General features: G+C 45.5%; 4 protein-coding genes and 3 long non-coding RNA genes across 66 annotated transcripts; 3 read left to right on the top strand and 4 right to left on the bottom strand.

The window, feature by feature from the left end:
- Nucleotides 1–74,292: 74,292 nt before the first annotated feature.
- On the top strand, nucleotides 74,293–111,432 carry HABP2 (hyaluronan binding protein 2). Its single transcript, XM_059054846.2, has 13 exons — nucleotides 74,293–74,435; nucleotides 87,878–87,914; nucleotides 98,062–98,172; nucleotides 99,626–99,733; nucleotides 100,967–101,083; nucleotides 101,838–101,957; nucleotides 102,454–102,625; nucleotides 103,816–103,913; nucleotides 105,326–105,581; nucleotides 105,988–106,130; nucleotides 106,847–106,981; nucleotides 108,354–108,499; nucleotides 110,729–111,432. Exons 1-13 carry the CDS (start codon nucleotides 74,367–74,369, stop codon nucleotides 110,891–110,893), a joined length of 1,677 nt encoding a protein of 558 aa, XP_058910829.1. The 5' UTR covers nucleotides 74,293–74,366; the 3' UTR covers nucleotides 110,894–111,432.
- Nucleotides 105,122–110,793, bottom strand: LOC136793503 (uncharacterized). Its single transcript, XR_010838826.1, has 2 exons — nucleotides 109,520–110,793; nucleotides 105,122–106,248 (listed from the first exon to the last, which is right to left on the bottom strand). It is a non-coding gene; the product is annotated as an uncharacterized lncRNA (long non-coding RNA).
- Nucleotides 111,330–182,129, bottom strand: NRAP (nebulin related anchoring protein). Of its 50 annotated transcripts, none has more exons than XM_067024599.1 (41): nucleotides 181,767–182,080; nucleotides 181,353–181,447; nucleotides 180,691–180,778; nucleotides 175,983–176,087; nucleotides 173,442–173,546; nucleotides 171,798–171,905; nucleotides 170,756–170,860; nucleotides 169,872–169,979; nucleotides 169,477–169,581; nucleotides 166,077–166,181; nucleotides 164,988–165,104; nucleotides 162,430–162,534; nucleotides 160,865–160,972; nucleotides 159,711–159,815; nucleotides 155,055–155,153; nucleotides 153,695–153,799; nucleotides 152,636–152,743; nucleotides 152,293–152,394; nucleotides 150,468–150,665; nucleotides 149,760–149,864; nucleotides 146,799–146,897; nucleotides 145,602–145,706; nucleotides 144,390–144,497; nucleotides 142,515–142,826; nucleotides 141,255–141,359; nucleotides 139,067–139,165; nucleotides 137,310–137,414; nucleotides 136,258–136,365; nucleotides 135,625–135,738; nucleotides 133,710–133,907; nucleotides 131,669–131,773; nucleotides 130,305–130,403; nucleotides 128,308–128,412; nucleotides 127,851–127,958; nucleotides 126,675–126,986; nucleotides 120,408–120,512; nucleotides 119,487–119,585; nucleotides 118,097–118,201; nucleotides 114,644–114,751; nucleotides 112,130–112,261; nucleotides 111,330–111,583 (listed from the first exon to the last, which is right to left on the bottom strand). In XM_067024599.1, exons 1-41 carry the CDS (start codon nucleotides 181,836–181,838, stop codon nucleotides 111,479–111,481), a joined length of 4,884 nt encoding a protein of 1,627 aa, XP_066880700.1. In that variant the 5' UTR covers nucleotides 181,839–182,080; the 3' UTR covers nucleotides 111,330–111,478. The 50 variants fall into 50 exon arrangements, with proteins under 50 accessions (XP_066880700.1, XP_058910798.1, XP_058910800.1 ...); XM_059054815.1 differs by having other exon boundaries at nucleotides 171,798–171,902; nucleotides 181,767–182,041; XM_059054817.2 differs by lacking the exon at nucleotides 175,983–176,087 and having other exon boundaries at nucleotides 171,798–171,902; nucleotides 181,767–182,127.
- A 5,211-nt stretch (nucleotides 182,130–187,340) lies between these two features.
- Nucleotides 187,341–191,297, bottom strand: LOC136793504 (uncharacterized). The gene is made up of 3 exons (XR_010838827.1): nucleotides 190,059–191,297; nucleotides 188,751–188,836; nucleotides 187,341–187,483 (listed from the first exon to the last, which is right to left on the bottom strand). It is a non-coding gene; the product is annotated as an uncharacterized lncRNA (long non-coding RNA).
- CASP7 (caspase 7) lies at nucleotides 190,468–222,750 on the top strand. Of its 3 annotated transcripts, none has more exons than XM_067024648.1 (7): nucleotides 190,468–190,562; nucleotides 197,590–197,699; nucleotides 214,672–214,808; nucleotides 215,271–215,399; nucleotides 218,365–218,540; nucleotides 218,901–219,030; nucleotides 221,131–222,749. In XM_067024648.1, exons 2-7 carry the CDS (start codon nucleotides 197,590–197,592, stop codon nucleotides 221,352–221,354), a joined length of 906 nt encoding a protein of 301 aa, XP_066880749.1. In that variant the 5' UTR covers nucleotides 190,468–190,562; the 3' UTR covers nucleotides 221,355–222,749. The 3 variants fall into 3 exon arrangements, with proteins under 3 accessions (XP_066880749.1, XP_066880747.1, XP_066880748.1); XM_067024646.1 differs by lacking the exon at nucleotides 190,468–190,562 and adding an exon at nucleotides 191,025–191,549; XM_067024647.1 differs by lacking the exon at nucleotides 190,468–190,562 and adding an exon at nucleotides 191,028–191,303 and having other exon boundaries at nucleotides 221,131–222,750.
- A 1,227-nt stretch (nucleotides 222,751–223,977) lies between these two features.
- PLEKHS1 (pleckstrin homology domain containing S1) lies at nucleotides 223,978–265,647 on the top strand. 7 transcript variants are annotated; one of them, XM_067024650.1, is made up of 15 exons: nucleotides 224,084–224,098; nucleotides 237,472–237,513; nucleotides 238,930–239,192; nucleotides 242,873–242,919; nucleotides 248,836–248,924; nucleotides 249,036–249,142; nucleotides 249,696–249,827; nucleotides 251,210–251,285; nucleotides 252,173–252,289; nucleotides 254,077–254,202; nucleotides 256,791–256,906; nucleotides 257,645–257,851; nucleotides 258,526–258,627; nucleotides 259,910–260,045; nucleotides 262,582–265,647. In XM_067024650.1, the coding sequence occupies exons 4-15, from the start codon at nucleotides 242,892–242,894 to the stop codon at nucleotides 262,759–262,761; spliced, it is 1,416 nt and encodes a 471-aa protein (XP_066880751.1). In that variant the 5' UTR covers nucleotides 224,084–224,098; nucleotides 237,472–237,513; nucleotides 238,930–239,192; nucleotides 242,873–242,891; the 3' UTR covers nucleotides 262,762–265,647. The 7 variants fall into 7 exon arrangements, with proteins under 7 accessions (XP_066880752.1, XP_066880750.1, XP_066880753.1 ...); XM_067024651.1 differs by lacking the exon at nucleotides 237,472–237,513 and having other exon boundaries at nucleotides 223,978–224,098; nucleotides 257,645–257,809; XM_067024649.1 differs by lacking the exon at nucleotides 237,472–237,513 and having other exon boundaries at nucleotides 223,978–224,098.
- On the bottom strand, nucleotides 248,813–284,255 carry LOC136793505 (uncharacterized). 3 transcript variants are annotated; one of them, XR_010838829.1, is made up of 5 exons: nucleotides 284,067–284,255; nucleotides 264,466–264,692; nucleotides 253,255–253,345; nucleotides 251,105–251,251; nucleotides 248,813–249,062 (listed from the first exon to the last, which is right to left on the bottom strand). It is a non-coding gene; the product is annotated as an uncharacterized lncRNA (long non-coding RNA). The 3 variants fall into 3 exon arrangements; XR_010838828.1 differs by lacking the exon at nucleotides 264,466–264,692 and adding an exon at nucleotides 254,737–254,805; XR_010838830.1 differs by lacking the exon at nucleotides 264,466–264,692 and adding an exon at nucleotides 254,737–254,805 and having other exon boundaries at nucleotides 251,105–251,248.
- Between the last annotated feature and the right edge of the window lie 3,004 nt (nucleotides 284,256–287,259).

The raw sequence follows: 287,259 nt of genomic DNA, 5'->3' as shown, positions 1-287,259 counted from the left end.
CATGCAATATGACTCATAATCTTGTTAACTTTATTTGTAAGTGTTTTGTTTCTAACTTTCTATGTTCTTCTTTTATTATCAGCCATGTCACAGAGGTTGGTCCACTTTAAGTTATGTATAATACAATGGGTGGGGAGTCTTAGCTGTAGTCTGAACTGCTTTCCCCCAAGGATGCAGGCACGTGGGGACCAGCCCCAGGGATGTGGAGTCCCCCTAGCAGGGCTCTACCTACCTGAGAGATGGGGGAGCCTCCTGAGAAAGGACTCATCCTAGAGGAAGGGACAATGGACAGTGTTGGAGAAGATGGGGGTTGGTACTCCAAGTGCAGGCTGTCACTCAGGTTAATCTCCATTTCACCCATCAAAACTGGACCTCGAGTGCTCAGAAGGGGCCTGTGACAGAAGGAAGTGAATGGAAGCTGAAAGGGCAGGACATGTGGGTAAACTGACAGAGGCTGCTGCTTGCTTCCCTGACCCCAGCCCTGCAGATGCCATGGAAGCCAGAGGAAGGTGGATGGAACTACAAAAGGAGAGTGAGGGTGTGTGGAACCAACCCCTAAGAAGAAAGAAGATGATGGGTCTCCAGGTTGAAGAGTGGGAACCCCCAGAGTAAGAGAGGGTCAGTTCCAAGGGTGTGGGAGAGCTTTGAAGGTTTGTTCTTTTCTCTTTCTCACATTGTCCCAGGCAGACCACTGATCTTTATCTCCTCTGCAAGGCACAGCAGTGCCCATCCAGCAGCCCTTGGAGGATGGAGGTCAGCAGCAAGTGGAGCTCCAGCCTAGCCAGGGTGGTGAGCCACCCTCCCCGGGGGAAGCTCAGCTCCAGCTGAAAATGCAATCTTACTCTACTTTCCCTCTGCCCTGTTCCGTGTCCCTCATTCTCCTCCTGAGAGCTCTCCACTAAGACATCACTTGAACAAAAGTTGCTGCTTCAGGGTCTGCTTCTAGGAACTTGACTTAAGACAGTAGAGTAAATGGAAATGGCTAAAGTGGCAGAAATTAGTCCTATCATAATAGTAATTGTAAATAGGTTAAATTCATTGATTTAAAAAATAGAGATTCCTGACTGGATCAAAAGTAAAAACGAAAAAAATGAATAAGAGCCAAAGTCCAGAAATACACACAATTAGTAAACTCACATTAATAGGTGTTTATAGAACAACATATCTAACACAGAATATACATCATTTTTTGAGTGCACATAGAACATACACAAAAACTTACCCATAAACATAGGCATAAAAGAAACCTCAATAAATTCTAGAGAGTTAATATCAGACAATGTTTTCAGATCATGTTGGGAAAAGAAGAAACCAATATTAGCTTAAACCAACTATTAGCTTAAAAAGTTACATCCATTAGGTAACTAAAAATTGTGCTATTTAATTATTCTTGGGTTGAAGAGAAAATCATAAGGGAAGTTCTAAAATACTTAAAGCTAAATGCAAATGAAAACACTGTATACCATAATCTGTGCACCACATGAAAGAAGGAACATATGGCTTTAAATACATTTGTCCAGGAAAAAAAAAAAAACCGAAACAAATCATCTAGGCTTTGAGATCTAAACTTTCACATTTTTTCAGCAGCAAAAAGAAATCTCAAAAATTCATGATGGAAAGAAATAATAAAAATAGGATAAATAGTAAGAAATAATGGAACTGAGAAAAGAAAAAAATTAACAAGGCTAACAAGATCAAAAGCTAGCATTCTGAAAAGATTAATAAAAAGAGACAAATGGCTGGTAAAGTTCATTTTTTAACTGAAATTTTGGTTGAGAGAATTGTAGATTTACATGCAATCATAATAAATAGTATATAGAGATTTTATGTACTCTTTTCCCCAAAGGTAACATTTTGCAAAACCATAGTACAAAGCACAACCAGGATATTGACAATATTATAATACACTGATTTTATTTAGAATTTTCCAGTTTTACTTGTACATATTTGTGTGTGTGCATGTGTTTGCACTTAGTTCTATGAAATTTTTTCAACTTATTGCACCCAATTTATTTGGTTATTTTATTGATGTACAGTTGATTTACAATGTTTCAAGTATACAGCAAAGTGATTCAGTTATACATACATATATAGTTCTATGCAATTTTGTCACATGTTTAGATACGTGTATCTGCCATCCCAGCCAAGATACTGAATAGTTCCTTTATCATAAGGATTGCTCATGAAAAATTGATTTTGGAAGAAAGGGAGAGAAGATACAAATAAATAGATATATCATTAAAGCAGATAAATACCTATAGATGCAGTAAAAATTTAGAGAATAATAATAGAATATTATGAACAGCTGTATAGCAAAAGATTGGAAAACAGGAAAAATGGATAAGTCAGAAAAAAAACAAAAAACCAAAACTGGGATAAGACAAACAGAAATGTTGAATAGAAATAGCTAATAGAGGGCTTCCCTGGTGGCGCAGTGGTTGAGAGTCTGCCTGCCGATGCAGGGGACACAGGCTCGTGCCCCAGTCCGGGAAGATCCCACATGCCGCAGAGCAGCTAAGCACGTGAGCCATGGCTGCTGAGCCTGCACATCCGGAACCTGTGCTCTGCAACGGGAGAGGCCACAACAGTGAGAGGCCCACGTACCGCAAAAAAACAAAACAAAACAAAAAACCAAAAGAAATAGCTAATAGAGTAATACAGTTGATTCTTGAACAACATGGGTTCAAACTGCATGAGTCCCCTAACTGGTGGATTTTTTCACTAAATGTGTACTACAGTACTGCACAATCAGTCTGCAGTTATATGCATGGATGGAACCACAAATATGGAGGGCCAACTGTAAAGTTATTTGTAGATTTTTGACTCCACGGAGGCTCGGCGCCCCTAAACATCATGTTGCTCAAATATCAGCTGTAGATATGGTGATCAAATAGGTTTCCACTCTAAACTCCAGTATCAGTTTTAGAAGTAAGTTCTATTAAATTGTCAAATTAATGGTAATCCCTACCTTACACAAGTTGTTTCAGAAATCAGAAGGAGGGAAAGCTACCTAACATATTTTATGAGAGGAATATGCTAGAAAGATATTAGCCAATCAAATTCAATAATATAGCTAAACTAAATAATGTCAAAGTATAGCTTAACCTCAGAAAATCTAATGAAATTCTCTATATTATGTACTTAAGAAGAAAAATTACATGGTTATCTCAATATATCCAGAATATGATTTTCATAAAGTTCAACATCTAATTATGATTTTTTAACTCAGAGAAAAGGTACTTTGAAAAAGCTTTCCTTAAATTGTTAAATGCCCAATACATATACATGAGCAAAAGCTAAACTTAATGAAAAAAATTCAGATATATTTCATTAAGATTGCTAATGAGACAAATATACACTTTATCCTTTTAAACAACATAGTATAGGATATTCCGTCGAATACTACAATAAGAAAATGAGAAAAAATATGGAAAATTGAAAGAATTTTTTTTAATTGTACTTATTTGTAGATGATAATGATCATTCCCACAGTGAATCCAACAGAATCAATAGAAAAAACTCTTAAGACTCATAAATATCTGGCAAGATTGCTAGATGCAAGAGTAATTTATATACCTCAATAAAAAAGAGTTATCTCTGACTTCTACTTATGGGCATGTTGAAGTCCTGGGACAGGACTTACCATCCTACCATAAACAACTAGAAAACAGGATAAAATATATGAAACAGCTGTTTTCAGGTATTGAACAGCAGGTAGCACAGGACTATGATCTTTCAAATAAGGCAAAAAAATGAGGCAAACCCTACAATCCCTGACCTGCCTGGAAGAATATTCTGGAATACAGTAGGAAGAGGGGGCTTCTCAAGCAGTTCATGGCTGCCTCACTGAGCTGGGAAGAAAGAGATCAGAGTTTGATGAGGCTGAGGAGACTGGAACTTGTGGGTAGAGAACCAGAGAGGAAAGAGGTTAGATAGAGGAAGAACTCCATGCCATATAAAGGAACAAAATAATGCCATTTGCAGTGACATGGATGGACCTAGAGACTGTCATACAGAGTGAAGTAAGTCAGAAAGAGAAAGACAAATATCATATAATATCGCTTATATGTGGAATCTAGAAACACGGTACAGATGAACTTATTTGCAAAGCAGAAATAGAGTCACAGATGTAGAAAACAAACTTATGGTCACCAAGGAGGGAAGGGGGGAGGTGGGATGAATTGGGAGATTAGGATTGACATGTATACCCTACTATATATAAAATAGATAACTAATGAGAACCTACTGTTTAGCACAGGGAACTCACTCAATGCTCTGTGGTGACCTAAATGGGAAGGAAATCTAAAAAAGAGTGGATATATGTATATGTATAAATGATTCACTTTGCTGTACAGCAGAAACTAACACAACATTGTAAAGCAACTATATATACTCTAATAAAAATTAATAATAAAAAAAGAACTCCATGAGTTTCTGCTGACTACTAAAATGTTTCCATGTAGAACAAAACTCTGTGCAACCAGGAAAAGAAGGTTGGGGAACTGTAAAGTAAATAATTTCAAGAGTTTACACAGGGCAAGGAGACACTTGAGTTCTGACCAACTGAAGGAGAGAGTTCTTCTTGAACATCTGAAATTTTCAGTAGAGTCACTAGAAAAGTCATACCTCAGTAATAGGTTAAAATAGCCCAGAGTAAAGTTTACTTTAAATCTACCCTTAAAATTGGTTAAAAACAAGCCTCAAAGGACAAGCTGATCTGCACATTACTAAACTGCCTGCCAGACAAACCCAACACTCCAGAAAAACAACAAGAAAATCTAGCACTACACAACATAAAATTCACAATGTCTAACACCCAAAAGATATTACTCAAAATGGCAAGAAATAGGAAAATATGACCCAGAGCCAAGAAAAAAAATAATCAAAAGAAACATGAAAATGACAAATGATGGAATTTGCAAACAACGTTCTTATATGTGAACTAGTATATTATTGCTAGAAAGACAAACTGTAGGAAGTTACATGTATATATGGTAAGCTCTAGAGCAACCAAAAAAGAATCAAAGAGGTACAGTTAATAAGCTTTAAATGGAGAATTAATTTAATGTGAAATAATACCCAATTGATCCACAACAACATGGGATATGAGAGAAAAATAAATAACAGATGGGAGAAAAAGAAAGGAAATAACAAAGCAGTATATTTAAATCCAACCATATTGTTAATTACATTAAATGTAAGTGATCTAAACACTCCAACTAAAAGACAAGTTTGTCAGACTGGACCCAATTATATGCTATTTCAAGGGAAATGAGAAAATATTTTAACTTCATGAAAATGAAGACCAAAAAAATGTGAGACGCAGCTAATGCAGGATTTAGAGATACATTTATAGCCTTAAATGACCATATTAGGAAAGAATAAAGGTTAAAAATCAGTAATCTTACCCTCCACTATAGTGATCTTACCTTTTGTTACAAGAAATTAGAAAAATAAGAACAAAATAAACTTAAAGTTAGTAGAAGGAAGAATATAATAAATATAAGAATAGAAATCCAAGAAACAGAAAACAGACAAAAAAAGGGGGGGAAAGAATCAATGAAACAGAAAGCTGGTTTCTTAAAAATGTCAATAAACGATAAATTTCTAGTTACAGTCATGAAGAGAAAAAAGAGAAGACAGAAATTACTAATATCAGCTATAAATGAGGAGACATCATTATGAATCCTACAGACAGTAAAATAATAATGGAATAATAAGGGAATAGTTTGAGCAATGTTATCAAATAAATTTAACAACTTATCTGAAATGGAAAAATCACCTAAAAGACCCAAATTTTCAACAACAACAACAACAAACTCAAGAAAAAAATCCCTCAAATATCTTAAATCAGTTTAAAAAATAAATTAGTAATTTAAAACTTTCCCACAAGAAAAATTCTGCCCCCAATATCTTTACTGGTAAAGTCTACCAAACAGTTAAGGAAGAAGCAATATCAATCTTAAGTTTTTTCAGAAAATAGAGTAAGAGGGAACACTTCCTAACTCATGTTATGAAGCTGGTATTACCTGAATATGAAAACAAGGCAAAAGAACCCCAGAAATTCTAAGAAAAGAAAATTATAGACCAATACTTTCCATAAAATACCTGCCAAAAACTTTAACAGGATTTAGTAAATCTAAACCAATAATGTATACAATGGATAATACATTGTGTCCAAGTGGGGTTTATCCCAGGGATGCAAAAACAATTTAAAAAATCAATAAACACAATTCACCTTATTAATAGAATAGAGGAGAAATCTTACATGATCATCTCAGTCGATATAGAAAAGACATTTGATAAAATTCAATACCATTCATGATAATAACACTCAGTAAATTAGGAATAAGAAAGAACTTCCTCAGACAGATACAGGTTATCTATAAGAAATACCTACAGGGCTTCCCTGGTGGCGCAGTGGTTGAGAATCCGCCTGCCGATGCAGGGGACGTGGGTTCGTGCCCTGGTCTGGGAAGATCCCACATGCCGCGGAGCTGCTGGGCCCGTGAGCCATGGCTGCTGAGCCTGTGCGTCCGGAGCCTGTGCTCCGCAACGGGAGAGGCCACAACAGTGAGAGGCCCGCATACCGCAAAAAAAAAAAAAAGAAATACCTACAGCTAACATCATACTTTAGAGTGAAAAATGAAAATTTCTTCCTTAAGGTTGGAAACAAGCAGAGATGTCTGCTCTCACCATGCCTGTTCAGTATTGTTCTAGAGGTCCTAGACAGTGCAATAATATAGCAAAGAAATTTTTTAAATTGAAGGCATACAGATTGGAAAAGAAATGACATTCTCTTTATTTGGAGAATTTATTTGATTGTCTATGTAGAAATTCCCAAGAGTCTATAAACATGAAACTGAAACTAATATACTAATTTCACAGTATTTCATGATATGAGGTCAATATACAAAAATTAATTTATTTCCAGATACTATCAAACAAAAATTAGAAAATAAAATTCTTAAAAAGGCAATTCTAATTTATTGTGATGGAAAGTGAATCAGTGGTTGCCTTGGGTGAACGGATGTTGTAAGGATTGATTACAAAGCGGCAAGAAGGGACTTTTGCAGGTGATGTAAATGTTCTATATTTTGATTGTGGTGGTGATTACATAGGTGTACACACTTGTGAAAACTCATTAAATCCTATAATCAAATTGGGTGCATCTTACTGTCTATAAATTTTTGTGTCAATAAAGTTGAGGTTTAAAAGAGTTAAAAAAAATTATTGTGGTTCCACTACACCAATGATAACCTACTAGAAAAATATAATAGAGATCATGTCACAATTCATAATGGTCTACCATCACCCTCCATTACCAAGAGTATCTAGAGCTCAACCTAAAAATACACAAGATCTTTACAGAGAAAACAATTTAAGTAAAATAAACCTAAATAAATAGAGACATAAAACATATTTATAAATAGAGCAACTTAAACGTCAATTCTCCCCACATCAGTTCTTAAAATTCTATTCAATTCCAATAAAATTTTACCTTTTTTGGGCCTTTATAAATCTTCTGAAATTAAGAAAAATAAAGCTGCACAAATAGTGAAGATAATTTTGAAAAATAAAAAGGAGCAAAGAAAGAAAACTTTGCCCTTTTAAATATCAAGATATTCTACAAAGACATGGTAATATAGATAATGGGGTATTAGTGCAAGAACAGACAAATAGACAAATGGAATAAAAAAGAAAACTCAGAAAGAGGTCAATAATGTATGACAAAGAGGCACAAGGATTCAGTGGAGAAAAGAAAGTGAATTATTTAATAGATTCCGTTAGGGTAACTGGCTCAGTGGATGAACATAAATAAAGTTTGACTCTAATTCAAAACACATTCAAAAATAAACTCAAAAAAGGCCTAAATGTGAAAGAAAAATGCTGTGTATTCAATAGAAGAATATGTAAAAGAATATCTTTTTGACCTAAGGCTGGTAAAGCTTTCTTCAATAAGACACCAAAAGCATAAACCACATGGCAAAAATTGGTGAACTTGACTACATCAAAATTTAAAATATCTGCTCAAACATGGCCTCTAAAGCCATAATTAACTGATGGGTGGCATATTGGGAGGAGATAATAAACACTGTCGAAAACTAACAAAGAAGTAGCCTCTAGAATATAAGATACCGCAAACTAAGAAGAGAAAGACAGAAAATCTAATGGGGAGATGTGGGCAGCTCCTAGAAAGGGAAACTAAATGGCCAATAAGTTAATGGAGAACTGTTCAACCTCATCAGTAATTAGAAAGATGCAAATTAAAATAGCAATGAGATGCCGATTGGCAACAATTAGAAAAGTCAGAAGAGAAGACAAAATGTTAGTGAGGGTATGGGGAAACAGGAAATTTCCAGTCTCTCAATTCTCCAGAAATAGAAGGCCCCCAATGTCCCCAGTGAGCTCTGGGTTGCTAGCTGGGTGCTTGGGCAGGAATGGCATGGAGCCACTTCAAGTGATGCAAGGTGAGCTGTCAATGAGCTACCAGGTAACCGCCAAGGGCGGCCCGGATGCACGCCAACAGGAGAGACCAGGGTGGCATTCAGGTCCTGGCACTTGTCCAGATCGGATGGGAAAATTCAGGAGAGGGTTAAAGAATACGGTATCTTTCTACTCGGAAATGTACAAGGGAGTGTGGGAGAAATAGAAGCCAGTTATGGGGTGCTGGAACATTAATACCTGCCCCCTGCCTCTCATTCTTCCAAGGAGGAAAGGAAGATAGCAGATATGAGTGAGGTCCTTGGGTCTGGCTCCTCTGGTGCTTTGAACATTCTCTGGGACCCTGTGTGGGGACTCTCCCTGCCTCAGAATCCTTATCCACACTGTGGGAGGGCTCCCTGCCCCTGCCTACCTCACAGGCCAGGTTACATAAATGCGAAGGCCTGCAATTTCAAAATGCAAGTGGTGGGCTGAACCACTAGGAAGAGCTTGCTGGACTGCTTTGAGGTTTGACCTATTTCTTTTTTACCAGGAGCTTTTTTGGAAACTCTCTTTGTTAAGGCTTTTCCTTCCTTCTTCCTTTCTTCCCTCTGATTTTGACATCAGCACAAAAGCCAGCGTGGGCAGAATTTGGGCGTTTAAGGACACTGCAGAGCAAGGAGTCCATTCCCGACCCCTCCTCCCTCCCAGGCCCTGGTCTCTGCAAGAGTCCCTCTGAAGTCCCAAAATGAAGGACAAGGTTCTTCATCCTCTGTTCCCTGGAGGTCCCACTTTCTGGTCTCTCTATTCAGCAGCCCAGGACTGGGGTCCCAAGCAGAAGCCTCAGGACCCGAGGTTTGTCCGAGGCCATCTAAGCCCAAGGCTTATCATACTTCCCCAATCCATCGCTCCAAAAAAACAAGCAAAAAAAAAAAAAAAAAAAAAAGAACTTTGGGTCTACAAAGTGCGCCCCCAACAGAACATTCAGGAGGCAGGATAGACTTGTCTATGGGATGAGACTCTAGCCACTAGCTTCACATCCCCTAAAATTTTCCCTACCTGGCTGACTGTGCTCTAAGAATTTGCCATTTGCACTAAAATCAAATAAGGAAAACTTGAACCCAGCCAGGAGAATCCCATTAAGCTTTATCAGTCATTTATGCCTCAGTGTAAATGAGATACTCAGAGCTTGAGGTAGAGTGTGAGAAGATTCCAGAAGTCTGCCATGTAAGATGGAGACTTTTAAGGGGGAAGAGGGCACAGGTAGGACAGGTGAGGGTGCCAGAGAAAAACTGATGCCCTCCCACTGGCTCTGGTTGGGACTGGCTTGCCCAAAGGCTACCCAACTCCCTCCCACCCTGCCCCGAGGATGGTTCCCTCTCTTCCCAGGCTGGTACCAGCTGTCAGACCCACTAGCATCTCCTGACCCTCCCTCTCCACTCACTCCTCTTTCACCTTCTCTCTCTACAGATCTCTCCATCCCTTTTTGCATTTCCTCTTTTCATTTTTTCATTCTCTCATTTTTCTTTCTCTTTCACATTTGTCTTTCACGTTCACATTTTATCTTACTCATTTCCCTTTTGACTTCTCTTCCACATCTCTCTTTTACTTTCATCCTCTTCTATTTCACTTTCACTTTCTCTAACTCCCTTTTCGCTGTAGTACTCAGCCTGGCATGGTGTGTCCTTCCTATGCCCTAAGTCTGTTTTGATAACCTTCACTAGAGAAGAGGTTTTTGTTCATGTACACGCCATACGTCTGCTGAGCATCCACACTCCCTTTTTTGTTTTTTTCTTTCCTTTCTTTTTCCCTTTCCCCGTTTTTGCTATTTTCCCCTCTCTTGTCTGTGTCTACCTCCCCCCCTCTCTCCTTCTCTCTCCTCCCTCTCTATCCTTCTCTTCCCGCATCCTCTTCCTTTCAACTGCATGAACATCTCAATTGCACCATGTCGGCAGATCCTTGCCGGTCTGATATTTTATACTAGGTGCGTCTGCTTTAACTATTCTACTTAAAAATTAAACCCATCTGCCCCAAACTGAAAACAGCCTCTCCCTCACCAGGGACAATAAATATTGATGACTTGAGGCATGATTGGCTTTATGATGTTTGATGACAACTGATATCAGTTACAGAACTTACATCATTTAATAAAAAAATGAAAAGCCCTAGCAGGGATGTTGCATGTCAACAGACATTATTAAATGTCAAAAGAAATACATTTTCTTCAAGAGCCTGAAATCTAAACAATGTGAGGGTGCTGGGGGAGGGGGGCTGGGCTGGGGATGTTTGGACAGCTTTTATGTGCAGTTAGGAATATTGTTTCTTTTTGTGTCCGCCCTAATTTGTGCCAGTTGATTTTTTTTCTAGATCACTACTACAGCCACCAGTACAAAACCTTTCTCAAGAAATCCTCCTCCTGTTCATTATTTGAAAAGCTGAGTCCATTTGAAGACTCTCTCCTTCCCCCCAGGGGAGACCTCTGAGACGCTCCAGAGAAAACTGGATATACTGAAGAACACCAGAGCTGGAGGCCAGGGAGGAGGTGAGAACACTTGTGACTCTCTTTATTTTTATTGTCAGTACAAAATCAGGACTGTCTGGCTCTGAAGTTGAAAGCACATAAACCGAAGTCTGGTATGTATGCCTACTGTGCTTCTATTTATACGCTGATAAGTTAAATATAAATAGTGTTATTAAAGGGGTGACTGCCAACATTTCTATTTGGGGTACATTCAGTCATAAAAAAAAAAAAATAGAAGGGTGGAAACATTTACTGCTGTTTTAAATGTATTTATATGCTTTATGGAGCTGGATTCTGGCTACCTAAGATACTTCCCGAGACTCATTTGGGTATGTTTAGAAGGATCATAAATTCTTGTGGTCTTGAGGGTGGTTCGGTGAATTAAGTCCCTAAAGGCTTTTGTAATTGAAAAGGTTAACATGGCGCCTTCAAATTCCTAACTGACCTCCCTCCCACTCCCAGGAGCTTATGGCCATGGGAGAATCAGACACCTTTTTAATCACTGCAGTTGTCACGGTCTTCCAAAGAAGGTTCTGGAAGAAGAGAACAGAAGTGCAATGGGAATGCAGGGGTTTATGCTACTCGCTCCTGCATCTGTAAAACAGGGGTTATTATTCATACCCATCTGACAGTCATTGTGGAAGTCCCAGAAATATTGTTTGTGGCAGTGATTTGAAAATGGGGAAGGGCTGAGTGCTATCTCTTGTGGAGAAGCAGCACCTAGCTGGGAGATCACTGGACTTTGGATACCTAACAGTTGGGGAAGTCACATGCCCTCTCAGAGCCTCGATTTTATCACCTGTGAAATGGAGATGCTAATACCTACCTCTTAGGCCTTTAGTGGATATTAGACACAATGTGTGTTTAATTAGACACAATGGAAATTAGACACAAGGTGTGTGAAGCTGTTGAGTAAACAATGAAGTGCTGCATTCTTTCATTCATAAATACTTCACAACACCGACTGTTCCGAAGATGGGTTGCTGGGAACTGAGGATGGAGACAGAAGTTGTCTGAGGGGCAGTTTTGACCTTGGGGTTAAGGGTCAGACCTGCTGACCTTTGACCTCAGCAGCCCTGGCCCCGGAACCTAGAGGCCCCCTGCCAAGGCTGTGGGGGGGATTTCATGGCTATGGGAGGAAGTGCCAAGGAAGGATGGGAAAGAATAACTGGGTCTAAATTGTCCGAGCTATGGAGGGTGGGGTGTGGGCACACGGGTGCGTGGGGAGGTTGACCTTTACTGGTTGACTGGTTGTCCAAGGCCAGCGGATGCACAGGAATGGCGCCGAAGGGAAAGAATGATGCTGAGTTTGGATAAAGGAGGCTGGAAGGATGAGTTTCAAGACCTCAGATGAGGAGAAGGGCGAGCAAAACACAAGGTGTGTTAGGATTTCTATAGACATCACGGTGGTGCTCACATTTACAAGATTTGCTCTGTTTTCTCTTGGTGCGGTTAAGGGTGGAAGGAAACTGGAGTGCTTCGAAGGCCCCATGTCCAGGTTCAGACAGGCCTTCTGCCATCCTGCCTGTCATCTGCATGATCTTAGTCCCCAGAGCTGGGACGTGGGAGAGGACATGGACAGGATTCTCTCAGAAGTGACTTTCTTGATTTGTTCAGCAATTCCTTCCCTCAGCCAATCCAGAAAAACCGCTGAGCCTGAGGTATCTGGCATGGGCTATGGTGTTCTGGATCCTTTAAGGGCAAATAACTATAAAATGAAAATGGTTCCCTTAAAAGTTCACTTAGTCCTTGGAGTGAGTGTGTGTGTGTGTGTGTGTGTGTGTGTGTGTGTGTAGGGAAGGGGGTCTCACTTTTTCCAAATGAACTTCCCCCTAATTAAGAGCAAGTGCAAACAGATGCGGAGGGTGTATTTCATAATAGAAACGGGCTCTTCATGACTGACTACCAGCATATTAAAAAAAAAAAATCCCTCTCTCCCTGCTTTACTCCTTTTGGACATCTACTCCTTTTGGAAGTTGTCCCTTTAAATGAGGTAGACAAGCTGGAGTTGTTTTCCTCCAAGGAATTTAAGAGAATCAACATGTTTCCTTTCCTAGTTGCATCTGTGGTTCAGTTGCTTAAAATATTTCACTTCTTAAAGTAACCTCGGATTTTTACCGTGGTGGATTTGTTTTTGGCGACGTCCCCCCCCACCCCCCCTTGTTTTGGTTTTGGATTTTTTTGTTTTGTTTTAAGGTAGAGAAGACCAGCTCCAGGAAAAGAAAACAATAACAAAAAAAGACAACTTCTAGTTGTCAGAATCGGAATGCATATCAGTTATGCTGGGAGACAATGAAAACATCAAAAAGCACATGCAAGCCATAAAAAATTCAGGTCCTCTGAAGCAATGTGGGACACGCTTGGTTGTGCTCCTCATTTGCATGTCAGTACCCACAATGCTCTGCAAGCTCCCAGATCTTTCTGAGCAAGCCCCGTGTCTGAGCTCTAGGGAACGAAGTGAAAGTTTCGCATGTGCTGGTGCGCGAGGGAGGTACTTTGGTATCTGCGGGGCGGAGGGTGGGGGGGCGGAAACGCAAGGCGGTTGCGGGGCTGTGGTGATTAGCAGCCAGCCCTTTGGGGCTTAATCACAGGCTGGGGAGCCGTACCTTGCCTTTTGTGGTTTTTTTTTTTTTGGGGGGGGGGTTGTTTTTTGCTTTTTGCCTTCTCCTTCTTCTTCCCTTTGCCCAGACACGCTGCGGTGGTGAAGTCACGCTGTGCAGGAAGAGGAGGACGTCAAACTTTAGAAGTCCTGGCTGGCTGGGTTGCTACAGCACTTGCCTGGAACTGGAGATTTTTGTGCAATGTGTTTTCTGACTCGAATCCTCGCCCCAAGATGCACTGGCCTTTTTGGCATTTGGGCTCCTGTGGACTGTCCTTGCTTGGTTGATGCAAAAGACAGGGGTGCCACCATGACCCACTGGGGTCAGGGGTATCCTCTCAGCCCTGCCAACAGGGCACCTCATTCTTCCCAGCCAGACATGATGCCTTTCCCTCCAAACCCTGCTCCGAAAGCCATCTACCAGAGCCATTATCTGGATATTCCAAATTCCAGGGGTGGCTTGGGAATATAGGCCTCAAACTAAGAGTTGGAGAAGGAGGAAATAAATTTGGCCCCTAACTAGCCCCTGCCCTCAGCCTCCTAGGTGGTCTTGGGCATGTCACTTAGCACCCTCCATTTCTCCCTTCCTTCCCCAGACTGTCCCAGGAGCCACAGAGGATCATGACTCTTATTCCACTTGTGATTTTAAAATGGCCAAGCATTCCGGGACATGACAAAATACATAAAAAAAAGAAAAGTAAAGCTCAATCTTTGAGGCTTCTACCTGGAAGGTTTTTGTCTGGGTTTGTACTTTGATTTTGGAGCTTTGCTTTTCTCAGTGCTGCCGAGGAGTTCTTAGGCTAGATTAATTTAGCAGTAGGATGATCTGGGCAGAAGAGTGAACGCAGATACATGAGGGCTCTCAACCCAGCTCCTGAAACCCCAAGCTTCAGAGGTAGGATAAAAGTCAGCCCCCAACCAGAATTCAGAAGCAGGCTCCCCTGCAAGCCAGATCCTGCCGACAGATTTGTTTTCTTCAGTCTGTACACAGTGTTGTAAAATGTGTTGAATCAGTTGCCAACACTTGAAAATCAGGAGCTTTTATAGCATCTCTTAAAACATCTGACGATCTGGTTGCTCTCGGCCTACATTTCTTCATAGTAACGGCCAGGCAGGGTTGCATAGACAGCGCCCCCTGGGGGAGGCTCTCTTCTCCTGCAGGGCCTGCTGTCTCTGGTCCACCACAGGCCCTCAAGCCACCCACTCCGCTTACCTATGTTCCTGTCTGGATTTGCAGGCTTTTGCATGCTGCCTCAGCCAGAATCCCTGAGTTTTTCTGCTTTGTTGCCAATAACATTGGCATAGGGACGACCCAGCCCTCAGCTCGGACAGCTTTTCACGGTGGGAGTAAAGGGGAGGCAGGACCAAGGGCCTTGTCTCGCAAGCACTCCCAGCTTTTCTGTCCCAGTCCCCCAAATGTGCTCTGCTTTAGCAAATGTGTTTTTCACCTGCTGCAGCCTGAGGAATCCGCTCTGGGCTCCCGCCTCCCCTTGGCATGCCTATTTCCCTTCGCTTCTGTTGCCCAGAGCAGTCTGGGGTGAGGGGAGGGTTGCAAGGTTTGGATTTTTAAAAATCCCTTCCCAGATTTGTTGTGTCTCATTTGGGCTGCAAATGGGTTTTGGTGTCAACGACTGACCACTGTTTGGTCTGCACAGTCATCTCTGTTGAACTTGGATGACAGCGAAAGCCCAGTTTCCCCAAATAAAGTCTAAATACATTTACACATTTATTCCCACGTGCATCTTTATGTTTCTGCCTGCTCACACACCCCAGACACATCCATGGATGGGAGCATCCCGGGAAGAAAACGAGCAGGTAATTTGACCCTTTATTGTAAACTTCATAAAAGAAAAAAAACAGCAAGTTGACCCAACGGATAGTGAGTAAGAAAGATGCTTCAGAGCAAGGATGTTAGAATGAGAACTTAGAATGCAGTTTGGTTGTTTCCTTATGACCTAAAGGACAAATGATATCACTAGAGTGAAGAATGGGAAATAAAGTAGAGAGTAGAGAAAAATAAGTGAAAAGGTCACTTCAAAAATTACCCCCCCCCCACAAAACAATCGCATTAGGATTCTTTACCAATATCAGAACCTTAAATATGTTTAATGTTCACCAAGTTATGAGACAGTTCTAACAACAGGTGATGCCAGGTTTTACTAATACTGATGATGACAGATGATGACAGTTACCGTTGACTGAAAGCTCGCTTGTGTCCTAGGCACAGGGCTAAGGGCTACCGCACTTTGACTCCTCTAATCTTTAGAACAACTCTGTGAGGTCGATGTGTTGTCCCCATTCGACAGGCGAGGAAACTGACAGCGTTGTTAAGTAACATGTCCACAGTCCCAGAGGTGGAAAGGGATGGAGCTGGTATGCAGACCACACCACCCTGCAGCATAATCTGGACCTGGACCCCAGGACTGATGCCCAGCCCCCTCACCAGCTGGCCAGAGTCAGGATCTGGCAGACAGCCTGCCTCGGTCATCAGGGCCCTGGGAACTGGCACACTGGAGAGTCTGGGAAGGCTAGAGGGAAACAAATGGTGTATTTGACCCACAATTCCATTGCTAAAAATGACCCCCAGGGATGTACCATGGGAAGCCCGTTGGCTCCCCTTCTATGAAACCCTTGATCTTCAGAGATTATCCCACTCTAGACCAATGGATAGAATAAGGCACTGCCTGGCAGATTTGATGGCCTCTTCACCCCGAATATACGTGGCTGGGCGGCGGGACGCAAAGGGTTCTCATTACCTGGCTGAGGTGACAAGGCCATACCAGAAGCAAGGCCAGGATTGAGAGGCAGAGTCAGAATTGAGAGGAAGCCCCATCTTCTACTGCCTCACATGTGAGGAGAATGGTGAGGATGAAATGGGGCTTTGAACTCCAGGGCACATGGCTGGAGAGAGACGAGCATCATCAATGAACCCTGAGTCAGAACAGGGCAACCTTTCATATGGTGACTGTCAAATGTGGGCAGTTGCTGAAGCAAGCCGGGAAAGACGGAAGGCTCGACTTTTATATACCCCTGCCATGGACACTGAACACCTAAGGAGAGGCATTGGGCCAGGGACTGTGGGAGGGAGATACCGAAATGAACAAGGCAGGTTCTCTGCCTTCCAGCAGCCTACGCAATTCCTCTGTGGCAAGGCAAACTCTAACAGAGACGCAAAGTTAAGTGGGAGAAAACAGATCATTCTAATGGTAGAGTGGGGAGCTGTGCTCCCAGGGTCAGGGACCATGCATACGCGCCTTTCCATCGCCCCATGTGGACCACAGGGTTGGGCCTTCATGGGCATTAAGTAAACGTCTGTTGATGAATGACTGCCTCAGTCAATGATTGAATTTTTCTAAGGGATCTTAGAAAAACCTGGGGTGAGAGGTAGAAATCGAATGTATGTGTTAAAATTAGACTTGCTGCCAGAAACAGATAACTGAATTAATAGTTGTAATAAATAAAGATTTCTTTTTCTGTCATGTAACATGAAGTCTAGAGGCTGAGAATCCCATGGCAGCATGGCAGCTTCATGATCATCAGGGAGCCAGCCTCCTTCAATCTTTCTGCTCTTCCGTCTTAAGCTCATGAATTCCACTCCCAAGATTGCCTCGTGATAACAAGATGGCTGCTGGAACTCCATTTATCACATCCATATTCCAGGTAGAAGGAGAAGAGAGAAGGACAGCTTTCCCAGAAGACTCAGTTGACTTCCACTAATATTTCATTGACTATTTGTAATTGCCAAGGAGACTAGGAATTTTTTTTTTTTTAAATCTGGGCACATTGTCAATCTGGGTGAAGTCTTGTTTCTGATAGTAAGGAAGAAGGGAAGAACGGATAGTGGGTACACAAGAGCAGACTCTGTCTCACAAGATGCAGCCTTCTTTACTGAGAAGGAGAAGGAAAGGAATTCACCAAGGTAACTCCTGTCTCACTCCTGTCCTGTGAGACACATAGCTGTGAGACATACAGCTGTGAGACATTCTTTACTGTGGCCTGATGATGTGGCAAATACAATGCATGGGTGCCTGGGACACATAATTAGTTCCTTAGCTATTTAAATCCTACTGCCAAGGGCTTGGCTAATTGCTTTGACTTCTCCTTCATCATTTGCAGCTGTTGAAAGTGCCTTTAAGAAGGCTCAGCCTCTATTTCCTAATGAAGCTTCTGGTGAATGGAATCTGACAGGTATGTGGACAGAAATGCCCTGCAGTGGCTGGCAGAGCTGGACGTGTTCACCAGGCAGATAGGTGGACAGATAGGCAGATAATCTTCAGTAAACACCGAGTTTTACCCAACAGCAAACTGATCTCCTCTCAGGGACTCAAACAGCCTCTTACAGCATATTTGCCGACTTCTGCTGAACGGAATACTAGACTTTCTCACTTTTGTTAAGGCAACAAAAATTATAGCTACTGTATAAGACAAGTGCCAAATTTCCACTCATGTGTTTGTTCAGCTTTCTTGGCTTTTTCCCAAACCCAAACCAAAGAGATGTTCTTGGTTTTCCCTAGATGGCAACCCAACAGCCAGCCCTGTGTTCTTAGATAAGGAGGGGTCCCTTGACACAGAGAGTATAATGAGGCTGGGATACTTTCCAGTTTTCTTTAGCCCAGGGCTGGGGAAACTGGTTGGAGATTTCTCAAGAGGAGCAACAGGAATGTGAATGGAAACCCTTGGAGTTCTCCTGCAGGGCGTTAGCCTCGAAGGACTGCTGAAGGGGCGGACTACCTCCTGGTGAAAGCTCAGCTTCTACTAGGCATTAGGAAATGACCAGTCCTTGAAGGAGGCTGAGATGATCCAAAACCCCACATCTCACCAATATTCCCATTGCCATGGAGGAAGACTCATAGAAAGGAGAGAATAAATTCTTCATATCATTCATGCTGGTAATTATGTACAGACATCTTCCTTTCTAGTTTCACTGTAAACTTTATACAAACAGAGAATATGTCTTTCTTGTTCTCTGTTCTAGCTCCCTGCTCAGAGCATAAGTAATGCTCAATAAATATTAGTTTAAAGACCGTAGAGGGCTTCCCTGGTGGCGCAGTGGTTGAGAATCCGCCTGCCGATGCAGGAGACACGGGTTCGTGCCCTGGTCCGGGAAGATCCCACATGCTGCGGAGCAACTAAGCCCGTGAGCCATGGCCGCTAGGCCTGCGCGTCCGGAGCCTGTGCTCCGCAACGGGAGAGGCCACAACAGTGAGAGGCCCGCATACCGCAAAAAAAAAAAAAAAAGACTGTAGAGATAACGCTACCTAATTCTTTCTGGAACAATGTCTGATTTGGCTTCTTTCATCTCCTTTTTTTTGCCAGGCTTTTGACATATTTTCTTTGTGTATTTTTTTAGTGATTGAGGTTATTTTGTATATACAGTCAGCCCTCTATATCTGTAGGTTCTGCATCTATGGAATCAACCAACTGCAGGTCTAAATATTTTTTTTAAAAATCCAGAAAGTTCCAAAAAGCAAAACTTGAATTTGCTGCATGCTGGCAACAATTTACATAGCATTTACATTGTTGTTCACAACTATTTGCATGGTATTTACATTGTATTAGATGTTGTAAGTAATCTAGAGATGATTTAAAGTATACAGGAGGTTGTGGGTAGGTTATATACAAATACTGGGCCATTTTATACAAGGAACTTGAGTATCTGCAGATTTTTGTATCCATGGGGCATCCTGGAACTGTATACACAATTGTGTGTAATATAATACACAGAATAGTGAAATATAATGTGATATGCAATTATGTGTGATGCTTTGTCAAGTAGCATTATAGTAAAAGCATGTTCCTGTGTGTGTTTATATAAGCTAAACTGCTATAATAAAGAGACTCAAAGATGCAGAGGCTTATCTTCGGATTTGTTTATTCATAGGACTCATAAATCACAAGACTTATTCATCTCGTATTTTATAGTCTAAAGATAGGCTGGGGCAGCTAGACAGTTCTGTTCCACAAGGTCATACAGGGAACAAACTGGACGAGCAACTCTCTCTTCCTTAACACATGGTCTCCATATCTTGGCCCCAGGTGGCTCCTGCAGTTTTCATCATTTCCAGGCCAGGGAGAAGGGGGAAAGAGAGCATGGAGGTTAAGCAGCTTCTTCATTAAACATGATTCAGTAGGTGTACCCTTCACTTGGGCTTACATCTCATCGGCCAAAACTTAGAACATAACTATAACTAGCTACAAGGGAGGCTGCAAATTGTAGTCTCTAGTTGAACAATTATATGCAGAATCAGTGTTTCCAAATACCCAATGGATATGAATCTTCAGGGTTTACAAATGAGAAGTTGGAAGTCCTGGGAGTTCTTAGAAATTCCTGAAATCGTGTTATTCTTAAAGGACTTCCAGCATTCTTCACAGTCTTTACTCATTACTATGGACATCTAACAATAATAGCATAATAAATAAGAAATATTAAGTTTAGTGAATTTACAAACAACTATAGCCTGTAGTAAATAATCAAACATTGGTAACTACCAGTGAACATTATTGGGTAATAGTTAAATAATTTAACATTCAAATCGCAAGCAGGTAAAGCACTATATAGAATCACATGGCAAAATTGCCCGTTTAAGGGCTTATTTTGCTCCCCAAACTTGTTATTTCTGAGAACATAATTAACAAGATACATATACATATATAAAGTATACGTGTACATAAACAATAATATTTTATTTGTAAGAATGACTTGCTCTTAGCAGCAGTCACAGCCACAAACACACACTTATAGCAGGACAAGAGCTACAGGTATGACTGATTAGATCATGACCAGCCCTCTCCTATGTGTTCCTGTTCTGGTTCCCAGAAATGCCAACATTAACCTATTTGTGATTCTGCTCTAGCTTTTGACTTGACATTGGTGGATTAAAACCAATAATGTCTCTATGTTGATTGTTAAGCTTCAATTCTTGCAGGAGGATTATTATATTATATTCCTATTACTCCAATTTCTTTACTGATTTTTTTTTTTTTCAGAATTTGGAAAAACATAACAATTTCCCAAGAAATACTGAAAAGGAATTCTCACGTGGAGAGTTTAGTCAGGATGAATGTGTATGTGTGTTGGGTTGGGGAAGTCCTACTACTAGAAGTCAGGAGAGGATGAATTTGGGGAGATATATCTGCTTAGGATCAGCTTCATAATTTCTGGGCTCAGTGCAAAATGAAAATATGGGCCCCCTTGTTCAAAACTTATTAAGAACTCCAAGATGGTGGCCATGGAGAATTAGGCCAAGTGTGGAACCCTTCCACACACAGGCCCTGTTTCACTGCATAGGTCCCACACCCGTGAAAGTGGCTCTGTCTCTGCTGTATCACGTTATTTTAAAATCTTTTAAAATATCATTTTAAATGGTTGCATAGTATTCCATTGTATGGATTTATCATAACGGATACAACGATTTCTATACGTTTGGAAATTTTGGTGGCTTTTGACTCCAGTCTTTTCCACCGGTTTCACTTTTCATTCTATTCTTGGAATTGGTTTGGTCTCAGAATATGTATGGACATTTGGGGCATTCTCCCCAAGATATAGAGCCTTGGCTTTGACATCCATTTGGAACTGCGGACCACTGCTGAGGCATGGCCTCTTACCCACAGGGCTCAAGTGTGAGCCAAGGTCAGACAGGCAGAAACCAAGACCAGATGGCAACTCTGGACAGGAGGGCAGCATACGACTATGAGTAATACCAACAAGCAAACCAAGCCGAGGCTGGGTGAAAAGACGTCGGCAAGGGCAGAATGGCAGACAGGACCAATGTGGGCCCGGCCCCAGGGCTAGGACTAGGGATAGGCTCCCCTGGGGTGTCGCTCAAGCAAGGGCAGCTGTTGTCCTTGTCTTGGGGCTACGTGGTTCTTCTCAAGTTCTTCAGTCAGCAAATCCCTGACCTGATCTCTTGGACTTTAAAGAGCGATCTCTGTCCGTTTTGGATGACGGTGTCTCTTATAAACCCTGGGCAGGCTGGGATCCCTGATGTTAGGGGCTGGGAGAGGAGGGGGTGGGCTGGATGACCTCCTCTCTGGGACTCCAGCATCTCCTGCAGGCCTCTCTGTGTGACGGTCAGCCTGCGACATTTTGTTCAGAGCAAATAAGCGTGTCTTTCTTGGCTGACGCAGTTAGCAGGAAGAGACCAGCATGATAGAGTAAGAGGTTCTACAGTGTAGGGTGGGGAGAAGTACAGGAAGAGTTTCTCTGGGGCCGGAGACATCTCTGACACTCGTTTATAACCTAAATGATTTCAGGCGACACAGCCTTTCTGTGCTTCTGCTTCCCCAGCTGTAAAGTGGTACCAATGACCCATTTCAGGGCTCGACACACTTTTTCTGTAGAGGGCCACATAGCAAATATTTTGGACTTTGCAGGGCGTAGGGTTTTTGTCACAACTCCTCTCTCTGTCCTTGTAGAGCAAAAGCAGCCACAGATGCAAATGAATGGCACTGGCTATAGTCCAATACATTTGATTTACAAAAATAGGTGGCTGACCATTGCTTGCCCACCCCTGACCTCATTCATAAGATTGTCAGGAGAAGTAAACGAGACAAATGCGTGTAAAACACTTACTACAGGCCTCCGCATCATGGGGTTTACTCTCACACAGAGTGGGGACAGCCAGGGAGGAGCGGGCTGGAGGGCTGTGAACAGCTCCTTGAGCTACGAGGACTGTCCCTCATTTGTTAACAAGACACCCAAAGGGTCCACTTTTTCTTCGTAGGAGCCGAAGTGCTGAAAGGAGGAATCTTGACATGCTTCTAAACAGACAGAAGGGCACACTTCTCTACACTCTTTGTAATGATTTTTGAAGATGAACGCTTTCCAAGATGTACTGACAGACATGTGGCTGCAACTATGAGAAGAGTCTTTGAGAATTCTCCAGCTCTTCTTTTCCACACTCTATGTTCTGAAAAGAACGTCTCCTCCCCAGTGTGTCAACTTGCTCCTCCAAGAAGAGCGCTTGGGGAGAATTCCCTCGAGCCCGGGACCCCTGGCTGCGCTGAAAAGCTTGCAGGTAGCTTAGAACTATGGGGACTCCAGGCCTGAGACAGAAATGGACTCCTGCAAGCGTTTTCATCATGCAATCTCCAAAAGAGGATGTCAAGATGGAGACCGTGCATCTACTCCAGGGTAAGACCTAGGAATCGGTCATTAAATAATAATGTAAATACTACTAATAATTTAAATGAAAGGTCCCCAGGTGATGCTGCTGCTTGGTCAAGCATCTGCTTAGCTTTGGGCCAGCCTCCCGGCTGCACTTAACTCCCCTGCGATATTCTGAAACCCGCTCTCCCACAGCGGGAGACAGCCCCAAGCCCCACAGCTGGCCCGATGTGCCTTCTTTTTCCCTCGACCACTCGCTACATTAGCCAGGAGGCAGAGGGCTTGGAAGGCACACTAAAACCTTGCCCCGCGTTCCAAGAAGGAAACGATTTCACACTGGCTCGGCCGCTGGTGGTGCTGGAGCCTGAGTGCTCAGCCTCTGGACTCAGGAGAGCCTCCGGCCAGGAGGATTGCAGGGTTTCCGAGTCAATGCCGAAGGCTCAGACGCTGGGAAAGGTATTGATTTTTCTTGTGATAAGAACTCAAGTGTATCCGTTCAGTGTCTTTCAGAACCCAAGCCTTGCCTGATTTTATTTTCGTTTCGTTTTGTTTTGGGTTCGTTTGTTCTGAGAAGAAAAAGCTGCACCGACTAAAGCCAAGTCGTGGTGTTTTATTGTTTGGTGGCTCCTGGGGTCAAGTTGGTCACAATCCTCTATCAAATACATTGATTCTTCAACAGGTATAAATGAGCACCTACTGTGTGGCAGGGTGGGCACTGGAGGGCTTTGAGAGAAGCATGAGACCTGGTAGCTCCTGAGATGTCTTGCTCCTGGAGTCCACAGTCCTCTGGTCCAATGAGGGGCCTATCAGTCCTAATCCCACTTCTACACTGAGAAACCAATCACCGACAAAAGTATTTTAAGGGAACTTGGGCTAAGTGCTCAATAAAGCAAGTTTGTTGACTGGCCTTGATACTTTATTTTATTTATTTTTTTTGGTATGCGGGCCTCACTGTTGTGGCCTCTCCCGTTGCGGAGCACAGGCTCCGGACACGCAAGCTCAGAGGTCATGGCTCACGGGCCCAGCCGCTCGGCGGCACGTGGGATCCTCCCAGACCGGGGCACGAACCCGTGTCCCCTGCATCGGCAGGCGGATTCTCAACCATTGCGCCACCAGGGAAGCCCTGGCCTTGATACTTTACTTCCTGCACCCAATTCGTGCCTCATTCCCAGGGAGCAAGTCTTTCACCCTCTCATTTATTGAGTGCCTGCCCTGTTACATGGTGCTAAGTGCTTTACACCTGTTATCTGATTTGCTCTTCCCACAACCACAGCAGGTAAGAAGACCCATGACGCTCATATAATGGATGAGGAAACTGAGGCTCAAGAGAAATGTGTTGCCTGGTGGGGGCGGGGGGGGGCTTGTTGTTGTTTTAAAATTTATTTATTTTTTTTATCTTTGGCTGCGTTGGGTCTTTGTTGCCGCGCATGGGCTTTTCTCTGGTTGCGGTGAGCAGGGGCTACTCTTCGTTGCCGTGCACGGGCTTCTCATTGCGGTGGCTTCTCTTGTTGCAGAGCATGGGCTCTAGGAGTGTGAGCTTCAGTAGTTGCAGCACGTGGGCTCAGGAGTTGTGGCTCGCGGGCTCTAGAGCTCAGGCTCAGTAATTGTGGCGCACGGGCTTAGTTGCTCCGCGGCATGTGGGATCTTCCCGGACCAGGGCCCGAACCCGTGTCCCCTGCATTGGCAGGTGGATTCCTAACCACTGCGCCACCAGGGAAGCCCTGTTGTCTGGGTTTTGAAGCCAGGTTGTCTGACATGGAAGCTAGTGCTCCTTACCCTTGTCCTAAATGAACTCCTACCTTGTACTGTAGTTTCAGCGACTACATCTAATTGTGCTCCCAGAGCAAGATCTCATCTGCTCCTTTAGGGCCTCAACCCCAGTCTTTAAAAATCAAGCATCCTTCCACCATCATGCCTTTTATGGGGAAATGGGACACTCATATCCAAAAGCACCAGCTGTGTGACTAGAAAACCACTTTTTTCCTTCCCGGTCAACCTGTCTTTCTGGGGAAGCACAAAGTCACTCTAAACCAGCAGCTCCCAAAATACGGCCCCTGCACCAGCAGCACCAGCAGCCCTTAGGAACTCAGAAATGCAGATTCCGGGGCCCCACCTTGTCCTACTGAATCAGAATCTCAGGAATTGCATTTTAACAAGTTCTCCAGGTAACTCTGATTCACACCGAAGTTTGAGAACCACTGGCCCGGACTTGACGCTCAGACATGCTTCAATACTAACAATGTACACTTTTCACAGACTGTAGCTCTATGAGGTGTCTTAACAAAAAACCCAAAAAGGGTAGGGGGCGGGGGCACTTCTGTGTTCAAAATTTGGAAACGTTGTATATTCTCTTCTCCTCTTGGAAATTCATGAAGATACAAACTGCCAGCCTATTCAAGACCCGGAAGAGTCCTGGACTCAAAAGCCCTGTTGCACATAACGGAGCTGGCCTTTCCTAAACTTACTTTACATTTTATTTTATTGATTTATTTTTAAAAGAAATACCTTTTTATTTGAGTAAACAAAGCCCCAAGGGACAGCCCTGTGGGAATGGAGCCCCCTGGAGCAGTGCATCAGTGCAGCCTGGACTTAGAGCCAAATCTGGAATTAATGAGGGGCTTAAGAACGGAACTATTTCCATTGTCCAGCAATAACTTAGAATTAAGGGGTTTGGGGGAGTCGAGAGAGAGAGATTTAACTCTTTTAAACTGCATGGAAAATATTTCAGGATGAACTTTGCCAATTGTAACTATTCCAACACATGAAATTTCATTGAATAGAGTCATACTTTTGCTCCTTTAAACCTAGCTCATTGTGCATTTTCAAAGCGTTTGATGAGAACACTTTGTATTTAGGTCACATCTTTCAGCCTCAAGTCTCAAGAATCTACTAGAGCGATGATTGGCAAGAAATTCACCAACATGGCGGTTACCTCCCTATAGTGGGATCGTGAGTTTCTACCAGTAGCAGGAAATTTGGTGACTCTGAAGTTACGGGCAAACTGTTGAAGATGGCATCAGAGCTAATCAGTGCACAGAGGAACCGGCCTGGACAACATAACGGAAGGCTTCATAGTCCCATGAGTTAATTTAAGAAAAATAAAAGGAATAGATATCCCTTGTTCTCTTTGCAGTGGCCTAGAACTTCACATGTCATCCGGGGATGCTTGATGCTACCTTCAGGCCCCAGTCATGCCCGAGAAGTGCCCCAAATTACATTGCATTAGATGCTGGTTCCAGATTCAGCAGGGAACCAGAAATGTTAGACACATATAAAAGTTGGGCATAGGGAGAAGGTGAGAAGGGCCAGCTTTGAGTTCCCTTCTGCTTGGCAGGTGACTTCTTTTTCTCTTATTTTCAGATAAAGTTTATTATTTTCTCCCTTATGAGAAGAATACATTCTTATTATAGAAAATTTGGTGAAAAGAGAAATGCAAGAAGTAAAGACACCCTCATCACCCAAAGAAAATCACTATTAGCAATTTGGTATACTTCCCTCCAGTCTTTTTTCTATGCATTTTAGAAAATGGAATTAAGGTCAAGGTGTATGCACAATCCTGACTCCAGTACAACCCAGGCATGGCCTCATGTTTTTTTCAAATCCTGCTTAAACAAATGAGACCATACACTCCTGGAGGGTAAGAACTGGGTCTGTCTTTGTCATCATAGTGACCTGGTAGACAGTAATATTACTGAACAAAATAACAGCGGGGAGTATTTCATAGAGTGGGAATACCAGAACTTCTTTAACCCTCCCTCTGATGTAGACGTTAAAGTTACCTCTATTTTTTCACTGTTATAGGTCATGATGCAATTCTGATGTGCTAATTTGCTTTTCTATATTAGGATTATTATCTATAACAGATATTGTCAGCATCCCATCCCTAGGTCTTTCCCAGGGGTACCTGAAGACTCTCCCTGGACTGTCCGCTGGATTCCTACGTCACCTGCCTGAACTTATTCTCTGGCCATGGGGGCGTGCTTGTCCTACATGCAGGTAGAATAGCCTGGATGTGTCAGCCCTGATGTCCCTAAGCAACCCTCAACAAATGGGGATGGGAATTTCAGCTTCCTTGCTCCTCAGGGTGGCCAATGAGAGGTGTGTTCTGCACAGTGCGTTCTGCACTGTCCCACAGATAGTCCCCACAGGGTTGAGCTCTAGCTGCCCACAGTGGCTAGCTTATTAGCATATCCATCACATTGGCTTTCCTCTTGTGAAAATGGAGTCAGGAAGCCAGAAGGGGAAGTACTCATGTGGTACCACTCAATGTCAATTACAAGAAGAATTGTCAATTACAGACCCCAACAGGAAAAGATGTACATTGCACCTCCTACAAGACATCACTACCTCAGCAACTCAGCCAATGAGAAACCATCCTCAACCCTAAACTGTCACTTTTCTCCAACAGACTTTTTTTTTTAAAACAACCCCTCCCAACTTCCTCCTTTTTCTCTATAAAAAAGCATTCTTCTCCTTTGTTTGTTGGACTTGTCTATGGCTTTTGCGGTAGCTTGCTTGTCCCAGATTGCAATTCCTCGGCTATTCCTGAATAAACCCGTTTTTACTGTTAAAAAAATAACTTTTATTTTTAAGGTCAACATTCTCATCCCTGTTTTCCACAATCCCCACTCCTTCACCATGCTTCCTGGGATAACGTCCCAGGAAACCACCCACTTGCACCAAATCCTTATCTCAGGCTCTGCTTCTGGGAGACTCCAAGCTAAGTCATTAACTTTGGATAGAATCTCAGCAGCAGAATTACTGAGTCAAACCAGATGGCTTCTTTAAAGATCCAGGATACATATTGATGGGCAAGTCATTTCCATGTAGGGGTTTTCAGAGCTTTGTACCAATCCTCAATTTTATTCTAAGACTTTTGACCACAAACTGGACATTAAGGAAAAAGAGGAAAAGAAGTCAAAACGTCCCCCTGCCAGGCTGGCGCTGTACAGTTGTCAAGCAGCTTCACTTGAGTTTGTTCTTCTGCTGCCCACTTTTCTCTGTTGTTTTTGCCTTGCTTCATTTTCTTCTGTATTCCTGGACAGAGGCCAGTGGTTACAGAGTTTTGTCTTTTGTCTCTACAAAGGGAGGGGGAATTGAAGGCAGCAGAGAAAAGAACCTGGGAGAAAGGATGAGTGATACCTTCCTTTGGAATATTTTAGCCTTGGTTCTCTGAAACAACCAGAGTTTGGTATTTTCAGGGGAAATGAATAGAAACAGACTGTGCTTTAAGACGTTTTTGCCATTATGAAACCCCTGCAATGTATGAGAAGTATGCACAGTTGTGTTCCAAAATAAAACTGCATGTTTGGGGATTGTCATAGTGACCCAGAAAGCACAGCTTCTCCAGGGAAACAGAGGAATGAAGTTTCCTACCAGCTTTACTGCCGAGGCCATGACTGCACATGCAAAGAGAGTGGAGGCTGTTCTCTGAAAATGAAGGGCAAATCACTCTCTTTTTCCCAAGACTGACTGGATAGTCCAAGAAAGCATGGTCAACCTTCGCTGGATGGACACTGGAGATAGAAATTTGAGGAGTGTTGGACTCACCGTTGGTGTCCAGGTGAGGAGCCCCTTTCTGCCCAGTTTTCAGTGGAGTTTTTGTTGCTCTTTTTGTTTTTTACAGAATAAAGGGAAGGATGCCTTGGTCAATGTCAGTTTAAAGGCATTTATTAAATTGAATATGTCCTCCCTCCAACCAGAAAATGTCCTCCCTCCAACCAGAAAATGTCAGATGCTTCCCAATTGTCCTAGGTCCATACAGCCTTTTGCAAAACTCCTCAAACAATTCTCCCCTCTGGAGACCTCTAGCTTACTCATAAATCCATGTGGGGGGAAAGAGAATCACACAGTACCCACAAACTTGATGCCCAGCTGCCTGCAGAAACAACTTTAACAAAGTTCCAAGTTTGGCTGATGAGGGAATACCTGGTGTGGAGGGGGAGGACCCCAGGGAGCTGAGACTCTCCTACGCTTATTAAAACAGATTTCCTTTTCCTTCTGGACACACAGCTAAACAACACATCTTGGCCTCCCTGGCAGTTAGGTGGGACCCTGTGTATGGCAAAGCGACATATACCACACTTCCAGGCCTGGATCCTGGCTCTTGGGCCATTCTCCACACTCCGTCTTTCTGCTATTCTTACAACTGGATGTGCAGGGCTCCAAGGCTCCAGAGGTTGGGGGGAATAACAAGACTGTAGAAGCCCAGCCCTTGAGTCATGGCTAGGGGGTGACCTGCCCCAGAGAACTGCTGATCAGGGACAACAACAGGGGACATCACACAAGTGGGAAATCATCTTCCATTATATCAACCCAATGGAGCTGTTTGTTACGGCAGTTAATCTACCCTGACTAATACATCCTGCAAATGTTGGGTTGCCTCCTGGCTTGTGTTGTTTCACCGGGATGGCAGAGATAGTTATGCCGCCTGTCCTGCCGAGTCTCACCCGGGCTACTCACAGGAAGCAGCATTTATCACAAAACAGTTATAAGAGGAGGGGAATAGCATGTGATCAACACCCGTACTATATACCATGAGAGCAGAAAAGCTCAGCCAAGGTGGGAGGGATGCCAGGCAATGAGGCATGAAAAGAGCAGAGATGTGCAGCTGACAGATGTGTAACTCACAGAACCAAATGAAGTATCAGCCGGCTTCTGCCTAGCATTGCACTTAGGAAGCATCAGTCTGGCACCCAAAAGCAGCTCAGTAGCAGTTCAAATCCACATTGCAGTCCCTTAAGAAACCACATCACAACACAAAACAAAACTTCTTAAAATTCTTTTCTCCCCCATCTCTCTGTGATATGGTTCACACATGCATGGCAGCTGCTTCCCAAGCCTCTGTCCTCCTCTGTGCCAAACTCATCCCCCTAAAACCTCTCCCTAGACCCATCCCACGTGTGGTCCCTCTCACCTTCCCTATCTCCCCCTTCCTTTTTAGAGCTACTCTTTTGTCTCCCCGCTCTCTAGCTCTCTAAACTGCCATTCCTGGCCTGAACATTTCCTGTTACAGTTCATAGGCTCAATGGATTAGTTGATCATAGACCCCAAAAGACTCATAAACAAAAACAGAATTCTTAGAGGTAGCCTAGGGAAAGGGACTGTGAATACAATAATAATAATATTATAATTACTATTATTATTCTTACTACTACAAACAGATTGTCAACTCCACTACTTATGAGTTAGATGACCCTAGGTAAATTCTTTACATCTCTCAGCCTCAATTTTCTCACCTGTAAAATGGGGTTTGTAGACCTTCACAGGATTCTCGTGGGGAGTGAATGAGATGTAGCATGTGAAAGCAGCTAACACACAGCCGGCAGTAAGCAATGCGGTTTATCCTGTCCTCCCTGAACCTGCAGCTCCTTTGCTCTCTGTGAGGAGAATCAGAGGTGTGGGTCCAGCCCAAAGGCACACAGGGTGGTAAACTGAGGCCCCAGCAATCAGCAACCCTGTGCGTTGATGCCAGCCGCTCTGGATCTCACTCCAGAGTTTCCTGGTCAACTTTCAAGTGACCTTGAAGGAAAAACTGCTTTTCCCCATGCCTCCAACTGAGCATTTCCACCACAGGGGAAACATGCCCACACTTTGTCCCCCAGGGCCTGGTAGCGAAGGTTAATGAGTTGGTCTTTGTGAAGTGCTTTGAGATCCGTGTCTGAAAGGCCCTGTGAAGTCAAAAGCGTTCGGATGATTATGAAATTGCCTTGCCTGAGGTCAGACAGCCCAGGACTAGGGGACCCAGAAAGGGGAGTCTGTTCCCTTTCTTCCAGTCCCCTGCTAGAACAAACAAGACCACAACCCGTTCTTGTTAAGATAGGCCTGTCCCTCTGTGGGTGGATGTCTTCAGGCCTTCACATCCTGTCTCCTTTATCCCCGGCACCCTGGTTAGGACCAGACTTGGGCTGCTCACCAGCCCCGCTCATCAGAATGCCAAACAGCTCCCCTGCCCACGGGGAGAGCTCTGGGTTGCAGTGTTTTTAAAAGGGAAGCTGTTGTGTGAAGGAACAAGAGTCACACTTGACCCTGAGGGTCTTCTTGAGAAAGAAGGGACAGTCTTTCCTGTGCCAGCTGGGTATCCAAACTCGGGAGGATCTCTGCCCTGGCTGCACTGGGGGCCTGTATTCCACACCACCAGCACTTTGCTATGCCCCATTTTCTTTTCTCTCTTTTTTTTTTTTTTTTTCCTTTTCCATCCAATCAGCCTAGAAGTCGCAATATTTGTTTTACAAACACCTCCTCCATACCTTTGTCTTTTCATTCCCCATGTTGGCAGTTGTATAGACACCTCATTACAGTTCAGACACCTGTCACTTTTGGATGTCATTGTAGCTGTTAGCACACTGATTAGTTAAGATGAAGAAAAAAACTACAGTGTCATATAAATAAAAAATTAGAGACTGTCACGTCGTGTAAAAAGGGCCCACCTTCCAACACCAGATCCCGGCAAACGCTCATTCCTTTTTTCCTGGGTATCCCAGCTAAAGGGAATGCTTATCATGTCTCGTTTTAGTGATCAAGTGGTTAATGATTTAATGAACTAGGAAAAAAAAAAATCTCATTTGTTGCTTCCCTTGGACTTGGAAAAAATTTCAAAGAGCTGACTTTCTGTGTACCTCAGTCCAATATTGCTACCTGCTGGGATACGAACACAGCCTCTAAATAAATTGCTAGTGGCCTTAGGCGGGTGGAAGAGTCTCTCTTTGATCCTGCTCGAGCGGATGAAGTCAAATGTTCAATCAATCAATCACATTCATAACTTGCAGCTACAATCGGGCTGACAACAGCCTATTATTTATTTTTAAAATCGTATATTTCATTATTGCAAAACACACAGGCTCTCACGAGGGGGAAGAGACTAAATTATTGATAGGCCGTACAGATGACGGAGTTTGTTGCTTCTGACATGCTTGTCACTAACTATTGTCAGGAAGAATTTACTAAGATGTAGAGTCAGGAAAGTTAGTCAGGTATGTATGTCGTGCCAAAGCAGCGATGGCGAGAGGAAACTCTAATGGCTTCTCTCTCTCTTATTGAGTTCTTGCCGGTAAAAGGCAGCTGAAGGCAGAATCTATTGGAAAGCAAGACTGGAAAAGCCCCCAGTTTGATTGCTACAGAGCAGGAGATTTGATTCTCAAAATAGCCACGCGTCTGGGAAATGAATTTTTGCTGGTGTCTGTGCATTCCTGGAAATAACAGTCGTAACTCTCCAGAATTTCCACATGGACCGGAGCCAGGCATATTTATTCAGTATCGTGTGTCAGGGGCCGGGGGTGGAGGTGACGTGCAGATGCAGACTGAAGAAGGCATGAGGGAGGCTGGCTTCGGGCTCCGATGGCGGGAGAAAAGGGGGCGCCCTCCTCACTCCCTCTCTGTCCTGCTCCCCGAGTGGCAGGGAATTAGCAATGGAGGCGCCCTCCCTATGGACCCGCGATTGAACTTCTCTAATGGGCTTGGAGAAGGAAGAGCACTCCTTTCTGTGCGCGTCATTCTTTTCTGTTGTCACTGGCCCGGGAGGCCGTGGTGAGCTGTGAGCCTCGATGGCGCTTCAAGTTGCCACCAACCCCCTCCTCTGAACAGTGAAGGGTTGGACTGGAAGGTCTCCCAGCGTTGTCACCTGGCTGTCACCTCCACAATGAGAAGAAAGTTGCTCCTGGATTTGCTGGAAGAAAGAGCCCCTGGACTGTAGGAATGGAAGATGTTTTATTAAGGGAACTTAAATGTTCACTCATATAGATCAAATCCTATTAGAACAAATACCATTATACTTGAACAAAAACAGCTGTGGAACTGAAGACTTCTCATGCCCACCCACCCCCACTTTATACCCCCTGGAACACAAGTACAGTGTAAATAAAATGCAAGCTTCCGTGGAGGTCCAGTTGAGATTGGACATATACTCCTAATTTTTTCGCTAATTCCAAGATGTTCTCCCAGTGGCAGGATGGAGAGAGACAGTGCTACGTATGTGCCCTAGAACCAAAGTTTTCTCAAGGCAGAATGGCCCTTCTGGATCAACTCATACAACCTCTCCCTTCCCTATTTCACAGATGAATTAACAGAGGCAGAGAAATTGGAATCAGACAGCCAGTTTGTGTCAGATGGGGGACCAGACCCCAGGCCTCCAACCCCTTGCCTAAGTGAGCTATTAACAGAACTTAAGTCAGAAAAGAGGTGTCGGGGAAGGGGAAGCTGGGACGAAGTGAGAGAGTGGCAGGGACATAAATACACTGCCAAATGTAAAATAGAGAGCTAGTGGGAAGCAGTCGCATAGCACAGGGAGATCAGCTCGGTGCTCTGTGACCACCTAGAGGGGTGGGATAGGGAGGGTGGGAGGGAGACGCAAGAGGGAGGAGATACAGGGATATATGTATATGTCTAGCTGATTCACTTTGTTATAAAGCGAAACTAACACACCATTGTAAAGCAATTATACTCCAATAAAGATGTTAAAAAAAAAACACAAAACAGTAAGAAAAAAAAAAAAAGAAAAGAGATGTCTCTCCCCAGCCAAGTGCTTGATCCACTACATTATACTGCCTTCTGGTGTAACATTCCAACCCTTGTTCATTTAGTTTTAAGACAGTAAACTCCATTTAGAAGCCAAACAACTAAAAAGCTCACTTAATCACATGTGTTTTCACAATGCTAACCCCTGACAATGAGTAGAAATGTCATACAGGAGAAGGATCTGGAAGGAAATTCTGAAGCCATCAGAAGATGCTGGATCAATGTTCCAGGAGTTGGGAGTCCTCTCTTCCAGATCGGGGCTGCTGCTTCCTTTGTGTGTCACTCCTGGTTGACACGGCCCCCTCTGGGGCACAGATTTCTGTCCGTGATGTGAGAAGTGGTCTACAAGTGCTTCAAGACAACGTCTAGCTCCAAACTTCTACGTAAAATTCTGTGTAAAATCCTCTTCAGTAGCAGTTTCCTTTCATTCTTTGAACATTTTGCAGCGTAATTCAGCACATGTGGAGACTGAATGGACCAAAGCAATCAATGCACCAGAATAAACCATTCCTTAACATCTTCATGATTCAGTAGAAATAACTCTTCACTTGGAACAAGGAAACCTGACTTTGCTGAACTTGGATGAGTCATGAAATCCCTCCGCATTTCAGTCTTCCTATCTGTAAAAGGGGGATATTTACTCCCGCTGTACCCACCCAGCTGGGGCAGATTGCACTGAGGATCTAAATCGACTACCTCAGTGAGAGGATGGAAAAAAAGAAGCTTAAAGTGCGCCCCAGATGTTGAGCAGCGAGCACTGTGATTTGGTGGGGGGCATTTACTAGAGACGAGAGAGCTTGCTGCAAGTATAAGATTACATTTTTAATTACCTTCAGATGCTGACCTATGTAAATAAGCCCGCTTTGCTTCTTCGGGAGGGGGTAGAAGAAAGGGATGGGGTGGGACTTCCTGGCAGTGCTCTTCTTGCCATAGTTTCAAGGAAAATCTTTAGGAGGGGGACAAACCAGCTGCTTTCTGCAAAGCTGGTGTGGGAGAGAGATGCGGAAGAGCCTGCCTCTTCTTCTCTTTTTTCATCCTGTTCTGTTTTCCGGGTTGCAAGGTGCATTTGTCCACTAACAGCACCCTGGCAGCTGCCCTTTGACAAAGTCCATAAGCAATCGGGTCACTTCCTGTGTGTGGCTCTTCCCTTTTGAAGCCTGTTTTCTGCACACTTTGGTGAGATTTGTCACTGCAGGGGTACCTGCGTGGCTTTGGGCTGTGGGATGCCAGACAGATAGCTTTTTTCCCTGGCAAGATAAGACTATATTAAGTAGGATTTTATGAATAGTCTCTTTCCCAGCCTTGGCCCCCTTGGGGGCTCCCATGATTGGTCAGTTGTATGATTACAATGGGCACTAATATACCGGAAACTAAGGAAGAGCAGGTGTAACTTACAAAGCCCCTGGTGATAAAAGTTAGGGGTAAACACACAATGAGATAAAAACACTTTATCATTCCAAAAGGACAAAGGAATGACTTCTTGAAAAATGAGGGGCTTAGGAAAACAGTTAAACGGGGGAACAGAAATAAAACAGAAATGCTTCCAGCTTTTTACCAGTTAGGGGAGCACAGGCAAATTTGAATTAACCCTGTGTGGACCACGGTGTAGTCAGTAGAGGGCAGTCACTAACTCATCCTGCATAGACGCTAGAAACACTAGGATTTCAGTGATTGATTCGCAATGAAGGAAATTTGCAAGTGTGGAAGTCAACCGAGGTCCTCTTTTTAGACCCCAAATATCTTCTAGACCTCAAGAAACAGCCCCAACCTACACCCTGATACAAAGGTTCATTAAAAGGCTCTTTTTTTCCCCCAAATGACTCAGCGGCTGTGCCCCAAGACTGGAACTCACCTTCAGCCTGCGGCTCTTCTCTCTAGGACTAGTCAGCCAGGAATGTTCAACAAAGTCAGGACGGCTGTATAATAATGTGAGTGAGATACAGCTTGGGCACACAGAGGCAACACAAGCCCCAGAAGGAAGTTCCTGGAAGGAGGGTGATGGGAGCTGAACGAAGACACCCGGTTGAGGGAGAATTGCTTGTCTCCAGAGGACACCTTGCTCTGGTGTCAGGCACGGAGAGCTGGGCTTTTCATTGGTTTGCTTTCTAAAGACTGGCTTGCTTCCCAATGATTTTGGAGTGACTGGGGAACCAGGTGGGTCTGGGGTAGGCCAGCTGCTGCCCTGCTCTTTCCCGCTGGAGCATCTGGCCACGTGGACCAGGACATGCCCAGCCTTAGTCTAGGATAGACCCGCCACACACCCAAGGCATTTCATGTCCAGGAGGCAAATGGTTTTGTGGCAGGTAAGTTCATTTAGTTTGATCCCTGAGCCATTGAGTCCTGAGCCCAAGTTCAATGATCTTAGACTTGTCCACAAGACTCTGTGTGGTCTGGCCCTTATTGGTTTCATGTCCTACCATCCTACTATTTGTTCACTTTCATCCAGATACACGGCCACCATGCCATTCCTCAGACAGGTCTAGCTCTTGCCCCAAGACCTGCCCATTCCCTTATGCCTCTGCCTAGACCACTCTCCCCCCAGATATCTCCATGGCTCCCACTCACTTGGGTCAGGTCTCTGCTCAAAGATACCTTCTTGGTCAAGCTGTCCCTGAATACCCTGTATAAAGTAGCAACAAGCTCCCCTCCCCTAGCCTCCCTCCCTCCCCTTGAGAGATTTGTCCACAAAGCATTTACTGCCAGGTGACTCTATTCACTTGTTTCCTTGTTTATTGTCTGTCTGCCTGCCCTCCCGCCCCACCACCACCGCCACCAATGAAGAAGATCCACGAGGAGACAGGGGACTTGGCTTCATTCACACTGCAGCCTCAGAACTTAGCATAATGCTTGCTGCTAAAAAAAAAAAAAAATGTTGAACTGAATTTGAATTCAAACCCACATAGACAAGTTGGTCCAGATCTCCTCTCAAGCCACATTGTAAGGCAGCCCTTGAAGGCAGGTAGACAGGTGCCCTTGGGGGATGTATAAGAGTACCAGCCCCTTCTCTGCTACTAAGAAAACCACATACATGGCCCATGGATGGTACTGAAGGACATGATTACATATTAAAAGTAGAAGATGCAGGGCTTCCCTGATGGCGCAGTGGTTGAGAGTCCGCCTGCCGATGCAGCGGACACGGGTTCGTGTCCCGGTCCGGGAAGATCCCACGTGCCGCGGAGCGGCTGGGCCCGTGAGCCATGGCCGCTGAGCCTGCGCATCCGGAGCCTGTGCTCCGCAGCGGGAGAGGCCACAACAGTGAGAGGCCCGCGTACCGCAAAAAAAAAAAAAAAAAAAAAAAAAAGTAGAAGATGCAGATGACACAGTCATTGCCCACTATCAGCTGGCTGAGAATAACCTTCAAAGTTTCCATATATGTGTAATTTTCACTTTTGATCTAGCCTAGCAGAAAGTGGTTTCCAGATTTTGGGCAGAATATCAATAATTTCCCTGGATTCCACTTACCCAAGTTGTCAGAGAAGAAAGGATGTTGTTTGACAGAAATAGACTAGAATAGGTGCCTCAGTCCCTGTCTTTCCCTTGAAATGTGAATCATAGTGGCACACAAAGTGAGTCTCTTGTAGACGGTATATTGTTGGATCATGTTCTTTTTAATCCATTCTGCCTATTCCTGCCATTTGATTAGAGAGTTTAATTCATTTTCTTTTATTGTAGTTACTGATAAGGAAGGGCTTACTCTTTTTCATTTTGTTGTTTCCTCTATATGTCATACCTTTTTTTTTTTTTGTCTTCAGTTTCACCATTACTACCTTCTTTTGTGTTAAATAGATATTTTATATGATACTGTTTTAATTTCCTTGTTTCTTTTGCCATATATTTATATATTCTTAGTGGTTGCCCTGGATATTACAATTAATGCCTTAATTTATAACTATCTAGTTCAGATCAACACCAGCTGAGTTTCAGTGGTGTTCAAACACTGCTCCTGTTAACACTGCTGGCTCTTCATGTGGTTATTGTCACAAATTAAGTACATCTTTATGCTTTGTATGCCCATCAACATCGATTTATAATTATTGGTTTAGGAAGCTGTCTTTTAAATCATATAGGAAGGGCTTCCCTGGTGGCGCAGTGGTTGAGAGTCCGCCTGCCGATGCAGGAGACGCGGGTTCGTGCCCCGGTCCGGGAGGATCCCACATGCCGCGGAGCAACTAAGTCCGTGAGCCATGGCCGCTAGGCCTGCGCGTCCGGAGCCTGTGCTCCGCAAAGGGAGAGGCCACAACAGTGAGAGGCCCACATACCGAAAAAAAAAAAAAAAAAAAAATCATATAGGAAAAAAGAGACTAATACTGTGTTTTATATTTATCTATGTAGTTACCTTTAACAACGTTCTTTATTTCTTTGGGTGAATTTGAATTATTTCTAAAAGACGTTTCAGCCTGAAAGACTCCCTTTAGCATTTCTTGTAAGGAAGATCTACTAGCTACTAATTCTCTCCATTGTTGTTCATCTGGGAATGTCTTAATTTCTCCTTTATATTTGAAGAATAATTTTGAAAGATATGGAATTCTTGGTTGGTGGTTTTTTTCCTTTCAGCATTTTGAATATGTCATCCCACTGCTTTCTGGCCTCCATGGTTTCGAAGAGAAAGTAGCTATTAATCTTATTGAGGATCACTTGAACATGACAAGTCACATCTCTCTTGCTATTTTCAAGATACCCTCTTTGCCTTAGATTATACACACAGTTTGATTATACTTTTTCTCTGTGTGAATCTTTTTGAATTTATCCTTCTTGGAGTTTGTTAAGCTTCTTGGGTGTATAGATCCCTGTTTTCATCAAAACTGAGAAAATGTGAGCCATTAGTTCTTCAAACATTCCTTCTACTTCCCTTTCTCTCTCTTCATTCCTGGAACTCCCATTATTCATATGTTGGTATTCTTGATGGTATCCTACAGGTCACTTAGGCTGTGAATTCTTCTTCCTTCTTTTTTTCTTTCTGCACCTCAGACTGGATAATCTCAATTAATACATTTTCACATTTGCTGATTCTTTCTTCTGTCTGCTTTAATGTGCTATTGAGCCTACCTAGTGAAATTTTAATTTCTGTTATTGTAATTTTCAACTCCAGAATTTCCATTTGATTCCTTATTATAATTTATATCTCTTAATCGATATTCTCTATTCGGTGCTACATCATTCTCATGATTTTCTTTAGATTTTGGAACATATTTAAAACATTTGATATGTAATCTTGGTCTAGTAAGTCCAACATCTAGGTTTTCTCAGGAATAGTTTCTATTGATTACTTTTCTTTCTGTGCCTGGGCCATACATTTTGTTTCTCATAATTTTTTGTTGTTGTTGAAAACTGGACATTTTGAACATTATAATGTGGCAATTCTAGAAATTAGATTCTCTTCCTTCCCACGGTTTGTTGTTTTTTTGTAATTGTTTGTTTAATGACTTTTCTGGACTAATTTTGTTAAAGCCTGTATTCTTTGTCATTTGTGATCACTGAAGTCTCTGTTCCATTGGCCTAGTAATCAGCCAGAGTGTAGAAAGGGATTTCTTTAAATGTCTAGAACAACAACAAAAACTCTCAGTCTTTGTAGATGAGCCCTGGTACCTTTTGGGGCATGCCTTCAACACTCAGGCAAGCAGCTGACAACTCTGGCTTAGCTTTTTCTTCTTGTTTGTGCAACACCTGAAGGTCAGTCAGCGATAAGACCCTAGAGACTTCTCAGTTCTTTCCTTAGCATGGATCCACTTGGCATGCATGTGTCCTTCAAGACTCTCAAGAAAATGCCAGAGCTTTTCAAAACCCTTATTTCCCAAAGTATCTTATCCCCCAGCTTTTCCTCTCCAATTTTTTGGTTAGTTTATTGTTTGCCCCAACTGTTATACATTGTCCAGTTAGCAGAAACTAGTGCATTTCCTTAAATGTCTTTGACAAATGCCCCTTGGATAACCATCTCAGCACTGGGAGGGTTCTGAGTTAGGCAAGATAATGGCAAGCCCTTTGAACTACTCCTCCAGGCAGCCACCAGACAGATCAAAACAACCACCCACAATTCTCTTTGTTACTGTATGCTTCTGATTAGTTTCCAGAATTCCAAAAAAGTTATTCTGAGGAAGTTTTTGCCAGTTTATTCATCATTCTGTGGAGGAATGAACTACTGGAGTTCTACTCTGCCATTTTCACTTATGTCAGTCTGGCAATTATTTTTTAAGTACCAGCCATGTGCTCCACATTGGGCTAGATACCGGGGAGGCAGAGATGCTTAATATCAGGGGTTATGAAGTGCATTCCGAAGGAAAAGACATTTAATGTGGGATGAGGTGGGGAAAATAGAGTGATCCAGGAAAAGAAGTAAGGGAGGTATTCAGGAAGAAGGACCAGGAGGTGTGCAAAGGCCCTGAGGCAGGAGGAATCTAACAGTGGGGAATGGGAAGCAGGCCAGTGTGCTGAGCATGCAGAGGGAGGACAGGCAATGGTACCAGATGTGACTGGAAAAGAGGCAAGGCAGGGGCCATGTCATCCAGCATCTTGTGGTAGAGATTTGGACCTTATCCTAAAAGTAATGGAAGTTGTCATAACTATAAAGCCAGTGGGGGAGGGGGTGTCCACACTTATTCTCTAGGACTCAAGAATGTACTGTCTTCCCTCTAAGTAATGTCAGTCTCATCTGGCACAGAGATCTTCCTCACCGCAGAGGAATAAAAACCTCATATTTGACATTCTTAATATCTCCAACTTAAAACAATCTGAGGTGAACTCTTTGGGATGAATTTTGGTCCTTTCAGAATGTGATCTCAGTTTGTTCTGGACTTTTCTTACCCCCTTCCTCAGCCCTCCTCCGTAGGCAGCCTCACCGTTCCTTGTTGTTGTTTGTTATTTTGTTAGTGGTGGGGCAGCTTCTGTTCCATGCTGGCATTGTAGGAGATGTGTGTCCCATGGGCTTCTCCTCCTTGTGCCACCCCTGGATCTTCACCAAGCGCTCCAGAGATGCGTCCCATCCCAAGGTCCCTGGTGGCTGGTACCTGCTGGGGTGAGACTGTGCCCCCTGGCTCCTGCATGACCCACAGCAGCTTCCTGCCAAGGTCCTCACCCTCAGAAGCTTCCATCCTCTCCCATTCTCCTCTTGTGTGACCATGTGTTCCACGCTCCTCTTTAGAATTAAAGATGGCACATATATTCTAATGCAGTAGATGGGAGAGCTTACTTTGAGGCACCCTTTCTCCTGCCCATGCCGAGGGAACCACTTGTTCCCTGTTTGCCCAGAACTTTTTCAGTTTTACAACTGAAAGTTCCACGCCTGGGAAACCTTTCAGTCTCAGACAAGCAGAGTCAATTCGTCACCCTACATCCATTCCCCTTTGTGGCCAGAAGTCAGGGGACCAAGGTTACAGGGACAGAAAAGAACCTACATGGATCCAGATAAGGAAGCAAAGTGGCCCAACCCCTAGACAGCCACAGAGCTCCAGTGTTCATTCCACCTTGGTGAGAATACAGAACAACCTCCTTGCTTGTATATTTGCCAAGGGATAGGTTATTCGCCGCATACATGGATTTGATAAAATAAATAAATAAGTAGGACACGTGCTTTAAAGTGTAGGGATTAAGTAGCTAAGCCTTACGCTGAAGTCAGAAGAGAAACAAGAATCTTAGGTCATGTATTGGAGTTTACGCAAACATCATCTAATTCTTATTTATTTGGTTAACACTTTGTGGCAGGAGAAAGAAGTCAAATGTTATAGTTTCAGCATCAAAAACATATGTAAAGCAGCTCTTACTCGCCTGCACAGTTGATGGAAACTGCCCCTTAGGAAGGAGTGCGGAAGAATGTCTTTGTGTTTTCTGAGTTTTTACGTTCTTGACTTATCAGATCAAGGACAGATGTGAATGTATTTTTCAACTTCATAACCAACAGGGAGTATTGCAACTTAAAGCAGCTGCGGGAAGAAAACCGCATATCATAAAATGTTCTTTCTGGAAACTGTGGGCGAAATGGGAGGCAGTGGCATGGATACCTTGATTCACTGGGAGAAATACGATTTGGGGGAGCAAGGAGGGATCCTGGTGTTTCTTCTGGGGTTCAGGGAAGTCCCTATTGCTCCCTTAGGGAAAGGATCCCTTTTCAAAAGAATGTCTAGCTGTCTTTTCTATCCGAGGCCCAAACCTGCTAGGGATGCCACCTGGGGGCAGGGGCCAGGTAGAGAATTTCTTACTAGGTGCAAAACCCTGTGCTAAGTGTGTTACCTCTGTTATCTCATTTGACTTCTAGAATAATCTTTTGAGGAAGGTAGTACAAGTCCTCAGGCCCTTATCCAAAAATATTTGGGTCTGATATGTTTCAAAATTAAGCCTTTTCCCCCCCAGATTTTAGTAAACGAATAATATGGACATACAGTACCTGATTCCCGGCCCCCCATCAGATCAGCAGTTAGAGGGCTTTGATCAAATACATGAGTACTTTCACGTTTGGTGGGACAAAGTAAAGTTATACATTACTTCATATTAATGCAGGTCAGACTTCACCACTAATGAATTTTTTGTGCCAAAAATTTAGGGAAAAAGATGAGGCTTTCTGTTTTCAGAGCTTCGGGGATTTCAGAATGACAAGAAGGCCATTTAGACCTGTACTGTAAGGCCCACGTGACAGGTAAGGAAACGTGTTCATTCTCTGTATCTCAGTCTCTTCTAATTTTAAACTATCGTTTCTCCATTGACTCCTTCTCAGTCTTCAGAAGTTGAGGGTCGGCCAGTTCTGGCCTTCCTAGGCCCTGAGGCCGGGCCTCATTCCAGGGCCGCAGGCTGGCTGCTCTGGCTGTCTTGAGCGCTCCCCTGTGTTCCCCGGCTGCTTGGGGACTCGGCACTGCCCTCTCTTTATGTAAACCTGCTTTCTCCTCCTTGTCTCATGAAGAAGGAAGATCAGTGCGCACACAAAAAGCAAAAATATGGCTCGTTTTTTTAAAAAATGAGATACCTACGACTCCCCTGCCTGGGACCCCCATGGTTTGGGAGCTGTTATTTGTGGCTCTAGAACGTTCCATGTCTCTTGAACAGTGTTTCCAAGGCAGCAGGGAAGGATCTCTGTCCATCCACACACAGGGACTATATAGCTCAACGTGTAATAACCCCTGGCCCACAGTGATCTGGGGAGAAAGAAATCAAAGGCGCTAGGAGAAGTGGGCGGGCACCTCCCCGACTCTGAGGTACGCGTGGTACCCACAGGAGAGATGCCTTTGCCGGCGAGGCCCAGGTGAAGGCTACTGGCAAAGCTTAGGCGACGAGACTGAGCTGAGTCTACCCGTCTGTGTGAGGGAGAGTGGGTATCGCTCTGAGCAGGGGTCCAAGTCAATTTCTTTGCAAAAACAGGAGCATCCTTGCTGGTCTCTGCCTGCTCCCACCTGCCTAATTTCTGGCCAAGGGGAAGCAAGGGGTCCAGTGCCGACAGACCAAAGCTATGAGGCGTTAGGTGTGTGATGGGCAGGGGCCTCCCTGTCCCTGTCCTGCCAGCTGATGGAGGGACCAACGGCTCCTGTGTAAATCCCAGGGACACAGGACAGGATTGGTGGGTCCTTGATTACTGCTTAGCGGGCTACAGGGAGTTGGAGAACCACCAAATTTGACTTCCATCCCTTCAGGCAGATTGTGAATATCTTTCAAGACAGTGAGAAAGCCCCACTATGCAGAGAGCCAGAGGAGGAGAGCTGGGAATGGAATAGAGGACTCAGTCTCACCGCAGCAGGAGGAAAAGCTTTGCCCAAGCACGGAAGCTCTGCAGTGTACTTGGCACCCCTGCTGACCCAGCTAATGTTCTAACTTTCAAAGAACAGTTAGGAGTCTGACAGGCTCACCGAAAATAGAGAGAGAAAAATAAATCTTCCCCGAGAACTTTTAAAATCATCTTTTTTTCCTCTCCATTTCTGTAGGGACTTGGGCCCACGTTCTTGCCTGGGGAGAAACTGCTCCTGCGAGGGAGGGAGAAGGAGGGGGGGGTGGGGAGGAGCCCCGGGTACTCACTGCGGGGGAGGGGCAGCACTGGGAAGATGTCCCCGAGGGTGGAGGGCGTTCTGGTGGGAACGTTATAAACAAGAGATAATGCAGAAAATGCAGCTCCATCTGGCTCCCATTCACTGGGTGATGGCTTCACGCCAGGCGCTGTGCTGAAGGCTGTACGCGGGGACCATCGGCCTCTGTCATCAATTTGAAAACAAACATCCATTGCATATTTTAGTATCACCAAAATTTGGATGTATCTGAGTATTCATGGCATCTCAGCAGTGAGTCAGAGTTTAATTGGCAGCATTTTTAGAAACCGTTTTGCAGTAGTACATAATATAATGCTGCATCTTATAACTGAGGGCACCTTAGATGTGCACAAGTCAGGTATTAGCCCATCTCGCGGATGAGAAAACTGAGGCTCAGAGAGGTTAGGAGACCTGCCTGAGGCCACACAGCCACTCTTTGGACTTGATACAAGGTCCGTCTGACTCTCAGTCGCTAGCTTCCATTGGGGCAGGAGCTGGAAGCGCCATCCCTGCAGGGAGTGGGATGGTCTCAGTCCATTGTGAGGACGAAGAGGGGCCGTTGCAAAATCTGGCCCAGTCTGCCGGGCTCTAGGATGGGATTGGGTGGGAGAACAGGAGGCCACAGTGATGGCTGGCCTCCAGGTCTGTGGGGTACCTCCCCACAGGCCTTTTTTTTTGTCTTACGCGGGCCTCTCACTGTCGTGGCCTCTCCCGTTGTGGAGCACAGGCTCCGGACGCGCAGGCTCAGCGGCCATGGCTTACGGGCCCAGCCGCTCCGCGGCATGTGGGATCTTCCCGGACCGGGGCTCGAACCCATGACCCCTGCATCGGCAGGCGGACTCTCAACCACTGCGCCACCAGGGAAGCCCCCACAGGCCATTTTTTGCACCCAGCGTTCTGTTTTTGTCACTGCTCATCCCTTAAACATCAGCCGATTTTCCCAATCTGCCTCTGAATTTGATGCATTTTAACTCAGAGTAACCAAACTGTTGAAGAACATTTTCATGGGGTCTTTGTCCTTTGGATCAAGAGTGACTCGTTCTTTCAGAGAGGCAGTGGGGAAGTGGAGAGAGGCCAAACTTTGAAGTCAGGTGCATCAGGATTTGAATCCTGGCTTTTGCTGCTTTTTAGCAAGCTGGTAAGTTCCTTAGACTCTCTGAGCCTCAGAGTCTTCACCTGTAAATTCGAGTAATAACGACAAATACCTGGAAATACTGCTGTGAGGATTTCGCGTATGGAAAATGCCTGAAGTGTGGTCAGAGCTCAGGAAACTGAAGTTACTCTTAGTAGTAGTAGTAGTAATATCGTTATGGTGATGACGGTGATGCTGGTGACGAAGATGTTGCTGCTGAGTGGCACACAGGACCTTTCTCTCCAGTGCCTCGCATCCTCTACATTCTCCCCAGGCCCTGCCACCCTGCCCTCTTGGCTCCCTAGTTGCAGGGTTGAGGTCCCCCTTTCTGGCCACGGGTGCAGCTCTGACACTGTGACTGACATGATCCCTGCTCCCACCCAGCCCTGCCCTCTCTTGGGCTCCCCCGAGAAGGAGCAGCTGTGGGATGAGGGGGCCACGACTCTCCCCCCGGCACCCCCGGGGTCAGCTCCTCCATTGCACTCCCTCCTGCATCCATTTCAGCCCCTTTCAGCTCCCAGCTTCCTCGGGCTAAGGGTCAGCACTGGGGGAGACAAGAGTAACGGCCTCTCTCAACAGTTTCTGGGTGTCGTTTCCTCGCTGGGGTTCCCTCTGCTGGGGGAGGGAGGGCATCCAACTTGCCCTCGGGGGCTCCCTGGGCAGATTAAGCTGTGGCGCTTGCTCAGGTACTCCTGACACCCTGACATGCCCAGTCACTGCTCCCCAAATGCTCAGGCGTCTCGGGGTCCACAGCCCAGGCTCTTATTTGGGACCCCAGTTCACATTTACCTCTGCAACTGCTTACCACAAGTGAGGAAAGGACTGTGGGAGGAAAGGACTATGATGCCCATTTCCCAGATGAAGAAATGGAGGCCCAGAGAGGCAAAGTGTCAAGTCCGAGCTCACACAGCCAAGGTGGGGACATGACCTAGATTTGAGCTCAGGGCTGACCTCAGAGACGTCATGACCTCCTACCCCACCTTATACCCAGAGGCTCAGATCAGCTGCCAGGGCAGCTGTTGTTTGCTACAGAATCTGGCCTAAAGCAGGAGAAAAGGTGGGGAGGACCATTTTGGAAAAAGAGCTCAGGGAGAAAGAGCAGGGCTGGAAATCCAGCTGCTTGGGGACTGGGATCGCGGCCTATTTTCCAGAGTTGAGAACTAGGCCCTCAGCTGTCTCTAGCCAGGTGCAGGAGTGCAGGTGGCAGTGCCCCAAGGGGTTCCCACCTTGTCCCTTTGGGCTTGTTCCCGAGGAAGATCGTGATGCCTTTGCTGGGAACTCCCACAAATCTGCTCAGGAGGAATATAACCATAGGAACTTTCTAGAAAAGATAGCTCCCACTGGTACCCTTTAGGCAGCGCTTATAGCTCTGCTCCTGTGGGTGTTTACAAACCCGACCAAAAATGACAGGAGAATTTCAAGAATCTGAAAAATAGCCATCAAATTCCAGCCCCTGGCAAGCAGCAAAAAAATCCACTTCCACGTCAGTGACTTGTGCAGCTCCCATTCTCCTGTTCCCTTTGCCTGAGATACCCTCTCCCCAGCCTTCTCTATCTGGGGAATTCCTAGACCTCCTCCAAGACCCCACTTAAGTGTCACCTCCTCTGAGATGCCATACCAGACCTTCCCAGGAACATGGTGAGTGCCTCCTCCGAGGGTGCAGATGCCTTTTAGAAACCTGTAGGAGAGCCGTCAGTTTACTCCTCTGTCATCCTCAATAGCGGCACAGTAGGTGCTCAATAAATGCAAGTGGAACAAATACATTCATGGATACAAGCCCATTTAGCTTAGTTTATGATGGAAATTGTGGGGAAGCCATAAGTTAGATCTTCACATCAGCCTGTTGTGGTACATTTCATCTGAAGATTTATGACAGTGGCCATAATGAAAGAAACAGTGATTGCCCCCGAGGTCTCCACTTGCTTCTGAGGCGTGGAGGGAGTCTGGTGTAATTCGGTCCTGGTAGCCTTGTCTTTACTGCCCTCTTGTGGCCAAAAATGTTGCTGTCACGTGAAAAAGCAGATTTCATTGTGGCCAGAGAGGGAGATATTTCCGTTTCATGGAACACAGTGCTTTTCAGATCCCTGAGTCATTTTGATCCAGTCCCACATACCCTGCATGTATCTGTGATCCTCCAGTGCCTTGAAAATACGTTAAAATGATGCTAGATAGATAACTAATGAGCCTTAAAATGAGCATCAGAGACTCCAAGTGTCCATCAGCTCTGGCCTAGCACTGTGTTGGGTACTTGGCTGTGAAGGGAAGGAAATGACAAAGTGTGTGGCAGATTTCTGCCCTCAAAGACCTGGCAGTCTATTTGTAACACATTCACCAAAAGTAAGTAGTTCAGGGTGACACTATAGGACAGTGTACACTAAAAAAGAATCGTAAAAATACCTGTCAACCTGACAGCCAAGTTTTGGAATCAGATAGCCCTGGGTGTATATCCTGGTCCCAGCACTTACTGCCTAGGTGACCTTGAACAAGTTGCTTCACCACTTTGGAAGTTTCTTCATCTGCAAAATGAGCCTAGTAAGAGTTCCTCCTTCACAGGGTCATGATGATTAAATGAGATGATGTATGTCAAGACCTCAGCATGGTTCTCAGCACAGAGCAATTCCCATAAGTGTTAGCCATTATGGTTATAAGTAAGATTTTTAATTGTCAAGTACAGATAGAGAACAGGGTGGGATGTAATGAAGAGTGGGATAAATATACTCCTAATCATGGCCTTCTCAAAGGCATATCTCCTTAGTTTTTTAAATTCTCAGAGCCCATTGTAATAAGGTGTTTATTAATATGATAGTGCATCAATGGCAACATGACCCATAGGGCTGCCTTGTCTCAAGGCTGCATGGAAGAGTCAGGCTATCAGTTGACTCTAGCCAGAGTCAAGTGGTTTCAATTTCTCCCTCCTTTCCCATGGCAGACATCACTAATCAATCATTTCTCCTTCCACACCCACAGCAGACTTCACTAATCAATCATAGCTCTTTCTCTCTCTCTCTCTCTCTCTCTCTCTCTCTCTCTCTCTCTCTCTCTCTCTCTCTCTCTCTCTCTCTCTCTCTCTCTCTCTCTCTCTCTCTCTCTCTCTCTCTCTCTCTCTCTCTCTCTCTCTCTCTCTCTCTCTCTCTCTCTCTCTCTCTCTCTCTCTCTCTCTCTCTCTCTCTCTCTCTCTCATAGACCAAGTATATGATTACAGAGCTCCAGGCAGTTACAACAATTAAGCAGAGTGAGAAAATGGTGAACAGTCTAGTTTACCTTTCCAGGTCTTGACATATGGGTAGTTAAAGATGTATAGGGGGAGGGGGAGGGCATCTTAGCCAGAGGGAGTAAAGTAAGCTAAATTATGAGTGAGAAGACAGAACTGATAGGAAAAGGAAGTAGAGAGAGGCTGCATTCTGGAGCCCTGGGATTCTGGGCTGATTGCAGCTGCTGGCAAAGAGAATCTCTGAAGGTTGTTGGGCAGGGGTATGTGATCATGGTCCTTTGGAGGCAAGACCCCTCTGGCAGCTTGTGCCAGGCAGATTGTAAAACGGCCTGAGTCCCGAGGAGAGGTGAGGAGGGTTGGAACTCAGGACAAGGTGCTGATGGAGACAAATGCCTGGGATGCTGGGAAGGCGGCTTTTGTGGGCTTGGTGACTCCTGGCACATCAGAAATGAAGGAGAGAGTGCCATCAAAGCTGCTTCTCTGACCTTGAACTCTGCAGGCTGGGAGAACAATGGCACCTCCAACAAGAAGAAGGGGTGGGCGCAGAGGAGAGGATGTGCTTTGTCTGGGGGGAGTGGAGTTGGAGGTGCCTTCGGAACCACCAGTGGCAATTTCCTGTGGGCAGCTGGAAATGGGAGATGGGAACCAGAGCTGGAGAGGCAGATGTTAGAAAGGAAGAGAGAAAAAGGTTAATGCTTTATAGGTCCAGCCTCGTTTTTACTCAAAGCAGTTTGGGTAGAAAAAGAGAACATGCATTCAGGAAAAAGATAAACTGGGTGAAGGTCACAGCCTAATTAAGAGGCTTTTGCGGCAATCCGGTTATTCCAAAAGATTCCGCGTATCTGGGTCAAGTGTCCTTTTCACAATATCACCTAAAATGAGTAGGAAAAAAGTGTTCTTTGGTAATAGGGAACAGTAGGTCTCATGCACAGGACCCCAAATGTCCCCGTTGCTAAGAAAGAAAGTGTATATTTAACTGAAATACCCCAGCAATCAGAAGAGAGGTCAGAGGAACGATTTCTTTATTAGGAGACTCCATTTCCTAATGCGAAATAAAGTCACTTGGGCTCAAAGGTCAGACAGACCTGGATTTGAACCTCAGCTCCACCACTTCCTAGCTGTGTGACCTTGGACAAGATACTTAACCTCACTGAACCTTGGTTCCCTCTTTCATAAAATGGAGATAATAGAGGACCTAGTCCACAGGGCTGTTGTGGTAATCAAATGAAATAATGTATAGAAAGTTCTGGTCCAATACTTGACATGTAATAAGCATTGAATGCACAAGAGAGTTATCTTTTTATCCTATCACCTTTTTTAGGAACGGAGTTTAAACAAGCGGCAGCGATTCTTTTCATGGCTGATGTGATTCCCGGGAAGTCCCCTGAGGGAGACAGAGACACCACTGATTGGAACCGGGAGGGTACATTTCTTCATCCATTGCAACGTCCACTAAGTGACCCAGTGGGAGGGGCTTCAGGAATTCTGTAGGAGCTTTAACACCTCACTGGCCACATCCCGTGGGCTTGTGCCCCAGCAAGGGTCTGGGGGGCTCTGCTCTCTGCTCCCCAGCACCCTCTCTCATTTCCACCACTGTCTACAGGACACAGGAGTTCCTGAGGGGTCACGTGGACTTGTGTCGTAGCTCCCTTGACTCGTGGGTGGGAATGCCCTACCAACCCAAAGGCATGTCCTTGAACTTAGGCCAGTGAGCAAAGACAGGGTCCTTACTTAGCTCCAGGTCTGTCCTTGTGGAGACCTTGGAGAATTCCTACCACTGATGGCCAGTGGCAGACTAAAAACCTGCCAGGTTCTGGAAGGTTCCAGTTCATAGGTTAGAGTTTAAGGTAGAAAGGCAATTTGTTGTAGGAGGGTTAAACTTGCAGTATAATAACAATACCTAACATTTACTGAGCAATTGTTATGTGCCAGGAACTGTTTGAACTACATACTAACTCGCTCCATCCTCACCATGACCTAAGAGGGAATTATCATCCCCATTTTACAGATGGATCACTGAGGCCCAGAGACATGAACAAAATTCTCTGAGGTCTCGCAGTTACTAAGTGGCAGAAGAATGATTTGAACCCAGGAAGTCTGACTTCAGAGCCTGTACTCTTAACCACTGTGCTGTAGCTGTGTCCCGGGCCGGGCTCCACACTTGAGGGAGGGGAAGGCCCGCAGTCAAGGCCCGGCCTCCTGAGGAAAGGCTCCGCTGGGAAAGAAATCGCCTGTAAGTGCAGTTTGCCCAGGTCTAAGCCCACCTCGGTGGAATGTTCTGCCCGGTGCCAGGCAGCCGGATAAAGAGCCTTTCAATGTCAGATGTTCCCGATGGTGAGTCACCCGCAGGAAGCTGCTGGACTCTTCTCAGGCCCCTGTTCTTTCTTTTCTTTGTTCCTTTCCTGGGGATAAATAGGACACAGAGAATTTCTCCAATTCCTATATTTACTCATATGATCTTCTTGCCCCCCAACAATTTTTAACAGGAAAAGTTAGAAGTCCCCTGTGACACCACCCTCCTCCCAACTCATGGGGACGTGGTGGGACGGCTCAGGGGGCATGGCTAAATGACTCCTTGTTGAAAGTGTAACCCAAGGGCTTGACCTCTGTTCCCACCTTTGCATCTGCTTTCAGGAAGCCACTGAGGAGGGGAGGCAGGGTTGGAGTGGTAGCAAAGGAATGATACACTCGGGCTCCCAGCTCCAGAAGTAGGAGTCAAAGGGTCCCTTCCTGGCTACGGGACACCCAAAGAATGGCATCTGTAACAGTATTCTCTTGCAGTCACTGGTGTAAAGGTACGATGGTGACTCTCTTAGAGTCTTAGGACAAAGCGCAGGTAGAAATGGCAGAGACAGAAATATGGAAAGGTATCTCGGGTCACATTGGCTTTTGGAGACTAAATCCACAGAGACCTCCTCGGGCTGTCCTATCCCTGGGTCCACACTGAGCCCATCAGACCAGGAATGAAATACTGAGTCCAGTCATTCATGGTTCACTCATTCATTCCCCACATGGGCTTCCTGCCACGAGCGCCGCACACAAAGCCCAGATGGACACAGACCCCAGGGAGCCTGCAGTCTGGAAGAGAGCAGACCTCGGGTCCCCAGAAGGAGGCCCACACAGCTCCAGGCTGCTGTCTGGAAGCTCAGAAATCCACGGGGCTCCTCCCTGCTGACCCCACCGGGGTGACATGGGCCAGGTGACTCCACGGAGGGCTTGAGAGGAGGGAGGTGACAGAGGTACCACTTGGAGTCCCCCTGAGTGAGCTGCCTCATGACCCTGGGCCCCGAGCTCAGCCAGCCCCCCTTCTCCGCTCATCCTCAGGAAGCTTCGGGCAGACGTGCTGGGTGGGACTTGCCCAGGTTGAAGGTGTAGAGCCGTTCCTTCGTCTCTCCCCCGTTCCCACCATGACCCAACCTATACAAGCCACACTGGGTCAAGGGAACAAGAGGACACGGGGAAGTGCCGTGCTGCTGCTTTGAGGGGCAGGCAGAGTCTCACAGAGGTTTAATGGCCGGATCGGGAGCCAGATCTACCTCGATAGCGCGGGCCGGTCATTTGTCAGCATCAGCTCTTGTTCTCCTCCCAACAACCGGGCCAGGAGGGGACGCTCTTATCCCCACTGTCTACGCGAGCAAACCGATGCCTGGAGAAGTGAAGAGTTGCCAAAGGTCCAACAGCCTGTGTGGGACTTTTTCACCAGGACGCATAGCAGAGATGTGAACACAGGTCAGGCAGAGCTCAAGCTGAGCTCTTAGCCCCATATGCATTTTGCTTGGTTATTTCCGCTTCCCACTTTCTCCCCACCTCACCCCCATAAGAGAGGACATCATACAAGAATTCATTAACCATAACTCAACAACCCTCTTTAACATGTCGTGGGCACTGAGTTCACGCCGGTGATTAATACAGGCCCTAATTCAGTCAACAGGTTTCTGAGCACCTGTGGTGGCCAGGCCCTGTTGGAGGTTCTGGGACTGTAGCAACTGACCTAGCGGACAGGGTCCTGTCCTCAAGGGTCATGAGTTTGGGTGGGGGAGATGGGCAGCCGATACGGAATGGCTGGAGAAAATGGAGCTATGGGGAGGGGAAGTCAGAAGAAGGAATAAGGGCTTACAGAGCGACAGGAGTGGAAGGATCTTCAAGGTGAAGAGTCAAGGGGAAGATGTCTCAAAGTAAGTGACATTTGAGCAGATACCCGAATGAGTGAGGAAATGAGCTAGGTAGGTACTGGGGAGGGGGGAGGTGCGGAGGTCATTCCAGGCAGAAGGAAAGGCAAACACACAATCCCTAACAAGGGAACGGCTGGGGGCACACGAGGAACAGCAAGTGTGGGGTGAGCGGGGGAAGAAATGTCAGGTGAGGCCGGATCGGCGGATGAGGAAGGAGCCTGGGGCCCCCGGTGGGCTTTGAGTGAGACCGGAAGCCACTGGAGGTTCTGGTGCAAAAAAAAAAAAAAAAAAAAACCACAATCACTCTGTCTCTCCTAGTATAGACCAGTGGTCCTCAACTGGGGGGCGATCTGCCCCGCCCTGGGGACATTTTGTCCAGAGACATTTTTGGTGTCGCGCTCCTGGCATCTAGTGGGCAGGCGCCAGGAAGAACGCGAAACATCCTAAGATGTGCGGAGCATCCCCCTCCGCCACCAGCGAAGAACGATCTGACCTGGGAAGTCAACGGTTGGTGCCGAGGCGGAGAAAGCCGGGTGTAGGCCCAGGAATGGGCAATATTCTCTTAGGAAGATGGCAGGGAGCCACAAAGGCAGCATCCGTGTCCCTCGGGCCCCGAGTCCTCCCCCCCACCCCCACCCGCCCGCAACACACGCCTAGTAACTGTCGTTGCTGTTGGTATTTCCTTCTCCGCTCCGAGAACCACTTCAGGGGGACACAGTCCAGGCCACTTCCTGCTGCTTGGCGCCTGCTGTGTGTCTACCCTGAAGATGATGAATTTTCTGTGCCCGGGCTATCCGTGTGTGCGCGCAGCCCTGACATTTTGTGCGCATCCTGCATTCTGAAGTGTAATTTATTAGACCTAATCCCCGTCGAGTAACGATAAGTCTTCCCCGTAGAAATGCTGGAGAGGAGGATGTGCCCCATTATTATTTCATTAGGACACCACTGGGTCTTCTAGGAGTCCCTGAGTAGATATCATATGCTCCTCGGGTGATTTAGACAAGACAGCCGGGGGCCTCCAGAACTCAGGACAAATACCCACAGATTTCCATACATGCATCTCATCTCTTCTTACGACTAAATTCCTTCTTTTCACCTCTTGCCAATTTTGTCCTTCTGCAGCTGGAGGATAGACTAAGATTTTAAAGGAAGCATCAAACATTTACTGCTTTCTCAACAATGGGAATAGAAGATTCAAAAGCTAGTGTCAGCAGCAAAGGTTTCTACCTCAAAACTGGTGCTTGCAGTTTGCCTCTGAAATCAGCATTGATGGAGCTGCTTAGGCAAGTAGCATTTCAGACATTCTCTTTGCTTGTCAGCTCAGCCGGCCTACACAAGCAGAGTGAGGGGAAAGGCACGGAATTATCAAGAGACTTCGAGCCTCTGCCCCTCTGAGAAACAAGCAGCACTCTCTCAGTCACCTGACTGTGCCCTTAATTCTCTGCACCCCCTTCCCATGTGCGGGGTCAGCTCTAACATGCTCTAGGTGGTAGGATTTTTTTTTTTAATTTATTTATTTTCGGCTGTGTTGGGTCTTTGTTGCTGCGTGCGGACTTTAGTTGCGGCGAGCGGGGGCTACTCTTCGTTGCGGCGCGCGGGCTTCTCATTGCGGTGGCTTCTCTTGTTGCGGAGCACGGGCTCTAGCTGTGTGGGCTTCAGTAGTTGTGGCACTTGGGCTCAGTAGTTGTGGCTCACCGGCTCTGGAGCCTAGGCTCAGTAGTTGCGGCGCACAGGCTTAGTTGCTCGGCGTCACATGGGAATCTTCCTGGACCACGGCTCAAACCCTTGTCCCCTGCATTGGCAGATGGATTCTTAACTACTGCGCCACCAGGGAAGCCCCTAGGTGGTAGGTTTTAAGGTCACTGGATTCTAATTCCTCAACTCGTGAAGATAAGTTGCTCGTCGTGTGTTCATTTCAGCGCAGAGATACCTCCTTCTGGGTCCTTTCTTTCCCATCCTGTTGGAGGATGGAGCCTCCAATTGATTTGAGTTGGGAATGATCCATGGACCTTTCTTTTTCTAATATCCTCAGGGGCTCACACCTTGCCCAAGTTACCGATCGTCAGCCAGTTTGCAGCTTCGCCCATCACTATGGGAAACAGCTGGACCAGGAAAGGGCAGCAGGAGGGCTGCAGAGTCAGAATCTTGGGCGGGTTTGAACCTAACGTTACACCTTAGTAACTGAGATGCTTTGGGCAAGTCATTTCCCTTCTCCAAGCCTCAGTCTTCTCATCTGGCAAATGGGAATCATTGTACTTATGTCTTTGCACTGTGGTGAGAGGCAAATAAAACGATGCATGTGAAAGCAGTTTTCACACTGCAAGGGGCAACTTGGATGTTAGGGTTCTACTCTGATATGTCACATTCTGCTGGGAACTGATGAAACAGGAGGCAGTAGGATGATGTGAAGGGAGACAGCTCCTCCTCCACGGGGCTTGGTCTGTGACAGGGTGAGGCCACCACACCGACTGTCCCCATCTCATCAGCCGAGCGGGTGAAGGGAGAAGGGAGGGGGCCCCTCTTCATCGCCGCCTCCACGGCAGGTTCAAGCATCCATATTTGGACATCCTGACATTCAGCCTTTCCCCAGGAGGAAAATATCCGACAACACACAAGACAACAGGATGGCCCTCTCCTTCCCCTTTTGCTCCACGTCCGGCCATGCAGTCACGAAGGAAAGTTCACACACTAAGGTTTGAAGTCATTTCTGTTTAGCTCATCAATAGTTGCCTCCTAAGAATGATTCCAGGCCTGAGAAGCATTTTAAGCCTTTTTAAGCTCCAAAGATTAGGGTGAAACAGGGAGGGCGGTGGGAGGAGGACAGATAAACAACAGCGTGGAGAGCGTTCTCCAGGCAGAGAAGGAGATTCTGTGCTTCGGTGAGATTAATCCCCAAATTGAAACTGGCCCTGCACACCGTTCTGAGAAAGGAGAGCCGAGATAAGAGAAAGGCGCCCGACAAAGCCCCAGCATCGAGCTGTTTGTGGAAACGCAGACTGCGTCCTTCCCCTGCAGCCAGAGGACAGAAAGACAAGGCCGTGGAGGACGAATAGAGGATGGGCGCCTCCTGAGGACAGTCGGGGGTTAGCGCGGGCGGGAAGAGGAGAAGGAGTAGTGGCCACGCTCATGATGCTCGAAGGTTCTGTCGAACCACCAGGGTGTCTTTCCTTCTCAACCTGGGGGCCACCGACCTGCCTGTTCACACACCGTGCAAAGCACAAGCACTGGGTTTTTGCCAAGACCGAGGGGAAGGGTGGGCTAGCTTTGCGGAAGGGCACCCACAGAGGACCTTAGCATGGCATGAGGAAGCTACCCACTTCTGGCAATGTGCCTGGTTTCTGACCCCAAGACCCTGGCCTTTTCCAGGGAGGCAGCTTTCAGCTGCAAGGAGATCCAAGTCCTGCTAGAAGGCTGAAGATTGCCATCAGCGAGGCTAACAGAGTGAAGGATCTGAAGGTGAGGCCCAGCAGGACTGACGCCCCGGGACTTCCAAGAGCATAGCGCTCATTTGGAGGCATTGCTGACTTAAAATAGCAGTCACACAAGTTCACAGTCACACCTGTGAGGACTGAACTGCCACGTCTGCAGGTAGGAGCCTGCCAGCCCCAGCTGTCAGGAGCAGCAACAGGACAGGACCCATTGCACAGGAAGGGCCCTGCAGAGCGGGGCTGGCGGGGAAAGGGGCTCCGAAGGCGGCGCAAGTGACCAGACCCAAAACCGAGAAAGAAGAGGAGGGGAGTAATGGTCAGAGGGGAGGGAGAGGGCTCTTGGCTACGAGAAGAACTGTCTCCCTTCCCCTTCTGTCTGAGGCTTGGAGGAATGCCAGGTGGCATTCAGACCCGTCCAGGAGTCCCTCATGCACCCTGGGAGATGGGAGCGTGGTCTGCAGGTCTGGGCAGGGCTGTAGGAAGGAGAGAACCCGGAGTGTCACCTCAAGGGCCAGGCGGGGAAGGTGACCGGAGATGCTCCCCCGTCCTCGCTCCTCCAGGCTCTGGGAGCGCAAAGAAAGATGCCCACTGATGGGGGTTTGGGAATCTCAGGGCAGGTGCATTCTGACCCAGCTCATGGTCCCGGGCTTCTCTGTAATTAATTTTCCCCACCCGTGGCCGTGTGGTGAGGAAGGGCTTGCACCCCTGCCCCTGATCTGAGGTATCCCCGGGAGCACGAGGTGAGGGCGGGATGGGGTGGGGGGGTTGCAGAACATGCCAGAAAAGGCAACGGTCTGTGCAGCTAGCCTGGAACCTGGGGAGAAGTATGCTGATGGAGAGTTACGCAGGCTTAACTGGGTTTCCAGCACATTCCTTGTAACCTAGTCCCCTTTCCCCCCTGCAATTTTACCTGTCTTTATCTTTTGAAAAAAAATACATGAATATTCTAGAAAATATAAAATATTTTTTAATGTTTATCAAAACCACTGAAACGCACACTGAAAATGTTTTTTTTTTTTTATTTTAAATTTGTTGCAGAGTGACGTGTATGCAGTTAAAAAAAATAGGTATGCGGGCCTCTCACTGCTGTGGCCTCTCCCATTGCGGAGCACAGGCTCCGGACGCGCAGGCTCAGCAGCCATGGCTCACGGGCCCAGCCGCTCCACGGCATGTGGGATCCTCCCGGACCGGGGCACGAACCCGCGTCCCCTGCATCGGCAGGCAGACTCTCAACCACTGCGCCACCAGGGAAGCCCGCAACTTCTTTTTAATCTTTAAAATTGCTTCTGAAAAAAAAAAATTGTTTCTATTTTTAGTTCTTCTGATGATCTTCTCCAAATACTCTGCTTCCATCACCACTTCTTGTTTTATGGATTATGCACTTTATCTGTTGAGCTTCTACTTCGATAGATGACGGTTGGGTTCACTGAGGACACTCACCCATCTCTCCCCCTTCCTTCTCTCCAGGAGGACTAAATCACAGTTCTCGGTTGCTCTATTGGTCACCTTTGTCTAAATAATAAATTGGTCTAAAACGTCTAAATATGTATCATCTAAAAATAGGTACTATTTACACACACGTATATGTCCGTATCTGTGGCAGTGTCTTTCTTTCCTCTGTTTTGTCAGTTCTTTTACCATGTCTTCAACTACATGATCTCAAAATAGTTAAAAGAATTTGGTTGGCTGGGTGGAATTACCACTCACACTTTTTTTTGGGGGGGGGAGTACGCGGGCCTCTCACTGTTGTGGCCTCTCACGTTGTGGAGCACAGGCTCCGGACGCGCAGGCTCAGCGGCCATGGTTCACGGGCCCAGCCGCTCCGCGGCACATGGGATCTCCCCGGACCGGGGCACGAACCCGGGTCCCCTGCATCGGCAGGCGGACTCTCAACCACTGTGCCACCAGGGAAGCCCCACTCACACTTTTGTTACTGTCGCACAGGGAGGCCAAAAGGAGAAAGTGACGTGCTTGAGGAGCTGGCATCCCCAGCTCTGGAAACTGGCTCAGATAAAATGAAAGGATCAAGGTCCACCCCGCTTTTGTCTACACACACACCTGCCAAGCCCAGGAGGGACGTCAGCACAGGCTCCCTCCTGCCTGCATGGACCCGCTTTTGGAATCTTCCCAGTGTGTCAGCCAGCTCCTAATTGTTGGCTCTGCGTCGCATCCCCTCCAGAAACAGTCACCCACAGACGAGTCGGGAAGCCCTGCTCTCCTTCAGCAGTTCCCACCTCGGCTTCTCTGCTTCCTGCCCTCCTCAGACGGTCATGGATTCAACAAACATTCACTGAGCAGCCGCCTGTGCTTGGACCCTGAGAACACACGTGTGTACAAGACAGACAAGGCCCCTGAACCTTGGGAGGGGGGCTTAAGAGGCCAGTGAAAGGGACAGCCAGTAAATAAACGAACTGCATGTTATGAAAATACCATAAAGGATGTCGAGATCGAAAATGATAGACCTTCTCTTCTCTGAAGAGAAAGGCCACCAGGCATGTAAGCTGAGACCAAAGCGCACAGGGGAGGCAGGTTTGTAAAGAGCAGCCTGAAGGGGGGCCCAAGAAGAGGAAAGTAAATGTGCAAAGGCCCTGTGGCAGTGATGAGGAGTATAGGACGGAGAATGGTCCGAGGTGAGGTTGCCCGCAGGCGAGGGCAGACCACGGAGGACCTGGTTAAAGTAAGGAGTCTGGATTGTATCCTAAGCACGTGAGGAAGGCCCTGAAGGAGTTCAGCAGGGAAGCAACGTGAGCCCGATTTTGTGCCATACGATGTCCTTTCTGGAGAATGGACTGGAGGCATCGATGGGGTTCTTCTTTACCAACCAGAGGCGTGGACACTCCATCTTTCTTGAGGCAGGGGGTCCATCTCCCCTCCAGATGTTTTCACCTGTGGCCAGCAAGTGGTTCAGGCATCTGGGAGAAAGGAAGGTGCTTTAACAGAAGAGCCGTTCAAACCAAGGTGCCTGCTTGGGTACACTTAATATGGCGACTCTCACATCATGAACCAAGAAGAGGCGTGCCAGCTCTGAGTGCCATGATCCCAGGGTAAGTGGAGTCTGCTGGGCAGGAGAGGCAGCAGCCTGCCAGCCTTCTTTCCCCAGGATTTCCGACTGGGAATCAGAAGGCTGGAATTACAGCCACATGCATTTCAGTCCTCTATTAACATTTTTTTTTTTTTTTTTATCACCTGAACTCTTTCCCGGTCTCCCTGGCTCCACAGCAGGGGTCCCCATGTGATTTCTGCCAGGATCCACCCCCACTTTCAGGGAACGGGGTTTGAGGCACTGCCCCTCCACTTTTCAAAGCCTTTCCCCTGGTCATCAGAGAGTGCCTGGTCAGGGTTGGGCTCTGTGAAATCGGGGACTTTCTCCCCCTCCCCCTCTCCTTCCTCTCCCTCCCTCCACCCCTCCACTTTTCCCTCTCTTTATATTGAGTTATCTGTTCAGAGCAAAGCCATCTCCGGGAGCTGCCTGGATGGGATCTTGTCGCCCATCAAAGCTGTAGAACCTTTCTCAGGCCCAGCTAGTGCAGTCTGTCAAAACTTCAACTACTGCAGCCTTTGGAGGCAGCGCTCCCCTTCTTGGAGCTGTAGTGCAGCAGGTGTCACTTGGAAAGGCCCGGCATGGGCTGGTGTCAGCCTGTGGGCCTGGTGGTCAGGGTCATGGCTGGCTAATGAAAGTGAGGCTTGAGCCAGCCCTCAGTTGTATAAGGCTCATTCCTTGGTGAGCAGAGATTCTAGAGTCAGACTCTGTTGGTTCACATCCTGGCGACACCAGTGACTAATGGTGAGACGGACGACAGGCAGTTTAACTGCTCTGAGTCTCAGTGTTCTTATCTGTAAAATGGGGCTAATGCCGGTAGCACCCTCTTCACAGGGGCACAGAGAGGATGAAATAAGATCAAACTACATGTAAAGCACTTAGCACATGGAAGTATTCAAGGAGGTTCCCTGTCATTGTAATCAGTGAAATTCCACCAGATTCTGTGGGTGCTGGGATCATAGAGATCATAGAGATCATAGAGATCATCATAGAGAAAACACAGACGTTTCCAGATTTGCCACAGGAAACAAAGGGAAGGGGAGGCCTTCCCTAGATTCTCTCCTCCTTCAGCCCTCCAATCTTTCTCTAGTGGCCCTGGTGGCCAAACCTGCCCAGAAGCCAGAGGGCAAGACAGCTGATCAATAATTCCCTCCTAAAGCAGGGAGAGGACAGGAAACGGTCCTGAGAACAAGCAGACATCCGCATGCAGTGCACACACATGTGCATGTCTCCACACTTGGGGTATGTGCAGTCTGGGTTGCAAACTCATAATAAACATAACACATCAAGGAATCATAACAAAGCCCTTGGCGAAACCTACCCTAGTTAATCTTCCCAAAACCCTGTAAGATAAGGAAACTGAGGCTCTGAGGGCTTGATTTACTTACCCAAGATCACACAAGTTGTAAGCAGTGAACCCAGAATGGTAGCCCAGTCGGTCTTACCCAGAGCTGGAGCTCCCAGGCACCACACTACACCCAGCCTCCCAAGTTAGCTTGGGCTCCCCCTTCTGTCAAGACCGGGGTCCCGTTGCACTGAGAGGTGGCTGAAAGGGCCCACATCAGGAACAGGGGTCTGCTCCTTCAGGAAATGCTCCAGGGCAGCCTCCCTCCTGCTTTCATTTTTTCATCCTCTATGTGCTTTACCACTTAAAACTGCTTCCTCAGCAACACTCCATCTGGTAGCACAGGAAAAGTAAGAAGGATCAATTACACCCCCCCCCCCAAATAAATAAATAAATGGTTGCTCTAGGGAAGAAAAAATATTGAAATCTGTTCAGATAAATGCAGTGTAAATTGGTTCCTGACAAGAAATCCAAATAATTGCCCTCCCTTTCCCCCTCCCCTCCCCAAGGCTCCAGATGAGTCAGGGCAGGTCCTGGGCGAAATGGTGTGGAGAGGAGGGAGGACAGCAGCCCTCCCATCATCCCAAAGAGCAAGACTCCCAGCTGGGCCTGTTCTTCCTCAGCATCAAAGATGGGTCTGAGATGGAGTCAGCAGGTCTTTAGTAAGTCGGCCAGCAAGCCAGCAAAATTTGTTCATTTTCGTTTTCCTTTTCGGGGGGAGAAAGGGGATGGGGAGAGGAAGGGAGGATCTCATGTCATTTTTATAATGAATCAGTTGGGCCCGTACTAACAGGAAGACCAGAGTCTGGCCCCCCTTGAGCCCTCCCACTACTGAATTGTGTAATCATCCAGGAAGCTTACTCAATCCATAGGGGCGATCAGCACCGAATCCAAAAACCAGGAGGAGAAAAAAGCTGGGAGTAGGAGACAAAGGTCAAAAGCTGGTCTGTGGGTGTGCTTCAATGGGCCACAGACAGCAGTGACCAGCACAGGTGAAAAAAAAAAAATCAATGAAGGGCTTCCCTGGTGGCGCAGTGGTTGAGAGTCCGCCTGCCGATGCAGGAGACACGGGTTCGTGCCCTGGTCCGGGAAGATCCCACATGCCGCGGAGCAGCTAAGCCCGTGAGCCGTGGCCGCTGAGCCTGTGCGTCCGGAGCCTGTGCTCCGCAGCGGGAGAGGCCACAACAGTGAGAGGCCCGCATACCGCAAAAAAAAAAAAAAAAAAAAAAAAAAAAAAAATCAATGAAATCGTTTTCAACGTTTAGAAATCAGAGCTCAGGATTTCTGTCTTCTCTTGAAAAAGCTAACTCTCTGGCCACCCTAAGCCCACCTTCCTGCCGAGCTAGGATGCTGACACTGGGTGGGGCTGTCCCCAGCTCACCCAGTCTCCACCACCCCCATTGTTCACCACCCTGAAGCTGAGTGTTAATTACCATCCACCGCCATCCTCTGGCTGTTTTCCTTACGTGTCACCCATTCTACTCATTTCAAATTACCTGCCTGGCCCTTGCAGGCATCTCGACATTAGTAGCCCCCGCCTCATTAGCCTGTTGCTGCCAGTGCTTCTGTCTTTGCCACTTGTCAGTAGTTCCCATGGGGCCACAAAGAGCCCCTGACCTGCCCTCCCAAAGTTACTTCCCACTCTGATTCCACTGGAAGCCTCCACGCAGACAAGTAGTTTACTCTCGGTTCCTTGAAATGCTTTGCCCCTCCTGCCTCCTAGCCTTTGCTTAGTCATTTCCACTGCATCCATGCGTTCCCTATTTTTCCTTTAGCAACTAAATGTTAGCCTCACTATTCGTTTTCTATTGCTGCCGTAACAATTTACCATACTGAGTGGTTTAAACAACACAAATTTATTCCTTTGTAGTTCTGTAGGTCAGATACCCGACGTGGGTCTCAGAGGGTCTCAAGGTGTCAGCTGGGCTACCTTCCTTGCTGACCCCCATTCGTTTGCTGGCTATCAGCTGAGGACCATTTCTCAGCTTTTAGAGGCCACCCTTATCTCCATCTTAAACATCTGGCCTCTCTCACACTCCGGGGATTTTTTTTTTTTTTTCTTTTGGCCACTCCCTGCAGCTTTCGGGATCTTAGTTCCCCCACCAAGGATTGAACCTGGCCCGTGGCAGTGAAGACCAGAGTCCTAACCACTAGCCAGCAGGAAGCTCCCTTCGCACTTTGAATCTCTCCTTTTTCTTCTATCTCATTCCTCTGACCCAGCCGGGAAAAGTTCTCTTCTTTTAAGTACTCATGTCTTCAAGAAATTGGGCAAACCCAAATAATCCAAAATAATCTTAGCATCTCAAGGAACAAAACTTTAAACACATCTGCAAAAAGTCCCTTTTGCCATATAAGGGAATGTATTCACAAGTTCTCAGGGATTAGGGCCTGGGCGTCTTTGGGAGCCATTATTTTGTCTTTCTGTTCTACCCTATCCTGTCCTATACTGTCCTATCCTATCCATCTATCTTAGAAGCCTAATTTAAGTCTTATGTGTTCTATAAAGTCCTTCTCAACAATTTCTCTTCTAAACTACTGTGCTGTGTGACTTTGAGAGTCACTTGATCTCTCTGTTTCACATTTCCATTGGATGCATGGTGTGCTGGTAAATGTTTAGTAGCTGGCTCTCGAGGGTGAGGGAGAAGCCCTGATCTATAGCATTTGCCAACTTCTTTTCTTGTTATTTTTTAAAATTTAAAAATTGTTTGGGCTGCACCACGCGGCTTGTGGGATCTTAGTTCCCTGACCGGGGATTGAACCTGTGCCCTCCGTAATGAAAGTGAGAGTCCTAACCACTGGACCGCCGGGGAATTCCCTGCATTTGCCAACTTCTGTGGTCTATTCCCACGTGGTGGATTTTAAGCTCCCAATGTGCTGTCATTGAACGCAGAGCTGGGAAGAGATGTGGTCAGCTCTTGTGAGCCAGTGTGAGTCAGCTCCAGCATGCCACTGCTCGTGTGTAAAATGAAGTATTCACTAATTGATCCAAATATCATGGAGGAATCACTGATTTCTCAAAATCCAGGAAAATTTGATAGCTCTCTGTGTAAGTGTGTCCCTTTCTGGGATTGGTGCCACCTCCAGTGTAAATGTTTCAAAGATAGAAGAACATATCAGAGAACTCGTTTAGTGAGAAAGGGCTGGAAAAAACTACCCGGAAAGAGACCCAGAGACCCAGAGACTGCTGTGGTCTGTTGGCCTCAATGTGATCACCAAGTCCCAAATCCAACCACAAAATGAGTTTGTTTTTAGAAAATGTATGATTTTTTTTCTAGAAACTAATTCAGATGTATAATGATTGTTACTGTGATTTCCTTGGGTTACACATTATCAAGCAGAGGAATCAAGTGAAGAATGCCAGCGTCAGAAAAGAACCACTAGGATGTTATACAAAGTACATTAATAATTTTCTCTTGTCATATGTGCATTCATTTGTGGTTGCTGAATTTCTTGCTCTAAGGCAGCCCAAGAAAATAATAGCTGCATTTATTGAATGCTTACTACGTGCAAGGAACTGTGCAGAGACCTTCACATGTATTACCTAATTCCATTGGCCTCATTGGTCCCATCTGGCCAGTATCAGATCATTGGGCCAGAAAATGAGCGGACTGGGATCTAAACCCTGAACTCGAGCTCCACTGTTCCCGCAAGTGAACGCCCTCGAGATGGGCTTGTAGCAGACATCTGTATAAGAGCCAGTGGGAGGGGTCGGGCTGAAGCCGGAACTCGCAGGAGGATGAGTACTGACAGGCAAGAGCAGCCTGTTTCTGAAAGAACCGGTTCCCAGGGGCCCATTGACAAATGCTCCCTTATTTATTTATTTGCTGTTGCGGCTGCTTCCATTTACTCAACTCCAGAGACGGGAGTCGAGAATAACATATGAACAGACTCAGACTAGCTTTGGGGGCCTAGCATCTCCAGAGGGTGCCACTGCTTTTTTCTAAGCCTTCCCTCGTCTCCCTTTTGCCTTCCTTTTCCCTCTTCCAAGATCCCTGTTAGCTCACAGGCCCCTAAGGTGACGTATACACATTCACTTCATTCAGAAAACAATTATTGAGCACCTACTGTGTCCCACATGCTGGAAATCCAAAAATGAGAGAATCGTAGGCTCAGCCCCAAAGTGTTCCCAAGAGTAACACACCAGGGTCTTAAGGTCATAAACTTCAAAATGCCACAGGAGTCTTCAGGGTAGAAAGCGGACTCCAACTTCTAGGGGAAGAAAGCTTCTCCCAGGAGGACTGTTGAGCCTTTTAAAAGAGAAAAGGGTGGAATTCTCCAGACACCAGAGGTGGGAAAAGACTCTTCTGGCAGGGGAACCAGAACTGTAAATAAATGAAGGCATCGGGCAGGCCTGTGGCTGGAGCTTAAAGTGGGTGTTTAGGATGGACGTCAGGGGAGAGGAATGATAGTTGGGGACAGAGCTGGTGGGGAGAGGAGAAAGCAAGTCACCAGAAGCCAGCTTAGGAGGGCCTCCAGTGTCACGCTAATTGGTCAGGACTTTGTCCGGTAGCCAGTGAGGCACTGCTGATGAGTTCCAAGTGGGTGAGTGACACAACCAGATGGGCATTTTATAAGATGGCTCTGGCACGGTGAAAGGTGGGCGGGGCTGAGAAACCACGTGCTACTGCAAAGGTGCGGGCAGCGACGTTGAGGGCGTGAGCGCAAGTGTGGAGGGGAGGGCGGAGCCGAGAGAACGGATGTGAAGGATGTTCTGTGGAGCGCACACTCAGACCGACAAACTCACGTGAATCCTTTGTAGCGACCCTGCCTGGGGGATGAGCTAAGCTTGTGAGCTGAAAGAAGCACACTGCACAGGCCCTGGCCGGTCAGAGGAGAAAATAAACTCCGGAGAAAGGGGGCTGCTCAAGACCCCCTGATAAGCACTGACGGCTGCAGAAATGGCTGCGGGGTGCAAGGCATGGCGACAGCACAAAAATAATTTAATTAACAGTTTAATTAGCATTTAACAGTTCGGGGAAGAGGAATATCAGCCAGGGCAAGAAAAGAATCAAGCCTTGCCTTGGGGAGGTGATCGGGCTTGTGGAACATTCCAGTCCTTCATCGCCCCTTGGCAAAATTGGAAGCATGAAGGACATTTTTGCAGTTGAGAAAACTGAGGCTCAGAGAAGTTGCTGATTTGTCCCGGGCTGCCACGCTGGTATGAGAAGCCCCTAGAACTCAACCCTGGTCTCTGGAGACCAAGTTTAGCTTCTGGCCACACCGTCCTGATTTCCTTTTGTCAAATTCTGGGACTCAAGTCATCTGTTCCACGTGGTCTAACGCTTGACCAGTCTTTAGTTATGTCATAAGGTAGTAATGGCTTAACATTTGAGGTCTGGGCTACGTGGCAGAAGATGCTCTAAACATTCTAGATGCTGTTTGACCTAAAGCCGTGTGCCCATTCAACAGCTGCCAGGCTCTTTGGGAAATAGCAGGGTCTCTGCTAATTAGAGGAGGGGGAGCTCCATGGCTTCCCCTCTCAACCTTCTACCTGGCAGTGTTACAGTAGTGGTTCTGCCACAAGTACCAAGAGGCTTAAAGTCACCCACGTGTGGGTAGGTCCCCACTCTCTGCCTTTTCAGGCACCCTGACACCAATTTGCAGAAAAGGGTCACTTTTTTGCCATCATAGCTGGATGGCAGGGTGTGCTTGTCTTCTGGTTGGACCAGGAGTCGAAGACAAGACTGAAAGGAGGTCTGGACCTGGAATTCTTCTCTGAAGGTGTTGGGCGGCCAGCTTCACCAGATTCTTTTCTTTTGTTTACACCAGGGCTGCGGTGCCCACTTCATCATTTCAGTCAACCATCTATCGTGAATATCGCTCATTGTATCCATAAAACTTTAATATTTAACATCCTTTATGCTAATGAACTGAGCCTCTGGTGCGGCTTTACATAGTAATATGTGAAGCCCCACCAAAGACACTCTGGAGGGTGGGTCATTTAATGAATGGCCTTAGAGCACTCACTATGTTCTGGCATGATTCCAAGCACTTTGAACTTGACACGTCTTAACAAATTGAATTATCTTAAGAACCCCATGAGGTACATATTAACATTGTCCTCATGTCCCAGATGAGGAAACTGAGTCACAGAGAAAAGTTAAGGAATGTTTCCCCAGAGGGGGTGTGAGGACCTTGAAAGTGAGCTTATGGGGGTCTGTCCTCCAACCTCCATCCACAGAGCTAAGCCCAGTGCTGGACACACAAGACATATGTGTTGGTGATAGATAGGATTCACCCATAGGGCAACTGGCTTTACTGAGCTGCCTGAGGTTGGAGTGGGTGATTAAGTATGTGTTAGCTGAGAGCTATCCTGTAATGACTAATGGAACCCATTTTGCACCTATCATTCTCTAGTATGCTTTCCTCCAATCTCCACGGCTCAGAATTGGCCTCCACAAGGACCTGTTTCCCTAGATGTCTGCAGATTGGCCTACTTGGCCTTTTCTCAACAAAGACAGAAGTCTCTTAGGCATCTTAGGCTGCCATAGCACCCAGTACTCAATGGAGTCTCCTAAAATGAATGAAAGAATGCATGATTCAGGAAGACAAGTCACACAGGTGTGTGTGTGTGTGTGTGTGTGTTGTTGTTTCCAATTCTGTCTAACTCTTTTTATAAAAACTTGCTTCATTGACTATCATGCCAACTTGGAGAAAGATGTACAGTTTCCATAATAAATTACAAATAAACCAAGAAATGGAACGGAAAAGGTAGAAAGATAAATGAACACAAATCCAGTGCATGCTGTGTGCTAAGCACTTTCACATATATATTCTCATTTCACACAAAAAACATATTTAAGACTGGCTCAGAGAGGTTAAGCAACTTGCCCAAGCTCACACAGCAAGTAAACAGCTTTGCCACTAGCTCTTTCTGATTCCAACCCAGGCTCTTGCCACTGCACCACAGAGGCAGCAAGAAAATGTGCTTAGGAAAGATGTCAATGTCAGGCAGTGTCTAGAAAATGTACATTTTAAAGAAATGCTCAGGGCTTCCCTGGTGGCGCAGTGGTTGAGAGTCCGCCTGCCGATGCAGGGGACACGGGTTCGTGCCCCGGTCCGGGAAGATCCCACATGTTGCGGAGCGGCTGGGCCCGTGAGCCATGGCCGTTGAGCCTGCGCGTCCGGAGTCTGTGCTCCGCGATGGGAGAGGCCACAACAGTGAGAGGCCCGCGTACCGCAAAAAAAAAAAAAAAAAAAAAAAAAAAAAAAGAAATGCTCAGAGGTCTGCCTTCCCCCAAAGAGAAAAGGCTTTTGAAAATTTCACTGCACCCTCTATTCAGAATACCCACAAGTCTAGACAGAAAGGGACACCTAAATCTCAAGATCCCTCCTCTCTTTCAGGTTTTCTTTAATATCGAAGGGAGGGGAAACTTTCCAACATGTAAAACGTATGTAGAATTTTATTCAAAAATGTTTACTAAATCAAAGACACACTTAGAACAAGAAGCATCACACAACCCAGGTGATAGCTCTCTGTGAGGCCGGAGATCCAAGGGGGATCTTGTGTTTCTGTAGGACTGATGGGATGGGAGAGATTGGGGGTGGGGGGAAATACACTCTCTGCCATAGACAACCGCTGAACAGAGGAAATTCAAAATGAAAGAGGGAAGATTGAAGCTGCACTGAAGGACCAAAGAAAGGAAAGGAGCACAAATTGTCACATCAATTATTGTGTGAAGATCCTGAGGTGTTTAATTCATATTGGGCTGCGTTGTGTTTGGAGGTTACACAGTTGCTTTGCATCAGTGGTTCTTATATTTTTCCAAACTTCATAGATCACAGCAGCCAGAACTACCAATGACCGAAGACCAGGGATCACTTTGGCAAGAGGGAGACAGCTCTGAATTTGGAGTCCATGGTGAGCCCTTGCCGAAAGAGAGGCTTCTGACACCTGATCAGACATGGCTGCCCACTGTCCCTTCATCCATCCATTTATCCAACCAACCAAACATCCGTTTATCCATTCAGCCAACAAATAAATACTGACACTCCATGCCAGGCCCTGGGCTAAGGGATAAGTTAGGCCAGTAAACACGACAGACGAGGTCTCTGGTCTTACAGAGAATACTGCATATCTGAGAAGAACCCACAATGAGACCAGATCAAACGGGATCGCAATAAGAATTTGGGATTTCATTCTAAGTGCAAAAGGAAGCTATCAGAGAGTTTTAGGCTGGGGCATGACACAATCTGATGAGGCTTTTCCACAATAATGCTATCATACAGTGGAGAATGGATTTAAGAGCAGGCAGGAGGGGCTTCCCTGGTGGAGCAGTGGTTGGGAGTCCGCCTGCCGATGCAGGAGACACGGGTTCGTGCCCTGGTCCGGGAGGATCCCACGTGCCGCGGAGCGGCTGGGCCCGTGAGCCATGGCCGCTGAGCCTGCGCGTCCGGAGCCTGTGCTCCGCAACGGGAGAGGCCACGACAGTGAGAGGCCCGCGTAAGACAAAAAAAAAAAAAAAAAAAAAAAAGAGCAGGCAGGAGTGAAAACAGGCAGAGCAGTGAAGGAGTTATTGCAAGAGATTAGGCAGGATATCATGTGGGCCTGGACAAGGGTGGAAGGTGCTAGAAGGATTTGAGATGCATTCTGGAAGTGGAAGCATGCTGATAATTTGGGTTTGGGGAAGGACAGGAAGAGTCAAATGCTGATTTCCAGGTTTCCAACTTGAAAAGCCATGTGTATACTGGTGCCATTTTGTAAGATGGAGAGGATTGGAAGAGGCTGTTGATTCTTCCCATCCTCCAAAAGGCATTGCTTGAGCATCTACTATGTGCTAGAGACTCAACACCTGCTTCTGAGAAAAAGAAGCAAATCTATTGTCATAGGTTCATCCAGACTCCTGGCTCAGCCTGAGAGACAGAGACCCTTCACGGGTGACGCTGAGGTACCAGGTGGAATTCGGGATCACCAGTGTGTTTGCGAGGTTCCCCATCCTGTTTGCTCAACTCCAACTTGTGCTCATCAGATCATAAGGTGTTTAAAAAATGAAAATTGACCTGGAATTGGTCATTGGAAAAAAATCTTTATTTTTCTTATAAAATTGACTTAAGTATAATGAAAATCATGCCAAACGATCAGAGTTTTCAATTTCCTCTGGCCAGCAGGGAGCTTAGCTATAAATTTGTAGCTTGGCTTGCTTAATAATTATGTAGAGTTTATGATTCCCATAATAGCATTCTGGTTTTCTCCTTGATATTGATTACCTCAACTAAACATCTGTCACTGTCTGCGCCACGGACCTGGAGCAGTCTGGCCATGTCTGTGGCTCCAGCCATTTCTGATAAGAACAAGTATTGACTAGGGATGTTCATTCAAACTTGGCTAAGCCATTCAGGTTTCCTGAATTGGATATTTGAACTAAGGGATGTGGGGTAAATTTCCAGTTAATAGTTGGAGTGGGTGTTCTGGAGCGTGCCACCAGATCCCCTCTTCACAAATGAAGCCCTCTTTGCCTCAGCGGCCAGGTGTTGGCTGCTAGGGGCTCTCAGCTGCGTTCCCCTCTGAACGTTCCTTTAACCAGGGTTGCCTTGCCCAAACTCACACCTCTTTCACAGGCAGAGTCCCTAACCAGTGACAAGATGGTCCCAGTACAAATTCCCATCCCCCCTTGGCTCATGGCAGGACAACACTGAAGGCCATCCCAGTTCCAGAACATTCCGTGAAATGGGCGTCTATTGTGACTGCCTTCCTTCCCTCCCTCCCTGATGGGTGTTGGTCCTGAGAGTACTACCCAACAAACTTCCCACCTACAAATCTCAGCATCTCTGTTTCCCAGGAAACCCAGCCTAAAACAAGTGGCTGCTGTTGCTGGAGGACGTGATTTCTGTCAACACTGGGCACATTGCCACCCCTAAGAATAAGTGATATTAAGGAAGACGAGAACATGGAAATTGGTCAGGCAATGGGCAATCTTTGCTTTTAGACAAGTTGTTTCCTTCAATAAGTTCTTAGGTGGCTTGGGGTAAAGAGTAGGAAGAAGAAGAAAAAAAAAAAAAAAAAAAAAGAGTAGGAAGAGCTTCAAACCTGGTTCTGTCTCACGCTCTGTGACCTTGGGCAATTTACTTAACCTCTCTGAGTCTCTGAGTTTCTTTATCTGTTAAATGAGCCAAATCACCTTTCAGGGTAGTTACAAAGACTGTATGAGCTCAGAATTGTAAAAGCACCTGAAACACAGAAGCCGCTCCATAAATGCTGGTTTCTTTTCACAAACATGGGGTGAGGGCACCCTAGTATCTTCCAGGTCAGGGAATGGGGCGTGTGGTACAATGGATCTGGGCATACTGAACCGTGCTGGGTTGGTGGGAGGGGCGGGTGAGGTAGACTGGGGAAAGGTTACTGCCCCACGCCAAGTTGACAAGCCATCTCCCCTTCTCCCCAAAAGAGGGTGCCCCTGGAAGTGAATGGATCAGGCAGAGGTCTCTGGGAACAACGGGAAGGAGCAGTGACATGTCCCTACACGATGTCATCTCTGATTAGGGATGGCTTGAACAATTTAGCCAAAGACCAGCCACTTGTCTCTGAGTGAGGATCATCATGGGAAGGTAACTCCATGAGGCTGGCACCTAGTCTGTCGTCTGTATTCCCAACAGCACCGTCTGGCACATAGTAGGTACTCAATAAATCCTTGTAGAAAGAATGACGAATGATCTTTAGTCCCCGCACCCCACCACACAAAGAAGTTCTGATAATTCTGGGGTTTGGAGGGCATAGTTTCTGGGTAAACACTCTGAGGGCAGCAACATCATCAGCCCAGGGCCTCCTCCCGGGTTCCCCAATGTGTCTGCATTGTTTTCCACGGCCCCTCAAGTTGCGTGAGGCTCTGGCTACATCTGCAGCTCTCTCTCCTTGAGTAGTGATCCACAAACTATGGCCCTCTTTCTGCAAATACGGTTTTATTGGAACATAGCCATGGCCATTGGCATAAGTACTGTCATCCCTCGGTGTTTGGGGAGTATTGGTTCTAGGACCCTCCACAGATACCACAATCCATGTATGCTCAAGTATCTTGTATAAAATGGTGTAGTATTAGCATAAAACCTATACCACATCCTCCTGTATACTCTAAATCATCTCTAGATTACTTATAATATCTAATACAAAGTAAATGCTATATAAATAGTTGTAAATACAATGTAAATGCTATGTAAATAGTTGCCAGCATGCAGCAAATTCAAGTTTTGCTTTTTGGAACTCTCTAGAACTTTTTAAAAAATATTTTTGATCCGTGGTTGGTTGAATCTGCGGATGCAGAACCGTGGATATGGAGCGCCCAATGTATTAGCTGTGGCTGCTTTTGTGTTAAAATGGCAGGATTGAGGACTTACAACATACACTGGAGGGCCAGAAAAAAACTCAAATTTTTATTACCTGGCACTTTCAGAAGTTTGTTGACCCCTGTTCTAGAGAGAACAAGTGAGACAAGGGTCCCCCCAAGAAGGCAGTCATTCCTGTTCCTGGATTGGAGATTAGACTCACTGAACACAGGTCCTTTCATCTGTGAGGGTCTGGGGGCTCAGGAAATACCATCCCTGATACCAAAGCCTGTGTGTTTTGCAAAGTCTGCTCCACACCAGCTGCTGTACTTAGCCCCTTACCTTTATGCTCTCACATACACCTCGAGGTAACGCCGTGAAGTGGGAACCGTAGCATCCCTATTTTGCAGACGAGGAAACCAAGACTCAGAGAGAGTAAATGATTGGCCAGCTATCCACAGTGGGGATGTGGTGGAGCCGGGGCTCACCCCAGGTCAGTTTTGAGTCTGGGCTGCTGTTCCTAGGCCCTCCCCTCTGCTCCCTTCCCGTACTGAAGGCCTAGCAGGAAGAGTTGGCCAAAAAGTTGGGTTGGCCAAAAAGTTCATTCGAGTTTTTCTGTAACATGTTATAAACAATAAACATGAAGCAGGTTGGTCCAGGCCCAACAGATGTCATGTAACCCAGTACATCAAAGGCTGGGTCTCCAGCAAGGACATTGTGAGAGAGTCTTCCCTTAGGGTGGAAGAATCAGCCTGCTGGAGAACCAGAGTGCCAAGGCCTCCTGAGGCAGGACAGAGTCTCTCTCCTGCAGCATGTAACCCTACACATGAGAAAAGTTCCCCCAGAGCTCAAGAGAATAGATTGACTTGATCACATCTGAAACCCCCGCTGGGGTGAGAGCTGAAGTCTCTGTGTTTGGATTTAAAAAACAGAGATCCCAGGTAGGTTTGTTCCAACTCCCCAGATAAAACCATATCACATGATAAACTAGTCTTTTGTCCTTCCAAATTAAAAGGATTAAGCATCTTTTAGAGAATTCTCTCTTTTCTCTACGTGCAGAGGTTTATTCAATTGCACATTGTCATGATAATAAAACTTTAGGGACATAAGACAATATGTGAGAGGCCTGTGGCTACTGCACAAAGAGCACGATTGTTCACTTTTTGCTAGAGATAAAGGGAAGATTACATGTCAGGGAAATGAATCCGGATTCTAAAGGAGAACAACAAACTCACAGGGTCACTTCCTGTTCACACAGGAAGAAGAGCTTCTGGTTTGTTTTCTGGGAATCTCTCCACAAAGTTAGACAGTCACTCGTTCACACAAGGCTGTGGAAGCTAAAAGAGATGCTTAAGTCACATGGGTGATTCAGTGATTTGACTTGCCTGGAATTTCCCTTTCCACTTTTTACAGCCTGAGCCGATGCTATGAGGGCTCCAGCTTTGAACCTGGAAAATAGCAACCTCTTGGCGCACACTGCCTCTTTGACCCTTGCTCTATGACCAGATAACCAGCAATGGTGTCAACGCCCCACCAAGGACCCACTTAGCCACTCTCCCCACCTTCGCCACCTCCCAGTCTACGGAAGCCTCCCACTTACAAGGGTTTCTGTTCCATCACCTTGCTTCATTCTTTTTCAGACTTATCACTCACTAAAATTAACTTCTTTACTCTTTCATGGTCCGCCTAACTCCCCCTCGACCAGAATGCATGTTCCTTAAGAGCCAAGTTCACGTCCACCTCCTCTATCCTGGGGTTGCCAATGCCAGGCTCGCAGCAGATCATCAGTGGATAATCAGTCAATATTCATGCAGTGTTCATGAACACATCGAAGGGAGATTACAAGTGCACAAATACTTTAGCTTTCCATACCCAGTTTTCCTTTTCACACTGAGTTGGCCATGCTATCTAAGGTGCCCAGGTTACAAAGTATCCAACTATCACTGTAAGAGTGGGTATTCCTTTGCTCATTCATTGATGATGTATTTATTGAACACCTATCATGAGCCAGGCATGTGCCAGGCATCCCTGCCAGGAATTCAACGGTGAGCAAAACAGAGTGCCGACCTCATGAGCTTTCGGTCCATTGGGGGCAGTGGGGAAACAAATATTAATGGAAGAGCTATACAGGTATGTAATTATGACCCTGATAAGTGCCATGAAGGAAAAACTCACGCAGGGCTTCTGAGGAAGTAATGTTTGGGTTGAAATCCGAAAGATGGATTAAGTAGGTGGCTATCTAAATGAACTTGCTAAAGAGTGATCAGGGTTAGAGTTAGGAACAGAGTTAGGGGTGGAATAAGGATAAGGGGAAGAATAGAGGAAGGTTAGAGAAGATCTCTTCCGGAAAAGTGTGCATGTATTATAGGGATCAGATGGATTTTGACCAGGAGTGAGTTGATGGCTGCCTAAATGAGGGTGGAGACAAAAAAAAAAAAAAAAAAAAAGGAGAACAAAGGGCAAAATTGGGGGTAATTTAGGAGGTAAAGGGGCAGGACTTGGTTTGTCCTTCAAGAGTTGTCTCTCTGGTGGCTGGGGCACTGACTTTGGCCTTCTCCCGGGCTGGTACCTTTGGGGCCCTCCATGACCAGCAACCTGGCCTCCGAAGGTAGAAGCAGCCACTGAGGAGTCCAAGTACACGTGCCAAGTAGGGATGGCAAATGGGTGGACAGGAGGCCCAGGTGGACACCCACCTCAGTCGGCAGCAGGGTTTCAGAACTCAGGATTTAGGACTCAGGTGAGAGGATTCCTGGAGCCCTTGCATAGATTATTGTGGGCAGTGAGGTGTTTACAGGAGCTCACGGTGATGCCTATTAAAGAGACCAGCTGTATCCACGAACACCCACGCTTCGTGGGTAACTGTTGCTCTACATAGTGCTACCTGTAACCAGTGCAGCTATAAAAGGAACGTAGGAAACAACTGGCCCCAAATAGGAGCACCGTGAGTTTTTTCCCCTCTTGATCAAAGAAAGACTCCAATGAAAGGAAAAAACAACAACAACTAATTAAAAAGTTAAAACCTTATGTAATGAAATTTAAAAGAAAACTTTTGAAGCCAGAAGCAACCATGGGCAATGCTTCAAAGGGCCCAGAATCAATGTTTGTCAATAGCAGTTTTGCATCCTTTAATTTATTTTTCATGAATATAAAGCGTGATGTTATTAGGAGCCCATCCATGCCTTAATTCTGTGTGAGATTCGGTGAATCCGAACTCTATTAACATTCTGTTCAAATCAGCAATGTCAGAGGCCTGTGGCAGGAGTTTCACCCTATTAGGGCTCTCACCCTATGGCTGGGATGCTCGTGCACCATCGGGCCTTCTGTGCTGAACACTCAGCAGCTACCCCCTCACCCCCAACCCCAGGAGCCAGGGCCACTTTGCTGCTTTCTCTCCAGAAAAGAAACCTCCCCCATGACTCAGCCCAGCCCCAAAGTTACCATTTGTTTAATCAAGATAGTTGGTTTGCAAAACATTAAACATTAAACAGTATTTGATGCCTAGTTAATAATTTGCATCCTCTTCATTTGTTCCTGAATCCTTGGAGACTGACACTTTCCCCCCCAAAGGAATAGACAACAAAAGAAATTGTTTTTAGAGCAAAACAAGAGTTCTTAAACTACAAAGATGTTTGCCAGAATGTCTGATCTCCATGTTCTGCTGTTAATGTTTCTGGCGGGAAAGACAGCCTTCGGGGTAAGTGTTCTTTTCAAATATCTGTAGTTGAGAGACTGCGGTTATTAGGAGGACCAAACCAGCTGGGCCAGGAGTGATGAGAAACTTCAGTTGTGAAAGGCTGGTGTTGCCAGGTCGAATATGTCCTGATTTCAAGCGCTAATGCAGGCCTGTCATGCTGGTTGCTGTTAAGGGGCCAGTTCCAGGAAGCCATGCAATTGACTTGAGCCCTCTTGGAGCAGAGTCTCCATGAACACCTTCCAACTAAGGAGATCAGAGCAAGAAAATCTGCTAAGGCAGTGTGTTGTGATCTGGCATGGGTCTCAGAGATCCCTCTGGGAAGCTGCTGAAAGCTACAAAGTCTCTCTCCGTACACGCCAACACACATACCATGTTCTCCAGCTATTTCAGGTGACGCTAGGGTAAGAAGCCCTGTGCTTTGGCTCTAGAGGAGAATCCTGCTGGCAACAGGTTTACTTAGATGGATTGGATTTGGAGAGAAGCTTTGTGGGCAGCACTTTTTCTCCCATCACCCTGTAACCATGGCTGTGGTGAACGGGGCAGAGAGGAGCAGGGGCCCCAGGGAGGTCATGGTGAGAATGGAAGGAAATGGACACCAGGGGTTCTCACACGGGGGACTCAAGATATTTGGGAGCAGGTGAGCTGCGGAGGTGTCGGCTCCTGCTGTGTGCCGTTGTGGTCCAGGAGTGTCAGCTGGGTCTCTGTGGACATGTGAGAGAGGGCCTTCACCAGACACCGCACCTCTTGGATGGGTTGGAGGCACGAGTGTGGTCTTGAGAGCCAGGGTTTGAACCTCAGCTTTGCCGCCTTCTAGCTGCAGGACAAGGAACAAGGAACATCATCTCTGTGAGCCTCGGCTTCCTCGACTGCAAACCTAGCGATAATCTCCCCCAGATTTGGGGAGGGTCGAGACCGATTAAATGGGGCAATGTAAGTGGCTTTCAGTAAATGTTAGCTCTTTTCCCTTGAGATTTCCAAAGGGAATACGAGTTCTCTATAAAAATCAGAGACTGCGCCCCTTTGTTGGAGTGGAGGGGGTTTGAATAGAGAGCAAGAAAGGGGTGAGAACTGAAATAACAGTCATAACCTATTTATCTCATTAAATACCTTTGCATCTTATTTCCCATTTCACTCCATAGAGATTTTCCTGCAGGCAGCAGATTCAATTCCAGGTTTTCCGATTAGCACGCTTTAAAAACAACAGCTTCTCCTCCCCTTTTGGTAAACTGTACTCAGACATCTACCTTAGTTCAATATTAAGCTGCCAACGACTCACCTCTGGAAGAGTTTTCTTTTCCAGTGATGGGGTGTGTGTGTGTGTGTGTGTGTGTGTGTGTGTGTGTGTGTGTGTGTGGCTACAATGACCGGTTATCAAACCCCCTACATCACTGATGGTTGTTGGATGTCTGGGGCCAAGATCCTGCAGAAATACCGCAAGTCTAGAGAAAAGTGATGGAAACTATCAGGTGTTCACAAGGGGCCCCGGAGAAAGTACCGGTCAGAAAGAATTAGATCCTAAAGTTTGCAGGCGAGGAAGAGAATGGATGCAGTCTGTTTGAAATTCACCAAAAGATAATGCTCCCCCCAAATCCCTTTTTTGCAAGCCCCAGTGAATTTTTAGGGTTAGCGATGAAAATATAAGTCAATAATGGATAAAAGAGAAAATACGAGAGATAGCCTTTAGGCAATGAGATTAGTCAATTCCAAAGAGGGGATTCAGGGCTTTGGAATGTTTTCTTACTCCAGATATGTGCCTGACAGGTGGTCGGGAGGGCAGCTTGTGTCCCATAGGCCAGTGAGTGGCCAACTCACTCAGATGTCTAGAGAGTCTGAGGCGTCACCAGGAAGGAAGGAGCCACATAGCCCGATGGACAGGGTGGCCTCTCCTGCCCCATGTAGCTAAATATAATAACCAACTGCTACCATTTAATGAAGAATCCTGTGTGCCAGGCTCTGCGCTTTTGATGCATTGGTCTTTGGGTCCTCCAGAAGGACCCTAAGAAATAGGTACTGCTGGGCTTCCCTGGTGGCGCAGTGGTTGAGAATCCGCCTGCTGATGCAGGGGACACGGGTTCGTGCCCCGGTCAGGGAAGATCCCACGTGCCGCGGACCGGCTGGGCCCGTGAGCCATGGCCGCTGAACCTGCGCGTCCGGAGCCTGTGATCCGCAACGGGAGAGGCCACAGCAGTGAGAGGCCCGCGTACCACAAAAAAAAAAAAAAGAAATAGGTACTGCTATTGATCTCAGTTCACAGATCAGGAGCCGGGTAACGTGTCCTCAAGTCACAAAGCTGGGAGGTGGCAGAGTTGAGTCCTAGACTATGGCTGGTGTCCAGCTGTCTGGATAAGGTCTTTTGCCTGGGGCCCTGGCTGAGGATGAGATTTCTTTGGTCCATATAGCTTCAGGGCATGGTCCTTGCTGTAGGGATGGGAGGCTCTTAGACCAGGGACCTCTTTGCTGGGTGGAGCGTAACAGACTCCATGTGCCTCTGAAACTTTCAAGCAAAGGGTCTCTGATTTCTGCCCATTGGGAAGATGCCCGGAGACCCTCCCACGAGTTCAGATCATGCAACAAAAATTATGAAGACTTCTCTGTAGGCTCATCTTTAACTTAGGTTTTTATTCAGATATCCATGATCCAAGAAAGGTGCAGAGTCAAGGATAGTTGCCATGGATTCCAGGGAATCCTTAGTGCCTTCCTGGTCTGGTCTGGAATTGTTTTTCCTTACCTGTCAGTTTTGAACACCTGTCCCCAGCACAGTCTTGTACTGTTATTCCCATTTTTTGAAGGAGAAACAAACCCAAAGATGTTGAACTAACTTCCCAGCCAGGACAGAGACCCAGCTCTGTCCAATTCCTCTCCCATCACAGGACGCCCGCTCAACTGTATGTGCCCCGTCCCCAGGACTTAGACATCTCTTCTTGCTGTGGTTCTTAGGGTGATTTGCGGTGCCACTGGCCTCAGCCATGATGTAATTTGACCTCTTCTAGGGTCATAAGCCAGAGGACAAGCTTGTCGGGCCTGCCCTGCTTATCTCAGCCCATCCGCAACAGCAGGCCTTACAATTAAAATGCATGTTTGGGCTTCCCTGGTGGCGCAGTGGTTGGGAGTCCGCCTGCCGATGCAGGGGACACGGGTTCGTGCCCCGGTCCGGGAGGATCCCACATGCCGCGGAGCGACTAAGCCCGTGAGCCATGGCCGCTGAGCCTGCGCGTCCGGAGCCTGTGCTCCACAATGGGAGAGGCCACAACAGTGAGAGGCCCGCATATCACAAAAAAAAAAAAAAAAAAAAAAAAAAAAATGCATGTTTATTCCCATTTCTAAGCTTTTTAAACCCTAGAGTTTAGAGATGAGAGTCCAGGAACTCTAGAACTCCAGAATCCTCCCAGATAGAGAGTCACAGAAATGTCTGCACAGACCAGAGGCTTGGCAGCTTGGGGTACATCCTGCTCACAGCCCAAGTTTTATTTGGTGGGTAGAAGTTCAGCCTGAAGAGTATTTTCATATCCTTTCAATTGCTTGGTGACATCTGAGAATCAGAACATTTCACATAACAATACAGATCCCCAGCTTTTCTTGAAAATCAGGCATTCTAGTAACACAGGCTCCAATCCTTGCACGGCACCAAGGGGAGAAGGAAGTCCTGCTTCTGATATTAGAAGCTGAAGCCTCCCAGATCCCACAGGCCCCAGCACTCTCTCTTTTTGACACCCTCTCCACTTGATCGGTGTACATTATCTACCTCATTCTACCTTGGAAAGAGAGAGGCAAAAGGAGAAAGAAATGGAGAGAGAGCCTGCTTGTCTGGTTATTGTTTAGAAACACTGTGGATGCTGAGGTATTAGAGCCAATGTTGGATGGTCAGGTAACAGGGCTCAGTGTCTGATTAATTCAAGCATCCAAATCTACCCGGCCCCCAGGACCCAACAAGGCCTTGGATGGGATAACACGAACCACCTTTTTCAAAGCGTCAATGGTCCGGAATGTCAGAGTCTCAGGCCTAGGAGACATCACTTCCTCTTGCTGTAACCCATTCAGAGTCTTACGGAAAAGAGAGGGACTGAGTTGCACTGCATGTTCTTAGAGATTTTTTTTAAATATTTATTTATTTATTTATTTATTTTTGCTGCGTTGGGTCTTCGTTTCTGTGTGAGGGCTTTCTCTAGTTGCGGCGAGTGGGGGCCACTCTTCATCGCGGTGCGTGGGCCTCTCACTGTCGCGGCCTCTCTTGTTGCGGAGCACAGGCTCCAGACGCACAGGCTCAGTAGTTGTGGCACACGGGCCCAGCCGCTCCGCAGCATGTGGGATCTTCCCGGACCAGGGCTCGAACCCGCGTCCCCTGCATTGGCAGGCGGATTCTTAACCACTGCACCACCAGGGAAGCCCCTTATAGATTTTTTTTAAAAACCTGATCCTAAGCACAAGTCCATCTCATTAGCTTTGGCAGTGTACACTGGTATTTAGGGAAATCAGGTCGCAGGAAATCGCGTGTGTATGTAGGCCCAGATATATTTATATTTTCAATTCATTAGAGTTTCCTAAATGCAAAAGCAATTCTGCTGTCACAGAGAAACAGCATGGCAGAATATTCGGCAGCCGGGATTTTAAATAAAACATGCTTTTTCTTCATAATTAATATAACAAGTTTTCCTGGCTTAGGACTTGGCAAAGATCCCAGGAAAAATGAGGGGAGGGGGTTGGTGTGACGTGCTTGTGACCTGATGAACAAATTCGAGGAAGAGTTGGTGCTGAGTGAGCTCCCCTCAATCACTTAATAATTTGAAAAAAAAAAAATTCAAACTCATTGACCACAGTGGCTAATTATCATAATCATAATCATAGCAGCAAGTATTTATTAAGTTTATCAAGTCTTTACCATATGTCAGGTATTGTGTGTTTTATGTTTATTATCTCATGTAAAGCTTCCCAGCAGCCCTATGAGTTAAGGACCACTGTTATCCTCATTTTACAGATAAGAAACTAAGCTTTACAGAAATTAAGTGATCTGTGCAAATGGCCCCCGCTGCGAGGTTACAGAGCTGGGATTCAAACCCAGGTCTGCCTGATGCCAGTTCTGTGCTCATAACCACTGTGTAAGAGGTTGCCATGCCAGGCGCTACCCCAAAACGACTGGGACTTTCAATGTGGAATGGAAGGTGTCCAGAGGGACAGTGACCTCAGACTCCAGTTTCAGGCAGGAGGAAAAGCCACTCCCATCTGGAGGCTCCTTCAACAATCCCTGAAGCTTTTCTTTCCAACACCAGAAGGATCAAGTTCTTGCTCGATGGCTAACTCATTAGCTCAGTGCTTTCAAAACTTTAGTCATGAATGAATCCATCTTCAGAAATTCTGCCAAAGCCCAGACTAGTTTCTTAATAATACTTTTGTTGAACAGACTCACTTTCTGTCTACCTAGACAGATACATTTTTAAAGGAAACCATCACTACTATAAATGGGAAAATCAAAGAAAATGAAATAATGCCCCTGAATTCTAACTGGCTGCAGCTGTCACGCTAAAACGCAGAGCTGACGCCTGCTTTCTCCTTGTTAGGAGGGAACGCTAGCAAGAGGCAGAGGGGAGGGACTTACCAGTGCCACCCCAGTCTGTCTTTGTGATGCGATTGGAAGAGATGACAGTAAAACCGAGAAGGGAATGACTCTCTCACGCTGTGTTTTGATGTGATGTCTCTCCCTGGCCAGGCACCACCCAAATCAGCTTGGGTACCAGCAGCAGTTCATGTCCCACAACAGAGAAAGCACAGAAGTAAAGACAGCTTCAGGGGTGGAGTTGGTTCCCATCAATGGGAAGTGACTTTCCTGAGAACCCCCGGGCTTTTCCTGAGAACCGACTGGCCAAGGAGGTGAATATGGGGCTTGTGCCCATGTGGTGGGCCTCAGACTCCACCCCCACCGGCTCTTCTGTGTTTTTTTTTTTTTTTTTTGTACACCTCCCTTTTCAAAGGGTTCCAAAGTGCATGATCACATCCAGAAATGAGCGTTTTTTTTTTTTTTTTTAACATCTTTATTGGAGTATAACTGTTTTACAATAGTGTGTTAGTTTCTCCTTTACAACAAAGTGAATCAGTTATACATATACATATGTTCCCATATCTCTTCCCTCTTGCGTCACCCTCCCTCCCACCCTCCCTATCCCACCCCTCTAGGTGGTCACAAAGCACAGAGGTGATCTCCCTGTGAGCGTTTGTTTTTATCCAGTCTCCTTATCCTGGATGGTCTCACCACCAATCCTTCAGCTCCCTCCCCACAAGTCCTGGGATGAGCCGTTCGTACATTTCTCACTAAGTGCTTATCTGAAGAGTAACTCACTGCAAATGCTGTGCTCTCCCCGAGCAGACAAATCCCCCTGAATCAAACATCGGGTTGGGTGAGGGAATTCTTTCCTTTATCACTGGGGAAACGAGGCACAAAGAGATTCAACAATTTGCACGGGAGCAAAGGTAGACTCACCTCTCTCCTTGGCCAGGAGCCTCAGGCCTGAGAGAGGTAAAATCGAAGTGGCCGACAGAGTGAGCTGGGGGCTGATTGAAAATGCTTGTTCTGGGCCCACTCCAGGCCCACGGAAGCGCAACCCTGCAAGTGGGGCCCAGGGATCTGAATTCTTATCAAAAGCTCCCCAGATAAAAATGGAAATCCCTAGGGTCTACAGAGGGGACTGTCCTCTTTGCCCTGCCCCAGCCCTGCTCGCCGCACGAAGCTGCAGTCCAGCCTCCAGTTCACTGTGCAGAGGTCTGTACAGGTGGCTCTGAGGCAGGAGCAGGTGATCAGCCTCACAGTGAGGCGACCCGGCCTTGAACTCCTCCCTGGCCCAATCCACTGACGTCCTTACGGGAGCCGCGTCACCCTGTTGGGCCTGAGCTTCCGCCTTTGCATATAAAGGGTCTCGGCCAGCTCCTCTTCACGGTGCCTGCTGGCTCATCGCTGTGGCCCCGTGCACGGCTTCATCCAGGCCCTCAGGACGGACACCACCCACGGGGACCACTGGCTGGTGCCTCTTCTCCTTTGGCCTCGGAATTTCCCTATTAGAGCCATCTCTCCTCACCCTGGACTTCAGATAAAAGCAAAGCCACGGTGAAGCTGCCGATCCTGGGCCAGCGGGGCCCAGCTTGTGTGCTAAAGCAAGGATGAGATTTCTTGTAACTACAAAGCACTGAGTGGCCCCACTTCATACCTGTTAGGATGCCTAGAACCTTTTTTTTTTTTTTTTTTTTGTGGTACGCGGGCCTCTCTCACTCGTGGCCTCTCCCGTTGCGGAGCACAGGCTCGGGACGGGCAGGCTCAGCGGCCATGGCTCACGGGCCCAGCCGCTCCGCGGCACGTGGGATCTTCCCAGACCGGGGCACGAACCCGCGTCCCCTGCATCGGCAGGCAGACTCTCAACCACTGCGCCACCAGGGAAGCCCCTAGAACCTTTTAAAAATGGAAAATAACAAGCATTGGTGAGGATGTGGAAAAGATCAGAGCCCTCATTTGTTGCTGGTGGGAATGTAAAATGGTGTAGCCACTGTGGAAAACAGTATGGTGGTTTCTTACAAAGTTAAACACAGTATTACCATATGACCCAGCAATTCTACTTCTGGTACTGGCCCCAAAGAATGGAAACCAGGGAATCTGGTTGTACAGATATCTGTACATCAATGTTCATAGCAGTCTGATTCATATAGCCCAAAGATAGAAACAACCCAAGTATCCACCAACAGATGAATGGATAAACAGATTGTGATATATAATGGAATACTATTTAGCCATCAAAAGGAACACATTTTTTTTTTTTTTTTTTTTTTTGCGGTATGCGGGCCTCTCACTGTTGTGGCCTCTCCCGTTGCGGAGCACAGGCTCCGGACGCGCAGGCCTAGCGGCCATGGCTCACGGGCTTAGTTGCTCCGCGGCACGTGGGATCTTCCCGGACCGGGGCACGAACCCGTGTCTCCTGCATCGGCAGGCGGATTCTCAACCACTGCGCCACCAGGGAAGCCCGGGAACACATTTTTGAGATATGCTACAAGATGGACAAACCTTGAAAACATTATTCATAGTGAAATAAAGCCAGTCACAGAAGGACACATAATGTATGACTCCACTTATATTAGGTACCTGGAAGAGGCAAATTCACAGAGACCAAGTGGAATAGAGCTCACTGTGGGCTTGGAAGAAGAAGGAAGAGAGTCATTGTTTAATAGGTACAGAGTTTCCCTTGGGGATGATGAAAAATTTTGGCTATAGACAGTGGTCATGGTTACATAACATTGTGAATGTAATTAACGCCACTGAATGGTATACTTAAAAATGGTTAAAATGAAAAATATCATGTAGTATATATTTTACTATTAAAAAAAAAAATGACTGAGGCTTTGCACAGTTGTTCGTCTCATGACGTAGCTTTTTGCAGGAGGGGCCAGAGTGGGAGGACGTTGTGAGGCAGCAGTTAGGATGGTGCCTGGGATACTGGCAATCCCTGTCCTCTGTCCCCTCCGCCTCTCACCCTAACCTTGAGCTCTGTGTCCAGCAGTGGGGACTGGCCCTGCTGAGCTGTGCACTCCTGTCCCTGGCTTGCCTTCCAGCCCAGCAGCCTCACCCTCACCTGGCCACAGTGCAGAGTTCTCTCCTCCCCAGCTACCTTTAGGAGCAATGCAAATCTTTTCCTGGTGTGCATGACATCTGGTTTACCACCCGGTCATGGTAGAATAACTGCAGAGAAAGAGATGGCTGGAATTTGAGTCCCAATCTCTTACTTACCAGGTGAAAGATTTTTCTGCTATTGGTTCATTCGAAGTCAAACTTCTAGCCCCACTTCTCCCATCTATGCTTCCCAGTCCTCTGAGAATATTTCCTATCAGTTAAGTCCTAGAACCCATCAAGGCAGACTTTTAGCCTCTGCCTTTTTGTTTTGTTTTCAAGAAGGTCTAGAATTGTGAAAGGTAGAGGAAGAAGCTGAGTTGAAATAATTACTAGATTAAAGATAGGACAGAAGAGATTAGACCTCAACTCCCTCCACCCTCAAGGAGATTACACTGTAAATCAGTAAGACTCCGAAGCAGGATCCTTCTCTCTGCCCCTCCCTGCCTTCCCCACCAACCACCTTGAGCCTAGAAGACACCAGATCATGAGACATGCTCCCTGGTGACTGGGCTGGGGGGGTGGGATATTAACATTGCTGATAATTTGCTTCTAACTGGGGAAGGCCAAAGTCCTGAGCCGCGGGTCCATTGTGAAAGCCCAATTGTAGATGCACCAGCACCTGGATCTAGAGAGGTCTCTCTGAATCTACTGCAAAGCAGCCACCTTTCCATGTGCAGGAAGCAGCTATTCCCAGCCCTCTAAGAGGAGCTGAGGCAGTTGTGACCACTCATCCCTGGTGAGACTGGGAATAAATGTGGTGGAAGAAGCAGGCAGTGGCTTGTGTGCCTTTTGATCTGGGTGAAGATGTTTGCTGAGATGTGTTTGTCACAGTGGACTGGCTGAGGCTGCAGATGACTTTTGTCCCTTCCCCAGATGTCCATGGGACCTAGTGGCCCTCTCTGTGTCTGCCAGGCCCGGGCAACTCTGGACAAGATCTTCCCAAAGGTTTCCAAGCATAAGGACCCAAACCCTTCACCGGGCTCAATGCCCTGCTTCTCTTAGGGTTAAGTAGCTCTGCCACTTCCTTCTCCATCTTTTCAACGCCATGTTTGCAGGCTGTGGGTCCCTCATCCCTCACAGCAATGGCTCTGGTGTTAGACTGGCTCTTTTCTGGCCTGGCTCTATCATTTACTAGCTGAGTTATTCTGGGCAACTTAATCTCTGCAAACATGTTTTCTCACCTCTAAAATGGACATAATTATAGTACTTCCATTATCAAGGATTCTGTGCAATAAAAGAGACAAAATGCACATAAATCATTTAGCACAGTCCTTGGCAACTGTCAGGTCTTAATAAATGTGAGCTGAGATCATAGCTGTCCCCTCCTGCTCCTCTTCCTGCTTTTTTTGCATCGATGACCTTCCTCTTTAGATTTGCAAATCCCAGGCATAGGAGTTCTTATTTCCCTGTCTCTTTTGAAAAAATGGAATTGGAATAATGGGATGAAAGGAGGCGAATATAGTGTTTATCTATTCCCCTCAGCACCCCGCCATCATCCAGGTTAGTTTCAGGATCCAGGTAATACGGCATAAATCACTGGCTATTGTCCTAGCCTTTCCGGTTTTGTCCCCCAATATCCAGCCTGGTGTTTGGGCTGCCGGGGTCCACATTTCACCACAGCCTCTTTCTGAGGGTGGATCCAGTGATCCACAAAATGAGTGGGTCTGCTTCGGACCCCTGGGACACCCTGACATGCAGCCCAGGCTGCACAGCTGGGCGGCAGCTGCCTCAGACCCCCTGAGAGCCCTTGGGATCTGAAGGTGCCCCCAGGCCAGGAAGGTCCTGCTTTCTTTTTGTTTGCTTTCCGTCTGAGCCCCAGCTCCAGCTCCAACTCCTGGGAAGGGCACGTCTGCCACCTGCTGGCTGTGGGCAGCGCAGCACCTGACTCTCCCTCAAGCTCCAGTTTCCAGCTCAGATTTGGGGCTCTCGCCCCGGCTCAGGTCCTGAAGGGCTGGATGAAGACAGGTAGAGAGAGACGGGCCCTGACCTCCACACAAGCTTTATGGAGGGAGGATGAGGCAGGCAAAGGACCGGGACCAAGGCTGCGCTGACTGGCTGTGACGAGGGTGAGACTGAAGGAGGGGTAACATTTGTCCTCAGGGTCCCTTCATGCCTCTTCTCTGTCACCTGCCTGCCACTCATGCCCAGAGATGGCAATGTCAGCTGCTCCCTGTTCAAGCACCCGAGGCCCAGAAACACCCTGAGACCTGAACCTGACCTTCTTCTGCCAACCCCGCCCGCCACTACCAACCCCCCACCAAACAAAATCCCCACCCCTTGTCTGTTTCCTGCAGAAACAGGGCAGGGCAATAGTGATGCATTTAAATAGGCACCGTCCGGACAACAAATGGCTTCTCTCCCTTTCTTTGCACGACCTTCTCCCCCACAACTTTTTATTTTGTAATTTGCACCCAGATAGATGCAACACAGAACCTTTGCTGTAGTTGCTTTCTGCCACGATCTCTTATGCATTGGGGAAAAACCCAAACGAACTTTTTGGCCAACCCGATATATACATTTGTTTTGTTTGTTTGGTTGGTTGGTTGGTTGGTTTGCTGAATCATGTGCACCTAAATTGCAGACATCTTCCTCCCTATTTCAGCATCTTCTAAGAATAAGGACATTTTCCTACAAAACCACACTACCATGATCACTCTCAAGAAATTCAACACTGGGCTCCCCTGGTGGCGCAGTGGTTGAGAGTCCGCCTGCCGATGCAGGGGACATGGGTTCGTGCCCCGGTCTGGGAAGATCCCACATGTGGCGGAGCGACTAGGCCCGTGAGCTATGGCCGCTGGGACTGTGCATCCGGAGCCTGTGCTCCGCAACGGGAGAGGCCACAATAGTGAGAGGCCCGCGTACCGCAAAAAAAAAAAAAAAAAAAAAAAAAAAAAAAAAAAAAAAAATTCAATACTAACATAAGTCTATATTCAGGTTTCCTAATTGTCCCAATAATATCCTTCGGGGCTTTTTTTTTTTTTTTTTTTTAAATCTAGGATCCAATCAAGGACCCACACTGCATTTAGTTGTCAGGTCTCTCTAGCCTCATTTAATAAAGAACAGTCTTCCCATCTTTTTTGCCTTTTATGACACTGACAATCTTGCAGAGTCGAGGCTAGTTATTTTGTCGAAAGCCCACAGTTTGGGCCTGTCATGTTCCTCATGAGTAGATTTAGGCTAAGCATGACTCGTCCAGAATGCTACAAGTTGATGTTGTGCCCTATTGTGCCATACATCACATCGGGGTGCATTCTTTCTTTTTACCATTTTACCCAAAAATGACTGAGGAGGCTACCGTAAAACAGAAAATTAAAACTTCTGCTGAGGGTAGAGGAAGCAATTATACCAAACTGCCTAGACTGGGTACAAGGAAGATGCATCACACTGACTTCCCTGTCAGGAGATAGAACTTTTGTTTTCCAAGTCAGAGGTCAGCAAACTTGGTCTGTAAAGTACCCGATAGGAGATATTTGGGACTACACTCTCTGTGTCAGCAAACGCCCTGCAGTTGCAGCACAAGGGCAGACACAGGCAATGTGTAAGCAGGTGGGCGTGGCCATGTTCCAATCAAACTTTATTGGCAAAAACACAACTGCTGGGTTCGGCTCAAGGACCTTTGTTTGCTGACCTCTGATGTAAGTGAAAGAAAATATTCCAGCTATTAAATAAGTAAAATTTTCTTTTTCTGGTAAGTACTGCATTGTAAAAAAAACAACAACAAAAAACACTACCATCACCACCAAAAAACACTATTCCTATCATTATTTATTTTTTCAGCAAAACTTTTTGAGGCATGCCATGTGCCAAGCACTATGCTCAATATTGGGTAAACACATCAGTGATGAAACAGACAAGAGCCTCGACTTTCTTGTGAGGGCAGAGTTAGATGTGAGAGACAGATAACATGACAATAAACATACAAAACTACAAGCTGTAATGGGGACCATGGAGGAAATGAATGGGTGCAGAGACAAAACAATGGGGGCGTGTCCTACTGATAGGGGAGTCGGGGAAGATGACATTTAAGCTGAGACCCAGTGACGGTCATTGGAGGGGTGGGGTGGAGAGCTTTCTAGGCTGAGGGAACTGCGATTGCAAACGCCCTGAGGTGGAAAGAGCTTGGTTAGTGCCCTTTTGAACCTAGGTGTGGCTGGAGATTAGTAAAGAACAGCAGGAGAGAGGGGTGTGGGAGGAGGTTTACAGGTCCTAGTTGGTGTTTGCATTTTACTCCAAGAACAATGGGAAGTCATTGGAGAGTTTAAGCATCTGTCCATCTCCAACCTTAAGGAACTGTCACCTGAGACGATCACTAGACTTGGGCATGAACCCGAATCCTATCACAGCTGCGTGACCTCTGAGCCTCAATTTTCTCATCTGTAAACCGGCTAATAGAGCCTCTTCATAGGGTTGTTAGAAGAGTTAAATGCAGCAATGTGTAGTCGGGTAGACGAGGTGCACAATACATGCTGATCACTGTAACTGACAAGACGGTCGGTCCCTGGGCGGCCAGGTTCCAGCACGGGAACACGCAAGTGCAAGGACTACACCTGCACACTGGGGAGAAAGAGTGATGTTTTGGATGCTCAGCCAGCACCGGAAGAGTGCGGAGCATCGTCAAATAGGCCCCGCCCCCTCTCTCTCCAATCCACGACACCACCCCTCCAGCCATCAGAAAGTACCCCGTGCTCCTGTGCCCTAGCTCTGACCCCGAGAAGGCTCCTTTCAGCTCGCAGGAGCTCAGGAAAGCACCCAGCCTGCTCAGAGGACTCAACCTGGCTCTGCTCTGTGTCATTTTGTTTTTCAGTTCTCCCTCCTGTCTTTACTCACCGACCTGGACCCAGGTGAGTGTGTGGACCCCCCTGGGGCTGCCAGCCCCACAGGCTGGTTCTGGGATGGAGAAAAGGGGGCCTGTACATGCGAGCGTGGATGTGACCTCAGGGTTCCAGTGGTTCAGAAGTGGCGTGGACCGCTTTCAGGATCTTCCCAGAGAAATACATTCCTGGGTATTTGTGTGTCCACACACACACACACACACACACACACACACGTCCACACATGCACATCACACAGCCCATTAGTGTCTGAAATGAGACCAAAAGGCCAAGGCAAAGTGAGAGTGTCTTGAACAATGGCTCCAGGAAGGCTAGCCCTGTGCTACCCCACTCTCTCCACCCCCTTCGGTGGGGAGCCAGCCCCTCTGTGCTGAGAGGGTGGTGCCGTGCAGGCAGCCCCCAGCTGGCCCACCGCTGCTGATGGCCTCTCATCAGCACCCCCCACCGGGTTGCTCCTCCACCCAGTGTGTCTCCTCAATGTTCTTTCACACAGGCTCTTCTCTCACAGACACACCTGCCACCTCTCACCTGCTCCCTGTCCCGTTTCCTCCGCCTGGTGCCCTCAGCCGGGCCTGGGCTGAGCAGAGCTGCTCCTTCCTGCCACATCGTCCATCTCTCGGTCTCCGTCTCTGGGTCTGAGTCTCCCTTTGCTGCTTTGAGGCCCAAGGGAGAAAACTCCGCTGATTATTTCACTGGGGCAGAGGACACATCCCCCAACGGTAGCGACCTGTGTTGGTCACCCACAGAAGACAAGAGCCAGGCACATGGAGATCACAGTCACGTCTAAACGTTGGATCAAGGGTCTTTTTGGAGCAAAGAAGGTGATAACTGGGTCAAATTCAGCTTGACAGTCAATATTCTCTGGCAGCGAAGCCCTGGGTGGGCAGACAGATTCGTGCCTGCTCAAGGCAAGCGATGCTTGGAACTTGTCCTGCCCTGCATGCTCAGGGAATGTTTGTGGAATTGGATAGAAATGTTCATGAGCGCGGTGTGGGGATTGGGAAAGGATGTGTGTCTTTCCCCAAAGCAAAGGAGAGTGTTGAATTCAACAACATATAATTCAATTGCTTGGAAGAATCATATTTCAGGGAGCTCTCCCAGCTGGCCAGACCAGCAGCCGTACATGGAATCCAAGGAGGGTCCAAGGCCAAGAGATGGGAAGAGCTGGCCCCTCCCCAGCCTTCGGCGCGAACTTCTCAGGCACCACTGAGGGGGCTGCTTTGGTCTGGGTGCCCACTAGACAGAGCTTCGGAACTGTGGGCTTGCACAGAGGCAGAAACAGGACATCTAACACTCAAGGGACCTCACCCTCTTCAAGTGTTTGAAAAGCAGCACCCCTCCCCCACTAGTCCACGAGGTGGGCTTCATGGGAGTTAACAGGAGTATTTACCTCAAGAAACTTTACTGCCACCTGCCAGAAAGTTGCAAAAGACATCGACAATGACTATGAGTTTATGACACCCTGGATTGTGCACTGAACAACACGAAAAAATGTATGCAGTGGCCCTGCTGAACAGACATCACAGAAAAGGGAGTGGATACATTCTTTGTGTCCGTAAGGCCTTCAGCTTTAATCAAATAGATTGGAAACTATAGGGTCAGATTTGATCTGCAAACAGGAAGAACTTCCTCACCTTCATAGTTGTCAAAAAATCTGAATGGGCTTTTGGGCTCTCGGGTGGTAGTGAGTTCTCCATCACGGGTGGTATTCAAGCACAGGCTGAAAAGCAACTTAGTAAGGAGTGGAAAGTGTGGGATTTAACATACTGAGATTCTGGGCTTTCTAAGAACTCTGCCAAGGGCTTCTGATAGTTTGGTTAAGTAGATGAAGGGACCTTGGAACAGGCCACCTGCATGCTCCTGAGTCTATCTCGAGGTGTTCTGTCAGCCTCTGGCTGTGGAACAGGGTGAGATGTAGTGGCTGGGTCTTTCTGCAAAGAGCAGGTTGGGTTCTAAAACCACCCCTCTTCGTGTCTGATTTAATTTCACCTGAGGGTTGTACTTTGATGGAATTTGTCAGATTCCCCACCGGCTTTGACGACAGTATGGCCAGGGAAACGCTGTGCTCACGTCCACGGGCAAGCTGCTATTGTAGTTGGTCTTGCTGGAGACAGTACATGGTGAAGGCCTGGCTGGAGCAGATGGGGCTGGGCCACAGTGCCCAACGGGTGGCAGAGGAGGTGACCATCAAACAACACAGGCTCTGCCCGTCTCCCCAAAGCAGGTGACATGACAGCCCACAGGCCTGCAGAAATGCCTCTTCAAAGCCAGCTAGATTCTTCCCAGCAACACAGGCTGAGCCCATCCATCAGCTGTCCTGACGCCTGCCAGCAAGGGTCTCTGCTGGGCTTGCCCTGTCAGCCAGAATGGAAGCATCAAATGCAGGCTGACAGGGTTGGGGTTTGGGGGAGGCCCTCGGAGGAACCGTCTGTGCCACAGTGATGGATGGTGCCAACAGGGACGGCATTCCAGGGATTTTTATTCTGTTCCACACATCTGGCAAGCTCTTTAACCCAAGCAGCTGCAAAACCCCATCCCCGGAACTCTTGAGTTTTTCCGAGAGACCCCATGTATGGACCACGATAATTCTGGTTGAGGGACCTGGAGGATGTGACAAAAGAGATTTCCCAATGGTGTTACTTCCTGGAAGCCAAAACCCATGGAGTTTCCAGAAACACAAACCCACAAGAGGCTCCAGGGCTCATAAAATAGCAAACCAGGGCTTCCCTGGTGGCGCAGCGGTTTGAGAATCTGCCTGCCGATGCAGGGGATACGGGTTCGTGCCCCGGTCCGGGAGGATCCCACATGCCGCGGAGCGGCTGGGCCCGTGGGCCATGGCCGCTGAGCCTGCGCGTCCGGGGTCTGTGCTCCACAACAGTGAGAGGCCCGCGTACCACGAAAAAAAAAAAAAAAAAAACCAGACTCGGACTTAGGTAGACCTGGGTTCTGATACCATCTCTTTTCTGTCTTGGTTTTTCCTTTTCTGTAAAATGGGAATAATAATACCTATGCTATAGAGGTTTTTTTAAAGTTAAATAAGGTTGTGTGAAACCACGTTTATTTTGTATAGTCACCAGTACATAGAAAATACTCAGTACATAATAACCTATTATTTGGAATATTTGAGTTAACTCAGGATACTCTTTACCATTCTTCCTGATAAATTCTAAAAACAGACTCTTATAATTAGACAAATCCACAAGGGTTTCTTTTTATACCTGATATGAAATGCTTCTGACAGCTTCCCCGTTCTTCCCGCAAATCTTTCTCCTTCTCTATAGCCTAGAGAAAACCTCAAATAATCTGTATTGGAACCTGGAAAGCTTTTTTAAAAATCTACCAATGGACCCAAACTTCATGTCAGGCTGCCTGCAGTCCCTGTCTCCCCAGGAAAGCCCTTGGACAAATTTCTATACTCCTATTGAGCTCATCAGGCATTTTCTTCACCAAATATCTATGACCCAAATCTCAAATAGTTTTTTTCCTGAATTCCCTGTTTACTCTGCACCAGGCAGATACCATCTTCACTGGCAGAGCTATGTGCCCACTGTGTGCCAGCCAGTCAGAAGGAAGGGAGGCTTGGCCATAGAGGGAAAGCTTGAGCTATATTAACAGCATATAGGGCTCTGTGCTGGGCACTGTGGGGTAGAAAGAGGAATGGACATGGCCCTTTCTCTTAAGAAACCAACTGTCTGGTTGAAGGAAAGAAATCAGATAGACCAAGTTAAATACAAAACTCAAGAGACGTGCCCTCTGAGATCCAGCCGTGAAACCTAAAATTCTGAAACCACCTGGGCCACTGAGGAATTCTATTATCTAAAATTCGTATCCCAGCAGCACTGAATATTAAGCCAAGTGTGTTCATTTGTTATTACTACATGATATGGTTGACTCTTGAACAATTCAAGGGTTGGTGGTCCTGACCTCCTCATGTAGTCAAAAATCCATTTTGACTCCCCCCAAGCTTAACTACTAAGAGTCTACTCTTGGCTGGAAGCCTTGCTGTAACATAAACAGTCGATTAACACAATTTTGTATGTTATATGCATTATATACTGTATTCTTACAAGTAAGCCAGAGAAAAGAAAATGTTAGTAAGAAAACCATAAGGAAGAGAAAATACATTTACAGTGCATGTACGTATGTATCTACTGAAAAAAAAATCCACATATAAGTGGACCCATGTGTACAGTTCAAACTGTGTTGGTTGGCAGGATCAGCTGATCTTGACTGGGCTTCCTCATGTATCTGTAGTCAGCTGGGAGGTTAGCTGGGCTTTCTTACATGTTTGAGACCTTGGCTGGGGCCTAGGGCTGCCTCACGTGTTCCATTATCCTACTTAGAAGAGCCTAAACTCGTTCACACGGCAGTCACAGGGGTCCATGAGAGAGAGGAAGAGAAGCTTGAAGCTGGCACACAATGCTTCCACTAGAAGCTATTGGCAAAGCAAGTCCCAAGGCCAGCCCAGACCCAAGGGATGGAGAAACTGACTCCATCTTTGTCTTTCTTTGAATTCTATTTTATTTATTTTTTTATACAGCAGGTTCTTATTAGTTATCTATTTTATACACATCAGTGTATACATGTCAATCCCAATCTCCCAATATATCCCACCACCACCCCCCGCCACCGCCACTTTCCCCCTTGGTGGCCATATGTTTGTTTTCTACAACTGTGTCTCTATTTCTGCCCTGCAAACCGGTTCATCTGTACCATTTTTCTACGTTCCATATAAACGCGTTAATATACGATATTTGTTTTTCTCTTTCTGACTCACTTCACTCTGTATGACAGTCTCTAGATCCATCCACATCTCTACAAATGACCCAATTTCGTTCCTTTTTATGGCCGAGTAATATTCGATTGTATATATGTACCACCTGTTCTTTATCCATTCGTCTGATGATGGGCATTTATGTTGCTTCCATGACCTGGCTATTGTAAATAGTGCTGCAGTGAACACTGGGGTGCATGTGTCTTTCTGAATTATGGTTTTCTCTGGGTATATTATATGCCCAGTAGTGGGATTGATGGATCATATGGTAATTCTATTTTTAGTTTTTTAAGGAACCTCCACACTGTTCTCCATAGTGGCTGTATCAATTTACATTCCCACCAACAGTGCAAGAGGGTTCCCTTTTCTCCACACCCTCTCCAGCATTTACTGTTTGTAGATTTTTTGATGATGGCCATTCTGACTGGTGTGAGGTGATACCTCATTGTAGTTTTGATTTGCATTTCTCTAATGATTAGTGCTGTTGAGCATTCTTTCATGTGTTTGTTGGCAATCTGTATATCTTCTTTGGAGAAATGTCTATTTAGGTCTTCTGCCCATTTTTGGATTGGGTTGTTTGTTTTTATAATATTGAGCTGCATGAGCTATTTATATATTTTGGAGATTAAGCCTTTGTCTGTTGATTCTTTTACAAATATTTTCTCCCATTCTGAGGGTTGTCTTTTCATCTTGTCTGTAGTTTCCTTTGCTTTGCAAAAGCTTTTACGTTTCATTAGGTCCTATTTGTTTATTTTTGGTTTTATTTCCATGACTCTAGGAGGTGGATCAAAAAAATTCTTGCTGTGATTTATGTCAAAGAGTGTTCTTCCTATGTTTTCCTGTAAAAGTTTTATAGTGTCTGGTCTTACATTTAGGTCTTGAATCCATTTTGAGTTTATTTTTGTACATGGTGTTAGGGAGTGTTCTAATTTCATTCTTTTACAAGTAGCTGTCCAGTTTTCCCAGCACCACTTATTGAAGAGACTGTCTTTTCTCCATTGTATATCCTTGCCTCCTTTGTCATAGATTAGTTGACCATAGGTGTGTGGGTTTATCTCTGGGCTTTCTATCCTGTTCAGTTGATCCATATTTCTGTTTTTGTGCCAGTACCATATTGTCTTGATTATTGTAGCTTAGTAGTATAGTCTGAAGTCAGGAAGTCTGACTCCTCCAGCTCCATGTTTTTCCCTCAAGATTGCTTTGGCTATTTGGGGTCTTTTGTGTCTCCATACAAATTTTAAGATTTTTTTGTTCTAGTTCTGTGAAAAATGCAATTGATAGTTTGATAGGGATTGCATTGAATCTGTAGATTGCTTTGGGTAGTATAGTCATTTTCACAATATTGATTCTTCCAATCCAAGAACATGGTATATCTCTCCATCTGTTGGTATCATCTTTAATTTCTTTCATCAGTGTCTTATAGTTTTCTGCATACAGGTCTTTTGCCTCCCTAGGTAGGTTTATTCCTAGGTATTTTATTCTTTTTGTTGCAATGGTAAATGGGAGTGTTTCCTTAATTTCTCTTTCAGATTTTTCATCATTAGTGTATCGGAATGCAAGAGATTTCTGTGCATTAATTTTGTATCCTGCAGCTTTACCAAATTCATTGATTAGCTCTAGTAGTTTTCCAGTAGCATCTTTAGGATTCTCTATGTATAGTATCATGTCATCTGCAAACAGTGACAGTTTTACTTCTTCTTTTCCAATTTGTATTCCTTTTATTTCTTTTTCTTCTCTGACTGCCGTGGCTAGAACTTCCAAAACTATGTTGAATAATAGTGGTGAGAGTGGACATCCTTGTCTTGTTCCTGATCTTAGAGGAAATGCTTTCAGTTTTTCCCCATTGAGAATAATGTTGGCTGTGGGTTTGTCATATATGGGCTTTATTATGTTGATGTAGGTTCCCTCTATGCCCATTTTCTGGAGAGTTTTTATCATAAATGGGTGTTGAATTTTGTCAAAAGTTTTTCCTGGATCTATTGAGATGATCATATGGTTTTTATTCTTCAGTTTGTTAATATGGTGTATCACATTGATTGATTTGCATATATTGAAGAATCCTTGCATCCCTGGGATAAATCCCACTTGATCATGGTGTATGATCCTTTTAATGTGTTGTTGGATTCTGTTTGCTAGTATTTTGTTGAGGATTTTTGCATCTATATTCATCAGTGATATTGGTCTGTAACTTTCTTTTTTTGTAATATCTTTGTCTGGTTTTGGTATCAGGCTGATGGTGACCTCATAGAATGAATTTGGGAGTGTTCCTTCCTCTGCAATTTTTGGGAAAAGTTTGAGAAGGACGGGTGTTAGCTCTTCTCTAAATGTTTGGTAGAATTCGCCTGTGAAGCCATCTGGACCTGGGCTTTTGTTTGTTGGAAGATTTTAAATCACAGTTTCAATTCCATTACTTGCAATTGGTTGGGCTATTTGTATTTTCTATTTCTTCCTGGCTCAGTCTTGGAAGGGTATATACTTTTCTAAGAATTTGTCCATTTCTCCCAGGTTGTCCATTTTATTGGCATAGAGCTGCTTGTAGTAGTCTCTTAGGATGCTTTGTATTTCTGCTGTGTCTGCTGTAACTTCTCCTTTTTCATTTCTAATTTTATTGATTTGTGACTCCATCTTTTGGTGAGAGAAGGTGCAAAGGCACATTGCAATAAGCATGGCCACGGGGAGAGGTGAAGAATCAGGTCCCTTTTATTTCATCAGATTGGCTCATACCACACCAGAGTGCCAATGTGGAACTTGAGGCTATCAGCTAGACTTGGCCACATCCAGCTCCCCTGCCTCTTCACTACCCTTTCATCTCCTTCCTTGGCTGGCTTTCTTCCCCCATCCACCAGGGATTCGAGGCTCCTTTGACTGGAGGCCGCATCCCACTCTTTTTTGTATAATTCTCCATTGTTTCCAAAGCCTTCCTGAACCTGGCATAATACTTGTCCCACTGTAGGTGCACAATACATGTTTCTTACCTAGGCAATGGGATGAAGTACCAATAGAATAGAAAAGACAAAATAAGCTTTAAGCTTGGAGGAAGAGAAACCCTCCCAGGTGACTTCTAAAAAGCATTTTCAAAACATGTTGCAACCCACCCCAAATGTCAAGGATCTTGGTGCCTTCCCTTTGCACAGTCTTCCAACTGGATGGCTTCTGGCAATCTGGGGCCACTGAGCCTCTGCTGCTTCTATCCTACCTCATCCAAGGGCCCTGGACCCTGGAGAATAGCAGGGACTTAATGCCTCACTTAGCAGGAATGTAACTCAAAGTCTATGTGTTTTATTTCCTCCTTAGCTTCACTGAGAGGTGAACAGACCTTGTAAATAGGGCTGGATTCAAATCAAAACCCTCCAACAGACATTTCATCCATCCTCTGTCACCTGGAAAAATCATACCATTCCATCTTTATGAAAAACCTTCCCTCATTTCCAAATATCTGCAAAAGAAAAGATTCTTAATGGTCTCACCAAGCTTATCCAGTCTGACCCTCGACTTGTGGGAGTGATGGGAGAAATTACAGGAGCAATTCGAAGGCGCTTATCTATAAAAACCTGTTGGAAAAACAAAAAAACAATTCTCCAAAGAAAAGAGAAAGAAAGAAATGGGGCAATCATCTCATTACCAAACTCATTGTCTCTTCCAAATGTCAGTTTGAAATCTTTCATATCAAACTCAGAAAAACATTTTTTTCCCCCTTACTTTCTCACCCTTTCTCTGCTTTATCATGCTAGAGGGAAAGAAACCTTATTTGCTCCAGGAGGACAATGGCCTTATCTTCAACCTAGATCCTCATGCCTGGAAAGGTGGCCTCCTCTGAGAGCATTTTCATAGTGGGGAAAAGCAGCTCGGGAGAAATAATGAGGAAGCAAAGGGAGTCTTGACTTGACACTGTGATAAATGAGGTGAAACTTTGGCAAGGAACCAGAGTTGGCGTATTCAAAAAGGAAATAAAAAGATAGTTCCATTTTAATGGGAAATATAAAACAGCCATTGTGCAAAAGGCGATTTTTCAAAAGCCAAAGAGATAAAGACTCTAAGGGAATAACTGAGAGACGAATAAGATAATGTGGTTGATAATCGTGCTTAGGTAAAGTGCTGTCCTCCGGGCCATCGCTGGCTCCGTGGGAGTGCCTTTTCAAGTCGGCCATCTGCATTTGCTCCCGCCTCATTATCATATGCATCTCTGGACAGTTTCCTTACAGCTTCGACTTGCTGACTTGCCATACTCCTGCCAGCTGGAGAGAGCAAAGTCAACCCAACTTTCTTCAAATCCCAAACTCCTCTCCATCAGCCACAGAGCTATCAGCATCTTCCAAGGCCCCGGACAACAAAGAACTTGAGCCCAGGCTTACACACACCTGCTCTTCCTAATGGACTGGTCTAGTGTAAGGTTTACGGCCCTGGGCAATGCCATATACTGCCTTTTCTTTCAGTAGGCAAGATCCGTGAAACTTCTCAAGGCTGTCCTTGGACAATTCCTAAATAGCAGGCTGGATGTGCAATGGGAATGATAGGACCCCTTTCCCAAGGGTAACTGTGAACTATCTGAGGCAGTATGAGAGGCCTGCTGAAGCAGTTGAGAGAGTGCCATTTAAGGGAGATATGGAGATAAACTGCCTTAGTTCATAGGCTGTCATTCATTAGCTATGTGACCTTGGACAAGTTACTTAACCTCTTTTAGCCTCAGGTTTCTAAGCTTAAAGTAGAGATAATAATACATCTAGATTTTTATGAGAATGGAATGGGGTGGTTCATGTAAAATGCTTAGTCCAGAGCCTGGTACATAGTAAAGACTCAGTAAATATTAACAGTTACGATGATTCTATATAAATAATTCGGGAGTAGTTTGATGCTGAAGCTGAAAGAAAAGTGACAAGTTTCTTGGACTTTATTCAGCCAAGGTGACTGATAAAGTCCCACTGAGAAATTTCATTCACAGAACCACCCAACAGGGCACTCAAGTGCCACTGGATCTGACCCTGGGCAGATCTCATACAGGACCTTGGAGACTTCCTGCGCCCCAGTCATCTTCCTGCTATTTACAGGTGAGAAAACTGAGGCATGGAGAATACAACTGGCTTGTCCAAGGTCACGGTTAGTGAAAAGCCAGAACTTGTTGTCTTCTCCCCATTTCCAGTCACGCGCTCTTGACCTTGCCAAATGCCAGTGCTGGCTCACTGGGTCATAACAGCCCCCTCAAATGGAAACTCACGGTGCCTGACCCCTTCTATCTGCCCCGTCAGTGTCAGGAGCTGGAAAGACACGTGAACCCTCCTTCAGGACCTAGAAATCTTTGGGAAAGGGGGTTTTCAGTGAAATAAAATGGTGACTTCTTTAGGTCTGATGATTAGGGTTTCTTCTGTCCTGTTCCCACATCTGTAGATTGGACTCTCGACCACTATGAGTACAGCCAAGAGTCTTATGACCAGGAGGAGAACGCCAGCAGTGCTCTCGTCCATCCCGAGAACCCTGACTGGTACTATGCAGAGGACGGTAGGTACCAAAGCTGTTTGGGGGGCCCTCCTGGGAGGAGAGCAGCACACCTGGAGGGGAGTTTATGTGTGACCCCATGCAAGGGCTCTCTCTTCTCTTCCTTTCTGACCAGCATCATATAATAGGTATTAAAATATTATTTAGACTGGCTTTTTTTCAGTTAGAATTACATACTATGAATACTGGGGAGGTTCTTAGAGACCATCTCTCCCACTTTCAAATGACAGGTGAAGCAAGTGAGGCCAAGAGAGGAGCTGACTTAGCCAAGGTCACGCAGCAAGTTAGGGCATCACCATCCAGCTCTCCCGACACTGTGGGTTAGAGTCATGTTCAAAATCATCCCCAGAGCTTTCATGCAGGGTAGTCCTAATTATGCAGAAGAGTCTGTCTTGGCATTAGACATCAAACTGTAGCATTCACAAATTTGGCATTGTGCTGTGCTGTGCTGTGTTTTTATTTTTATTTTTTTCTCTTTTCACTCTTCGGAAGATTTGCACACTTGCTGTGTGTGTGTGTGTGTGTGTGTGTGCACGTGAGCTCACACGTGTGCTTTGGCCACTTTTGGTTTTGTTTTTGTGGCTTCTTGAGACAGAAAAGAAAATGAGAAGCTGGGCCTAAGCAAAGCCATGTGACTAAATCAGTAGAAGTAATGGCAAGCACTTAACAGCTGGAATAAAAGCTGTGTAACTGCGAAGTGGCCTGGAAGGCAGGGCCAAGATACGGGGCATCAGGGGAACATCAGAAGGGACCATCAAAACAAGAGCCAGAGGCCCAGGGATCCTAGTTCCTGAACCAAAGAACAATGTGTGTGAACAGAAGGATAAAGAATTCCCCAAGGGAAGATCCATTCAGACAACCATGAAAAGCCAAAGGCACAGATGAAATATGACAAAATCTAACTGAACAAGTAGTTGAAGAAAGATGAAGGCCACTGGGTCATTTCCTCCTTGCCGTCAATTCTTCTGTCCCCCTCTTGCCTTTGGTCTTCTTTCCTGATGTTCAGAAAGCTTGTGTTTCATTAGGGGTGGGATTTCGTTCCCCACTCCTGACCTCCACCCCTGGGCACTGGAAGTAGGGGAGGTCTTCAGGCTTGTGAAATGCCTTCGGCATCAGAGACAGACCCCGTGGCACTCCCAGCGAGACTGGGAGGAGAGAGATACTGATGACGGAAAAGAGGAGTTACTCAGCGAGAAAGGCCCCATCCAAAGCCAGGCTGAGGGAGACAGTCACGATTCCTTCTTGCCTCTCCTCTTACTAACCTGAATCCCTCCCTCTGGTCTTGTGATGGCAGTGTTCCTGGCTCTTGAAGGTCAATGCATGTTTCCCCCTTTCCCCACTCACTGGCTAGGAAGTTCCTCTCTCACTTGGGGCAGGAGATGGAAATTCAAGGAGCAGACAGGGGGCTTCCTGCCTGCTGTTCATTGCAACCTTGACTTCCGCCCGTGTGTTTTAGATCCATGTCTGTCCAACCCCTGTGCGCATGGTGGGGACTGCCTCATCAGCGGGGCCACATTCACCTGCAGCTGTCCAGCCCCTTTCTCTGGAAACAGGTGTCAGAATGGTGAGTGGACCTTCACCGGATCTGATCTTACCTCCATGTTGAACAAGAGGCAGTTTCTCCTCCAATTCTAGGGGGTAAAGAAGGGCTCAGTAATCCCGTGAAAAGGCTGACCACCGCACATATTACATTGCGCATAATAGATTCCTCTGCATGGTCACAGGTAGCATCTCACTGAGTCCTCACCCTTACATGTTAGATAGGACTAGTATGTCCATTCCACAGATGAGAACATTGAGGGTAAGAGGAGATCATAGCTGGGTTCTGACCAAGATGTGTTCTAAGCTCAGGACTTGTTGTTGTTGTTGTTTAGAATGTTTAGACCAACTTCCACAGAGAAATGTGGTTCTCATATACAAGAGCAGGAAGGCTCTCAGGGCACATAAGGCTCAACCCTGTTAGAGAAAGGGAGCCCAGAGTGTACAGGGGACTTGCTCGTGGTCACACAGCTAATTAAGAGGAGAGCAAAAATTAGAGACCTGGTGCCTGACTCCCAGCCCCATGCTCTCTCTTCCTGCCACCCTCACTGGTAGACACTCTGATAAAAGGTGTGTCCACTTTTAGTGACCTCTTGTGGGCATAACATGAGGCTATGTGATAAGGTATCGGGAACAGAATTCTTACGGGCTAATTGCACCCCTAGAGAGAACCTGGATCCTGTCGCATCTGGCAACCATCTAAGTGGGGTGGGGGAGGAAGTGAAGGTTTTATGGTTGACTTGTTTTCGCTGTGCCCTCTTCAGTTATTCCTACCATTTTCAATCCTACAAAGTCTTTCAAAAAATTTTTCAGGATGGCTTGGGATATCAGGCACAAACATAGTTACTGGGTTTATCCCTCAACTTCTTGGAAGAATGACAAAATTGTAAATGGAATATAAAATCAGCTATACAATGGAGAAACTCAAATTGCAGCTCTACTTTTTTGAAGGTGTAAAAATTATCAAGGTGTTTATAAAAATAGCATAATAAAGACTATGAGCCCTAGAAACTCATAAGGAACTGGGAAGCAATCATCCATGACCCAAGGATAAGAGAGAAACCTTGTCTAGGAGGGGAGCATGATGTTTCAGAACCATGGACAGGGGGCACGCGCTCTATCAGTCACCAACACCACCTCTCCCCACGCCCCCGCACTCCCCTCCCAAACACTGTACTGTACAGGTACCTCTCAAAGTAAAACGTGCCCCAAATAATGTCCTGTACTTTGTCCCTACTTCTCTATTGATCTCCTACAGTGCAAAACAAATGCAAGAACAAGCCATGTGGCCGAGGAGACTGTCTCATTACTCAGAGATCTCCTTACTACCGCTGTGCCTGTAAGCACCCTTACAGGGGTGCAGACTGCTCCAGAGGTAAGTGCTGGAGGCCTCTTCCATGCTAAGCTCTCTCTACCGTGGCTTGTGCCTGGGATGTCAACATCCTCCTGTGTGGAAGTCCAGATACATCCAATGTTTTGGTGGCATCCAAGATGACCCTTTTAACTAGGACTTTTTAAGATTCATTATCCCTGGAAAGTCCAGTGAGAACTGACTTGTCTGTGTCTCTTCCCAACAACAAAAAAATCGTCTTGAAACTCATTTCATCTAGGAAGTAAGCCCCGGTCTTTTCCTAGAATGGGCCATGTATATTTATTCACTGCTATGAGTCAGGCATTGTCCCGGGAGATTTACCTTCTGTCTCACATTGTCCCCAAAACACTACAAGAAACAGTTTTACAGATGAAGAAATTGAAGTTCAGAGAGGTTAGCTAACTTGCTTATGGTCACACAGCTGTCAAGAGGCAGAGCTAAGTTTCGACCTAGCTCAGACTGGCCCCCAAATTCCTGCTTAGTCTATGCATCTTGTTTTTCCTTACTGAGCGACCCATCTACTTAAATAATCTTTTTTGCTGGCCTCCATCATATTGCTTCACCCATGTTCGCTTATGTTCTTAAGGTTTGTGTGTATGTTTTCTTGCATGTCAGTGGGTCTCTCTTTCCCCTTTGGTGACCCATTTTTGTGAAAGGATGGACACCAGAAAAGTGCCACCAATATCTCCTCATCAGCTCAGATGTAGCTGCAACTCCTTCTAAAGAGCCTTCCTGGACCCACTTCCTGTGTTCACAGTGGTTCCTGCATGCAGGCCAAATCCCTGCCAAAATGGCGGCACCTGCTCCCGGCATAGGCGGAGATCCAAGTTCACCTGTACCTGTCCTGACCAGTTCAAGGGGAAACTCTGTGAAATAGGTATGGGTCTATACCACCACTTCATCAGAAACTCAGGGACACGTGTGAGGCCTCTGGAATCCTTTATCTGTTTGCATTTTGTTGCCAGAACAGGGTTCAAGTCAATTCCCAAGCTCTGCTATTGCCTCAGCCTTCCAACCTAAGGGTGTAGGGTATGTCTGGCTCCATGTAGAGGAAGTAATAAACTGGGATATAGTGCAGGCAAGTCAAACACTCCTGGGTATCCTTGGGCCTCAACCTACCTACCACTGGTTCTTGTTTGAGCCAAAATTAAAGAACTCAGCTCTCACCCCCACCCCCATGACATTCCATGTTTTTAAGCTGGGTTGAATGTGGAGCATTCAAGCCACCTTATTTCTGGGAACTCGTAGTGAAACCTCAGGGTGATCAATATTCAGGCCCAATCCTCTCACCACCTGATAAACCTGCCGAGTCCTTTCCAGGCATGGCACACCAGTTGGTCTCAGTTCTCACTTTCCCAACTGCTCTCTCCAAGGTTCTGATGACTGCTATGTTGGTGATGGCTACTCTTACCGAGGGAAAGTGAGTAAGACAGTCAACCAGCACTCATGCCTTTACTGGAACTCCCACCTCCTCTTGAAGGAGAATTACAACATGTTTATGGAGGATGCTGAGGACCATGGGATTGGAGAGCACAACTTCTGCAGGTGAAGCTTACCACCCTCCCTATGCTCCATCTTGGCCACTTGTCAACGTGAGGATGTGTTTGTCCCTTCCCCCTGCTCCTAGTTTTCCTGGGCCAGCTTCGAAATTTTGGAACGGCACACTGAAACTCATCAGCTTTCTTTCTAGGAAGATTTTCCAACTCAGGATAGGTTAGGTTATGCTGCTGTAATGAACAACCCCCAAATCCCAGTGGCTTGAATACATCAATGTCTATTTCTCATTAATGCTACATGCGTCATGTAGGTTGGGTGTGGAGGGAGGGGGTATTCTTAGCTTCACTGAGCTACTCAAATACACAGGAAGGGCAAGGAGAGACTGGAACACACAGCATGAGATTTTTACTACCTCAGCCGAGAAGTGACACATCACCTTAGCACACATATTTCATTGGCCAGAAATAGTCCTATAGTCCCACATAACTTCAAGGGATAAATGGAACTTCAAAGGAGAAAATGGAGTGTCTGGTTAGCATTATGGGCTCTGACACAAGGATGTGCAGGTTTTCCCAAATAAGAATAACGCCATTTCTATCCCTGGTGATGACTAGTTACCTTCTTGCCTGTCTTCCAGACCATTCTGTTGGCTTCCTCCCACAGCTCATTGTCTAACCAAGGCCAAGGACGTGCATGGTCTGCATATAGAAACAGAGATTTTTTTGTATGGCTTTAAACTGGTTCCATTAAGCCAGAGGATTTCCCTAGCACAAGACACAAGTTTCCTTCTACTTTCACTTACCTTGAGCTGTTCCCTCCATGGGACTGTCTTCAGGGTGACCCCCAGCAGCCTCTTTCAGAGAATTCCCATGCACAGAATTTGAAGGTTTGGGCAGATGAGCCCTACTCTCACCATGTTTCTGTAGTTATTTCACTTTCCTGACAAAGAAGGATCTCATTTATTTTCCTACAAACAATGTAATATGTCCCGTGGATCTGGCAAAAAGCTCGTGAACTACTTCCTGGTTATTGAGATTCTCCTCTGGAAGTTAAGATTTGGCCCCAAAACTATAACCACCCTTATATGTCAAGGTCTGCTAACCTGTTGGAGGAATGGAATGGAATGTGGTCCCAGGGGGATGCAAGAGCTCGGTGCTCTCTTACTCAGAGGACTTTTCATGAGGTCCAGCGGGTTTACCAAGCCTTGACTCCGGCTTAGTTTGTCTTTTTTCTGTTAGGAACCCAGATGGAGACAAAAAGCCCTGGTGTTTCTTTAAAGTAAACAAGGCAAAGGTGAAATGGGAGTACTGTGATGTCCCCGCCTGCTCAGCCCTAGGTAAGTCTGTGTCCGTCTGGAGGCCCGGGTAGTGGGGAGGTTGCAGAGCCATAGACAGATGTTCCTGGAACTCCCTCTCTGTCCTACCCCTGTCCTCGCACAACACCTGCTTTACCATTTGCCATCCCAGTGGCAACCCAACTGCCCAGTCCTCTGCTCCCCTCTCGGGAGGTCGAGCGGACCTGGATACCTTTGCAAACTCAGGCTTCCTGACTCCCAGTCAGTGCACTCAGCCAATATTGATCGATTGCTTGCTGGATGCCAGGCGCTATGCCAGGCCTTCAGTGCACTGTGGTGATCAAACAGTGGCTGGGTCTCCACAGCCTCTCAGGATACAGCATGGACTGAATTCCAGCCTCACAGTCTTCCTGCCACGCTGCCTCAGCCCACCTCTCTACCCACGTCTGAAGCAATGCACCCTCCCTCTGCTCAATGGAATTACTTCCCTGGACAGTTTCATTTCTGTGCCTTTGCTCTTATGGTCACCTCTGTCTGTAATACGCTGTCCCATACCCGCTCTTGTTCATATCCAACCATTCTTTGAGAGTCAACCCAAGTGACCACTCCTCCAGGAAGTCCTCCAAGATTTACCAAGTGAAATATTATCTCTCCCTTCTTACGAACCGCATGGAATAGACTGGGCACCATCCATGCAACACTTGTTGCTCTCTCCTTTGCATGACAGTTACGTGTGCAAATGTCTTCTCTCCCCCTCTTTACTTCATCTGAATATCTTCCCCTAGGCACCAAAAAAGCCTCCAAAATATATGTGTGCATTAACAAAGAGTTAAATACATACCCAGAGATGGAATTTTATATTTATACACACACTTTTTTTGAAGTATATTTGCTGTAGGATATTATGTAAGTTATAGGTGTACACTACAGTGATTCACAATTTTTAAAGGTTGTACTACATTTATAGCTATAAAATATTGGCTATATTCCCCCATTGTACAATATATCCTTGTAGCTTATTTTATACCCAATAGTTCATACCTCTTAATCCCTACCCATCTTGCCCCTCCCTCCTTCTGTCTCCCCACTGCTAACCACTAATTTGTCCTCTATATCTGTGAGTCTGCTTCTTTTTTTTTGTCATATTCACTAATTTGTTGTATTTTTTAGATTCCTCGTATAAGTGATAAAAATTGTTTATGTGTCTGTATACATGTCAAAATAAGAAGGAAAAAGCGACATCGTCATCATTAATTCTATAGACTCGCTTTGTATTAATCAATGTATTCAACAAATGCTCACTGCACACGTGCTTATCCTATATGCACCAGTATAGTCTCTTAGCTCTGGACAGTAGTTAAGCTTCTGGATGCAGAGCCATGCCTCTGACCAGGTCCTTCTGAGGATCTGGAGGGAGGGTGAGAAGCGTGATTTATTTTTCTTGTGTTTCACAGATGTTGCCAACCAAGAGGGAAGCCTCACAGAGCCCCCAGCCAAACTTCCCGAGTTTGACTCATGCGGGAGGACTGAGATAGCAGAGAGGAAGGTCAAGAGGATCTACGGTGGCTTTAAGAGCACAGCTGGCAAGCACCCATGGCAGGCGTCGCTGCAGACCTCGTTGCGACTGACCGTCTCCATGCCCCAGGGCCATTTCTGTGGGGGGGCACTGATCCACCCCTGCTGGGTGCTGACTGCCGCCCACTGCACCGAGTAGGTGCCTGCTGGGAGCAGAGGTTAGGGTGGCCGCAATCTCCAGGGGTGTTCTTCTCTTCCCATCTGAGCAGCATCTCGGCAACTCTGGCAGGACCTGGGGGTCGGATCTTGCTCCAAGGGCAAAAGGATGTTTCCTTACAACCAGATAGAAGAGAGCGCCCGTGTGTAGAACGCTCACGCTGAGCATTACGTGTGTTATGACATGCAAGCCTCCGAACTAGCTACTTAAAGACAAGCAGGAGAGTTCTTTAGCAAGACCATGATTACAGATGAGGATGCTGAGGCCCGAGAAGGTCAGGTCATCTGTCAGAGGTCACACAGCTCACCAGGAGCAGAGCCAGGGTGTGGCTCCAGTCTCTCAAATCCCAGGGCTAGTTCCTGATCATCTTACTTTCCCTTGTAGCTTAAAAGCCAAATATCTAACAGTGGTGCTAGGGGACCAGGACCTGAAGAAGACAGAATTCCACGAGCAGAACTTTGGGGTGGAGAAGATATTCAAGTACAGCCACTATGAAGAAAGAGACGACATTCCCTACAACGACATTGGCAAGTCTCTTCTATCGTGGCTCTCCCGTGGGTCTTGTCCTGGGTGGATTTCTCTACTGATGGAAAAGTGAGGTTTGGTTCTAGAAGGTGCTCTTGTCTTCTTGGTCCCTCATAGACCCTGTAAGGTAGAGCATTTATTCCAGAGGTTTTTAGTTCTTAAAGGTCTGTGTTAGTGCTGCAGATAAATGTGCACAAGTTCTTAAACGGAGGGGAAGAGATGCTAGGAACATTGCGTTGTGGAGAGAGCTCAGCCTTGAATTAACAGCTGGCTCACCTCTCTAAGCTTCAATTCCCTCTTCTGTAAAACGGAGACACTGATGTACAAGTCTCCACTTCCTATGTGCTAAGTGACGTGATATTCATGTATCCCCATGCACATCTGGCACCTGGCAGGCAATGATGTACTTAATCTGCCTGCTTTTTAGTTCTGTCCCCCATTTCTCCATTCACAGACCTCTCACTCTTTCTGCTTCCTCAATATCTCTTTTTCCCCCCTTAAAGCCTGTTTTTTAAAAAAAGGATTAGAAGTAATTTAAAACTCAGCCTGAAGTGTTGTTACTCATCCGAATTGAAAGTTAAAAGAATGAAATGACCAAGGGAGAGTTCTTTTAGGTATTGGGATGGGGGCTTTGCTAGGTCCACCTTCCATTCAAGTTGAAGCTGATGTGTCTTTGACAGAGAGGATATCACTGCCCATTTCCCCTTTCTCTACCTAGCTTTGCTCAAGCTAAAGCCAGTGGATGGCCACTGTGCCCTGGAATCCAAGTATGTGAAAACTGTATGTTTGCCTCACGGTTCCTTTCCCTCTGGGACTGAGTGTCACATCTCCGGCTGGGGTGTTACAGAAACAGGTGAGTCTGGCCATGCATTCTCCTGAGGCCCAGGTGAGTTACGTCCACCAGGCAACGAAGGGTTACACTCAGCTGCCATCCTGAACTAGATATCAGTGTTATATTCAAAACGTAAAAACAAAAGAAAGAGATTGCCCCATCTCTCAAGCTCTAGTTAAATCTCATCACCTTCAAGGAGTCTTCTCTGATCTCCATATCTGTCCTTGGCCCCAACGCTTAGATCTTTGACTTTCCCCAAGAATTGCTCCTGTATCCATAGAGAACTTTTTCCTTTCCTAGGTACATTGGAAAGAGGATAAATTAGAAAGAAGATGGATTTTGGAGTCAGACAGACTCGTATTAGGGTCTTGGCTTTGTCACTTGGACAGCTGAGTTTCAGTTTCCAATAACATCCTAGGTTTGGAATCATGATAACAGGAGATGATAGAATTCTCCAGAGATATTCATTAAGTCAGCCCCTGGAAGGCAGGGGTCAGGTTTCATTCACTTTTGACTCTACTACAGTGCTTTGGTCAAGGCTGTCTACATAGTTGCATTCTATACATTTTTGTTAAATCAAGCTATTGATTTATCTCTAGCATTTAGTCTGATCTTAAAAAGTAACCAAAGGACTACTTTCCTTGCAGTACTGACAAGATTACATCCTCTCATATAGGAGATGCAGAAGTGTATATCAAGTCTCTCTCAAATACTCAAAATAGATTCCTCTTCCCCCCAAATCTTGTTCTTAATAATGGAAAGCAAGAATCACTTTAAATAGGCCCATATTCATGAAGAAAGTGAAATGTAATATACAAATTTGTCAGAGGCTTCTGGGAAAGAAGATTTCTGATAGCTACTTAGATTTAGGATTAACCAGGAAACCTTTTTGTAGCTATAACTTCATTGGAGTCCATCCAACCCTTTCAGCATCGTTGTGCTGACGAGGGCAGACTGGGCGGAACAGAGGTTCTTTAGGCAAAGGAAACGTCTGCTCTGGGAAGCGGGTACTCTAGGCGATCAACCAGGGCACTTCACGCGTCACGAAGGCTCTACCACATGCAGCCCTCTGCTAGGCAGGGGAAATCAAAAACAGGTTTAAGACACCATCTCCGCTTGCCCAACCTCACCGTCTAGCTGGGGAGACAGAGGAGGGCATATATGATTCTGCTCCATGCAATGAGCACAGCATTGAAGGTCTGTAGAACCATCGCGAAGGCTGAAAGCAAAGAGCCCCCGGCCCTGAAAGATGAGGCTACTGTGCCCCATCTCCTGGAAAAACCCTTCCTGCCGAGCTCAGGTCTGGTGGCCCTCTTCTGCTGGCTGCTGGCTTCTGGTGGGGCAGGTTCCAGCCTGGTCTCTACAGCGGCAACCTCTTTTCTCTGGCCCTTAGGAGAAGGGTCCCACCAGCTCCTGGATGCCAAAGTCAAGCTGATCAGCAACACTGTGTGCAACTCCCGCCAACTGTATGACCACATGATCGATGAAAGTATGATTTGTGCAGGAAACCTCCAGAAGCCTGGGCAAGACTCCTGCCAGGTCAGAGACTCCAAATGGTACTTGAAGAAGGAGGGGCTGACAGGACCTTACAGCGAGCACAGAGGGCCCTTAGAACCCTGGGCTGGGAGGTGGGTTCAGAGACCCACCTGCCATTAAGCTAAGGGGGGACATGTCTGTCCTCTGGCAAATCCGAATCCACATCAAACCAGGATGACTCAGCATAATAGCCATAGCAGTCACTTTGCCCACATTGTCCAACTTAATTCTCACAACCATCTGGTGAAGGGGATGTCATTATCACCGTTGTACAGATGCTTAGAGAAATCATCTTGGCCTATAGCACCTGGGTGGCAAGTGGCAGAGCAGGAATTTGCTTCACTGTGTTTCAGTGGCCTCAGCACTGGGCCGCTTGTCTGCAAATCCCAATAAGCAGGGAACAGTCCCAAAGACCAGTGGTTGGAAGGAGAAAGATGAGACACCAGAGAATTCACAATAATATTGACTAACCGTTAGGATTTAAATGTGTGTGTGTGTGTGTGTGTGTGTGTGTGTGTGTGTGTGAAGGGGGAGGGCGATTTAACCCTAATAAACGAATTGGCTGAGTGGCTTCTCTGTGGCCAGAGCCAATTTAGAACCTGCCTGACACCTGCCCCCATATAGGACTTTGGGGGACCAGCATAGGCACATTCAAATCTGAGCTCCTCCCTACAAAGCGACCCAACAGTGATCTCCCAGCCTTGAGCTCCTTTTGGGATGGAAAAATCACGGTCACTCTCCCCAGGGTCTGTGGCTCTACTGTGACCCTCTGCCCCTTCCCAAGGAGCCACAGATATCCACCTACTCAAAGGGGGTGTGTGGGCAGATGGGACTGATTTTCCCTAAGTCCCTAGAAGACGAATAAGAAAACAGATTGTTCAATTCCCTAGATATTTCAAGGGCTTCCCTTGTAGGCTTTAAAAGCAGATGGTCATGGGTTTGAAACCTGCTTCTATCGTTTACTTTGTGACCTTTAACAATCACTGAATGGCTTAGTCAGCCCGGGCCTCTATAACAAATTACCTTAGACTTGGTGTCTGGCTTAAACAACAGACATTTATTTCTCACAGTCCTGGAGGCTGGAAGTCTGAAATCAGGTGCCGGCATGGGCGGGTTCTGGTGAGGACCCTCTTCCAGGTTGCAGACTGCCGACTTCTCACTGCGTCCTCACATGGTGGAGAGAGAAAGCTAGTTCTCCAGGGTCTCCTCTATAAGGGCACCGATACCATTCATAAAGCCTCCACCCTCATGACCTAATCACTTCCCCAAAGCCTCACCTCCTAATAACATCCCAGTGAGGATTAGGCTTCAGCATATGAATTTGGGGGCAGGGAGGGGGACATAAACATTCAACCCACTGCACCGAAATAATTCTCCAACCTCAGGTGTCTAATCTATAAAACGGAAATAGTGTATCCATAAAATCAGCAGATTGTGGCTAAGATTGAAAGAGACAATTCATTAAAAATCCTACCAGTCGTGGTGTGTAAGCAGCAGTGTGTGTGTGTGTGTGTGTGTGTGTGTGTGTGTGTGAGAGAGAGAGAGAGAGAGAGAGAGAGAGAGAGAGAGAGAGGATCCCCTCCACCTTAACTGGGGGTTTAATATGAACCAGGCACTGTTCTATGTGCTTTACAAACATTAGTCCTCACAAGACCCTCAGGGTGGGCCAGGGGTTCTGTTGCTATCCACGGTTTACAGCGTGAGAAACCGAGGCCCCGTTGGCCAGCAGGCGGTAAGCCTGGTTTGGAGCCCAGCAGATCTAACTCCATGGACCCTGTTAAACATCAAGGCCATGCTGCCTCTAAGCCCCATCCTCCTTGCCACGTGTGTGCCCTTGTGGGCCCCGGAAGGGCTCTATCCAAACAGGGCACCTCCCAGCCTCCGCCAGATCCCTGCCGGAACGAGAAGTTGAGGGTCCCTTGTAATACCCGTATCACTAAGAGTCGTGGCGGGTCAGGAAGTAGGGCTGGGCCCGGCACTGGGCTCCGGCCCCGTGGCTTCTCTGACTCAGGAAGCCCTCACTGACTCAAGACGTAGGTTGGTATTTGTTTCTCTCCCTTCAGAGCACTGCGTCACATGAGGTATTGGAGGAGCCCTGTTGCTACTTTCCCCAGGGCCGGCCAGCAGTTTCACCCCCACCCTACCCCCGGCATCCCCTCACGGAGGGTGGGGCTGTCTCTGAATGTATTCCTATTCACAAGGCTGACCCCTGCGTCTTCCTCCCGTACGTAGGGTGACTCTGGAGGCCCTCTGACCTGTGAGAAGGACGGTACCTACTACGTCTATGGGATCGTGAGCTGGGGCCTGGAGTGTGGGAAGAAGCCAGGAGTCTACACCCAAGTGACCAAATTCCTGACTTGGATCAAAGCCACCATGGAAAGGGAGGATAGCTTTTGAGGTGTCTTTCAAAGCTCACAGCCCATCCTCCTTAACACCCAGCCATGGCGAGGCCTCACGGGCAGCCGTGGACAGCCCCTGAAGCCTCCGAGCGTCCAGGCTCTAAAGCAGAGACCACTGCTGCCCAGCCTGGGGTGCCCTGGACCAGCATGGCCGCCACTTCCTCAGGCTCCCTCCTGGGAACCCCAGAAATGAGAGAATCACCCTGAAGTATATGATGTTTGCTTCCCTTCCAACAATTGTAGTTTCTAGAAAATCAGTGTTCATCGACTGCCTTCACCTCGGACGTTTGCCAATGTGAGATTTCAGACGGCTTAGCGTCAGTGGGGGTCACCTTCACATCTTTATTCCTCATCCCAGACACTCAAGGCACGCCACAGGGCCACCCACTTCTAGGTATCCGCCGGAGGACCCAAATACAACATTCTCCACCCACTTTCAGAGAGTTGTTGTTTTAATAAAGGAGGATCGGAGCATGGGCTGGGGTGCTGTTTTCCACAGCTGGCCCCAACTGAAGCCATGTCTCTGGCGTGCAAATTTCCTGTCCAGCGTCTCTCCCAAGCATCCCAGGTGGACGCCACCCACTCACAACGGCAGGGCCTTCCTCCTTTTGACGTGAAGAATCTCGGTGGCATCTGGGTTCACGTCCCCCCTCTGATCATCTCCGGTCTCTACAGCCTCCTGCCCCCCCTGCAGAAATCAAACACACCTCCCTGAGTTAAGAGGAACCTCCTGCCCTGCTCCCATGGGACAAGCTGTCTAAAATGCTCGCCTTCCCCTTCCTTTTCCTCTCCTCCATCCTCCCCAGGAAGAAGGATCCTCAAGGCAAGAAAGAGGAAGAAGTAAAGGCAATCTCTCATTTAGACGTGGCATCTTCCTTCCGGACAAAGTAGGGTTCAAAACCCAGACTGTTATAGCCAGCAAGTCCCTGACCCCTTCCACGAATGTAACGAGCAAGCTGTCAGCACAGCCTGGGCTGCTGCGGCTGCGACTGATGTAGCCCCGGCATGTTCGTCTCCAAAGAACTAATGGCTGTGACTTCAGAGAAAACCGTGCAGGAAGTTTAACCCAGGTGTCATCCTCCTGGTCACCTCAGACCCACGAAATTAGGCACCTTGCGTGAGCTGCATTTCACGTGTCTTTAGAGCCAGCTGACCTTTGGCCAAAAATAATGTTTGAAAAGAAACAATGAGTTTGCCTCTCCCCTGTGGCCTTGCCAGCCAGCCCGCTACTCACGTAAGCTCCCCGGAGACCCAGGCCCCTGGCGCTGGCCAGCTCTGCAGCCCGCCGAGCCATTTCCACTTTGTAGGAGCCAGGAGGTGTCCAGCCGATACCTCTGGTCTGGTTCAAGTCTGATTTGTACTTAACCTTGGGGGGAAGGAGGGAGGCAAGAGGAATAGGTCAGCAGGGTTTGGGGGGAGACTTAAAAAGCCCGCCCTGGAGAATATGCTATCAGTGAAGCCAGGTCAAGGGAGCCAATTCAGCTTAAGCAGGAGCTCCCTGGCATTGAGGACCCTATGTGCTGGGAGCCGGGCCAGCATAATGCTGTCCTCTGCATCTTTCCATTCAAGCGATGGGGCTGTAATGGGGGTGGAGCGTCAGAGACCTGGTTCAAGGCCAAGCTCCCACCTTGACTTGCTCTGCGGCCTTACGGAAGTCATGTCCCTTTTTGGGGGCTTCAGTTGCCTCCCAGAGAAAGGTCACGGTCCAGGCGACTACTAAGGTCCCTTGGAAAGAGTATGACACAGCAATCAAGAGCTTGTGCTCTCACATCAAACCAAATGGGGCTCAGATCCCAGGCCTGCCACTTATTTGCCATGTGATCTTGGGTTTGTTACTTCACCTCTCTAAGCGTCAGGTTCCCCACCTGTAAACTGGGGCAGTGATGGGCTTGTTGTGAGATCTAAGTGGCACGGCGCTCAGGAAGCATTCGGCACAGAGCCTGGCCCACAGAAAGGACTCAGTACATTGCAATTCTTGTCATTTCTCCTGGCACTATTGGGTTAGGTCTCCTGGGTTCTATCTCAGCCCAGGTCCTCCCTGAAGGTGACATGGGACGTGGGATTCTGGCCATCTCTTATGAAGAGGCCCCAGAGGCCGGGCCTCGGCCAGGGAGCGAGGGCAGCCCACATCGCTCTGCAGCTGGTGGGCCTTCTGGGCATGCTTCAGGCCCAGCTGCTCCGGGTCGCAGGTGGGCTAGGGCAGGGGCTGCCTGTAGCACACACTGCTGGCCAGCTGCTGGCTCCTCTTGGCTTGGAGGAAGCCAGGCTGGTCTGAGCGGCTGTGGACCTGGGACCGACTCTTAGCAAAGCCCTTTCTGTACTCATTGTCACTCTGGAGTTTGCTGACACTGAGGAAATGCTTCATCCTCGGGTCGTCGTGGATGCTGCAGTACCCAGTCTGCAGGAAGGCCTCTCTGTACCAGAACTGCAAGTCAGAGAGGCAGAGGGGGGTCATGGGCGCCCACCTCCCTTCTAGGACCAGTCCTCAGGATCTCAGCAGGAAGTTCAACAGTGGGTTAAGGGCACAGCTTTGGATTCAAGTAGACCTGGGATCTGGATCTCCCTCTGTTGCCTACTAGCTGTGTGGCCTTGGCTTACTCAGTTACTGAGTCTCTCTGGTCTCTTGGTTTCCCCACCTGATAAGATGGGAGAATGAACCTCCACCCCATGGGACATTGAGAGGATTCAGTAGGGGCTGAGCTTCATGTCTGCCACAGGCTCATGCCCAACGAGTGTTGGCTGCTGGCATTACTGCTGCTGTAATAGTTAATAATCCAACAGCAAGAAAAATGTGTCCATTCTCTCAGTAGCCACTCATCCTTTGATTCTTTCCAGCTTTCCAGTCCAGTGCTCCTCAAACCATCTACAGTGAAGGACAGGATTCATTTTGTTCTGCTTTTGAAAATTTCCAATCTGTCAAAGTCCAATATGTGGTCCTCCTGCCTGTGATTAGTATGTAGTGGTAGCAGGTACATTTGATAACACATAAAAACTGGCCTCTACTCTGCTCAGCCAGAGGAGTCCACCAGTCACAGGCTTGGAGGTCATAATGTCTAATTGCTAAGAATGTTTCTGAATGCTTGCTCTTGATTTCTGTACTTATCTCACTTTGGACCACTGACAAGCCACTCGTGAATGATGACGTATCTAGCTAATGATATCTTCCTATTCAGTAACAGAAGCTGCCGTGTTTTGTCATGTTCTGTGCACGACACTATGAACCATTTTGGTTTCATCTCTACATCGATCCTAGGAGACCAGTATTAGATGTCTATTTCATAGATGGAGATATTTGAGTTCAGAGAATTTAAGCAACTTGCCCAAGACCACAGAGCCAATTCCTAAGTGACTGAGCCAGGATTTGAACTCAAGTCAATCTAGCGGGGAAACCCAATCCCTTTCTATCCCGTCACAGTGCACTTCAGCTAAAAGAAAAAAAAATAGTCCCTCAAGTGAAGGTCAACAAATCAATCATATGTTAATTGACTTCTAGGTACTGTCCACATGCGTCAACTTTTAAGAGGACCCCTAATACAACGCTCCCCAATTCCAAATTTCTGGCTCAGATGCTAAAAAATAAGGCCAACTTTTTTCTTTCATTTGAAATATTTGTTCAGTTTTGGTTCCCGGTGGTTTGCCTTTCAACAGATCTGGGAAAACCAGAGCAAAACCTATCAGTGAGAGAGAGAGAGAGAGAGAGAGAGAGAGAGAGAGAGAGAGAGAGGAGAAAGAGAACGTGAGGTCTTACGTCACTGGCGATCTCCCTGGATGCCCGAGCGGTCTGGAACGGGATGGCGTCCAGCCTGAAGTCATAGCCAGCATCCCGGGTCTGTTCCCAAGAGTTTCTGTAGACTTTCTAGTTGGGGAAACAGAAATGAGTGAGCGGGGAGTGAGTAGCTCCATGTCTGGAATGTTGCTGGGTCTCAGTGGAAGTGGTTCCTAAACATGTACCTTCTGTCTTGCTGGTGCCCAGAATGGCAGAGCCTGTGGTCCCACATCGATCCTGAGGGCCTCCCCAGCTCTGGCCACAAAGGGCTTCGGCTCTCAGCCCCCAGCCTGAGCACCAGGCCCTGCTCTTGTGGGTCTTGGGGTCTGTGGGTCTGGCTCATTTGCTACATCCCACTGGTACCAGATGCCCCTGACCCCCGTCTTTCTGGTCTTTGCTTTTACTTTCAGCGTTTCAGGTTTGCAGCTTCTAGATGCCAGAACTCAAAGTTCAAGAACCCTGTTTCTTCCCACATGCCGAAGGTTCTCTTCCTTGGGTCCTGGCACCCACATGTTCGCTGGCTCCGCCGACTTCCTGGGGGGCCCTGGGCTCCCTCTGATGTCATGTCACAGCATCGCTATGAAGCATGCTGCATCCCACATGCACCCCTGGTGCCTGCACTGAGGGGAGAGCCTTCCCCTGAATTAAATTGATTGTCAGGAACCTGCCCGAGTTCCTGACCCCCGTATTTCACATCTTCCTCTTTCATTTTTTTCCCTTTTCAAGTTGTTCTCACACACCCTCAGGGAGTCTGTAATCACATCCTCTCAGTCCTCAGGTAGACCCACATCACCGATGGAGGCATCAAAATCTCCCGTGCCTTCATGTAGCTAATATTTTTTTTTTTTTCAAGATAAGGGAATGGCTCCATGAAAGGAGTCATCTGGAGATCCCAGCGGAAGGCTGTTCTTTATTCCGCCACAGAGAAGGGAGACAGCGGGCGAGGCACATCACCAACAGATGACAAAGTGACAGCCCCAGACCGTGTCGGTCTCTCACTCATTCCCAGAGCCACGGCAGGCGAGGGGGCCCTTAAGAACCTTACTTTTGTCACTTGGAAATAGAGGTCAAGGCTGAGGCTCTGCTCTACAGGGGATTCGGGGGGATTAAGCACAGGAAAAGTGGCAGAAGAAAGCAAAGTGCCCTCACGCCACCCCACAACAGGGCCTGGAACTAGAGGGGCCACGGAAAGCTTGAGCCAAGCGCGGTGGAGCGCGTCGTTCTTCGGTCCTGCTGTACCTCGTCACCCCTTCCCCTTCATCGCCGCCTCCAGCTCCAGCGTCACAAACCAGGAGCCAGACGCCTGTTCTGTTCAAGCAGCTACGAGTACAGAACCAATCATCGCTGGGGTAATCACCTTACTGACAGATCCCAATCAGGGCCCAAAGGATTCGATGTCCTGGGTCGCCACTGAGTTTAGCGGGCAGGACCGAGGGGTATGAGGAAGGGGAGGGGCATTCAGACCATGACAGACCAACCAGCCCCTCCAGCGTTACGCTTCCTGTTCTGAGGGTCCCGCCAATATGAGACTAGCAGATAGAGTCAAAAGTCCTATCGTTCCCCGGAGAGGGGTCTGTTGCGGTGCCTTCCCAATCAGAGCCTCCATACCAGATCTGGGCTAGGAAATGACACCGATCTCTCCACAGCATCAAACTCCGAGGTCACCCCACTCTGGTGTTCAATGCATCCCAGGCTCTGTAACTGAGGGTCACCTCCAGGGCACGGCCCAAATTGGGGTTCTCCCCGAGGTGCTGGATCCCCGTCTCCTGGCCACTTCTCCCTGTATATGCTATTTGGTTGTGATCACTTCCTCCCCGAGTTTTTTTTCTTCTGTTGAGGTTCTCGCCTTGCCACTGGGAGCCTTTAGATTTCGCAGCCTCTTTGATTTGGAACCCCGGGTGCTCTTCTTCTTTATCACAGTGGGCACAGCTTTGCCCTCATCCTCACACATTAGAGTCATTTGATTCTTTAGTTATTTCGGCTGCCTTACACATCTCAATGGCTTTCTTTGCCCAGGAAGGTCACCTTCCCTCCACATCATCCTCACAGAGCACTTGATCCAATTGTGCGTATCCTACACGCCCCCGAAGAAGTGCTCTTTCAAAAGAGGTCCACGAGTTCTCCATACCTGCGTGCCCTGGCGGCTAATTTCAGCTCCGGAACTCTGCACACTGGTATCCCTCGTGGGAGGAAAGATGCTTCTGCCACCAGCCTGGGGTGGCTGTCCTCCTTAAGCTGGGCCCCAAATGGACTGGCGGTTTTATCCCAGTTTCCAGGGCAATGGGCCTCCGATAGTTCCTCTAATGGAGGCCTTGCCTTCCCACATCCTTGCAGCATTAATGAGATGGATGTTTTGTCCAAGCTCCGCTGAGGGGGAGGTCCCCCTTCTCCAGATGGAGGTCAGCCCACCAGAGCTGCTGTTCTAAAATTATCCCTCGCACAGCCCTCAAAAGCATCAAATGGTCATAATAACTCATATTTACAAAGCACCATCACATTCACTGTGTGGGATCCCACAGGGCTTTACAAACGCAACAAACTAATACACACGCTAACTAGAAGGCGCCTCTCGCCAACCCCTGCGAGGCAGCCATCTCTAGGGTGAACCGCAGCAGCTGTTGATCTTCACGGAGCCCCAGGACACAATGGCCGGGCCAGGGCGGGAAGAATGGCCAGACTCTGGGAGGCCCCGCGCTGCCCCAGGCCGACACACTCAGCCTGTGTTATTCTGATCTGACAGCATCTTTTGATTCTGCCGCCTCGATACCTGTTATCCCAGGATCACAGCTTTGCTGGAAGAGCGGCCGCCTATTCTATTACAACCAGGGGCCTCCAACCCCTGCCAACAAGCCTGGGTTTAGGAAACAGCATCTTGGCGATGCATGCAAAGGGCACACATCCAAGGGAAACAGACGGGTTGGGGTCTGCAGCCTCACACACAAAGGAGCGGATTGTGTTTGGACCAGATGGACTACAATTGCAGCATCTTTCTAAACTGCAGAAAGCACAGAAAGCGTCACTTTGTCTCCAAACTTAACACTGCTCTGAATGGCTAAGGAGAGGTGTCCAGAGAACAAACAGAGCAGGTGTCTACACCCGCGGGGCCAGGGCACCACTCCTCTGGCCGTAACCCAGCACCTGACCGAGGTCTTTGGAGCCATGCCCAGCATTAGGATTTGAGAGCTAGAAGGACCACAGGCATTGGCGAGCGCGGCTCCAGCCCCATTTTACAGCTGGGAAACTGAGGCCCAGCGAGGAAAGTGGCTCAAAGTCACAAATGTCGTTTGTCCCACTCTCAATCCACGGTTCTTTCCACTCCCAGGCCCCCTTCCTAGGACCTCCTTTTTTTTTTTTTTTAAACAAATAAAATCCCGTTTGGGCACAGATCATTTTACAGAAACAGGCACACACCACACGAACCGCTGGTTCACTTACATCGCTCAGATGCAGCGCGTTGAGGCGGGCTCTGGTGAAATCGGGGTGGTCGGGGACCAGGGTGTATCTGTGCCGGGATTCGGCATCCCCTGACCTGTACAGGCGCTGCGGGGACGAAGGCTCACAGTCAATGGGAAACCGCACTTGCTGCAGCCAAGGTGAAGAAGGGGTCGATTCCCGTTCCTGCCCCTCCCACTCGAGTGACCCCATACCCTCACCCCAGGACACAGAAGCCCGTGGAGAGCATCCCTCCAGAAGCCACCCAGGAAGGGAGGGGCCCATGTGGCCAGGGTCAGGCAGTGGCGGGGTTGGTTTTAACTCAACCCTGCTTAAAATATTCATCAAGATTTGCTCCAAAAGGGTCACAAATCATCACCCTGGCTGGCTGTGCCCGTGTGTTTCACAAACAGTAAAAGTGGGTGGATATTTCAGAGAATCTTTGCAACTGGGCATTGCTCAAGCTTTTTACTAGTGACAAGATGCCTCCATACCTTTGCTACTTAACACTAATAGTAATAATAAAAAGACACAACAGCTAAAAAGTCTTAAGTGCCTTAATATCTGTTCAGAAAGGTGAAGTTTTCACAGTCCACCCTGTGCCCCAAGAAGACACAATTTTAAAACTCAAGCTTTATTTTCGTTGCTATTTTTAGGGCAGCAATCTAAGAATTGCAAACAATTTTAGGAAGTGGTTGAGTCTCATCCACTTTTAGAGAGGAAATATAATATTTAACATTCCAACCCTTTCCCAAATTCAATTTGGGTTTTGCAAATGTGAACTGGGCAGTAGGACATTTGGACTCTGTGAGCACGGGGCCGCTTTGTCAGTGTGCAAAATCCAATCCCTGGACAATTTCAGAGAAAAAAATACATATGTAACTTCCTATTCTTCGAAATTAATACAGTAGAGAGGAAATGGGGCTAAATCGTATAGAGAGTAAAAGCAGAAAGAAGCTTTTGATATAGCCATTTGTTTCATTTTTTCTAATTGGCTTATGTTAAGCTTTTAATTCCATTATCATTTATCAACAATTAAGATGTATCTGACCTAGTGTTTGGTAAGGGATCATTAATAACACTTAGTATTATTATTGTTATGATTATGAGTCAAACCAGGGACATTTATTGAGGACTTACTAAGTTCTGATACCTGCTAAAAGCTTCACGTACTTTTATTTATTTAATCCTCATTTAATTCACTCAATCTTATGAAATGCTTGCTATCATTACCCTCCTTTCAAATAAGGGAACTGGAGTTAGAAGACATTAGAAAACTGACCGAAGATCACCCAGGGAAGGGACAAAAGGTTTGCCCTCACATCTTAAGCACTGACCACTGCACAGCACTACCCACTCCTGGGCCTGGGATGAGTGAAGAGAAAACACCCACCTCATTGCAATGCATGTAGCTGTTCTTGGCGTGAACTAGGTCTGGAGAGTCAACCACCGTGGTGAACTTGATAGTGTCTGGTTTTTTACGGTATTTGGTCTATAAGAGAAGGACCAAGATTCTCATGAAACAATCAAACACCATGCACTTTACTGAGTGCAGCTTCACCCCATCTACTCAGTACCAAATGTGCCAGTGACATGATTGGAAAACAAGTCTCTCTTCTTCTTGGTGGGCACCTCACCAGCATATGGAAGAGACCCAAGCTGCCTCTGTGATAAGGAACATATTCCAGGTATTTACATTCTTGAAAAGAGAGGCTGCAAAACGCCATAGCTCATCACAATAAAGGAATTCAGTAGAGGGAAGGCTCCAGCAACAAGGTGGCCCTGCTCAGACCCTATAAAAGTAGCTTCTGTTATTAAGGAACTGAAGAAAGCAGTGGCACCCTCAACAAGCTCCCAGGGCAAGAATCTCTAGGTCATCAATATGGTGGGGAGTTCAGTGAATGTAACCATCTCTGTGCAACTTTTAACAGCCTCTGAAGTCAGACAACCCCCAGACACTGGACTCTGTGAGTAAACTCAGGCGATGGGTGGCAAACCCTCTCCCTGCCTCCCCCCAAAAATAATGGGCCAGCTTAGACCACAACTGTACATTAACGCCTCTCTTGAGAATCTTCTAATGCATCACTGCTCTTTTACTGCCCGACTGGAACATGCCTTTAACTCCCCAGCAAGTGAATTCACTGGGAGGGAAATCTTGTTCTGTCTTGGGATTTGGTTGCAAATGGCCCCAGAGAAACATCAGGAGTCCAGCGGCCACGGGGCCCTCTTGGGACCTCCAGTCCATCTGCAGTTTCCCTCATCGGGAGGAAATAAACGCCAGGTTGCGTCTGTGGTAGAGTCAGATTAATGGTACCTCGCTGATGAGCTCTCCGGCTTTCTTTGCACTCTCTATCTGTGGGGAACTCAGCGCCAGCCATCCTGTCCCCTTCATGCCCATCAGGTCTGATCTGTAGTGCAACTGCAGGAAGAAAATCAGTGGCTTTTATCAGGAGAGGGTCGAAGACTGTGGGGCATTTGTAAAAATGCTTCATCGCAACATTTCAACATCTTCATTCAGGTGCGTCCTGCATGTCATCGAGTCAAACTGTTTGAGTTTGTGCACTCTGTCCAGAATCAAATAGCGGGTCCAGTGTACGGTACAGGAAGGTCCCACCCGTAAACTGGCTGGATTTGAAGCAGAAGGTACTGACCTGCGGGAATGATCCCTAAGAACGACCTGAGATATACACCCCAGCCCACACGTCAGCCCCCATCATTTTGTTTCATTCTGGCAGCGAGGCGGCGATTGACCGCCTGCCTAAACAGAAACGTTTTTATACACTTTCAGTTGATCAAAGGGCTTTGAGCTCTGGATCAAACCTGCTGTGACTCGGAGCAAATGACTGTACCAAAATGTGACTCAGTTTCTCTCTGTGATACCTGAAGGTCATGACAACGCCTCTGTTCTCATGAAAACACCTGAGAGTCCTGAGGGGTAAAAGCCACTCTACGCGTTAGATTTGTTTTTTTTTCTTGCGGTGGTGGGGGGAGGGGAAGACGATTATAGCAGGACTCTCAAAACTGCAACAAACCTCGCTACACCTGGCGAATGGCGTGCAAGCCATTTTAATCTTTCTGTGCCTCGGTTTACCCTCCTCCTACTTCTACTCATGATTTGCTTATAGTGCACAAATGGGCTTAAGCTTTATCCACCTTCTTCCTTGTAAGGACTCAGAAGATCAGGAGTACAGCATCAATTCCGGGGAGAAAATAGTAAGTGCTGTTTTAAGACAATGGGTCCGTAGTAGGTACTGAACATGTAACTTGCAGCCTTTAACACCTGTTTATATGAAAGGGAAAGCTAAGGCATCAGATAAACTCAGTTTTGACATTTTCAAAACAAAACAAAACAAAAGACAGTGGGTCTGATTAGGAGTCTCCTGAAATATTAAATCTAATTACCACTCTTTGACCTGCCCACCATTACCTACGATGAGACAGTTGCTTTTCTTCCTCTCCGTATGGAAATTAGGCATTTTTAAAGGTGGAACAAGACTCTTTAAGGAAATCTGAAATTTTGGATCTCAACGAAGTTGCTAGCCTTTCTCTAATTTAGATATAAGCTCTGCTGTCACGCAAAATACCCACTCCTGAAATCAGCCTTTTCGGCCTTTTTAGTTTTCTTTCATTTCAGGAATCACAGTGCTCCTCGCAGCTGGCCTCAAAGAGGGTCCGTGTCTGATCTACTGTCTGCTGGTTAAGGCCCCTGTGCAAATTCCACTCTGCTTTCCAACTGGTGCAGGGAGACATCACTCAGGTCCCAGAGCACGTTTCAAAACCCCATGTCAGTGAGATTGCTTTTTATACCGCGATCTTTCAGTCTACACCGGCAAAGCTTTTGCCTTCCACTCTGATAAAGAACAGAGAAAATTGGATAAATTTCTAAGTTAGAGAGAATCATCCTACAGGGCCTCTTCACAGCCAGGCCTTGCTCCTTTCATAAGTGAGATGAAGCAGGGGAGCACGCTTTCAACTTGCCTTTTGTGGAGCTGAACAGTGCGAGCGCAGGTGAGTCAGAAGGCAAGATGCAGGTTCCCCAAAGATCTGACTGAGCCTTAGACTCTCTCATAAATGAATTGTCTATTGATATTTCTGCTCCCAGCCCAGCTTTGACGATTCACGCAGACCCTAAAAACAACACGCCTGCCCCAGACTTCACGATACAACAGGGAGAGAGAGGAGGGGAGTCGAGGGGAATCGGCCCAAAGACGGTTGCAAAGAAGGATTCTAAGACAATAAGAGACCTTCTGAAATTCAGCCCAGCTGAATTTGGCTTCCCCACATGGCAGCCTCGCTATTTGCCCTTGTATATATGAAGGCCTAGAAGCCCCCTTCAGAGTCACGCGTGGGGTTTCCTGGCACCCCTCTCCTGGAGCACAGTGTGGCAGACGCACGAGCTGCAGCCTTCAGCCCGAGTTCTAACAGGAATGACATAAGCAGATGCACCCAGGAGGTGGCCAGGGGAAGCGGCACGTACGTCATATTAATAAGAATCACCGTAACCACTGCCTTGCTACCTTGCACAGGGTGTGGTTTGCTTTAGACTCATTATCTCATTCAGCCCTCGTGCCATTCTCAGAGGACGAGCTCTTATTCCCATCTACAGAACAATATCGGGGTTCAAATGTTTGTTCGGATTCTCAGAAGAGTTACCAGCTGCTGTCCTGTGGGGATGCTGCGTGGGTGGTCCTTAAGAGAACACTTCAGGGGCTTCCCTGGTGGCGCAGTGGTTGAGAGTCCGCCTGCCGATGCAGGGGTCATGGGTTCGTGCCCCGGTCCGGGAAGATCCCACATGCTGCGGAGCGGCTGGGCCCGTGAGCCGTGGCCGCTGAGCCTGCGCGTTCGGAGCCTGTGCTCTGCAGCGGGAGAGGCCACAACGGTGAGAGGCCCGCGTACCAGGAAAAAAAAAAAAAAAGAACACTCAGGAGCCAGGGCACCGGGGTTCCTAATCGAGCCACCAGGGGGAGCCAGAGAGCACTGAACCCAGAGCCGGGAGCCCAGAGCCCCACTTTGCCTCTTCCTAGCCGTATGGTCTTGAGTAAGTCAATTCCCTGCCAGCTTATGACCCTAAGCAAGTTACTGAAGATTCCAGGTGCCTTAGTTACTGCAACTGTAAAACTGGGAGTAATGCCAGTACTTACCTAGGTACTACACGACATGGTTCGCGCAAGATATTTAAACAAATGCCTGACTCAGGATAAGCATTCCATACTTTTTAGGTATTGTTATTGTTGTTGTTATTTGTGATGGTGGGGGAAACTGAAGCTAGGAGAGCTTAAGGAGTCTCCTGAGGCCGGGTAGCCAAAAAGGGCGGAGCCAGGACTGTCCTCTTGACTGTCCTTGCTTGTGCTTTGCACGATGCCCTGCAGCCCCCCCGTGAGATCATGGAGGGGAGTGTGGACTGGCAGACTGGAAAAGACCAAGAGGTGACTGAACCGGCACCGATTCGTGGTGGAGCGTGGCCTGGGCGGAGCACACGTCTCAGATACGTCCCTGAGGTTAGCATGTCTTGAGCAATCACGGCCTTGAGGTCCTTCTCCCCAGGGGTGAGCACCTAGTCCCACAGCATTCTTTCTGGCCCGGGTGGAAGAGGACAGGAGAAATGGCTGAAGGCTACTGAGGGCTACTGTTCCTACCCTAGATTCTGCTGAACTGAGGGAGCTCATATTGAGCCTTTGTCTCCTTTTCGCTATAACATAACCACGTGGAATTGGATTTTCAGTGATGACTCTGAGAAGACTTAAGCCTCAGAACCATCTCTGGACACTGCGCGGGTCTACTGTTCACGGCCTCTTAGAGTCCAAGACCCCCCAGTTTAACAAACCTGAAGTTTCAAAACAATGCATGAAGCACAACAAAGTCATTTTTCAAGTAGGCAATAATTTCTCAGCACACAACATTCTAATACATATCCCGTTTGGTAAAAATGTCAGTCTAAGATTGCCAACTAGCGTTTCTTGGGAAGGACCCTCTGTCTTACTGTCTTAGTTTGTTCTTCCTCTTCGGCTTTTTTTTTTTTTTTTTTTTTTTTTTTTTTTGCGGTATGCGGGCCTCTCACTGTTGTGGCCTCTCCCGTTGCGGAGCACAGGCTCCGGACACGCAGGCCTAGCGGCCATGGCTCACGGGCTGAGTTGCTCCGCGGCATGTGGGATCTTCCCGGACCAGGGCATGAACCCGTGTCTCCTGCATCGGCAGGCGGATTCTCAACCACTGCGCCACCAGGGAAGCCCCCCCCCCTTTTTTTTTTTAAGTGTTAAAATATTCCTTCTTTTCAGAAGTAACAGTGATATAAATGGTAGTCGGAGGTAGGATTTGGTTATTGGTATTGTTCCTTACTTAGTTAAACAGTCTGACATTATGTTGATGCCAGCATTTTAAAAAACATTAATCTATGAATCCTGAAATCGGGGATCACCAATTAAATCAAACCTCTTTGCTTTTTCCCTGTGGAGACACAGAGGCCTAGAAAGCCAAGTGGCCGCGGAAAGACTGCCAGTGAGTGACGAAGCTGGGCTTTCCAGCTTGGCCCCCGACCTCTCCCCGGTGGCCTCTCTAACTTCCTCAGGACCTGTCCTGTCCCAGGAGGTTTCTCTTCTCCCCAGGACTAGGCCACCGACAAGAGGGTCCCGGGCTGGGCACCAAGTCATGCTATGAATTCTTCTTGGACCTCGGTGGCCTTCTAGCAAGAGGAAGGTTTTCCAAGTGGGTCCTGGGCTGTGCTTCAGTGACCACGTGCCCTGAGTGGGGACCGATAAGCTCACCCTGCTCTACACTCTGCTGGTTGGTGACCCACACGATGCTGCAGTTCCAGCAAATCTCGATGCATAATTAGATGATCCTCACCTTCGTTAAATCACATCATCGTTGTCACAATTAATCACCCATTAGGTGTTTGCAACACTCTGCCTGTGCAATATAACTAAAGTAGAAGCAGCCACTTCTCTGGAGGCCACCAGGATCGGAAGGCTTGGTGGAGAACATAGTCCGAAATGCTCACACCCACTGGCCTGTTCCTACAAGGTACCATGCTCAGTGCATCACATAGACCAGCCCTCAACTGAGAACTGGGTTCTCGGTCGGGCGCAGATTTGTCCCCCGGTGCATTTGGCACTATTTGGAGACATTTTTGATTGTCACGCTAAGGGGGTGCTGCGGGATGTAGAGGGTAGAGGCCAGGAACACTGCAGTGCACAGGACAGGCCCCCACGACAAAGCATCCAAAATGTCAAAAGCGCCTGAGCTGGGGAACCCTGATATGGATGATAAGGACGGATGTGACCACAGTCCCGTGAGTTCTGCCCTAACATGAGAACGCCGTCCTCCCAGGGAAGCCGCGGGGCTGGGGAGACGATGCACGGACGCCCACGTGGTGCAGAGCCTGCCACGCGCATGCGCCCTGTAAGCGCTGACCGTGGCCACGTTTTCATCGCGGCCCCGGCCCGGCTGAGGGAGCCGAGGCTTGGAGGGGCCTGGGACTGACTCCAGAGCCTTCCACGACGGGGGCAGTGGCTGGCGCTGCCCACTTACAGGCTTGATGACCTTGCGTGGGCCGGGACCTCCTCTCGCTGGGCCTGAGCGTCCACACCTGCATCGTAGGAAGCGTGACTCCCCTGCCCCGGACAGCGGGAGGTTGGGAGTGCGGGCTCTGGAGCCAGTCCTGCCTCGGCCCCTCCCACGTGACCTCGTCTGTGAAACAGAAGCAGCAACAGCCCCCACCCCAAAGTGCGGTAGCGAGGGTGCCGGTACTGGCAAAGCAGGCAGCGAGTGTCAGCTCTGGGGGCATTTCTTCTCCGTGCCTCACCACCACGCCCACCGCACACAGCCCAGCCCCGAGCCTCTGTCTCGGACCCCATCCCCACCCCTTGCGACATCCTCTTCCCCCACCCACACACTTGCTTCACTCCAGCCGCAAATATGCTGAGGCTGCTGCCACTCAGGGGCTTTGTTCAAATGTCACTTTTGCAGTGAGAACCCCCCTGACCCCCATTTTAAGTTGCCCGCATGCACTCACACCACCACCACCCCCCCACCCGACCTTCCTGCTCTGCTTGTCTCCACCTGGCGTACTACACATCTCACTTATACTTTATCTCCCTCCCACAGAACGGAAGCTCCATGACCCCGGGAGGTTTTAGACTCTTTTGTTGACGGCCGTACCCCCAGGGCCTTGAGGGATGCCTGCTACATAGTAGGCGCTCAACAAATATTTGTTGATTGATTTTTTTTTTTTTTTTTTTTTTTGCGGTACGCGGGCCTCTCACTGCTGTGGCCCCTCCCGTTGCGGAGCACAGGCTCCGGACGCGCAGGCTCAGCGGCCACGGCTCACGGGCCCAGCCGCTCCGCGACACGTGGGATCTTCCCGGACCGGGGCACGAACCCGTGTCCCCTGCATCGGCAGGCGGACTCTCAACCACTGCGCCACCGGGGAAGCCCTGTTGATTGATTGAATCATTCCAACCTAGATGGCACAGACCAAGCAAATCGTCTGAGGGATCTGAAAGGCTAAGGAAGAAGCAGAGATTTACAGGCAGGCCTGGTGGGAGGAGGAAGGTCGGGGACTGATGTGTGATCCACCCCCTACCTCACTCTGCAGGGCGTGAGCCTTCTTGGCCCAGGCCATCTTCAGGTCCTCGGGCAGCGCCGTGAATTCGTGGCGCCGTGTCCTGTAGTCGCGGTCGCTGGCCAGGGCCTGGGCCTTCCTGGCGTGGACCAGGGGCACCGTGTCCGTGGGCAGGTGGCACTGGGCTCTGTTGCCCGCCGCCTCCCTCCTGTACCGAAGCTCACTCTGCAGCCGGCCCATCCTCTGGCAGTGCTGGAGCCGGGGGTCGTCTCTCACACTCTGGGCCCCGATCAGCCTCCCCCGCCCCTTCACAAAGTCGTGCCTGTAGAGAAACTGGAAGCGGGGGGGTGGGGGGGGGAACCAGGAGGCCAGGGGCTGGCACTTGGGACGCTTACATTCCATCTATGCGTTTTCCTTGCAGACTCTAAGAAAATCACCTGTTCTTACACTAGGAGGAGATGATTATAAGAAAAACCACAGTGAGGCTGGCCTGAGAGCATGCTTCCTCCCTGGGGGAGGAACAGTGGAAACACTGCTCCCTTCCTCCCATATCTACTTAAAACCAGATGCTTAGAACCAAAGTGAGGGGCCCACTCCCCTTACTTGTCCTGTGCCCAAAAGGAATGTATCCAGAAGGGTAAAAGAGAAACTTATGCTTTATCCCCTTGCACTTGGCAAAAACATCAAACCCGAAAGACAGGATCCATTTATTTGAGGTCTACATTTTCTGCGATTTGTTTGTGGGAAACAGAAAGTCACCTTCATGTCCCAAAGCTATGGATGCTATCAACAGAGTAGCTGAAACACAGCTGAAAATCTTATACCGCCAACGCGGGAAACTACAGAGAGCCGAACCACGATTTCTACTGCGAGCTTTCTTTCCAATTCCAGGTGGAGTTAGAAAACACGACAGTTCACACATCACGGGGAGATAGCTGCCTAGACACCGCAATTAGAAATAAAGCGTAATCTTCTTCCTGCTAGAGACTTTTGCCTGCATTTAGCTTCTGATTAACAGGGCCTTTCTTTCCCTCTCTCTGTCAAAGAATCTCATTCATAACTAATATATTCTGCAGGTGACATCCTGTCTCACATGGTGATAGATTTGCTTTAATTCAGGAAAATCAGCCGTAGACATTGTTTTACATGAAGTGAACAGAAATTAGGCCGGATGGAAGGTCATATTATTCAACTCACATCACTGGCTATATCTCCAGAGACCCGAGCCGCCTGGAAGGGGAGGGCGTCTATTGTCAGCTTGTAGCCTTGAACACGGAGATTCCGCCAAGACTCCTTGTATTTTGCCTACGGTAGGAACACATGTAGATCTTCTTTAAAAAAAAAAAAAAAAATTACGTGACGCAAAGAACAAATGCCACCCCCTTTTATTTGTAGTGTGGTGTTCCAGAATCCATTCCTGACAAGCAAAAGCTTTCGATTTTGCAAAGAAAATCTCATTAGCACCCTCTCGGAAGTGGGCTCTGACGCGTAGGTATCAACACGTCTGTGTAAGGTATATTTAACGTGAGTGTCTACAAGATACATTGTTTAAGGTTTCTGTGAAAGTCACCAGGGTCACTGTTAGGTCCCATCACAGACACAGACATACGTGGCCTTGGAGCACATCTCAACCTCAGCAACGGGAAAGGCTTACATCACTCAGGTTGGCTGCGTTTGTTTTCGCTCGGAGAAACTCAGGCAGGCCCAGGGTCATTGTGTACTGGTGTCTCGCGGCCTCGCCTGCTGCTTTATAGAGGCGCTGGGCAGGAAAAACAAACAAACAAAAAAGGCAAGAAGGTAAGTGTTGTGCATTTCTGCAGGGTTGGAGTTCCCTCCTTTGCAATTGGGAAATACGTTTGTAAAAGGCCATTCGCTGTGTCATGGGTACACCTTCAGCCTGGAGAAGATGTTCTTTTTTCAACAGAGATAGTCCTTCATGAGTCAAATTGAGTGCTGTGAAAGGAATGTGGAAGAAACTGCAAGTTGCTTGTGATGGGGTTCAGGACATGTTACCCCCCAATATGGTACCTTGGCATAGTGCATATTTTAAGCGGAAGGAATCTGGAAGCAGCAGGAGATGGAAGACCTCTCTCTGACCTTCTCCCCTCCTGTGGGAGCTGCCCTCCCTCTGACACAGTGAAGGATCAAGCTCATCTCTGACCTGGGAAGGACCCAGAGGCATTTGAACAAACAGACCTCGCTAAGTGTCCCCCAGTTTCCTGCCCTTAGCTCACCCCCTTTTGTCCTACACATTTTCCCATGACTGTCCACTCTTCATCAAACCTAGAATAAAAACGCTCAGGTTTAACCGTCCCTCCCTCCTGGTCTCCATTTTCTTATGAAGACTCCTGCACCACCTAAAGCTTATATTACACAAATGTGTATGCTTTCCTCGTTAATCTTTTGTTACAGAGCCCCAGCCGAGAACCTAAGATGGGTAAAAGAAAAGATATTTTTTTCCCTTCCCTATACTTTGCTCAATAATAGGCCGAGGGAAGAAAAACACCTTTAAGAATACTATCGTGGTTCTTCCCATTGTCGACTTTTTTTGGCTGAGGACACAGTGTGAAGATCTGGGAAATTTAGGAGAAGCTCTGCTGGTTGGAAGGGAGGTTCCCAAACCCCAGTCTGCATCCTTTACTAAAACCTCGGGATCCTCCCACGCGCAGACTCACACCAGTGCTGCGCTGCATGGCCTCAGCCGTTGTGAAAACATCTGCTCTCGTGATTCGAACTGGGTCTGTGGTTGCTGAGTTCTCCAGGGCCAGAGGCCACTGCAGGAGGCACTGTTACCCCTCAGCACCCCGATCGCAAAGCAGGCAAGAGAGGTTCAGTGGGAGTTTTAACTTGATCATGTCACGCTACACCGCCCTTTGGATTTTCTTATCCCAAGCTTGGAACTAATCTATAAATACCCAAATCTCAACTGACTTTGAAAAGTTAGAGTCAGAAGGAGAATTTTAAAAACGAAATTTCATTCTCTGCCAATATCTCTCACTCGATATTTCAAACTTGTCAGAGGGCCACTAAGAAGAAGTAGAGCTGCAATGATGATTTTATGGAGTGAGAGTCTTTCCCCTGGGACCCCTCTGCTAGAATATTAAAGTGGTAATTGGGTAAGTGGTGAGTCAGAAGATGAGGAGGCAGAGAACCAAGAAGCTTGGCAAACATCACACTGTATCACTGTCCCCGGACAACCACAAATCGTTCCTATCATCATCACCAGAATGACAGTGGAGAAATGATTAGCCAGTATCTGCCCAGCTAGAACAGACGAATGACAGACCAGCACGTCTCCAACTTTAACGTGCGAAGGAAACCCGTGAGGATCTTGTTAAATGACCATGTGGATTCGGTGGGTCTGGGGTGGGGCCTGAGGTTCGGTATTTTTCTAACAAGCTCCCAGGGGATGCTGAGGCTGTCGGTCTGTGACCACATTTGGGGGGCGAGACGACAGACTAAACCAAATTTCTTCCTGGGCCTTTTTTCCTTCTGGAAACTGTTGAGGCTCTGTCTAATGACATTCTTTTCTTGCCACGCAAACACCCGTCCTTCCCCCGACCCCCGCCAATCCCACAAATATTCACACATATTTTTTAACGATCTAGCAGTTTTTAAAAAGCCCATCCCAAAGCCATCCGAAGATTTTACCTCGTTTGTAATCTGGTTGCTGAGTTTTGCCTGAGTGAGGCTAGGAGTGTCTGTCACGGCCGTGTACTTGAACGACTGGGGACGCTGGCGATATTTACTCTGAGCTCACACACAAGAGGCAATGAGAAGACAAGGTAAGATGCAAAAGCAGCAGAAGAACGAGCTCATTAAGCACGAGCTGTAAAACCTCGTTTTGCAAAGGCTGCTAGTCTGTGGCCCCAAATCCAGGCCGTCCCCTGCTCTCGTGGCCTCAGCACCCAGTGCGACGAAGAGGCAGAGAGGAGGAGAGGACGGATGGAATCAGATACTTATCAATGGGAAAGGGAGATTAGTCCTTTGCTATGGATGTGAACACGACTATAGAAATGCACGTTTTGCTCCCAAATTTCCTTTGCTCGCTGGAAACCCTGGGCTCCTCAGCTTTGGGGGTGTACCAGAAACAACCGTGCAGCTTAAAAATAATCCACATGCCTGCACGCCACCCCAGGGGATGGGATGCAGTCAATCGTCAGTGGGCTGACGATGTACATTTTTTAAGTTCCAAAGGGGATTCTGATGCACCATGAGGTTTAGAAACCACTCGCTTTAGAGATTTCACTGGAAAAGCAACGCACAAAATTAAATCTCAGCTCCCACAGTGAGGCCAATTCCGCTTGCTCAGAGCTTCTAATCAATGCGTAAGCCACTCTGAGGCACCCAGGCTGGATGCTGACCGCCTTTTGCTTGCAGTGCCTTCCACTATGCCTATCTACCGTGAATGGAAATCCCAGAGCCCTCCCAGGGGTGGGCAAGATTCCTCAGGAGTTCAAAGAGCTTAGAATTCCAGACTTCTGTAATTTACCAAGAAGTTATCACCAAGCTTATAGCAACCATTTCACATACAGCCCCCAGAGAAGCACAGTGCTTAGATTAATGCTGATCCTCACAAAAACGAAATGAGAGAGGTCTGAGTATTCCCATCTGACTGATTAAGAGGTTGAGGCTCAGAGAGGGCAGGTGACTGGCTTGAGGTCACACAGCACATGAGTACTGGCCTGGAATTTCAGTCACTACATGTGTCTCCAAAGCCTGCCCTCTTTTCATTGTACCACCAGCCACTCTTCAAAGGGACCCTAGGAAAGTACATGTTAGGATCCAGCAAATAATTCTTATATGTTAATATAGGAACTGGCTTGAGATCTGCAAAGCTGTCTTAAACAGCATCCAGTCTGAATGGAGAAGGGAGTAAGGAGAGAGGCTGGGTGAGTTGCCACTGCTAACAGTGTAGCATCTAACTGGCTTTAGGAAGAAACAAACAGATTGTTGTGCAACCTCTACTGGGGAATATACTTGACACCCCCAACCCGTCCTGGGTCTCTGGTTACCTCGCTGATGAGTTCAGATGCTCTCTTTCTCCCTTCAATGTCTAACGTGCCTGGAATGACACAGGCAACGCCTCGCATGAAGTTCAGGTCCGACCGGTACAAATTCTACAAGGAACAACACGAGGAATCAGAAAAGCCAGGCTCACAGAATGAGGAAGGACCCGCGACAGACAGCATCATAATTAGAACTCAAGGCCAAGGCAGTCTCTCCAGATACATCACACTCAGCAAACACACACACACGCTTCTTACTTAAATGCTCATTAGGGAAACAAAAATGTAGGTCAGAAGAAAATAATTCTGCTGTCACTTGTCTCCGTAGCTGTTAGAGGGATGCCTGGCGGATTTTTATTTTAATGTGGGCTATCAAAAAATAAATGCTGGAGCGGATTGTGGTTAGAAAGTCAGCTGTCTTGGGGCAAATGTGGAAATGGTTTAATGGGTCTTCAAAACAAAACCCAGCAGCAGAAGGTGGCATTAATTAATCATGGGTTAAGAAAGAACTAATAAATGAATCCAGAATAACCTGGCAAAGGCCCGAGTCTGTGTGGGAGGAGGCGGTGTGTGTACCTGAGGGGTCTGGGCTGACAGTTTAAAGGGGGCCCCAAGTTCACTCCCCTTCGGCCACCGAGGCGCCCCCGTGCGTGCCGCCTTCCGATTGCTATGGCAACGAGAGGCAGGGGAAGCCAGGGCTCTGCTCAAGTGACAAACGGGCCCCTGAGCTGAGCGTGGCTGCTCCCTCGTTCCTCCACCTGCTGTCGGGTTCCTGACAGTTTATGTCACTTAGTAAACGCTGTACACAGGCGGAAAATTCCAGTGGACAACAGCAACCCGGTCTGAGCACCGCTCAGCTCTCAGGCCCTGCCAAACCAGGAAGCGGGTTTTGGGGGGGTTGTTTTATTTTCCAGCAGAGGCCCGTTACTTGCAAATCTCCCGGCACTGAAACGCGGCAAGCTGGGAGATGAGGTGAGTACCCCAAAGGATGCTGCTGCCTGTTGGGAAGACACATTCGGTATCTCCTTGGGAGTGAGGAAATCCTCCAACGCTTCCCAACGCTCCCGGGCCCGCCTGCTTCAGAAAACAGGTGGCATGAGCTAGAAATGCCCTCACTGGGGCGGGGGTGGGGGCGGGGGGGCGTGAAGGCCTCCTAGACTCCTTGGGCGGACTCAGGAAGGGTCTCTGGGGCCCTTATTTCCCGACCCTCTGCCCAGCACTCTCCTCTGCCTGAAGTGGGTCAGTTCCAAAGGGGCTCTGAGCAACTCTCCCAGCAGATCTCAGGCCTCTTCCCAAGTTGGGTGGCCCGGGAACATATGATGCACCAAGAAGAACCCCCAGCTCGAGCTGGGGCCAGAGGCAACACCGTTGGCAAGTCTTGAACGTGCAAAACCATGAGCCTTGAAAGCATCTTCCTTGGACACCATCCAAGTCCCAGCACCCACTTTCTCATTTATAGTTTTATGATCTTGCACGAGCTATTTAACTTCTTTGAGACTCACTATAGTTTCTCTGTAAAATGGGGATAAAGACTATCGCTATAGGGGTATTTGGAGGATTAAATGAGATAATGCCTGAAAACACAATGCTTGGAATTCAGCAGAAGTACTCAGTAAACTGCTGTCATTGTTGTTAATAGATCTGTGCAATTGTGCTTATGAAGAGCAAGGCAGGAACGACCAGGGCAGTACTTTTTTTTTTTTTTTTTTTGCGGTACGCGGGCCTCTCACTGTCGTGGCCTCTCCCGTTGCGGAGCACAGGCTCCGGACGCGCAGGCTCAGCGGCCATGGCTCACGGGCCCAGCCGCTCCGCGGCATGTGAGGTCTTCCCGGACCGGGGCACGAACCCACGTCCCCTGCATCGGCAGGCGGACTCTCAACCACTGCGCCACCAGGGAAGCCCCGGGGCAGTGCTTTAAAAGAAAACCCAGGTACGGGATTCCTCCTCTCTGCAAGCCCCGCTGAGCCACCAGCAAGTCTGTGGGACACTGCCTCACGGTCAAATTTAAGAGGAAAAGAGCCTGGAGAGAGAGGCCAGGTCCCCTTACCTCACTCTGCAACTTGTGAGCTTTCTTGGCACAGCTGAGCCTCAGGTCCTCGGCCAAGGAAGTATACCGGGGGAGTGGGTGTCTGTAGTCCTGGTCGCTGGCCAGGGTCTGAGCCTTCTTGGCATGCACCAGTGTTACCATGTCCAATGGCAGATGGAACTGTGCCTTTGAGTGTTCAAAGTCTTTCCTGTAATTCACCTAGATGGGCAGACAGATCAATAGCAGCTATTTCAAAGCCGCCGTTTGCATCAGGACCATGAGGGAGAGAGCAATGCGACGTGATTGTCCCAGGTGAGCCCAGGAGGCTTTCCTGGCAGGGCCAGTGCTCCTTTCTTGCAGAGACTGGCTTAACAAGCAGGACTCGTCTCCAGGTCCTGCCACTCACCACCTCCAGCTCTTGGATGATCAAGGCCCATGGTTCCCCTACTTGGGGAAAATACAGAAGTTCAAGGGACAGATATAATGTCAGTGGTTCCCTCGCTCAACTCTTTAGATCTTCCCATTTTCCAGAGGCAAGAAGACACATGGCTAAGCCGCCGCCTCCTCCTCCCCACACAGTTTCTTCCCATCACCCTCTCAAGTTCAGACTGAGACACCAGGGGTTCTCCTCTCGTGCTAGGTAACGGAGAGCTTCTGCAAACATCAGATGACATCCTAGTAAATCTGGGAGCCAGGAGCAGTGGGCAGATGCTTGAAAAGCCAGTTCTGAGGGATGGGTATTCCCAAGAGCCCAACATGCATCCTGAGGGAGGAAGGGAGAGGCCCATCTCCACATCTCCAGACCTCAAGCTCTGCCCCAGTGCTCGGAGGAGCTGTTTGAAGGTCCACAAAGCTCACTCTGGGCTTTCTGGGGAGTCAGATGCATAATCACCGCCTCTTCCTCCACCCTCCCCATTGCCCTCCAAGCTCCAGCCCCTCCTCCCTAACCTCCCCTCCCCACCTCTGCGCACCCTCCCCACCCCTAGCATACAGCCAAGGACAATTCATGTCCAATCCCACCCCGGTACCAAAAGCGGAGAGAAGTGTTAGAAATAGGGAAACTGAGGCAGAACAAAAGAGACGAGAACGTGTGAAACTGTGGAAAGAGCACGTGATGGCGAGCTAGCTGCACGTTCTAGTCTGCTCCTTGCAAGCTGACCTTGGGCAAGGGATTGAGACACTCAGAGGCTAGGTTTCCTTATCAGTAACCAGGACGAACAAGTGATGCTCCTAGAAATAAGCTGATGATTAAATGAGACACTGCATGTAAAACGTTTAGTCCTCTGCTACATGTTGGACACATATTCGATTTCATCACAGCCAGTAGCCAACTCACATATGGACAAGGAGATACTGTATACTGTATACACACGTATACACGTGCCAGCATCCAGGAGATCAAATCAAGGGGTACAAACTCAGATGCCACCAGAAGCCAGACAGGTAGCATAAATGAGTGAAGGAGGAAGCGGGGGAGGAGGGGTTGGCTGCGTGACTAGGAGAGTACAGATCCCTTCTAAATGGGGCTCTCAGTAACCAACTTCAACAGTAGCCTTGAGGAATCCAGGTCTGCCTTCTGCACAGAAGTCTAAAACTTTTACGTAAAGTTTTCCGTTTTGCAAGGTTTGCAATTAACTCGCTCTGCAGACCCGACAGAACACCTCTGCAGCCCAAATCCAGCCCACGGGCCTCCATGTGTGGCCACTGGTCAAAATCCTAGAATGTCCAGCCTGGAAGGGAGCTGAGGGGTCAAGTAGTCCTATCTCTCACTTGACTGAGGAAGAACCTGAAGCCCAGGGGGGCCAAGGGACCTGACCTCGCCACCTAGCTAGCTAGGACAGAGCCAATACCCTCAACGGGAAGGACACAGGACATCTGTCGGCTGCGCGTCATTAGGTGGCGGGCCCCCAGCTCCACTGCGTTCTCTCCCACTTACTTGGCTCTGCAGAGAGCTTGCGTACACTGAACGGGCAAGGCTGATATCATCTTCCAAGCTCCGGGAGCCGAGCATCTGCCCTTTCATTTTCTCAAATGCCTCTTTGTATTTGTACTAAAGGGAAAGAGAGCAGGAGAGAGTAACAGCTCGGGGACAAGGGACACGGAATGGAAGAGGTGGGTATTGGGTGAAAATGTTTTGTTCTTTTGACAGTAACCGGGCGAGTTAAAAGAAAAGGCGCGGGAGTCGTCAAAAGGCCTATTCTTTCATATGCAAGCCTCCCAATGACTAAAGGGCTGGGATATGAAATGGCAGGACGTGAGAGCGCTTGGGCCGCCCACACTGGAGGAAGGTGGGTACATTGTTAACAGTCTCTTCACGTGGACTTGCTTTAGGAAAGCGCTTGGTGGAGGGTGCATTTCATCTGCCGGGGGTCTATATTTACAGTCCAGCATCAGCTTTGTACCCTGGCTGCGGGATTTTTGCTGTTGTTGTAAGGCATGTCCTTTCTCACAGTCAGCTGGGAGAGCAGAGGATGTTATCCACAGGCAAAAGAAGGCAGGGGTTAGGGACAAAGGGAATAAAAATGGGTGAGTATTAAACATGGTCCTAGGACTGGAGATGGAGGCTTACATCACTTATGATTTCACCAGAAGCCTTTGCTGCCTGGAACGGAATGGCATCCAATCTCAGCTTATAGCCACCGTCTCGAAGTTTGCTCCAGGATTCCTTGTAACGTGTCTGTCGAGAAGATGGGCACCACTAAAGACCCTCCTGTGACCTGGGGGTTTCCTGAACTCCTATCATCGGAACGAGAATCTGGTTTCTTGTGGAGTTTTTTCCCCCCAGTGAGAGATCACTGTGGCTTAGCAAAAACCAACAAAGAGTTGGATCCTGCCTTATGTCCAGCCCTGGGTGGGGGGGAGAGCCATGGGGGTGGGTTTAAAAAGCAAGAGCTCTGGGGCTTCCCTGGTGGCGCAGTGGTTGAGAATCCGCCTGCCGATGCAGGGGATACGGGTTCGTGCCCCGGTCCGGGAAGATCCCACATGCCGCGGAGCGGCTGGGCCCGTGAGCCATGGCCGCTGAGCCTGCGCGTCCGGAGCCTGTGCTCCGCAATGGGAGAGGCCACGGCGGTGAGAGGCCCGCGTACCGCAAAAAAAAAAAAAAAAAAAAAAGCAAGAGCTCTGGAGTCAGAACCAGATCGCTCTGAGCAGCAGCTGATGGAAAGGAGGAAGCACGAGGCTGCGCGTACACAGCTCCTGATGGAGAATAAAGAGGAGCGACTGTCTCTCCTGAAGAAGAGGAGAGCGGGGGCTGATAGGCATGATACAAGGGAAGAGTTAAGTCTCCCACGTCTCTCTTTGGCTGGATGTCTTCACCTACATTCTGATGCGCCCATATTCCAGCCCCTCAGTACAAATGTCCTTTGCACTAAGTAAGTTTTCCTAGTCTCATCCTTATAGCCTGACTCCTCTGCAGGACCAGCTGCATAATTTGCAGGGCCCAATGCAAAGGAAAACATAGGGCCCCTTGTTCCTAAATCTTAACAAATTTCAACATGGTGACAGCAGAGCATTCAACCAAGTGTGGAAGAACAGGACGCTTCTGAGCTTGGGATGCAGTACAACTGTGCAGGTCCCTGGACCTCCAGGAATTAAAACCAACCCCCATTCCATCAGCCTCACCTCACTGATATTCATGGCATTCAGCTTGGCCAGCAGGACTTCAGGGAGATCTGCGGTCTGTGTGTAACGATGCTTTATGTTTTCTCCTTGTTCCCTGTATAACCTCTGTGGATGGAGAGAGGTTTTGCATGAAACCCAGAAACCTCCCCCACGCAGCCAAGTTACAAGCCATCAGCCAAGTTACACTCCAGGAGACGAGGGCACTGCAGCTGCCACCTCCGCATAGAGACAAGATCTTGGGCGCCCTGCCTCTCCCTGGCTCGTACGGCTAAGCGCAGTGACATGTACTTCATTCCCTCCGGAGTTCTAGTTCCCAGCCCAGAACATGACAGGCTGAAACTTTCCTCTCAGTTAATACTCCACTTGTGGCATACTGCTGAGATGGGTGTCAAATGAGAAAATGATGGCTGGTTAACATCTAGTAATTCTGTTGTTAACTATAAGCTAGGAGAGGATATCAAAATTCAGCAGGCACAAGAGAAAATGGCTCTTCCACAGGCGAGATTTTCTCTGGACCTTACCCTCCTCCCCTCCCGCCATCTCAAGGAATCTTGTGCTAATAAACGTTTCCTGGGTGGGTCTGGGGTGCTATTCATCTAGAACTCTTATCTGGGCTTATGATAATTCTAGTAGTTAGCAATGACACAGGGAGTTGGCATCTGCCACCAGAGAAAGTTTCTAAACCAGGCTTTTCCATCCCAAATCTCATTAGATGTGTCCAAGTTTCTACGTATCACAGCAGTGCCCCCTAGAGTTGGTTAGGATAAGGAAAAAAGCAGCTTTTTTTTTTTTTTTTTTTTCCATACAAAAGTTCTTGTTTGACCATCTATGTTTCTCGGAATTAGATTTGCTTCTGAAGGGGTGATTGTCAAGAAATTATACATTTCTAAACCCATAAGTTTGTAAATCATCCCATAACGTACTCTGACAGGCACTCAAGCCATCTCAGAATGCCTGTCGAATAAGGCACAACAGGAATAATTTGTTCAATTGGGAAGCAAGGGAGACATTTTGAAACACCTCCCCACCAGGTTTTGTCAGTTTCCCTCATGGCGAGTTAAATGGTCTGAAGATATTTAAAAGGCGTGTCCGCCCTGTGTGATGACCTGGGGGCCCCTCTCAGTAGAATCAGCCGACCAGGGCTAATCCATGTCTTAACACCAATTTTTAGAGGACCTCATCATTCCGTCTAGTTTACAAGGAACCCTGCGCTGAGAGGGCAAAAGGCCAGATCTTGGCTTCACTTTATAAAGGGAATATGGGAAATGGCTTGAAAGTTAGTCTAATGTACATAAATCAGAAGACCCAAATCCTTTTCAAAGTCTTTGGGAGAATTCGGAAAGCAAGAATTCCTGCCGTGTGTCCCAAGAAGCCCTAAGCATTCTAATCCCTAGGTGTTACAATTACCGAGAATTTCGCCCAAAAGTCCCATTTCTGAAAACAATGCTTCAAAACAAAAGGAGAGGGGAAAAGACCTCGACCACAGACAAATCCTGGAGACGTGCAAATGGGAAGCAGTGAAAGCATGGGGCAGTGGGGGTGGTGGAGCCCTCCTTGGCATCCTAAGAGCAGCGGTGACACCCCATCTACATCCTGATGAGGAAGCACCGCCACTAAGGTGGGCCTCAGCAAAGGATAAGAAGCTCCTTCATCCTTAGAACAACGGAAGGAGCAAGGCAAGAACCCCTCGGCTTCAATCGCAGGGTTGAAAGAAGAGCCCACTCTTAGAGTCATAATGTATATACATTATCGCTTACATCCACTGCTTGGGTGTAACTAATTCTGGCCTGGACCATCTCCGGAGTGTCTTTAATACTGGTAAACTTCAAAGCATCTGGATGCTGACGGTACTTCTTCTGTTGAGCAGAAAAAGATCAAAGCTGTGAATTTTGTGCTGTTCTTTCATGCCATTTGAAAGAGAAAATCATAGGTTGCTTGAGATTAGAGTGAATTTGTGAACATAATTATTATTCGGCTTCCTCCATCTTTATATCCTAGGTGCCTTCAGGTTAATATTTGTTTCAATTTAAGAATATCCTCATGTCAATTAACATTAAAGTATTTCTACCTGGTGCAAAGAAAACATCTCAAAATTAGGTTATACCAGTAAAATACTAGAGGATACACACTTAGTAAAGGATTTTTTATACAGCCTTCTAATACTGTCTTGCAGTTGTTTACGTATTTTAGTTCTCCCAAGCAAGAAAGAACACTCACAGTTACATTTATCAGTTGAAGCTTTCTATTTTCCTTCCACAAAAGAATTGGGCAGAGATTACCAGAGTCAAAACCCTTGCATTTAAGTCAGTGACTCTCCATTATCTAATCACTTTAGAAACCGGTTCAGTTAACATGCACAATAATTCTATAAATGTTATAAGAAAAAGGGCGCTATTATTGAAAGGAGTCATCATACAGTTTGAAAGAGACTGAGAGAGACCAAAAAAAATTACAAGAAATTCAAATGCTAACAAAGTCCTAGATACCCAATTTTGAAGTATTCTGAAAAGTATGCTTCAATTCATTCCTTTATTTTTAAAATTAAAGTTCCAGTAGACTGAAAACAGTGGCTATCTTAATGGAATTATGAAGTATATCTTTTCTCCAATCAAACAATTATTTTAGAAACACTTCCTTATTTATTGGGTTGCATATTTGTATACTGGGTTGTCTTAAGAAGACGGTTCAATATCCAGCTGAATTTGACCCATCAATTGTTTTTGTAAATAAAGATTTATTAGAATACAGTCGTGCTCGTTCATTTACGTATTGTCTCTGGCTGCATCATGCTACAATGGTAGAGGTGAGCAGTTACAACAGAAGAAGTGTGGCCCACAAAACGAAAAATATTTACCATCAGGTCCTTTACAAAAAAAGGTTTGCTAACTTCTACTTTAAATGACAGGTGTGTGTGTGCATTTGTGGCTCTTTCACGGTGCCTGGCATTCTGTCTGAAAATTTAGAGGCCAATCCAATTTGACGCTAACCTGGAAATGTGCCAACCTGGAATGAGATGGTTGGGAAAAGTTGCTGAAAGATGTCTTGCCTTCCTGAAGTTTGAGGACTAGTACAAAGCACGGAAGATAAGCAAATCTGCTGAATAAGTTTGCAAAATGTGGTAGAAGATTAAGACCACCGTGGGAAAAATGGTTCCAAAAAGATCCCTTGGATGCCAGACTTCAATGCATGAAGGAATCATCTCGAAGTCTAAGTGATGTGTATAATGGGAAACGGTACCATTAGCATCTAGTGCATAGAGGCCAGGGATGCCACCAAACATCCTACAAGGCCCAGGACAGCCCCAGAGCACAGAATTATCAAAACGTCCACAGGGACAAGGTTGAGAAACCCTGATCTAATCTTTAAAAGATCTGCTCAAGCATGCTGCCCTAAAATGCAAGGAAAGGGCTCCTTTCATAAGCCTTCGGGTCCAGCGAGGGTGGCTGCAGGTAGACAGGAGTGAGATTCAAATAGAAATGAGACCCTCCAACAAAAAAGAACCAGAACCGTGTCACATGTTCGACACCACAGGAATATTCAAAAACTGTTTACACTGCCTGCTGCGGAAAGAAAGAGGGAGAAAATGTGCGTTAAGTCACAAAAGGGCTTTCTAGGTGCAATAAATGTACCTTTTTATCATCTGTTCCGTGTTGCTTCATTAAAAAGGTAAGTTGGTGGGTAGCAATTGAGCTCTGTTTGATTGTCATTATTATTCATAATATCATTTGTCACCCACTTTGTTTTGGCCAGGGCTCTCTGGGCCCCTACTGGGGTGTGTTTGGTATGTAGTTTCCCTCTAATTACCAGCCTTAGTCTGGGTTTTGAGGCCTTTCATGTAGCTTTGCCTTTTTCTTTGCCTTTTGAGTGGAAATTATTTTAATTTTATACAGAAATGCCGCACGCCTAATGCAGCCAGGCCTGCTGCCCGCTGCCAGGGAATCTCACCTCGCTAATGAGTTCTCCTGCCTCCTTCGCCTGCTCCACATTTAATGACCCGGTGGCGACCCAGCCCGTGCCTTTCATCCACTTCACATCTGCCCTGTATTGGTTCTGACAAAGGAGAAAGGAAAGAAAAAAAAAAGGCAGGCCATTGTTGGTGTGCGGACATTTAAAGGGCTGTCAACGGCTCCTCGATGTCGCCGTGGTGCCAGCTGAGTCAAATTAGATGCCACTTTTGTCTTATCTATTTCTGCACAGTCACAGGTAGGGCTCCAAAATGCAAATTAATTTCCCGTTTAATTGGAGCCGCCCGGAGGCCGGCGCATTTGGCCCCGCCCGACACTATTGGGGGTGGGGCCGCCGGAGCCAAATGAGCCGCATCCCTCATTACAGGCCGCGCAGACCTCCGGAAGAAGCCCGTCCTCTCGTTGTCTGCCTTCCCTGGTTTCTTGTTTAAAGTGACATGCAGGGGAGAAGAAAATGAGAATTCACAACAGAACCCAGGTGGGGAGCTATTTGAGGGTATATCACAAGACATTCGAGGCTTCCCACGGTGCCAATTCCTTCTTAGGAAGCTCGGTGCGGGGCGGGGGGGGGGGGTATTTCTCATTTTTTTCCCTTGTCATTGAAGGAGTACTTTTAATGGAAAACCACTTAAATGGACACGTCTCTAAAACTAGCATATCGCCTCTCGATCCGGAAAGAGCTCTACCTGGAAGGGTGTGTCTGCGCTGCCTCCACCCCACGCCCACGTGTGACAGTCTGGTTGCAACTGACCTGCCTGTTCGGTTCACCCACTTTCTCTTGCAAGAGTCAACCGAAGATGAAAGAATATGACGAGAAAGGGGAGAGGGTTGTTGACGATTAGTAAGGGGCCCTTTCTAAAAATGGGGGACTACCGATGTTAGAATTAGTACCAGGGATGCTCTCCCAGAGCTGGCCACAGTTAAGAAGGTCACAAATACATGCCTCCCACCCCACCGTCACCACCGCCCTGCAAGAAAAAGAAATACAGAAAACATATGTAGATCAGAATTCCAAGAAGAAAGGAGTAGCTGTATGATTTTTTTTTTTTTTTTTTGGTAGTATAGAATCCAAAATGGGCATAGTTTGAGTAAAAGTTAAAGCACTAGGAAGCTAAAAAGTTTCCACTTAGGGATCCAGAAACAGGTATCTCAGAGAATAGACGATGTCCTGAAGGGTTTGGGAGAACCCTGCCACCAACACCAGCACAGACACACACATAAACGCACACACAGAGCTTACGTCACTCTGTAAACCGTAAGCCTTCTTGGCCCATTCCACCTTCATGTCTGTGGGCAAAGCTGTAAAGTGGTGGGATGCCGTCTTGTAGCCTATGTCTGTGGCTAAGTGCTGAGCCTTGCGGGCATGCACGAGGTGGATCATGTCCAGGGGGACGTGGCACTGGGATTTGGTGCCCTCGAATCCCTTCTTGTACTCCAGTTCACTCTGCAGCTTGGACACTTGCAGTGAGTGGCTCATTTGCAAATCCCCCTGGGCACCCTTAGCCCCAATGAGTTTCCCTCTGGACTTTTCATAGTTCTCCTTGTACTTCACCTAAATGAGAGGAAGAGAGCAGGGGTGCATTAGCATCTCCTAAAGGAATTAAGTATCAAGCCATGCAAGAAAGTGAAAACGAAGCCATACAACAGAATCCTATCAGAATTAGTGTCATAAAAAGCTTCCCTCCTTAGAACAACTGATGTATTTCCTTTGATCAAACAGTGGAAAAAAAAAATATCACTACTCATTATTTCCTTTTACACCTGGACTGCCAGAAAGCTCAGAGCTAAACTGAAAATTCAGCTATAGAACAGTCTTCTCAATTTCCTCGTGAAATTCTATCTTGTCTCTATATTATTTGAGATTACTCTTTCTGGGTTTATTTTTAAGTGGCCTGTTGCTTTCATGAAAGCCACTTTATAATCTTTTTTGGTAACAGTGAGAATATTATAAAGAGAAAGTTATCACAAAATGAAAAAGACATGGAATATCTAAAATACAACTGCTGTTTCAGAAAGAAGCTCAAATTAAAGACAACTGAGGTACATAGAAATATTTAGGAGTTATGGGGAGCAAAAGGGAGCACAGTGGCCTGAAAAAGCACTAGGCCAAAAGTAATGAAACTGTAACAGAATACTGGTGTGTGGCATCATTTCAACATCATCATTACCGTGGCCATCAGGAGACTTGGGCTCTACTCTCAAATCTGCCAGCAAGAACAACGGTATCAATATCTGCCACAATTTATTGAACACTTAAAATGAGCCAGGCATGGTATAAATCTGTGTCACTCAAAGTACATCTGAAGACAAGTGCTGGTTTGTAAAATGTTACCAGTTGATAAGATGAGGGGCTTGTGTCATAACGGAAATCAACCACATTGCCAAGCCACTGTCCACTGTTTAGTTCAGCTGATATCTATACACATTTACGGATATATTTTCTGTATATATATACACACAGTAGATACAGAATATATATACATGTATATATATTGGGGGTTTTTTTGGAAGCAAGACTTTCTTGATGAAGGAAGCAGAGTTTGACTCACATTCTGTCCTAGGCTCCTTATCTCACATCAGACTCATAACAGACAGCACTGGACTACAGAACACTTAACATACATACATCAATTCATTTCATTTCCTCATAACCATTTTGCAATTACCAATTTACCCATGAGTTAACTGAGATTTTGAAAGGTTAAACAACCTGCCCCAAATCACAAACTAGTAGGTGATGGAGTTGGGATTTTATCCCAAGTCTATCCGACACCAGAGCCTGTACTCTTAGCCATCAGCAGGCCTCTACAACCTTAGAAAGTCATGCAACGTCTCTGGGATCAGTTTATCTGTAAAATGAGTGACTTGGATTACCACTCACACGACTACGGGCTCATAATAACAGTTACAACTTAACCAAAAACCAGTGTGCAGAAGGCAGTGTGCTAGACACTTACATGATTGTCTCACTGCAAGGTGGTCACATTTATCTCCATTTTACACATTAGAACCCTGAGGCTCAGAGAGACTAAAAACCTGCCAGGACACTTTCAGACTCTCCCAGATGTAAATGTCGGGATTCGTGGTGTCGAGTACAAGTTGGGGACTGGCTTACCTCACTGGCCAGGTCCCTCTTGGCTTTGGCTGCCAGGAAGGCCAAGGAGTCAAGACGCAGCTCAAACCCTTTCACCTTCTGCACTTCCCAGCTGCTCTTATACAGTTTCTAAGGGGATTTAGGAGAAAAGAGATCATCATCCTCATGTGAGAGTCTCTTAGACTCTTTAGTGACCTCTCCAAGAGGGAAACACCTAGTACATCCTTCCATAGAAACCCTGAGAGCCAGAGAAACCTGTAACCTGAATACAACCAGGCCTTCTTGTTCCTGCCTTAAGGCCTCGTGCCACATAGGGCTTCGGCCAAAAGAGGCAGAAACTGAACTCCGGAAGACTTGGAAAATACTAGGTGTCTTCACGGAAGCCTCAATGACTTGTCATGGGTGAAATAACATTGCACAACACACAGCAGCATTTCTGAAAATTCTGTTCTCCATCTCTGTCCACACACCCCACCAGCCCAGCAGCTGCTCCAGTGCACCCCGTTTTCTTTCCGAGCCCAGCCTCTAGTCCATGTGGGTGTTTTCTTTGTTCCTCCCATTTTCTGTCCTGCCCTCCACCTCCAGATTTCAAGTTCTTTCTTCTGGAAGGCTCCCTCCATTTCTGTGTGTGAATCAGTTTAGCTTCTGTTGCTCCTTCTAATTCTCCCCTCTACCCATTCCTCGGATCAGGGCCCTAAAGACCTGGGAGCCAAGCAGAAGAGCCAAGGAAGGCCCCTCCTTAGAAGACAGAGAAGGAAAGTTGGAACTGTGCAAGCTTTCGTGTCTAAGGAATAACTGCCCTGTGAACACTCCTCTGAGTGTTTTCCATATATCAGCTCGCAACTAACGTGGAGGGGACAACCAACAGCAAAGAAATTGGTTCAGGCTACACACCTAGTACGTGTTAGAGACAAGGATCAAACCCAGGCAGTTTGAAGCTAATGTCTGAGCTCTTATTTACTCCCCTCGTACGCTGTTTTAACTCCAGTCCCGGAATAACCACTTCCTCCTACCCCATCATATAGTCAGGGGTTCAAATCTCCCACCAGCTCATTCCTACCAAAGGCTGGCCTTCCCTCCCCCTAAAATACTGGTCACGAGCTGTTTACAGTGACCAGATGTATGCAGCCTCAGCTGACACAGACACACCAAAACGGCCGGTGGGTTTTTGTGGACCAGGCGCCTACACGCCGGGACGCGGAGCCCCGGGTGGCTCGCTCCCTCTGGCTGTACCTCACTGAGATTGGCAGCGTTGGCTTGGGCCTGTAGGAAGAAAGGCTCGTCTTTGCTGATGCTGTACTGATGGACAGACTGCTCGTGCCCTGCCTTGTAGGCCACCTGTTGGGAGAGAGCACTGGGTCAGGAGCAGGAGGCAAGGGAAGAGGTGGCTGGCCGCTCAGCTCTCCGTGTCTTACCTGGAAAGTCCATTACCAGACCAACCAGACCAGATGCTGCTGGCAGCGTGCAGGAAACGAGGCTTAAAGCAGAAGAGGTGATGCAGGAAGCAGCAGCAGCAGCGAGGAGCTGGGAGGAGAATGTAGCCAGGGGGCCAACCTGAGAACCCCTCTAATGTTTTCGTTTTCACACCTTTCCCTTGAGGAGGCGTCGACTTCCCCAAGCTGTTCCCATACACAGTGTCCATGGCCACAGAAAATAACCCACCTGAGGGCTCAGACGAGCACAGACTCCCCAGGTGGGAAAAATAAGAAGCAGCCCCTGTCACCTGCACCCCGTAATCAGACCTAATGTTCCCACAGGTAGTGACACCTGGAAAGTGAACAGTAACTAAAAAGGCAACATGAGTGAACATCTTCTCTATGGAAACCACATCACTCCCGCTCTTCCTCTCTTCCGCCCTCTCCCACTCCCCAGCTTGAGTTTCCAAGCAGTGGCTTTCTGCTGACTCTGCATTATGTTGATTGCATGCTTTCTGGCAGGTGTACCTGGATCTTTAGGAAGGAAAGGTAGGAATGTCCTGGCCAGATGGTAGCAGCTACACCTGTTCAGCTGTTGACCACTAACATATAAACAACACATGTGGTGTTTCGTTGCCCCACCCTTCCACGTTTGAGCTCGAGTGGGCATGAAATGCACACATCCCACAAGCAAATGTTATCCTTCTCTCTCCTGGCTCCAGAATTATAGCGTCTTTGATAAGAGAGAAAAGAAGGAGAAAGAAAGGAGGAACCAGGAAAGACTGAAAGCTGAAAAGGAATAATGTCAGTTGACACCTGTCCTTGACAACCAGAGGAGACGTTTAGTGGGTGAGGCGGGGAGGCCTGGAAGCCCATAGAAAGCTGGGTCCAGCCTATTTAAAGGAAAGGCTCTTCGGTCCCTGGATCGTGCATGGGCGGCAGCTGCTGTTGTCCCCAGAGGTTCCCAGGCCCATGACACAGCAGCCCGGTGGAGAAGGGGCAGCCTGGGACTCACCCCGCTCTGCAGCTCCTGGCTCTTCCTGGCGTGCTCCATCTGGGAACTGTCGGCCACACTGGTAAACTTCAGCTCGTCCACCCTCTGCCTGTAGTTTTTCTGTTTCCAAAGAAAAGGCACCCCGTAGCGTTAGGATCGGGCTGTCCCCACCATCACACACATGCATACACACGCGTAACTTCTGGGACCCAAGCATTTCCCCAGGGGGAGATGCTCCAGCTGGTCCTATAGCTTAAAGAGGACCATGCAGACCTGAGACTTCCAGCCCTGGTGAGCTTGTTTTAGTTGCTACTACTGAATGGGGACTCGAATATTCCCTTCAGTGAACCCTGTATGTTACCATGAGCCCTGGGATGGATCCATTTTATAAACCTAGATCTGACGTAGGAGAGCCAGGCGGAGGGAACTTGGACTTTACAACCATGAGTCCCAAGGTCCAAGTCCCCCCTCTACCTATTTTCGGCTTCACGGCCTTGGGCACATCACTGGATCAGCCGAGCCACTCGGGCTTGGACTGGACAATGTGGAAAACAATAGAAGCGGCTTCCCTGAGGGTGGTGGGGAGGCTTCAGGGCCACACTTCCCACGAGTGGAGTCCTTGGGCCCAGTAAGTGTCCACCATGCTCGCCATCACTGTTATTCACGGTGCCATCAGGGGGATCCAGGAAGTATCGGCTCTCACGAAGGGCAACGCCAAGAGTCACATTCAGCGGGTGGGTGGCAAGGTGGGATTTGCCCTCCCAGCTCTCCGTGTCCAGATCACTGGGCTTGTCTTCATCATGTTGCCATCTCACGGCCACAATGCAACTGGCAAAATTCGAAGGTGCTAAGTCTGTCCCCCCACGGGGACTCCTTGTGCTTCCCGGAGGTTGGTTCCTCTGGCTTTCCCATTGGAGTTGCCAGATTCGTTGGGAGAGGAAGCTGCTGAGAGTGGCTTATGGAAGCCAAAGCTTCACGTGGTGGGGAGCTCAGAGATGAGCAGAGCCCCCAGTGCTGTCAGCAAGAGCGCTGTCGATACCAGTCGAACCCAAAATAGGGATTGGAATATGGAAAACTCTAAAATTTCCTCCCTCCGGGAAAAAAAAAAAAATCTAGAAAAAATATTCCAAAGAGACTTGTACTTTTTCTTTCTCATTCCAGTGTGTTGAATGGGAAAACTCCTTCACTACATAATTGAAGGAAGTCACAGGGCCCCTCCCATGGCTGGAAATTCCTGGGCACCCCAGCCTCTGCATTGGTCAACTCATAAGTGTGTAGGAAGGAGCCAAGAACCCACCCTGCCCAGGGCAGAGCAGGGATATGAAAAAGGCAAAGGAGGGCTTCTCTGGTGGCGCAGTGGTTGAGAGTCCGCGTGTCGATGCAAGGGACACGGGTTCGTGCCCCGGTCCGGGAAGATCCCATGTGCCGCGGAGCAGCTGGGCCCGTGAGCCATGGCCGCTGAGCCTGTGCTCCGCAACGGGAGAGGCCACAGCGGTGAGAGGCCCGCCTACCGAAAAAAAAAAAAAAAAAAAAAAAAAGCAAAGGAAAGGATACCTTCCTGCCCCTTGAGGAGCTTGAAAATTAGTCAGTACAGGAAGTGAGACAGGAACGGGCATTCCTAAGGCAGAAGGTCCCCTTACTGCACCCCATCCGAGTCAAATGGGGTTTGGCTTGCTCCACCTGGATTTCAGTTGGTCTTGAAATTAAGTAACGAGAACCCCCCTTATTTATGCACTCTAACTTTCAGTGTGTCTGTGTCTGAGAGAAGGATGGGTACACTTGAAAATGAGAATAAATTACAGAACGTGCTTTGGGGATTCAATTTTGTTTAATAGTCCAGAGCTGGGGCATTGGACCAAAATACTGGGTACGGATCCCGTCTGCCACTCACTGAAATGTGATTTTGTCTCTCACCTTTCGCAAATGTCAAATGGGGATATTAATAGAATATACTAGTGCATACGCACATAGCAATAAGAAATGTGCGCAATAAATGAACAATAGGTGTGTAATACACTCAAAGTCATCAATGAATGATAGCAGTGGTTACATAGTTATTATCAGTCCATAAATGGCAGCTGTTATCCTCACTATTCTTACCATATGCAAGAGGAATGCCAACTCAGCCTTCCTGGCACCGAAATAAGAAACCCCTCTGAAGATCCCAAACGGATCTCCTGAAATAGCCCCATTTCCAAATGAAATGTCCTTCAAAAGTCCTCCTCTGCCTGCTGCCAACGCCAGCTCTACACGGTATAAAGAGAAGCAGAGGCTTGGAGCCACAGGGGCTTTGTAGAGTATCCTTGCCAACTTTCTCGTTTTTATAAGAGAGAAAGAGGATCGGATATATTCTTTTTTTTTTTTTTTTTTTTTTTGCGGTACGCGGGCCTCTCACTGTTGTGGCCTCTCCCGTCCCGGAGCACAGGCTCCGGACATGCAGGCTCAGCGGCCATGGCTCACGGGCCCAGCCGCTCCGCGGCACGTGGGATCCTCCCGGACCGGGGCACGAACCCGTGTCTCCTGCATCGGCAGGCGGATTCTCAACCGCTGCGCCACCAGGGAAGGCCGAGAAAGAGGATCGGAAGTGTTGAGTGACTTGCCCGAAGTCTGCAGTGAGTTTAAGGCACACGCACAATGAGAATGCTGACCTCCAAACACCAGATTCTCTGATTCAGAAGGAACTACACACTTCTTACAGAACAAACATGTTTCCTACGTGACTAATTGTATATCACAACCGTTCTGAATGAGGCTCTGGATCCAACAACTACTTTTAGTTGGCTTCTTACAAATACCTCCCTGGGAAGCTTAAGGGTATGAAAGTTAGTTCAGGGTGTGCTATGCGTGCAAAATGAAGAAGTACTCTTCTGAGTCTCACTCAAAATAAGGCTGGGGATGGGGGAGGAATCAGAGGGAAAGGTGGCTCTCGGTGGTGACTTGGGCTGAGAAGGACCGGAAGCTGGGGGCCTGGGCTCAGGTTACCTCGCTGACCAGCTGTCCAGCCTGCTTGGCCTGCTCCAGATTGAGACTGCCTTCGGTCAGCCACCCGACTCCTTTCATCCACGAGAGGTCGGCCTTGTACTGCAGCTGCAAGAGAAAAACCAAGCTCTCATCAGACACATGGATGCGGATGGGGCAAAGTTAACGGGCGAGTTAGGAAAGCCCTCGATCCTGTATTTGTCTCTGTGGAAGAGCTGCTCTCCACTCTGTTACAGTCGGGCAGAACTCTGCTTGGGGCTGAAGCCACTGGCTCACCTTGTAATCAGAAGATGCTGTTCTACCTTAACTCTGAAACACCGCTGCCTGACCCAAAAGAGGGCTTTTCAGACTTTTTGCCTAAGGGTCTTATCTGCCAACCTGCTACACTTCCCAGATTTACTTTTTAACATTTACCAGATTTACCATGTTCAACACTTGCTTCCTCTTTGCTCATCCCATTACCAGCACATCTTGACTTTTGCAATAGCTTTGAGTCCCAATCCTCCACCCTCTAGGCTCCACTGTCTCGACTCATTCTCTATCTCTACTTCTCCATCCATCCTCCCTGGGCCTGGCACAGCTCCAGAAATTCTTCTTAGTCCTCTGAGTCACTTAACAGACTCATGCACAGGTTCTAAATCACTCTGAAATTGTCACTGTATCCAGCTGCAAGAGATGCGTGGGGAGAACTGGCAAAGAGCCAGGGCTCACCTCACTCTGGAGCCCATAGGCTTTCTTGGCCCAGCAAGTCTTCATATCTTCAGGCAGCACGGTGTATTCATGCAGTTTTTTCCTGTAGTCCCGGTCACTGGCCAGAGCTTGGGCCTTCTTAGCATGCCTGATGCTGACCATGTCCATGGGCAGGTGAAGGTGGGTCTTACTCTTTTCGAAGCCTTTCTTGTATTCAACCTTGAATGCACCAAAACACGCTGTATTACTTGAAGCCTGCCTTGGCAGGAGTGATGTGAAAACACAGGAAAGAAGGCCAGGTTTCCATGAGGAATTGGCCCTCTGGACAATGGCACCTGTCTGTCCAAAGGATGTGACCCAAGTCTTGGCTCTGTAAGGTGGTGGCACCTGGAAACTGAGGTTTCACACTACTTTGTCTCTGGGAGGAATGCCTCCTAACTCTTTTTTTCCCAAGTTGCTCCAGGAAGAGAACACTCTACCCATGGTTTCTGTAGAAACTTTAAGAGGCAAAATAACAAAGCTTGGGCTCCAGGGCCAGCCAAGCTTGAGTTCAAATCTGATCAGCCCTTTGTCAGCTAGATGACCTCTGGAAAGTCACATTACCTCTCTAATGGCTCATGTTCCTTGGAGGGCTATTGTGATAAGTAAACAAAATAGTAGCTCAAACCCACTTAGCGCAGGGATGGCATATAGCTAACACTTGATAAATGTTAGCAATGAGAATGGATGGTGTGATGGTGGTGGTGATGGTGTTTCTGGTGATGATGGTGATAATGATGGTGGTTTGGTGATGGTGTGACAGTGAGGAAAGGTGGTACAGTAGAAGCAGCATGGTGCCAGTAAGTAAGAGTTCTAGGGTCTAATTCTCCACTCCTCCACCACCACCACTGACTGCTATATGACTTTGGACAAGTCCATCTTTTTTGGCCCCATTTGCTCCAACTGCAAATAGGAAATACCAATTTGTTGTCTGTCTAAACTGAAGCCAAATGCTTCATGACTATGCACATCATAGGGCTTGTTCTGTAGGCACAACCAAAACGGTGACCCAGATGCCAACACTCTTATTCTGTTTCAAGCCCTGGGTCATTAAGGACTCATTAGATAATGATATCTGACTGCATCATCAAAGCGGCATACGCTGACCTCGCAGCTTAGAGCAGGCCACAGTAAAGCAGAAACCCAATGCCCGTGCTTCCTTTTTGCCTGTTCGGCATTGACAACGAAGTCTTAATTAGAAACCAAGTCTGACCTCCTGGCAGAACTTTCCTTCCCCAGAGGCTTCTGGTAAGTGACATTTACCAAGGTTAACCTCCAGCCATTACAGTTGTTTACAAGCAGTGTCATTTTGAGTGGCTGGAGCCTGGATGCCCCAGTTGGTGGCTAAACTTTTTGAATATCCCCTGTGTTCGGACGAGAGGATCCATCCAGGACATCACCTCAATAAACAGGATGCTTCCTGTCTAACTCTCCCAGTAGAATTAAGCTCCATTAGGGAGGAACCGGTTATGTGTTGTTTGTTCTCAGGGCCCCAGTGTCTCACACAGTATCTCACTCCGAGTAGCTGTTTAGTAAACGTCCGCAGAGTGAATAGATGTGGCCGATCATCTTGAACCATGAACGGTAGATGCCAGTCACCCTTAGGGACCACATGCTTCTCATCTACTTTAAAAGAACAGTATCTTTTGCCAAAATAAAGAAAGAGAAGACACTTCTCATGTAAGCCAGGAAAGAAATTATCAGTGGAAGTGGAAAAAAATAACAGTCTCCGGTGAAGCAGGCCGGGGAAAAACTTTCAGAGCAGCACCGCTCTAAGTGAAGGTTTGGGGAGTAGAAAAGCATTTACCTCACTGCTCATCTTGGCAACCTGCAGGGAGTGCAGAAGCCTCGTGTCTGTAGTTCCCAGGACTTTGCCTTTTGCTTTTTCATAATCTTCTTTGTATTTAATCTTGAGAGAACGAGGAAAGTCGACTGTGAGAGAGAAACTTTGCCATCTAAGGGGCTGTGGTTTAACAAGTGCAAGGGGAACAAGTCTCATAAAACACCTCCCAGTCTTTCTCGAACCCAGTGGAAGATTAAAGTATAGCGACGTTTACAATGTTAACAGTCATTATTTTTTTCTGCAGGACCGCTGACGTTTCACTGGAACAATTTCTTACGCATGTCTGAGTTAATGAGAGAAAACCTACGTTGCTAGCAAGCTCTCCGGAGGCTTTGGCGGCCAGCAGAGACATGGCATCCAGCTTCATCTCAAATCCCTTCCCCTTTGTCTTCTCCCAGCCTTCTTTGTACTTAACCTGACAAACAAGAACACAGGTGAATGGGAGTAAGCTCTCCAGAGTCCTGCCAAAAGTTGAACAGAATTTTGTTTTTTCAATAACAAAGTCTTCTTCTGTTTACAGACCAGAATTCTGGCTGTTATCAAAGTGATAACGTCATTTATGAACACAGTTGATTCCCTCACTGTCGGGTCATGCGGGGCAGTGCTAATGGGAGGGGGCAAAGAGAAGACCCATGGGTTTATCCTAGCACTGTTTTTTCCTGATCATGTGACCTTGGACAAATCACTTTACCTCTTTGGGCCTCAGTTTACCATTTGAAAAAATAATATTATATTATCTGTCTCAGGGTGGCTGTGAGAATGAATCGTATACGCGAAAACAGATAACCTAAGCATGTAAGGTGCAACACGGATGTAAGTTTTTATTATTGTCACGGTAGTAACACCTGACTCTCTCTGTCTATCTGACACCAAAGCCCGTGCCACCAACTGTGTCTCTGTAGTAAATGCCTCCAAGGGGTTATAGCAACTGAATAATTCCATATGTAAAGTGCCTATTCGGTGGCCAGCACAGAATAAGCATACGGAAAAGGTTATTCCTTCTTATTTATTTGTTTTATTGAAGTATAGTTAATTTATGATGTTGTGCCAGTTTCAAGTGTACAGAAAAGTGATTTAGATGGATATATATATGTGTGTGTGTGTGTGTGTGTGTGTGTGTGTCCCAGCACACATCATACATGTGCATATACAGTGAGAATTCAATTGCTATGATCAATTTAGCCCCGTCAACTACCACATGCCATGAGACGGCAAAATTCAAAATTATAACCTGATGGGTGCCTCTGATGAACCTCTCCGTGGACAGAATGGCCCCTGGTCCCTGTTTTGCTGGACCATCCTTGCATCTTCATCTTCACGTCTGTGCATAACCCTCACCAGGCTCTCACCCATGCTGCTTGCTTACCTCACTAAACAATTCGGCATTGGTTCTGGCCTTCACCAGCTGAGGTACGTCCCGTGGCAATGTGTAATTCAACTTATTTTTCTCATAGTCAGCACGGTAATTCACCTGTTGGATTTAAAATAAACCTGCAGGGTAAGTGCATGGTTTTTCCATGGGCAGAAGGAGAACTTTGGAGAGAACACTCTCTTCACTTTCTTTTTGTAGGCCTGTAGCCGAGAAGGAGTTTCCGGAAGAGGCCTTTTACAAGGAAGCCTGTAATTTTAGGAGTGTTTTAAATTAACAGATTGAAGACCAAATGAAAAGTCAGACAACTCAAAGGCATGCTCAAAGTTACGAGTTTGCAAAAGATTTCCCTGTGGCTACCTCACCCACTGTCCTCTGAAGCACTTGAGGGTAGGAAACTTGTTTTTTTTAACTTGCTGCAGTTCTGAACCTCTTGCTGTGTGCAGGGTAGATACTCAAAGAGTAATTATCAAATGCCTGCCCCCGTTGGACAAAAGCCGTCTTAAATCGCACACAGAAACAGCCAACCAGACATTATATGATTCTCAGTGGAAGAACACAGCAATCATCTGAGAAGCAGTCTTGCCCCCAAATTAAACCTGAACCTGATCAAACCTACAGATCCAACTACTATGTTACAGGCATTTGGAGGCCAGAGGAATACATGAAGTCCACAATGGGATGCAGTCAGCAAAGCTCAGATGTGGGAAACGTTGTAGGACAAACAGTTCATCAACAAACAACTTGCAAGAAAAGAAAAGTGATAAAGAGGAAAACTTCAAGATGAAAAGAGTCGTGAAGACATATCAACCAGTCACAAAGTGTGGACCTTATTTGGAGCTTGATTCAGACAAACTGTAGAAAAAAAAATTATAACCTTATGAGACAGCTGGAATGCTGAATGCCACCTGGACGTTGGTGATGTTAAGAATTGCTGTTAGCTTTTTGGTGTGATATATTAAAATTGTATAAATACAGTTTAAATTATTTTTATCTTTTAGAGATTCATACTAAAAAAATTTATAGATTAAATTATACAATACTTAGGATTTTCTTCAAAAATAATATGGAGGGGGGAAGTGGATGGGCATATAGAAGCAAGACTGGCCATGAGTTAAGAGTAGTTGAGCTGAGTGATGGGTACCTGGTGATTCATTATGATATTCTTTCTACTTTTGAATGTATTTGAAATTTTGTATAATAAAACATTTAAAACAAAGAGTCATCTCATGGTTGTAACAGGACACATGTCACCATCGGTGAAAGTCAAATCTTTGGGGAACCAGATGTCCAGACCCTGCAATTACAAGCAATTACAAGTCCCCCATATCCAGCTGGGCAGGGGCAGGTCACTTACGCGACTCAGTTGCTGGGCATTGATTTTGGCTTGAACAATCTGAGGGGTGTTGGTCACAGAGCTGTACTTCAGCTGGTCAATGCTTTGCCTGTAGTTGACCTGGGTGCAAAGAGGCAAAGAGACACAAGAAGATGTCATTTGTACTTTTCTCTAAGATGTACTCAGCTCCCTCCCGCTCAGCCCTACAGAGCCGTGATTCTCAAATCAGCAGAGAAAGAATTAGATTCCCATTGGAGACCAAAAGACACTCCGAGCCAACAGATGGAAAAACAGTCCACTGAAGACTGAGGGACTTGAACAGGCAGCTCATAAAAGAGGTCAACTAAATGGCTGGTGACCGGAGGAAAATGTGTTCATTCACATCGTTAAGTCAGAGTAAAGGTGTCTTAAAACCTGCAGGCTCCCGGCGAGGCCCTTCAGTCAACTAGGCTTTGGCTCTGTTTGCAGTAGTCAGATCACCATCAAACACCCCACGCACGGTCTTCATGTCTCTGTTTAATTGTCCAAAGCCCAGGGCCTCTCCCAGTATCCCACACAGTGTGGCAGCTTCTTTAGGCCTGGCTTCTGCCTAAGACCTCCACACCCCTTCCCTGCATCCGCGCTAGCTATCGCCAACTCTGTCCAGACCTCCACCTACTGCCTCTGGCCGTTCTCCTCTGGCAGCTGGCCTTGCCCTCACAGGGGTAGCACTGCAGCCAGCACTGTACTTTCCTACCATTTTCTGTCTGTCTAAACTAGACTCTGAGGTCTTTGCCATTCGATCTGGCTGCTGTCACCTCCCTGGGTGACAGCCCACCTCAGTGAGTCACAGACCACTAGCTGGATGGCACTAGGCTGGCACTAGTCAGTGTTTGGCCTCATTGTTGGGGAAGTCGTAAGGAGTGGTGGGGACTGGGGCGAAAGGCAGCAGCTACCACTCAGCTCTAGGAGATGGTAATCCTGCATCAAAGTGGGGTTCAGAGTAGACAGTCCAATCACTCCAAAGAAACCAGAAATCTATATTATTATATAAACTCTTACACTGTTTAAATGCTGGAAAATAGTTCAATATTTTAAAACCCAGTGACCCAAGTGAAACAGACCCAAGGACCAGTTGACACTGCATCTCTCCCTTGTATTCACTCCATTCTTGCCTGTCCCAACATCAGCTAATAATAATTATGGCTAGGCTTCCCTGGTGGCGCAATGGTTGAGAGTCCGCCTGCCGGTGTAGGGGATATGAGTTCGAGCCCTGGTCCGGGAAGATCCCACATGCCGTGGAGCGGCTGGGCCCGTGAGCCATGGCCGCGGAGCCTGCGCGTCCGGCGCCTGTGCTCCGCAGCGGGAGAGGCCACAGCAGTGAGAGGCCCGCGTACCACAAAATTAAAAAAAAAAAAAAATTATGGCTAAAAAATGGCACTTACTATGTGCATGGCGCTATTTCAAGTGCTTTCCACATATTGATGCATCTAATCTTCCTGATCACTCTGTGGGCAGGCACTGTTATTATCCCTACCTCACAACATGAAAACTGAGGCACAGAGACCTGAAGTGACTTGCTCCAGGTCGCCCAGCTAGTGTCAGAGTTAGGTTTTAAATCCCAGCAGTTGGCCTCCCAAAGTGGCTCCCAGCCTACACACTATAAATGTGGTTTGCCAAAGCTGGTGTGCTTGGAACTGTTACTTGGTACCTTACAGATGGACCAGGTGTTCCCTAAAGCCAGAGCTAACTTTGTTTAGAGAGGGAAATGTATTCTGACTGACAAATTAGAAAAAAAAAAAAAAAAAGACTTACAGATTAGCTTCTAGAACAAGATCTAGGAAAAGCAGAGTGTTCCAGATCCTGGGCCACAGACTCTTTTGTTGGATATGGAGAAAAAGGACAGCATTGCTTCAAGCTTTTTAGTTAATGATTCAAGGAGAAAAGTTTTTGCATATTCTGAGTTTTGGACATGGGGTATTTAAGAAAACTAGGAAATATGAAGTCATTTCAATGTTAATCATTAACGAGATTGCACTACAGTAGCTTCCTAATGCATTAAGTCAGAGGGAAAACTATCAGCTCATAATAGGGTCTATTAGAATTCAGAATTATGCAGGATAAAATGTCACAAAACTGTATTTTTTAAATGGCACATTCCTTCCTCATAATGTTACATTAAGTATGTTGCAGAGTACAATCACTTTCCTCTGCAGGACATAATTAACACTCTGCATGATTAATTATATCTTTGCAGCATCACGGATGCTTGGTCATTGCTTCAGTCTACTTTCTGAAAGGTCCCTTTGCTGAGGGTAGAATCTCATTTTTAATGCTATTAGTGTTTCTAAAATCCATCTGAAGGGAATGCTCTCTAATTAAGGACCTGTGCTTGTTTATTTAATTTCATAGCTACTTAACCACCTTTAAGACAACCAGACAGAAATAGAGACCACAAATCTTCTTGTAAATGGATTCCCCAAACTTTCTGAACGCTGAAGTCCCTTCATGAAGGGTGGTAAATTCGAATTCACACAGGAGCCAGGAAAATAAAGGAGATGAAGGTGATAAAAGCAGCTGCCACTCAGTCCCAGGCAATTGCTGCCATGCAGGAACTAGGACCACAGTTCCTATGTGAACCCTCACAATTTCTACATATTGGTTCAAAAACAATTTTTTTTTTTTTTAACACTGTGTTGCCGAACAGAATACCTCTGCAGCCTGGATCTGGCTCATGGGTTGCCAGTGTGGAACCTACCTCTGGTTCCAATTAATATTTCTAATCCAGTCTAGTTTAATTCACCTGTCTGACTTCCCCAGGAGAGCTGACTATATTTCAGCTGCCTGGTTTGATCCACTGTCTTATACAGACAAATGTAACAGCAAGTCATGTTATAGTGGGAATACAAAATTGTAGAGTGCTCTGTTTTGTGTGTGCTAGGAAGCATTTTTTCTAGAATTCTACTGTGAAAACTGGCATTCAAATTCTACAAGGTGCTCTTTATCTCTCAAGTTTCCCAGGTAATGTGTGCAGCCAAAAAAGAAACTTGGCTTTGGTAGCCAAGTGTAACCTTGAATTTCATTAAGATGAAATGAGTAAGTCAACTCGAGCAAACTTGCTGGGAAAAGGAAAAGCAAAATGTAGGCCCTTTATATGCTTCTACTTCCCATCCCCTGCTTTATCACACGTTTGATAAGCCCCTTTCCTCCATCAAACTATCATTTGCCAATGATTGGCCTTCTTTGTCCTGTAAACTGTTGGACACTGGAGATGCCCAGCTGAACCTGACACTGCTCCTACTCTGAGCAAAAGGGAAAGATGCAAAGACCGATCTACCAACAGCAAAGCCCAGGTCAACTGCTGAAGCTGTGCTGATCCCAAAGGAACGTGAAGGAAAGTAGCCCTGAGCATTCAATTAACATGTCGAATGATACATTAAATTATTGATTGATTGGAGATAACTTTCACTGACAACCATAATACCAACTCAGTTGTAAACCACCTTAGGTACTATTTTTTTTTTTTTTTTTGTGGTACGCGGGCCTCTCACTGCTGTGACCTCTCCCGTTGCGGAGCACAGGCTCCGGACGCGCAGGCTCAGCGGCCACGGCTCACGGGCCCAGCCGCTCCGCAGCACGTGGGATCTTCCCAGACCAGGGCACGAACTCGTATCCCCTGCATCGGCAGGCGGACTCTCAACCACTGTGCCAGCTGGGAAGCCCAGGTACTCTTTAAAATCGTAGATAACTTTTACCTTTTTCTTTGTACATTTCTGTGTGATCTAAATTTTCTGTAATAAACATGTAGTAAAATTCTTATAATTAGAAAACAACAAATGTAATTAATTATACATATTTCATTGGAGACAAGCCAAACTATAAATAAATAAAATCACTGCTGTAATAAATTAGTGATACATATTATTCCACACATATTTCCCGAGCGCTCTTGGGGAAAAAATTTAAGTCAATGTTACCATTTCCTCTCAACTTATAGCTATTTCAGTTTACTCCCTTTGGTCCTTAAACATACCATACTCCACAACTTTTTTAAAAAAAGATCATCATTTTTAGGGAATAAATACTTTAATGTGCCCAGCAGCAGACACAGTTCCCAAACTCTAAGAGGTGAAATGGAACCTTAGGATATTTTCAAGATGAAACCAGAGTTGTCCCCACCTTATGTTGGAAATCTAAGAGTTGCGAAATGTGTAGATATGGACTTCCTATCAGAAAAGAGTTCCCCTTTCTCAGTCCCTTCCACCTCCTATGAACTGTTGTATCTTGTTTCTTTCCATCTTGCTGCCTGAGAATCACGCCACTGGGACTTCCCTAGTGGCTCGGTGGTTAGGAATCTGCCTGCCAATGAAGGGGACACAGATTCGATCCCTGGTCCTGGAAGATCCCACATGCCGCAGAGCAACTAAGCCTGTGTGCGCCACAACTACTGAGCCTGCGCGTCTGGAGCCCGCGAGCCACAACTACTGAAGCCCGAATGCGTAGAGCCCGTGCTCCGCAACAAGAGAAGCCACCGCAATGAGAGGCCAGCTCACCACAACGAAGAGTAGACCCCGCTCACCGCGACTACAGAAAGCCCGTGCTCAGCAACGAAGACCCACAGCAGCCAAAAAAAAGAATCACTCCACTGGAGGGAAGTGACAGGAGTAAAGCAGAAAGGACTATTGGAAAAGGACATACATCTTTCAAGGGAAGCAGTTTCATTGTTGTCTGATAGGCAGGAGTGAGGGTGGCTGGGTAGTTGTAGTCGACAGCATTATGTTTGTAATTGGCCTTGTAGGCAATCTGAAACACAAAGAAAAAAACAAGAAAAGAGAAATTAGTCCCCTCTCTCTTTTGACCTTGTTTGAATGTCATAAAAGCATCTTTTAAAAATAACCAGAAACAAAATTAATTCAGTTTCATCACCTCCAAGGAAAATAAAATTATGTTCACACTTCTGTTTTTAATTAATTTGAATTCTTCTTCTTAATTAATCTAAAATTAGTTAACGTCATCTGTAGCACATTTATTTTATCTTTCTTATTAATCATGGAACCCCTTGTAGTTTTTTGTTAAAAAGAAGCATTTGCAGACAAGTATATAACAAAAGAGCTTCTTGGCTAACCCCCAGAAAATAAATGAAAAGTCAAGAGTCTTCAGAGCATTTAAAAAAATTTTTGAAGGTCAAATTTGACATTCTCAAGTAGAGGAAATTTGACGTTTGTATGTTTTAATAATGAAATCAGTTCCTTCTCAGTGTCTTTTACCTCCAAGATTTACAATTTGGCATTTACAAACCTGTAAACTGAATTGACAAAGCCAAAGAGAGATTAATAGATCACATGCTACTGGGAAAAGAGGGTCCTGATCTATATCGTTATGCCAGTATCTTGAGCAGTGCCTGGATACAGGAAGTTTTCTATGAACACTAAGATTGAATGAATGAATGAACCAATCAGCCAACCAAGCAACCAATTCTAAATAAATCGCAATGCTTTGGAAATTTGAAGCATTTCAAATGAGAATTGTGCTCATCCATTTCTCTTTATCTCTCAGAAACTGAAAGTTTTTCTCATAGTGGATCAGTTACAATAGATCTAAGTACTCTTCAAAGCAGAGAAAGTTGAGTTTAATAAATTGAAGCTTTTAAAATTTTTCAAAGATTTTTTTACCTAGCCTTGGTTGCACTGATTAACATTTACAAACTCTTCTGGGTCAATCTTTACACAACAAAACACTGATTTTTTAAAAAAGGGGAGGTTGAAAAAGAATTGGTTGAATTCCTTGTGCCCCACCACTCTCCACGCCAACAGACCCCCCAGGACCTGCAGGCCCTTCACAACAGGACTCACGTTGCTTGCCAGGCTTCCAACTTTCAGAGCATGGAGCATCCGTCTGTCCATCCCAACTCCTTCGTAGTGGCCTCTCATGTGGTTCTGGTAGTTTTCTTTATATTTATTCTACACGGGAACACAAAACCTTCAACAAAAGCATTCTCTCCCCAACTCGTTGAAGATAAACTACTCATCTTAATGCACTAATCCAAAACATAAATGATTAAATAGAACCTATTTAAGTATTCAGTGTGTCTCTCAATTAAAAATAAGACAAACTTAAAAAAAATAACTTAAAATTCAAGAAGTTGAGGTGAGACAAGCACACAAGCAAACATAAGATCTGATGCACCCAGACGGCACAAAACGGACCTGATTTTTTTTTTTTTTTTTAACACTTTCAGTTGTAAATATACCAGATTTTTCCAATGTGAAAACCCATCACACAGGTGTGGAGCTTTCCAAGGACAAGCACTGATCATACAGGGGCTGCATGCAAGCCCCATGCTGGGGGCTAGTACACAACACTGCATGCTATTACCTCCAGTTCTAAATATATGAGGAATAAAACCTCAACTTTGCCAAAATCTGTGACTTATACATGACACATTGGTCACTACCGCAACCATGTGAAATAACGATGTTATGTCCCAAATGCAGCTTACCAAACAGAGAATAAAACAAGATGACAAGAAGTCATAAATAAGAAAAGGTGGGTAGCTTCTAATGAAGCTACATTAAAATCACCTACCCTGGGAGGCCATGGAGTTTCCAGGCACTGAGAGTATTCCAACAGAATACTGTTACTCTGCATCAGACACAGTTCTACTTACCTATGTTAATCTCCACAAGCACTCTATGAGGAGGAAGGAATTATTACCATCCCCATTTTACAGAGGGAAAAATGGCTCCAAGGACTTAACGTGACCGAAGTCGGCCACTTGGCTAATTGTGGAACCAGGTCCGTCAGCTCCAAAGCTGGTGCTCTTAACCATGACACTTATGTAGAAGACATTCCCTACTGAGCCTCACGAAGTCCCAAGTGATTTTAAATTCTACTATTATACGCAGCTAAGCAGAAGTAGAATCATAAAAACTAGTCCTTGATGTTCTCAAGGATACATCCCCAGACTTCGAGAATTTCCAAATCTGCAAAGGCCATTCCAGCATATATCTGCTCACCTGTAAGATGGGGAAATAACACCTGGCTCCCCCAGGTGACTGTGCAGGTTAACTGAGATCTTGTACTAATTTAAGAAGCACAAAGTCAAGTTGAGAGGGGACGTTGCACGCTCAGCCAAGCTCCCTCGCCAGCATTCACCAGTAGGAGCCAGATACTGCTATACACGAAGGATGCAAGTGCATCCTGGGGACTCAAGGTCAAGTGCATGCCAGGGGATTTAACACTCCATGGACCAGCCCCAGCAGGCAATCTCTATCAAAACTCATAGTATTTGTGCCTAAGAGGTCATGCTTCTCCAAGACACCCAGATACATTCACATAGACTGTCGCTTAGGAGACCTAGAAATTAAGGTTGTTAAAAAAAAAAGGCCAAACAGACATGTAGGCATTAAAAACTCACATCACTGGTGAATTTTGAGATCTTGCTCACATTCCTGAATTGAGGTGTTTCACAGTAGTTGATACTATGACCTTTACTACTTTCCAGATCCTTCTTATACTCCACCTTGGAAACCAAAACACCAGATGTACAAGAGAACCAAACCTGAAGTCACTCTTGAAAATGTCACCAGGACTCGACTTCGGATATTTTTAGAAAACTTTCAACCCAAGATTTTAAAATACCAGGCATAGCATACTGTAGGTTAACAATATGTGTTTTCCTTTCAAATAGTGATAAGTAAATAATCAGTTTGGTTCTGAATATTAAAAATATATAGCCCCTTTCAAGAGTAAATACTTTAAGATTTCATATAGCTCAAAAAAATAGCAAAATCGTTTTAGAAATCCAGACAGTCGATACTCTTGGGGACAGGTGTCTGGACTTCTGGTCATGTCCTGTTTATTGATCTGGGTGCTAATTACACAGACATATCCACTTGTGGAAATTCTTCCTGTTGTACACTTATGACATACGCACTTCTCTGTATGTATACTTAAGTAGAATTTAACCAAAAAAAGTTACTTTACAAAAGAGTGTAATAAATGAGACCACTCATAGATGTAAAGTGTCTTCTAATTTTAAATGGCTAGTTGAGCTCCCCTGGGTAGCTAGATATAAGATGTGAGTCCATAGTTACTAAATAGACTCCAAGTCGTCCCAGGTAATTGGAGAAGGCAGCTGAAGGGTGGTTACCATTAATAGAGGCCTGGCTGGTTTGTCTTACTAGGTAAACATAAGAGCAAAAAGAAATGGAAGGTTCCCTTGTGACCGCTTACCAAAGGAAATACAACTTATCATATCTTATAAAACATTTGGTGGGAATATGATTTTTAAAGTATGCAAGATGCATTGTAATGCTTACAATATGGTATAAAATTTTAAAAGTACACAAAACTGTATATACGTTGAATTCTAATTCTACAAATGTATGTTTTTATATTCATATATTAGTTTATGATATATTCACACAGAAAGAGGTCAAAATGGTAACAATGTTATTCCTGAGTAGAACCACATTATCAGCTGTCTGGTTCTAGTTCTGTCCCTAAAAGTCTATCTGAACCAGAACAAGACACTTTACTTTTCCAGGCCTATGACAAAGAGACGGCCTAAAGACTGCAAAGATCCCATCTAGATCTAATGTTCTCCGAGTCAAAAGCAAGGTTCAGCAAACTTTTTCTGTAAATGACCAGATAGTAAATATTTGCCCCTTTGCGGGACATCCCATCTTTATATCAACTCTTGTAGATCAAAAGCAGCCATAGACAATAAAATTACCCTGCAGTTGTGTCATAAAAATATTACTTCTAGATGAACCGGTTTGCAAGGCAGAAACAGAGACACAGATGTAGAGAACAAACATATGGACACCAGGGCAGAAAGTTGGGGTGGTGGTGGTGGTGGTGGGATGAACTGGGAGATTGGGATTGACACGTATACACTAATATGTATAAAATGGATAACTAATAAGAACCTGCTGTATAAATAAATAAATAATTTTTTTAAAAAAAGCAGCCATAGATAATATAATGTGTTTCAATAAAACTTTATTTATAAAAACAGGCTGTGGGCTGGATTTGGCACTCAGGCCATAGTTTGCTGACCTCTGGCCTAGAGCATCAGAATCATGTGGAATATTTGTTTAGAATGCAGGTTCCCAGTGCTCGGCACCCTTCTACTACTTCAAAGTATCTGAGGTTGCTGATGAGGCCCAGGAAATGTCACCCTTGTGATTCTGAGCAATTAGAGCACCACAGGCTAAGGAACACTTTGGGGTAAAAGACTGACTCTTAGGGGTTAGAGAAGAAAAATGTTTTAGGAAATTTGCATATCCTTTTTTGAGTTTCAGATAACTTGCTAGGTGAGTCCTATGAATAGCCTGCCAAGAGGCTGACAACTCAAATGCCTTCAGGGTCCCGATAGGCAATGCAAACAGAGAAGCTACTATGAAGAAACTCCAGGACTTAAAAAGGATATGGGGAGCTAGAGGGGAGATTTCCCTGCCAAATAGTCCTAGCAATTATAAAAATCCTAACCACTGCGTAGGCCAAACAAAACAGTCTCTGGCAGCCAGGTCAGCCTCTAAGGCGAGGGGAATTCACACGGTACACACAGCTTCTCAGAAACCTGACCACAATAACAAGAGAATGAGGGAGTTTCCACATTCAAAACACTCCCATCTTCGATTTCCACTCTATAAGAATGACATATTGTTATAAAGCTTATCGGCTCCAGTATTCTGGCAACTAGAAGTCTGTTGTTGGGAACTTTGGAATATCTATAGCCCTGTGAGAATTCTGGGAAGAAACTTTTGAACCATCAGAAAAAGATTTAATGAGTTTGATTGTAGGCTGTCTTGTGAATTGCTTTTTACTGACTATTCGTTCTTTGGGAACGGGTAACTCGTGTAGTTTATGTGGTGTTACATGGAACTTTTCCTTCTGGGGTCACCCCTCCGCTGTCTGTCGGAGATAAAGGAGGTGACAGCACACAGGTGAAACTGTGCCCATACGTACCTCACTCACAAGCTTGTTCACGCTCTGAGCCCGCTTGAGAACCAAGTTGTCTTGGGCTGGGAGGGAATGATAATGTGCAGCGCCCTTCATCTTATTGAAGTCCTGCCTGTATTTTATCTGAAAGAAGCACAAGAAGAGCGTCTGGAGTTGCTGTTTTCATGCTCCATGAGAGAAGTTACTCCACACTTACTTCGCATTTAATGTCAACATTTATTTAATAGAATTTTCTGGAGGAAAAAATAATCGCATGGGTTTTTCCTCCACTAAAGTCCGTAAACCACTTAGTCCCTTTTATATGAAAATTTTACTGCCCCCTTTCCCATTTTTTACACTGTACATTCTAATTCTGCATGAAGAAAGGTCTCAAAATGATCATACCTAAAGGTATAATCCAAAACCCATTCTGCCCTCGGTTTTAACAATCATTTCTCATCCAGCCTCCAGTGATGAATGTGTCTTTTACTTCCCCTCTCAGGGAAAAGTGCACTCTTCTAAGGAAATGGGTAATAACTGAATAGTAACAAAGTAAAGGAGAAGGGCAAAGGGGGTGTGAAGGGAATGCTGGGCTTCTGATCATAGATCAAGTTCAAGTTGGTGTGAGATCTGCAGTGTGCTTTGTCACTTTACCAAGTTTAATTATAGCTTATCTTTCAAGGACTGCCAACTGGCTAACATTCTGCAAATAAAAATCATTTTATCAACCGGGTTACACCGAGTTTGATAATCATACGATTTATTTTAATCAGCTATTCCTCTGAAGTGCTCAATTTCTAAGATGGGTTATTTTGCAAAGACTCTCCTAACCCCAGCTTATCTAGCTGGACCGGTATGTGCACTTGCTTCAGCTGACTTCAAGTAAGTTGTGTGGCTTGTCCACGTCAATCTCCTTTGAGGCAGATAAATGTGACCTAACAGCATGAGCTAAAAATGCAGATGTCAGAAATTTGGCTAGGAATTGAGGGCTAACATTCTGCTTTGACTCAGCTCTGAAAAATTTAACTGTATATAGGTTTCAGTAAGCACAGCCTTCAAAGTCTCATTTCTCCTCTGCTTCTGTGACTCTGTGGGTCGTCCCAATGTGGTACTTACATCACTAGCGAGTTCGTTGGCCTTCTTGGCATTCTGATAAGCCGGGGTCATCATGGCCGGGAAGCTGCCTTTTCCTCTGCGCTCGCCATACTCTTCTGAGTAACCCTGCCGGGTCAAGCAAAAAGTTTAATCAGTAATGCTCCACTCCTGGAATGGGTGGGGGACTAGCAATGATCTCTCTTAGAGCCTGTTCCCGTGGAGGCCCGCCCACCTTGGAAACTCCTGTGACCACCCGTAAGAGCAGTAGCACGTGGTCGTTAAGGTGGTAGATGCTAGAGGTAGACCCAGCACGCAGTCAGCACTGAATACATGGTAACTATTATCATTACATCATCACCTCCATCAGATAAATCAAGGTACTCTATGAGTCTCCTAGGCTCAGTATTTTGGAGTATTCATTTCTTCCTTTTTTTTTTTTTTTTTTGCGGTACACGGGCCTCTCACTGTCGTGGCCTCTCCTGTTGTGGAGCACAGGCTCCAGACACACAGGCTCAGAGGCCATGGCTCACGGGCCCAGCCGCTCCGCGGCACGTGGGATCTTCCCGGACCGGGGCACGAACCCATATCCCCTGCATCGGCAGGCGGACTCTCAGCCACTGCGCCACCAGGGAAGACCAGAGTATTCATTTCTTAAATGACACCTGGAAAGTACTTTTGTCTTCCAGTAGTCTCGAATGCCACCGTTCTCAGGCCCCTTAGCAGATCTATGGAAAGACACATTGATATTCCACATACTGTCTCCCCCAGTGATGGATTCATTTCATTTACCAAGAAAGAGATATTATGTAACTATTTGAGTTTTTGTAATTTGGCCGAAAAGACTTCACATTGCAATAAGATGATCTCAGCTGGGACCAAATGTATATTTCAGACTAAGTATTACAACCCGAGTCTTAATTTCTTCCATCCTCCTCCCCACATCACCCTGGCTCTCCCACAAAGAAGAACCTTCTCTCTCACGGAACTGTCATCACGTTACTAGTGTAAAACTTCGCCAGCAACCGGAGGTACTTCAAGACCCCGTCAGATGCTACCTTCTCTCCAGGGAACTCCTCCCTCACTCCCAGCCCCACCCCAGGCAGAATCAGCTGCTTCCTCATCTGTGTTCCCACAAATCTGGAACAGCCCTTAGTGTGCCCCTTTGGGCTCATGACTCCATCTCTCTCTGGCCTCCTCCAAAGCAGGGGCCTGCCCTGCTCCAGCATCACGGTTCAGAGTCTAGCACACATACTCTCTTAAATGAAATAGTGGGGTCAAATTAGAATGTCCAGGCTTCCTTTTTATCCGATAATGACAACTCTTTGGCCTGAGTGCTCCTTTATGCTTGGCTGCCAGAATGTTCTGGGCCAAATGTAGTAAGTGAAAAAAATAATAACAACAAAGACTCTCAAATTCTTTGGTAACCTTCTTTTGCCCATTCTGCTTTACGGTTTGGAGTTGGCTTGTAGCTTCATTTTAACGTCTGTGCTTATGTGAATATATATTGTGTATGTAAATCTTTTTGAGACCCTTAATCCTATTGGGGAGTTGACAGGTTACAAATTATAGATTACATGGTATAGTCCATTAACGTAAAAAACTACTCATTAAAAAGAAGAATGGGGGCTTCCCTGGTGGCACAGTGGTTAAGAATCCGCCTGCCAATGCAGGGGACATGGGTTCGAGCCCTGGACCGGGAGGATTCCACATGTCACGGAGCAACTAAGCCCATGTGCCACAACTACTGAGCCTGCACTCTAGAGCCCGTGTGCCACAACTACTGAAGCCCATGCCTAGAGCCCGTGCTCTGAACCAAGAGAAGCCACCGCAACGAGAAGCCCGCACACCACAATGAAGAGTAGCCCCCGCTCGGCGCAACTAGAGAAAGCCCAAAAATAAATAAATAAAATAAATTTATTTAAAAAAAAAGAATGAATTGTTTGGTCTTTTAGGCACTACAGATATTTATAGTGTATCTGACTGTCTGCCTGCTTCTCTATCACTCCCTCCTACTCTCGCCCTGGTGAGTCACAGTAAATCACAGCAAAATGCCACAGGATATGGAGTCCTCTTGACTGACAGCTGCTGGCAGTGCTATCGAACGACACCCACTTTGATTCTTGTATTTGTTATTATCATGATTGGAAACTTCAATCAAAATGTCCTAATAATCAAGGTTCTACTATGATACTATGAAGTTACATTTCATCACTGTGTATAGACAGGTCTAGATACACACATGAAATTATATGCGTGTGTTACAACTAGTGGCAGATAGGATAGCCCAAATTTAGAACAAAATACTTTTTGCTAAATATGGAAGCCAAATATTTTTTAAACTGACTTTTAAAAGTCTTCCTGAGCATTCTAAACAACCTATTTACAACATGAAACCAATAAAAACGTATTTTCATTGAGTTTTAAGCACTGAGAGACCATTTAACTGACTTATCATGAAATTTAATAAAATGCCCTTTTAAATTCAAAACCAAACATTTTTGCTCAGATAGACATTTGCAAAAGGGTCATAACCTGTCTTCACGTGCATTTTAAGTTCCACATGAATATATCCCCAATATAAGCAACTTGGTTTTCTGAAGAAGAGAAATAAGTTATCTGTTTCCTTTTATAAATGATGTATACTGAATGTCACATAGGTTGTAAAGTGTACCCAGTGCCAAAAAATTTAAACAACTGTCAAATTAAGAAAGAAACATCACCCAAGCCCACTGAACGTACCCTTCCGGACACATGCTTGGTCTTCCAACATTCTTTACTTACAACCATGAAAAAATAATGTTCCCTTTGTCCCTTACAGCACCTGTCTAGTACCAGAAAATCAGAGGGATGTGCAAATAAAATTAGCTGCAATTGTCACTCAACCTTTTTACATCCTGCCAAGATGTGGTTCATTTCAGAAGTGAAATTGAGAAAAAGGCTTACTTTCTCTGGCATATCGCTTTATCTAGCAACCTAGATAAGAAATTCGTTTTCTAAGAAAATGAGTCCTGCAGTGGCAGAGAAGTGCTCAATATTTTTCAAGAAATTCATTTTGATCCCTTTGTGCCTATGCAGTGACAGGCTAAACACAGCCAGTCCTTAGTCCTTGGGACTTTTCTTCAATGAATAGATGAGGATGCTTTATTCCTGGCAAACCCACCATTTTGATATAGGTCCTTTATTTTTAAAAAAGGAAAGAAAAAGTGCTTAGAATCTGTTTTCCTAAGTGAGGCAAGTTGAGCCCTGTGTAATTGTTTGCTACTTTCCGGCTTGGAAATTCCACCTTTCATAAATAGGGCAAAGAAAAATCACAGCCCAACCCCCGATTAAACGGTCATAGGTTGTGTCACAGGCTAGAGGGCTGCCAAACTGAGAAATGACCATCAAAAAGGGTCTCGCAGGACGTCATTTTATCACATACCTGGCCATACTGGTCCATATATTCCTTTGTCAATGTGCCCTCAGCTCCAGCAGCTGGACCAGCCGTTCCCTTCGTTTCTCTTTGATATTGTTGATGGTACCTCACCTATTTGAAGAGGAGGGATAAATTTAGCCTCTTATGCACAGGGGCCAGCACAGTAAAAACGAATGTCTTGTGGAATATTCTTTTTCTGCTTGGGTCTAGGGAATGTGTCTTAGACATAAAAGTACCTGATCATTGTCCTGGTAAAACTGATTGAAAACTATGTAGGAAAGCTACTTCCTGTATCCACGGTGCAAAAAAACGGAGACAAGGAGACAGGAAGTTGGACTCGCCAGGCCCAGGTAAACTCCTGCTGCCTTCTCTCCCATGGAAACATTGCCCTGGACACTTACGTCACTTGCCAGCTCGTTGGCTCTTTTGGCTATCTGATAAGCAGGTGTGGTCATAGCAGGAAAACTGCCTTTCCCTCTCTGTTGTTCATAGTCCTCTGTGTATCTCACCTGGAAAATGAAAACAAATTTTGAATCACATGCCACAATCCCACCATCTCCCAGGCAATCTGACTGAGAAGCCCTGCTCAGGGCTCCCACAGCACCCTGCACATCTCCCGTCACAGCTCTTATGCAATGTAGTTGGCTTAGAGCTTGATGGACCCTGTGTATCTTATTTACCATTTTATTCCCAGGACCCAGCTCACCGCCTGAGACGTGGAGATGCTCAATGTAGAACTCGACACATACCTGTGAGCGCCAGCTGTATACCAGGGGGTGAGGCCAGGCAGAGAAGCAAGGCTTCTGCCCTCAAGGAGCCGCCAGGCAAGTCTGGGAGATGAAAGAGGCTTCTCAATCCAAGCCAAGCGGAAGCCACTTGTTAAGCTGAACCTGGACTCATGCTTAGACTTCCCACTCACAGCAATACTAGTTCCCAGTCTCAGTATGCCATGGAGCAACTGGGCTATGAAAAGGCAAATGGCAGAAATTCTTCGGAAGTTATCTTCCACCGTTTGCAGTGACAAGGAGAGACTTCTTTAAGATTAATCAGATATACCTGGTTTGTTACTAACACCGTGTAAACTTTTCTCTCTAAGGAAAAGTTTTTGCAAGGTCTCTGCTAGCTGTCAAATCTGATCTAACCATCCTCGACCTTAGAAAGTTCTTCCTGGCCCCCGCACAGGATTGAGATGCCGCCTGCATTCTCCCTGCCTCCTCCTCCACGTCAGGAAAGAACGGGGAACCTTAAATGAGAATCACTGCATCTGGCCTCCATCGTTTCTTACATCACTTTGAAGCTGTCCCGCCGCCTTGGCCCGGAGAAGCTCAGGGGTATCCGCCACTGTGCTGAACCTGGAGATGTGTTCGTCGTGCCCTCTCTTGTACTCCACCTGGTGAGGGGACAGCACAGGGTCAAGGTCACAGCCAACAGGCTTTGTAGGACCTCTCCTTGTGGCTGTCCTGAAGCTACACCATCGGGCAACACTCAACGCAAACATATGGCAAGTCTTTCTGGTTTGTTCTACGGGGTCCTCTCCAAAAAGCATCAATGCTCATGTGTTAAGTCCAAGAGAGTGCCAGGAACTTCTAAACAGTAACAAAATATTCATTCATCTCCATAACAATCCCAAATAAGGCAAGGCTATGATTTTTCCCCATTTTACAAAAGAGCAGCTGAGGAACAGAAAGGTCAAGTAACTTGCTCATGGTCCCACAGGTACTACGTGAGAAAGCCAGGATTCAAATCCCAACAGTCCAGCTCTAAAATCTGAGCTCTTAACCAACAAGTTGTGCTACTCTTCAGGAGGTTCTACCATCCACTTAATAAAAATCAGTGTCCTGGGCTTCCCTGGTGGCTCAGTGGTTGAGAGTCCGCCTGCCGATGCAGGGGACGCGGGTTCGTGCCCCGGTCCGGGAAGATCCCACATGCCGCGGAGCGGCTGGGCCCGTGAGCCGTGGCCGCTGCGCCTGCGCGTCCGGAGCCTGCGCTCCGCAACGGCAGAGGCCACAGCAGCGAGACGCCCGCGTACCGCAAAAAAAAAAAAAAAAAAAATCAGTGTCCTTAATGCTAACGTCACCACAAGAAATTATTTGGTCCAGTCTTGTGGTGAGCTACATGGTCTTCTCTCCATGTGATAGATGCGGCCCAAACAAGGCACAGAGAGTGAATGACAGGGGAAAGATAAGAACATAGTTTTCTCCATAATATCACACTAAGGGTACCTACTGCCCCGAAGCACCCTCCTTTTGGATTTTATCTGAATCCCAGGGGTTCACGAATGACAAACATTAGCGTAATCAGTGGTGAATAAGCGCGAGGACACGCACTTGGCTGGCCAGCTGGTTGGCTATCTTGGCCCTTTGATAAGCAGGTGTGATCGTGGCTGGAAAGCTGCCCTTGCCCCGCTGTTGCTGACGGTCTTCTGTGTACTCCTGCTGGTCAGACCAATGTCAGCATGAGAACCGATATGAAATACAATGAGAACGAATAAAACTGCAGCAGCAAGCACATCAGAACCGATGCAATTGGATGTAGAAGATACTCGGAAAATACTTCAGCCACCTGGAATAAATCTGAAAATGTTATTCACTTGGTGATTTAAATAACACCTTCAAGGGGCTTCCCTGGTGGCGCGGTGGTTGAGAGTCCGCCTGCCGATGCAGGGGACGCGGGTTCGTGCGCCGGTCCGGGAGGATCCCACGTGCTGCGGAGCGGCTGGGCCCGTGAGCCATGGCCGCTGGGCCTGCGCGTCCGGAGCCTGTGCTCCGCAACGGGAGAGGCCACAGCAGTGAGAGGCCCGCGTACCGCAAAAAAAAAAAAAAAAAAATAACACCTTCAAGGCTGAAGAAAGCATATTTCCCAGGTCAAAGGGTTTCTCCTTCGGTGTTTATATTAAACTGTGTGGAACCTGGCACCACCCAAGGGATGCCCTTTAACTCAAAGGCCTGTAGGATAATATGCAGCAATTATTATGCAGAAGACTTTCTGGTACTAGAGACAGTTCTGCTGCACTGGGAGTGAAATGTCTGCTCTTTTCTGCTCCTTACTTTTGAGTATCTCTGATGGTCTGTTTTCCACCTTAGCAATTGTGTTTCTGTTGTCTTCCTTTCGTTTGCTAAAGAAAAGTTACTAAAGACTAGCAATATTTTCCAGAGTGGTTTCTTCAAGGGGCAGGTGCCCTGGGTGTATGGAGAGGACTCGAGGGTGCTTTGTGCAGATCACTAAGGATTTCCATAATCTGGGCTAAAATTGCCTTTTCTACGATGAAAACCTACTAAGATCTCTCTTATGGTGCTACAGGTCAGAAATCTAAAATAGGGCATCAGGGCTGATTCCTTTTGGAGGCTCTGGTGGAGAATCCATTTCTTTGCCTTTTCCAGCTTCTGGAGGCTGCCCGCGTTCCTTGGCTTATGGCCCCAAACAGTTTTGACCTCTGTTTCTGTTGTCACTTCATCTTCTCTCTGACTCTGACCCTGCTGCCTCCCTCCTTGTAAGGACTCTTATTACATTTGGTCCACCCTAATAATCCAGGATAATCTTCCTATCCTTACCTTAATTAGGAGTTTGGGTTTAGCAGATACAAACTACTATATATAAAATAGATAAACAACAAGGTCCTACTGTATAGCACAGGGAACTATATTCAATGTCTTCTAATAAATTATAATGAAAAGAATCTAAAAAAGAATAGACATATACATATAAATGTATGTATATGTATAACTGAATCACTTTGCTGTACATCAGAAACTAACACAACATTGTAAATCAACTGTACTTCAATAAAAAAGAAAAATCCTTACCGTAATCATATCTGTAACATCCCTTTGGCCAGGCAAAGTAGCATACACACAGGTTCCAGGGATTAGGACGTGGGAATCTTTTGGGGAGGGCCAGTATTCTGTCTACCACAATCTTAAAATAAAGGGATATTCAAACTAATTGCTAAAGTAACTTTCCAGGGCCCTTACCTCACCCAGTGACTTTTGAGCCTTAGCCATCCTTACGACTTCAACGTCTGGCAGAGCTCCTGGGCGCCAAACATTCCCTTCCCCATATCCAGTCCAATAGGCTCTCTATAGAGGAAAAACACAAACGTATACAAACACAGACCCCACACATTTGCCTGGTAAGGTCCCCCTACCTACACCACCCTCCCGGCAACACTCACATACATTGTCAATATAAGATAGAAAAAATAGACATTTTCTAAAAACTATAAACTCTTCTTGCTTTATGGTAGGTCTCACCTAACCAGAATGTTCATTTTTTTTCAAACTAGAAAATAACCTAATATCCTAAATAACCAAACTTTCTGAGATTCACTTATATCATAGAAGAGTTCCAAGTGTAACTTAACATTTCTTGGCTCATTATTGCACCAAGAAGGGCAGCGGGGAGTTGCTGTGGACAGGCCATCTGAGATTAATCAGCACTAGTCAGCCAAGCTTCAAAAACCTGCTACCTGTTGTGTGCCAAGCATTAGATTAAGCAGTTAACACAAGGAAAAGAAAATCAAAAAAGAAGAAAAAAATCCAAGTTTCTCTTTTAAGATACTTGTGACCTATCTATGGAGATAAAACTAACATATGAAACAATGAGCTATTAGAGAGCATTTGTGTGTTTAAATGTACTGGATTGAAGATAAAACACAGTGAGAGTTCTGAAAAAGCAATCTGTATATGATGGCCCCTGGTTTGGACAGGAATTTGAGCTGGTCCTCCAGGGCTAAGGTCAGTTGACAGATGATGCAAAGGGAAAAAGAAAAACATCTACTCTAGGAGGTCAGTTCCATGAAGGCAGGGATTTTTATCTGTTTTGTGCCCTGATGTATTCCAGTAGCCTGGAACTATGCCTGGCGTATAATACTCAATAAATACATGTTGAATAAATTCTCAGAGTGGGGGCTGCCATGAATAAAAGCATGAAGGCAGTGATAGGCTTCATGTGAAAGACCATGAGGAGGTGGGCTTGATGGGAATTGGGGGTCAGGATGAGGAACCAACTGGGCTGGAGGTGGGGCAAGTTGCGCAGACCATCTCTGGGCGATCTGGAAATCCAGATCATTCACATGTGAAAGTATGCTCAACTACGCTCCCAATCAGGGAAGTTTACATTCAAACAACAAAATACAGGTTGTTAAAAGTTTTATCTGGTAATACCAAGTGTTGGTGAGTCTGTGGGAGACGGGTGTTCTCATACTCTGCCTGTGGGAATATAAAATGTACAGCCATTTTAGACAGAAGTTTGACAGTTCATCCACTAAAATTAAAAAGGCACAGACTCTTGATCTAGCAACCTCATTTTCCATTATCTGGTCTAGAGAAACACTCACTGTGCCCCAAAGAGGTCTTTTGCATAAAGGTGTTCAGTGCAAATTCATAACAGAAAAAAAAAATGGGAAAAACGCTGCCCATCAATAAGAAAGCATGATACATCCCCTCTTAATGATTGTACCTGTGATCTACCCACCTACGACAGCGTAAAAGGTTGCTGACATAGAAACATCTCCAGGGTATTTGTTGAGCGAAAAATGCATGTTGTAAAACAATGCATATTGTTTCATGGAAAAACGAAATTATACATTTCAATAGAAATATACATCTGTAATTTTCCATAAGAAATACTAGCTGATATTTATGGTGCTGACCAGTGTTCTAAGATCTTTACATTTATACACTCTTTTAACTTTTACAATCGTTCTGTGAATCAGGAACTGTTTGAAGTTCACTTAAAAATTGAACTTAAAGAAAGCCGAAGAAAAGAAAGGTTAAATAACCCATTAAAGGTCCTTCAATAAGTGGCAGTAGTCATATATAAATGTAAGTAACAAAAAAATATATTATACAGATATTAATTTGTAAATGAGGAGAGAGAGTCTGGAAGGGTACCCACAAGACTGAGAACAGTGGGTTCCTCTACAGAAGGACCTGAGATTGGAGATAGTGGACAAAGGGTGACTTTGCACTGTTGGGACTGTTTTATTGGGATCATTAAAAACAAATGGTTGGGGAATTTTGAAATGATGAGGCTGTGAACAGAGAATGACCACAGATTCTCAGGTGATGGGACGAGTAACTCAGAGACAAGCAGGAAGGTGTGTGTGACCATTGTCACAGAACAGGCTGGAGAGGGGCAAACCCAGGAGAGGGAAGGTCCGCACAGAGATCCAGGCAGGAGATGATGGGGCTCAGAGCTGGGATAGTGAAATGGGAGGGAAGGGGTGGAGCTGAGTGAAGGGTCAGAAGAAGAAAAGGCAGCCTGGGTTTCCAGCCTGGTGTCTGATCCCAGTGACAGAAACACAGTGGTTGGAAGGGAGAAGTCAGGGAGCTTGGACTGGAGCAGATTTGGCTGAGGTGAATGCTGGGTCTTCTGCAGACAGCTGGAATTACCAACTGGATAAAAGAAAGTGTAACCAACGCCCTCTAGAAGTAATACTGATAATACAATTCATTTGCATAGGGTGTCGTTCTTTTCTCTGTTTCCAAACCCATTTATAACTCTTCCTTCACCTCATCCACCAACGGTTGCCTGTTAGGTGCAGCCGCCCCATCCTTGGATTTCATATCCCAGTGAAAAACCGATTTAAACCGTTTGCCATCGTCCTGGTCATCGATCTGCACAATGAAGATATTATCAGTAATGTTTCCATCAGAAATGGGAAAGGAAACAAATAATATACAGCTAAACTGGGGCGGGGATCCTAAGTCTCAACTGCAAAGCATCTTAACTGCACTACAAGCCATAGCTGTCAGTGTCACCACAGCTTCATCTGTACCACCAGCCAAAGGCCACATAGAAAACACCTGCTGCGGGCAAAGCTCTATTTAGCAATGTAATTAAAAAGGCAACATCTCTACGAGCTAATCACACAACACCAAGTGTTCAGCTTAGAAAACACTAGACATTAGAGCAGTTGTTCTTAACTTTAGCCTGTGCAACCCCCAGAGAGCTTGTTAAATGCTGGCTCCCCCAATTCATGGAGCTGTTCTCCTATGCTTTATAATTTCACCTTTCACATCTTGATCTATAACACACCTTGAGTTAATTTTTATGTATGAGGTAGATATCAAGGTTCATTTTTTTCTACGCAAGTGTCCAATCGCTCCAGTACCATTTATTTAAAGATCATTCTTGCTACATTGAAATGCAGTGGTGCCTCTGTTGTAACTCAAGTGACCACATATGTGCAGCTCTATTTCTGGATGTTGTATTGTTTTCTACTGGTCTGTCTGTCTATTCTTACACCAATACTATGCTGAGTTAATCACTACTACTTTTATAGTAAGTCTAGAAATCTGGTAACCTAAGTCCATTGATTTTGTTCTTTAAGACTTCTTGGCCATTCTAGAATCATTGTATGTACATATCAATTTTAGAATCAGTTTGTCAATTTCTATGAAAAACACCAGGATTTTGGCTGGGATTGCATTGAATGTGTAGATCAATTTGAGGAGAACTGACATTGAACAATATCTTCATGACTTATGGAATAGGCAAAGATTTCTCAGGGAGAACATAAAAAGAACTAACAACAACAACAAAAAATCAGGTCTTAAGTCCAAACCCAGATATCATAACATATGAGATCCAAGATGGGGCCCAGAAACCTGCAACTTTAACAAGTTGAAGTTTAAGTCATTAATTTTACAGGTGAGGAAAGAAGCTCAGAGAAGAGAAATGAACTTATTGAAATCATTCAATGATTTAGCAGAGCCAGGTTCACAATCCAGGAATTCTAGTTCCCTGTCAAAGGCACTTTGTCTGGGCTTGCTTAACGCTGCACTAATATGTATACTTTAAAATAGATAAATTGAGAGATCTTAACATGTTTTTTCCCTTGGATTTTGAGAAACTACCACAAACATTACACAGACTCAAGGCAAAGTTTCTTGTTGGCAGCTCCACTGATATTTGGGGCCAGTTCGTTATTTGTTGGGGGGGGCTGTCTAGAGCACGGCACTAAGCTGAGCAGGACAGGTGGTCTCTATCCACCAGATGTCAATAGTATTCCTACCTTCCTAGTTCTGTCCCCCAGAAAAGTCCCCAGACATCACCTGGGGGGCAAAACTGCCCTCCTTGAGAGCCATTGACTTACGGAATCAGAATCACATGACCAAAAATAAACAGGAAGCCGTATTTGCTGCCCCGTCTCACAGGACAAATCCATCATGGGGCGTGGCGTGGCAGTGAGGGCCATGTCTGCCTCCCCAGAGACCTTTCACAGTACTCATGATTATTCAGAGGAAGCAGGAAGAGAGAAAAAGCCATAAATGTTAATAGGTGGGTAAGGAAGCATTAAGGGCTAAAGTTCATTCTCCAAATAGAAGGGAACCCAGATGTTCTATTCTGCTAAAAGTTCCATTCACACCTACCAAACAGGAAATTTTGTCTTAGTAAATATTTATTTATTCATTTACTTTTTAAAGAATGACATTTTAAAATCAGAAAAATGTCAACCTGCTTCAAATGCCAACTTAAAATCTTTACTTTTCTCCTTCATCACCATTACTGAAGCATCCCTTTCTTTCCTTTTTTTAAATTTTAGCATGTGCACCATGAATCTGTTTTTTATTCAATTGGCAAAGTCTCTCAGAGAAGAAAAGGGAGTAAGAAAGTAATCCACCACACTCCCTAGAATGGTTATAAGATCTGGGGCCTTGGGGACTTCCCTGGTGGTGCAGTGGTTAAGAATCCGCCTGCCAATGCAGGGGACATGGGTTTGAGCCCTGGTCTGGGAAGATCTCACATGCCACGGAGCAACTAAGCCCATGTGCCACAACTACTGAAGCCCTTGTGCCTAGAGTCCGTGCTCCGCAACGAGAAGCCACCGCAATGAGAAGCCCTCGCACCGCAACGAAGAGTAGCCCCCGCTCGCTGCATCTAGAGAAAACCTGCGTGTAGCAACAAGACCCGACGTGGCCAAAAATAAATAAATAAATAAATAAATTTATTTTTTAAAAAAAAGACCTGGGGCCTAGAATGGACATCGTTGTCCATTAGATTTTTTCCCTGGTTGGAAAGGAGGAGAAAGGGGTCTCAGCAGTCAATTGTTCAGTACCCCCACACACGCACACATATGAATGTACACACCCATATGTATGTACACACCCACACATATGCATGTACACACATGCACACACGCACGTACACACATATGCATGTACATACACATCCATGTAAACACACATCCACCACACACACCAAGATACACACACCACACACATGCACAGTTGTACACACAGATATGTATACACGTGTACATATACATACACACATGCGTATACACATGTACACACATATGTATACACGTGTACACATATTCATACCTACATACACTCCCCACATGCACACATACATTTTTATACACATACACATATATTTACATAGATGCGAACAAATACACACACACAGGCTTCCTGAGAAGCTCACATCACTGTCTGTGGCTGGAAACAGAACCAGCAGTGATCTTGCTGCAGGTCGGGCCTGTCATACAAGTTAAAAGAAAGTGAATCCACTACCACCTCAAAAAAAGGTAAATACTGTGTGACCTGTTGTAAGAGTGTAAGCGGGACATGCCAGTTGATACCTCGCATAGGATGAAAGATACAGATATTATGGATCTTTTTGTAATAAATACAAATAGTACTCTGATGTATAAGTACGTCTCCTTGTGTTCAACCTGTCAAACTCTGGCCTCAGAACTGCAGAAAAATCTGGATGTTTGTAAACATAAATAAGTGCTTTTTTTTCTTCCTCCTAGAGGGTTTGCCACCCCCTACGTACATGGGAGTAGACCAATGGAGCAGTTTAGGATACAGGTCCCAGAGTGAGAGAGATCTGGATTTGTGCCCATTGGACAAGCCGGGTAAAACTGGGCAAGTTATTTAATCTCTCTGAGCCTCAGCCTCGCCAACTGTGATATGATAATATTACAGAGGGTTCTTGTGAAGAAAAAGTGAGATCACACAGATAACGGGCCTCAAAGAGTGTCTGGCACTCTTAGCGAACTGAGAGCTAAACTCAGTATTGATTGTAATTTTGTGTAGTTGCCCTTAGACAAAAAGAGATGAAAACAAACAACAACAAAAATCAAACAAACAGAGATGAAAGCAAAATCCTAAAAGAATTAGCCTTCTCAGTAATCTAGGATGGCTTGTGAATTCTTAAGGCTCGTTAATCCTTAGAAATCAATGATAAATGAACAACTCTCTGAGCCTCAGTTTCCTCACCAGTAGAATGGGATAATAATAGTATTTACTTTATTGGATTGTAATGTATTAAATAAACTGACTGTACAGTAAATACTATATAAGCTTGTAAAAAAATAATAAACTCACAATTGGTGCAAAGCATTTAGTGAAATAAGCTATTTGGCAGTCTGTGTAGAGAGCCACATGATAATGATAAACTCAATCTAAACCATTTTCTTGAGGAGGACATGGCCTGGGCAGGGCGGAGAGTCAGGATGAGGTGAGGTAACATGAGGAAGGCAGATTACTAGACAGCCTTCCACCTCATGTGTCATTTTCTAATTTTAGAAAGCTGCTAGCTCCATCCCCAAAAACAACTTGTTGTGGAGCATGGGGGAGGGAAGTGAAATGATTCATCATTTTAATAAATGCAAGCATTTAATCAACAGTTATCTGACAAAACTCTACTGTTGGTTTTTCAAAAGATGTTGGTTTATCAATATGGCCTCCCGGTCTATCCAAACATCAGTTCCAAATCGAAACATCTTTGACCTACCGCTACCCATAGGGAAAGAGATCTTAAACACTGCAAATAAACTGAAACACTACTGAATTCGGAGAGATTTAAGAGTACAGAACTAGAGGTTTCAATGTCTGTACCAAAATATCATGGGGAAAGAAAGGAAAGGCCCTTGTAATACTTTCCAACTATATAAACTTTGTTTTATGTATTAAGCACCTAGTGTATGCACAGCTTATTGCATCAAGGTGTCCAGAGCTGGCAGACACAGAGAGATTAAAATAGATACAAGGATCTCAGATATTCAAGCTAGATTATCCTGTGTACTGGCCTCTATGTTGTGGTAGGGCAAATAGCAATATTTGTTATTTAAATATACTTTGCTTGTATATGTGGAGAAAATGGGCAGGTTCACATCTAGGCAGAGAAACTTAAAAACCTAACAGGTGCCTGAGCTAAGAAATCTTCTTTAAAGGCTATTTTGACATTCAAAATTAAGTAACTTACCCCACAAATGGCCTCTGGAGATTTTCTCACATTTAGATTTAATGGAGTGTGACAGACACTTGTAAAAGTGTTGTTCTTGGGGTTATGGCTACAAAAAGTAGATATAAGCCAAAATTAGAACTGTACTTTATCCAAGATGACTGACTATTCTTAAAGGCAGAGTCATTTTTTAAATTAAAAATATAAAACCTAATAATTAAATTCAAGATTTTCCAGGCAATGCGTCTTAAAGAAAACAAAGGCTAATCAAATAAATTCAACCTATTTAACTTAAAGACCAGATTTAACTGGAAATGATCACTTAAAAACTTTCTGAAGAAATAGAAAAGGATTCTGAAATTATTTAAAAGAAAACGTTTTAAAGCTTCATGCATATTCACGGAAATTACACTGTTCTGCACAATATTTAATAATTTGACATGAGGTTGTAGTGGACAGATTTGATCTTTTATTTATAAGAAATCTGAAATTTTCAACTTTCTGTCCATTGCATAAAATCCCATCTTAGGTCTCTGTAATGATTGTATGGAAGTAAAAACTTTTGAGAAGGCATTTCTTGGATTTAACCCTGGAGTGGGTGATTTGAACCTCTGGTTGGCTACTTGTTAAAAAAAAGATAAACACAACTCAAGAGGTGGTGGGAAGAGGCGTCAAACACTTACGCATGACAGTATGGCTTTTTCTGGTGACTCACAAAGTTATTAACCGATAGCATCATCTTGCAAATTTCACAGTGAAAACATGCTTTGTGCCATATCTAGAAATCGAACAGAAAAGAGATTTAGCAAAATTACCTTTTTTTTTCACACTCAGGATTCTTAATATATTTCAGGGTAAAAAAAATGAGCTTTAGTGATAAAATGGTGATAAAACACACATACACGGCTACGATACATAAATGAATTAAAAAAAATTTGAGGCAATACAGGAGATGTAGCTAGAAATGGGTAGAAATGAAGAAAAGTGGGGAAAGCATCTTATTTTGGTGGTTTTAAAAAAACCCACATGTCCATATGTGAGAAGATAAATTTCTCATGTTTGTTATGATTCCCAAAGGCCAAGAAAAGCCTACTGACCTGGTCTACACAGCTGATCTTCTCAGCAGGGTATACTCCGTACCCACACCTGGAGCAAGCCTGCACATTCATCTTGAAGTCCGAAGAGAGGAGACAAAGATAGGTAACAAGTAAGAAATCCAAGGAGAAGCCCCAGTCTAGTTGTTCAAGTCTCCAAAATCCTGACCCTCAGTAAATTTCTGTGGGCACCCTGACCGTTCAGAATCCAACTTCCACTTTCCTTTGCTGACCTTCTAGTTTGAAGTCAGCAGCTGGATGGTTTTTAAAGCTGCCACTTACTCAAAGGGCTATTTTGGCAACTTGCTCAGCACGCATGCGTCTGGGAAATAAGGTGGAGGTATTCCTAGCTGACGTGCTTCTCTAAATAGAAAAGTGAACTCACAACAACATCATGTTTATGTGGATGACCAAATCCTCGTGTATGATCAGGCAGCATGTCGTAGTTTAACACTAACTGTGATCATAACCCAAGAAAAGAACCCAAAGGCATACACCACACCCTCATCCAACGACCAAATGAGAAAGCTTGCTCTGTGAGGCCTGTGAGTAAAGCAGAAAGTCCAGCTCCCTCCCACAAAAGAAAATAAAACAGGATTGATTCACTCCACAGGAGGGTAAATACCGTATCTGAAATTTAGCCTTGTCTATTAAAAATGTTTAATATTACTCAGCCATAAAAAAGAAATAATGTTATTTGCAGCAACATGGATGGACCTAGAGATGATCATACTAAGTGAAATAAGACAAATACCATATGATATCACTTCTATGTGGAATCTAAAATACAACACAAATGAACATATCTATGAAACAAAAAAAAGTCTCAGACATAGAGAACAGACTTGTGGTTGCCAAGGGGAAGGGGGTAGGAGTGGAAAAGACTGGAAGTTGGGAATTAGCAGAGGCAAACTATTATATACAGGATGGATAAACAAGGTCCTACTGTAGAGCACAGGGAACTATATTCAATATCCTGGACAAACCATAGAGGAAAAGAATATGAAAAAATATATATGTATATATATGTGTAACAGAGTCACTTTGCTGTACAGCAGAAATGAACATAACATTGTAAATCAACTATAATTCAATAAAACTTAAAAAATAAAGTGTTTATAAGAGTAGGATGGCAAACTTATTAAGATGTCAATTCGTGTGTAGCTTCTGCAAGAATGCAAAACGAAGAACGGATGAGAACTCTTTGAGTGCCGGCTTCTGTATGTTATCCTGGACCGTTCCAAGAAGTCCTTACCTCCCAGGCTTGAAAGGGAGCAGCTCGAAGACAAGCTCTCTTCTTGGCTTTATGAAGCCCCTCATTGCCTTCAGGGGCCTACCTAAATGTCACTTAAAACAGACCTTCCAGGGCTTCCCTGGTGGCGCAGTGGTTGAGAGTCCGCCTGCCGATGCAGGGGACACGGGTTCGTGCCCCGGTCCGGGAGGACCCCACGTGCCGTGGAGCGGCTGGGCCCGTGAGCCATGGCAGCTGAGCCTGCGCGTCCGGAGCCTGTGCTCCGCGACGGGAGAGGCCACAACAGTGAGAAGCCCGTATACCACAAAAAAACAAACAAACAAAAACAGACCTTCCAGCAACAGCTTACTAAAGATGGCACCACACCTGTCCCCACCCCTCAGCTCACTGCCTTCTATGACCCTCCCCCCGCTTTATGCTCTTCACAGTGGTTACCACCACCTGACCCCTTAAATCTTACTATATCTACTTTTAAAAATTATCCGTTGGGCTTCCCTGGTGGCGCAGTGGTTGGGAGTCCGCCTGCACACGTACGGGTTCGTGCCCCGGTCCGGGAGGATCCCACACGCCGCGGAGCGGCTGGGCCCGTGAGCCATGGCGCCTGCGCCTGCGCGTCCGGAGCCTGTGCTCCGCAACGGGAGAGGCCACAACAGTGAGAGGCCCGCGTACAGCAAAAAAAAAAAAATAAATAATAAATAAATAAATAAATAAAAATTATCCGTCTCCTCCATCAAAATAGGAGCCTTGGTCCTTGTTGTCCTTTCTGTATCCCCAGTGCCTAGAACAAGGTCTGATATGGAAAAGGTGCTCAACAAGTATTTATCAAATCAAAGAAATCAACTTAATACACCAAAATACCTACAGGGGACAGAGGTGAAGCCATAGGTCACATGCCCCATCTGACCCACTGCACGCCAGCAATTTGTCATGAGGCAGTCAGTACCCGGCACTGCCAAATATTATGATTTTTCCAGAAAAGCCAGATATCTGCATCTGCACCTGAAATTCTCTCTTTTGTAAAACACTGGGAATAAAACAGTAAAACAGAAACATGGGCAGTACTTAGATGGCAGGCTACCAATTAGTGATCTGTGGCCTAAAGAAAAGGCTCTGAGGAAACTCTGCTGGAGGGACCCCAGGTGGGGCAGGGAGAAATCAGTAGTGCTTTTGTGTTGTGTTGGGAGAACCAGGGGGAGGAGGCCACAGAGCAAGTGAAGAAGAGCAGCGTTGCCATGACACTAAGGAGAGGGTGCAGTGTGAACTTCCCCACAGATGGAGAGTGGGCGCAGCGCTGCCTTCCCAGCGTGGGAAGGAGGCGCTGCGTAGGGGCTCTAGACCCAGGAAGACTCCCAGGCTGAAATGTGATCCAAGGCAGCCTGAACAAAGGGGAACAGCAAAGGCAAAGAACTAAGACCTATAGGTTCCCCAAAACGTTTTGCTCTGTGTGGGATTTCTCCAGCCTTACATGGACCTGGGCTGGAAGCCCCAGTAATCACAGAGAAAGAACTCTGCCCCCATCCAGAGGCAAGAGGAATCGCAGCCAGATTTCCTTTAAAGAAAAAAACTACCTAACACTTCTCCAAGGTTGTCATTGCATCGCTGCTACAAGTTCTCGGTCAGCCTTGCGAAAACAAGGATGACCTAAATGAAAGATGTTGAATTTGACTCCTACCATCACTTCTGCTTTTAAGAGGCACTTATTATGTATCAGAAATAGTGAGGAAAAACAACCCCGTAGCACTGGAAATGGGACAGTTTAAGGACCTAAAATGAACCCTCGTTGCTGGCAAGAGACACAGAGCCCTCATCTGCTTGAGAGACCTTGTGGATGGTCTTCTCTGTGTCCAGCCGACCCCTCTCACATCCGGTAGAGCCCCTCCCCCTTGTCACAGTGATTACATGAGGTCCTCCAAGCCTTAGCCAATGAGCACACATGCTCTTCTGGCCCCCGGCATCGGTTCAGACAATGTGTGTTCGCCTGGGTTCCCCAAAACACAGAACCTGGGGCAAAGGCTTATGTGCAAGGACTTTATGCAGAAGTACGGTCCCAGGGAGCAGAGGTAAGAAGGCAGGAAATGGAGGGGGGAGAGTCAACACGAGGGTCCTTTCCCAAAGAAGCCACCGGACACTGGATCTCTTGGTCTCTACCTTCCAAGACGCCACACAAACAACTGCTACCCAGGAACGTCTGCTAGAGGAAGGAAGCGGGAAGGAAGTATCTGTTGGCCCCTGTCTCCCGTCGATGAAAGTTTGGCCCCATTGGGGTTTAACTCCCCTACACACCCATGCTGCGTATGCGCCCAGGGAGACCCACAGCATCTTATGCCTCAATAGCAACAGGGGAAAAAAAGCAAGAGCAGCCTGAGGTCAGAGCTGTTGGCTGTGCTCCTGTGAAGGTGGCCAGGGCCCATACAGAACTAGCTGCCACTGCCCAGGCTGGACTGGCATAAATGGGCAATGGCCTAAGACAGGTGAGGCTAAGTGGATGGAAAGTGGCTCCTGAGAGGTGTCTGATACATTGTCCAATCAGCGGATGGCGAGCCAGAGCCAGACCCTGTAGAGGCTTGTTAATCCTTCATCTGGATGCTTTTGCCAACAGTGTCCCATATTGCTTTGGCTAATTTTTTTTTTAAGTCTTGACTCATAGGGAGATTGTGATCAATGAAAAACCCCACATTCTGTTTCACATTCATGACTATCGTGTTCAGTATACAGGCCATCGATTTCCTTTTGGAACTTAAATGTAGCTAGCACTCATGTCTCTCTTTTAAACTGCATCCTGTTGATGGCGGCCCCAATTGCTTCAGCTGGGCAAGATCTTTTTGTATCTTGGTTCTGTCATCGAGCATATGAGGTAATTCTTCCCAGCTCTGAATCATTTCCAGTGCCCTCCAGGGCCATGGATGCCAAATGGTTTTGAAATTACTGAGAGAGGACAAATGTGAAGTAACAAGAAAGCTACCAAAGCCTTCACTCCGTCATCGTCACTCTGGTTAGACTGGGCTTGTTCCTCCCATGCTGGGTGGGGGGTGCCTCCTTTAGTTTAGGTTCTCCCCAAAGTGGAGCTTGGGTGAGCACTTGGATGTAGGTACTTTCTTTGGGAGGTGATCCCACAAGGCAGGAGTGAGGGTTTGAGGTGAGGGACCAGAGACAGAAGAGTCAATAAAGGGCACATCCTGATCTAATTACCACTGCGGGCAACTAGGGCTCAATCTTGCTAGGGACCCTCTGAGGAATCGTGTAGAATGTGCCCCCAAATCGTCCCACTGAAGGACAGGAGGTTGGGACACTTACCCACCCAATTCTCACCTCCCATCGGCCGCAAGTACTCTCAGGGGCAATAACCCCCTACACCTCTAGGGTACACCCTCAGCACAGGCTGAACAGACTTCTACGGCTTTGGAGGAAGCCCAGAGGCAGAGGAGCAGAGGGGTGCTACTGCAGGAACTTAAGGAGGTCCTGGTGCCACGCAAGGAGTTATTGGTGAGCCGAGGGGATGTGGCATAGGGTACCCCAAGGGTCAATCACTCAAGGAAACTGATTGTGCTAAGGGTGAAGGAGAGTGTTTGTATGAGGTACACCATGAACTCTCACTGTCCTCCTTTCCAGCTGATGGTGTCAATTCTGCTCCATCCTTCCTCTCCTCTGCACTGTGCAAGATGTGACCAATACTTGGGGTGTAAAATTAATGAAGCAAGGGCTTGTCTCTAGCTGTCATGCTTTCCCAGGTCAGAATTCCCACCCCACTCCCACCCCCATCCCTTTATGCCTGGGGGAATTTGTTGGGGGTGACCCCATGGGTTTAGACAGGGGCAGAATAAAGTTCCATGGGCACCCGTTGATGACTTCAGAGTCATGTTCCTTCATGCAGTCATGAGGTCTGTGCACTAGATGGTGGTGACCACAGTTAGGCAAGTATCTTTCCTCACCTTGGGGAAGCCTGAACTTCTGCTGTGGTTGCCTTTCCCTGGACCAGAGGACCACAGCACACACTGTGGGTGGGGTGGAGCTTTCCCTCTGAATCAAGAAATGGATATTCCCAACTGCTGAAGGCCACAGAATCAGAAAGGAGGCAGCCCTTGGGTTCAGGATACATAAGTCTAGCTTTCTGGGTCCAGTCAGGAGAGAGAAACCACCCAGTAATCTGAACAGGGAAAGGTTGATACATCAAATGATTAACTATAACAGGGGATTCTAATATCAAGAGTAAGAAGTAAAGAGAACTTAAAAAAATACAGCTATTACAGATAGAGCACACTTGCAGATAACATACGTATTCGTTTGCTACGGCTGCCATACAAAGTGCCACAGACTGGGTGGCTTAAACAAAAGAAATTTATCTTCTCACAGTTCTGGAGGCTGGAAGTCTGAAATCAAAGTGTCAGCAGGGTTGATTTCTTCTAAGGCTTCTCTCCTTGGCTTGTAGATGGCCGTCTTCACTCTGTGTGTATCTGTGTCCTAATTTCTTCTTATAAGGACATCAGTCATATTCAATTAGGGCCTACCCTAATGATCTCATTTTACCTCTTTAAAAACTCTCTCTCTAAATAAAGTCACATTCCTTGTTACTGGTGGTTAGGATTTTGGAGGCAGGAGACACAATCCACTCCGTAACAAAATAACATGACATAACTTAACGTGTCACTGCCCTTAGAGGGCTTAAAGAAGAGACTCCCCACCCTCTCCCCACCCCAGGGCTGTGACCCAAACCTTACTGCAGAGAGCACGTTCATGGCTTACTAGATGCAGGGAAGTGATTCTGGGGCTGTGCCAGTGAAACTTGCTAGAACTCTGTCCTCTAGAACTTTCTGGAAATCTACCCTCTAGCTGCCAGAGAGAGCTATTCATGGGGAGTTGTCTCAATGGAGGCACCCTGCTACAAAACCACCTGAAGGGGGTGCCAGGGAAGCTGCTAGCTGCTGGGTGCTGCTGGCCAGCAGGCACAGCTGGGCGCTGGGGAAGCCAGGTGTGGTATAGGAACTTGAGAAGCCACCCCTTCTGCATGAGCCCGATTCCTCAAAAGCATGGCAAACGCACCAGAATCAGGGAGCAAAAGCTTTACTTCCTGCAATCTTTCTCCAGCGCCCCCTACTGGCAAATCTGAACGTGGGGCCACATGCAAAGGGCCCACTTCCATTTTCACAGAGCAGACTAGGGAGCCTAGAGGCAGTGGTAAATAGGTACAGCATCAGTTCCTCCTTCCAGGGAATTCTGCCTGGACCCTGCGCTTCCCACTCATCCCTCTCCCCCTTTGCAGAAGTCTGCTGGGGCCTCAGACAGAGTCTGGGTTTGGGCCTGTGAGTCCTAAGGGTGGCATTTCTGTTATTCAAGGGATTATCCTTCAGTGGAGTCCTGTACGAAGCTGTAGCCTGGCCTGAGCTGTCCTGTGAACAGCTGGAGAAGCAATCACTGGTGGCACCCCTTGGGGGTGCAGTGCCCGCAGGGCGAGGGTGGGACCGCAAAGCTTGGCAAGATTAGCAGCAGCAGCCTGGTGACCAGAGCAGAGGGCTGGAGCAAGGTCCAGAGGGACCAGCCCAGGAGCACCCATGAGGCCAGCCCTTGGGAAACCATCTCATGCTCTACTCATGTGAGTTTGGAAAGGAAGCAGAAAACAGTGATATGGGCCAAGGCTGGAGAAACACAGGAAATACAATTAGAAGAGAATATCATTTGGATCTAAAGGGTCAGTACAATGATTATAGAGGGAAAGTTCAAAATTGTTTCTTCCCTTCCACATATCTACGATTTTATTTGTTGGTATGGTGACAATCCAGCCTCGGAGCAACACATTTGAAGTTCCCATGCCCGTCTACACTATAGACTGAAAAAAGAAAGTTTTCCTTCAAACCATCTTTCTACCTGAGCCAGCAATGAATTCCTGTGTGCAACACATTTTAACAATGGCATGATATAATATATGGTAGAACCTTCTTGTGGATGAAAAATTCATTATTTTTCTAGGCAACCTGATCCTGGTTCTGCCACTAGAAAGCTTGTGATGTTGGCAACCTCTCTGAGCCTCAGATTCTTTATCTATAATACGAGCAGAGGGAACAGTCGTTAAGGCTCCTCCACATCTAACACTGTTTCATCGTATTTTAGGAATAACTTGCAAAAACAATTTTCTAAATCAGATAAATTAAAGAGTAATTTATTTGCCTTACTAATAGGATTTTTCATTTCTCCTGTGATTCACAATTGAATTCCTTCAAAAAGTAAATTATCTTTGTGTCTACAATAATTTAGTTTGCCTGATATTTTCCAAATATGGGTATTTTTTAAGCGTAAATTTATTATTTTTAAAATTTATTTTATTTTATCTATGGCTGCATTGAGTCTTCGTTGTGGTGTGCAGGCTTCTCATTGCGGTGGCTTCTCTTGTTGCGGAGCACGGGCTCTAGACGCATGGGCTTCAGTAGGGCTTAGTTGCTTCGTGGCATGTGGGATCTTCCTGGACCAGGGCTCGAACCCGTCCCCTGCATTGGCAGGCAGGTTCTTAACCACTGTACTACCAGGGAAGTCCCACAGATATGGGTATTAAAGAGAGTAGTGCAGCCTGTCTTAGTCTGTTTTGGCTGCTATGACAAAATACCACAGACTGAGTAGCTTATAAACAACAGAAATCTATTCTTCACAGTTCTGGAGGCTAGAGGGCCAAGATCAGGGTGCCAGCGTGCCTGGGTTCTAGTCAAAGCCCTCTTTGGGTTGCAGACTGCAATTTCTCTCTGTGGTGGAAAAGGCCGGGGAGCTCTGTCTGGCCTCCTTTACAAAGGCACTAATCCCATTCACCAGGGCTCCACCCTCAAGATTTAAGCACCTCCCAAAGGCCTTACCTCCTAATGCCATCACTTTAGGGATTAAGTTTCAACATACGAATTGGGGGGGTGGAAGTGGCACAGAAGGTCAGCCTATAGCACAGCCGTAGTGGAAATAGTGTAACTGCCTGTTTAAAATATTCAGGACTGGCATAAGTTAATAAATTAAAATTACTCCCTTACCCTTGGCTGGGACCAATCTTTCTTAAACCAAGAAAGTGTCCTTACCTGGTGAGATTTTTCAGACAGTATTGAAGTCTCAATCCCAGAGGAGAGCAAATAAAAGACAAGGTGTGGTTCTTGCCCGATGTCACACCACGAAGGTTCACTCAAGGCGTCGACAGTTTCACAGCCAACATCTCTGGTGTGAATAAAACTGTAATTTCTCTTCAGCTATTTACACCTCAGTGCGACTGTGTTCATTAGCTGGTCCCCTGAGGAGTCTCGGAGAGCAAGGCCTTGGAGGCCTCAGTTGGAGGCCGAAGGTTGGAAAAGGACAAATGTGGGAGGGTGCGTGGGTGTGGGAGACGCCGGGGTGAAGTGGTGTTGGGGGGACTACCCTAAGTCTCCCACATTAGACCAAGTCACGGCCACTTACCCAGTGGCTGACACATGAGGGCGCTCAATAAATAGTCCGTGAATGATTCTGGCGCTACATCCAGGCCAGCAGGCGGTGGTAGGCACTGGGGACGCGCTCTGCAGAAAACGGAGTTAGCGTCCTGCTGCCCTAGGGTGAGAAAGGCGCGCCAGGGACTGGAAGCAAGTTCTGGGAGGCGGGAGACCACGGCGGCTCCCATAGCAGGCCCCTGGGAGACGGTAGCTCCTGCAGATGTGGGCGCCGAGTCCCCCGAGGGGCGCAACCCGCGCATACTGGGGTCAGGGTCTGTTGGGGGAGGCGCCTTCGGGCCTTGGGAACTGGGTCCCGGAGCTGGTGTGGAGGCCGAAGTCCAGGTGTAGACCCGGGCAGCAGCGGGAGGGCAGGAGCGGGGAGCTCCGACGAGCGCCCCATCGTCCAGAGCCGCGAAGTCGGCAGGGCGCGCTCTTCAGTTCGCCTGGATGGGGAGGCCGCGTGCGGCGGGTTTGCGGAGCGCGCTCTCCGGGTCAGTCGGAGCGCGGTTTCAGAGCTCTGAAAACTTTGCCCAGCACGGTCTCCGGGGCCCGCGGCCAGCTTTGCCGAGGGCACCCTCCGGCGATGGCGCGTGCGACATGGCCGGCTGGGCTGGGCGCGCTCTCCCCGAAGGGGCGCGCGGTGGCCTGGTGGTCCTGCGCGCGGCCGACTTTGCGGAGCGCGGGGTCCAGAGCCGGAGGCGGCGTCCGCAGCCCCGCCTGCCAGGTCCGTTTCGAGCCCCGGGCGACTCCTCCCCTAGCCGCGTAGGGGCTTTTACTTTCGCTTTCGTTCGAGCGGCCGCACATCCTCTCGGCGGAAGGACGGAGACGGGCGCCAGCTCTGGCCTCCCGGTCGCCGGAGAAACGGTAACTTTGGCTCCCGCCTCCGCCGACGTCTCTTCGGCCCGCCGTCGCCCTCCTGCCCTGCCTTCCCCCGCCTCCTTCCTCCCTTCCCACCGAGCACGGTCGGTGGGGGCCCGGTCCCTTCGGGCTAAGCGGCCCCGACGGCCGGCGCTCAACTTCGGGGGAGAAGGCTCTCCGCAACCCCCAGCATCGCCTGCTTTGCTCAGCTTGTCTTCCCTTCCCTTCTGGTCCCCGGGCTTGGGACACCCGGTACTATTCGGGATTTGGAAAAGAAGGAGGGGAGGATTTAGGAGGGCGGGAGGGGTTCGTTCTCTCGCCTGGCTAACTGCGGGGACTCCCGTGTCGACAGCCCAGGGTTCCAGACCCAGCGTCCTTGCCCGTCAGCTGTGGGGCCTTGGCCCTCTCTGTGCTTGCCTGTGAAATGGGGTTAGTGGTGGGCCCGGGCTGACGGTTGCTGCGACGACGGAATGAGGTGATTGTGGTTCATAGCAGCCCGCATCTGTTAGGGCTTAGCAGGCTACACGTAAGCCGCTGTCATCTTTGTTCAGGTGCCCTTGTGCAAGGCTCTTGAAGATTCCTTGAGGAAGCGGAAGAAGGCAGGACTCAGGCTGCAGCCTTTCACAGTAGTATTCAGCTTCGCTTTTGGGGGGGGCGGTAAAATTATATGTGGGTGATTCTGAGTCATTCCCAGGCTTTTCCCTTGAACTCCTGGGCTGGCCAAGGACGTGGCCCTAACCTTAGTTTACTTACAGGCTATTTCCTCCTTTAGGGTCTATGGCCTGACCTTCATCGCAGGTAGCCAGTCACTGGCTAGGTTCATAATCCACTTCTGCTTCCTATTAGCTCTGTGCCTTTGGGCAGGTTACTGAACCTCTCTGAGAAAACTGAAGTTTCTTCTGCAATACAGCCTCCTAGCAGTGCTGTGAGCATCAGGTGACAGTGGAGGACTTCAGTGCCCAGCAGAGCCCCCGCCCCCTCCAGGTGCTGGAGGTGAGCGGTGGAGGTCCTCTGGGCTGCTTCTCTTTGAGCCCTTTAGGAAGACTGTCTTCACTGGGGCAAGAGTGAGGCACAAGTTGTATTACGTCACTTTTCAGGGGAAGCGGCTGCAATGAAATTCAGACAGTAGCTGGGAACTGACTTCCTACCAGATCTGTACCAGTCGCCTATTAAGCAAGTATAGAAATAATCACTAGAGGAACTTTTTTTTTCAGTCTCCACAAAAGCTGTTTAAAATATTAATGTGGGGCTTCCCTGGTGGCGCGGTGGTTGGGAGTCCGCCTGCCGATGCAGGGGACACGGGTTCATGCCCCGGTCCGGGAGGATCCCACATGCCGCGGAGCGGCTGGGCGCGTGAGCCATGGCCGCTGCGCCTGCGCGTTCGGAGCCTGTGCTCCGCAACGGGAGAGGCCACAACAGTGAGAGGCCCGCGTACCAAAAAAATAAAAAATAAAAAATAACACAATATTAATGTGATTTTAAAATACGAGTGAGGGTTGACAGTTGAATGTTGTCTTAGTCTTGAGTTCTGTGTTCAGTGATGATAACAGTGAATACTTATTGAACATTTAGACACCATGCTAAGCATTTTACACGCATTGTTCCATTCATCCTCATAGCCATGTGTGACTTAGGCATCACCATTTTCCCATTTTACAGATGAGGAAACTCAGGCTTGGAGAGGTTGAGGACTTTGTTCAAGGTCCCATGGCTAATAGGTGGAGGCGCTGATTTAAACCCCCTGGTCTGTGGTTCACCATAACTGGGTTCTCAACCGCCCTCCTAGGTCCCTTTGGTTCTGTGGTCTGTCCCATATCAACAATTTATTCGGGGCCCTGAAGGATTAAAAAGTTTTAAGTACATTTCTTTTTTTAAAAAAAAATTTATTTATTTATTTATTTAATTGTGGCTGCGTTGGGTCTTCGTTTCTGTGCGAGGGCTTTCTCTAGTTGCGGCGAGTGGGGGCCGCTCTTCATCGCGGTGCGCGGGCCTCTCGCTGTCGCGGCCTCTCTTGTTGCGGAGCACAGGCTCCAGACGCGCAGGCTCAGTAGTTGTGGCTCACGGGCCCAGTTGCTCCACGGCATGTGGGATCTTCCCAGAAAGGAAGATTAAGATAATCTACAAATAAGAGTCCTAGTGGATAATAATAAGAGTAATAATAATAATTAGCAGAGTGCTTACAGAGAGTGCCTGACAATGTTAATGCTTCATGTGTATTATATATTCATTTATTTAAAGAGAAGATAGGTGTTTTTAACAATTGAAACAATTGAATAAGCAATATTCCCTTGAATGGCTGACTGCTCTTTGCAGCCTGAGCATTACAGAGGGGACAAATGCAAGAAAATAACGCCAGGCATGCCCTCTCCAAGTATAGCAGACTGAGATAGGCCTGGATTGTCTTGGGCGGTGAAGATAAGCAGAAATAAAAGGTCAACACCAAGTCTCGGCTTGACTGATATGATGTGACCAAGATCAGACTCCCCATTCGGTCACCACTCTCGTTCTGGGTGAACTTGATTTCACCCAGAAATTAAGCCCAGTCTCATAGGAAGAAGAAAGTCACTGAATGTTTAGCCTTACAGATTTAAGAGTAAAGCCCTAGCACTGCCTTGTTTTAGACGCACACTCTGGCAACTTGTTAGAGGGGACTCTTGCTGCCCTCCTAGACGGTAAACAGCACCAACCCAGAAAGATGCTGTAGGTTTCACACAGAAGACCCTTCTGGCCTAGTGTTTGCAGAGAAAGTTCTGTAGATCCTCCCATCACTGAGCCATAGAAATCAGCCTGTCGCTAAGTCCAAAGCTCCCTCCAGAAATCTGGGAGGGATGCAGGATTCAAGCTGAGCCCTTCCATCGATGGAGCATGTCAGGTGTTTAACGGGCATGCAGTTCCCTGTGCCTCCCTCGCTTCCACCCTCTCTGCTTCCCCTTCTCAGACCCCACGTCACACATTTCCTCCCCTGAGAACCCTCCCTAATTCCTCTGGGGCTAGGTCAGGTCCCGTACTGTGGCCACAAGTTGTTCATCCTCATGGCACTGATCACGGTTTTCTGTCAACATTTGTGCTGTTTATCAGTGCCTGTCTCTCAACAAGGCAGGACCAGGTCAGGTGTATCCCCGGCTCCTAGCACACAGCTGGTGCCTTGGACTTCCAGGAAATTATATCTATATATAATGGTCACATTGTTATATCATCATACTTCCTAGATTCAGTCTTTAAGATTAGCCTTAGCAAAAGACTCAAGGCTTAGGGCTTCCCTGGTGGCGCAGTGGTTGAGAGTCCGCCTGCCAATGCAGGGGACACGGGTTCGTGCCCCGGTCTGGGAAGATCCACGTGCTGCGGAGCGGCTGGGTCTGTGAGCCATGGCCGCTGAGCCTGCTCTTCCGGAGCCTGTGCTCCACAAAGGGAGAGGCCACAACAGTGAGAGGCCCGTGTACCGCAAAAAAAAAAAAAAAAAAAGACTCAAGGCTTCAACACCACATGTCAAATTTAGTGTCTTTTTCTGGTGGACTTTGTATAACATTAACTTGTTAATTTTGAACATACTTCCGTGCTTTGCTAATAACAATCCACATTGAAAAGTAACTAAGTCTGTATAAGGGAATGAAATAAAAAGGACTGAGTGTTTTCTGCATGCCTGGACTTACGCTCATCTCCTCTGGGGTTGGCTTATCTCTGTTTTCAAGAAACATTTTGGGTCCCAATCAGAAAAATCTTACTGCCTCACAACTGGAAGCAGGTTGGTGGCTATGATGGGGGTTCACGATGTGTACAGGAACAAGATAGCCATCGGACTTCTCATTGTCTTTGTAAAGATCCGGCTGCAGGATTCGCCCTTCCTCCTACTTCTCTCCTCACTGCCCAACTCACCCCTAAATAAGCCGCAAGGTGACACGATAATGCCCCTCGGGGCTCGAGGGCACAAGGTTGGCGTTTTGTCATCTTGGATACCTCCCCCCAGTTGGATTCCTCTGGCCACCTCCAAAAGTCATTGCCTGTGCTCTGGGCACGGGTGTCCTGTGAGATAGATGCCATCTTGTTTTCAAGCGGTGTGAAAACATCCCTGGGTGAGCCTGACAGGAACACAGACCTGCAGCCGCCAACCTGGCCCACTGTGCGATTGCTCAGAGATTGAGATCGGCAGGAATTAGAATCTGGAGAGGTTTCCCTTTGTTCCCGAAGGCCAGTCCCTTTATGGGAAAGGACACAGGACTTGGTTTAGGAGAAATGACTCAAGGCTCTGCTTCTGACCAGCTGTGTCACTTAGCTAATTCTCTTCCCTCAGGGAGTTTGTTTCTCCCAGCTTCCCATTCAATTAATATTTATCTAGCGAATACCTTTTTAAAAAAATAAATTTATTTTATTTATTTTTACTTTTGGCCGTGTTGGGTCTCCGTTGCTGCGTGTGGGCTTTCTCTAGTTGCGGTGCACGGGCTCCTCTTGTCGCGGAGCACAGGCTCTAGGCGCGCGGGCTTCCACAGATGTGGCACGCGGGCTCAGTAGTTGTGGCTTGCAGGCTCTAGAGCGCAGGCTCAGTAGTTGTGGCGCACGGGCATAGTTGCTCCATGGCATGTGGGATCTTCCCGGACCAGGGCTCAAACCCCTGTCCCCTGCATTGGCAGGCAGATTCTTAGCCACTACACCACCAGGGAAGCCTGATCTAGCAAATACTTTCTGTGTGCCAGGGGCCTCTGCCATGATGAACTTACATTGTCGCGTTTGAACCAAGCAATAAGCAGAGTGCAAGTAAACGAGATAAATAGAAGTGCTGTAGAGGGACTGGGGGAAGGGAGGGAGTTGTTGAGGTAGGTGTAATCCAGGAGGACCTCCTGCAAAGGTGCCATTAAACTGAATTCTGAAGAATGAGAACTAGCCAGCTGGACAAAGATGGCCTGTCCAGCAAACATTTGGGTGGTGACTACCAGAAAAGGAGACCCAGAAGCCCTGATGGAGCCTGAAATGAGCTTAGTGGGCCCAAGGATGATAGGCGGCTGGGAGGCTGAATGGTGTGGTGGTGAGGAGTGGGTTCTGAGTGCTTGTTTGCCGGCTTCAGATCCAAGTCTAGTTTACTAGTTACTTAGCCTGGGACTAGTTACTAACCTTTTCTAACTGCAGCTTTCTCATCTATCAAAAGGTAGTGATCATAGGGCTGATCTAACAGCATTTGGGGGAGTGTTAAATAAGATAATGCTTATGAAACAATTAGCACAGCAAATAATAAGTGTGCGTTTCTATTCTTATTATTGCTATTATTACTACTTAAAGTAAGGGAAATAGAAGGTGAGCCGGGGATCCTACTAGCTGGTAGTTATCCTAGATCAGGGGTTGGCAAACATTTTTTGTAAAAGGCCAGGTAGTAAATATTTTGGGCTTTTTAGGCCACGTGATCTCTGTCACCGTTACTCAACTCTGGCTGTGGTGGGAAAGTAGCCACAGACAACATGTAAATGAATGGGCGTGGCTATGTTCCAACTTTATTTACAAAAATAGGTGGTGAGTACTTAGAGTGAAATTTTTAGCACTGAACACCTGTATGTAGGAAAGAAGTAAGATCACAAATCAGTAAATTCAGGTTCAACCTTATAAAATTAGAAAAAGGGAGAACAAATAAAACTCAAAGAAAAACCAAACAAACAAGAAAACAGGTGGTGGGCCATAGTTTGTCATCGACTCCAGTACTAGATAATGAAAACCCTTAAGATCCAAGGAGTTCAGTTTAAGATTTGAACTTTTAGATTGTAGGGATCTCGTGAAGATTCTTGAGCAGGAAAATAATTTGATGGAAATCTACTCTGGTAGAACCATGTAAAACCATCTGAAACAGAAAGAGAACTGTATGCTCCAGGTTGCTGCTGTTTTTTAACTGGGTTTGAGTGATGTCAGGCAAAGGATGACATAACCTGTTAGGAATTTAGGGGGAGTTATAACCTGTCAGGAATCTAGGGGGAGTTTCTTATTGTTACAGACTTTGACAAACCTTCCACAGCTTCTCATAAGCAGTGAACGTTTAACAAAATCGCGAATGCTGGATCGGAAGCTCCCAGAGCGGCAAGGACTTTGCTTTCTTTGCCACTGTGTATCCAGTCTCTGGAATGAGGCCTGAAATGGAGCTGGCACTCGAGCATTTGAATGAGTTGTTGGTGCAGCAGCCCTGGAGCCCAAATATGTAGTACTGGTCATCTCCAGGCTTAATTAAAAGCTATGTCACTGAATGAATGTTATTTTGAAATATCATGAGGCCAGTGATGCCACTGGGTACCAATTTTCTGGTTGGTTTTTTTCCTTCCAGATGGCAGACAGTCAAGGCCATATTGCGGAGCAGGGGGCTGGGGACTCAGCCGGCAATGACACAGTTGATGCGAAGCCAGACCGGTCCTCTTTTGTCCCATCACTCTTCAGGTAAGTTTCCTTCCTTGCTGAGTTAAAGAGGGACCCTGGGCCCCTTCAGCCTACCATGCCTCTGCCCTCTCCACCCACCCACGCGGAAGCGGACCTTCAGGGAAGGAGGTCCATGCTGTGCGTGGGAGATTTGCACAGAATCCTGCCAGCTGTGTGTGACAACACTGGGGTCCCCCCTGTGTACTCCCCTGTCCCCAGGGCAAGCCCAGGTATGGGGGAGCCAGGCTCTGAGCGTCTCCTGCCTGGCGGCTGCGTGTCTGAATAACAGCTGCCCAGGAGTGAGGGACCGTCCCCTTCGGAGGTGATTTGCCGGCAGCCTCCTTCAGGGCAGAGCATGGGCTGCTGCTGCCAGGGGGACCAGGCTTGGCTGTAAGGCAGAACTGAGGGCCGTGGAATGGGAAGTGGTAGGGTGGCATTCTGCTGATTCCTACCTTTTCCCTTTCTGGAGTTCACTTTTGAAGTTCTAAACTTTACATTGAATACTAATAATAACAGCTTCATTTGTTGAGCTTCTGTATGCCAGCTCAGTGTTGCACGTAGCCCTCACAACCCCAGGAGACGGTTCTGCCCTTAGCATCATTTAACAGGTAGCTAAAGTGAGGCACGAAGAGGGTTAGTAGTCTGCCTTTCTGGTGGGAGTTAATAAATGGCAGAGCTGAGATTAGAACCCAAACGGTACCAGCGCCACCCCCCTTAAAAGCTCTGCCGTGCTTTCTATTTAAAAGTAGGGCTGCAGGGCTTCCCTGGTGGCGCAGTGGTTGAGAGTCCGCCTGCCGATGCAGGGGACGCGGGTTCGTGCCCCGGTCCGGGAGGATCCCACATGCCGCGGAGTGGCTGGGCCCGTGAGCCAGGGTCGCTGAGCCTGCGCGTCCGGAGCCTGTGCTCCGCAACGGGAGAGGCCACAATGGTGAGAGGCCAGCATACCGAAAAAAATAAATAAATAAAAAAATAAAAAATAAAAGTAGGGCTGCAGGGACGTGGATGAGCCCCTTCCCTCCCCTCCTTAACCTTGGTCACGTGAGTGGTGTTCCCTGGCAAGAGGCAGGAGTGGTGTGTGCATCAGAGCATCAGACTTCTCTGTAGCTCCCAAACCAAGCCCCACAGCGGAGGGATAAAGGGTGAGGTTAGGGAGTGCTCCCAAGCAGTGTTCGGGAGGGGAAGAGCTGGTGATGAGGGGCGTCCTGGCTCCCTGCAACATCCCACAGAGATCCTTTGGTCATATCAGCCCAGACATGACTCGGAGAAGTGGGAAGGCCTCGGCATCCTGGATCCGAATTCCACTGGCACTGGTTGCCATTGCGGGTCAAAGATACCTGATGAGATGACCAGAAAATACAGCTCCAATTACTGAAAACTTTTCAAAGCCATGAGTTCAAGTGGTCCAGGCGAAACCACTCCCCAGTGCAAACCCTTTAGAGCAGTGGCCTTCAAATGTTTTTGCTCACATCCCCCCCAAATAATGTAAAGCTACACACACCCTCAAAATAGTTGCAAAGGATGTAGTAATATTTCAGTTTTCCCATGTCTCTGAGTATTCAGGTTAAGCAGGTTGCCTCTAAGTGAAAGAGAAACAGAAATCATATAACAGCCATTTCATAAGTCTTAGTTAGATGATGTGGCAGTTTCTATGTCATCTAAGATTTCAGGGTGGGTGAGAAGTCCACCCTTCTCCTCTCTAGTGGGAGACGGGAAACTGGGAGAGGGGAGGTGGTATCATATTCAGGCAGACCAGTTTTAGGAAAACTACGAATGGAAATTGAGGATCTGGCAATTCATTCACTTAAAATTGTCTTGTCTGCACCCCTTGGAAAAATCTCTGAGTACCCTGGGTGGAGACCACTGCCTTAAAGACCCATCATTTTGCAAAAATAGGTGTGGTCTGTGATGTGGGTTTTTTTTTTACCCACTTAACTTCTTTGGAAAGGTAAATAAGCCTGGGTAATCTTCTGTATCCTGGTCCACTATACCTTTTTTAATAGTGTGAACGATATTGATGTCAAGCTATATATTATCAAAATAAACAGTGAATATTTAAATTAAATACTTGCAAAATATTTAAATTAAATTCCATGGTATGAACTGCTTATTTTACTTGTATGAATTGCAAGACATGATTGTTGAATTATTAAATGTATTTGAACTACAATAAATGTCAATTTAATGTCTTATTCATCTAGGTTGTGAAATGTTAGTTGTTTATTTTCTTTGCCTTCTCTAGGCATCTGACTCGTACCCACGTGTTAGATGGTACACGGGCTGTCTACCAGATAGGCAATCAATGCAAATAAAATTCCATCAGGATTTGTGACATACCTGTAAAATTTAGATTTTTTCCTTCCTTTTTTTTTTTTTTTTTTTTTTAAACTTCAGCAGGATAGAAGGTCCTTTCATCTAGTAAAGTATCACTGGCTTTAAAATTAATCACTTGAGATGCCGTTTTTGGTCACATCCATTATTTCATTTATTCATTAAATACATGCGGCGTGACAGAGAGAACTTAAGTCCCTTGCACCAAATCCCATGGTTGATTAGTGGCAGCACCAGGATTTGAACCTGTATTCACCTGCCGCTCAAAACCAAGCTCTCAACCACCAGTCTCTGTTGCCACCTTGATGTGCCTGGTTCTGTGTTTGGCCCTGGCGCTGCACCCAGGAACGAGAGCAGCGAGGTCAACGTGGCCCTAGCCTCACTCACTTTCTGGTGGGCAAGGCAGACATGGAACCCGTAACTGCAGTGTGATCACCCCTGGAGGGGACGGAGCAGAGACAAGGGGAGATGGGCTGAACCACATTTTAGCAGGACTTGTCTGCAGGTCACGTAAAGGACTTGGAATCAATCCTAAGGACGGCGAAGTCACTAAAGGGTTTAAGCTGTAGAGTGACTTGATCGATTACACCTACGGAAACCCACAAGACCACTGGAGCTGCAGCATGGAGGGGAGCGCGCTGAGGAGGGCTTTGTGGTGAGGGGACGTGCATTAGGAGGCCATTGCTACTCCCCAGACCAGAGTGGCTGGTGTAGATGGAGCGGGACCGGGGCTTCCAGAGGTGCCTGGGAGGTAGAAGCCACCAGACTTTGACCAAGTGGAAGGTGAGGGCCGAAGAAGGGAGGGCCGAAGAGGCAAGTGGCACCTGCACCCCTGGGAATAGTTGAAGGCGGCTCATGCCAACTGAGCCTCCTTGCGCAGCAGAGAGGTAAAGCCGTGTATATTTCCAGTGTCACAGTGACAGAACTGCACCAGCATTTGCTGCCTGTCAGTGTTCCCCTGACCGTGCCTACTGCCTCGGCTTTGCTGACTGAGACCTCGTGAGAAACTTGGCTGGCGTCAGGGACCTTGTATATGATGGGGTGAGACTCTAAGTGTGATTAAAACAGGGTGATCTGAAGCAAAGAGGGAGTGTCCCTTAGCACACCTGACCCATGGATGCCCCACACTTACCCTCTGTGTCTTAAGGATTCTAACTGGGATTGTTACCGGTGACTCACTGGCGTGACCTGAACACAGCACTGGTTGTTTCCTGCAAATCTGGCAGGTGTGCAGTAGCCCCTCCCATAGCCCCCGCTGTGGCGCGTGGGGAACTTTACATCCCACGCTTCAGAGGTGTGGGTGCAGCCTGTGGGAACATCTCTGGCTGCTCCCTGCAGCTGACGGCAGGCACCTTCCCCCTCCCGTCCCATCTCCAGTTCCCGTCTCTAAGTGTCAGAATTGCAGGGAGGTAAGGCAGTGGAGGGGGCAGTAGCACCCCCATCCGTCTCTATTCTAGGACCCTCGACATCCTCTGGAAACCTCAAGGATTCTGGGAGACGAAAAGACGCCTCTTTTTCCCCCCAAAGCCTGGGCGGGACTCAGGTGGTCCCAAGCCCTCACACTTGTCTTGGCTTTTTTGTGTCAGTGCCACTAGATGGCATGACAGCATCATTTTATTTCCATTTCTCTGGGCCGTGAATAAACCAGGCAGTTCCTTAATTCACTTTTCTTAAAAAAAAAAAAAAAATTGATTGAAATATCTTCTACTTATCTGATTATTGGAGAAGATTTGGAAAACACAGAAAACCACAGAGGAAAAATACTTAGAATGTAAATTTTACATTAGTAAAGTGCTTGGACTTAAAAAAAAAATGACTTAGAAGAAATAAGTACTGTCTGCCCTCTAATCCTCATCCGTGGATCTAACCAACTGTGGATCAAAAATATTGGGAGTGGAAATTTCAGAAAGTTCCAAAAAGCAAAACTTGAATTTGCTGAGTGCCAGCAACCATTTACATAGTATTTACATTGTTTTAGGGATTATAGTAATCTAGAGATAACTTAAGGTATAAGGGAGGATGTGCATAGGTTATATGCAAATGCTACTCCATTTGAAGTACGGGACTTGAGCATCCGAGGATTTTGGTACCCTCAGGGGTCCTGGAACCAACCCCCTCGGATACGAAGGGCCAGCTGTGTGTGCACAGTCTATGTTCATCATGAGCCATAGTTGAGGAACAAGGCGTCCTGTCATCTGCGAACTTGAAGAGGGATCCCTCTTGATGTAAAGGTAACCCTAGATCCTAGACAGGGTTACCGGTCATGCAAGTCAACGATGTGGTCCCTGCCCTGGATATAAACTCAAGTTCTTAGTGAATATCTAGGCACGGGTATAGAAAATAGCTAATAACACGTAGTAACTGATTGCAGAATTGTAGAGTATTGGGAGCTGTGGGAGGCTGGGAGAGGAAGGATGAGGGTGGGGCTAGAGGAGTTGGGACTTGTCAGAGAAAAGGCAGTGGGGTTCTCAGGGGACTAGAAGAGCCTGCCTGCTGGGGCCAGGGCCGCGGTGGGAATGATGGCCAGGCCCCGCGACACAGGTCTGGGAAAGTGGGCAGAGCCCATGGACGGGCTGCGTTTGATCCTGGTGGGCTCCACTGAGAGCCATTGCGCATATAAGACCAAGCCCTGCCCAGTAGCCTGGAAGATGTCCCCCTTCCAGGGACACTTCAGCTGTGAAATCAGAGGCTCCTTTCTGAGTTCTGCTCAAGGTCACTGTTCAGGGAAATAAAAAACAAAGTAGCAAACATTGCACACGCTCTCAGATTTCCCCAGGGCCTTGGTGGAGCCTCGGGTTTCCCTGCTAAGGGGTGTATTTATCCTTACAGTGCCCGGGTGAAGAGGGCAGGAGAAAAGGCTTGTTTTCAAAGCTTGATAAGCTCCCTACTTTTGAAGCACTGGCTCAGATCCCATGAGCTTTCTCCTGTGTATCATCTTTGTGTTCTGACCTTTGTCCTCCTGGCGTGTGTTTCATAAATGCCACTTGGTTGTAATTCTTCTTTCTCCTGGGCTGCAACTTGAGTTGCTCCACCAATTGTGTTATATGTAAAGAGGTCCCTATTTTTTTTTTTTAAGTGTTATTTGTGTAATTATAAGAAAGATCCAGGCAGCCTGCCTGTTCATTTGGAGGCGGGTAGGGGAAGTGTTTCAGAAGAAGCAATGCTTTGGAATTGGAGAAAAGAACAAAGAAAGCAGACCTTAACTCATCCCAAGGACTATGTCCCTAATTAAGCAAAAGCCATTCAGTCATGCTCGTTTGATTGAAAGAGGCCAGGTCTGAGTCCCCTAAAAAGAAAAAGAACATTAAAACATACCCAGGCAGTTTACTTTTCAATAAAGGAAGCCTTCAGATTCAGACTCCAGAATACTGGATGCCTGTCTTCCAACTTTTTATATAAAGAGTAATAAAGATTTAACGCTATATTTGAAGTAGTCATGACACCACTTAAAATGACAGCAGTGCTGGTATGGAGTTGGACAACTTAGGTTCAGATCCTGTCCCTGAGTCCCACTCTTTAGTTGAACAACTAAAGCAGGTGTTTTGACCTTTTTGAGCCTCAGTTCCCTCATTTGCATGATAGGGATATGAATTCCTATCCACTGGGTTGTTTGTGAGAATTAAATTACCTGATAAGGGAGAAATCATGGAATCGTAATTTCAAACCGGAAGACTCCTTGAAAGGTAATTTATCCAGTTCCCCTTCTGTGTACCGATCAAAGAAAGTGAAGGCCAGAGAGGTAAAGTCCTCTATCCATAGTCACCCAACAGGACCAAGACCCAGGTCTAATCTGGAGTCCATTGCTCCCCCGCCCCTTACGTCAAGTGCCACCCACAAGTGCAGTGGCATCTAGCTCTTCAACCATATTAATCCACCAGCGGGGTGTTTTTTTTTCTTCCACCCAAGTGGGTCAGCAAATTTAATTCTTCATTGAAACTGCTCCCTTTCTGCTTCACTTCAGCTGAGAGATGGTATACAGACAGCATTTCAGCAGGGCTAGCGATGGGGTTTCTGATACAGAGGGCCACGTGCCCATTTCAGGAGCAGCAAGCCACACCTCTGAACCATGGTCACAGGGTCTAAATCTTTGAAGCCATGACTTCTACGTGTATAGAATACCTCTAGTTATTTTAGATGATTGCTTTTCTAGGGGGAAAAAATAAGCTCTAAAGTTAACAGAAAAAGTGAGGAAGGGAGGTAAATGTCAGGTTTCCATAGTGATAGAACTTTTAAAACACGATTAATGTAGAATTAAGTCCAGTAATCGAAGAGTACCATGAAAACAAGCCCCGTTGCTTCTCAAGGGAGCTCATAATCACAAATTAAGAAATGTGCATTATGGCCTTGCATGTTCAAACCCCAAGCATGCTGGTGCTTAGGGCTTTCTGGCTGGCCTGCGTCTGGTAGGGTGAGTTTGTATACGGCTCAGCTGTAAGTGAAAAAGATAGATGAAGTGATTGTGTAAGAATCAAGACTGAAGTGTGTGAGCTGTTCTCAGTTCTGGAGCTTGCAGCCACAGTACAGACACCATTGTGTCTCCCACTTCATTCTAGGCTATTTAAAGAGAATTCGGTCCTTCATTTCCCCTGAATTATTTTTTTCTTTGAGTCATTTGTCAATTTTTATTGCCAGAGGTCTCTGTTCTTTTTTTAAGGGGGAAGTTGGAAACATGGAGGCCGATAATTCTCCTCCTTAGCATATTTAAAAGGGACTTTGTTTCCCAGTGTAAGTGTACTTTTGCAAATGGAGTTTCAGAGAAGAATGTACGGAGCCAGTTTTTTTCTCCTTCACAAACCTCAGGATGGCAAGTGATTAGGAGGTTTCCCAGGAGTGCAGGTGTTATACCTCCCCTTCATCAGCTTCACACATTTCACTGACTGTGACCGTGAACCAGGAAATTGAAAAAAAACATTGCTTAATAACTTTGGTTTTTATGCATCCACCTCTTCCTCATTGCATTTGGAGGAGTGAAATGGGAAAGTGTGGTTAACTCCTGAGTCATTCGCTTTATCCAAGACCCTTGAAAAATGTTTATATGCTTCATTTGAAAATTAAAGTATTTGGTATGCCTCTATGGTCTTTTATTTTATTCTTATATTACTACCTTGAGGACCTTTAAAAGAAAAAAAAATAACCTAATGAATTTGAACTCTCTGATTCAGCACAAACTCACTTCCTATTTTTGTTCACTCACATCTAACTTCACATATTTTGCACTTTCTACGTGTGCTGTTTTGCCACCTTTTGTAGACTTGGCACTTCGGTGCGTTGCCCACATCTGCCTGCTCATCACTTTAAATAGCTGTGTAGTATTTTATTCTCCTGATACTCTGTCCCCTGCTTAGCCATTTCCCAGTTGTTTCCAGTTTTTCACCCTCAGAGATGGTGCTACTGGCTGCATCTTCGTGGAAATGTGGGAATTTTTCCCATGGGACCCCAAGTTCCTAGAAAGTCGCTTTTTCTCTAGGGAGCTGTCCTGGAGTGGGGAGTGCAGCCATGTGGAGCCTGGGCATTTCTGCTGGTCAGCAGAGAAGGGGGAGGCCAGTGTGACTTTCCCAGCCCCAGTGTGAACGGTCCTATGGAAAACTCCAGCGTGCAGTTCCCTGCTGATTCAGTCACAGGCCTTCAGGGCCGGGCGGACTGTGCCAGTCCTCTGCCCCTGCTGTGCTCCGAGCATGTTGAGTTTTTATTATTTCAGAGAAGAAGGAAACTCGCTGCCGGTCATCGCAGGGCGAAGCCTAGTTCTGCTGCAGAGGGGGTTGCTTTCAGATGGAGACATGAGGTACCACCTTCACTCTCTCCCTTCCTCTCGGTCTTGTTCTGTGCCTTGGTATGTCAGGACTGCTGGGAATGCCCTCTACTGAAATCCTGAAACTATGAATGAATCATCCCCGAAACATTTAGACAAAGCAGCTATGAAAACCAGAGCTCTAGTTCCGAATGAAGCAGCCCTGGGGAAATGTGTGCCTGGTGGTGTGTTTACTTTCATGCTGATGAATGTCTGCAAACAGACAGAGCTACTGGGAATCCTATTCACGGAGACACTTTAGAAAATAAATAGGAGTGGGTTTGTGTGCTTATATGCCCTTCCAAATATAGAAAGGTGTAATTCACGTTTCGAGCAGCCTAGGGGATCTGCAAGAAGATAAAACCTGTATTTATTCGCTCTGGTGATGGGGAAAATTATACTTGTACCCAGAGTGGATTGTAAAAATTTTTCGTGCACTTTCTGAGGCTTTTCACTTCTTTGCATAGTACGTACAGTATTTTTATCCTATAATGTTTGCTGGTATGTGTTACTGCAGACTCTTCAAGGAAGTCTTCCTATATAAATAACTATCAGAGCTTGGTGGTAATTCTTTGCCTCTTGATTTTGCTCAAATGACTGCGAAATCTGAGGTTCCAAAAAATGGCTCTCGACCTGAGAAGTTAGGATAATCTAGATCCTTCCTGATAATCAATGCTGGTATTATCTGTGTTCCTAGCAGAGATTTGAGCTTACCAAAACACATCTGGGCAATGAAGATAGTGGTCCTTGTACATATGAGCGAGGAGATACAACACCAGCAAACATGAAGGATGGTTAGGAAGCACCATCCTCAGCCAACCTGCTTGTGTAAATTAACTGCTCACTGTGTCTGAGCGCACACTTGAATGCACTTCCTAAGTCAGTCTTTCTACCAGGCTTTTGTAGTTGTTGTGACCTTGCTTGTCCAGCCCCAACCAAGCACAGTGGTTTCGTGGCCAGATTTGTTGTTTTAAAATCTGCAGCCAATTGTATAGAACACATGAGCTTTTAAGAGGATTTGGACCTTTTCATTCACTGGTGTGGTTTATCATAGCCTTGCACTTAGCAGATTCCAAAACCAGAATCGTGTGTTTCTCCTCAGTGTAGTAATCTTGGCCAATGTGTTCAGAATGTAAAAAGGTCAAGTTAAAGACTAAGTTTATCAGCACAAAATTAGCAAAGGGAGGCAACAAAATGGCGCCTGGAGAGGGTACAATGGGAAGTGATAGAATCTGGCTTTAAAAATACCCTGGCCAGCCTTTATTTGTTACATCTTTCCATACCTCTCGTTTGTACTTTGCAGAACAAATGGGGGTAATGATTATTAAACATACTTTGTAAAGCATAAAACCCTATTAAAAAATATTAATGAAACAACAAGGTCCTAACTGGATAGTACAGGGAACTGTATTCAATATCCTTTGATGAAACCATAATGGAAAAGAATATGAAAAAGAATGTATATATGTGTGTGTGTGTGTGTGTGTGTGTGTGTGTGTAACTGAATCACTTTGCTGTACAGCAGAAATTAATACAACATTGTAAATCAACTATACTTCAATAAAATAAATTTTTAAAATATATCAGTGATACTTGTTCCTGGTGACTTAAGGACTGTCTTAAGTGGTTCTTCCACCATTTGTACCATCTGTCAGATTCAGGAGAAAGGCTGGTTTCCATTGATCTGGACTTGAACGAAGTGCGGGTGCCCCCCTGTTGGGGTATGTGTAACGGCAGTTCTCACGTGTGCTAGCATCATCTTCTGCAGAAAAGGCCAAATGAACCCAGGACGACAAGAACAGCCACTTTTAGGAAATCTTGTCTTTGGGGGAGGATCGCCAGCTGAAGAAGTTTCTAACCTAGATCCTTGAAAGCTTCTTATCACCCTGTTCATTCCCACCCTGGCGCCCACCCCTGGAGAACCTGCGGTGCTGAGCTGTGGACCAGACCACTGCCATCTCTCTGCAGTTGACTGATTAATGAGAACCATCTCTTTGGAGCCCTTGAGGGCCTTGCTTCTGTCCAACAGCAGTTGTTTATCTGATGATCTGCTTGGCTCTGACCATTGATCTCCAAACAAACAGTAACTCTTTATGAGCTGCTAGCACTTCGGTCACAGAGCTCACCTCCCCCAACTGTGCTGATAGTGAGTTACAGGGCCACCAAGGCGGTGCTGGGGACTCACCCAAACATTGTGCAAACAAGGGAGAATAAGGATGGCATTGCTTACAAAGTGGCGTTTCCTGGAAGCGTTTTTGGTTGTGCTGTTAATTTTGGTTTAATATTCAGCTCGCTGTCACCTCTGGGAGACCTTGCAGGTTTCGTGGAGAGCCATAAATCCCACACATGACCCTAAATATAGCCACGCTGCTGCCCAGGGCCACCTTCCACAGGCCGTGCTCCCCGAGGCATATCTCATTTGATTTTCTAGCCAAGAGCTAAGGGGCCCAAAGGCTGCAGCCATGTGGAGAGTGGTGTTTGATACGGTGGGACGAGCTGGTACTCTCTACCCTGCCCGGAAGGAAGAGAGACTAGCCCGCGGGGAGCTCTGCTTCCACGGGCTCCGGAAGTAACGAAGGGGCTTGAAACAAGAGTGGAGCCTGCAGTGAAAGGTGAGGGCCAAGTGGGCCCAGGCAGTGGGCACACAGGCTAGTGCTGAGGCCCTCGGGCTTCAGAGGATATGAGCGCCTCCAGGAAAATACCCAGGCCTGCCTCTGATCCCCTGGGTCTAGGGCGAGGCCTGGGAATCTGAATTTTAACAGAGAAACCCTGGAATAAGGGACTTGGTGTCAGACCTCAGAATAAACCTGGACACTACCCCCGCCTGGCTTTGTGATGTTGGATAAGCTAATGTAATCTTCTTCTATGAGATATGGAGTTAATGTCTCACAGAGTTGCTGTAAAGATTCCATGAGATAATATATGTAAAGCAGTAAGTGTTCAAAAAGTAGTACTTATTAGAACTTTATTTATTATTGTTGTTACTATTGACACGTAGAGGAAGAAGGCTAGGGAGAGGGGTAAAATCACAGTGGAAAACAGAGAAATGGGGTGTCCAGGGACGCCTTTCAACAATTCCCACAAAAAAGTATGAATCCAAAAAAATCCAAAAAGTAATTTTCAAAACAGGTCTTGAAATCCATTTGCAGCAAGTGATTTTTAACTATTAAATAATAATTTTTATTTTAATCTTTTGAGTAGTTAACTTATTCATAGATAGAAAAAGAGATATACAGTCAAAATTCTTTCTCCTTCCTGCCATCCTGCTCTTGGCTCCAGAACACAGGTAACCACTTTTGATGCTATTTAATAAATAACATGGGTAATAATAATGATGTTTATTTATTCAGTACAACTTACTACACGCCGCACACTGGTCTAAGTGCTTTGTGAATATTAACTTGTTTACCAGCTCTGAGGCAGATGCTATAATTTTGTCCTTTTACAAATGAGGAAACTGAAGCCCAGAGAGGTTAATACGTAACTTGTCCACGATCACTCAGCGATGGGGTGGAGCAGGGTTTCAAACCCAGGCAGTCCAGCCCCGGAATCCACGGATTTATCCGTTATATCATCCTGCAAGAGTCTGTTTATGCAGATACAAGCAAGATACGAATTTTTCCTGACACGTAGCGCACTGTTCTCATTGTTTTGCCCCTTTGTTTTTTTCCCACCCTTAACACCGCTTATTGGAAATCATCCCACGTCAGGATAGGGAGAGCGTCCTCATTATTCTAACAATACTGTGTGGTTTAGATTCAAGACCCTGCCTTTTACAGTCCAGCCAGGAAGTAGAGGCCGAATTAGATCTTGATACTTGCCCTGCTGGTTATTATGGGAGTGAGTGGCTAACGGAATAAACTTAGGTCTGCCAACCAGGTCTTTTAATTGAGGCCTGCTATTAAGGTTCAAAACTGGACATGGGAACCCCAGGGGGAAAAAAATGGAAGAGAACTTGTCAGTCCAAAAGCGTTTCCAAATAGTATTAGGTGTCACACACAAAAGAAAGACTCAAGCAAAGCGATTGCCCTGTGTTCCTGCGGAATCAGCTACTGGGGCTCCCTAACGTAAGCCCCTCTCAGGAATCAGCCCCCTTCCTATACGTGAGGCTGTACTTAATTCATGTCTCTGCAGCAGCCTGGCAACAGCAGCTGGCAAAGTGGAAGAGATGGCACTGTTCCCACAAGAGGGAAAATGGGGTGAAAGGGAGATAGATAATCCCCAGAAGGGACCCCAAAGCCTCACAACTAGTAGGTGGTAGACTCTAGTCTCTTGGACTCTTTTACTTGCCTTTAGTCCACCTGGTTTCTTCCTGGCTCCTTTCCCCTGGTGACTTCTCGACAATCATTTCTTACTCTTATTTGTCTCTCGTTACATGCTTTTAATCATCAGGGTTGGCTTCCCCAGACTTAAGCTACAGATGGAGTTTTCCCAAAGCCAGTGCCTCTTAGGAAGATGAGCTCAATGGAATCAAGTTGATAATCACTCTCTGATACACATCTTTGGTGTGGGAAGACCTGGGTTTAACAAAAAGCTATTTGAGTTAGAAGGAAAAATTAATATGGACTGACTCAAATCCAGAAAGAAGAAGCAGATATTAAGTTCATTTTGAAAAATGAGAATTCAGTTTAGGGGAAGGGTAAGAAAGGGAAATTGTCCTTATCTCCCTTGAGATATTTACTGGGGATAAGAATCACATTTCATATTCATTTTTAATGTACTTTTTATAACCATGGAAAGTGTTTTCTTTAAAGTGTGTACATCTTTATATACACACTTTTGTGTTCCTTTTTTTTAAGCAGTTAGTTTTCCAAATTCTATTCTGATAGAAACAGAGTTCTTTTCTTTTTCATGTAACTTATATCTGAGCCTGTTTTTCTTACAAAAAATGCTCACTGGTGTAGTTTGGCTTATGGCAGCCTAAAAACATCACAGCTTGTTTATAATTTGGATATCATTGTACAGTTTGTTTTAAAACAATCTGTATTGCAGAAGACAGAAGTGAAATTTTCTCTCATAAAGGGCATAAACTTGACCTCCAGCCTGTCAGACCTAATGCTCCTCTTGTTAGGGTCTTCAAGTGGGCTTAAATTAGCTAAAGTCCTCTCAGGAGCCGATGAGAAAATGCAGGTGAGAATTTTATCAAGATCCCAGCCCATAATAAGCCCTGACAAACGCTAATTGTTATTATTACCTATAAAACGTGTGTGATTATGCCCCCTCCACCTACCTCAGAGATGTCAGTTGAAGACCGACATCTTTATGACTGACTTCACTCTGTATGACAGAGTGTTTTTCTCTTTCTGACTTACTTCACTCTGTATGACAGCCTCGAGGTCCATCCACCTCACTACAAATAACTCAGTTTCGTTTCCTTTTATGGCTGAGTAATATTCCATTGAATATATGGGCCACATCTTCTTTATCCATTCATCTGTTGATGGACACTTAGGTTGCTTCCATGTCCTGGCTGTTGTAAATAGCGCTGCAATGAACATTGTGGTACATGACTCTTTTTGAATTATGGTTTTCTCAGGGTATATGCCCAGTACTGGGATTGCTGGGTCCTATGGTAGTTCTATTTGTAGTTTTTTAAGGAACTTCCATACTGTTCTCCATAGTGGCTGTATCATTTTACATTCCCACCAACTGTGCAAGAGGGTTCCCTTTTCTCCACACCCTCTCCAGCATTTATTGTTTGTAGATTTTTTGAAGATGGCCATTCTGACCACTGTATGGTGATACCTCATTGTAGTTTTGATTTGCATTTCCCTAATGATTAATGATGTTGAGCATTCTTTCATGTGTTTGTTGGCAATCTGTATATCTTCTTTGGAGAAATGTCTATTTAGGTCTGCTGCCCATTTTTGGATTGGGTTGTTTGTTTTTTTGCTATTGAGCTGCACGAGCTGCTTGTAAATTTTGGAGATGGATCCTTTGTCAGTTGCTTCATTTGCAAATATTTTCTCCCATTCTGAGGGTTGTATTCTCGTCTTGTTTATGGTTTCCTTTGCTGTGCAAAAGCTTTTAAGTTTCATTAGGTCCCATTTGTTTATTTTTGTTTTTATTTCCATTTCTCTAGGAGGTGGGGCCAAAAAGGATCTTGCTGTGATTTATGTCATAGAGTGTTCTGCCTATGTTTTGAGAGGGGAGACTTTAGAAGGTAGGAGACCAGACTGAGGGCGTTTCTCTTTTAGAAATAAAGTGATACGACAGAAGAAATTTGGCCCTACAAAAATGGAGGATAAAGTCATGTTGAGGTTGAAAACAGCAGTATGGAATCTGAAGTTGCAACTGAACATCGCTAACCTGTAATCTGGACCAAAGTAGGAGGAGAAAGGGGAAAGGCCACATCCTTTCAGAGGTTCTGAGAAACTCAGATAACATTCAATGAAAACTCAGAGTAAAATACCCTTGAACCCCCATTCATCAGGGAACAAGCTCAGTTTTCACTTTTCACTTTACTTCTTCCAACTTTTGATGGAGTTTGGGGAGGATGGTGGACAAATCATTCTAACAGATACTCAAGAGCATAAGGCTCTGGAACACTGACATGAAGGAGGAGGCCTGGGTGAAGGTCCCACCTTGCCGATCACTAGCTGGGCGACCCTGGACAACCCCCTGCCTCTCTGTGGACCTCAGTTTCCATGTCTGCAAAATGAGCAAATAAAACCTGATTCATTCATTCATATGACAGTTTTTAACTTCATTGCCCGACTAAAACCTCTCATACAGTATTTAGTAGAAGTGGCAAGAGTGGACATATTTGACTTGTTCCTGATCTTAGGGCAGGAAGCATTCAGCCTTTCATCATTAAGTATGTCGATGAAAATTCAGTTAACTTATCAAGTCAAGAAGAAAACGGGAATTTTATTGGAGCCAAACCGAGGGTTATAACCCGGGAAGCATATTCTCAGAAAGCTCTGAGAAGTGTTCCACCCGTTAGAAGTCGAAGGCACAGTCATATTCATTTTCAAGACATAGGCTCGTCCATCAAAATGACATACTGATATTTCACATAAAGTTCACCGAAGTTACATCGTCCAGATAAGCACATACAAAGCCAGCAGCAAGTCACCACGACCCCCTACAGAGCTGGGAAGGAATGCTATTTTAAGAAGTTACATTGCTAGCATATCTGAAGAGAGAAGACATATTGATCTTTACAGTTGAGCGGGCACTCCTGTCTTTGAGGAATTCTGGTTAACGTGCAGTGCAGAGGTAAACTGCACATTAGGGAGGGAGGGAGGAGGCCCAAACAAACACAGAGAACTTTAATTTTTTCTTGTCCCACCTTAAAATATAAATTTTACCTCATCAAGTATGATATTAGCAGTGGGTTTTTCACAGATGCCCTTTGCAGGCTGTGCTGGTTCCATTGTCATCCTAGTTTAGTGAGCGTTTTTATCATAGCGGAGGGTGTTGGATTTTGTCAAATGCTTTTTTGCACCAATTGAGTTGATCATGTGGTTTTTGTCCTTTATTCTATTCATACGATGGATTACAGGGGTTGATTTTTGGATGTTAAACCAACCTTGTGTTCCTGGGACCAATCACTCTTGGTCGTGGTGTATTACCCTATTTATAGATTGCTCGTTTGGCTTGCTGATATTTCATCAAGGATTTTTGCATCTGTATTTATTAGGGCTATTGGTCTGTAGTTTATAACAAATTAATTTATCGAGCAACTCATAATGCCAGGTGTTGTTCTAGGTGTTGAGGATTCTGCAATTTTTCAAAAGAGATTAAAAAATCTCTTCTCTCGTGGAGCCTACATTCAGACGGTCGACTAGCAATGCAGCTCCCCACTGATATTTGACATTTTTTTCCTCTACCCTGTCAGTGATGCCCCAGATTCCAGTCTCAGTGCCTGTGTGCCTGACTCTTACAAAACTGGACGGTCAGTGTCTGGAGATCGGAAGGGGCCTACTTTCTTGTTTAAGTCGCTGTTCCTTTTTTCCCCTTTTAATGTAAATGTTAATTAAATTATAACATCTACATAGAGAAGTACACACACTTATGTACCCTCTTGTGTATGGGTTCTTTCACTCAGCATTACCTGTCTAAGATGCATCCATGTGGCTCTGTGTTGTCGTGGTTTGTTCACTCTCATTATTGTAGGCATATATTTTTTAATAAAGATATACCTACCTTGTTTTCTTAGACATATTAACACACTTAATAGACTACAGTATGGTTTAAACATAACTTTTATGTGCACTGGGAAACCAAAAAGATCATCTGACTTGCTGTATTGGGATATTTGCTTATTGCAGTGGTCTGGACCGAACCCACAGTATCTCTGAGGTCTGCCTGTCTACAGTATTGCATTGCATGAATATTCCACAATTTATCCGTTCTACTGCAAATGGACATTTGGATTATTTCCTGTTTGGGGCTGTTTAAATAGTACTGCTGTGCACATGTGTGGCTCTGTCGTTAGGTAAACGTCTGCTCTCCTTTGAGCTATATACCTAGGAGTGGAATAGCTCTGTCATAGGATATGTTTAAGTTCAGTTTTAGCAGGTTCTGCCAGTTTTCCACAGAGGGGTGTACAAAGGGGGCTCCCCCAGTAACATATAATAATTCCGGGTGCCGAACGTGCTCGCCGAGACAATGAAGCCATTCTGAGGGACGTACTGGTATCGCATTACGATTTCAGTTTGCACTTCTGTAGCATCTCCTGAAATTTAGCAGGAGATCCTGTTCATTTTAAACACGACAATTAAACAGAACCAACTGTCCACCCGAGCTCTTTTTCTTTTTCACAGACATTGCAGCATTCTTGGGCACCCCTTTTATGCTAGTAGTAAAAACAAGAGGTCATTCCTGTCCAAACAGCTTCCACAGCCCCTGACTGGCTTTGTATTTCCCCAGTAAGAAGAAGAAAAATGACTCAGGGAAATCGGCCAAGAACCCCCGGGACCGAGTGCCTACGTATCAGTATAACATGAATTTTGAGAAGGTGGGCAAATGCATTATCATAAACAACAAGAACTTCGACAGAGTGACAGGTGGGTGCTGTGGGCATGGGCTAACCTCTCCTGTTCCCTTCCAGTTTCTTCAGCTTGCATTCAGACTTGTAGCAGATGTTCCTCAGGAAGACACTGTGCCCACCTACTGTGGCAGACAGCCCCTCCTCTGGTGGTATTCGAGTGTCCAGGAGAGAGGGATGCGGGGAAACTGGGAACGTTCAGTCTGAGAGCCCCATCATGTGCATGAGCGGATGTAATATTTGGACCACATGTGGGACTTGGCTGAGGATCGAGGAGGGCTGTTTGGGCTGACTGGGCCTGAGAGTTGCCACGACGAGGCTCATCTTTTGTGGGTGGGCTGAGTTACCCTCTCCTTTGAGTTTGCTTCTTGTTTCAGTCGCTCATCTACATTGTGACCTTGGCGGCATTTCCACCGGAGCACCTGGCCTGATGGTGCCAGCACGTGGCACTCATCGTGGACTCGGTGCTTGATTCCCACAGGAATGGGTGTCCGCGAGGGAACAGACAAAGACGCTGAGGCCCTTTTCAAGTGCTTCCGAAGCCTGGGTTTTGATGTGACCGTCTATAATGACTGCTCTTGTGCCAGGATGCAAGATCTGCTGAAAAAAGGTGCACTCCTGCCCTTCCTCCTTCAGTCTTCTTCCTTCTCCCCACCTGGTCTGCGGAAGACACCTTCACATGCAGGAGGGAAATGTCTCAGCGTGGGAAGCCCTTCCTTCCTCTGGGTGACTCCATACCTGTCTCTGGGGCACCTGTCTCTCTGGAAACTTAGATCTCCCTCTAAAAAGGTGAAAGCAGCTTACATCACAGCAAGAGAAATAGGTTCTGTATCTACAGAATGGTCTCAATTTCAAAACGCCAATTCCTAGCGAAGTAACAAATCCACCTTTCTGTCCAGAACAGAGTTTAAGTGTAAACTTTTCCCTGGTGGCAGAGAGAGAATAATAACCCCATACACTACACCTTATTTTTTTTATACGACATGGTCACAAACTTGTTTCTTTAGATCTTTAGCACAACCCCTGCATGTTGGCCAACAATATTATCATGCCCGTTTCATGAATGTGGGGACAGAGCTTTAGAGAGGATAAAGGCCATACTGAAGACATAGTTAGTAGGGGCAGAACCAAAACTCAAGCCTTGGTCTTCCGATTCCAGAACAATTACGTTTTCTGTTACCCCACACCATGTAGTGGAAGCCACCTAGGATATTCTCGCATTTAGGGCAAATGATTGAAAGTAATGCCCTCCCAACTCATTAGATGGTGACCCATGGGCAGAGGGTAGGCACACAATTCCAAGCAGTGTTTCTTTTCTTAGCTGTGCAGCTAAACAAAAATAAGACACCACCCCCCCCAATAACACTCTCTCTTAAGTACCCTCTCTTATATTTTTAAAAACTAGGTATATTGGGCTTCCCTGGTGCCGCAGTGGTTGAGAGTCCGCCTGCCGATGCAGGGGACACGGGTTCATGCCCCGGTCCAGGAAGATCCTACATGCCATGGAGCGGCTGGGCCCGTGAGCCATGGCTGCTGAGCCTGTGCGTCCGGAAAAAAAAAAAACAACAACAACAAAACAACTAGGCATCTTTTCCTTATTTCTTCAAACAGGAATCTTAAGAGCCCACCTTCTGTACCCTAGTAGGCCACATGGTAGAGCAGACTGGAAGTCAAGAGTACAAATTTGGGGTCTAGTCCAAGTTCTAGCAGCTGGGCGAGCTAGACAAAGCATCTGTGCGTTCTTGGTTTTTTACTTTCCTGAAATGCGGATCATGATACCAGCTCCTCCTGCTTCTTGGGGCTGCAGTTAGCATTAGCTGAGGGAAAGTTTGTGAATGTGATTTGGGAAGGGTAATGGCCTCTACAGATGTAAGGGCTTGTCCCAATTGTAGTTTCTGTCCTTATGAAAAGTGAGTTATTCCACCCATGTCCAGGGCATGTCAGGATCACAGAATTCTCATTTATTGTCCTGTCAAAATAGCAACATGGTGATTTTTCTTGACAGGACAAAGTTCTAGGACCTCTCCGAGATTCCATTTTTTAATCAGTGAAATAAAGATAAACAAGGCCTACTTCAAGCAGCTCTTGTAGGGATTAAATAAGATAACTCTGGCAAAGTACCTAGATCACTGTCTGCCTGCAGTAGCTGCTCAAGAAATTCTTTACTACTTTTTTTTTTTTTTTTTCGGCCACACCGCACAACTTGTGGGATTTTAACTCCCCGAGCGGGGCTTGAACCCGGGCCCTCAGCAGTAAGAGTGTGGAGTCCTAACCGCTGGACCTCCAGGGAATTAAGAAATTCTAAATCTTCTTCTTCCCCCATCATTGATGAAGAGAAGAGAAGAAAGGATAGGTTATAGTAATTAGTTAGTTAGCTAGGTAGTTAGTTAGAACCACAGAACCTTAGATGAAATCAAGCTGAGCCAACCCATTACATAATTTATGGCTCCCTCTCCTCAGTATCCTAAATTGACAGCCAACCTAGCATTTTCTTTTTTTCTTTTTTGTAATCTTATTTTTTACTTTTTAAATTGTGGTAAACTACACATAACATAAAAGTTACCATCTTAAAGACTTTTTTTTTTTTTTTTTTTTATTTATTTATTTCTGGCTGCGTTGGGTCTTCGTTTCTGTGCGAGAGCTTTCTCCAGTTGCGGCGAGCGGGAGCCACTCTTCATCGCGGTGCGCGGGCCTCTCACTATCGCGGCCTCTCTTTTTGCTCCAGACGCGCAGGCTCAGTAGTTGTGGCTCACGGGCTTGGTTGCTCCGCGGCATGTGGGATCCTCCCAGACCGGGGCTCGAACCCCGGTCCCCTAGCATTGGCAGGCAGATTCTCAACCACTGCGCCACCAGGGAAGCCCTAAAGACTTTTAAGTGTACAGTTCAGTGGCAGCGAGTACATTCCCATTGTTTAGCAGCCATCACCACCCGTCTCCAGAAGAACTCTTTTTCATCTTGTGTAACTGAAACTCTGTCCCCATTACACACTAACGCCGCATTTCCCCATCCCCGCAACCCCCGGCAACCACCATTCTGTTTTCTGCCTCTGTGAACCTGATTACTCTAGGAGCCTCGTATACATGGAACGGTGGAGTCTTTTTTCTTTAGTAAGTGGCTCGTTTCACTTAGTATGTTATATTTTCTTTAACAAATACTTGCCCAATACTCTTCTGGGCTGCTTTACAAATAGCACCTCATTTAATGGGTACTGTTGTCTCCATTTTACAGACAAGGAAACCGAGGCACAAAATGGTTAAGTAACTCACCCAGTGTCACAGACCTAACAAAGGCCACACTCTTCAGCAACCCCGTATGCTGTCTCCCAGCTGCTGCCTGAAGCCCTCCTACCCTTGGGGTTCTCTTCCTCGTGAGGCAGCCTCGTTCTGGTTTCAGACTGAGTGAGAACTCTAGAATTCTCCCTCTCTCTAACTGCTCTCCAGTGTCGTCCAGGGGCGCTCCTCCACCCTCTACCTGTCCCCCTCTGTCCGTAACAGCTGCCAGGCTGAAAGGGAATACTACCTCCGAGGTCCCACAGGACTTAGGTTTTAACTTTTCAATGTTTAAATCGCTTGCAGCCTCCGAAGAGGACCACAGAAATTCAGCCTGCTTTGCCTGCATCTTGTTAAGCCATGGAGAAGAAAATTTAATTTACGGCACAGACGGCAAGACAGCAATAAAGGACTTGACAGCCCATTTTAGGGGGGATCGATGCAAAACCCTGTTAGAGAAACCCAAACTCTTCTTCATTCAGGTAAACCCTTTCCAAAGTCCATAGAAATGGGAAAAGATTACACAATGACTTGGATTGTACCGTTTTTTTTGCAAATCTACATGCTGTTTCTATTGGGGTATGCAAATTTGGGTCGTATTTTTCTACCTCTAAATGCTTGCCATCTGCATTTAGGTTGCATTGGATCACAAATTATGAGAGTTTAAGACATTGCAATATTTTTATTTGCTCTGCTTGCTGATTTGACACATTATCAACTTATCTTGAAGATTGTTGCGTTGCTAGTACATGCCAAGCGTAGACAACACGGGGACACAGCGGTGGACAGCACACGTGTTCCTGTTCCCAACTTCACGGAGTGATCTCTGCTTTGATATTTAGGCTTGCCGGGGGACAGAGCTTGATGATGGGATCCAGGCCGACTCGGGGCCTATCAATGACACAGATGCTAATCCCCGATATAAGATCCCAGTTGAAGCCGACTTTCTCTTCGCCTATTCCACAGTTCCAGGTATCACATCCATTGTCTGCTAACCAGACCATGCCATCCGTCCCACCATCGAAATGAAGGCTTGCAGCTATGTCAGTTTCTTACTGCTGCAGCAATAAATGGCCACAAACATAGTGGCTTAACACACACAAATGTATTACCTTACAGTTCCAGGGGACGGAATTCCAAAACGGGTCGGCAGGGCTACAGTTCCTTCTGGAGACTGTAGGGGGGAAAATCCATGTCCTCGCTTTCCCGGCGTGTTAGAACCACCTGCATTCCTTGGCCCGTGGCCCCCTTCCTCCAGCTTCAAAACCAGCCACCTCCCATCTCTGACCCTCCCTCCACCCTTACACCGCTCTTTCTGACCGCAGCTGGGAAGGGTTCTCCTCTTTTCAGGACTCCTGTGATTAGATTAGTCTCATCTGGATAATCCAGAATAATTTCCGCATCTTGTTTGCTTGACCTCAATCACATCTGCAAAGCTCTTTTTTTGCCGTGTCTGGTAACATATTCACAGGCCCTGGAGTTAGTTATAAGAGCAAACATTTCTATGGCACTTTACAATTCACCAAGTGTTGTTCATGTCTTTTACCTCAATTATCCCTGAAATAATTGTGTAGGTAGTTAGGAGAGGTGTTACATCTGTCCTAATTTTACAGATAGAAGAAAAAATTGAGCTTGGGTGAGTTTAGGTGACCTGACCAAGGCCATATAGAGATTTTGGTACGTAATAGAGTTAGAGCTCAGACCAGGATTCTTGTATATGGCAGCCTGTTAAGAGACACCAGAAATGCCTGTAGCAAGCAAGCCACCTTACGATTAACCGAGCTCCGGGTCTGCCTGAGTGAGTTCAGTGAAGTTCCTTTGTTTGGGGTAAAAACCATCACTAAGTTAGAATTCTCCCAACTGTAGCAGTAGTTTGTCAAGTGCTTGATACAGAGGTACTGGTTACAGTAAATAGGCCATTGTGTTTCGAAAATCAGTTCTGGCGGGATCTACAGATGGGGTTTTGTGAGAATGATAACGTCACAAGTTTTAAGGATTGTGCGTGGAAGAAAGAAATCTGGTCTCCTGCCCGTGAGAGGGAGGCGGGGTCACGGGAGCATGTGTCTGTGTAAACCAACCCGTTACTCAAGTTGGAGGTGCTCTGAGCCAGGTCTAGCAGAACTAAAGGAAGAAGGGTGAACTCTAGGGAGGCAGGTGAGAGAGGCTTCCGGAAAAAAGAGCTGCTGTAACTGGGTCTTGAAAAACCAAACAGCAGGAACAAGGGAGCGATGGCTCACCAGACAGAGTGCCCAGGGGCAGGTGGCCCAGTGCGTGGGTAAAACTCAAAAGGCTGGACCACAGGGGCTGTCGGTCTGCTCCGGCTGCACTCACATAAGACCACAGACTGGGGGGCAGAAATTCATTTCTCACCATTCTGGAGGTTGAGATCAAGGTGCCGGGCATTGTGGCTTCTGATGAGAGCTCTCCTGGCTTGTAGACCGCTGCCTTTTCACTCCCGTGGCACAGAGAGGAGCGAGAGGCCGTAGCACAGGGTGTGGCCGGGCATTAGCAAGGTTCAAACCCGGACAGGTAGACAGGGGGCCACGTTGTCGTGGGCCCTGTGGGCTGTGCTAAGCAGCCCGAACTTCACCCTAATATAGGGGTGCCACGGAACTGTCTTAGGTAGGAGAGGGACAGGATGAGATTTGTGTTTTAGAGTGGTTACCTGTAGGACACACACCTACACGGATAGGAGGGGGATACTGTCACCTCAGAAAAGCATGTGCGGGGCTTCCCTGGTGGCGCAGTGGTTGAGAGTCCGCCTGCCGATGCAGGAGACACGGGTTCGTGCCCTGGTCCGGGAAGATCCCACATGCCGCGGAGCGGCTGAGCCCGTGAGCCATGGCCGTTGGGCCTGCGCGTCCGGAGCCTGTGCTCCGCAACGGGAGAGGCCACAACAGTGAGAGGCCCGCGTACCGCAAAAAAAAAAAAAAAAAAAAAAAAAAAAAAAAAAAAAAAAAAAAAAAAAAAGAAAAGCATGTGCGAAGGCCCCAAACCCGACAGCTCCTACTGGGTGGTGAGCGGAGCGGTGGCCAGGTCAGCTGATTTCGTCTCCTTTCTCTCCCGTTGAAGGCTATTACTCATGGAGGAACCCAGGGAGTGGCTCCTGGTTTGTGCAGGCCCTCTGCTCCATCCTGAACGAGCACGGGAAAAGCCTGGAGATCTTGCAGATTCTCACCAGGGTGAATGGCAGGGTGGCCAGGCACTTTGAATCTCGTTCTAATGACCCATGCTTCCACGAGAAGAAGCAGATCCCATGTGTGGTCTCCATGCTCACCAAGGAGCTCTACTTCTGAAGATAACCATTCCAGGGGCGCATTCTAGCTTGAGAAGCTACGGATCGTTTGTTGATGAATCAGAATTTTTTTTTTTTTTTTTTTTGGATGCTCTTGAAAGATCCAGAAATTCTAAAAGATTTTAACTTCAGGAAAATTGATTCAACAGGAAACTTTCTGGTGCTGTCTTATCGTCTCTGAATTTTCAGAGACATTTTTTTTTTAACATTGTTATCCATTTGGTGACTTTCTCTTAAGATTAATTTTCTGTTTGTCTTTCTTTTTCCTTGTTGTCACACTTAGTACATACAACAAAAATGACCTCTGCAGATGAGTGTTGGCTGTGTCCACCGTGATTGGTGGTGACTTTGGTGGACCATCAGAGTCATATTTGTACCTGGCAAAGAGAGTGCTTGACAAAAAACAGCCCAAGGGATATTCATCTGCCTGTATTGCAGAAAGTGGGTATTGAATGCGGTTTGAGTGATCATTTTCACTGGCTTACGGCGGATTCCCGTGCAGAAATTCCCAGATATGTTAGAGGGGGAAAAAAATGTAATGATTCTAATATGTAGTAGTCAGGATCCAGTCAGGAAAACAGAAACCATTCTAAGTATTTCAGTAGAGGGAATTTAATAGAGCAAATGGACATAACGTAGATGATGAAAGAGAAGATAAATGAAAGGAAGCTGTTACCACCTAGGGCTCTGAGGAGGTGTGGTTCCCTGAGTCCAGAAGCTAGGGTCATACACAGGAGCTGCAAACATGGTTGGGGGATGGCTGGTAGGAGCTGGAACCACCTAGGAGTTGTGGGAAATGAAGCCGTGGCAGGAACAAAGCCATTGCCCGAGATGGGGCCACACCAGATGAGTCAGACGTGGCAACATACCCGCCGGGCCTCACCTCTCCTTCTGCCTCTAGTCTTCCTCTAGCACCTTACCCTTCCAGCCCTACCTGGAAGCAATCTGCCAAGGGCCCTGGAAAGTGTGATTTCCTGCAATACAGAGCATAGCAAGGGATAGTGAGGCAAAGGAGGAACAGAAATAGATATGGGCCTGGCTCACAATGTGAATAGAAGGAATCCTATTCCCGATGTTCAGTGAGTCATCTGTTCAGTCATTAATTCATTGAGTTGTCAGATAATCTATGTATTACCTGTTATGTGCCAAATCATCTATTTTAGCTTTAAAAATCTGCCTGGAACTTTTTAGTTTATTCCAAGCCTTATTCTGGGTAAATTTTTTGTTACCTCTAATTCTCCAAATGGGGGAAGGTTTATGGCGAAGATATTTGCACTGTGTTTGCAAGGTGGTGTCCCCTTTTGAATCCTTGATACTTACTATTGTACTCTGCCTGATAACTTGTTAACAAACAAATGTTTATATTTATTGATTAAAATGTGGTTGTTTAATTCCTAATCTGCTTAGTTTGCTTTCCTTTTGAAGTTTTTTTTATTTCAGTGGGAAAATGAGAAAACAGGATTAAGAGTTGACCCCACCGACTTGACCTCAACACAAAATGTAATTCATGTTTTCTTTTGAAGCTAGAACACTAATAAAACAACGTGTAAACAAATCACTTAGGAAGCTGAAACTCTTCACATAAAGGGTTAATGAACTTGTAAAGCTGTTTGTGATGGGCTGGCCCTTTTTAATTTGGCAACAAAATCAGATGGTGTAAAAGTATCTTCTTTCAATAAGAAAACTAATTTAGGGCCAGTTTATTAGACTTGTCCCTGTTTCCTGCCATCTAAAATATGCCAAATGTTCAAAATTTAAGTGGTGATCATGAATCAAGAGAATCAATAAGCACCGACCCCACTTTTCTCAGAATTCACAGGCTGTTCTTTGGGAAATAGACTACCCTGTTCAAGATTCCTATCTTAGAAATAAATATGCCCAAGTGCATTGTAATTTGAAGTAAAAACCATAGCACTCGACTTATTGATATTTGCCTTGTAAGCTTCATTGAAGAGACAGAAGTGATTCCAAGTGTCAGCATTAATTTTTTTTTTAATTCTCTGAGCAGTCACTAAGCTTATAAAATGATATTACCTCATGCCCCTTAGTCCAGAAATATAAATCGCTGTTAGGAAAGAGCCTTCGTTTATCAAGATCAGAGATCCTGTTCCAAGTTGGGTATGTGTTCATACCCATCTCCATTCTTAAACTTTCCAATCTTTTTATAATCTGAAATTCTGACGACAAATTACACTAAAGGAGAACTCAGTCCTGGTGAATACACGTTCCTGGTTATTGTTATTTAAAATCCAAGCTTCCCCCTTGCAGAAGTCCCAGGCAGAGTGCTGCTGTCTGTGAGGAAGATGCCTCACTTGGCATGATGGTCTCAAGTCTGGGTTTCTCTTTGTTTGCTTTTTCTCATGGTGCCACTAGCCTATTTTAAGTGCCAGCTTTAGGCTCTGCCTTGAGCTTTTTCCTCTGAGCAAATTTCCATAAACCATCATAAGCCTATTATGTTTATAAATTGCCCAAAATAGTTCTCAAAGTGCTGGGATGCAGCGTATTCAACATGGTTGGAAACCTCAAGAAAATCAAGGTTTCTCTGTGAGAGAAAAGATAATGTCCGCTGAAAGGACATAGACACCGGTTGACACATCCTTTCTTTTGTCCAGCCTTGCAGTGCGTCTCCTGAAATCTTTTGTCCAGATACTCTGGCCACCAAGGATTGCCTTTTGACTTCCTAGGAGCACACCTTTCCGTCTGGCTTTCCATCTGTCAGGCCTTTTCCAGCAGACGTCTGGCCAGGTGAGAAGCTGCGGTGGTCACCAATTTAAAGCCACAGCAATGCATCTGTGTCCTTAGGCAGGGACGCAAATAGCAGTAGCCCCAGGTACCATGAATTTCCAAAGGGATGTGATCCTTCAGAGTTCTTCAAAGATAATGCAAGATCAAGAGGTTCTTTTACACTGTTTCGCCTTGTAAATGTTTTTGCCTTGTAAATATCAATACTGAGTGTGTGCAGGGCAACATCCACACCCCCTGGGAGCTTGTCAGAAATGCAGAATCCCAGCCGCCCCCCCCCACTCAACAAGAATCTGCATTTTAATCAGATCCCCAGGGGATCCACATGCACAGGACAGTTTGAGAAGCTCAGTTTTGAGGGCAAGGACCACTTGTTTACACATTTTTGCCTCTCCTCTCCACTGAAACTGAAGCTGATAATATAGTATATACCTAAAAAGAATTCATGAAAAAACATATCTATTTTGGAGTTTTCACGGAAGACATGTTTCAAGTACGTCTTAACCTTCAGCAAAAATCTTCTTGTAAAACTCCACCAGGCCCTTAATTTCCATGGTATACTTTCTATGCCCTTCTCCATTTTAAATGAACCTTCTGCTGAGTGATATAATAGGATTGTTTTTATGTTCTCAAAGTGCTTGAGACTATGAATTGCAGGCTTTAAGGTATCTTCCTAGACAGAATGGGATTAAGGGAGCCATTCTGCGCATGTTTCTGTGGTTTCAATGCTGTTGTGCATTGAAACCACAGAGCCTGTCTCTTCCCACCAGTCCTCCCAACAGAGAGAATTATTTCCTGTCCCTGCCAGTGTGCCCTCGGGCCATAGATCACCCTTCCGATAGATTTCAGGACTTTGTTTTGGATCAGATGGCAAATAATTCTTTCTGATTCATAAATCATTAACACAGATACACCAAGAACACATGTGGAAGACCCCAGCCACCACCGCAGTACTGGCGTGGACGTGGAAACTGCATTAGCTTGCAGGTTCATGCCTGAATAGCTTTCTAAAAGTACATGATCAACATCTGAAAACCCAAAAGCCAAAGATGATGAGTTGGCTTTGGTGAGAGCTTTGGTTTATATAAATATTTATGGCACTACAGTTTTCTGATAAGTTTGTTTTAAGCATTTAAAGCCAAACGATGTCAAAGGATTTAAATTTGGAAGGCACTTGGGGTTGATATAACTGCAGAAATACAAGGGCAGGCATTTCTTGAGCTTTGATGGTCTGACCCAGGTAGATGGCATGAGGTTCAGGAAGGATTGGGGAAAAAGAGGGAGGTAGAAACAGTCTGATAGGTTTGGTCTAAATTGGTGGTTCCAGCTTAAGTTGTTTAAGGCATACCTCAATCCTCACAGCGTCAAACTTTTTTCATAGGATCCAGGGTTAGCAGAGGTGCTTTTAACCATCAGTATTTAGAAACTTGGCTCCGAGTCCCATTAAAAGATAAACTGAGGCATATTAAAACTTTAGGAATTTATTTGCTCCAAAGGGGAAGTGGTTAGAAGTGCTCCCTCAAAGGGAGCTGGGGAAAATCTTTTACAGGGAAAAAGTGGAAGCAGAAAGGAAATTATTGGTTGGCTATAGCCTAAACCCTAGTTGGCTGTGATTGGTTGTACTTAGCTTTCGCTTTCCTAAACTTGAGACGTTTATAGGCTTAGATTTTGATGTGCTTATGTCGGTGCAGCAACGCTAGCGCTGCCTTGAGTCTGATGGCCTCCTTGTTTAATTAACAGTCTGATCAAGTTCTAATCCCAGCTCTGACATTTGACTGTTTAATACCCATATAACCTTAGACAATCTTTCTGTTTCCCCATCAACCCATGAGGATAGTAATGTTGTGAAATTAAATAAGATATGTATGTAAAGTGCTTAGCACAATGCCTGGCACAAAACACTCAATAAAAGGTAAGTATCAAAGGATGATGAAGAAGATGATGATGTGAAGACAATGATTTTAACATGAAACATGGAAAAGGCAAGAATGGAAGATGCTCCACTGGACCCTCCACTCTTTCTGCCTCAAAGTGAGGTCTCCCAGGCTTAAAGGAACTTTTCTCTACCACACCTTTCCTAATTAATATTAACTGGTTTAATGTTAAGTAAGGAAGGGAAAAATTAATTCTCAAGTGTATGTTTTTTATACTAGGATATGTACAGGACCAACTCTTAAAAGCTTAGGAAAATCAGCGTTTGCAAATTATCTTTTCTGAAGTTTCCAGCTGTATTAAGTGCTGACAGTTTTTAAGCACTGAGATGAAAGAGACAGATTATTTTTCTTTTGTGTTGCTAATTACAATTTTTCTTGGCATTATGAAGCCTGCTTTTCTCTTGAGACGTTTGCCAGCATACATTAATTGCACAAATATTTACAGACTGCTAAAGCATAGGGGCAGCTTATACCAAAAAAGATATGGAACACTTGAAAAAAAACCTCTCTGACACACTGTATTTGTGGTCTGTTACCCGGAATCAGCATAAACTATTTGCCCCTTAGCCTCAGCAAACGTGTTTAAAGAACGTTGTCCCTGGGTTGACTAAGTGTTTACTTTGCTGGCAATGGATGCTGAAGTCTTCCTTCAAGAGACTTGTGGATGACACTTCTTTTTTTCAGGGTTAAAAATAAGATTTCCAAAAATATGTATGCATCTTATGGATTGCTACGCTGTCAACACTTTTCATCTCCTAGGCCTCCCACATGGCATGGAAGAGGTTTATCCAATGGTTGTTCCAAAGCCCAGGAGCTTCAGAAAGCTAAGTTGAACAAGCTGGAAAAGTTGAATAGCAAAGCCACAAGGCTCTTTGTACCATCTCATTTTCCTAGTATGCTAGTTGAGAACAAAGGCTCTGGAGGAAGAGCCCCCTTCCCATCCCAGCTTTGGCACTTCCAACGTAGATAACCTTGAGGAATCTCTCAAGCTCTCGAAACCTCAGTTGCTCCATCTTAAAATGGAAATAGCCATATGTAGGTACCTAGGAAATTGTATCTACCTCTAAGTGTCCTGTGAGAAATAAATGAAATAATGAGTACAAAGTGCTTAGCACAATGCCTGGCACACAGAAAGTACTCAATCAATGTTTGACTATGTTTTTTCTTTTTTTTTTTAAGAAGATGTTGGGGGTAGGAGTTTATTTATTTATTTATTTTTGCTGTGTTGGGTCTTGGTTTCTGTGCGAGGGCTTTCTCTACTTGTGGCAAGTGGGGGCCACTCTTCATCACGGTGCACGGGCCTCTCACTATCGCAGCCTCTCTTGTGGAGCACAGGCTCTGGACGCGCAGGCTCAGTAGTTGTGGCTCATGGGCCCAGTTGCTCCGCGGCATGTGGGATCCTCCCAGACCAGGGCTCGAACCCGTGTCCCCTGCATTAGCAGGCAGATTCTCAACCACTGCACCACCAGGGAAGCCCTGACTGTGTTTTTTAAACCAGCCTGACCTTATTAATAATTTAGGACACAGGAAGGAGATTAGGAAGGAGGGAAAAAATAGGAAGTGCAAGTGGATTCTAATCTACAGAAGAGGCTTTCTGAGGATTATGTCTACCCATGCAGAGGAGAGGAAGAACGGGAGCAGGAAAGGAAGGCAAGAGAATTATAGGAAGGCCAGAGAATGGCATAGCCACCAGCCTGAGCTTCGGAAGAGGAATGGGCGCTGAGTGCAGAGATGTCCCATAAAATACAAGGTGCCCAGTTACACTGGAATTTCAGGTAGAGCAACAAATTTTTTTAGTGTGTGTCCCAAATATTCCATATATATATATGGAATATACTTATACTGAAAAATTATTTGTTGCTTATCTGGAATTCCAATTTAACTGGGTATCCTGTCTTTATGGGGTTATTGTTTAGTGTGTGTGTGTGTTTGTCTGTTTGCTTGTTTTGCTCAATCTGGCTGCCCCAGCCCTAACTCTGCAGACCGTTGTTCCAGCTTCCATCACCTCATCTTGGCCCTGAATGCCCACCTCACAGAGATGTTGGGAGAATTTAAAGAAAAATATGTGGAAAGGGCTTTGCAAACTCCAAAGAACTATAAGATCAAATAAGGAGACATTTCCTTTGGTGGGTGTTGTTATGAGTCATCAAGCAAAAGCCAGGTCTTTGTGAATTTAAAGAGATAAATGGAAAATTCCAGAGAGTCTATGGAGTTTATTCAGAAGGGGCAATTCTAAAGACCCTAAAGGGGACTTCGCTGGTGGTGCAGTAGTCAAGAATCCGCCTGCCAATGTAGGGGACCCGGGTTCGAGCCCTGGTCCAGGAAGATCCCACATGCCACGGAGCAACTAAGTCCATGTGCCACAACTCCTGAGCCCGCGAGCCACAACCACTGAACCCTGCACGCCTAGAGCCCGTGCTCCGCAACAAGAGAAGCTCACGCACCGCAACAAAGAGTAGCCCCCGCTCACCGCAACTAGAGAAAGCCCTCGCGCAGCAACGAAGACCCAATAAAGCCAAAAATAAATGATAAAATAATTTTTTTAAAAAAAAAATTCTAAAAAAATAAATAAGGACCCTAAGGAGATTGACTAGATGTGATGGTTCTCAACTGTGGCTATACCCTAGAATCACCTGGAGATCTTTTCCAGCCCAGTGCCCAGGCAGTATCCCAGACCAACTAAGTCAGGATCTCTGAGGGTGGGACCAGGAATCAGTGTTGTTAAACCTCTCCATGTGATTCCAGTTTGCAGCCAAGCTTTAAACTAGTGGTGGAATGCACCCCGGGAAGGGGTAAGTCGAACAGTTTAGAAACTTGGAGCCTGAGGAGGGTCCTACGGGATAGATACATTCTTCAGTGAGACTGAGTGTAAGAAGGAGAGGAGGAAAAATAATAAGAAAAACAAGAGAGGAGGGAATTGTAAAGATAGATATATTCCGTCTGCTAAACTCTTTTTTTTTTGCGGTACGTGGGCCTCTCACTGCTGTGGCCTCTCCCGCTGCGGAGCACAGGCTCTGGACGCGCAGGCTCAGCGGCCATGGCTCACGGGCCCAGCCGCTCCGCGGCACGTGGGATCCTCCCGGACCGGGGGACGAACCCGTGTTCTCTGAATCGGCAGGTGGACTCTCAACCACTGCACCACCAGGGAAGCCCTGCTAAACTTTTAAAAATAATATAAGTACCAACAGCAAATGAGTATGGCTAATTTAAAAACCAGGAGATTTGGGTGTGTGCTAGAAGCAGGGGTTAGATAAGAATACCAACTAAGAATTTTCTATGATAAATTAACCAGCGCCTAACAGTCCTATAGCCGATGTGAACAGTGGTCCCTCTCATTTCAGAGGGCAAGAGGACCCGCTTGTGGTTGAAGAGAGCTCTGTTGGAGGATTTGTACTTTCAGTGAAGTCACAGTTGGTTCACAGTTTCTCTTCCAACTTAGGACTTGTGGGAGCTGAAGACGAATTTCTCTTTCAGGCATAAAGATCTAGAAGGTGTGGGTGGGTGGATATGTGAAAATGCACTAATTTGTGTTCTGGGTAAACCGCGCCTACATAAGAAGCCACCACTTGTCTTTGACTGATCATGATAGACACCAAAAAGGAAACAACCTTTTATATGTATTTTTTCTCAGTAAACAGATATATATTGAGATCTGTGCTAAGCACTGTTCTTAGCATTGGGGAAAGAACAGGTAAAAAACCAGTCTTTTCTCTCATAGAATTTATATTTTAGTGGAGAAGACAGATAGTTAATATGATTTCATGTAGTGAGAAGTATTATGAAGAAATAAAGCAGGATAAGAAGCTCAGGAATGGTGAGGTGGGTGAGAGGAAGGTTAAGTTAGGTAGAATGACTGGGAAAGGCCTCCTCAGAGCCACATCTGAGCAGAAACTTGAGCAGAGTGATGGAGTGGTCCACGTAGACATGCAAAGAAAGGGGTTTCTAGGCAGAGCAAGCAGTGAGTGCAAAGGCCCTGAGGCAGCTGCCACCTGGGCCTATTTGCAAAACATCAAGAAAGCCCATGCTGTAGAGCAGGATGCTGGGAAATAAGGGTGAAAGGCAGGCAGGGCCAGATCGTGTAGGGCTCTCAACCATGGCGAGCACATTGGATTTCATTCTGATACAATGAACGGGAAGCCATTGGAGCGATTTGAGCGGGGAAGTGGTAAGATTTCATGAACTATTTATTGTCAAAGATACTCTGGAGAATGGACTAAAGAGAGAAAGTAGAAGCAGGGAGCTCAGGAGTTGCAGTAGTGGCCTGGGTGAGAGATGCAGGTTGACATGGTAGTGGATGTCATGGGAAGTGGTCAGATGTGGGCTTTGTCTTGAAGGCAGAGACAGCAGGATTGGCTGACAGATTTGGGGTAGGGATATGTGAAAATGCTGGAAATTAAGGATGATTCCAGTTTATAGCCTAACAGGTAGATGAAATGGTGCAGTTTCCTGAGACCTGGAAGAGGTTTGGTGGGACGGGTGAGGATGGTGAAAATCAAGGTTTCTGTTTTGCACAAGTGGTTGGAGCTACCTACTGAACATCTATGGTAGACCCTGATGTTAACCCAGCCATTTGCTCTGCATTAATTTCCAATTGCTGTTCTAACAAATTACTACAAATTTCATGGCTTAAAACAACACTAATTTATTCTCTCGGAGTTATGAAGTTCAGAAATATAAAATCAAGGTATCAGCAGGGCTCTGTTCCATCTGGAGGCTTCAGGGGAAAATCTATCAATCTTTCCTTGCTTTTTTCAACTTCTAGAGGCTTTACATTCCTTGGCCCCTGGCCCCTTCAAAGCCAGCAGTGTAGCATCTTCTCTCTCCTCTGACCTCCTGCCTCCTTCTCATAGGGACTCTTGTGATGCTAGCAGACCCACACAAATAAGCCAAGATAATCTTCCCATTTCAAGATCCTTAACTTACTCTCATCTGCAATGACCATTTTGCCATGTGAGGTAACATATTCACAGGTTCCAGGGTTAGGACGTGGACGTCTTTGGGGACCGTTATTAACCTGCCACGTCTCCTTGTCCTCAAAACCCTGACTGAGTTGAAAATAGCAATGTGCCCAACTACAAAACTGTATTTCACAGACATAGTTGCAGGTAAAAGTGACAAGAGCATCTTATCCAAGGCGGACTGTAGCAGATGCCGGTGGCAGCTACGTTGGTCTACTCCCAAGTGTCAACACCCACATGTCCCTCTGGTTCCCTCTGGCCTCCTGAGCCCACTTTGCTACATATATGACAGGTCAGCAGTGCCAGAAATTCATGTCCCCCTGATGATAGACAGGAGTTGGTCTATAAATACCCCAGGTCCCTCACCCCTGGGTGGAATAACTAAGGTGAGTGTTGTAGAATAGCTTCCAGAGTTTCCTAGTGGGATCCAGCTCCAGTTACCCTCAGTGGTAACTTACCAGATATCAAACATTTTTATCAGCTGGCTTCCCTTCTTGGTTGTAAAACAGGGAATATAGTATCTGCCCTGCTTCCCTCACAAGGTTTTTGTGCAACCAGGAGACACTGTATAAGTGCCATGTAACTGGCAAACTGCACAATCAATTAAGCTGGTACTATTATGAGACCCATAGACTACTAGGCCTGTTAGGCACCAGGAGGTCATCTGGTCCCCCCTTCCCAGGGGGAAAAAGGGGACAAACCCAAGGTCTTCCAGTGAGCTGAAGCAGACCAGAAGCATAAACTTGGTATCTTGATTCTAGGCCTGGTGGGTTTCAACTCTGTCATGATGTTTATTACTAGGTGACTCTTAGATGATTTCTGAGCCTCGTGTAGCCTCTGTTTACTCAAGTGAAACATGGAAAGAATGACATCACACCCCCAATGCCACTATAAAGCACTTTGAAGAGTCTTTAAACTCAGAGAGGAGCCCAGCCCCTCCCATTAGAGGTATGGCTCCTACACAAACTCATTTATAAGTTGAATTACAGACACAACGTCCTTGATTTATTTGATAAACCCTTATAAAGTGCTTACTATGGGCCAAGCACTTTACAAATAGGTGCTCATTTCATCCTTGTAACAACCCCAGCAAGTTGGTACTATTATCATTCTCATTTAAAGACAAGGAAACTGAGGCACAGAGAGGTTAAGCGATTTCTCCAAGATCACAGAGCACAATAAGGAGCTCTGGGAACTCTGTAAGTCTGACTCGATGCTTGAAAATACTATGCTGTGCTGACTCATCTTCTTTTTTTACCCTTCCCTTTTAATCCTTTTTCTCCTGTAAACTCTCTCTCCCATCTCTATCCCTGGGCCAATTCCTCATGTTCAAATCATACTTCCCTCAATCAAAATGATTTCCGTTTGCACAAAACAAACAATTTAATGCAAACTGATTTCAACAGTCAAGAGAATTTCTGTTTCTCCTAACAGCAAAGTCCAGAGGAAGGATGGAATTCAAGCAGAGTTTAATCCAAAGTTTACCAAGCCATCAAGACAGCGGCATTGTATCTCTGTGATTCTTTCAGCTCCGTTCTTTCCTTGCATCATCTTTATTATTAGGTTGGCTTCCCCGCACGGAAGCAAAATGCCATCCATACGCTGTGCTGCCCAGAGTAAGAGAACTAGCCTTTGACCCGGCATCCCAGTCACAAGTCCTGAAATTCCCTCCGCTCCTGGACCAGTGGCTGAGGCCGACACTGGAGTCCAGAGTGTGTCCACGGTCCCAGAGCCACGTGGGTCCCAGGGATCACTGGGAAGTGGGAGGGTAGGGAGGCTTTAAGACCCAGCTGAGGTGCCACCTCCTCCGTGAAGCCTCCCTTGGTCTCCTCCTCTTCCCTCTCTGGAAGAACGGCTCCTTCCTCTGGATTACCGTGACTCTTGATCTGCATCTACCATTCTGCATATTCCTCACTGGACTCCTTCTGGACCATCTCCACTTGTCCCTCCAGAGCTACTCTTCTCTATTCTCTATTATTCTCTGTCCTGCTCTGCACCCCACCAAATGAACCCTCTCATAATAGAGAAGAGAGAGGGACAAGCAAAGGAGAAAGCAGACACCCCCAAAGTGGGAACCACATGCAATAGCCACTTTCCCAAAGTGTAACACGTGTATAGGATGTGGCACAATTACTGACGCCCTGTGTTTCTTAGATCCCTCCATTGTTCCACAGTGGGGCTTCCCTGCTGCTCTGGATTTCACAGCTGCCCACTTTACTTGTACCTCAACTTCTATGGTAATTGAAGTAACCATCTTTCATTTACGGACCTGGAAAAGAAAGAGCACGCGCCACACGGATTGTGTATGAATCGCGAATTTGAGGAATCAGGCAAAGCCCGTAAAATCGGCAACTAGCATCATTTCATCCTTCTCCCTTTTGTCCTGGGGGAAGTGTAAACATTTTAAATGCTTTTATCCCTTTCACTTCCTATTTAAGTAGAAGGCAGTTGATAGGAAAGAATATTCTCTTTCGGCATTTATTTGTACCTATGGCATAATGGTCACTGCTAGGAATAAAAAAAAAGAACAAAGACCCAGTCAAACTTTCCACTCTACACCACTCTCCCCAAATAGCTCTTGCCAAGACCACGATGACCTCCATGTTGCCCAAGCCTGTGGCCAGTTCTCAGTCTTCATCTCACTCCTCCTCCTGACAGCATTTGGTGTGGCTGACCCCTTCCCCCTCCAGAAACACTTGCTGCCACTTCCAGACACCAGACGTTCCTGGATTTTCACTTACTCCTCTGACTGCTCCCTTTTAATCTCCTTTGCTGGCTTCTCTCCATCCCACCCCACCCCTACCTATCCCTGTTCTCTTCATGCAGGACCACGCTTTTGACAGTGGCTGTGCTCCTCCTCTAGCCACTGCTCCTGTAATGTGGTGTTTCTCCCTCATCAGAATCTGGTAACACTGCTCCCTCCTCTTATCCCAGCAGGCTCGGATGTGGTAAAGGCTTCCCACTCTTGCTAGACCCTGGGTGCTTCCCCATCCCTTTTGGCTCTCCTAATCTGGCTATGCCTCTGTAAATAGCCCCTTCAGTAACTCTCTTCTATAAATACTTTGAGTGTCCTGTTCCCTGCTGGGACCCTGACTGACACACTGCTTGTTTTCGTATGTTGCTTATCTCCCATATTAACTTATACGGTCACTAAGAGCAAGGTCTTAGTTCTTTTTTTATTCCTAGTAAGGATTGTTATACAATTGGTACCAACAAATGCTGAAATAAAATATTCTTTCTTACTAACTGCCTTCAACTTAAATAGGACGTGAAAGGGATAAAAGCGTTTAAAATGTTTACACTTCCCCCAGGACAAAAGGGAGAAGGATGAAGTAATGCTAGTTGCCGATTTTATGGGCTTTGCCTGATTCCTCAAATTCGCGATTCATACAAAAATCCGTGTGGCGCGTGCTCTTTCTTCTCCAGGTCCATAAATGAAAGATGGTTACTTCAATTACCATAGAAGTTGAAGTACAAGTGAAGCGGGCAGCTGTGAAATCCAGAGCAGCAGGGAAGCCCCACTGCGGAACAATGGAGGGATCTAAGAAACACAGGGTGTCAGTAATTGTGCCACATCCTATACACGTGATACACTTTGGGAAAGTGGCTGTCGCATGGGGTCCCCACTTTGGGGGTCTCTTTTCTACTCTGCTTGTCCCTCCCTCTTCACTATTGTAAACTGCACTGCCATTCCTTCTCTACCAACTCTGTTCTCATTGCCCCAGTGCCAACCAGGTGGGCAAACTAAGGATTCAGGGCAATAAGGGGAAAGGAAGGGAAAGAAAAAGAAGCAGCCGCCGTCATCCCTCCTTTGGGCCCAGCGGTGGTCTTCTGGCTCTCTTCCCAGCCTACAACCTTTGGGCCATCTTCTACCACCTATACACATTCCCTCATCCCCAGAAACTGGACCCAAGTGTTCTTTTGAAATGAAGAGGGTTCTGACTTCAATCGTCTATGTATCCAAGGGTCCTCCTTTGACATCTATGTCTACTTTTGCTTTTACAAATGAATTCAACTATTAAAATAGACACTGTTGTATGTATATGTTAGGGGAGGTGGGCAGAGATGATTAACTTTATTCTGTTTTTCATTTCAAAAAAACTTCAGAGAACTTCAGAAGGATTTTGTTCCATCAACTAGACAGCCATGTGGATGACCAAACATCTTAGCTCCTAAGTTCCTTGACCTTCTCATTGCCAATGACCTTCTTGCACACTGTAGCTCAGCCACCTGCTCCCTGCAACTGTTCTACTTTTAAGATCATCAATCAGTCATGCTCTCTCCAAGCACCACTTTCTACCCTTCCAGCCAGCTTATTTCATCTATCTTTAATCTCACCGGTACTTCCTCTCCAGGAGTCCCTCCTATCATCTCTTCCCTCCTTATGCCCCTCTGATCCCATGGTTCACCTGTTTGGGCACCCTTTTGCAATTATCCTAAACTCCCTGGCTCTTTTGTCCTTTGTGCTGGCATCTCCCCAGCACAAATGCTAACCTGGAATGAACCTCACCATCTGGCTTCCCCATGTCTGCTCCTGAACAGCTGGATGCTACTAGAGAAAATCACACATCAAGCAGATAGGAATCTTGCCAGATTTATGGTCACCAACCTCAATGGACTGTCAACACTTCCAGCATCAAGATATACTTGTAGAGTGGGTAAATATCTATGGAAGGAACTCTGGGGCTTCTGCAATGTAAGGGCTGCATGCAGGTAGAGGAGCGAGCAAAAGAGGCAAAAGATCAATCAATGCAGAAGAGAACCAGCTGAAAAAGTAACTTGGAAGTAAAGGAAAGAGAATTTCAACAAGGCCTCACTAACTGCCATTGTCTCTTTTGAGCAAAACTCTGTGTCAGGCTACTCTGTGGACCAACAGCCAACCAGTGGAGGGCCAGCTCTAGGGTCACATGCTCGCCCTGATCCAAAGACCAGGCTGGCTCCTTTCCTTCAACAGGGGGTTGAGGAATGGCAGCTTCAGCTAGAAAAGGTCACTGATCACAACAGACATGTGAAAGTATGAGGAAGCATCAAGAATCCCGAGGGCTTGAAAAGGCTGAAGAAGAGGTTTGGTTGAAATGAGGAAATAGAAAAGGTAGCAGGATGGGAAGTTGCAGTCAGAAGGTAGGATACCAGCATCAAAGTGACCAAAGGCCAGACAGGGGTGGGTAATTACAAGGTCCAAAGTGTGACCATGGGAGTGGGGTATGGAAGTGAAGTAGAGGTATCACTGGAGTATTAGAGTTCGTTGTGTCTGATCTCCCTGGCCACGTTATGAGCTCTCAAAAGACATTCACCCTTTCATTTACGTTTTGACCCATAATATAACACCTTGCATATAGTAGGCACACAATAAAGAAAGAATGGGAGAGGCATTTAAGCTAGCTACTTGGGATGCGATGGTCATCAGAAGCAGACAAAATACTCATAATCCTCATGGATTTTGCAGTCTTGTGGAGGAAGAGACAGACATTAATCAAATAATCAGACAAATGAATATAAAATTATAAGTGGGAAAATGTGTTCTGAAGTTAACACAGCACCACGATAATGTATCATGGGAGAATCTGACCTTGTCTCGGGGAGAGAGGGAATCACTGGGAAGTGAGAGTTGAGTGAGATCTGAAGGATGAGTAGAAGTTAACCAGGTGAAGAGATGGGAGAAGAATGAATCAGAGAGAGGGAACAGTACATGCACACGTCAAGATGCCTAGAGGGCAGGCAGTACAAGTGAGAGCTCTCAGAGGTGATCTTGGAGAGGGAGGCAGGGACCAGGTGACCATGTTGGCCACAGATGTTCTCCATCCTCCTGATAACTGTACCTCTATCTTGTTCAGATGCTAAGGAAAAGTATCATGATTGGTCCAAGCCAGCCCAGGAAATCTCATTTCCTTTTGGCCAACAATGTCGTTGGCATTGCCTCAAGGGCATCATTATAATCAGAACTGAATGGGTACTTAGAGCTCCTTGACAAAGTGACAGCAGTGGGGTCATGAGGCCCAGAAAGCTGGCAACCTATACAGTGTCACACAGTTGGTGGCAGAGCAGGCCAAGAGCCCAGACCAACTGATCCCAGCCCAGGATTTAACACACTAGAGGGTACGAAAGGGCACATGTAAGCTTATAGTCAAGACAGATTTTTTTTTTATTTCTGGTGGTCACATACTAGCTGTATGACTTTGAGCAAGTTCTTTTTTCTCTCTAAATTTCAGTTGCCTCTTTTTGAAATTAAGGAATCACAACACCTATCCTGCAAAATTGTTGCGATTAACTGAGAGAGTATATGTAAAAGAAAAGTTCCCAACAAATGTTAGGTCATGTAATAGAAACCGTTCAGCTGTGTTTTGCTTAAGAGGCAGCAGAGCTAAAGAGCTGTTGCATGATACAGAAGCACAATTGGCAAAATCATGAAATAACTTACTTGATATTTCAATAAAGAGATGATTGCTCTTTTGCAATAGGCATTTCACTGATACCTTGTTTACAGGTCACTGGAGATGATAAAGGAAACTATACTTGCATTTCATAGGTATGTTTACTTTTTACAAGCTTCGTATTTGGTGTCTGCTTGCCCATATTTTATTTTCTAGGTGGCATCTACAGTACAAATAACTCTCATAAGCACTTGTAAGATATATTAAGCTTCTTCTTCAAGGAGCTTTGTAATACAATTAGGAACATATGATGAAAAAAGCCTAGAACAAGGTGGACTGGGTGGGTAGATGGCTGGTTGGATGCATGGATGGATGGATGGATGGATGGTTGGATGGGAAGTCCCTCTGTCTGTCTAACTGGTTTATCGATAGCCTTTCCAAAGGAATACAGTCTTAAAGAAATTTTCTCTCTTCTCCTTTTTGGTTGGGTCCCTGGATTATTACATTGGGCTGTCTGTAGCTTTATAGTTCTGAGTAAGTGGAGATCAGCACAAGCTTTTCACGACCTCCATAGAGCAATAACTTTTAATATCTGCTTAAAGACCAAATGTAAAGATACTAAAAACTATTTCCAGAGTAGTCCAAAGCTGGCCTTAAAGAAACATCCAAAGAAATACATTCTAAGAAATTATTTCTCCTAAATCAAGCAAAACCCATCCTGTGCAGGAAGTGAACAAGAAAATAATCATTTCTGCATATCTGCAGTCTATCTAAGTTTGCTGAATAAAGGAACCAATAATACTTGTACCTTCCATAGGGTGCCAAAGGGAAAAGCAGAGAAATAACCTTTGTTGAATGCTTACTAAAAGATCAAGCACTCTACTGTAGGCTTTTTATGGTGAAATCTTTCTTAATCTTTAAACAGATCCTGTGAGGTGAGTGTTCCACCCCATTTTTCAGATGAGGAAGCAGACTCAAAAAATTTAAATAACTACCTAAAACCACTCAGTGAATACCTGGCAGAGCTGATTCAAGTCCAGTTACACCAGTGATAACAAAGATTAAAATTATGTGCTTTCACTGCTAAAGGTGGTATAAGAAGTTCAATTCATTTGCCACTTCCTCTTTCTCCAAAGAACAATTTAATATAAATGAAAATATACCCAAGGCCCTTTGGTGGTTAGAGATCACTGAGAATGACCGTTCGTGGTAGCCTGCTTATTTCTAAGAGTTGTTGGTGGCTGTGCAGGATGTCCGGGTAGAGCTTGCCCAGTGCTACCCTGTTGACCACTCCCTCATGGATAAATAAGCAGATCTTCCAGAGACCCTTGGCATATGCAAATGTGTGAGAGAAGTCAGGTTTTATTTCCTCATCTGGCACAAAGAAACCCTCCTAACTTCCCCCAAGAGGACATTGGGAGGATACGGATGGTTGGGAAGCAAAAGAATTGTTTCAATGGCTTTGCGGGAGGTCAAGACTGGGCTGGCACTGTTTTCGGTAAGAGTCATTGTGTTCATGGTCCAGAGTCTGGCAGGAATTTTTTATTTGTTGGCTTTTGTTTTGTTATTAGACACCTGGAATGCCTAGGGCAGTTCTGTGCCAAACCACAAGAAGAATGAAAGCCCAGGACTTCCCTTGGGTCACCAGCTTCCTTCAGCTTGGAGCAAGAGTAAAATCTTCCCGAAGATAGAAATTTGGGAATTTCCCATTGACTCACATTTCAGAAGAAGCTTGTACTTAATGCTCAGAGCTCAGAGTGAGCCGGGGTGAGTTCAGGAGACACAAGGACAGGACACTTCGCTGAGAACCGAACCAGTGAACACCTGGCTTCCAGTAAGTACTGCTTGACGTGACTGGTCGGGGTTCTAAAGACTGTGCTGATCTGGAAGCTTCACTGAACAAAATCACTGTTATGGGCTCTCTCTTCATAACCTTCTTGGGCTGCACAGAGGGAAATAGGACCTCTTGGTATCACACTCATCAGATTTCATTACAGTGAACGGGTTACGCAATGAGACTGGATGCTGTGTCTCCTGAACAAGATCAAAGAGTTAAATCTGAAAGGCTGTTTTGTTTGGGGCCAATGACAAGAAATGAAAGCCAAACTCTGAACAGATTTAATTCTTTTTTCTCAAGTGAAAGGAAGAGCAAACTAGTTCAGACACCAGCTCTCAAGTTAGGACGCTGGCTCTGCTTCTTTTTAGTTATGTGATCAAAGGCAAATTACTTAATCTTTCTGGTAAGTTTCTCATCTGTAAAATGGATACTGTATCACTGTAAGAATAATGTAAACATTATAGTATTGTTATATCTCATTACTATGTTGAATCTCACTAGATTTCATATATGTAATATACAATATTAAAACTTTGCTTACATTATATAAGCAAAACTTATATAATAGATTTCATATGTATGAATATAGATTTCATATATATGTATACATATACTGAATTTCATAAAAATAATTTGAAATCGATATAGATCATATGTAATATGATCTATGTGAAATCCAGAATATGTATACATATATATGAAATCCATTGTATACATATATATATATGAAATCTGTTATACAGATTTTGTTTAGAAGTGCTTGGAATGTATTAAGTACTCAATACATGCTAGTCATTACGAAACAATCATAGAATCATAGACTATCCGAACTGGACATGACCCAACAAGTAACACTTGTCGAGCACCTATAGAATGCTCTTTGCCAAATTATTTCAAGTGATGCTGACAGCAATCCTATGAGGGTGGTGATGTTATCACTTCCATTTTATAGATGAAGGAACACAGGTGTAGGGAGGTGCTATAATGTACCCGAGATCACATGTCATAACTGATGGAGGTGAATCTGGATTCCAGAGTTAATACTCTAAAACTGCCGTCTCATTTTACGGTGGGTAAAAAAATATCACCATTTTAAAAAAAGCAGGAAGAGTGGTCCCTACACGAGACTTTGGGGCCCTTCACAGACATTGGAAGGCCAGAAACGTCCTCCAGAGCTCTCCTTGCCGTCCACGGTGTGCAGGGAGCATGGAGGTGGGTGGGAGCGTGGAGCGGCGTGGTGCTCTGCACAAGTCACCTCGCTCGTCCTCTCGCAAACGCAGTTTTCCAGTTTTCCGTGCGTAAAATGAGCCGTCTCCCAGGACAGTTCTGCGACACCAACGCAGTCACGTGAGCAAACACATTTTACAAACTGTAAAGGCTTTTTTTTTTTTTTTTTTTTTTGCGGTACGCGGGCCTCTCACTGCTGTGGCCTCTTCCGTTGCGGAGCACAGGCCCCACCAGGGAAGCCCAAACTGTAAAGGCTTAGCAAATAATTATTCTATCAAGAAAAGGAATGATTTAGGGCTTTTAAACAAAGAGAGCTTGCAGTAAAAACACTGCTTTAAAATATGTTCCCCTTGGGCTTCCCTGGTGGCGCGGTGGTTGAGAGTCTGCCTGCCGATGCAGGGGACACGGGTTCGTGCCCCGGTCCGGGAGGATCCCACATGCCGCGGAGCGGCTGGGCCCGTGAGCCGTGGCCGCTGAGCCTGCGCGTCCGGAGCCTGTGCTCCGCAACGGGAGAGGCCACAACAGTGAGAGGCCCGCGTACCGCAGAACAACAACAACAAAAATATGTTCCCCTCAAAGCGGCGGGGGTGGTGGTGGGATGAATTGGGCGATTGGGACTGACATGTATCCACTGATGTGTATAAAATGGATGACTAATAAGGACCTAATGTATAAGAAAATAAATAAAATAAAATTCAAGAATTCCAAAAAAAAAAAGTTCCCCTCAGCTAGTCTCTCCTGCACAGTCCTACAATCTCACCTTTGAACTCCATCGCTCACTAGGCTAAATGCCCTGTGGGAAAGGTGGTCAAGTCCCACATGCAGGGATGAGGGGAAAGGCGATGGGCTGAGAACCACTGGCCCCCAGTTCTGCTTAGGCAATGAAATCCCTACAACTGGAAAGAACCTCAGGGATCTGAGGCAAAACCTCAGGGGTACATTTTTTTTTAATGTCCATGGTTGGCAAATTTTTAGGTAGGTTCTATTCCTTTTCCTTGTACAGAAATGCTTTTCCAGGGAACAGAAGGCTTTGGTCTCAATGGCCTGGTGCCTTCACCAAGTATTACAGCCCATTGCACAGAGCTAAGCATGCTCTTTACACCAGGGGAGGGCTGAGGGCACCAGAGATTCAACATATGCCTTAAGATACCCCCCCAAGGACCTGTTTGTTACTTCACTTGTTATCTGTTTGTTATTTGTTCAAATAATCACTATCATTATTATACAGAGATACCTCAACAGAGAAAACCATTTTTTAGTTAGGGAATGTGTGAGTTCTAGGTCCAGGAAAACCCCACTTGTCTTCAGAGGGTTCTCATGTACCTTTCACAAATCACCAAAAGTATGCTTTGAGATCTTGCGGTCTTAACCTTAAGACTTTCATCTCTGTTCACTATATATATGTACACAAATAGTATATGTATACATGCATATAGTATACTATATGCACATGTATACACACACACACACACACATACACTATAGTAAGTATATATATATTGTATACTATATACAATATACATATATATTTCAGGAATTGCCATGAGTCATTTATGCCCTAGGAGGAATGAGTGGGTTTATGCTGGAGAAAGGGAGACCTCAGGAGAGGAGGAATAACATCATGCCAGTTGGATGGTAAAGAGCCCTTTGCCTCTTCCCATTTCCTGGGACTGCCCTGGGACTGCCCTAGCACTGCCCTGGTCAGTGTTTCCTCCTATTTTGAGAGTCTGATTCAAGGTAAAGCTTGGTCACCAATACATTCCTGTTTCAAAGATCTCACCTGCCCCGTGGTCTCTTACCCTATGGGATTCCACTCCTCGCAAGGCCCCGTGTCGGTCATGGGATTGCCAGCAGATCTGTGCAGGAAAGGACTTGACCTCTAGAGTCAGTTTGACCATGCCAGCCTCAGCCCCCAGTGCTGGGCAGCCTTGGGAATGGGGCACAGAGGCAGTGGAGGCAGTTTACGAAGAGGGGTATGCCCTGGTCCTTGCTCTAAGGGTTTCCCTCTGGAGAAAATGAGCCCCGGCCACGGAGGAGGGCTTATCTTGGGCTTCTTTTTGACCAGAAATGCTTTCTCAGCTGCAGTTGGTCCATAGCATGCTGCCCTCTGCCCTGTTCTTGTCTCTGTTCCTTGGTGGTGTTGCTATCCCCAGGGGCTCTCTTGTCAGAGCCACTTATGAAGCAGGAGCAGAGAAAGTCCAGGGAAGATGCTCCTTTGGTCATCCTAGCAACACCTCCGCAGAACGGGCACTTGGTGAACACAGGATGCTTGGGTGGGTCCTCATTACCATGGCTACTATCAGCCTCAAGGGCAGAATGGCGAGAGGGGAGCCGATAAGCCATCTGACCAACGTTTGGGGGCACCATCCTGACGCTTGGTGATTGAGTGGCTAAGCAGTGAAGCATATACTGTTGTTTGGGGACTAACGCTTAACCCTTCTTTTTGACAGGTGAGAACAGACAGCCATAATGGAACCCAAACCTCAGAAGAGTTCAGGTACCCAAGGGGCATATTCTCAGAAGGAAAAAACTCTGTTGAAAACAATGATCAATTCCCGTCAAACTAACCAGGATACAGAAGATGGTTTTAGTAAGGATAATGGGTGGCACTTCGGCAACAATTATTCTTGGTGTGGAGAATGTAGCGGAAGCTATTAGATTCAGCTGATTATTTTGTAAGAGCTCACTTATCTAGAAATTTGGCATTTTCTGATTTTCATGGACCAAATGTTCCATTTGTTGCTTGGAGATGGTACTAACAGCAGACTATAGCCCAGAAAAGACTGGAGAATATTTCCTTAATTTTATATGAAATTCTCACTTGGAGAAACTGGCGAAATTGTTATCAGGGCTTATTATGAGGAGAGGTCAAGGGATATTATCCAGATGTTCCTCACTGTAGATGACTGGTCAGAAGTTTAGGATGAACTAACTTAAAAATCAAACTGTTTGGGCTTCCCTGGTGGTGCAGTGGTTGAGAGTCCGCCTGCCGATATGGGGGACATGGGTCCGTGCCCCGGTCCGGGAAGATCCCACATGCCATGGAGAGGCTAGGCCTGTGAGCCGTGGCCACTGAGCCTACGTGTCCGGAGCCTGTGCCCCGCAACGGGAGAGGCCACGAGAGTGAGAGGCCCGCGTACCGCAAAAAAAAAAGAAAAATCAAACTATCTGATTCAATTCCAAAATGAGTATTTTTGAATATTAATTGAAAGTTCCTATTATTAGTAAGTCACTGTGCTTCGTATTGCAGAGGATGTACAGGTTAATTAGGAAGAGTCATTTTCTCAATGAGTTTGTAATTTCATTGGGATATTAAGATAAACACATTCCAGTAGCTGTATTGGGAAGTTAGGATGGGCACATAATGATCAGGCTATGATAGGTAAGTGCAAAATTCGGCCGAGTCTGAAGGGTAAAAAAGCACACGCGTCATTGTGGGAATCCAGAGAGGTTTTATGGAGAAGGCATTTGAGCTGGACCCTAAAGGCTGTATAGGGTCTTAAAAGAGATTGGAAAAGAGAGCACATCTCAGCAGAAAGGGATGGCATGACCAAAAGCAATGAAGTGAGTTCGAGGCAGGTTGTGTTCAAGGAGAATGTGGCTGTTAAATAGGAAGGACGGGGGGAATACAGGAAAGTGGTGCTATATGGTGCCGGGTATTGACCTCATATAACCAGCAACCCTTGAAGCATTTCAAGCACGAAAGTGGTGTCATCAGATTTGCTTTTTGGATTGCTCATAGTTTTAGAAAAATAGCTTTATTGTGGTATAATTGACATACAATCAACTGCACATATTTAAAACGAACAACTTGATAAGGTTGTGTGTATGTGCCTGGGAAACGATCACCACAGCGGGATAGTAATCCCATGCATCACTCCCCAAAGTTTTCTTGTGCCTGTTTGTTTATAATCCTTCCGTCCGGCACCCAGTCCCATCCCGTCGTTCTGCTTTCTGTCACTCTAAGTTCATTTGCATTTACTAGAGTTCCTATCAATGGAATCATACTGTATAAACTCTTGTCTGGTTTCTTTCACTCAACATAATTCTTTTGAGATTCATCTATGTTGTTACATGTATCAAGAGTTTTGGGGGGCTTCCCTGGTGGCGCAGTGGTTGAGAATCCGCCTGCCGATGCAGGGGACGCAGGTTCGTGCCCCGGTCCGGGAAAATCCCACGTGCCGCGGAGCGGCTGGGCCCGTGAGCCATGGCCGCTGCGCCTGCGCGTCCGGAGCCTGTGCTCCGCAACGGGAGAGGCCACAACAGTGAGAGGCCCGCGTACCGCAAAAAAAGAGTTTTTGGTTTAGATAGTCAATTGAATTTTTATGTCTTAAATAGTAAGATAAAAATTTCACATATTTATCCTTGCAGTTACCACTTCAGCATTCTTCATTCATTTGTATAAATTCAGATTTCCATCTGGCATCATTTTTTCCACCTGAAGGATTTCCTTTAACATTTCTTCTAATGCAGGCCTCCTGATGCTGAATTCTTTCACCTTTTGTATGTCTGAAAATGTCTTGAAACTGCCTTCGTTTTTGAAAGATATGTTTGCTGCCTATAGAATTCTAAAATGACACGATTTTTCTTTCAGTACTTTAAATATGTTGTTCCACTGGCTTTTGATGTTGTTGTTGTTTTGCTTGCATTGTTTCTGATGAGAAATCTAATGTCATCCTTATTTTTTCTTCTGTATGCGTTATCTCTTTTTTCCCTCTGACAGTTTTTAAGGTTTTTCTTTATCACTGATTTTGAGCAATTTGACTATGATGTTCCTTGTTATAGTTTTCTTCCTATATTTTGTGTTTGGGGTTCCTGACCTGCTGAGATTTCTGAGATAGTTTTCTTTAAATTTGTAAAATTTTCAGCATTATTTTGTCAAATATCTTTTTCTGTCTCCCTCCCCCACTTCAGAGAATCCAGTTACCTGAAACTTGAAAGTGTCCCACAATGCACCAGTGCTCTTTTGTGTTTGGGGTTCTTTTTTCACTCTCCATTTGTTTTAGTCCCATTAATCCCATCCAGTGTTGTTGTTTTTCTGAGACATTGTGGTTTTCATCTCTAGAAGTTCACTTTGGATCTTTCTTATATCTTCTATATCTCTAACTTCTTGAATGTATAAAATACTGTTGATAATAACTGTTTTAATGAACTTCTTTGTTAATTCTAACATCTGTGTCAGTTCTAGGCCAGTTTTGAAGGACTGATGATTATCCACATTATGGGTCATGCTTTCCTGTCTCTTTGCATGCCAGGTAACTTTTGATTGGTTGCCAGACCTTGCAAATTTTACCTTGTTGGGTGCTGGATATTTTTGTATTTCTATAAGTCTTGAGCTTTTTTCTGGGGTGCAGTTAACTTCCTTGGAAAAAATTTGATCCTTTTAAGACTTGCTCTTATGATTTGTTAGGTCTGGAGCAGTCCTCAGCCCAGAGCTAATTATTCCTCACTACTGAGCCAAGACCTTCCTGAGTACTCTACCCAGGGCTCCATAAATGATCATTTGGCCAGTTTGGCTGGACGGAACTGGCACTTTTTCTGGCCCAGTGGAGCAATGGGCACTCTTCCCTCTAATTTTTTCTGACGGTTCGTTCTCTGGCCTTGGGTAGTTTCCCCACACATGTATACTGATCAATATTCTTGAATACTTGAGGGGGACCCTGTGACTGTCTCTGGGATTCTCCCTCTGTGTAGCTCTTCCCTCTGTCCTATGAGCTGTAGCTGCCTTGATCTCCCTGAACTCTCAGCTCTGTTTCCTCCGCTCAGGGGTCCACCTGGGCCCACCTCAGTTCCCCTTTTCTGTGCTGTGGACTGGAAACTCTGCCAAGGAAATTGTAGGGCTCACCAAGTTTGTTTCCTGTCTCTTAGGGATCCATGACTTTTATTGCCTATGACCAGTGTCCCTGAAAACAACTAATTTATATATTTTGTATTTTTTGTGTGTTCCAGACAGGAGAGTAAATCCAGTTCCTCTTATTTCATCTTTGCCCGAAGTACGAAATTGGCCAGATTTGGCATTTACTCTCAGGGCTATGTCGGGGATGGTTTTGAAGATGCCAAGAATGGAATTAGAGAGTCAATCTAGACAGTTACCGAAGCAGTATAGTGAAAAACGTATGCAGGCCTTGAATTCATGTGAATTTAATGTATTGAAATGTATGGAGGTCTTGAAGGCAGTGGTGATAGAACAGAGAGATAGGGGTGGATCCGGGAAGTAAAATGGACATGACTTGATGACTGACTGGACAGAAGGGTGATGGAAGTGTGAAAGTTTAAGAGGACTCTAAGTGTTCTACGAGGGGAGGCTAGATAGATGTTGGTGCCACCAAGTGATCTAGGGCACCTGAGAGAAAAGGATGAGAGAAAGAAGTTTATGGGAAATCCAGGTGGAGATGTTCAGGGCCAAAAATGATCTATCCAAGGGTGAAAATATTGAGATTTTGTCCTAGAAGTTCCCCTAGAGACTGAATTTTGCCGATCACATCCCTGGTATGGTGTTTAGCATGTTTCTCTGTTTTCTGTATTTCCTACAAATTGGATCTAGAGGATTGATGAGATTGTTTCAGTGTTTTTTGGTCAAGGCTAATCCATGGATGGTGTTGTCCATTGCTTTTAAAATAAATGCAAACTCTACCATGGTCTAGTGTCTACAGGATTCACCTGCAGCCTCATCTTATACCACTCTTCCTTTCTTACTCACTCTGTTCTCTTACTCTGCTCTGTCTCCTTCTGGGGAGACAGCCTCTCAGTAGCTCTAGGGAACTGCTCTGAAGAGGTAGGGAGAAACCAGCTTATGTATGACTTTTGGCTAGAAAATACATTCAGTCAAGAATACATCTCAGTAAAAGATTGCTGTTTAGTCACAAAGAACAGATACCTCAAGTTAATGATTTTAGTGTTCATCTATGTACGGGAAGATGCAAGGATTTGGATTCATTAAAATTCTTCCTGAAATACCTCTGACTATCTATGGGGACTGTTTTTCTAGATCACAGAGTGCCGCATCCTGTTTTTCATCCTGAATTCCTCTCAGGGTGCATTGTCGGTCAGGGACTGCAGTGGCTATGATGCTCTTTGCTTTCCTTTATTTTTCACCTCCATTTTACAAATGAGGAAACTGAGAGAAATTTAGTGATCCAAGGTGTTCTGTAAGTATTTTTTCAGTACATAAATCTGTGGATTTGTCCAAAGCCACACAACCATTAAATAAAGGAGCTAAAACTTTTTGCTTTTGTTCCCTTCTGTTTTTCTCTTTCCTTTTTTCTTCCTTGGTGGGGATAACGGGGGGAGCAGGCAGAGCTGCCGCAGAAGGAGAGGGAGGGAAGGTGAGGACGGCTGTCTGAGAATTACCGGGTACGGGCATAATGTCTCCATCAGCTGTAGTACCTATTTTTTTTTTTTTAAAGAAGATGTTGGGGGTAGGAGTTTATTAATTAATTTATTTATTTGTGCTGTGTTGGGTCTTCGTTTCTGTGCAAGAGCTTTCTCTAGCTGCGGGGAGCGGGGGCCACTCTTCATCGCGGTGCGCAGGCCTCTCACTATCGCGGCTTCTCCTGTTGCGGAGCACGGGCTCCAGATGCGCAGGCTCAGTAGTTGTGGCTCACGGGCCCAGTTGCTCCGCGGCATGTGGGATCCTCCCAGACCAGGGCTCGAACCCATGTCCCCTGCATCGGCAGGGGGACTCTCAACCACTGCGCCACCAGGGAAGCCCTGTAGTACCTAATCTTGATTCTGTTTTCACTTAATAAACAAGTGCTAATTCTTTAGTAAAGGCTGTCTTTTACCAAACCATGGATGAACTAGAAATATAGCCTGGATGTAAAGGCAAAACCAAGGTCTTTTTTTTAAAAGTAAATTTTATTTTAGCAACATTAATTTTTTCTAGATAAGGAAAGTAGTACGTATTTCTTGCAGACATTTTCAAAAATATAGAAAAAAATCAAAACTGCCTATGCATGTCAATCCTTACAGAGAAGCAATTAACATTTTTGAAACGTCCTATTTAACCACTTTGCCACCTTACTTTCAATAGCAGGTGGTTTTGCTTTTGTTTGGTAAGTCAAAGGTCAAGGCAGAATTATCTTGCTGCTGCGGCTGGTGCTTCAACGGAAGGGAGACAAATCTTTGCTCACATCTAGAGAGCCAACGGCATCCTCCAGAGACAGAGAACCAGACAGGTGTGAGCTGAATTAAAGAGCTTCTAAATGTCATCTGAACAAAGGTCCCGACAGGGGTTTAATAAGAATCACACACTTGGTCCTGAGTTTTTTGTTCTCCTGGCCTATTATAGATGTTTTTTTCCATAACTGAATCATGTGAAGACATTTCCAGCGGTAAACAGTGTTCTCCAATTGAAGCAGTTCTCAGAAATCTATAGGGAACAGACTGAGTCCTGTTCACTTTCTTTTATTAGGCAAACAATTTACATTATATTATGAAAATGAAATCTGCAAACAAGATTACTTTATTAAGTCACCACCTCCTCAGCTTTTCTTCTCCGCAGTAAGTATTCACAAAGATTTAACAGGCCTCCCACCAGCCTCACGAGCATTTTTTAAATCCTTTCTTTTCCTTTGAGATTTAACTGAGATGCAAAATGTTTTCATTTTTCAGACCTCTTGGAAAAAGCGGCTTTTCATCCTGTCAAAGAGTGGGGGAAAGGGCTTTAGTCTTTCCTATTACAAAGACCATCATCACCGAGGTTCTATTGAAATTGATCGGTGCGTATCCAATCAAGAAAATGTTTATAACAACAAATACTAACGAGGTGCCTGCAAAATAGTAAAAAAATTAGGAAACGTTAATTTGTGGAACTAAGAGTCCAACTGAGGGCTTCCCTGGTGGCGCAGTGGGTGAGAGTCCGCCTGCCGATGCAGGGGACGCGGGTTCGTGCCCCGGTCCGGGAGGATCCCACGTGCCGCGGAGCGGCTGGGCCCGTGAGCCATGGCCGCTGCGCCTGCGCGTCCGGAGCCTGTGCTCCGCAACGGGAGAGGCCACAACAGGGAGAGGCCTGTGTACCGCAAAAAAAAAAAAAAAAAAAAGACTCCAACTGAAATAGGAATTCTGAATTAAGTTTTAGGCTGAACAAAGTATTTTCAATCGGTGATACACCAGATCTAAACTTATTTTCTAAAACTATTGGACAATTTTCAAAGTATTGATCAAACAGATCTAGAGTTTTATTCAATATGAAACTTAATAAAAAAACATTAGTCCATTTCTTCCTAATTTTGTATTTGCATCTCTTTAATACTTTATATCTATATCTAACAGAAATTCCAGTGTAGAAGTTGGCATCAGTAACCATGAAAAAATGCAATCTGTACAGAAGATGTTTAAATGCCATCCTGAAGAAGTGATTACCATCAGGACCACTAAAAGGGAATACTTCCTTATTGGCTTCAGGTAATTAGTAAGATAACACAGGGTGTCTCCTGTATGCAAAATTAAAAAAACACAAATAAACAAAAACATTTTAAACCAGTAAACAATAAACATGCCTTGAACAGAAACCCATGGCCACAATCTTAAACACCATCTTGGCAGTCTTTATTATGTGTTAAAATACCTTGACAAATCACAGTATTCATTTCCTAGGGCTGCCATAGCAATGTACCACAAACTGGGTGGCTTAGAACAACAGAAATTTGTTGTTTCACTGTCCTGGAGACTAGGAGTCTGAAATAAAGGTGTCACAGGCCATGGTTCCTCTGAAGGTTCTAGAGAAGATCTGTTCCAGGCCTCTCTCCTAACTTCTGGTAGTTCCTTGGCTTGTGACAGCAAACCTCCAGTCTTTACATGGCAGTCTCCCTATGTGCACATCTCTCCGTCCAAATTTCTCCTTTTTATAAAGACACTAGTCATATTGGATTGGGATGCCCTACTCCAGTCTGACCTCATCTTAGCTAATTACGTCTGCAACAACCTGACCTGACTTCCAAATAAGGTCACATTCTGAGGTACTGAGGATTGGGATTTCAACATGTGAATTTGGGGGGGAGGAGGACGCAATTCAACCCATAACTGTCACCATCACCGCAGATACATTTTATGTACAAGAAACCAATACACCAACATCTACCTAAGGTACATATATTAGGGAGTGGCTATGCTCGTCCCTGAAGGAGCCTTCAGTTTTTAAGAGGGGCTCCTGGTGCTAGCGAAGATGGCAGATGGATTCTTTGAGGACGATTATCTGCTTGACAGAGAGGCTAAAGTTGGAGAAGGCAGCTGTACAGAGGAGGTGGCAAATGCTCAAGCCAAAGTATCGATATGAAGAGATTTGATCTGCTGCAGATCAATCCCCAGGCGAAAACCTTTCTTTTCAATTGTCTTGGGAGTCAATAGAAAAGAAGATGTGATTTATATACATTTGTTCAAATACATCCTTCTTAAATACATGCATTCCCTAAAGGGAGGCACACCTAAATAGCTACACCAAATGGCGCTGACAGGTAAAGGGGCCACTTAAGAACACAAAAGAAATCCGTTTCAAAGTCAAAAGCTCCAAACCCTGTGATTATACTGTTAACTTTCCACTTTTCTTCCCATTTCTCTGAGCTTTGCTCACAGAGGTGGCATGAGGGTTAATTCTGGTGTGTTAGCATGGAGGTGGTAAGGATCCAAAGGGGGGGGGCATTTAAGCTGCTCAAGAAAAAGATCCTTACTTCCCTGGTACCTACCCCACTGCCTGTTCCAATCTTAATAAAAGAATCCTCCTCCGGTTCAAAATGAGCGCAGGCGCCATTGTTGCCCCATGCCAGCGGAAAGTTTATTCCTATCAACAGGGAGAAGATTAAAGACTGGGTCTCCTTCTTGTCATCAATCTGCTGGAATATAAAAGCAGCACACCAGAATACAGAGGTAACTCTATTTCACTAATAAAATAACAGGGCACCTGAACAAAGCCCTCTTTCACAAGGAAACAATGTGAGCTATTTTTTTTTTCCTCCTTAGCAACTGGCATTAATACAAGGAATAAATAAATGAGAAAATGTACATCCTTGTTATTTTTATGACTAACAATAGAAAAAAATTCTTCTGTGTTTTGCAAGAGAGCTAAAATATAGACACTTCAAATTTTCATTATTGGAGTAGGAGGCGTGAAAGTTAACTGTGGCATTTTTTAACAGTAGCTGAAACTACAGTATTTTCCATCATTGTTATTCAAGGTACATAACAGCTACCTTTTGAATGACTAAGTCCAGGGTGGTTTCTAAAAAAATGCTTTTTACCTACCTTGTATTTTCAATATAAGGTTTCTTTTATATAAGTGCCAGAAATTTTAAGTTGTTTATTTACTTCATAAGAACCTTTGCTAATTTACCTAAGTCCTTTCTTAGGACAGACCTTTAAAAATGAAACTTTGCCTCTAGGTATCGTTTTGACATGGTTTCTAGGTTGTTCTATGCTTACAACAAAAGCAGAGGCCAAGGAGAAGGGAAAGCAAAGTGTGTCTACAAGTACTCAAGTGATTAGGGTGAAGGGGTGGGGTACAGAGGGACACAGCGTTGAAAAAACAGGTTGAGGGAGACTTAGAGCATCTCTGAAGGCTAGGCTGGGAGCCCTCAAGGGTTTTGGAACAGGAGAGACACAAGATCAGCTCTTGTCTAAACAGGAGAATGCTGGCCAGCAGTATAAATGTTAGTGGTCAAAGACTGGAAGCAGAGAGCCCCATGACCAAGCTGTTGCTTCATTCTAGACAAGAGATCAATCGTGCCCTGATTCCAATATTCCTTTTTGATAAGCAGGAGAAACTCTCATTGGGTGATAGAAGGTCCTCTTCAGACCCCAGCCCTCTCCTTGGTCCTTCCTGCACATCGGAGTCTGTCAGCGTGACCACAACAAGAAAAAGTCTTCCAGACACGGTAATCAGACTCACCTCTCTTAGGACACCCTGTCTGGGAGCCAGCTGATGCTTCACAAGTCAATGTATTTGACATCTTCCTCAAAGCCTAATCCACCAAAGAATGATTCTTAGTCCTATGATCTATCCTATATTTAGTCTGTTTCCCCTACCATCATGAGCCTGACTGCTTGCCCTGCCTACATCTAAATGTATTCATTCATTTTGGATGTTCTTTGATATGCATCCAGGTACATCGGGTATGTTGGATGGAGATCCCCCCAGCTAAACAAAAGCCTGGATGGTAGCCTTTTCCTTCCTTTCACCAACAGGGCAAAGATTACTTCTGTAAAAATAAATTCCCCAAACACCACTTGACCATCTGTACTCCTGAGGCAAAATCAGAGTTCTTCTTATTTCCTATATTTACCCAAATCAGTTTTGCTTCTGTGTGTGTGTGTGTGTGTGTGTGTGAGACTTCATTTCTAATGAAGTCCATTTGAGGAAAAAAAAATATAATACATTTGCCCCTTGAAAATGATTTGTAATTGTGCTTTCAGCTCTCTTGGATTTGCAATCTTCCCAGTTTTGGATATAATTAATGAACAGGCTAAGTGTTTTTTTCTTCTGCCATGGATGCTATTTTGTCCCTTAGAGATGTAACCACTGACTTTGCCTTTTCCCTGGGTACCAGGCACATCTTAATAAGGCATAGCCTCCTGTTTTATCTAGCTGGAAGCTCTCCAACTATTTTAAAAGCTTTATGTAGCATATCAAATGCACCAGGCCAAACACTTCATTTGGTATTTGTAGGAAAGGTGGTAGGAAATGGGGTTGAAATAGATAACTCTTTTCAGTAAATGCCTCTTGCTTTTCACTCCTGTACCCCTTTCCCTAAAGATAATATTATTGGTCATTTTGCCTTTTCATACTATGTATTCCAATCCAGTAATTTTCCAATCAGCTTCAGTTAAGAGTACCACCCACCTTGTTGGGAGTTGTTGTTGCTGTTTGTAAAATAAAATGGGAGCCCTTCCTCATCTCCGACTCAGCATGACCTGGCTTCGTGAACTTGGAGCTAGAAAAATGGACACAACTTAAATACATCTTTTTTTTTTTTAATCACTTTCTTTCAAGGACTTCCTAGAGAACATTCAGGGTTTTTTCAACCCCCCCCCACCTTGTTCTAAGGCATTGTACTTGGAAGAATTGAATTGTACTTATAACAATTTTCCTGCCAGGCAAAGAAGCTACTTTGTACTGTCCTGTATCTATTAGAGAGGAAAGCAGTAGTTGGTTGAACCTAGATCACCTTGAAACCTACAATTCATACTATCACATGATCGATGCTACAAAATTGCATTGCTATGGAAACAGTAGAATTATATAAGCAGACCACAAAGGAGGAACACTGCGCGGAAAGTGAAAAGATGCAGTGCCTTGACCCTGGGCTAATTAGCTTCTCAGATGGCACTGAGTGAAAACTAGAAAAAGATGAGGGTGGAGGATTCAGTGGTGGAGCTTAGTGACTTAGAACACCACCCACTGGAGAGAATTACTTGTTCTGAGTTACAGGACCCAATAATAGAGAAAAGCCTGAAAGATGGGCTTATATTTCTATATCAGTGGTGACCCAGACTCAAGAAGCAAGTTCAGGTTGTGTGGGCTTCTGGATATAACCTTGGAAGATCCTCGGATATTCTCAACCCAGTTAATCTATTATGCCTTTTCCAGAAAACATGTGGTTTAATCCTGTCTCTTGCAAAGACAAAGAAAAAGCATTAATTCTGTCTTCATCTCTTTATTCAGCATTTTTCAATGGAAAAAAGTTCTTCAGGGCTCACAGAAGCTCCTCTACCGAATGACTTGTTAGAGACCGTTCAAGATACAGAAGAAGAGAGTCATTATATTAATCCTCGAAGTATTCTTCCAGAGGTAACCCCTTCTGTTTACTAATCATTTATTCCTCCTACAAATATTTACTGAGCCCCTGAGGCACTGTTTCTGAGGCACTAGGCTGGTTTCAGAATCAGACACAGGCAACGTGCTCACAGTGTTGACACTTTAATAGGAACCAACCATGATACGAGACAGAAAGGGCTCCATGCTGAAGAGAGATGCTTGTAAAATGCTCGGAGGGCATGAGGGGTGGTAGGCGGGGAAGCTGACTTCCAGAGAGAGGCCAGGGAAAGTTCCATGGAATGACATTTGACCTTACATGATAGGCAAAATTTGGACTTGAGGGATTGACCTGGGGAGTCTTTCTGCATTCTGGGAAGAGATAATAATAATATGGGCAGAAACAACAATACCCTTGAGTGATCAATTGTGTGGCATATACCAACCAGTCTATCGATCATTTGGAATTCCCTGCGGAGTGCCTTCTGTGTGCGAATCCTGTACTGTGCTAGACATGGTGGCTGCCAGAAAGGACCTGATATCGTGCCTGCCCTCAGCACTCAGTCTTACCAGTTACCACCTGACGGTGCTCCACCAGAGGCAGGTCAAAGAGCTCTGGAAGCAAACCACAACGTCCTACTGTAGAGCACAGGGAGCCATAGTCAATATCCTGTGATAAACCGAAATGGAAAAGAATGTGTGTGTATATATATATATACCGCTATATATATATTCAGCTATGTATTAGCTGAATATCTATATATTAGCTGTATATTCAGCTATATATTCAGCTATATATTAGCTGAATATCTATATATCATATAGATTCAGCTATATATATATACACACACACACACACACACACACACACACACATATATACATATATATTGGGTTGGCCAAAAAGTTCATTTGGGTTTTTCCATAACAGCTTATGGAAAACCCAAATGAACTTTTTGGCCAACCCAATATATATACATATATATATATATATATATATGAATCACTTTGCTGTACAGTAGAAATTAACACAACATTGTAAATCAACTACATTTCAATAAAATAATACTTTTTAAAAAAAATAAAAGAGCTCTGGAAGCAATAGAAAAAAAGACAGATTTTCTGTCTCCACTGGAGTCAGGGAGGGCTTCAAGACACAAAATGGCATTTGACACACATATGATGACTAGTTCAGTTGAGCTCTAACCCAGCGTGCGTGACATATGTGGGGAAAAAACCCCACAGCAGCCAGAAAAAAGAGCCAGACCATAATGGGTCTTGAATGCCAAGTCGACTTCATGCTGCAGGCAGGACAAAGGGGCAGTGGCGGCTTCTCAGTTAGGAAGGGGCAAAACCGAATTATCTTCTAGTACTGTTAACCCAGCAGCTATATTCAAGGTGGACAGTAGAGAGAAGAGAATGGAAATGGGAAGTAGGAAGACAAAATTGGTGGGGGGAGGGGGGCAGCATGTCCCAAACGGGAGTTTTTCTATAAGACGGTGACGTGTTCATACATAAGAAGCATTCTGAGGTCAAATAAGTTCTGGAAACACCAAATCAAAGTAAGTTACACAAGCTTCCTCCCTGAAGAATTCTCAGAGCCTCTAGTATGCAGTGGTGCATTATAAATAGCCAAGCAGGATACAACACACAGCATTCCCCAAAGCTCATTTGACCACAGGACCCTGCTTTTTTCATGTCAGTGCTCTCTGGGACATGGTGACGGCAACTAGTCTTTCATGACAGTCCAACCAACCAGTCCGGTGGTACTGAGCACTAGCTGTATGCCCAGCATTTGCTAGGTACTTTACGAGATGCAAAGTCTTGTAAGGCAGATAAAACTAAGCTGGAAGACCATTACAAAAATTAAGTACAACACTGTGTCATAGAAGTTCAGAGATGGGAGAGGTTGGCAGTGGCTGAGGTGCTCGGAGAGGGCTATGGGACCCCAAGCCAGGCCTGAATACAGCTTCATTAGACAGAAGAGAAAAGGGGCACTCCAGGAGAAGAAAACAGCATGCAATGGGCACTAAAAGAACACCGTTTGTAGGGGCGTAGTGGGAAGGCTGGCTTGACTAGAAAGAAGTGTTCCAGTGATGGTTAATGGTTAATTTGATAGGTAGGCAATCGAAAGCCCTTAGGGTTTTTGAGAAACCATTGCCCCAGATGACTTAGTTCCAACAGGCTAGTGGAGAATCCCCAGAGGACAGTATTTTCTAGAAACCTTACAGCCCCTTGAAGTAACTTGACTGCCTGCGAGCAGAGCAGCCCGAGGCCAGCTCTGCACTATGTCAGAGGCTTTGACCCAGTCAGCGTCGTGATTCTATAATAGTATCGGTTGGGCAAAAGAGTTCATGTCATTAAATGCCTAGTGATGAAACAGAAAAATGAACAGCAGTTTAGTCCAATAGAACCCTTGTATCAGGAGCGTGGGGAATCCTAGAGAAGAAAGCAAATTTGGAGTCTGCCAGAAGCTTTACTGGTTCATTCCCCCAAAATGAGCACCATTGTTCATCCAGTGGTAGACATGCTGTCTCAGGGAGCAGAGCCATCAGGTAGTGGGTGACAAGGTACCTGGCTTATTGGTAGAGTCACATCCTTACGTCTCTGCCTCTTGTCTATAGTTGCCTGATATTATTGCTGTCAGTAATTCTGGTGAACCCATTGAACCCATTGGACCTGGTAGTCCAGACCAGGTCTCCAACGCAGTTGAGCATCATTACACGTCAATGAAATCCTGGTAAGTAAAACTGCCACACTTTAAATTGTGATCTTAGCTAATGTACTGTTCTAGAACAATTGCTGCCAGATCATTTAAATGGTTGATATAATAATACCAAAGCATTACCATAGATCAAGTTCAACACATTATTCAGTCATCTCAAAACAAGTAAACGTGGGCTTCCCTGGTGGCGCAGTGGTTGAGAGTCCGCCTGCCAATGCAGGGGACGCGGGTTCGTGCCCCGGTCTGGGAAGATCCCACATGCCGTGGAGCAGGTGGGCCCGTGAGCCATGGCCGCTGGGCCTGCGCGTCCGGAGCCTGTGCTCCGCAACGGGGGAGGCCACAACAGTGAGAGGCCCGTGTACTGCAAAAAAAAAAAAACCCAACAACAACAAAAAACCAAGTAAACGTGAGAATAGTTTCTCTACCCATAGAAAACCATTAGTGACATCCTCGGGACATTTTCTGTCTCCTGGGGCAGTTCTTTTCTATTTTGCATTTACGTCTCTCACACGCTCACTTTGTCTCTCCAAACCCTCCCAATGTAAAGGGCTATTTTGGTTCCATGTCCATTTTTAGAAGGAAAGTTTATTGGATTTGGTTCTAACTGTAGCTGGGATACTGATGGTTGGACAGACTTCAAAACCTTGTGAGTTTTCACATGGCTGTTAGCTACTTAAATCTGATTCACACACCACGGAAAGCTGTAAATAGATAATGCTGAAAAAGGGTTTGTGTTAACTTCTTGTACTCTAGTGTTTTCAAAGTGACGTCCCATAAGTCTGCTGATGGCAAAGAGGAATCCCAGACCCTGGCAGATATCCTGAATGGGGAGCTTCACCCACAAGAACAAGGCTCAGGAACAGGCTTTTGTCTTTCACCTGCCAATACGGAAGCACAGATCACGAATGACAAAAAGGGGTCGGCCTCACTAAGTGTTGTGCAGTTGTCTATACTAATCAAGTAAAGTTCTCATTTCTAAAATTTTACGGGCCCGTAGAGCAAGGCAGGCTTCCATTTGTACTCAGAATTCACATTTTAATCTCCAGCTCAGCCAAGAATCGGTCCAGCTTGCCCTTCTCACTGATGTGGTAACCAAAACCAGTGAGTACCAGAGCTGGAAGCGCAGCGAGAGTCCCCTGGGCTGTGAGTGGCATTTTCAAATACTTTAAAAAGTGCTGTTCTTTCAGGTTCTGGAACCTTGGATCACCCTGACCTGGGTTGTACATCACCCAGATTTTACTATTAAAATTACAGGAATGCAAGTCACATGAGGCTTGGTTGTAGACTAGACTGGAGAACTTTCAGGTTTTAAATGATACCAAGAACGTTTGATGAGATCGTTCTCAACTTTAACTCTTTTCAATGCCTCCTTCTGTGGAGAAGTGTGCAGACTGACATGATATATAATGAACTTTGTCCATTTTTTACTCCTTTTCCATTGTCTACCATAGCTACCACATTCCAAGGGGATGGAGGAGGGCATTAACGAGTAACTTAAGTTCTTATTCTTCTCCAAGTGGTTTGGACAATCTTTAATGGCATAATACCATCTCAGATGTTGGAAGCCAAAGTCCAATCAGAAGGTACAGCTCAGAGCCAGAGAGAGTTGCCTGACTTTTACAAATGTCTTGTAGCAACACCCCCAATGAAATCCAAGTGGAGAAACTGAACGTGTTCCTTTTTGCTCCTGACATCATAAACTATCTTGCTCTCAGAGAAGCTGCAGGACGGATATGGTAGGTAGGAGATTTGAGGGTTACTGATTATAAATGGGGTTGGATGATATGAAGACAGTGATTATATCTTGAAGCACTGTATGTGGCAAAACTGCCTGGAGAACTCGGACTCTCGTGCTGCTCTTGTCACAAAAGGTCTTTGATTGAGGCGGAAATAAGGATACTGTTGTATAGGAGGGACAGCTGGGAGATGGGTGGGTATAGGAGGACCCAAAAGTCCAGGAGGCACTAAATTTCTGATTTTTTGAAAGTGAGGAAAAGTGGGCAGGAATACATATGGTCCAAGGAAATCATTGCCAAACAACGAGCAGTGAGTATTTGATGAATGAAGTCAGTGAGGTCAACAAGAATCTAAGGTCTGAAAGAAAATGGCATGCCAGGGTCGAAGACTTCTAGACACCAGGTAAAAACCTGGTCAGGGACTCAGACACAGAAGATTGTGTGGCAGAGAATTTTTTTAGAATGATCACTGTTTATTTGATTCTACATTCTTTTAAAGACCTTGTAATTCATTTTGATGGAAGATTACATTTTTAGAATAGAATAAAGCTTGTTAATGTAAACGTCACACATCAATTATAAGTTCTAGAAGAGGGCAGGAACCACAACATGCCATTTTTCCAAACTTCCCACAATCTAAGCCTCAAAACATATTTGATGGAAAACTATGGACTCCTCTCCGCCTGAGCTTGCTCATCTAATAATTCATCTCTTTTTGCATGACATATTCACTGTGTGCTCACTTTAAATACTGGGTTTTTCCGTACCATCTTAACGGAAAAACCGGAATGAACTTTTTGGCCAACCCAGTACTTAACATCTTCTGTTTATGGGGTCATAAAAAAACATTATTTTTAAGGTGGCTCCATACTTCTGGGATCTCAAAGCCGGTTGAAAAGACAGCTACATAAACAAGTAAATACAAAATGCATTTGATCTGAATATACAATAAGCGAGGGGCTCAGACAATGCAGTAGAAGTCCAGAGGCAGGAGAGGTTAATTAAGGTAAAGGAAGGGTAACGTAGGAGGGCTTTGTAGAGGCAGTGTCATTGGAGCTGGAGTTTGGAGGAAGGCTCAGGCTCCAAGAGTAATGATAGAGGAAAGAATATTCCAAACAGAAAAAGGAGGTCGACTGCTTCAGATGCAGCGCAGTATCGCTAAAGAAACTATAATAGTAGTGGTAGAATAGAGTGAGGAACCCCATCTGTATCTCCATCTGTGCCCCGCACTCCCAGCAAGCCCCGTCTCACTCTTGTGTTGGATGCTGTACCCCCATTGCAGTGTGGCTCAGTGGAATGGCCCCCCGCACCTGGGATGCTTATTTTTTCACGGAGATCACCTTTTGGCCGTGAATGACCTGAAGCCCCAGAGCCTGGAGGAGGTTTCCTTGTTTCTCAGCCGGTCCATCCAGAAGGAGGTGAGTCCTGCTGATTGGCCCTGGTCAGGGCAAGAAGGAACAAGATCAGGGTCTTGGATGGTATACTGTACTCTGAAGACAAATGAGACTCCTCAATCCTCAGCCACCATATGTAAATAAGAGAATAAGAAGTGTAAATAACACTTCATAAAATACTTCTGAATAACAAGAATGTTATTTTAGGACCCTTTTAAAATTCTTTTGTATCGAGTAGTATTTGGAGGCAGCACTGGGCTAGGAGACGGAACAGCTGGGTTCAAGACCTCAGACGCAGCATGACATGGCGAAGAAGAGCTTGCAGTGGAATCAGGCAGGCTCAGTGTTTACATCCAACCTCCTGTGACCAAATGGTGCCTCAATTTTCTCCTCTGTAAAATTAGGGATAATGATATTCCTAGTTATTGGAGAATTAAATGAGATAATATATAACATGCTTTCAACGGTGACGGGCACATATCAGGTGCTCAGCATGGTTGCTATTACTTCTTCTGCTGTCGGCTGGGGGATGCTGGACAGGTTTCGGTTTTTAAGCCTCCGTTTCCTCATCTTAGAAATCGACATACCTTCCTCGCAGATTTATTGTAAGAATTATACTGAACACGTGAGTATGTACTGAGCACACATGTCGTTAATAAAAGGCTCTCCATGTTCCTGCCTGTTAGTACCGTCTCCACCTTGTTAACTCCTTTCCTGGTCTAGTTTTATTTCTGACAAGCCACTTGACCTTGGGAAATTCACTTCCTTCTCTGACAAGTCAGTTTCAGTTTCTTCTCTCTAAAGTGAGAGAGGGTTGGTTTTCAAACTGTACTTCTTGGACCCCTAAGACCAGGACAGGAGGAGAGGGGAGGAAGAGGATGGTGTTCTGGGCTTCGGCTAGTGAGAGCAGTGTATGTTTATTATTATTTCTTCATGTCGGGATTTCCTGTTACCTCACCTTGAGGAAACAGTAACTTGGCTTAGAATTTCTAAAAACCACAGTACTGGAAGATCTCTCAAATTTCTTCCAGCTCTGAGCGTTTATGATGAAATACGTCTTATCTCTTCTGCATCACACCATAACTTTGTTGGTTAGACAAATAGTACTACCCCTACTATCTAAATGGGAAAACTTAGTAAGAACGAGGGAGTTGTCTAAGATACATAAATAGTTAGTGTTGGAGCAAAAGTACTCATTCATTCCTTCACTCACTCACCATTTATTGAACGTCAATCGTATGCTGGATTCTCTGCTAGCTCCTAGAGCCACAAAAATGGCCTCAGCCTGAGCTCGAGGAGCTTACAGATTAGTGGAGAAAACAGGTATATTATGTGCTAGTTACAGGTGCAGTATGTGCCTTGAGATATGAACAGAGGACCATGGGATCACAGAGGAAGAATGAAGTTAATCTATTTGAGGGAGGCCAGAAAGGTGTCTCAGAGAAGGGGATGCTTGACTTGGGTTTTGAAGACAAGGGTAGGAGTTTGTGTGGTGGCAAAGGGGAGCTTTTAGGAGTCCAGCCCAACACTCTAGTCACTGTAATATATTTCCTCTGCCAAAGACCCATGCTGCAACCAAGTGTTCAATATAATCTTCTGAAAGTTACCAAACAATACGCTTATCCAGAGACCTAGGCATCAGCTCTGAAGCCAAGAAAAGGGTTTATTGCCTGGGAGCAGATCCAGGAGGAACTCCACCTGGGTGTTGCTGACTGCAGTTTATCAAGACTGCCTTCTAGATTGTGGAGTCACTTGCATAAGAGGGACTGACAGCATTTCTTTTGGGGTCATTCTGCCTGCCCCCTTTCTCCTGGATGCTATCGAGAAATACACGTGTTCACCAATATGATTATTTGAAGATCGAAAAACTCCCCAACTTGCCCACCCCTACCATTCCTGATCTATTTTTTTATGTTAAAAACAAATATCCGGTCCTTTTAAAAATTCAAATAGCTGGTCCCTGAAAGGCAAAAGGATATTGGAAGATGGGAAGATACGGAACCAAAGGAGGAGCAGTCAGAGACCCCTAATGTTTCACAGCAGCTGAACCAAGCAGATGTACTTTCCATCCTTGAGAATGAAGTTGACCGAAATGGGAATTTGGGGTGAGCGTGGGTGGGGACAGGGAGGGGAGAGAATGTGAGATTTTAAAAGGAGGGGGAGGAGATGTGCATGTGAAAGGGGAGGAGATGCTAGATTGCAGGAGAAACGCACAGAACTTCAGTTTCCTCCCAGTTTTGTCAGAGGCTGGTCCTGTCTGGTGGTCTTATTTGGATTCTCTTGTTTCAAGAGGCTTTTTATTTCTTGGTACGAATGGGCCCATCTGGACAGGACCGATGTACTCTGGAACCTGCCCTAAAGGCTGAGGCCAGTGGAGGCCGGAGGATAAAAATCCATCTTCCACATGAATATATCAGTATAAGTCATCCTGGTTTCTTACGGCCCAGATTGTCCTCAAAACCAGCTTCAAAGGGTGTGAATGAGGACTGACTGACACTGAGAACCAAGGGTCCTAAAGACAGTCCTTAGTCATTTAATGTTCTTCTTTCTTGTGTTTTAGAAAGTGAAACTCACCATCGCTCGGATCCCGAATTCAGAGAAATTCCACGCAATAGCCTGTACATGCCACTTGCAAGACCAAGGTATTAGACCTTCGAAACTGGATACGTCTGTACTGGAGGGGACACTGAAGAGGAGTCTAGCCATTAAAAAGGGTCAGCAGAAAGGATCTGGAGAGTAACGTACTGGAGCCCACTGCCGACAAGCGGAGGATGGGCCCCGGGCTCTGTGCTGGGCTCTGCCCCTCACCGCTGTGTGATATCAGGCAGTCAGCACACCTCTCTGAATTTCTCCATCTGCATCTTAACAATGGGAATTAACCAAGCCATCTCTGGCTATTGCGTCGGGGATGCTGAGAGGCCCACGTGGGCTGGTGACTGTGGAACACAGTGAAAATGTAAGGCCTTATTGTCTCAGACTTTGTCCCAAACGCCACAGACTAAGACTGGGTAAGTTTCTCCTCTAAAATGTGCTGTGTGTTCTGTGAGGTCATGGTCCACACAGTCTCTTCTTTGTTAGGGACTGGACAGTTGGAAACACTCATTTCGGGAAGCCAAGATTCCCGAGGGAGAAGTGATACCGTATCAGCCTTCCCAGACGCCTCCTGCTATTCGTCACATCCAGAATGCTAAGACACAGTGACTTCTTGGATTCAACGATCATCTCGTTTCCTTAAAGACCAAGGAACAATTTTAGAAGTCGAAGCAGTTTTGAGGTTATATCCAGCAAAGTTTGCTTGCTCTACAGGTAATAAGAGAACGGCTTAGCACTTCTAAGTTTGAAAGTTCTTAACTAATTGATGCATTAACTCATTGATCCTCAAAGGCCAAAAGGATCAAGTCTTTTTTCCTAAATAAGAAGACAGAGAGAGGCTGGTGTATCTTCTGAGAAGCTGCAGGACACGGAATATGCACGAGGGTGATTTTTAAGAGGAAAAGGCCCTTCGTTTTCAACAGTTCTGGAAGAGGCCATGACAACCACCTCCATTCCCCCTCCAGAAAGGAACCCTGTGCGTGAGCAGAGAAGCCTGGTTTCCACTCTGCTCTCTGCCACTGGGGGGTGTCGTAACCAGGTCTGGGAAGAAGCAACCTGTCCGGACTCTGTGCGCCCGCACGCCACTGGGCTTTGGGTAAAGGGCAGAAGAATTAGGATGGAGAGGAACGTGGCGTGGGACTGCAGGCTCCTCCTCATCCGGTTTCATTCCTCTGCACCTCCCCCTTCCCAGAGCAGTAAGCCAGCCACTTTTCCCACAAGTTATTTAAGCTAGGTCCAGCCCAATGACGGCTCTTCTTCCTCCTAACAATGGTAGTGGTGGCCCCGAGGAAAGCTGGTGACTGAACTGGCCCAGAAATCTGCTAACCGGGGCATTCGTCCCAGACCCAGCTTTTGGTTACTCGGCCAAGAGAACTGTAGGACAGCCTACCCAACTGTAGGCCAAGAGAACTGTAGGACAGCCTGCTGAGAGATGGGGGCAAGTCTCGAGGCCAAGGCGAAAAGGACATGTGCCTCATAGACATGTAATTCATCAGAGCAGAGAGGGTAGGCTAGACCCTCCTCCTCCCACTGTGCACCGCCCACCACATCCACACCCATCCTCAGTGCATAGAGTCATCTGCAACCTTCCCCTTCCAGAGCTGCCCTTGTTGTTCATTCAGCCCGATTCCAGATGGACGAACATGAGTGAAGGTGGAGCCAGGGGCTGCAGAGTGATGAACCCCTCTGTCCCTGCAGGAGATAGCCCTGTTCTGGGCATATTTCTGGAGGAAAGGAGGTAACGAGAATGGATTATAAGCTAGTCTTGGCCATCGTATAACCTAGGCCTGAATCTGGTGCACTTCAGGCTTGCTGGGGAAGAAAGCAGAGCTGGCAATGTGAAGAGAATTACCTGGGCTCCCCAGCTCCGCGTGGCACCTCCAGCTTCCAGGCTGACATCTTTTCTGCCCTTTTGCTCAACTTTCCAGTAGGGCATTTGGAGCTGCCACCTCTCAGCCACTCCCTCTTCTTAACGGTTGCCTCATGCCTCTAGGACAGGCCTCAGAGGGTGTCTGTATCTTTCCACTTTGTTCTTTCTGCTGAGGACACCAACTCTTCAGAGTGAAATCTAAATAGCAGCTGGTAAGAGATGCAATGAACATGCAGGGCCAAATACATCTATCCTGACTCAAAGCTGCTGACATATTAGCATGGATTCCAGAAAGGCGCCTACATAGATGTGTGTGCGTTTGTGTGCGTGCTGATGGGTTGGTGGGGGCGGAGAAGACAGGTGGGAGCAACAATAATTCTTTAATCAGCTGAGAAGCTGAAGCACTCAATCTCCCCACCCCTACCCCTTTCTCTTCAGGGCTTGTGCCAAGTACTTTCCCTTAGGATGAGAAGGAGGAGTGAAACTATCATAAACAGGCCCAAAGGGAGAGGGCGTTCAAATTCAGAAGCTGGATTAACTTAGATTTCTATCCTGAAGTTGAATACACAGACATGCAGGAAATGTGTTTTATCGAAAAATCTCTTTAAAACATCTGAGTTGATGAAGTCTTTGTCTAATGATCAAGAATCTGGAAGGCCCTCCGGAGCCATTCTCAATATCAACTCTGGCTAGACGGTTCTGGAAATCTAAGGGTTTAAGTGAAATTTGCACTCACAGGACTGGACTCTGGAGCTGGGCTGCCCAATTCAGTAGCCACATGTGACTTAAATTTTTAAACGAATCAAAATGAAATAAAATTTAAAATCTGGTTTTTCAGTTGTACTAGCCACACTGGAATTGTTCACTAGCCCTATGATGGTAAGTGGCTACAGTATTGGACAGCACAGATGTAGAATATTTTCATCATTGCAGAAAGTTCTCGTGTACAGCCCTGCTCTAGAATGTTAAACCCCTCAGAGGGGAACAATTCACATCTGCCTTGATCACTACCATATTCCTAGCACGTAAATACATTGCACTGCTCATGACAAGGGCTAATAAGTACATGTTAAAAGAAGGAATCACTAAATGTGGGGTTAAATACCAATTCACAAGCATTATTCTATTTTGTTAATGGTTTCAAATAAAATATTCATATCAATGATTTTTATAACGTTTTTTTCTTTTGGTATGGGGTCAGATCGAATTAATTTAAAAGCCAAGCTGTGGGCCTTTTTAATATAAGCTGTTTTCTCAACAATTAACAGGTTTTTATGGACTAGTCAGTATCGACTTGGGAGCTCTCCTGGGGACACAAAAGAGATACAAGATCTAGAACTCTTTAACAAGAGCTTATGACATAGTAAAAAAAGAGGAAAATGACCAAACCGTGATCTCTTGTTTACCTGATGTCGTTTGAGAAGTCACTCTCCTATAGTTTAAATTTTAAATTATGTTCATCGTAATCTTTCTGAAATTTGTTAACACTCTCTGGCCTTCTTAAACTCTTCTTACTCAGGGTCATGGTGATGGGCATTATTTTACCATACTCTAAGTATTTTCTAAGAAGTACTGGGACATGGAAGACATTTACACACACACACACACACACACACACACACACACACACACACACATCTGGTCTAATGTGTCATTTAAGGCCAGTGTCTCCTTACCGATTTTCTGTCTGGGTGACCCGTCCATTGTTACAGGTGGGGGTTTATTTTTTTAGTTTTTAAATTTAATTTTTAAAATTGAAGTATAGTTGATTTACAATGCTGTGCCAATCTCTTATTTTTTCTTACACCAACTGACCCTGGACTGCTTTTTTTTTATGCCATGGGCTGGGGAGGCAGATGGTGCCTCGTGTACCCACTGTACATACGTTAAGGGTTAGTACTCTGTGAGTGTGTGTATAAGAGGTTTTATGAGGAGAGCTCATTCGTTTCTAGTACAGGGGTTCTGTGACATTAATTTGGGGGGCTCAGTTATCTTGATGGTGGTAGTGGAGGTATTGCTATTTGCCTGCCTCTTGGTTCTCAAATGTGTCCTGGAAAAATGAATGGGGGACAAAGTAAAATTACTCTATAAGAAAAACTAGAAGCCAATTCATTACCAAACTGTATGGTGACAGAAGAAAGAGATGGTGATGAAATGGAATACAATCATGACCAACATTCAGTGAGCTGAGCATACACATGCTAGTGAATCCTACAACAGCCTTGTAAAACCAGGACTGCCACTACCCACCATTTTCTATGGGAAGCCAAAGCACAGTGAGGCTCAATAACTTGCCCAAGGCTATGGCTGATACATGACAGAGCCAGAATTTAAACCAGACTGGTTGGCTTTGGAGGCCACAAGTCTAACTCTACATCACACTGAAAGCTTCTTGGAGGAGGAAGGAACTTGAGCTCTGCAAGAGGATAATCCACAGGCGACAGTGACACAGGCAGGAGCCAGCATGGAGCATGCTGGCCACGTGCAGACAAGGAACGTGTGGAACGACTCAGATATTTTGTACATCTCTGATTTCAATAATATCCACTCCTTGACTGGGCCTCTTGCCCGGGAGAACCATAAAAGTCGACACCTTCTGTTCCAGGAACCAGGGGAACTCTATGGAGGCTCCTATTATGACTGGTTAGTATGTTTCATACCTCTCCTTTTAGATGGCCATCTGGCTCCATATAACATTCAAGTTCACAAGCAATGCACGGCTCCAATGACAAAGGCATTAGGCTAGAACTCTGGACAGGAGACGAGTAATAAAGCATCTTTGACTTTGCAAACCTTTTCATCAAGTAGGAGTAACGGGAACACATGCATAGATAACTACAGGGCAAATCTGATAGCAATAAATCCTTTGTTAAAGTACAAATTCAGTGTTAAATGAGTAAAAGACTTAAAGATTAATCCTATTTGGTTGGTTTGGGCAGAGCCTCATAGGAAGGGTGATTATTCATTTATTTATTTATTTACTTGGTTAGTTAGTTATTGCGTGGTGTGAGGGGTGAAATTTTACCTATGGAAGAATGAATAAAATTTACTTGATTCTCTAGAACAGGCCAAATCACCAGTGCACAGACATCAGGATGTAACTGGCAGGACCAAAGAAATTCTCAAGGCCCTATAGCACTCCTTCCTTAATTCTTACACCATCTAAGCCCTTTGAATTGTCACCAACGGCACTTCTTAAGCACATCTTGGGTTCAGAGAACCGTGCCAAGCACTAGTGATGTCAACAGAAATAAAATACCTTCCTTCAGGGAATTAATAATCCCTAATTAAGGGCGGGAGGGTAAAAATTGCTTAGGGGTAAAATTTTCCCAAAAAGAATGGATATATTGTCACATGAAAATTTGTCCATGGATGTTCACAGCAGCATTACTCATAATAGTCAAAAAGTGGAAATGGTCAATTGATGTACGAATAAATTAAATGTGCTATATCCATACAATAGAACATTATCTAGCCATGAAAAGGAAGGAAGTATTGATATTTGCTATGACGTAGATGATCCTTGAAAAAGTGCTAAGTGAAGAACGGCAGGGACCAAAGGCCACATATTATATGATTCTGTTTATATGAAGTGTCCACAATATACAAATCCATAAAGACAGAAAATAGATTAATGGTTGCCAAGAGATCGGGGGAGGGGAGAATGGGGAGTGACTGCTAATGGTCTGAGGTGAAAGTGTTGTGAAATTAGATAGTGGTGATTGTTGTACAACTCTAGATATACTAAAAACCACTCATCAAAAACTCTAGAAACAATAAATGCTGGAGAGGGTGTGGAGAAAAGGGAACCCTCTTGCACTGTTGGTGGGAATGTAAAATGATACAGCCACTCTGGAGAACAGTATGGAGGTTCCTTAAAAAACTACAAATAGAACTACCATATGACCCAGCAATCCCACTACTGGGCATATACCCTGAGAAAACCATAATTCAAAAAGAGTCATGTACCAAAATGTTTATTGCAGCTCTATTTACGATAGCCAGGACATGGAAGCAACCTAAGTGTCCATCAACAGATGAATGGATAAGGAAGATGTGGCACATATATACAATGGAATATTACTCAGCCATAAAAAGAAATGAAACTGAGTTATTTGTAATGAGGTGGATAGACCTGGAATCTGTCATAAAGAGTGAAGTAAGTCAGAAGGATAAAAACAAATACCGTATGCTAACACATATATATGGAATCTAAAAAAAAAAAAAAAAGTCATGAAGAGATTAGTGGTAGGATGGGAATAAAACACAGATCTACTAGAGCATGGACTTGAGGATATGGGGAGGGGGAAGGGTAAGCTGTGACGATGTGAGAGAGTGGCAGGGACATATACACACTACCAAATGTAAATTAGATAGCTAGTGGGAAGCAGCCGCATAGCACAGGGAGTGCACCTCTGTGCTTTGTGACCACCTAGAGGGGTGGGATAGGGAGGGTGGGAGGGAGGGTGACAAAAGAGGGAAGAGTTATGGGAACATATGTATATGTATAACTGATTCACTTTGTTGTAAAAGAGAAACTAACACACTATTGTAAAACAGTTATACTCAAATAAAGATGTTAAAAAAAAAAAGGTGAATTTATGGTGTGTAAATTATATCTCAATTTTTAAAATATAAAAGAAAAATGTCCCTCATAGACTCTAAACTGGGGTAAGGAAATTGGATATCAAGGCATCCCCCCAGCCTTGAAGATAGGGTTCATTTATAGTTGATGAAGAATAAAGGCAGGAGCAGCCTTTCCCATGAATGACTAAGCAGTCTTTTCTAAAACATGGCTTCACGTGAAGATGATAAAAGTATCCTGTTGTAAGAAACAGTTGATCACCTGATTAACATCTTTAATTCCTTTATAGATGTTAATTCTTATTAACATCAAATCTTAAGATAAAAGTACCTCAAGGACCAGGGATCCCATTTAAAGTCTCATTTATACTAAGGTGCAAGTGACTATATGAGCCTCAGAGCAGAAGGATGGTAAGAGAGGACAAGAGCGCACTCAGTGCCTAGAAGGGCAGGATGTGCAGAGCTAGACTACAGAAAAGGAGGAAAGATACCCATAAATCATCCAAAACAAATAACATAATTAACTTATCAAAGTAGCCATTGATACTGGCTAACGTGGCCAGAAATTATAGTCCCTCCTCTACAGTCCCTCCTCTAAAGCCTTCTTCTAGGAACTGCTGAGAAAACATAATTGCTATTTTTGTTCAGAGTCATATGTAGGACTGGCAGGATTTTCTTGTGCTCCAAGGAAAGATAGCTCCTTGATCAAATTGTTTTTTGCCTTATATGCTAATCCAATCCTGCTGCCTCATAAACTGTTTTGCAATCCCATTATCTTGCCACAAAAAAAAAAAAAAAAAAATCGCACAAAATTTAACACTGTAGCAAAAAGGTCTTCCCAAAGCCTAAACAATGCCCAAATCAAGAGGATCCAGCTAGGAGACCAGAAGCTCTAGCAAGGAGCTCCGTGGAGGAGGAGTAAGACTTGAACTCAAGAAGAGGGAGATCTAGGAAGAAATTGGTCTTAACCAATTACAGCTGGCTAGCAAGACGCTGACAGCTCACATCAGCCTGGATGCTGTGATCCAACTTTTATTTAAGTAATATTCTCACACTTCCAAACAAAGTGGGTGAAATCACAAAAGCTCTGCCAGCATTCCTCTCAGCTTACATAAGCCAAACTTGAGCTGCATTGTGGATTTATTAGGCAGTGCTGTGAACATTTTAATGCAGTATTTATTTACTGAGCTGTATAAATAGACTTGATACTAATGACACCATCATTTTAGGAAAGATGCTCCTCTTCATATGTTGGCTGTGAGACATTTGCACATTATTTATTATCTTCAAAGCATTGTCCACCATCCCCTCCCCCTTGCACTCCTTCCCTCCTAATTTTTTGAATCTGAGAGTATAGATGACAGTCCAGATCATTTAAACCATATAAGAATTGCCTGGTTAACGCTCTATGATGCAGGGATTAAATGAAAAAATAAGAGTAAAGCTAATCAGAGCGCTGTGAGTATTTTTTTTTTTTTTTTTTTTTTTTTTGCGGTACGCCGGCCTCTCACTGCCGTGGCCCCGCCCATTGCGGAGCACAGGCTCCAGACGCGCAGGCGCAGCGGCCATGGCTCACGGGCCCAGCCGCTCCGCGGCACGTGGGATCCTCCCGGACCGGGGCACGAACCCGTGTCCCCTGCATCGGCAGGCGGACTCTCAACCACTGCGCCACCAGGAAAGCCCTGTGAGTATTTTTAATATAGTATTTGCTTACTTGGCAAACACTTGACCCCCAAGGTCCAGCTCAAATGTCATCCTTCTCTATCTCTTCGCCTCCCTTTCTCAGGTAGAATTGATTGCCCCATCCATGTTTCCACATCAATTTGTATCCATTTCCTCTGTAGCATGTAAATCTATTACTTCTTTTGTCAATATATCTGTTATTCCATACAAGTCTGTGGATTCTTTGCAAGCTAAGCCATATCTTGGTCACCTTTATATTGTGAGGATCTGTAAGAGTGCTCAGAGTAATAAGTTTACGTCGAATTAGAGTGAAATATGAGGTCACAGTCTCACAATATGGGGCCTTCCCCGAAGTGCAGCTACACGTGCCCACAGCATACTAAGTCTCCACTTGGTTTTGGTTTTGAAGATGAGTTCTTAGGGCTGGATACTTCAGAGATGCTGGGGTGATAGAGTTCTAACATTTGTCATCAGCAAAACCCCTCCACTTTTCTCTTAAGTCAATAAAAGAGTATTTACTCAGTGCTGCTTAATAAGGTTTGGTGCTTAGAAGTTGTAGAAGATAACCTACTTTATTCTTTAAGATGTAGAAAGGAACGGAAAGGGGTCTGGTTTTTTGAGCCTCTCTTCAATAACACTAGGCACTGCTTTCTGAACATTATTCCATTTAACCTTCTCAACTTTTCAAGATAAGTACTACCAACCTCATTTTAAAGATGAGGAAAATGAAGCTCAGTGAAGTTAAGTAATTGTCCCAAGGTCACAGATTCAAATCCAGGTGACCTGGCTCCAAAACCCATGTACTTACCTTATGAGGCACAGTCTTCGGGGTCCCACTGATCTGTCAACTAGCTTCTGTCTGACCTTGGGCCTGGAACATTCACTTCACCTCCTGGGCCTCAATTACTGCATCTGTAAAATGGGAATGATACTACCTCTTTTGGACAAGTGATAGCCTAAGTTTTTAAGGAACCCTTGTAACCCTATCAAGCCTGTCATTCTAAATCTACTCGGGGAGATGTGACTATCATGAAACTAGTATTGTGTGACATAAGAAAGAATGAATCTAAGTGTTAAAATCTACCATATAAATAAAAAGTAATGCAGGAATTCAGAGGAAGATAACATGAATGTAAGCTAATGTTCTCAGAGAAGGCCTCCTTGGAACAGAAGAGGGATAAATTGGGACTAAAAGAATGAATGAGATTTGGAAAGACAAAGGAAGAGCAGATTGAACGAAAGAAGAAAAATGTTTGAAATGAGCATGATAGTGAAAAGAGCACTGCACACTATGAAGAAGAAAACTACCATTTATTGTGTGTTAATTATATAGCAGGAAGAGTGCCAAGCACTTCGTAAGCATTACTTCATTTAATCCTCGCACTAATCTTATGAAGTTAGCTATTTGAGTATCCCCATTTTACTGGTGAGAAAACTAAGGATCAGAGAGGTGAAGTGATTTGCCCATGGTCACACAGTTATTAAATGGTAGAACTAGGAATCTGACTCCATGCTCTTGACTAACCAGGAAAGATGGCACATGTTAAAGAAGTTATTCGGAGGACTATGGAAAACCAGATTGCCTCTGTAGTCACTGAGATTATCAGTCTATGTGAATTAATTTTTCCCATAAAGTGTTAAGAAATGCAATACCTTAAAGATAAATTCCCCTAAATTCCTATAATTTGTCCTACCCTTTGAGGGAACAAAGGGTAGGACAAACCCAACTTATCTGATTTGACCTTTCCTGGATATTCACTGCATAGTTGTATTTTTGCCAATGTCAATAGATTTCATTTTTGTTTGTTATATATCCTGATGTCATCATAAAGTCAAGGTGGTTTCCTGTATCTACTTTTCTTCCCTTTTGAAAATTATCCTTTCTTCCTCTTTTCAAAGTTAATAACTAATAACTTTTTTACTTAATAACTTGTCTATTATTCCATGTTGAAAAAACAACAGTGAGGAGGTTGGCAATGAATAAACAGATTTATTTCTTTAATTCCATCTGATAGATGGCAGCCAGATGAAGTACTTTACAGAGACACATTTCCCAAGGATTCTTTAGAGGAAATAGTTCTTTGAGATCTTTGTAGTCCGAATTTCTTTTAATTTCATTTAACAAAGAGTGCCAAGTTTTATTATTATTGTTATAATTTCTAAATTAATTCCTCATGTGCCTGTTGATATTTTTTTCGTTCTGTCTCTTTCTCCCAGGCTTTTAACTCTCAGCTCTTCTCTATGAGCTCTTGAACTAATACAACTCCTTCTATATGTTAGTGTATCAGAGAATCTGGTTCTCTAGAGGCTTTGGTTCAGTCATATATTTAGTCCTTGTATTCTAAGCAATTCAAGAATTTAAAGCTAGACCTCTCACATAGAAATGCCATGATATAAGAAGTCCCTTTTCACTGCACTGCACGAAATGGAAAAATCAAACTCTATGACTATGTGGATCAGGGGTGAAGAAGTGATCTGGCTTCAGGTTAAGCCATCTCTGACCACTGGCCCCTTTGGGGTCAGAGAGAACTACTACTCTTTAGAAGATCACCACACTTTGAAGCATCCACATCTGCTTTCTTTCACCTGCAATGACAAAAACTCAGTCCACCTATCACCCAATTTCAGGGCATAAATGTTGTGCCTTCAAGGCTGGGGCCCCCTACACTTGGTGGGAGTTTGTGCCCAGAGTGTGTAGATTCAGTGACCATCAGGTGAAGCTGCTTTTACACATTGCATTGACTTTCTCAGGAGGCCAATTATTAAAGACCAAAATGAATACCCAGCAAAGGGTAAGTCTTTCCAGACAGGAAAATTCTGGATCCCATGGTTCTAGATGTGAAGATTACCATTTGGAAAGGAAGTAAAGTGTGTTGAAAGTCAGCATTTGATAATAGTTACTGTTCTAGCTCTGAGGGATATAAATGGACAGAGGAAAGTATGGTGAGGTGGTGGGGAGTCCACTTCCCATCCCCTCTCCTGAGTGCCCAACTCTCCCTGGTAACTTCAGGCAAAAATTCTGCCAACTGTGAGTCCTGATTAGGCGGGGGCACCACAGCGCACAGCCATTTCCTGTCAACCTACCTGGCCCTGGAGGGGGGCCTCATATTGAAATACATAATCAGAGTATCTTAATACAACATAAATCCATTGGAAAACGACATGGAGGATTATGCAGATAGCACTTTCTTTTCTTTTTTTTTGTGGTACGCGGGCCTCTCCCTGCTGTGGCCTCTCCCATTGCAGAGCACAGGCTCGGGACGCGCAGGCTCAGCGGCCACGGCTCACGGGCCCAGCCGCTCCGCGGCATGTGGGATCCTCCCGGACCGGGGCACGAACCCGTGTCCCCTGCATCGGCAGGTGCACTCGCAACCACTGCGCCACCATGGAAGCCGAGCACTTTCTTTAAAAATGTCTGGTAGGTGGAGAGGAGTTGGGCAGCAGTTTCCCACGTGTGAACTGCTTTTCATTTCAGGTCGGAAATAAAACCAAACTTAATCATCGCGGCAGGACTGAATAACAGTATGCCTATGTGTTCAGTCCTTATGTCGATTCTTTCCCAGATTAACATTTGCCAAGAAAAATAGAAAGCCACACTTAAAACTGAAGTTGCATAGTTCAATGCAAATCTGTAGATGTGTCTTGAAAACCTACTATGTGCAAGACATCCTGAAGATATAAAAGTGGATGAAATATAACCCTTCTTTCTATTGCCACCTCAGGCATTGCAAAGTGTCACGGTGAACACCTGGCTGCAAACACATGGGCTGAAGATTTGAAAAATAAAAATCAATGTCAAAGCCAAAATCCTGACCTTATTCTCAAATCGACAACCAACCTCAACCTGAAAGTGGGAATGAGATCTAAGTATTAAATGCTCTTTGGCCTTGGTAAACCCTCCAAATTTCCAGTCCTGACTACTTGATGGCCAATTTGTATTTGCTTAAGAAAAACCATTGGTTCAACAAATATTTCCAGCACCTATTACGTTCCAGGGACTATTCAAGGCACCAGAGCTGTAGCAATAAACACAAAAAGCAAAAATAGTTGCTTTCATAGAGCTTACATTTTGGTAAAATCATCACCTCCAGCACAGAAATTATAATAGTAGATGTGTTTTCCATACAAAGTTGACAGAGAGTATGTATTTTTCTGCCAGTACTTTCTAGGAAGAATTTTTATTGACTGACTTCTGAACTGAAAATAAACTCTTCTGATTTTCCCTTGGTGTGTCCCATGGATACATGAAGTATACAAGTTAATAAACTTCTGTTTGTTTTTCTCTTGTTAAAAACAGTAAAACAAACTCTTCTCAATAATACTGTTGATGAAAAATTAATCAGACTCTCTAAGAAAGAAATGGAAAATTATATTCGAGCCAAATTTGAGGATTTTAACCCGAAAAAAGCATCTCAGGAAGCTTTGAGAATTGTTCCACCTTAGAAGTCAAGGCATAGTTATATAAATTTTTGAGACAGAAGGCTATACATTAAATGACATACTATTGACATTTACACAATCCAGATCTAAGCACCATCGTGGCCCCTTACAAGATTAAGAAGGAATGTTATCTTTTAAGGAGTTGTCTTATTGATGCTAGGAGAATGTTGCTCCTTATGGTTGAGCAGGTATTTCTGCCGATGGGGAAGTTTGGTCAGTGTATAATGCAGATCCACAACACACAGTAGTGGGGAGAGAGGAGGCCACAGGGCAGAGAGAATTTTTTATGTCTGAATTATTCTTGTCTTGCCATTTTATTTCCTAATATGCATACTGGTTACTATTTAATTAAACCCTTATTTTAAAAAACTATGTACTTACCCTAAAATTAAGTATAACTATGCTATTGATTACATACACATATTTTAATTAATCATTTAAAACTTTAAATACACAACATGCTGACAATATCAAAACACTTTCGTGAATTTACTGTGATCTTAGGTCTTGCTGGATTGCGGTTTCTTGGCTTTCCCCTCCCAGCAAACGTAATCTCTTGAATAACTTGGTTTTGTCCTGAGAAGTAACAATTCCACTTGTGTACTCTTGTAAAGGCCTCAAATATTTTTCACTTCATAATTTTGCTGCATTTGCAAAGTAGTTGGAATGGATCAGACATTTCCTAGCAACAACTTTTGGATATAAAAAGTCTGGAATTTAACATTCCAATGATAAAGTGCACCATTTGGCATTTGGACAAAGCAAGAAATTAAGAACTTGCAGAGGTTTGCATTTATCTGAAGAACTAAAAAGAGAGTAATGTTGCCAATGCATTTAACAGTGGGGTTCTCAAGGCAGTGGGGTGCTGGTGGACAGCAAAACATCTGGATGTAGTCTGACCTTGATCATGACTCACAGTGCAACCTTAGATGAATGACAAGTTCGCTGGGTCCCCATCCCTCTCCAGTTTAAACCCACATCTGGCCTCCAAATAGAGTCTTCCCTCCCAAACAATTTGATGAAGTAGATTGGATCTCTGTGAGTAATCCCGTTTAGTTTTAAATAGAACCAGGTGGAACAATCCATCTTAGTGATAACATTTTGACTGATGTTGACACTAATCTCAGGAATTTTAAATGGCCCATGTCCTTTTCAGTACCAAAGGTCACTGAAATGATCTCCTTCCATGTACAAAATGATTTTAATAGAAATTTAAAAATCACTTTACCTCCCCTAGATCTATTCTGGGGATCAGAATAATCAGAATTGGAATCTTGGCTAAATCCAAATTGATAATTCTGGGAAATTCACGGGACCATAATCCTCTAGATAAAACAAGGGTGAGAGACTGGGCTGGTGGGTTGTTTTCAAATGGTTTCAAGATCACATCTCCCCAGTTTTGTAACTCATTTCTTCAGCCATGAAAATAAATAATTGCACAATATTTTCAGAACTGAAATCAGGCTGAAATCAGGCAATAAGACTAAAAACAGATGAATTTATTATTCTTCTCTTTCATGGGGCCTTATTTTTTTAAGGCCATATTTATTGGAAGTCTTTTAAGTTCAGTGAAATTTTCAGAATCATCTTGTTAAGTAATGGTTTGTATTCCATTACATAATTTATTTTCCACAGAAATTGCCCTTGGGCTTCCCTGGTGGCGCAGTGGTTGGGAGTCCGCCTGCCGATGCAGGGGACACGGGTTCGTGCCCTGGTCTGGGAAGACCCCACGTGCCGCGGAGCGGCTGGGCCCGTGAGCCATGGCCGCTGCGCCTGCGCGTCCGGAGCCTGTGCTCCGCAACGGGAGGGGCCACAGCAGTGAGAGGCCCGCGTACCGCAAAAAAAAAAAAAAAAAAAAAAAATTGCCCTTGAGTATAACACTGGCAATTCTCCCCCATCAGACTGAGAAAACACTCCTTAACAAGACTGTGAATTTTTTGTTTTTTTAAAAAATTTTAAGCTAAAGGAAGGCCTAAAGGCCGAAAGATACCAGGTGAGTTTTTTTTGGTTGGTTTGGTTTTGGGTTTTGTTCTTTTTCCAGAAAGCTCACGCAGTTAAAGAAAAAATGCCACAGCTGTAGTTTCCCAAATGCTAGGAAGTCCAGCCGGTCAAAGTGTCAAGGCCTCAAAGGTATAGGTGATGATAGATTCTGACGTTCTGTCCTGACAAGATATAAAGCCTCCCAGAAATAATGAGGATCTAAAGGATAAATATGCCATGTTTTCCTTTGGGCTATTTGAGATTGGGATTGACTAGGGTGTGGAAATTCTTCCCGACCTGCAGGCCTATGGAATACCTCCTGGGAATACAGGATAAACATTTATTTATTCTAATAGATGTTCTTGGGATCATCTGTTAAATTCACTTCCAAGAAAATCAAATCCCTTTTCCCATTCATTTGTAATTTGTGAAAATATATAAGATCTGTACATGATGTGTGGTGTATGTGTGTGTGTAAAGCTTATATTAATTTCTCCTTCTGAAATTTTCAGTTTTCCTCATGACTGGACAGAAATTCAATCTCAAATAAATTGTGTTTTCAATCTGCCTGCTTATAATAGTAAGAAAGCCTCTGACTTAGTCTAACATGGACGTACATGACAAAGGAACATTAATATGAAATGCAAGCCACCTCTTTCTGAATTATACATTTTTCATAACTCATTTTATTTTTAGTATTCATTTATATCATAGCTTATAATATGAAATGTGGTAAAATAATAAAACTAACTTATTTTAGGCTGGATTCCTCTTTAGTCATGAGGAAAATCCTGAAAGTTTTCAGAGAAAATAATTGATTTCAATTTTTTTTAATCCATAAAAATTACCTAGAGCTGAAATGAGTTGTACCAGAGCTAAGAAATAAATTGGAGTACTGGTCTAGATATGACAAAATCGAATGCATATTTTTCACAGTTATATTAACCTTCTTATCTGTACTAGGGAGATTTAATCGATTTAGCTCAGTGTTTCTCAATCTTGGCTACAATTTAGAATTCTCTGGTGAGCTTTTCAATATATACCAATGCATGAGCCCCTCCCCAGACCAAATTGAATCAGAATCTCTAGGGGTGAGACTTGGGCATCAGTACTCTTGAAAACATCCCATGTTGTTCTAATAAGCAGCTGAAGTTGAGGATCACTGATTTACAGAGAATCTGACCCTAGAAACATGAATGATCACATGGTCTACGGTCTAGAAGATGCCATTGCAGATCCACTACCAGCAGGTAGCAGTAGAGGGAAATAAAAAACCAGGCCAGATGCCAGCCCTGGTTAAGAAGCCTGGCCAACGTGTTACCAATCCCAGGTCCAACTACTCGCTGCTCGAAAGCCAGTTCTCGAGAGACAAGTGTTGGTAAGAAAGGAAAGTTGCTTTATTTTGGAGGCCAGCAACTGAGGGGGTGGAGAGAGCGCTGACGCCCGTCCAAAGGCCGACTCCCCCGTCCCCCGACAATCAGGGGGCAAGAGCTTTTATAGACAAAGGGAGGGGGCTGCATGCAGAAACAATACAGTCAGCTCTGACAGTCATCTTGAAATTGGTCATCGGTGGTCTGACCAGCGTCATCTCGATTGTTTTGGGCATAGTTAATCTTCAGTTCCAGGGTCAGTTTGTTTCCATTTCTTTGAGGCTAATTCTTGGAATTGTGGCAGCTTGTGTCATGGCTACAGTCTTGTCATCATGTAGTTCACTTCTTCCACCTGGTGGGGCTTTCAGTATCTATAAGACAGCTCACAGGATATGGCTCAGAATATTATCTATAGCCCTTAAGGAGGACCTAAAGGTCCTTGACTATGCTTAATGACTAAACTATTATTATTTGGTCTCCTTTGACTGTTTTCCTCTGTTTCTGCATTTCTCTCTTGTCTGATTAAACTTATTCTTTGGCTAAAGTTTTTCCAAGGACAAAAGGCAGGCTGAGGACATGCGGGGGGGGGCAAGGACCATATAGGGTCCTACTCCGCTTCAAATGTACATCGGGCACCAAAAGGAATCTTTAAAGACTGGAGGACTTCTTAAAAATTATTCTCAAGGTTGTGTTTTTTGACTTTTTCTGAAACTTATCTTTGGGTCTGATATTTGGGAAGTTCAACACATTAAACCAAGGCAAGATATACGAAAGCCTGGAAAATGGAATGGGAAGGAAAAGAAATCACAGATTAAAAGATGTTTCTTTCTCAAGGACTTCTTTGCTTCCAAAAAATGCAAAGTTATTGAGAGAAATATCTGTATCTATCTATGTCTGTATTTATGTTCTAAACGTTCAAGACTTTGGAAAGAACCATGGAATTTAAAATTAAAGGTGAAGGAATCTTGATGCCATGGCAGTGTAATCTTGAGCAAGTTAATCTCTATGACCCCCAGTTTCCTCATTTGAAAAATATGGCTTAGATGGAAAAACAATCGAAATGCAAACCACATACAAAATTTTCAAATGTGCAACTGCTAATTATTTTCTTTAAAGTTGGCTTTCGGGCATATTGGAATTTCAAGGTCAATCCCTCAGCTACCATTTTTTGAGTGTCTCCCATGTACAGAGCCCTATACTAGGGGCTTTGATCTAATGAAGGCCCTGACTTGTTACCAAGAATGGTTAAGAATACTCATCACAAAAGTAGCCATTGTTCTAAATACTTGTACATGCCTTGACTTTTTCTTAGTCTCAAACTAGCTAATAAGGAGTTAATAGTTCAATTAAAGTTACTTAAATGTGACTAAAATAGGACATTCTCTTCTCAGCAGCTGGAAAGAGTGCTGGCTTCTGGAGAATAGCCGAGTTTTAAAATGTTTATATCCCCATGTCCTCCTGCCCCAAAAGGCTTAATAAAGATTCTGGTTGGAATTAAATTTACAGTATGGTGACTAGACATTTCATTTTTACTGAGATGCAGTTTAATCCCCTTAGAGTATTGCATTTCATCTATGTAAATATCTACAATTCGCAGATGCCTGTCCCTACTCCAATAAATTGCAAAAGACTGTTGATGATATTTGGCCTCCCAAGAGCTCACAGATTTGTTTACAAACTGTATCCAGTATTATTTTCAAGCTCTGCAATCAGAATTGTGAGTCTCTGCAGTCAGCTGCTTGGGCATTTCATAACACATAGCCTTGGACTGATAACTTGACTCTTGTTTGAAAGCCTTAACCCTTCAACTGCACTGTAGTTACTGAAAGGCAGGTACCAGGACTTCGGTTTCCTGTCTGTCCTTACAGTCTCCTATATGTCTCATTCATAGCAGAGAGTCAAAGATACTCCATAATACAGAAAGTACTGGAATTGGATGGAGCATGGGAGGCCATTTGATCTAACAGTCTCATCTTCAGAGTAAGGTTGAAAGACTCCAGAAAGTCAAAAGACATGCCCATGGTAACTCAGTAGCAAAATGAGAACTTGAACCTGGCACTCCTAACCCCCAGATTCATAGGATGAATTGGTAGGAAGCATTAAACATCTCATAGAAGATCTGATGGTTTGAAAGTCTGCCAGGAACAAAAAAGCAATAAAAAGTGTGGTGTCATTCTATTCCCCCAGCTCCCTACAGTTTCCCTAAGATGGAATGACAACTAGGTTACCAGTCTGCGTAGAACACATGAAAGCAGAGGTAGTGGCATTTGGAGGGATATAAGGAGGTGGAACAAAAGTGGGAGGGGTCTTCTATTCCAACCTACCTCCAGGAACTTTCCCAGCTTGTGCAGACCTGGTTCTTGAAAGCGAACAAACTGATAACCAAAGCTCTAAGTAAGGACTTTTAGGACATCTGCATATATTGGTCTGGATTTGGATAAGTGAGATGAGTGAGACAGGGATTTGTAAATAATAAAACACTAGACAAGCAAAAAGGAGATTATTGTCTCTCATTTATTTTAATCCCAAAAGTCATGGCTTTCATTTGTACTTTCAAATTTGGAGTCAGAATAAAACAGTACCAAGAAAGGTACAAAATTCAATCTCATGCTCAACATCACTAATCATTAGAGAAATGCAAATCTAAACTACAGTGAGGTATCACCTCACACCGGTCAGAATGGCCAGCATCAAAAAATCTACAAACAATAAATGCTGGAGAGGGTGTGGAGAAAAGGGAACCCTCTTGCACTGTTGGTGGGAATGTAAATTGATACAGCCACTATGGAAAACCATATGAAGGCTCCTTAAAAGACTAAAAATAGAATTACCATATGACCCAGCAATCCTACTACTGGGCATATACCCTGAGAAAACCATAATTCAAGAAGAGTCATGTACCACAATGTTCACTGCAGCTCTATTTACAATAGCCAGGACATGGAAGCAACCTAAGTGTCCATTGACAGAGGAATGGATAAAGAAGATGTGGCATATATATATATATATATATATATATATATATATATATATATATATATATAATGGAATATTACTCAACCATAAAAAGAAACAAAATCGAGTTATTTGTAGTGAGGTGGATGGACCTAGAGTCTGTCATACAGAGTGAAGTAAGTCAGAAAGAGAAAAACAAATACCATTTGCTAACACACACATATATAGAATCTAAAAACAAAAATGGCTCTGAAGAACCTAGGGTCAGGACAGGAATAAAGACACAGACGTAGAGAATGGACTTGAGGACATGGGGAGGGGGAAGCGTAAGCTGGGATGAAGTGAGAGAGTGGCATGGACATATATACACTACCAAATGGAAAATAGATAGCTAGTGGGAAGCAGCTGCATAGCACAGGGAGATCAGCTCAGTGCTTTGTGACCACCTAGAGGGGTGGGACAGGGAGGGTGGGAAGGAGATACAAGAGGGAGGAGATATGGGGATATACGTATATGTATAGCTGATTCACTTTGTTATAAAGCAGAAACTAACAAACCATTGTAAAGTAATTATACTCCAATAAAGCTGTTTAAAAAACAAAAAACAACAACAAAACCAAAACGACAACAACAATAAAATTCAATCTCAGCTTTTACCATGCAGAATGGCTGTATTTGTTCCCTTCATCACAGGAAAGCCCCAACTTACTACAAGTGAAGTTCTCTCACTATTTTCTCATTCTAAGGTACATAAAAAGTACATATCTTTTATTGGATTCAAATCCACACATGCTAAATATTTCAAAGGCTGACAAAACACAAGAACAGAAGGGCAGCTTTGTAATGATTTCAGGCATTCCAGCACTTGAAGTTTATAAAGTTAAATGTCAGTTTCAGCTCTGTTACTTGATTCACGACAAGAAATCAATGACACACAGTTCCAATTCAGCCAATGAAAAGCTACTATACTTAGAAATCCCAGTTTCTTCCAATGGACTTTTTGTTTATTAACGGCCCCTCCCAACTTCCCCTTCTCCTCTATAAAAGTTTCCTCTCTTTTGTTTTACTAGACTTGCATGTGGTTCACCCTAATTGCATGTCCTGAACTGCAGTACTTGGCTGCTCCCAAGTAAACTTGTTTTGCTGATAAAATAACTAGCTGTTTTATTGTTTGAGGTTAATAATAGTCAGTAGGTAAGCAGTATTTGTCAAAACCTATAAGGATTGTATAAAAATGAAAAACTCCCTAATTTAGCAACATAAACCTTTATAAATACATAAAAAACAGAACTGTTTTCTATCCAATTCATTGTTCCACAAAATGTTCATTTAATCCACTCAGTGGATTCCTGACCACCAAAAAACTTTAATTATTGATTGTTTTCTTCTTGGAATGTTCCATTCTTCAATGCCATTGTTTATTTAAAATGATCCTATTTTTGATAGAGTTAATTTGGTTTAAGTTTAAGTACATGTAAGAATTTCTTTCTTCTACTCCTATCCATGAAAAAAAAAGTTTAAGAGATGGGCTATTACAGAATACAAAATGGAAAGCATAGGGGCTTTTTTGGTTTTTGTTTGTTTGCTTGTGTCTTGAGTTATTCTCAGATACCAGGTTTTCAGGTGTACCTGATGTTTTATCTAACACCATGAGGTGGGTTGTCTTTCTACCCCTCTGTGGGCCATTTCTGATTATCTTCTGGGAGCCCCTGCACATTGAGTCCCCAGGAGAGAAAACCCAGAAACATGGGCTTGCATTTTGGGGATAAGCCAGCTACCTGGCTAGGCATTAGATCTCAATGTTTTTCCGCCTCAGATTTATAGTACTATTCAAAGTCAGCTGCATTTCCTGGACCCACAACATGCAAACTGTGGGTAATGAGCTGTTGTGTCCACCACGAGGCAGGGAAGAATGCCTCCATCATGGAGAGGAGGCAGCTTGTGCTAGAAATTCACTGCAGTAAAGTCTGCTGAGAGATCCCTAACAAAGCCACTTCCTCATTCAAGCTTTGCTTTCAGGTGTGTCATCTTTTTCCTTGTACATAGTACGTATATTTTTAAGCCACCAGTAGATGAGCCTCCTAATTGACTTCCTTTTTGTGACTTATGATGCTGGTATCTTTCACGATATCTGACTATGTATCATAGCAATGAAGCAACTGTTTTCTCTTTCAACATTTGTACACACATATTTCTTTAATGTTTCAGGATGCTTAGAACTAAGCAACACCCACATTTCTTGGCTAATGATGAAAGTGCTACAATACTGTTAAATGTTATCCTTTACAGGGAGAAAAACAGAGCTCTGAGTCCTATGGAGTAGAGCAGTGATTCACGAATTTTGGGGGGCATTGAGAATAATCTGCATCCTTCCTCCTTAAATACAAAAGCAAAAAAACCCCTGCAGATCGTAAATCCCCAGATTCCCCCTCCACCCACTGGAGATACTGATTTAGGTCCAGGAATTTGTCTTATTTTTTTAAACTAGGGCCCCAGGTAATTCTGAGAAATGCCTGCAGATCATCCTCTGAGAACCCTGGAATGAAAGAGAGCTGTTTCAGCTATACTCACCCCTTTATTAAGCTGTCCTCTGAGCGATCTCTAAGCTCAGAAAGAAACCCATGAGCAGTTAGAAAGTCCTTCTGTGAGTGAACTGAACAGTCCACACTGGGAGGTTTCTGGATACCTCGGAAGAGATAAAGGCAAATGCCTTGTTTCAAAAAATGGTCTCATTTCATCATCTGGTTGCCTTCTTCTTCTCCTTCCTGTTCTCCCCCCCTCCCCCGTCCTGCTTTTCCTCCTCTCCCTCCTGTTCTTCTTCTTCTCTCTCCTCCTCCTCCTCCTTCACCATCCTCCTCCTCTTCCCTTTCCCCTTCCCCTGTCTCTTCTCTCCCTCCTCCTCTTCTTCCCTCTTTTTTGGCTCACTTAGGCACTGTATTCTTTTCTCCTTTCACTATCCAGCCTCCTTTTCCACAAGCTGTTGCAAAGTCTGTCAGGTGACTATCTTTAAGAAGACGGAGTAGGTAGAAAGTATCATCTGCTAGCAGAACTTACAGGTGAGACTCAGAACTTCCAAAAAGCTGAGAGGCTGCTCTCAGCAGTCTTGGCATAATTACCTTTCTTATTTTTAGGAATAAAACTGGGAATAAATTACCTTTCTTATTTTTAGGACGAATCTGATAGGTGTATATAAAGCGGTGGCAAAACTCAGTAGCACACCATTGCTCAGATCCTAGCAGGGTAGCATTCCTCCCCCATCCCACTCCACACAAACACTCGCATTACCAGAAGCAGGCAAACAGAGAACACAGATTCACCATATCCCACCAGATTCAAAGGGATCACACACAGGCGCTAAGACTCTGCCACAGTGACAACCTCCAGGAACTGATTACCAAGATTAGTCACTAGGCTGACTCACAGCCTAAGAAGCAGCAGAGTTTTTGAAGTAGCTGTTGGGGAATGCAAGGGTAGCAAGGCTAATTTAAGAGGTTGCTAACACAGACAAAGCTATTTACAAGCAAGGACTTTCATTCTTTTATCGGTGAAGGAAACCAGCTGCGCTGTTAGTCTTGACACTGTAATCTGACCAGTAAAATGGCATTTGGTTAATAACGTCCTCTCTCACCAAGCCAAGAAATGGTGAAAAAATTGTCTCCAGGGACCCCTTTAGGGATAAACAGAGGGTAATGCTTATTATCTTTTGATCCTTTAGCTGTTGGGAAGATAGGTGTTGCCAAAATGGGTGAACAATTACCAGTGGAGTTTGAATCTGGTGTGTTCGTATCCATCTTGCTTGTGGTTGAAAAGTTGGCTCTGGAGACTAATTGAGAGACAAAGAGAAAGAGAGAGAGAAAGAATGGAACTTTAAAAAGCCACTCTTTTTTCCAAAAGCAGAATAGCTCTGTCCTCTTGTGCTCCCGCTAGGGGCCAGGCCTCTGTCTTACTTTGCCTTATAGGGAATTAAGCTATTTTCCACCTGAGAATCTGGCTATCTTAAGCCTATAGAGGGAATCCTGAGTATACGGAAGGGAATGGAATGCAAAATGCCCTCCTATGAGTAGGAAATGAATGAGCAGTTCTTACTCAGGGTCACTCAACCTCTATTCTCCCCAAAGCCACCCCGAACCTTCAAATATATCCTTCTTGTTGATGCCTCTTGGATCATCAATTTATTCTAAGTTCAGGGGAAGAGCAGATACTGCAGTATATTATTAACCAACAAAATCACCAAAGACGTTCCATAGACCTGCCAGAACCTGTTAATGTGCTGCATCACTAGGCTGAATCCGGACACTGCAGTTCTAAACTATGTCATTATTTGGCAATTGATGTAATATCTAGGTCTTACCAATTGCTTGTGTAACACCTTGTTTATCAAAATGAATAATCTGCATTTGTGGATTTGTTCGGCTCCTGTGTGCCCACAATCCCCTGAGAATGCAGAAGAATGAACGTGCTCTGCTTACTCATCCTTTCATTCACTTACCGACGGGCAGATCTATGGCTATTGGCTCCTGGTCCTATTTTAGAGTTAATACAACCATTTTAGTTAATATCAGCATAAGGGATCAATTCTTCCATTACTTTACCTTCAAGGCCCCAAATCTAAACTGGAGGAGGTTCTGCCATTTATATCTTTATAGATATGTGTATATATATAAATATACACATACATATATATTTAAATTAAATAATAACATAAATTGATTTAAAACATTGTCTCATCTAACATATTTTAATATTATAGAATATATATATTGTGATAAGTAGCTTGACCAAAACCATCATGTCCAAGTCCTGGAAAGCAGGAAACACTGAACAAAATAGCAACTGAGCTAACAGACTCATAGAATTATATAGCCATGACCTAGAGATCTATCAGCTCTCTCATTCTAGTGGAGGAAACAGACCTCATTTCAGTAATTCAGGGAAGTGAATTCATCTGCCCAAGGTCACAAATTAGTGGCAGAATCAGGCCTAAATTATAGTCTCTGGACACTAAGCCAAAATTTTTCGTTACGACCCCTCCCGTGTCAGCAATATCTCTTCTCAGAGAGTCGTAAATTAATTACAAGTTGTATGAGGATGACACCAATGGGCTTTTTGCAGAGCTAACACCCGACTCCTTTGAGCATCATGTAATGATGTTGGTATTCCCAGCTCATTTGGCTAATTTCACCATGTTTAACTGGAGCTAGAAAAATTTCCCTCTTCCTTTGGTTGGTGGCCATTCCAACCAAAAAGTTTTCATCATCAAAGAGCCATGGGGAGTAAGGGTGCTTTACCCATTCATGTTCATCTCTAGAAGGTACTCAAGACCTGCCATCCATCACTTTATCTGCTCCTGTTTGGGCTGCTGTGGTAGGGACCACCATTGCTGTCATGGCTTTATCTACAGGGTTTTCCAAGTGTGACATCTAATCGTATTTCATACTCTCCCCACAAACTCCTGTCTGTATCAGTGACTTCCTGGGGTTTCTCATTCATTCACAAAATTATTGAATAGCTTCCAGGCCTGTATTTGCTATTGAAATTTATAGCACATATGTGGTGCCTGCCACCAAGAAGATGCTGAGTAGTATTTGAGTAAATGTTTGGATGACAAAACAGGTGGCATACAATTAGAGACATTTTGTTTGAATACAGTACAAGCTACCGCAAAATAATCATGCCTTTAATATTCCTATGTAATTTGCCAAATCACTTATTGCTTATAAGAGTTATTATAAAGAGAAAATCATGAAATACAAGACGAGAAAGA

This window comes from Kogia breviceps, chromosome 2 (assembly GCF_026419965.1).
Source record: "Kogia breviceps isolate mKogBre1 chromosome 2, mKogBre1 haplotype 1, whole genome shotgun sequence".
Classification (NCBI taxonomy): Eukaryota; Metazoa; Chordata; class Mammalia; order Artiodactyla; family Physeteridae; genus Kogia; species Kogia breviceps.
Note: the sequence above shows the minus strand (reverse complement) of the source record. Positions and strands in the feature narration are given on the sequence as shown.

Excerpts from the sequence above, each read along its gene's own strand:
- PLEKHS1 (XM_067024649.1), top strand. The coding sequence starts at position 242,892 with ATGGAACCCAAACCTCAGAAGAGTTCAG. Across the intron at positions 242,920-248,835 it reads CAAACCTCAGAAGAGTTCAG|GCAAACAATTTACATTATAT; the intron begins GTACCCAAGGGG and ends TTCTTTTATTAG. Across the intron at positions 249,143-249,695 it reads GGTTCTATTGAAATTGATCG|AAATTCCAGTGTAGAAGTTG; the intron begins GTGCGTATCCAA and ends TATATCTAACAG.
- HABP2 (XM_059054846.2), top strand. The coding sequence starts at position 74,367 with ATGTTTGCCAGAATGTCTGATCTCCATGTTCTGCTGTTAATGTTTCTG. Across the intron at positions 98,173-99,625 it reads CTGGTACTATGCAGAGGACG|ATCCATGTCTGTCCAACCCC; the intron begins GTAGGTACCAAA and ends CGTGTGTTTTAG. Across the intron at positions 108,500-110,728 it reads CTGGGCAAGACTCCTGCCAG|GGTGACTCTGGAGGCCCTCT; the intron begins GTCAGAGACTCC and ends TCCCGTACGTAG.
- CASP7 (XM_067024646.1), top strand. The coding sequence starts at position 191,037 with ATGGCCGGCTGGGCTGGGCGCGCTCTCCCCGAAGGGGCGCGCGGTGGC. Across the intron at positions 197,700-214,671 it reads TTTGTCCCATCACTCTTCAG|TAAGAAGAAGAAAAATGACT; the intron begins GTAAGTTTCCTT and ends GTATTTCCCCAG. Across the intron at positions 214,809-215,270 it reads GAACTTCGACAGAGTGACAG|GAATGGGTGTCCGCGAGGGA; the intron begins GTGGGTGCTGTG and ends TGATTCCCACAG.
- NRAP (XM_067024599.1), bottom strand. The coding sequence starts at position 181,838 with ATGAATGTGCAGGCTTGCTCCAGGTGTGGGTACGGAGTATACCCTGCT. Across the intron at positions 149,865-150,467 it reads CCTATGGGCTCCAGAGTGAG|CTGCAGTACAAGGCCGACCT; the intron begins GTGAGCCCTGGC and ends TTTCTCTTGCAG. Across the intron at positions 144,498-145,601 it reads ACGCTGCCAATCTCAGTGAG|AAACTGTATAAGAGCAGCTG; the intron begins GTACAGCCAGAG and ends AAATCCCCTTAG.